Source organism: Oenanthe melanoleuca, chromosome 2 (assembly GCF_029582105.1).
Source record: "Oenanthe melanoleuca isolate GR-GAL-2019-014 chromosome 2, OMel1.0, whole genome shotgun sequence".
NCBI lineage: Eukaryota > Metazoa > Chordata > Aves > Passeriformes > Muscicapidae > Oenanthe > Oenanthe melanoleuca.
The window spans coordinates 54,728,823-55,017,180 of NC_079335.1; the positions used below are offsets into that span (position 1 = coordinate 54,728,823).

At 35.3% G+C, this 288,358-nt stretch overlaps 3 protein-coding genes across 9 annotated transcripts in view; 1 reads left to right on the plus strand and 2 right to left on the minus strand.

The window, feature by feature from the left end:
• The window catches only part of LOC130248785 (protein-glutamine gamma-glutamyltransferase 5-like), an 11,418-nt gene extending 4,480 nt beyond the window's left edge, over positions 1-6,938 (minus strand). The window contains exons 1-8 of the mRNA XM_056482803.1: positions 6,932-6,938; positions 4,423-4,602; positions 3,859-4,101; positions 2,830-2,948; positions 2,200-2,328; positions 1,790-1,967; positions 727-859; positions 1-20 (exon numbers count right to left, since the gene is read on the minus strand). The exon at positions 1-20 is cut by the window's left edge and continues 84 nt beyond it. Of these exons, the coding sequence (XP_056338778.1) occupies positions 1-20; positions 727-859; positions 1,790-1,967; positions 2,200-2,328; positions 2,830-2,948; positions 3,859-4,101; positions 4,423-4,602; positions 6,932-6,938 (1,009 nt within the window). The remainder of the gene's footprint in view (positions 21-726; positions 860-1,789; positions 1,968-2,199; positions 2,329-2,829; positions 2,949-3,858; positions 4,102-4,422; positions 4,603-6,931) is intronic.
• Positions 6,939-27,726: 20,788 nt separating this feature from the next.
• On the minus strand, positions 27,727-57,138 carry TMX3 (thioredoxin related transmembrane protein 3). Its single transcript, XM_056483908.1, has 16 exons — positions 57,048-57,138; positions 56,688-56,742; positions 52,026-52,065; positions 50,919-51,042; positions 47,703-47,748; positions 46,656-46,736; positions 45,682-45,781; positions 45,355-45,432; positions 43,063-43,129; positions 41,021-41,119; positions 39,003-39,060; positions 38,237-38,290; positions 37,889-37,945; positions 34,311-34,440; positions 32,113-32,181; positions 27,727-30,738 (listed from the first exon to the last, which is right to left on the minus strand). Exons 1-16 carry the CDS (start codon positions 57,094-57,096, stop codon positions 30,472-30,474), a joined length of 1,374 nt encoding a protein of 457 aa, XP_056339883.1. The 5' UTR covers positions 57,097-57,138; the 3' UTR covers positions 27,727-30,471.
• Positions 57,139-87,489: 30,351 nt separating this feature from the next.
• On the plus strand, positions 87,490-222,059 carry CCDC102B (coiled-coil domain containing 102B). Of its 7 annotated transcripts, XM_056485492.1 has the most exons (8): positions 87,490-87,580; positions 97,911-98,001; positions 100,753-100,875; positions 102,979-103,590; positions 105,405-105,610; positions 110,095-110,203; positions 128,486-128,590; positions 221,394-222,059. In XM_056485492.1, the coding sequence occupies exons 4-8, from the start codon at positions 102,991-102,993 to the stop codon at positions 221,481-221,483; spliced, it is 1,110 nt and encodes a 369-aa protein (XP_056341467.1). In that variant the 5' UTR covers positions 87,490-87,580; positions 97,911-98,001; positions 100,753-100,875; positions 102,979-102,990; the 3' UTR covers positions 221,484-222,059. The 7 variants fall into 7 exon arrangements, with proteins under 7 accessions (XP_056341467.1, XP_056341468.1, XP_056341472.1 ...); XM_056485495.1 differs by lacking the exon at positions 97,911-98,001 and having other exon boundaries at positions 87,493-87,580; XM_056485496.1 differs by lacking the exon at positions 128,486-128,590 and having other exon boundaries at positions 87,501-87,580.
• Positions 222,060-288,358: the final 66,299 nt, after the last annotated feature.

Here is a 288,358-nt window from a genome sequence, read left to right on the forward strand (position 1 = left end):
CATTCCAGCAGTGGTATCGCCTGTGGAATGAAGGAATATACAGTTTAAGATGTTTCTTGGATTACCAAGTTTAACACCTATGAGAGAGGAAAACTATGTCAATGATAATTTTTTTTAATCAACTGAAGATTTTGTGTGTCTTAACATTTTTAATGATGTTTGTGGCAGGAGTGGTTTTGTTTGTTTTATATCACTCAGACAGGAAATTTGTTCCAGAACCTCACAGACCTGATTGTAGAACATGTTGCTTTTAGTTGATAACATGCCAACAGTTCTTAAGTTTAACAGGAATTGGAAGGTTTATAAGAATGAAACAATCCATTACAAGGAACATCAGGAGGACAACATAGGTATCAAGCAAGTGGTTGTGACTGAAGATAAAAGTCCAAATTAGTGATAAATTTTCCCTAGTATTTCATGATCTGCTTTGTACTTTTACAGCTACTGAATTTGATGGACTTACTTTTTTCAGCTGAGAAGAATAAGCAAGCAGCATGGATTCTCACAAGAGGTTTTGCTTTTTGCTTTTTTGAAAATCTACATTGAGTAGACTGCCTCTTTAGTAATTTCATGGTTTTGAAATGCATTATTATGAAACTGAAGAGCATTAGCCCGCTAAAGAAAGATATACACCAAAGAGAGTATCTGATTTGCTAAATTTATACCAGTTTTCCAATCATGTAACTTTTTAAAAGGGCAAAAGAGCTTTATATTTTTCTTATTTACCATAGCTTGTCTTTGCCACACAGGTTTTTACCAGTAGAGTCAAAAACCTCATTGATACCAAGAGGATTCTCAATTGAGCAAGGAAAACAGAAGCTTGTGACAACACGGCTTGGAATTCCCAAACACCTCATCACTGTAAGAAAAAAGTATGAGTGAATTACTATAAATCACAATTAATCAGGCAAATCCTTCACTTATTTTATAAATAATTATATTCTAATTTGGAATTATAGAAACACAGTGGATAGGAAGCAATATTTGGGATGCAGAATCTTCAAAATTATTTTTAGTTCTTGAAAAGCCAGTTTGAAAAAAAGCAGAGCAGAAATTAATGGTTTTTTTACTCTTCCATCTTAAAATAAAAACAAAAAAGCAACCACAAAAACAGATGTTTTAAATTCAGAAATCATTAACCTGATTCTGCATTAATATTATTTTTTTTAAATAAATAGTGTGCATTTAGATTCATAACAGGACTTCAATTTAACTTTCTTCATTCACTGTAGAAGCATGTTCAGTAGATAAATAATATAAAGATCATCACTAAACTGTAGAGTTTAGGGCACTAATATCTAATCTTCTGCATTAAAAGAAGAATACAGCCTATGCTTTAGTGTTTTGGAGGAGACATTACTAGAGATCTTCCTATTTATAACTTAGTGTTTTTTCTCATTCTTCAGATACCACCCAAAGCATAAATTTTTGCTCCACAATGGGGTTATACCAGATGATCTTTAAAGGTCCCTCCCAACCCCAACTATTCTATGATTCAATAATGCTGCACTAGCTCTGTGTTTTAATAAAAGTTTCAGTATTGATAACTGCATAATATAAAGGTCACAGAGAAGATGCAACTACTTTTTTTGCTCTTCAGCCTGTACAGGAAGGCAAAAGGTTGATAATAAACACTATATCAAAAGCATTAAAAAATATTCAATTTCTTATCAGTAAAATGCTTATAAGTGAAATTCTTCAAGTAGTTTTTAGGGTCAGGGGTTTTTGACCCTTGTTTTCTCCCTTCTTTTCTCTATAAACTAGGAAAGGGCAAACTGAAATATCATACCTGTGCACATTACTGAAGCAAGAGATCCACAGTACCCATATCTGACCGGCCTGCATCTGCCACTGTACCACTGCTGTAGAATAGGGACACTTCCATTCCAGGAAAATGGCTTTGTTCCTTTCAGATAATCATTGTTTTCTGGAATCTTCATGATACTGTTTGTGGTATGGCTGCTTATCTAGAAAGAGAAAAGAAAAACAACCTTTTCAAACAGCCAACTGTGTCTTCACGTTCTAAGCATGTCTCCAAATCATTAGAGATTAGCGTTATAAGTTTAATTTTCCTGTGAATCTGAGCACAGGAAGGATTTTCACTTGCCTGCTGTGTTAGATTACCATGCAGTTTGTCCTTCTACAATATAATGAAGTGAGTTGATCTGTTGAGAGGTCTCACAGCCCCACAGATCTTACCATGTGATTCACCACCATGCTGACATGCACAGGGTCATTGCGCCAACAGTGGTCACGGTCAGAGCCATGATGGTAACTCGCACCCATATCTAAGATCTTCAAGCAGATATCCAGAATCCCATCTTCAAACTGAGAAAAAAGAGGATAATGTAGGCATCATGGTATGCTGGTGTTGCTAGAGTATGTTTCTTAGCAATAATCCAGTCTTTTTCACTTATATGAGCTGCTCTCTCCTGACTTTTTTTTTTTTTCTTTTTCTTGTTAAATCACATACAGTTCTTAGTGGACTGCATGGTACTGCCTATCTGCCTAAAGGAAAACCAAAGGCAAAACCATGTCATTTTTACTTATATTTGACCAATGGAATAGCTTTCCTTCAGAAGCACAATATTTATTCACCTGTTCCCAAAACATTTTACAATTTCCCTCATTTTGCTAGATAAAACTTTGTTCCGGTTATTTGGGCTACAGTGAAATTCTCAGGTATTTTGGTTCATGTATGCATAGTCTGGACTGATCCTAAAAACTTTTGCACTACAAATAGTATACATTTCTGAAAAAAATACAGACAACACCTCATTTATCAGTAGATGGATGACATCTATTTCTGAACAAGTGTTAAAAACATACCTGTCCAAAATGCCATGGTCGAGAGGTTATGTGCTTGTGAACTCCTTCATACAGTATTCCATGTTCATTCAGAACATATTCTTCTCTATGGGCCTGATTGTCCAAATATACAGGGTCATCTAGAAAAGATGAAGTGCATTCATTCAGACAAAATGTATCTTTCTAGTACTTCTGTGTTTCTGCATCATTGTATCCTTCCTACCAGCTTTTGATTGATACTTTTAAGTGTGTTGAAGGTTGTGGGCTCTTTAAACACTCACAGACAATTCATTCCTACTTACAGCTAGATAATATCTTTATTAAGTCTCTCCCTGCTGTAGTACACATGAATGGAAAAGCTTGCAATTTATCTTCACACTAAGCTGTTCTACAAGTCAAACACTCAGCACATAGAGTTGTGTGTCTGATTTAGATCATATCAGCACAGACAATGTGAATATTTGCCGTGTAATGATTTTGGCGAAGTCCTACAGACTCCAGAATTGCTTGCTACCAGAGCCAGATCTACAGAATTTAATTTGTATTTGCACTATATGATTTTATGATGATAACACAGTATTCACAGAATTACAAAATGGTTGAGGTTGAAAGGGGGCTCTGGAGGTGATCTGGTCCAATGTCCAGCCAGTTTCCCAGGCCACATCCAGATGGCCTTTGAATATCTCCAAGGATGGAGACTTCACAACCTCTCTGGGCAGCCTGTGCTAGTGCTCAGTCACTCTCACAGCAAAAACGTGTTTCCTGATGAATGGAGGAAACCTCCCAGTGCTTTCTATCCTGTCAAGGCACTGTAAAAGTTGAGAGAAAAAATTATACCTCACCCCTACTACCACTAAGAAAACAAATCAAAACAATGGCTTGAGATAGTCTTGAACTTGGAGGGAAAAAAATTAAAATAACAAAATTAAATCTCTCCTTGATTCTCATTGTTTCTGCTACTGCATTCTTTACGTACCAGCTAAATAAAAATGTCTTCAACAGTTTTACTCATCACTAGTTATTTTTCATAAAACAGTCTGGAGTTCTTACCTGCACACCAAGGGTTAAAAAGAACATAAAAATCTCCAAGACACCGCTGATAGGTGTGACCACAAGATGTGATCTGCATATTGAGAATATAACGGCCAATGCAGACATTGGAGGGAGGAAACACGCTGATACTGATGCATTTTGGCTGATGGACTTTGTAGGAAGCACTCCAGCAGGTTTGATCCAGACATCTGCCCATTGGGAAGGTGCATTTTGTCTCATTTGATTCACAGGGTCTGAGGCCTTTTCAGGAAAATAAAAACCACTTTCATCAGACTACTAAACAAAGCACATGTAAAAGGCTAGTAATTTGCTTAGGCATCATTTGCAAGGCGAAGCTCCCAAGGGTGGATTTCTTTTTCACTTGTCACTTCTCTAAGCAGAGTGAGAAGACTTTGCATATTAGAAGAGCTGCCTGATTTAGGGGAAGCTAGTCTCTTTACATGGAACATTAGTAGGTTATGGGAATATGAAGACTATGAAAGAAGTCTTCTGAAGACTATGGGAAATATTATTAACCAGCAAAGGACTAGGAAAGACTACAGAGTGTTCAGGAGTGAGTACCTGTTTCCACAGTGAAAGCAGCCTGGTCCACGGAGTCATCCCATTCCCGATTTTGGAAACGAGCGTAAAAGCTAAAGGCTTGCCCTCTCCTTATTATCTGTCTGTCAGTTCCGAAGAAATGGGTGTTGTGTATTTGACAGTTGGAAGGACAGTTCAAGTCGACTTCTCCCAGCTCAATAACTGCAGGACAGAGAAAGGAGCACAAAGAAAAAGCTCCATATAATTAAGTTCCCAGCTTTGACTGTGGTTGAGATTAGGTGAAAGAGGAGACAATAATGAAAGACAGATAACTCTTTCAAAATTCATTCAAGACTTTGTTCAAAATTCAGTAAGATTGAAATTGAGACATACATCCATAAAAGTTCCTTTACAAGTTTACCACTTTCTTAGCTTGCAGATGGAAACTTGTCTAATTCTTTGATTTTAAAGCTGCTCTACAAGTTTCATTTCTTTAATACAGTGCCTGATTGTACTTTGAATACCTGATGCTGAAGGACAGTATTAGGATCTCTACTAGAAAAGTTAACTTTGCATATTTTATCCACACATTACAACGTGCTGTCTACAAATAGTTACAATTTTGCACATGCTATCATTTGAGATGTTTGGGTTTGTTTTATAAAATAAATAAAAATTTAAATAGAATAAATAAAAGAATTGATAACCTGTATGCATTTGAAAGCTTAAGTGGCACTCTAAATGATTTATGAAAAAAAGAGATATGTATAAATATCTACCCAAGGCTTTAAATAATTTTAAATATGCATCCAAATGTCTCAGTCTGCACTCCCAAAGTCATAAGAAAGTTTGCAGATATCTTTGAAAAATTTAATGAAAAGGGAAATATTCACAAATTGTGACATTTTAAAATGCTGACAATCTATTCCAGGTGCTGTGATTAGCTTGACAAAAATCTTGGCTGATTCCCCCTTAGGCATTCTGCCTGCATATCAGTCATTTCATAGGTGTAATTATGACACTGGTGCCAGAAGGATGGGTGGCAACATTCATCTTTACTTATTTGCATACAACTTTTTATTTTCCAAAGTTCTTTACTCTAATTGAAGACCATGGGAGGTACAGATTCTCAGCAGTTTTGGAAATTTGGTTTACTGACGTACAAAGTCTTTTGTGTTATAATTTTAAAGCGTTAAGTTTGGCCCTGTTAAAGAAAAATCTAACAGTGCAACTTTTCTAACTATGTGGGTACCTCATTGAATACAGAATTAATATTTAAGGGAAAATAATGTTTCCCATCCAGAACCAAGGGTGTATCCACGCAAGGGGAGGCTCATAGCTAAGCCCTTGGGACCAGGACATTTTTAACACAAATCAGTGGAATATTCCAGGATCACATCATGAATTAAATAATTTAAATTACTTGGGTGCGGTAGGAAGGGGGGTGGAATAGGTAGGGAAGAGGCAAAAAAAAAAAAAAAAAAAAAAAAAAAAAAAAAGCCTTTTTAAAATTTTTTTCCTTGAATAAAAACAATCTTATTTTTCATCCAGCTATTTAAATTTGGTCATGCATTGGTTATTCAGATCTTCAACGGAGATCACCAACAAGTGCAGAGCTGGATGCTGCCCACGATAAAAATATGCACACAATCAACAATAACCAAAAAATACAGGAGTGCATTACATCATCATTGCTCATGAATACAACATACCTACAGACAAGAAGGAGCAACAAAATTAAACTGAAAATCTCGTATCTTAATGACAGCTGTTAACCATAACACAAAGTATTCTGGTCAAACTGAAAGTGCTTATAGCACACATGGCAAATTCCTGAGGTCAAGAACACTGAAAGAACCTGATCCTTGCCTGGTCTCTGGAGGTGTTTATAAACCAAGAGAACTACTCTTCATCCACTCAGTAATCCAGCTGAACTGGAACATCAGGGAGCTGAGATGTTATATTTCCCAGGGAAGTTCTCTAAAGTCAGCCCACAGTTTGCTTATCAGATTAAGTATCGCAACTGGATCACAAAGGAGCTAATGACTGCGTTCTTAAGCAAAGACAGCTTGGAAAAAATATGAAAGACAATTCAATTTCACATTTCTTACTGGTTTTCTGACTCTGGTAGAAACCTGACCATCAATACCAGTCAAAGGTTTTTCTCTATCAATTCATATTTTTCTTTCCTTCAAGATGGAATACTTCAGGTATTCATTGAAAAATAATTGCTTCTAGCCTGAGAATACTGAAACCTAGCACTGTAAACTTGTGCTGGAAATAAAACTTATTTGTTTCCATGCTATTTCCTAATTGTAGAATTGCCTGTTTTTTCACTAAATCTTTTCCATAGGTCTCTTTTTTCTTCATAGTAGTTTTTTTCAAAAGTTGTTTTTTCCTCTTTCTCACTAGTTCCACAAAGAACATCCAAACGTACAAGCATTCCCTACGGAAAAAATATGTGCAATGTTTTAGGTCTGTGCACATGATCATTCTATTATTTCTGTTTTCAATCCTGTTTTAAGGGATATTAAAGTTTCAAGACACTTACCTTCCATTTTCTTTCGACATGTACTGGATCTGAGGCACAGTACTGGAGGAGATACCAGCTCCTCAGCAGGACGCACAGCGAGGTCTGGCTGATCTCCTCTGCGAACCAACCTAATTTCCTCTCAGTAACACTTATATTCAGAACTAAGAGGCTGTCACACGTGTTGCATCAACAAAATACCAGTTTTAAAGGAGGCCCCACCCATGTGTCTACTGATGCTCATAAATGATTCATTTTAACTTCCAGCATTATTAGGGAGAGTCCTGCGGCTGAAGGGAGGGAAGAGATCTTGGTAACCTCACCTATAGCACAGTGCTGTCAGAGTCCCACAGCTTGCCCTGTCTCAAAAATACTTTAAAGCCAGGATGAATCTTAACACGTTTCAGGTAAGCCATTATTTGTAGACATCCAAAGTTGCCATAAATACCAGCACCTATTGTTCCCTTCTGGCGAGACATCTTCAGACAGCTGTGGAAAACAATAAGGAACACTGGACTAAAGCTCAGTTTACACTCTCAGAATATAAGCAGTGGACATTTTTAGCATAATATAAGCAGAAACCTTATAGGTTTCAGAAAAAAAATCAGAAAGTCTGCAGAGCACACTCTCCAAGGGAAGGTCAGAACAGAATGATCAGTTACAAACATTTTCAGTGAAATTGCAAAATATGCAGAGAGCATGCAGTAAATTGAAGTTGACAATAAAATTTAACCTAAAAATTACATAAGTTGTTTATACTTCATATGTATTTATTTCCTAGCACACAGTTTTGCACCTTCTTAGCTTACTTCACCTCAGTTCTCCTGAAATGATTGGAAAACCATTTCCAACAATATCTGTGAATAAAAACCATGTTAAGGCGTTAATAGAAAATTTGTGCTATTTTATTTAGGTTCCAGGTATATTTAATAAAATAGAACAACCACAACAGTGTTCTCTTTGCACTCTCAGTGATGAATACTTTAGCCTGCAAATAGGAGACATGGATTGGAATTTCTTCTGGCAAAACCAGAATGAACATGTGCTACTAGTTTCCTCATATCCTTCCTTTGCCTCTGTGCCAAGCTTTACTCCATAAGCTATCTTTTGAATCCCTCAAAGTTACTCTCTGGATTGAAAAATACCTAACCCTAAAATAAAAATCCAGAGAAACCAAGAAAAACTAAACGCAAAAATCATTTATTGATATGAAAAGATTCAAACACAATGGCTGAAGGTCAGTGATTTGCATAACTGCCTGGATTCTAGACAGTGCTTTAAGAAATCATGAAATGAAAAAGCTTAACAAACAGTAAAATAACTTAGTAAGCATAACCTAACAGCTCAGGTATTGTGGAATGACTTCAGAGAAATTAAAGCAAAGAAAAAAATCAGCACATCCACAGTGAGTCTGGAAGAAAGCAGTTAAAAAATTAGTATGACTGATGCATATGAAAGTGAATATGATTTTCAATGTGTTCATATTTTGAAAATTATAAATGTTTGACTAGTCAGTAGACAGACATAAAACAGTCTGAATCCTAAGTATGTCATTGGCCTCATGTATCTGAAAAATTTCTTTTTCTTAGTATTTGCCATTTTACTATTAAAATTCAACTCACTGAAAAATGAAAAATCAAAACCTCCACTCTTTCAGAAGAAATAATTTAGCAAGCATACACACATAATCAACTTTCAGTCAGCCTGCAAAATGGGAATGGTAGTGGTCAAGTCAGCCACCAGAGACCTGCCTACAAGCAGGCTCACATACTAGCACCCAGAGAACAGAACAGAGAAGTACCAGAGTTGGTCACAGTTTCCAAGAATATATTAAAATCCCCTCAGATACATCTAGTTCAAGCTTCTGACTGAAATATCTTGGTAAATGAAAGCCTGTGACAAATAAAAGAAAACAAATAAGCATCAGTAAGTGGCTGCACCTGTGGGTTCAAAGAGACTTAATTAAGCATTTAAAATAATAAAGACCTGAATCAGGAGAAGAACACTTTCTGTATGGATATGAGTCACTGGCTTTAGTAAGTATGCTTGGATCCTTGAAGCTGCTTTGGTGCCTATCTGTCTCTGCAGGATCATTATATAGGTGCCCAGCCCCAAAGGAAAGCCTCCCAGATACCCAAGTTCCTGCCTATCAGTGTCTGCAGAGCCATCCAATTGCTGCTGCCAGCTCACAGCTATCAGACTGGTTGGTCCTCTCACTCAAGCCCAAGCCTTATGCACCTAAAGTAAGAATCTTTAACAAGGCAGAAAATCACAGCATTCTGGCTCTCTTCATGCACTCAGTCTGTTCTTACTCCTTTTGCCTACTAAGTCCTGCATCATATTCCTTGCATTTGGGTCATCCACGCAACAGGGCCACCACCCAAAAAAAAGAGCCATGGGAAACTGGGCACAAACAGGAAACACAGATATGGTTCAAAGGAAGGTTTTGCCTCTCATCTTATGGCCTCTCTGATGTCTCCTGGCTGCTGACTTCCAAGGCAGGTTGCTGACATCTGTCCAAAGTGTCTCCTCCTGGACAGAAACAGTTCCCCTCCCTGACTGCCAGTGAGGTTGCCAAGCTGAGGTTGATGATCCCTTGGTCCCAGCCGAGGGTGCTTCCCCCTCTGCCTCCATCTTTTTGCCTCATGCTTTGCTCATCATTCACACAAGCTATCCTCGAGGTTACTACAGTATCTTACTCATCAAAAATTCTCTGACATGTACAAAGCAGATGCCTGAGACAAGCCTGAAAATTCTTCAAGATAGCCTAATTGTGAAGATGTACTCCCTTCCAGAATTTAAGCCATTTAGGTTATTAAGTTTCTTTAATGACCTTGTCATTGGCCTTACAACAGTAAGACTACACTTACATTTTACAGTAGGCTTGATGTTATTTTTAAATATTACTTATGTCGCAATAGACTGACATGGGATGAGCATTTACGAAGTCAAGTGTGGGACTGCTAAGGGTCCAAAACCTCCACAGCTTTCAATTGCCCATTAAGCCACCAGGAAAGGGTGAGGAGTGAACAACAGGGCATTGCAATCACAGAAGGAACAGCCGTGAATGGCACTGATGCAGTTCCACTAGTGCAGCATCACTGATATATTTGGGAACAATAGGGAGGTCACAGCAATCAAGCCTCCAAGCAAGGAATCCTTTCAAGAAAAAGGTACAGAAAACGACAGCTCAACAGGGGAAAAAGGAAGGAATCAGAAATTATGAGAACTGAGATTAAAGTGTTTTGGTGAAAGTGTCATCTGCTGGAAAGCTGGGGTAACTGCAGTCGTTAAAAAAACACTTCAACTTATGCATGTTTCAACAAGCTGCTCTAAAGTTCATTTTTAGTACTTGGTCATATAATTGTAGTCCTTTGGTCACTGGACCTGGAGCTGATCTTATAGCAATGACTGACAGTATAGAAAGATACCTGTCAAGAGAGTATATTTAAAATCATTAAGTGGCATCATCCTCTGCTCCTGAGAGTTCAGGAATATTCATGTCTAACAAGGGAAGGGGATAGAGAAGAAAAAAAATCAGATGCCACAGGTTAACTCTAAAATAAGTATATTTTTTAGGAATCCACATCTGACATTCAGAAGCTTCATATTACAAGGGCTACAGGCTGGCAAACTAACATGAACTCTTGTTACAGAACACACCCAGAATTTCTTAAAATTCATAAATTAGTTTGCAATGAAGTTGCCTTTCATTAAAGAGTCTGAAAGCACTGGAAGGTACTCTGTTAAGTGTAAGCAAGCATTACAACATCATCTTTAAAGATGAATTAGGACAAAGAAATGCTTCAAATGAAATCTTAAACAAGAAGTCTGTGTGTTTTAAGAAGCACATAGCAGCTTGGTCTTTCTAGAAGCTGGAGGAAATTAGTAGCATTAAATAATTATAGGTGGCTTCTGGCACAACGAAACCACCAGTCTTCATACAAAGAAACCAAAAACTCCTTCAAGGAAGCTGCCATCCCATCCAAGCTGCACAATCACTTGGAGTTCTGATGGAGCTACTTGCTCTTGTCTCAGCCTTTTTACTGGGTTTCCATTAGCTGTGTAAGCCACTGTTTTGCTCCATGCAGTAGGATGTTTTTCAGTATCTCTGGTGCAGATGAGGAACACACACCTATAATGTTGCAGAATTCAGAAAGGTCAATTACAGGACATGTACCTCATGACAGCAGGCAACATCATTTGTGCTTAAGGCATATTGTCAACATATTTAGAATAGAACCTAGGTAAAATGCTAACCCATGTACCTTAATAACAGTAACAACAATGACCGGGTTAACTGAATAAAATATAACCATAAACATTACATAAGTTCCAATTAGTAGGTTATAATAAAAAGAAAAATTTAATTTGTTTACCAAAACAAAGAAGCAAAAAAACCCCAAAAATCACAGACAAAACAAAACAAACAACAACAACAATAAAAAACACAACAAAACCAAAACAAACAAAAGAAGAATAAAAAAAACCCAACAAAACAAAGGCCCCAACCTCTTTTCACAAACTGAAGCTAGAATTTATAGCTGAGTAATTTGCCAGGTAACCTACTCTAAGTACTGTAAATTCACTTTCAAATGAGCTTGTTCTCAACTGTATTTAAAAAGCTAGCACTATTGTAAATTCAAACCTCAGCTCACTGAGCAGTAACTTTCCCAGACAGAGAAACCTATAAATCACCCAGCCTGTGATTATAACCCACCAGTCTAACTGCCCCAACAGTCCAGTAGATACCATGGATCTGTTACCTGTACAGGCAATGCTAATTGGAAGAGACTCAGTCTGAGCAGTGGGAGTGGGAAGAATAAAATGAGGTGAGACATTTACCAGGTTTGATCATGGAAGATTTGAGGCTCTCTGGAAGAATGCAGATTGGTTCCTATTCAGTTATTTAATTTAAAGCTTTAATTTTTAATGAAGCTTGTTTGTTGTTTAAAAGCATCCATTTTCCCCTTTAATGCTTTTTTAGTAGATGTTTGTTTAAAATTTTGTTATATAGAAGTAGAGTTCAACATCTTGGGGCACAGGTCCAAAATACAGATCTCCATCCCATCAAAAAAAAAAAGTCTCAAGTATTGTTATTTGCAATATGAAGAGCTCTTGCTTTCAGCTAGGAACTATTTAATGTTATAAACAAAGATGAGAATTTATTCTAACAAACAGAGCTCAACACTTGACTGATGTAACTTTCTCAAGATTTCTAAAATTTTCCACGCATTGCTTATTTTGAATTTAAAAATATGCATTTATAATCTGGTTTTATTTTAAGCAGTTGGGAGTAGAAGATATAGAAGTTAAAATTAACAGGGAGAGACTTAAAATTCTATCCCCTTTCAGATCTCCACAGTAGATGTCTTACACATATACACAATATGGTTTATAAAGAAGACAATAATGTGTTTGAAGAGTAAGGAAGACACCTTGTATCAGAAATGCAAACCCCAATTTTTATTTTTTTTAACATATACAAGCACACTTTCTACAAAAAGAAATAGCATATTAACTCACTTGTAGGATCTTTGTAGGTGTCACTTTGGGGTTTTCTCTGCTTGTTCAGGAATAATTAGACAGCAGGTTTGGACAGACAAACACATTTGCTGGAATACCAATCAATGGCATTGCTCTAATGGTATTTGCCTCACCTTTCAGAGTCTTCCCAATTGGAGGGGATTAGCAATTGATTTTAGTGAAACATGGAGCTCTGTTTCCAGCAGTATAAATACAGCACAAGACACAGAATAAAAAGTGTCAGAGGGGTAAGGAGCTGGCAGTGGTGGTTTAGATGGAGATGGGCAATAGCAAAGCAAACCGAAGCAATAGCTATTGTTCCACCTTAAATGAAGATTTTTTTTGTGTATTTTTTAGCTGTGTTATAGGTTCTACTCCACTTCTGATTGCTCATCTAACTCAAACTCTGCTCCTGCAACAGATTTTTATTTCTAGTTCATTACTTTGTCATAAGGGACAGACAGGTCACCTCAACCACTAATGGCAATGTACGAAAGGAGGTCAGGACATAAATCAGGACTGGCATGAACACAGATGATGTCTGTCAATATAAAGCAGCAAATACTTCCAGCTCCTGTACAAGCATGGCATGCAAACATAATCTTAGAATGGTGCAGCAAATACTTCCAACTCTTTTACAAATCCAGCTGTACAGACACAGATATAAACAGCAACACCTTTCTTTGAAGGCCCTTTTCTCCCTTTACTAGAAGTTCCTGAGTCAGTAGGCTTTCTTATACTGCAGTAAACATTCTTGGCCTCCTTTGAGGTGTCTGCCTTTTGGCAAGAAGATCCTTGATGTCATATGTGGTGACACATGAGGTGTCATAAAGCACCTGAACATAGAGTGGCTACAATCAGATTTTTTAACATAACCATTTCATAATATTTTATTTTTTCTACAATAGTTTCTGATACACACTTAATTTTATACTAAATAAGTTTACTAAGCAAAATACCCATTAATATGTTCTATTAGATTATATAGATGCTACCATCTTTAAAATGGAAAGATACAAGAAGTCTTACAAGATTATTTTAAGGAAGGTTTAAGATTAAGAAACTGCCTTAGCTTAATTTAGATTCAATATACAGCTGTTATTCACTAAGGTGTTGTAATCATAGTGCAAGTGTTTTGGCAAAACTTTGCATAGTTATTCTTGATTCAGCATTAATTTAGACCATCAAAAGACATTACAGATTTCACAGGAAGACAACTCTTTTGGTTGTTGGTTAGAGATTTTTAGCAAGATGCAGTATATAATGTTATGATGCTTACTGGACTGAATTTTAAGTAAGTTAATAAACTGGGTTTAGACAAGTGTAAGGTGTTAACTAACATCTTTCCATGCTTTGTTTTGTCCTGAAAATTGGCATGGACACCTTGTTTTCTCAACTTTTAATGAAATTCCTTCACACACTGAAAAACATAGCATAGGACTGAGTATTCATTCCTTTATACCAAGATGACCAGTAATTCAGAAATTATTGTCTATGTACTGTTCCCCTCTGTACACAGGCAACTTCTCCTAATGCATCTAGGCAAAATTTCATGATGATGAAAGTAGTGGAATGACAACTTAATTGCATCATAAAAATAAGCAAGGAGACACCTACACACCCAGATATCACATACTTCAAGCAGCACCTTCCAGTTTTTCTAGTCAGCTTTTAAATATGTCTGCATTTTAAGGACGTACTAAAATGCTTTGGGCAAGTTTGCTACCTACAAGCATGGATTCTCTGCTTGCTGTAGCCATAACCTTGGTTTGCTGCTTTTCAAACTAATACAGCTGCCTTCAGTAATGCCTTGGTCTGATTGTGAGCTCAATTATGTTTTAAAGCTTTTCTTTAACATCAAATTTCTCAGTTTCTGTGCAAAGAAACTGAACACTCACAAGTTCTATGGCAAATAATTTTGCTACACTAAGAAATCAATAAGAGTATCAAGTCTATTTTTTTGCTGGTTTCAAACACCACATGTTAGAGAGTGCCATCCTAACATCCCATACAATAATCTGAAATGAGTTCTTTTTTCATAAGCACTGCAGCTGAGGAGTAATTACAGTGAAATGTGCTGTCATCTTTCCAAAGAATAGTAATTAGGGATATGAGCCTGGATGTCTTGTATGCTTATGGAAACATTTTTTCTTCCCAGCTAATGATCAGCCAAATAGTAAATCATTAAAAGGAAAATGACAAAGGGTGTGGGTAGTGACTGTCATCAGCCTTGTTCACCAGCCCCAAACTTTGTCATCTTCCTTTGGAAGAGAAAGCCAGATGATGCCAAAGTTCAAATTCTCTGTGCTTCTTCAGAGAAGAAAACAAGTATAGCTAATTAATCTTGTTCTTTTTATTGGTAACAAATCTCTTCCTCTTTTACTGATCTGGGAAAACATCTTTGTATTATCCAGACTATCCCTATTAGGGGGGGGAAAGGAGTCAAAACTACCTCACAGAAAATGTAGCAGTGTATCTATTACTACTACAATAATTTTAAACACCTAAGAGCTCAGGCATATACCTCTCTGAAGATAACTTGGAATAACCATCAACTTCCTCTTTCTAGTCAGACCAATTTGTACTGCTCACGTACTGATTGCCAGGAGGAATGGAAAAGACCTCCCAGGCTGCCTCACTGCTCCATTTTTCTGAGAACAAGAATCATTCCTGTTACATGCACAGGTAACAAAGTACCTGATGGACATGAAATCTGGAGCTGGTTTTGGTTTAATGTCATGGTGTCAAATAAATATATAACAAAGTAACTATTACCAACTCTTGGTAGTATTTTTATTTTACATTTTTATTTTTATTTTTATTTTTATTTTTATTTTTATTTTTATTTTTATTTTTATTTTGCAATTAACACTACCAATTGCAACTGGTACCTTCTTTACAGTTTTTTGAGTGATACACACCAGTTTGTTATATGACCAATGCAGCAGTAACCGTAACATTTTCTTGGGACTTGGGAGAACCAGACTCTAGAGATACAGGAAAAGCTGCTTTGTACCTAACAGTGTAGGCTCTTATCTTCCAAATTATGTGTGACCTAATCCTAAAGTCCTTACAGCAAAGTTTTATCCTCTCCACAATTTCAGTGAAAAATCATATTGTTAATCAAGTAAGTACTTTTTTTTTCTCTCTTAACTCAAGTATGGCAAACTTAGGTGAATTTCCCTTCAGTGGGTGAACACATTCCAATGTAAATAATTTTTTTCATCTACTGCTAATTTTGAACTTGTTAAAAAAAAATAATTTTTTGAACATAAGACACATCGACACAGAAAGAAAACTTAACAAAAATTGTTAAGATGATAACAGCAAGGCAGGATTGAGAGATTATTGTTTAATTAAAAAACACTCTTTTCAAAATACCCTGATCAATCTTTTACTGTGGGTTTTTTTTTTTTTTTTCTTTTCCAAAAAGGTAAATGCCATCAAATCTACTTGAAATTCCCCTTGCAAGTATTTGTTTTTCTTCTGCCAAGCAATAATACACTTCAGGTTTTGCATTTCTTAAGCCAATAGATTGCATACAAACCACAGGCATGTTCAGACACAAAGAAACACATTGCATTTCATCAGCCTCACCGTGATGAAGCCGGTTTGTACATATTCCTGGAGCATTTTATTGCCCACATTGAAGAATTCCCAAAGTGTGATGGCTGCTATTCATACTCGTGATATAAAAAAATTTAAAACTGATAACCCTCCACAACAATATAATTTAAACACAACCCCATAAAATTTGATAAAAGATAGGACTCAGGACAAGAACAATAATGGTTTAGGATATTATGCAAGGTTTACAAACAATGTAGTTACAATCTGCATTAAGCACTACAAGCAGGCTAATAACACACAGCCCGTGTTTAATCCCAGCACAATAACCAGAGAGATATATTTTTTTCAGATGTTTGATGATGGACACACAAAACTAATTATAGGATATTCCCATTTAGCTGTGTGTAAGGAATGGCAAACACATTATAAAAGCCTCGTGAGCAGAGGGAACAGGCTGGCAGCACCGCAGGAGCACGTCTATCTTACATTTGTCATTTACCACCAACAACAAATCACTCCTGCAGAACAGGTTACACATTTGTCCTGAAATTCCACTGCTTTCATTATGACATCAAAGAGCTTCCAATCTAGGAAAACATCAGGGCTGATCTGGATCTCAGAGCTTGTTCGCCACTACGGCAGAATTTGTCTTTAGCCATTTTTTAAAATGGACATATACGTATTATCAATTTCATATTATATTAGGACACATATATAATTTACCAGTCTTTTCTAATGCATGCTGTTACCCAGTTTTCTCCTTTTTGTGTTAAAAATTCTAGTAGATTTTCCACATTGAGAAATAGATTTATTAGATCTTTTAAATAAGTAAATCCAACACATCCTTCAAAGTCTGCCTAAATCCTTGACCAAAATATATTCTTCTCATGGTCTTTCCCATACATATTCAATTAGTATTTATGATTTGGTGGAAATCATGAAAAAGTTATGAACCATACTCATTTGTTTATAAGTAATTTATACATTATTTGTAAAGTCATTTATAATCTGCTGGAAATTAGATAATTTTTTCCTGGACTTCAATGTTTATTGATACAAATTTATCTTCCTTATTTATATAATGAATATCCTTATATAATATAATACCCTTATTTATATAATGAAAAATCTGTATTTAAATCTGTATCCTGCTACTGTACTAACCTTTCAAAAGTATCTGTTCTGACAATCCATCAGTATTGGCTGACAAGTTTGGCTATATCTGGCAAGTTAACTTTCTGAAATACTCAGCTTACAGTCTTTCAAGTTCATTTGAAAATATATACAGAAATTCTTGGAGCAAAAAGAGTAGGTAAAAACGACACTAAAAATATCATTATTGCTTACTAAATATATTATTAATCTTAATGACTTTTAAGACAAATGTCAGTAGATTAAAATTTGTATTTAAAAAAATAAAAGCTTTTCCATAAAACAGAAAAAAAATGCATTATTACTTTAAAAAATGAGTGCTTGCTATACTCTAAGTTGGAATATAAATTCTCATTTTTTGTTAAGAAACACTATGAAACAACTTAAAAGGTAGTTTACACACAACTAGAATAAAATACCTTTTTACTTAAAATGTCATGATAAAATACAAACTATTTGTTGTATCAGAAGTGCAAATATGCAGCCAAGTAAGGCATATATGGCACATTTTGGAATCATCTGATGACTTATTTGCCCACCATTAATTAGCTACTTAACTATTAATTTCAAAAGAAATAGGCAAAGTGTAATCAGTGTCCTGGGGATTTTTTTTCCCTATTAGTGGAACAGGCACAGAAAACAAACATTAAATTAGAAAATATTGGGGGACACACAGAGAGTAGAAGTTTCCTACACAACAATCACAGAGAGTTTATGGTCAGATTGCCAAAGTAGCTGACATTTATATATTATCAGCATGACCTAAGACATGTTTATGAAGAGCATTCAGGCACCTAAGCAGATGAGGCTGTTGGCTTCCTTCAAACTGGCATTCCATTCTTTTGGTGAAGAACTGCCTAAATGTCTTACACATTGAGCTCTTGAGTACTCAGAAAAAGAGCTCACACTCTACTGTTTTGAAATATTTTTGGAAAAAAGAAGTTGCTAGACAGCTCTAAAAGTTGCATTTTAGAAGAAAAAATAGTGTAAGAGTCCCAGAAATTCAGTTATGTGACAATTCCATAGAAATGTTTCTAGAACAGAACAGAGTATCTTTTCACTAGAAATGCCTACATTCATGAACTACATATGAGGAGAAATATACTAAAATTAACAAACATCTAAATATATCCCACTTTATTTTGCTGCTTCTGTCCCAAATACAGACTACTGAAGAGCATCCCAGCATGGAGAAAAATAGCATATTCATGGATGAGTCACAACAGCAAAACCAAATGCATGGAGTTACAGTAGTCATGATTCAGAAAAAAAGAAAGAGAGGGTTGAATTTTTTTTCTTTTCTTTGGGTTTGGAAATATCACCATCATTGACATTTTGTAAGCCCACTTGGAACAGCACAGCAAAGTAATTTTCAAGTGAATGTACCATTTTAGGTGCATAACCCTTCTACAGAAAGGTATTATTTTGGGTTACTCAAAAGATAGCTGAAGTGGGTAATCAAAGCATTTCTGAAAACCTGTTTATAAAAATCGTGCAAACGACTTGCAGCAGATAATTTAGCCCTACAACTAATATTACAAGTTTGACTCAATCCTAACTTAAATACATGGAACTATTTTAGAGCTTAAAACCTGTGATTCCTTATAGCAATATAGTCCCTCTTTTGAGTAGTAGGATTTTTTAACTGACAATCATCTTTCTCTCAAATATGTATACTAGAATTTTAAACAGTTGACCAATTATACAAATTATTTAAACTGTTGACCAATTACTTTCAAACATAAAGCATTAAAAGCCACTTCTGGGTGTTACTGGTTGACTTTAACTAGAGAGTCATAAAGTGGCTCTTCTGAGTGGTGGGGATCATGAATGAATGTTAGAACATTGCAAAGAGAAAACATTAAAGGAAAAGACTTTAAAACATTATTTGATTTTCTTTCTTTTTTATTTTGCTATGCTTTTTTTTCCCCAATTGAATTACTTCTAAATATTCAATTCTATTTTAGTTGCATTGAACTAGGAGGACTGGTTTAGGCTGTTGATTAACACACAGATTCAGAGACTTGGTATTTACTAAGATTACCATGTAAACAGAGAGAAACTATTGGAAGATTAGGACTTGAAATCCCAATTAAATTCCATGGTCTGGTCTCACAAGCCATTTTCCAGTACTGTCCAAATTTTTGTTAAAAAATGCAAAGTGTTAAGTACAGAGATGTTCCCATGACATTCTAAAAATATTTTTTTAAGACGGAAAAAAAAAATCTATATTTTCTCTATTAATCTCCCTACTAACTGAATCATGTGTTGTTAAAAAATTGAATTATACAAATGACTGACAGTTATAATCTTTTTCTATTTTTTTCATGAGAGTGATTTTTTCCTGAATCTCAGAAGACTTAAAGGATGGATAATTAAACAATCCTTTAATATTGCCCTCATATGAATATATTAAACTGGAAAGACATAGATATTAATTTAAATAGGCATATTATCATTGTTACCTGTGTGACAGTAACACCTGTGATCTAGGTATAAAATTTTATTAACGATGAATTTCTTTTGAAATTTTATATTTTGTCCCTCATTGGGATTTTCAGTTTTAAAGGCAGTTCAATTGTTTCTATGCTTCCACTGTTCACATATAATGACATTTCATAGCAACTGTGTAGCTATATGGAGTCTATAAAATTATAAATTTAGATTACTTGCCATTATGAAGCAACTTACTGTAGAAAAGCATTAAAGTGCTGATTGTTAAATGGAATGCAAAAACAATGAGAGTGAAGTAAATTAGTTTAGAATTTTGTTTCAATCAGTTCTGTTTTAGAAAGTTGAAAGGGAGAGGTAATTTTGCTTTGAAGAACCTGTAGATAAGCTTCTGTTTAAGTTACATATTACCTTAGTCTTTTATCTCCCATCATCATGGTTCAGATATTTCAAAGAACCACAGTTTGCCAGACCTCAACTACAGTGCTGCAGAACCAAATTAATACAACTTTTTTCTGAGAGACCTGGGGAGTGGCATAGCCTGAACAGCACCATTAAAAAAATTGAACATTTCAGCTCATTGCAACAGACACAGATCCTAGAAGTTACATTAACTAGCAGTCTTATTCCTAAGATTAATGAATACAGGCAAATTAACTTTTGTGATGTTTGAGGGTTGCATTCTACAAAACGGCATTTGCTGAATCATCATTTTTCCTGTTGCATTTCTGTAGGTTGCACAGAAATTTAGGGCTTGCACAATTAGAAGTTTGCTAACACAACACCACTGTCAAACAAGCAATTCAGAAAAAAAATTACCTTGCAAAAAGGTAAGAAACTACAGTGGTAGAAAGATTTGAAAAATCCACAGAGATCCTGTAGTTCTATTCAAGCATAAACTATTTGGACTAATTATTTATTCTTGTAAATACTACACAAGCACTGGTCATATCTCAAAGAAGGAAAATGAGATAATTTCATTCTGAGAACTACCCTTGTAGTTTGAAGGAGAAAGAGGTTGCCATGAATACATCTTGGCTATTTGAGAATCAGAGCACCATTACAGCAGTCTGGAAAAACAAAGAAATTAGTTATACTCAATTAAAATAGTTCTGCCAAGAGAACATCAAGTCTTTGAGAGTAACCATTGTATTTTCCACACACAATGTGCCATTGCATTAAAATTATTCCCTTCTACATCACATTATTTTCTTTAGATTTCACTCAAGACTGTAAAAACAGGAGACAAGGAGGAAAGAAAAGGACTGAAGAAAAAAACCAAAAGCCCACATTGCTTTTTAAATCTGAAAAATGTATGTTCTGCATACATATTCTAATCAATAGAACATCAATTGCTGATCCTAAGATTAACTATATGAACCCCAAGAATAGCAGATAACTCTGTTTCTACTGTAATAGTGTAAATTAATAAATGCCTGGGGAGAAAGTCACTTGCAAGACCATGTTTAATCATCTGAGTTCAAGATAAAACTAATCAGTAAATGCTTATCTGTATGTTCATCACTGAAGGGAAGCCTTAAATCCTGCATTAACTGCAGCAAAAATTCAAAAGAAGCAAATATAAACTTCTACAGTTCTCTAAATATAGGACCGAAATATGGTAATTCCTAAGAAAAAGTTAATAACATGTTTTCTGTACTGCATACAAATCTGCTCAATCTCAAATCTGCAAGTTACCTGGAAAATTTTTTGTCTTATTTAAATGATAAAATAGCCCATTATTTTCAACTCAGCCAGTCAAAATTAATGAGCAAACCTATGTAAAACACTAGAATATTGAGCATGTTGAACCACTAAGGAAACAAAATCCTTATGAAACAACGTGAGGTCACACAGTAGCCTGAATGAAGATTTCTAACTATTTATTGTTACAGTGTAATCTGTTTTTTATGCATATTTATCACTGCTATTATATAGAGAGGGAAATAATGAGAGATTTAAAAAAAAAAAAAAAAAAAAGAAAAAGGAAAGCTTGGGAAAAGGCAGGGGAAACAAGATGGTAAAAGAATAAGAATGCAAATTACAATAGGAGACAATGAAAATTAGAGCAATGGGAAAAAGAAGTGAAAGAAATCAGAATAAATTGCTAGATATAACAGGCAAGTGATCTCCTGGTTGAAGAATGGTCTTTTCAGTCACAAGGAGGGGTCAATGCTTTCCCTACTGGTCAGCACACATCTCTGGCCACCACTAGTTAAAGGTTCCTTTTGCTTTTCTGTCAAGTTACAATGAATATAAGATATATAACATTTGGTACTGTCTCCTCTGCTTCTTCAAGGTTACAACCACATTGTTCTCATTTAACTTAGGAAGTGTTTCCAAAATAAAGCATTTCAGACATTTGAGATTTTCATTTGACCTTCTCTTGCAACAGTCCTTAAATCTATCCAGCTCATAAAGCTCTTAGATTCTCATACAGAAAATTATACCAAAAAATTTTCCAGTTGCTACATGCCAGATGGATTGGTCTAAAATTCCTTTAGTTGTTTTCTCTACAGATGAAACAAATTTTTCTTTTAAAATGCAAGTCTGAAAATCCTGTCCCTTCCTATAACGTAGCTCTGGTTTCTCTTGGTTATTTGCATAAGTAGTCATGCACAAATGAAATGGATTGCTGAGTCTGGACTCAGACTTCAGGCCTTTTATGGTTTGAAATGCACATGCAGAACTGTAAAGCAGAATTTGTCTACAAATGTATAACCCAGTGAGTCATTCTGTGACAGTGACTCCCCACAGTTTTACTCTGTACATCCTTCCCACTCTTACCCAGTTATATCCCTTGCAAGATGCATTTTGTCTAACATGACAAGCTTTCAGATTTTTCTTCTTCCATTTTAACCCTCCTAGAAAGGAGATGTTAAGAGACATTACAAACAATATTACTTCACTACTGAAAGAGGGATCTTGGGATAGCAACCCACAGTTTCTTCATTGTAAGGACTTGGCAAATCAACTTTGGTTTCTTAAGGGAGCAAGTAAAGGGCAAAATAAATATCTAAGTCAGCTTGTCATGAAATATCATTAAAATGTTTCTCACTCTGCTGCTTCCTCTGAACTCTTGCTCTCTCATACACTATGTAGTCCAAGGAGTTGTATTCACCTGGATCAGTTTATTGCTCCACTCACAGCACTGCTTTTCCAATAGCCTGCCTGCCATAATTTGAAGGACAGCCTACAAAGGTATGAGGATAGAAACTCCTTAAGCCAGCACTGTCATTAAAGTTGCAGTATAATGAAACTATGGCCTAAGTAACTCACTTAAAACTGCACTTCATGTCAAAGGAAGATGGCCAGAAACTGAACTTAATGCTCCATGGCATGTCTACACTCTAATTGAAACATGAGAGGGCAAGTCACTGCCCAAGGACCAACAGGCACAGACCAGCCTTTGTCTGTGATCATGAACTTGCTGTCCCCAGAACAGAGTGGCCTTGTCCCAGCTTCAAACAAGCAAGCATGGGCCTGAGCAGAGGAAATACCCTGCAGGCTTTTGTGTCTGCTCACCTCTGCACCTCTGGTATCCTTCCCCACCTCATGATACATCCTGACAGGAATGCAAGGATGACTTTTTGGAGTGTGTCGAGAGTCCTTTCCCCAGTGCCTTCAGATGGCCATTAAAGCTGTGCACAGCAGCACACATCCTGTGTGTCAAAGCTGGGGCTCCCAAAGTCTCTGCTACCACCACTTTTCTGGCTCCTGCTCACTGTGGCCAACTTCTAATTCTTTCTGAAAACCACCACGGGTGACCCACACGTGTGAGGCACAGGCTACCAACAGTGCTGTTTCTATTCTGACACTATTTTGTGCAAACTCCTGCTCCTGGGAAATGGTGTGGGAAAAGCAACGGGCTTGGAGATCATCAGTGCTAGCTCACACCAGGGGTCAGCATGGTGGCATTGCTTCTTACAAAGGGAAGAAGTGAAAAAAACTGCCAGTGATGTGGAAACTTCCCTTTTTCTTACCAACAGGGTGCATCATATCCTGACAGAGCCACAGGCTTATGAACACTCTTTAAAGATGTCATGGCAGAGTAGCATATCATTTGGACATGGAAATTACAAACTTCATTATTCTACTATGCATTTATTTTACAATTCTTTCCTAGCCTCCATTGCAACTAAACATGAGGAATAGTCTTACTTCAAGATCACCATATCTTTAGCCCTCATTGCAAACTTCATTCCCTTATGAGCCTTGCTGCACATTTCTAGCCAAGATCACACCTTTTAGATGTCACAGTTAAGGATGTCAGTAAAAAAATTCCTCCCACCTCATAACCACCATTTGCAAAACCAAAAGAAGGCTTGCAACTTCTCGAGATTAAGTCACAGATAATCATTCTCCATTAGCTAACACACAATGCCTGAGTTGGATTCATTTTCCATACGTGGCTTGAGCCTTTGCAAAGCTAAGTGAGCAAATCAAATAGTTATTTTTAGTGTATCTTAGCATTTAGATTTCTGACATCTGAAGCTGAGGCAGCTGCAGCCCACAGAAAGAACCCCATGCTTCTGAATTATGCTTCAATTCCAGGTGCTCTCTGGAAACTAAAACCCAACACAGATTCACATCAATGCACTGGCAGCTTTCCTTAGACAGACCACTTAAACTATAACAACACATATGCAATGTGTAAAAAGAGAAATATACTATGTTCCAGATTCATATCTTCAGTTAAATCCTGTTCTAGAAATCAAGTATTACTTACTCTTCCTCTGCTAGAAATACTTCTATTTTAAATCATGACAATGTGATACAAGAAGCTCCCAGCTTCTTAAAGATACAAAGAGAACGTCTCATATTCTGGTAATTCTGTCTGTCAAAGGAACTGAAAACAATACTTCTATTTATCTTCTGGAAAATACTACCTCTTCTCCTTCAACCCACTCCAAAACACTTTATATCCTCTTACCTCACAGTAGTACCAGATAAATCTTAAGAAGTTAACACTATGATATATTGAACCATCTCTTGCAACCCACAGCATTTTTGGATGGAATTGAAGCATGTGGGGATTTCATACGTGAGCCCTGGAGACTAAAAATATCTAGTCCTGCTTTTGTTTTTAAAAAGGTGTTTTTAAAAGATTGGAAAGCAAAGGGGAAGATATGTACCATGACAATGCCATCTCAAGGTTTAGCTCAATTTTCAAGTGCTTATTTGCATAAAGCACAATTTTGCATGAAGGCACAGCATAATTTATAATAATTTTGTCCACCAGGAGCCAGACACAGCTTTTACATGTTAAATCTGCTGAAGGCAGTTTCTCTCTTCCTTCATCTCAGAAGCACTAATGCATTGTAAAGGGCTTGTCTGGGCCAACAAGTATTTCTCCCATCTTCTGCAGCAAATGCCCTTAAATTTAATTTTCATAGTGACTGAAAAGAAGGAAGCCTTAGCTTTCTTCCACTTTATGTAAAGAAGATCTCTTTTTTTCATAGTGGAATTTTATTCCTAGAAACTTTACATTTCTGAACAGACCATCTACATCCTTTGAGGTGCAGTCTACTATAGGAACACCCTTTTGCTGAAATATCTCCTATCAAATATTCTGTCCAGGGACAGGAAAGTTAATCTGATGCTTGAAGATTTAACAATTTGTTGACAAAATAATGTCCAAAAATGTCTCACAAAAATTCTCTGAATATTTTGATAGTGGTATCTGTATGGGGATTTTATTTTATTTCAACTTTAGTCTGCTTTCAGAAAATGTTATTGAGTAGATCATAATATAGACCTGAGGACAGCAGGATACATTTAGTGAATTGTCTGATCCTGCAAGAAGCACTAAGGAGAAGCGGCTCAACTGGCCCAAGTTAAGATCAAAAAAAGACATATTTTACAAAAGCAAAGAGGAAATGAACAAAATTACCCAGTGGCCATCCAAATCACCAGTCTGCATGAAAAGTCTACTTGAAAAATTTCAATTTTTCAAGTACTGTATGCTGTCACAATATTCAAACAAATGCTTTTATAAAAGATTAACAGAAAAGTTACAGTCAGTTCCAAGTCAAAATGACTCAATGACAAAAGAAAAAACCTATTACTTTGGGAGGGGAACAAAAATTTAGGTACTGAAGTAATAAAGTCTTTTTGTTTTCTTTTAGTGTTGTGACAAAGTTTGAACAGTCTATGAACATCAAATTGTCTATTTTAGATTGAGTCAACATTTACTATTCAAGTAAAGAATAGAATTGCAGCCACTATTGCTATGTATGTAATTTTCTTTTAATTCAGAAAAAACCCAAAGCACTTACTTAAGATAAAAATACACATCCTACATTATTGATTAGATCTTTAATTCCTGAAAGCATTAAGACTACAAGTTGCCACCTTAGCACAAATTAAGTACGCTACAAACTGTCATTCCTTTAAAGACAAAAGAGTTGGGTTTCAGGTCTTGTTTTGAACAAAGGATGACCATTAAACTATCTTATTTTGACTAACTTAGGGTGTACATTTCTGTGGAGAATCAGCAAAGACTTCCACAAAAAAACCTTGATTTGGTAGTAATGCTACTCGCTGTATGGCAGGCAAATTTAACAGCCAAAGGCTCTCTGTACAGTAAGCAGAGAGTAGATTTCCTTTGAAAGGACTTACATGCACACCAGTGGGAGTTTATGTTAAACACAGCTCATAGCACAAGACACTGGTATGAAAATATGGCCCTCCTCCATTCCTTTCTCCCATTCCCATTACTTCTGTCTATACATTTTCATCCCCTTCATGTGTCAGCTGTAGAACTTAGCAAAGCTTCCATCTCTTAACTCAAGACAGCCTAAAATCATCCACCATTTTGGTCAGGACAGTCATCAACCCAGGTGAAGACTATGCCAACTGAGCTACAACGCAATTCTATTCCTCTTACTAATAATCACCTTAAAGTCTTCCTTGCTTCTCCTTAAAGGTTTTATTGTTGAAAGCCACAATTCTCCTTTTAAAAATGCTTTATGTAAAAGACTTGTAGTCTATGTATCCTGGCTATCCTTGCATTTTTCTACTCCTCAGTGTTTAAGCAGAAGGAAGTTTGACAGTAACAGGAGAGCTCACATCAGCTGCTAAATGGTGCTTTTTGTCAGTAAACTGTATACAGGATAGTCGCAATAGTCCTTTAAAATGGTTAAAATTCCAGAACTCGGAGAATTGTTTCAGGAACATGTACAGTGCCTAGGCAGCTTAGGAAAACCTCTGAGGAGCCCAGCAAAGCATTCAGCACAATACTGTCAAAATTGTCTTTGTTGGTTCCAGCAATGTCAGATGCCACAGCTCCGTGTGATTCGATGTGTTAGAGATGTGCTCAGTGATGAAAACAATACTGCAGGAAGTGGCTTTGCTCCCTGAGATTTGAGAGACAGTACCAGTCTAGCACAGGATAATACAACCTGAAACATCTGTAGGCTCAGCAGATTTCAAAAGCTTAAGGGAAATACATTCTGGTTTTGCACCATTTTCACTGACTTGAGCTTTTGGCTCAATTCTCCACCCTCCCACTCCTCCAAATACAATTGCTTCTCCAAACATGCTGACAAAAGAGGAACAGGGTAAATTAGTTCTGGACCAAAACAGAGCAAGCTGAACTTTTTACTTAAGTACTTAATGAGAATTAAGCACTTTTGTGCCATGTTCATCTCATCAGATGTCTGAGAGTGCCATCCTCCTGTCCTTTAAGCAGTGAGCACCACAGTGTGGACAATGGCTGTTAAAGCAGCCCAGGTAAACCATGAAGCAGCATGAGATTGTGCACGTCCAAGTGCCAAGGCTACTCAAGCGCTTCCAGAAGGAAATGTAAGCTAGGACAGGCTGACTCAGGTTCCCTTTACTACAGAAACTCCTGAAAGTCTGGTAGTTTAAAATCTCTTTTTCAGAAATTCAGTTGTGTTATACTGCTAGAGTGCTCACTAAATCACAGACAAACAAATACAAACCTCCTATCCCTAGAGACTATTTTGAAAATCCTGCAGAATACCAGCTGTATTTCTGCACTGCATGACTGGGGGCCTAAAGTACACTTACACTTTACTCTCCCAGGGAACAGCCTCCTAGACAACATGTAACATCTAAGCTTGACACTGTAAATTAATCCAAAGGAAACAAGCTCTTTTAAATCCTTTTTATTACAGAAAAACAGAAGGCTTACACTTGACTTAAAAAAAGCAGCATTATTTTATGAATCCGAAGTTATTACAGGGAAGTTGCTTTAAGAAACCTCTAGAGACTGAAGAAATAAAATGCCCCTCCTCACACAGCATTCTAGATTACTTGAGTGACCACAGCAAACACCTTCAGATCACGTCACTTCTGACACCAAGTTTATGACTTGTCCCCCTTTCTTCTCCCCATGATTTGTTCAGTGTAGCTGGGGAAAGGATTTGATGAAAACAGCAGTACATTTCAAGTCTGATTTTCAGCAGTTCAGTGCACATCTGATGGGTATTAGAGCTCAGAAGTGACCAACATACAGGCGTTCCTCCTTGCTCCAGCTATTAAGTGCTACAGTTTGAACAGATCCCAGAGCCATCTGTTTCTTCCACAGTATTTATCATTATTCAGGTCCACATCTCAGAATATTTCCCAGCAAGTCAGCTGGCTACTACTGATTATCAACACAAACAAAAGTAACCACAAAAAAACAAAGCTCCATGCTGAAACAGTTCATAGCAGTGCAGCAGAACTCGGGTTTTTTTCCTTTTTATTACACTTCAGATAAGGAACAGCACCGTTCCAGTGACCACTTCAGGTTTTCTATGAAGTCAAAAGCTGCAGGTTTCCAGCCTGAGCCAACATTAAATATGCAACTGATCTGTACTGAAATCTTAAGAGACAAAGTAAACATACTACTGTCTTAATAGTCCTACATTTTGACTATCAGCACTGAGTAGTGCAGAAGTCCAAAGAAATTTACAGTTTTTCCATGATGTGATTTTTAATTTTCTTTTTAGTAAACAGCTAAGGAGCTCAATACCATTTAAAAAAATCCTTTCTAAACACATTTTTAAGCACCTATTCCTCATGTACATGCTAAACCTACACCTCTCAAAGGTTCTATCAAAATAATAAAACATCAACAAAAAGCAAGAAAACTAAAGTCACTATGTACAACTGGCTATAACAATAAAAATTTAAAAAAGGCTATTCAGAGAAAGAAAACAGAGAAAACAAAAAAAGGGGAAAAAAAAAAATTTATCAGATACCTGCTACTCAGTGTTCTATGACCTCATTTACAATATCTCCTCCAAAAAGGAAAAAGTCTGTATTCATAATCAGACATGGATTTTTTGCAAAAAAAATTCCTTATCTCTTTCCATGGTGTTTATACTGTTTGATAATCAAAATCTTTCAAGTCAGAGATCTACTTAGGGTACTCTGCACAGCAACTGGACACCAACTGTTATCAAGCTACTTAAACAGAAGAAACAAGTTTCTTTTCCACAGGGGAAAAGAATGTAATACATTTTCCCTGGTTTTGATTCTACAGTGTCATCAAATTTACTCAAATACGTATATTTAAGCTTACTCTTGGTTACTATTTAAAATTCCTTAATTTAGTGCTATAGCATAGCAATTTCTTACATGATCAAGCTGCCTTATAAGGAGGACATTTTTTTTATCATACAGTAATATAGCCTAAAAAAAAATAAAAAGGAAAAAAGAGAAAAAAATAAAGGAAAAACTCCTGCATGAATAGTTGGAAGAGGAGCAATGTAAGATCTGCTTTTGTGGTACTTTCCATGACATTGATGCCAAAGGCTGCTTTATTGTTGGAGAGTTTTAGCTCTACATACTAATTAGTCCTTTTTGCAGTCACAGGTTTGTATTAAAAGTGGTTTTTATCATGAAACAGGTAACAAAAATGCTTTATACTGATCAATCTCTATCAATGTTAATATTAAGCTCCATTAACTCTCTCCTTCACAGTAGATAACAGTCTGAAACAAAACTACCTATCTCAAAAGATATACAACAATCTCAAGTAAACACTGTAAAATAAATATTCACCATTCAAAAAGCTTGTCATTAGAGAGTTAAATAGTCAGAAGGTGTTCATAGCGGTGTCTTCCTTTATCAAGCTGTGCTGCAGATTCAGAAAACTTACAGATCTTTTGCACTCTAAGTGTGCAAGCACTCACAGAAAGTAATTAGCAGGCAATCATGTTCTAAAAGGTTTTTAACATAATTTTGCAATATTTTTAGCTGCTAAAGCACTAATAAACACTTAACTTAGCTTATAATTCCCATATCCTGTATCTAGTTAACATTCTTGACTGCCAATAATTATATTATTACATGGTAGAACAGTCCTCCAATTCCCAAAAATTTACATTTAATTTGAGGAAATAGAAAAGTTTGTTGTTTTGGTTTTGTTTTGCTTTTCCCATAATAATGTGCAATAGGTAGAACATGTGACTTCTTAGAAAACTTTTAAGTTGGCTTCAGCTATCAGGCTCTAAAACACTTTACAGCTCTCTTAACCTTTCCTTGTTTTCAGCTATAATTTTATATGAATGAATGCATAGCTGGGCTATATTAGTAGCAGTTCATCACATATGGTAAAGTTGCATAACATTATTTCTGTCCTGGAAATGAACAATTCAAAACTCTTACAAAAATGGTGTAGAACTGTACCGGAAAATTTCTTCAGTTTAAATTGCTCTTTGTTAACCTACTAAGGACAACTAAGAACATCCATCTTGTTTCTGTCAATTTCTGAGAAAATGTGAATACATGCAAGTCAAAACTACCGTTATGCAGATAAAACGGTCCTCTTTCATGAAGATAATAAATGACAACCGCCAATAAATAAGTCTATTTGGAAATTCTAGAGAATTCTCTTGCTAAACAAGTTAGTCTTTTTTCTTTTCCATAATGTCTTTCTGTTTAAGCTCTCCATCTGAAAGTTCTGTGTATTTTCCATTCTTTTCCTCCTCTTGATCTTCCTCACTGCCTTCGTCTGTGAGCTCTCGATCACCACCTTCCTTTTTAGCTCCCTCATGCTCAAATACCTCTCCCTCTGTATCAGCTGTGCAGATTCCATAACACATGATGCTGATGACCCCCAGGGGTAACCCAAAGAGAAAGCATCCCAGCAGTGGTGAACTCTTGAACACAGACTGTTGAAATAGAAAGCAAAAACGACTTTCAGTTACTGCATTACTTCTCTGTAATGTAATACACTCTGTGTATTTATTTAAAAAACCTCCAAAATGAGAATCAGTGTTTTTGACAGGGATCACAGAATCAACTAGGTTGGAAAAGACCTTTCAGATCAATCCCAACCTATGACATAACACCACCAACAAGAGCACAGCACTACATCCAGACTTTTATTAAACACCTCCAGGGATGGTGAACCCCATCACCTCCCTGGGCATCCCATTCAAATGCTCAGTCAGCCTTTCTGTCAACAACCTCTTCTAATGTTCAACTTAAACCTTCCCTGGCACAGCTTAAGGCTGTGTCCTCTTGTCCTAATGGATGTGTTATTTTGGTTTTTCTGCTTCTTGTTTGGGTTTTGAGTTTTATTATTGTTGTTGCTTTGTGGGTCTTTTTTTATAAGGTTAATTTGTTTGCTTTCTTCTGCAAAAATGGCAAAAAGGAGTCCTCAGCTTCAAAATTTCTACTATAAGTTCACAAAAAATGTCACAGAAGTTCAAATATTACAATATTGCTTTGGGATAGTTAATGTTTACATGCCAACTGCATATCCTATGCATTCTTTGAAGCTTTAAAGAAACAACTGTGCTAAGAATGTCAAAAAACACTTTGAAGAAAAAAGTTTCATCTCTTACTTATGTCTGGTTCTCAAAAATTAGTCTGCAGAAAAATTCTAGAGAACTTCCTGTTGAGGAGTAGCTTAATGGTACAGGAAGAATGATTTATGATTTCAGAAACTGGTGGCTAAATATTGTACTTTCACATAAGTTTGGAAGAAAATAATTTAGAAACAAGTGAGTTTCAACTTAAATTCACAGCACGAGTTTATTTGCTTGTGTAGGACAAATGAAGAAATGCATTTGTTTACATCTTCCCAACATAATTCTGTTAAGCATAATTAACATGAAAAAGATGATAAAAATATTTGCTTTCAAATTACACAACTAGTAGTATTTAACTCCCCTATGCTCTAAGTAATTAAACTAAAAATGTAACATTCCTCAGAACAGTGAAGTACTAGTTTCAGGAAAGGATGTCAAAAGGGTCAAGTAAAAGATCTTGAATTCTTTCTCTTCTATCCCTTAAAATACATGTCAGGCATAGAGAAGAGCAGTGAAAAATGGAGAAACTAAGATAAATTAAATATTTATCACACGTATTATTAAAACTTTTAATCAAGAAGTTCATTTGGCTTAAACCTATACATATAATATGTATACAATATATACAATATAAAACAATTAATATAAAAATATTTTTAAAACCCTCTGAAAGTATTTGTATCCTGACTGACAAGGGCACCATCTAATTCAACAAAAAATAAAACTTACCACTATAGTAGACTTGGCATCATAGATTATTCTCTTGATTCGTTGCAGAAGTCCATCACCACCCTGTGCCTGAAATTTCAAATGGAACCATGTCAAAACTGCTGACATTTTTCAGTTATGATTCCAAAAGTTCATTCTTCAGACCTTGCAATCTTAAGTCCCTTTAGAAGGAAATGAAAAGTAATTATTCTTATATCTCAAGATGCCCAGACACTCCATCTTGCCAAGCTTGGACAAAGTTTATTCAATATTCTCATGAAAAAATCTCTCACAATTATTTTAAACAATCAGTGCCAACTTGGACAATGAGCTGACACTCTCACCCTTACCATAAAGAAACACTAACAAAAACTAGCAACCCTCTCGATGTAACAATGGTAAAACTGCAGAGCTCTTCTGCACTTTCCTGCAGCTGTTGAACATCCACTTATGGATTATGACAGCACAGTTAGGAAAATCTAAGAACTAAGTGAAGATATGAAGGTGTAATAAATAAAACCTGTGTCAAGCAATGACAGACTGTATCTACACTGACCCCTAACTGAGCAGTGTTCAAAACAGCTACACAAATCAGAAGGCAGTCTGACCAGTTTTTACTTTCCTTGAGTAGCCAGGGAAAGTATTTGAAAGTCAACTCATCAGCATGTGATCAAACCAAGACCACTCAAATAGCAAAGAAAGTCCACAAAGATGAGGAAGACTCACAAAGAGTTACCTATAGAGTATTAAACAATCAAGTCCAGGTGAACAATCCAACACTTCCCAAAAAAGAGCAGGGGGAATACCAGACTTCTCAGAAACTCCTCTCTGGCTCAGAAAGCCTGCATCCTATTAGCTGTTTACAAGCATACTTTGAAGACTCTCATTTCTCAACAGTTGCAAAATTTCTGCAATTTCTTGGGCAGAGAATGGAGAAGTAGTGCCATTTTATGTCCACAGACACCTTAAATATAGACAGCTTAAATGAAGTCATATTCTGTACTTTTGTATTGGACAGAGATATGAATTTAGACTGACCTTTAATCACTCTAGCTGAGATACTGCAAACAAAAGATAGAAAGGCCTAAGTGACACTATGGCAACAAACACAAGGCATCACAAATGATTTGTCTCCAGTAAAAAAAAAAAAAGACAGAAAACCAATTAGATTTGTTGTTTCAACCTGAAAGATATCAACATCTATTAGACTCTATTTGTATGTAACTCAATGCACTTAAAAACCACTAAAAAAGCGAGAATTCAAGAATAAAGAACCACCAAATTATAGCAATACCCCTCACACTGCAACTGCAAGCATGAGCAGTAAAGTCCTGAACAGCACATAAATCCACCTGTATCATGTTTCTACATCAACCAGTCAGATTAAATAAATTGAAGTTCCCATATACCCCAAGTATCTTCTGCATTATTTGCCATTACCAGCCAATGACCTGAAACTGCTGGCATAATGTCAAGTGGGATTCAGCTAACACAGGAAGCACTCAACATACAGTCAACTCAATATACACTCAAACCAAAAAACAGGCTTCTCCCATGAGGCAGCCAAATTATTAGCTATCAGCTCTCCTTCATGGGAAAGCCTTCTTTCCCCAGAAGCACAAATGAAATTCTGCTCCATGACATCTTTCCTAATCCACACAACATAGCTTTCTGTCCAATTTATCCAATTATCAACTCCAATTGGTTTATTAACATTGTTTTAACAAAAAACATCTCTTTTTTAGTTAAGAGCAGAGAGGAATAAGCTTGTGGCCATTTCTAACATTCAAAGCAAGTATAATACTTTTTCTGAATCTCAAGTTGTAATTCTTCCAGCTATCTGATTTATTAATTTTCCTCCCAAAAGAAAGAGTGCAGTTGAATTATGCACTAGAATTCAAAATTTTAAGCAAATGCATTTAATCCAAACCAGGAGATGAATAAAAATGTCTCCATTTACAACTGCACCAGTAAAAGGAGTATCAAAAGAAGCCAGCAAACATTATGCTATAAACAAAAGACAGCTTGCTTTGTACAACATGCAACAGCCACGACTCCAGAATTTACAATCACATATTAAGTGACTGCACCCAAGACAGTAAGACAGGACAGGAATATTAAACACATGCATAACTATCAGAGTAACCATTTTTTCCCTTATTTTAGCACCTAAAGAAATAATACTAGCCAATATATTCCAACACACTATGAAGACTTACTTCAGCTGTACCATCCAGGATATTGTTAATAAACTGAACCATGTCTTCTGTGCTCTCAATGTGCCTATCTGGCAGAAAATACTGCTGATTGGAGGTATTCAATACAACAATGGTAGGGATTGTCAAGTCACTGCAAACATAAAACAAATAGTTTATATATTTAAAGAATTACCATACAAAGCTTTCCAATTCAAGTAATCCCTAGATCATTTAAAAAGAGAATCCATTAATCCTCACTGCACATGTGTTCTTCACAATAATTCTTTAAAAACAAGAAAGCAAGAGAAAAGGGGGAAGATACTCACCCTGGTATGGTATGGACATGAATGGTATGGGCATGTTCCTCATTAACATTATTTTCCTTCACATCTGTGCCAGTGACACTATTGAAGCTTACAGCATTTTACATACCTAGAGCAACTGCAAATCAGGTGCCTTACACCTTTCTAAATACTAAGAGATCACAAATAGCAGTTTTGTATATGAAATGCAGTAAGTATTTAAGTTCACAAAGGCAGAAGTGCAACTCAAGAATTCAATCCCACAAAACCATTGTGTAACTGATCACCTTTATCAATCAAACTGCTGGTCAAGTCAAAAGAATAAACCATGCCAAGCATAGCTTTTCTACAGCTCTTTTAGATCTGGCTTATGAGGAACAGAGTTTTTAAAGAATTATTACTCAGCAGTTAACCTTTATGTGCATCTGCAATACATTATAATTGGAAAGAAAAAAGAAAAAAATGTTAGAAATTATCTCTGGACACAAACTAGTTTAATCTTCTGTTCCTTGTAGCACTAAATTCAAAATAAGATCAGGTTTAAAAAATTTTAATACTGCAAAACTACACTGTGTGAAAAGAAAGATTTAAATACATTAAAAACAAGTTTAAAATCTCCTGTTTTATCAATTTTCTACAATTCTGTCAGTAATGAATTAAAGTACTTTCTTCACAGCAGAAGCAATGCAAACCTTGTTTTCCTATGTTGTCACCCTTGTCTAATAGTGTCCCATCCATGTATGTTTGTAATCCATGTGAAATTGATGATGATTTCAGTTTTATCTGCTGCTATCAGTTCATAGTAAATTATTTAATGAAAATACTGGTTATTTACTCAAGATGCCCATTTTTCTTTGGACTCACTAAAATGATCCTAAATTTCCTCTCACATTTTAGGTGGAGTTTTTGGTTTTGATTTTAATTCAAATGCAAACCCTAACTAATTTTTCTCACATTTTAGGTGGAATTTTTGGTTTTGATTTTAATTCAAATGCAAACCTAAAAGTGAAAAAGTTTAATACTTAATATTTGACAATTTTCTGAACTTCTAGAAAGCTGAACACTTTAAGGTGCTGTCTCTATTCCCAGCACTAAAGCTGAAAGCATGCTGGCACCTCAAAAAACATAAGGGCAATTACAGGATTAACACAATAATGCCATGCTTTAAATGAACGTTAGAAAAAACTCCCAAATAACACAACTTTGTATACCAAGGCAACCTGCAACATAAGAATCACTAAATGTAACTTTTCCCTTGAAATTTTTATTCTTTTCTTACTAGGGACAAAGAATTTCTTCTTTGTAGAAACTAAGCAGAAGGCACTCAAACCAAGTCAGGTGTTTTCGCAAGCATCTTAACAAATTGCCAATTTCTCCCAAAATATGACCTCCCAGCCAAAATAGAACAAGTTTTATTAATTGTATGCAGTGTTCCTGTTGCATTTAACAGTCTGATAACTGATGTTCTTGGAGTTAGTTGTAGAGCAGCTGAAAGGTTACATCCATATACAGATTCTTGATGCTACACAGAAGTTCACAAAAGCACATTTAGTGTTACTTTCAAGAGCAGAGGAAAGTTCTACATGCACCTATAGTGATGTCATACACTTCAGCTTATAAAAAACTGTATTTTTGCTTTCAGTAAAATACTGAGAAGCATTTTTAAGTATAACTTCAGGCAAAATTATGTATTTTAATTAAAATACATAATATTCTGATTTCTTCTTTTCTGCATGGTTTTAAATATACCATTTCTAATCCAACAAAAGCATGTCTATACACTGCTGAAAAGACAGAAGAATTATAATGTCTACTAAGTTACAGCCAAGTTCATAAATGTACTTTTGTTAAGGTCTAATTCTATCCCCAGAAATCATACAATATTTTGTCCTTTGTAAAGAAAACAGAATTTCGTCCCCTGTGCATCTAGAACAGTAAAAAAGTGCTTTGTGATACATTTCTCATTATTCTGATTTTTTTCTATTTCCTCTTGCTGCCATCTGGTGACAAACCAAAACAGTTGCAGTACTTCTTGTTTTTAATCCGAAGTATTCATGTAACCACATGAAGAGCTGCTACTTTGAACATACTTTGCTGCATTCTTTTGCAAATTCCTACTTATGCTTGAAAGGTATACACTGGGTTTAGAAAATAATTAAAAGTTGCTGAGTACTTGAACCATAACTTTACCAGGGTAAGTACTTTAGCAGAACTTTATACGACAAATAATAAAATCAGGCATTTTGCAGATTCAGTTAATCAAGCCAGCTGAACAGACCTTGTCACTAGGTCACCACCACTCCAAGAGGCAGTTCTGTCCATTCATTTCCTTCCTCCCATGTCTCATCTCCCTCCCCTACGTCTATGCACATCCTCAGCAGAGCAGAAGGGAGTAACACTGTTGAATCAGCAAAATAACTTCCCCATTTGCCCAGACAAATAACCAAACACTTTTCTGACAGATAAACAGGAGGTAACAGCTCAGCAGACAGACATAAAAGCCTGAACAGGAAAAGAAATGAAGCAAGTGAGGAAGCCTTTTGGCAATTATAAAGCACTAGCTCAATCAAATCACATAATTTTAATGGAGAGACAGTTGTTTTTAAATCAGGTGTTAATCTACGGACATTCTACAAAAAATACACACCTTGTGCTTTTGGATCCACATGAAGCTCCTAGAATCTTTAGGGGCATGAACACATGCTTAATGAATGTTTTGATCCCTGAGAAATGGATTTGGAAAACTTACAGAGTTATAATACTGGCTCCTGGTTTTCCTTTCTTTCAGAACTCCAAAGGCCAGAGGAAAAAGTAGTAGTTATCTACAAATGCCAAGCAACTCAACTCTCTAATTGTGCATCTTTTAGAAAAAGATCACAGGGACACTGTCAAGCATCTTGTTAAACCACTTATATATTTCAAAATTTACCATGTACATATCAAGTGCAGACAGCATTTTCCATGCATTCTATGCTGCTCTGCAGATGTGCATTTCTATGCATGTCTTAAAAATACATCAAGAATTAAAGCCTCACAATTCTAACCATAATTTAACAAACAGACCTAAAAGATAAGCTTTGCCAGTCAGCAAACCAAACGTCTAACATTAAATTTTTATTATTACATTTATTAAGTTTAATTTAACAAATAATTGCTACTATGGTACAGGCTGAATTCTGATGACAGTGATTTTTTTTTAAATCATGAAAGCCCAGAATCTTTTGTAAGATTATTTTCAATTAAATACACTTGGTAACAAACACAAAAGAAAGAATATTCAAAAAAGAATTTACTTACTCCATCAGTAAACTATTAATGTAATCATTTCCATCCATATGGCCAAACTGGAAATCCCTGTAAAAGAAGCAGTTAAAAATAAAATTACGAAAATGAATAATGCAAGAATTCTTCCTTAAATATTTTTCCTGTAACTGAAAACAACAAGAGCACACACTCAGCAATGTAATTCAAAAAAAGTGATGATCTAGAACACAGCCAGTTAATGAAATGGTCCCATTAAATAGCCATATAAAAATATAAAAGCAGGCACTGTAACATTTTTCACTTAAGAAAAAAAGTGACTGCTGTCTTAGAAAGATTAATGCAGAAGTCCAGCTAAAACATCAGAGTACCATGTGTGCCTACCTGTGAAAGTGATCCCGATAATCTCTGGCAACTTCCTGAATAATAGACTTTAATCTGGAAGGAAAAAAATTGGCATTGATAATCCAGGATAAACTCTTTCTAAATACAAACAATAAACATTGAGGTTTCCCCAGTAAGCAGCAATTCATACCTCATCAGCAACAAGGACTAACAAAAACACCTTGTTCATCTTGCTTAGTTCCTAAAGGAAAATAGCATACACAGTACTTGAACAGCATTATTTTAGTCTGTATATGCAAACAGAAAGGGAGAAGTGAAGGTCTTGTTCCTCTCAGTCTCCTCAGCAAACTCCAACCCCAGGAAAAACATTCCTTCTTTAAAGTCTCACAACTAATATATAAGATTGCTAGCTCAATTTTTAATGTGAGTGAACTGAAGTACAGTCATTTGTTTAACCTCACTGAGTTCATTGCAAAGTCATCCAAAGTCAACTCAAACACTTTTGTCTATGTTTACAAGGTGACACAGTAGCTTTTAAAAGCTATGAGTTCACCATTTGCTCCTGTGATCTCATTAATGAACGGCAGAAGAGTGATAGAGAACTCCCACCATCTCAGTGAACTCACATGTGCTTCAACCAAGCCATAAATTAAGTAAAGTCAGTACACTTAGTCAGAAATTAAAGAGCATTTACAAGTTAAACCCACTAATTTAACCTATATTTCTCAATACTTAAGAAACTTCCAAACTCCCATGTCACACCAGCACATTTCTCCCATAGTGTCACCAATACTCAATTCTGTACCTGGTATGTTCCACTGAAGAGTTTTTATCATCAATGACTGCAATGGCCACAAGTTTTCCTAAAATAAGGAATAAAATTCTTGAAACCATTTAAAAAGAAACACACATTCTCCAATGGGAAATATGTCAGCTTAGAAGATCAGGTACTCTCCAGGGACAGGAATTAGTTTTTAAGTACAAACCTCACAGCCAAAGAGCCTCTTTAAGATGACCAAGCTGTGGTCTTAAAGCTACTGAAAATAAATTAAGATGGGGTTTAATGTCACACCACTAGCATGATATGAAAAGCCTATCTATAGAAAGAAGATAAAAGGGAGAAAATGCAGATAAAAATTAATTTCCTACTCAAGCTGCATATTTGCATATAGCTAAATAAGAGGCTATGGAGACCTGTATTATATAGCATCAATTACAAACTGATTCTAAGTGATTAAATCACTATTGTATGGATTTAATAATGACTATTTTTCATGCTGTTGTGAGCAATATGGAAAAAAAAATGGAAAATTTACTGGCAGAGCCCAGAATTCATGACATCAGAAACACTGTCAGAGAAATTTAAAAGTCAATACCAGAATATATTGATTTTTTCAAGACTTCCTTTATGAAGTTTTTCAGATTAAAAGAAAAAAAACCTCCAAACCCAAGGAGTGCTATGGTCAATCAGATAAAAGTATGTTTAAAAAGCTGGCTAAAGTGTCTCTAGATCAAGCATGTGCAGTTAAAAAAGCGATCTGTTAACAGTGCAGTCATCAACCAGATTAACCCAAGGCTCCAGAGGTCTGATTTTTCAGTTCCCTCCAGATGCCACAATTCACTCAAAACCCTCCCCACCAAGCCAACCAAGTGCTCAGTTCCTACCCATCACCATGCCACAGGAAACATTCCCCTCAAAAATAGAAAGTCCCTCTAATAATAATACTGAGGGGTTTAAGGGCAAGAGCTATGATTCATTTCCATACTTCCTTGTGAAATAACAGTAGCTTCTCCCCATCCCACTTCTTCCACACATAAATTCTCACTTCCCCCCATTTCTTTCCACCCTAAGACGCTACTTAATGAATACACTAGGAGACCTTTTAGACTGCAAAAGATTATATAAATAAATTCCAGGTACTATTTATTTAATACATAAAGCTCTTTAAAGTAAATGATGGCTTCTCCAGGGTATTAATAAAGTCTTTTTTTTTTGTAATTTAAGGAATTGTTAGTCAAAAAACGTATCAGGAAGAAATATGCTACATTTAAACAACTTGCAACAGCATTTCTGTAAATAACCGTTTAAAATGTAGGTGCAACAATATTACATTGTAAGAATATCTGTAAGAATAGAGATGTTCAATATTCATTAAAACTTCAAAGAACTCAATGTTGATTATTTTGAAAAGGAATATAGATGATAAGATGTCCTGGCCTGGAAAAATGAACACTTAACAGTATTTTTTCTGACACTTCAGAGTGTGTATACACCTTAAGAGCAGTACATGTCATTTGCCTTTTCCAGAGGCCATCTGGCTGCAAAATTTTCATTTGGCCTGCAGAACTTTTGCTAAAGAAAAGCTGAAGTTTTCTGCGACAAGTCCACTTCAATACATGCTTCTCTCCCTTTCCTGCCACATCTATTTCAAAGATATCTAAATCCACTAGATGTAAGACATCTGGACAATCCATATTTGGTATTTCTAAATCTACTTTTACAATTCCCTGCATGTATTCTGAGAGGTAATATGCAACTTATGCAAAATGTAAGGTGTTCTTAATTTAAAAGTCCTACTAACTTTTGTGACTACCACAGGATTAGACACACTAATTTTTATGTGGTGAGGAATGGACTAGTATAGACTGTAGTGGAAACCTCTAGTCACAGGTCAATCCAAAATCAACAAAATACTGCCACTATCAGCTCTACCCTGATACTGATTAATTTCTGAAGTTTAAAAACATGTCCTTAGTACTCTTTTGATTTTTCTTACTGTTTAGTACACAATGCCAAAAAGTTTAGTGGCAGCATCATCTCACCTGTATCTCCAAGTTCATACAGTGTAAAGCCATCTACATGAAGGTAACCTTGAAATCTTTCTCTGTTTATCCAGGATGACAAATCACCATCTTCATACTCTAACATTAGAGGGGAAAAAAAATTTTAAAATAAAATAAAAAAAATTTATATTTTTTAAGAGACTTACAATTTCAGTACTACTGAGGTAACCACTAATTTTTCTCCTATTTTCCTTTTATTACTGTTAGACCAACTGTCACACTTTCATAGGCATTTCAAGTTTTAAAACTTCTAAAGCTATTTTAAATTACAGAAAAGTGTGAAAAGTTGATATGATGATGTTATTTTCTAAATCAAGGATAAATGATACCATATTAGAAGTTGTGACCTAGTGCAAAAAGAACAGGTTTAAACCCTGTTTTTAAAGAGGTATGTGTACATAAATTGTCAAGTTTTGAACAAAGCAGTGATATAAAAATACAGAAAGCAGTATTTGTGAGTCCCTAAATGAGACAGAAAGATCAAGAAAAAGCAGGAGCATTAAGCAGCACTGCAAATGTAAGTGAACAAATAATCACATATGACTGACAATCAGTTATACTGAAGGCTAGTTTAAGATGCTTGATGTTTTAACCTATTCTAAATTCTAATACATACTATCAATTAGATCTAAATCACAAGTAAAAAAGAAAAACATATACACATGTAAGTTGCCTTTTCTGTGAATAAATGCACAATAAATAATTTGTCATAAATCCTATTGTATAGACAGAAGTATCAATAATTTCAGGTTAATAATGATCTGCCGTAAGGTAGTAGCAAGCAACTCCAAGCATAATTCATCCCATTGATCTGCATCCATTTCCCCTACTATGGAGAAGGAAAAAACCCAAACCAAAACACCAGGCAAGGTCAGAGCACTGAAGTGCATTCTGCTACAACTTTTTCCTCGTAGTGAGCTCTTTAAATTTCTGCCAGTCATAACAGTTGCACATAAAACCTTATTCAGTCTCTTAAACTGTGTCTTCATGATTTGATTCCAATAATGCTCCTGGTACATTACAAAAAAGTAAAAATTTTATGAAGTAAATTAAAGGAATTATTACAGCTTTTGAATTTGTTTTAGAAGGTGTGGAAAAAGCAAGCATGCCACACAGCAAAAGGAGTTTCGCTGGCAAGCTTTCCTTCTCCAGACTTGCTAAAAGAGATTAAAAAAAATTAAATCCAAATCAAGGAGGCTGTAGAGTGAATTTTTATCTGGAGGCAACAAACTGAAGAGAAAGATAAGTACATCCATTCTATGAGGTAACAAAGAACACCCTTGGTGGCCAACCTGAAATATTTTGCTGTGGTACTACTTATCCTAAGAAATTAAACCTGCAGAATAATCTTCTGAGTAATGTGTTTTCAATTTAAAGTGAAAATTTGCATTTAGAACGATCTGAATCAAGAGTACATGCTTTTGCAAATAAGTGGTGTGCTTATAAGCCCAGGCTATGTAACATAACTGTGAGTGTGAGTACAATGTAATACTTTTATATGGATATGCACACACATATACAGATACACACTTTTACAGAAGTGGCAGGTGTACTGGTCTTATGTACTGCATATACACACTGTGGAAATAACAGTGTTAAAAAACAGTACTAGTTTCAGGTGACTGTTCTATGGCCTACACACTGAACAAGCCAGGTAAAGCAGTCTACGTATATGATGAATTTATACAGTGAGGGAAGAAGTTACTTTTCTAAGTACGTTAATGCGGGCAAAATAATAATAATATTTTATTTTATTCCAGTAATATTGGAAGCTACATCTTACTGAAAACACAAAGCAAATATCATCACTTCTACTTCAGTAATGCTAAACCAAATCAGCTGCATTTTGTTGCAGAAGAACTAGTAATTTTTTTCCCTTTCCTTCATGAAGGAGCTGCTATTTATCCTAAAACTGGGGAATTTTCCAGCATGCAAACACACCTTTCAAAAACTCCCAACTCCTCCAGTTTCTCCATATTCTTTAAATATCTTGTCTTAAAGTAATGTCCACTTTTACTTACCATCATAAACAAAGTAAGTTCCATCTTTGAAGACCATAACAGCAGGCAATTCAGGCAATGTCACATACTGAAAGAGTCAGATTTCAATTAATCCATGGAAGATTAAAAGATTTGTGAAACAAAAAGAAAACATTTGAAAACATGTACGTGTAGTTCATGGGGAAAATCTCTAAGGACACTTAAATTTATTTTCTGTCTACATTTACTAAGATAAATTCATCAGCTTCTGTATATTAAAAGTAAGATAACAAATATATCTTTGAGAGGTGGCACTCACAAAGCACAAAAGAAACATGATTTTTACTGGTATCTGCAGTAGCATGAAGAATAATTTACAGATTGGACATGGACTTGAGACAGGAAATTGTAACTTGAGGATTTTATCAATCATGCTCTCAGTTCCCAATTTGTGCTGTTGTCAGCATACTTGTCATACTGCAACTTCTACTAAATGGACACTAAATTTTGTGGAGTAAAATTGTACCACTGGTAACATGTGCCACTAAATCTGGGCTATTTCCTGTGCTTCAGACTGATGGGAATATAAAAGAAACAGCTTCAGCACACAGGGCTGCAAAGAGATCTAATTGAGACAAATAACAAAAGCCTTATTGTGCTAAAAATGATATTTAAGATGGTCAGCAATGTACTAAAAAATAAACTGTAGAACTTGTCTTCTTGGAACTCAAAATAATTTTATTCAGCTCATGTTTTTAGTGAACAGCCATAGAAAAAAATAATATATCTACTTCTTACTGCTTGCTAGCATTCTAAGCTAAAATTTTAACAGCATTTGTGGTTACAAAAGAACTGCATCATAAGCTAAGTTTTGATCACGTCATCTGAATTGTCTCATTTACTGATATGTTTTGGAAAAGTAAGGACAGCATCATTTCCAAATGACTTGCCTTCAGTCATTCTGCATTAACTTTCTGGTAAAAGCAGTAATTTATAATACAATAGCTGATATGAACAAGCAAGAAGGTAGTCCCAGATGATGCTCTGCTCTCTTACTTGCCCGAAACATAATTTAACATCTTTGAAGGACAAATCAATCTGTGTACAGCTTAAAGCTTGTAAAAGATGCCTAAAGCTTGGAATAATATTACCTAAGGTGACAAAACAAAGCCTAACAATGAACACCATAGTGCAAAAGTTCATTACAACTCACAACCACATTTTTTTTAACATTTTTGCTTCTCTCCATAGAATACTGAATACCATCACTACTTCAGCTTAAATGACACAGGTGGGAAATTACCTGGTGAGGGGAAAAAAGTTCATTGTTTACATCAGTGTGATCACACAACCTCAAAGACTTCCAGCCTTTTTTACACTTTCTACTGGCCAACTGAACAGTACCCTTCTTGCTCAGCTAGAGCTGAAGTGCAAATAGCAGTATTTAAATTAAGGTAGCTTTTGATACAAGGCTTTTGGAGAACTAACAATACACTATTTATAACGAGGCCAGTTCTATTTATGGTGTTGTAAAATGCAGCTGCCTAAAAAAAAAAAAAAAAAAGAAAAAAACCAAAACAACAAACCAAATTATGCTAGTTCTCACCCCATTAATCACCAACTAACTTCAAAGTCGCATTTTAGTAGGCATGGGACAGACTTGGAGATAACAATAAATGAAAAAGTCTTTTAATTTTGCTACAACAAGTAAGCAACAATGGTTAGACTCACTATAGTAATATCAATTTTTTCCACCCTTGTGATGAATTGTAAATAATTTCCTTGCCAGAGAATCCTCAAAAAAAGCCATGAGGAATTGTGCAGCCAGTGGACTGGACTGCCTGATCCCCGGGCAGACTAATGTGTTGATCAGCTGTGTTTTAGAAGATGTAAGTAACTTACCTCTTCACTTACTTCTGATTTCTAGGGTGCCAGCAGTAACTCATGCCACAAACCCCCCTAATTAGCTATAAAAGTGTTTGGTGAAATGGCTGTTTGGAGCAACAAGAGCTTTTCATTGGCAAAAATCAAAGTATCTACTTTCTTATGCAAGCTGTGTGGCCCACACTGAGTTCTGCGCATCCTTTCATTAATTTTATTAATATGACTGAACAAGTAATTTGGCCAAAACAAAGCAATGACAGACTGATATTTGTGCTGTATTCTTTCCCCATACAGACTCAAACATTACATGTTTCAGTGTAATTACTTAGATATCTACCAAAGGCAAACATACTGTAAGAAGCCATCTCTGTGACATCAAAACAGCAATTATATAGATGAGGAGAAAAAAAAGCTATTTCTGGGAAAGCAGTAGGAATGGAAACAGCTTACCTCAGGCAGCACATCTTCTGAGGCAGAAAAAAAGTATGTATAAACTATTAGTTCTGAAGCAACCTCAATGTATTTTTCCTGAAAAAATACAAACAGTGTTTTTTTAATTCCTCAACTTTCAGTATTCATCAAACAAAATCCTTGTGACATACCTTATCTTCAAAGAGCAATTAGATAACGTTTATGGTGTAAGATTGTAAAAGCACTTTAATAAACATAAAAAATCCCAAGAATTTATTACAAGCATGCATTTCAGTTCTTTTGAAAGATTTTTACAATTGCCCCCTAAATAGCAAAAAAGTAACTTTATTTAATCGAGCATCAAACCTTTAAAGGAGATTCACCACCAACATACACAAAAAGTACACGATGTCTCTTTTGCACATGCTCAAACATATGCTGGCTAGGAAGTGGCCTGATGAGGGGTCTGGAAAAGAAAAAAAAAAATACAAAGAAAAATCTCAGTTTGTGCAATCTGCAAAACCCAAACAAATAAAAATTCACAAGAAAATGCCATACAGTTTTTTCTGCTGTTTTAAAAAAAAAAATTACAAAATGCAAATTAACTTACTTTCCCAAGTTATTATTCTAATGTATACTAAAAGAAAAATAGTACATTCCCACCCTCCCCACCAAATAACGTGTTATATTCTTTAAATCACACACTTAAATATGAAATTCAGATCTTACTACAAAATGCTGCTATGATGTAAACATGCATGCCTTTTACTGGTCACAAAATCACAGGCTGGGCTAGCTGGAAGGGACCTTAAAGATCATCTGGTCTAACCCTGCCACCATGAACAGGGACATCTTTCACCAGACCATGTTCCTCAGAGCCCCACCCAAACTGGCCTTGAACACTTCCAGAGATGCAGCATCTGCAACTTCTCTGGGCAACAGGTTCCAGTGTCTTACCACCTGCACAGGAGAGAATTTGTTCCTAGTATTTGTTCTAAACCTATGCTCTTTCTGTTAAGAACCATTGCCCCTTACCCTGTCAGTATAGACCTTGATAAAACTCTCTGTCTTTCTTGGAAGATGTCTTTATATAGTGGAAGGCCACAATAAGGTCTCCATCATTTGAGAGAGAAAATTGCAAATGTAAGTAGAACAGCCAGGAAATGTGGCCTTAGAAATAAATACTTTTAACTCAGCACCAGTTTCCCATGCAGTCACACATATAGTACATATAGGTTTAACTTCAATATCTTATTCTTTTTAAATAAGTCTTGGCCCACCTTAAACTCCCACACAAGTTTGAAGTCAGCAAACCCAGTCTCTGAGAAAAGTATACTTACCCTGCCACTCTATTAGCAAATTCAATTATATCATCTTTGGTTCTAGGTCCTCTGTAGTTGTATGCCAAGTCACCTTTCAAACTAGATAAATAGAAAGACAAAAAAAGAACAGAAAAGCAATCATCTATACTACATTCATGCATATAAAATTCCTCAACCTTCATATGTTTACTGCAGTCACCTTTCAGCAAATGATAAGCAGAAGAAGTGGCCAGCAAAATATAAAACTCAATAATGCAATACAATGGAATTATGGAATAAATGCTTATTTACACAGTATGTGATTTACTGACTTGATGAAATACTTAACATTTTTCTACAATTATTTTTTCTAGTGCACAGCAGGCATTTACTTTGTAAGCACACAGATCATTTAGAACACTTGTTTAATTTTATTAAAAAATATTAAAAAGCCTCCCCAAAACGTTGAAACACCCCACACTCAAACCAAACCCAACACACTCAACATTTATACTACTCAGGGATTAGTCCTAGTAAAAGGAAAGAATATAAACTTCTTTAATGCTTTTTTATAATTGAAATGTATCAAATAATCTGCAAAACCTTTTAAATTTACGTATTAAGCTTCAGTGAAGTGTTGGTCAGCTTATAGTACTCTGCTGAGAGGGGATGTAGGATGCTTGCATTAGCAAAGTATTCAAATAAGTTTTACTAATTCAAATAGGCTTTATTTGAATCCATATAGATTTAGGAAATTCAAAGGAATTTTCAATGCCTCTATATGCCAAGAAAATTTTTCATCCTTAAAGATTATCAAGATGAACATCTCTGCTTCCTTTTTTGAGAAGACTAACTTGACAAGATTAATTATCATCTATCAGGAACACTGTTTGCTTAAACAATAACCTGCTAAAACCCCCAGTGAGTCCACAGTAAAAAGTACCCAAAACTACTGAGTCTTTATTTAACATGACATTGTACTGGACTATACATTACATGGGTTTGAAACTTCTAAATGGACAGGGTTATTTTAAATTTTTTGTCATGAAAACATTTATAGAAATTCAATAGGAACGATCAACTTACAGCTTAATTGTTGGATAGCCTCGCACTCCAAATTCAGATGCAATACCTGAAAGGAATGTGTAAATGCCAAAGTGAACCAAAGCTTTTTTTCTCTCATATCTTAGTCTTTAAACATGGCTTACTATTCAAGCCACATAAACAACTGAAATTAGCTCAATATTAATTACTTTACTTGCTTTCAAGGAAAAGCTTGCTGCTATTAAGCTACATCATTAAAATTTGGAATTCTTTCAGAGGTGCTGCTGAGTCCCGGGATACCCTTTCAATATATGTGCCACAACTCAAATGTTATGAGAATCCTCTGGACAGACACGCTTGGTCTGCTTTCACCAAAAGCAGTATGTATTGAATATGCACATACAATTGACTAAAAATATAAGAGGCAAAAATTAAGCATTGTGGATAAAGAGCTGTAAATGCTAATGATTCAAAGAAACATAGAAGACAATTAACTACTCGTGTGCTAGAGTAATGGCTAATGAGAAGTGCAGTATCATACTGCAGATGTTACAAAAAAGTTTTTAAATCATATTTCACACAAGTAAATGTCTACTGTCATGAACCTTACCAGAAGTAGGCACTTTCTAAGCAGATACTTCTCTGCCACTTACTAAAGGGCAAAACATAAGACAACTGCAGAATTTTCTCCCCCACCTCAGATGTGTTTAAAATCTTCCATCTTGCTTCCATCAATCAGTAGAGTACAACTTGCAACCACCCTTCCACTTGTGAACACAGCAACTTAAAGCTTAAAGCAGCACACCTTCCAGCAAATTGAGTTTTTACCACAAGTTAAACTACACAATCTCAAAAAAGGATTAAGTAAGTTTAAAACTGTGGCAATACTTGTGCAATTCCCTGTTGAATAACAATCCCTGCACTCAAAAAGCACCTAGAGTCAATGCTTGTTACAAAACCATTCTGAAGCTACCAGTGGCATGCCATAGCAAGCAGATATTGGATGCCTTGTGTGCAAAGCCCTCAGTAAGAGTTTAGAAATTGACCCTAAGGTTGTTCACCTGCATCAGGTGCAAGTACCTTATTGCACAGCATAATGAATAAAACTAGCAGCTCATCTACAGGCATCTGATTAAAGACAACTGTTCTAAGAAGTACGCATGTGAGGATCAATTTGATCCTTTTCTCTTACAGCTCTACTACATAAAACTACAGTGCATTAAAATGTGTATTAGAACATTCAATCACAAGAGCTGGCAAGTTTATTTCTCCATGTACAGTTCTTGTGTGTGCTTAGGAGAACAAGAAGAGACAAGTTTTAATACGGTTTTTAAACACTGCAGCCATGGGAATTACCAAAATTTTCTCAACTTAATGGAAATTACTTATTTACATCATCACCTCCACTTCTTGATATGAAGAATACAGTAAAATACAGGCAAACAGCATCAATTGTGCCAGCCCCAGGTCTGATGTATTTCTATTCTGCTCACACACAGTGGACTCCTGAGACTAAACCCCCTGAAAATTCAACTGATACCACAGCAGTGACTGCTCTGTTGATGCAAGAGCTGTATTGTCATTCCACAGAGCTACCAGAGGCACCATTTACTGGACGATTTGTATGTTCACCTGTGATCTCAGCTCTCTGACAACAAGCTTACTGAAGTTCAGCTCTTTCACACTACTTCATATTCCTATTAGAAACACAAACTATGTGGAGCAAACCACTCATGTTCCCTCCTAGTGACAAGTACACATTACAGCTGCATTTCCTTCTGGTATTTTCAAGACTGAACTACTTTGTTTTCAGAGAATCTAGATTGCAAAAGATTAAGCAGAGTTGACTTTAGTTTTTTTATATCCAGATGTAAAATTTCCACTTCCAAAATGAAAGTATAAAAATATTTCAAAAGATTTATCAGACATTATGAAACTGGTAGCAAATCTGAGAAGAAAAACTTCTCCAGGGTACAAAGGAACCCTTGCAGCTCTTAGTAATTTTTATATAAGTAAAAATGAATTATATAACAGAACCATAGTACCAATTCTGTTCTAGACATAAGGTACAAGATTTCAGTAACAAGATGACAAATACAAATATTTCAGGGTAAGAGTTTATACAATTTATATGATTTAGAATTTTATATAAATGACTGGAAAGTTAGAGAAACATGAAATCTATTCCCAGTTTTGAAGTTACCTGGTTGCATGAACTTGAAACTTCTAATTCTTCAGACTTATTTTTCTATAGAAAATAAGCATCTTTAAGATGAAACATGAAGTCGTATTTATTTGGTTTTATAGAAAAAGATATATACAATAAATTGGTCTTTGAGATAAAATAATTTTAATCTCAAAAGACCAAACTCTCCTATATCCAAGCACAGGAGTGACCGGAATAGGACTGAGAAAAATATCCTCTATAACATTTTAGGCAAGTACAACAAACGTGAAAAATCAGATTTAATGGCTATTAACTAAAAACACTACATGTATTTACAAAATTGTATTACATATAGATGTCACTTAGGCCCCACTCCTCCCCATACCTTCCTTTTGAACAGCCTCCTGGTTCAACACAGATTTAGGTGAATTGACAATAAAGAAGCACACAAACACAAAGCAAGTACTGTTTTGCATTCAACAATCCTCTCACGTCTCCCCAAACCACTTCCCTAATTACCAAAGGTTTGGGGCTTTCTCTGAAAAGGTCAATACACATGAAAGGCATCAGCAGAAAAAAAAGCACTGAAAGCACTGAATTTGGTTTTTTGAGGAGACACTTCCAGAGAAACATGGGAAGAAATCGGCTGAGCAGTGATCACTGATGTAATGAATTCAGTTACTTTAGCAGGCTTTGTGTAACAGTTTCAGGAGCGATTACCTGAAATGAGTAAGAGCAAGAACACAGGCACTCCTCCAGCAGTAATAGAAGGAACCTAAAACTGGATGCTCCCAAGAGACACACCACATAAAAGTGCTTGTATAACAGCACATATCAAAAGCAGATCTTTGAAAAGCTTTTACCTTCCCCATGCCAGGAAGAATTCCCTACTCAAGCAGAAACAAATAGGATAAAAGGCACATACTACAGCAAGTTGTCACGTTTAGAAAGAAAAGTAATCAGGATTTTTTTCTACAATTACTATTTGCATGTTTGTGCTACGACACAGAACAACTACAAGAAAAAAAAAAAAAAGAATAATTTCAAAACAGAGGCTGTGATGAAATTACCTCTAAACAAACCACACTTACTAGAAAAGGAAGTTGCATCCATCTTCCCAACTTTTACTGGAGAACCCATGTTTCTCATTTCTATGCCCACTTCATTCCACACAGGCTCTAGTTTCTTACAGTGGCCACACCAAGGTGCATAAAACTGAGAAGCAAATATATTTCATTAAAAAAAAATTAGTAGAAATTGATTCTACAATTAACCCTCATATTATTAGCAAGACTCATTTTCCAGTCACAGTGCTCCGCATGTCTTAATAAAATTGGAAGTTAGTTATAAGGTTATCATGACAAGCAGCATTTATGAGTTAGTCCTACTTCTAATATGAAAGCACAAGTTTGAAAAGAATACATTAAACTGCTGCACTATTATATTGTTTCTTATTTAGGAACAGACTGCATGGTAACATTTTTTTTAAAAGATCATATAAACAATCTATCCAGGAATATGGATTTGTCAACAGGCAGAAGACATCAGTGTTTTGGTATAACAAGATAAGCCACAATTTAACAGAAGTTGAATTTTGTTTTGCTATACACTTCTGATAACTCCGAATTAGGACATACGGTTTTTCCCACTCAGAAATCACTAATCTGGGTAATATAGTTTTGAGAACTACAGAACATACTTGGGTGAGAAAAGTAATGTTACCTCGTTCACAAGCAAGCTCACTTTTTAAAAAACTTTGTCCCTGAAATAAGGGGCACTGAATCTTTCCAAATAATTTAGGAAAGTCAGAGGGCTCTCATATATTTGATCTTGCAGTGCTAACAGAAGTCTAGAACACAAATCAGCTGATATAATTAATGGAAGGACTATAAAAATTCTCAACAGAGGTTATCACCTCTGACTGCTAGGTAATCTGCTTTTCTTTTTTAAGGACTGCAAAATATAGACTGAAGCCTATTCAGTAGGCTATTCAAAAGTCTATTCAGCCTATTCCTGGTTCACCCTGAACAGCAGACAGATTGCTTATCTATCCTGTCAGAATTACTGTCATGAAGTTTTTCTGCATCATGTACAAACAACTTTCCAAGTGATGAAGCAGCCTGACTACAGGGTGTAGCACTGTGCATTCTGTCTTTTGATTCCACCAGCAGATCTTCCCATTTTTCTTATATACTCACATCTACAAGCCAAATATCATCTTTACGGTTTTCTTTAAACCTAGAAGGAGGAAAAAATCAAATCAATAAATTATGTATCTGAAAATAAAATAGTGAAATGTATGTGTGAAACAGGTAAAGTCTACAATAAGGTTAGTATAAAACTACAGGCACAAGATTTCTGTTTTGTTTCTTTCTTTGAGGGTGGGGAAACAGAGGAGATGCTTATTTTTAATATTGCCCCTGTACGTGATACTACACACACAGCTGTGTCAATTAGATTTCTCTATTTCCTAAGACAAAACCCCAACAGAACAGAAAAACAGCAAGAAATAAGAATACACACCAAAACACACAGAAGATGCTAACTAGCATGTAGAATCTAGGGGGAAGAAGTATTTTGCAGTTGTCTTAGTTATATTAAATACATTTGTTGTTGTATTTTTATTTATGTACGAATACAGACTCTTTGAGCATTGGTTTAAACTGTTAATCTTAGCTTTACTAAATGTAAACTAACTAAATTATCTTTAATATTAACATGCAAAACAATTTTAGTTTAACCTCCTTCAACATTCTATTATAGGTGCATCAGTTTATAGTTCTGTTAAAGTTGAACACAACCAAGAAACCAACTTAATGGAATAAAAATGATCAAGTTACTGATAAAATCTAGATACACAGGTACTACTGAATTTTCTTAATGCTAATGGCATTAAGAAAATTTAAATGGCATTCAAATTAACTGATTGGTTTTATTAACTATAAATCTGTCACTGAATTCTAAAATCTCTTAATACTAAGTTTGATAAATCAAAGTTCTTTGGTACCTCCCAAAATGCTGCTTACACATTTCACGGTTGTCACTTCAAGTTCATATGAATTACTGCATTAGTTAACTAGATCTATATAGAGAATTAAATTAGCTAGAACTTTAATCTAAGGTTTATTTTTGTAAAAGACAGGCTTTGTGAAAGTGACTAGGACTGGGACTAAAGTCACACACTATAACAAAAATGTACAGCATTCTTACTGCACCACTCTCCTTGCAAAATGAGATATTTACATATAATTATGCAGTAAGTGTGGATCTACACTCTAAGATCCACTTAATACAAGTTATAGCCCAACTTGTCAGTTCCCAATATGTAGCATGCCTATTAATGGCTCATAAGAAGTAGGCAGAATTTACTGTATTTCATTTAAAGTTGAATCTGTAATAGTCCATAATGGTCTTGAAGAAATGCTAATGCTTATATTGGCTTACTGTTTGACAGAAATAATTCAGAAATCATGAATACAATCTAGTTACAGTGTTGAGTGTTTGAAACTTAGAATTGCAGTATTTCACTGGTAAATTCTAGACTATTTTATTGATGGTATACCAAGGCTGCCATGCTTGTACAGCAACAGGAAAGGTATTTGCAGAGACTATGCTATGGAACTGCTAAAAGAAAGCAGCATTTTAATATCACTAAATTGCCTAGTTGACAACCTCACTAAAAATGTACTTCACCACCCTAAGCACTATAGAGCTAATGAAAGAGCCAGTGAGAGCCCAGCATCTCCTGAGAACTCTAACAGAGCTGCAGCTGACTTCCAGTTACAATGCCAAATAATTGGCTATGATGCAAGAGGCAGAAAGCAGTTACTGAATCGTAAGATCCTAGGCTGTGCTTCAATTTAGAATATCACTTTTTCTTTGTATAAAAAGAATTTAGAATTAAGTGTTCTCCTTCCTCTGTCACAGTACAACTGTTATGGCAAATTGTAAAGAGCATTAACGTACTGAGAAAGGTTGACTGCAACCTTGACAGCAGATAGAAAGAAAAGAGAGAATGAAACATCTGGAGGCTGAGCTTTCCAACAGAGTTTAATAACTTTAACCTAAGATTGTACAAAAAGTACTGTAGTTTTTATAATAAATTTCAATGTACTTCTCATCTACAAACACCTATTTATTCAAATTCCACAGAAACTAAAATCTGAAGTGTAACAAAACCCCAACTATCAAAACTCGCTCTAGTTTTGCTAACGTCAATGATTAAATTACTAGACAATATTAAGAAAGTTCAACACACTGCTGAAGAAAACCAGAAATCTCTCTACAAATGAGCAGTCAAGCATTTTCTGAAGGTATTTCTAGATTCTATACGTATGTTTTTCCTGCACAAAATTTCAGTCTCTCTCTTTAACTGTCCTGTGCAATCTCGTCAGCTGACAGAAACACAATCACACCGGTGGAAAGTGTTGCACATCCTTGAATCAAAATCATTTGTATCAAAGCCATACATCTTCCCAACTACGTGATCCAATGTTCTCTCAGCCCCCAATTAAACTAAGCATCCCACTTAATCATGAACAGTTAAAAGAAACCAGCATGAAGCAAAACTGAACACCAAGGTCACAATTCCAAGGGCCTTAAAAAAACCCAGCTGCTGGATCTATTCCTTGCTTCCCTCTTGCACTGTTTCTGAGGCTTCTGATCCTGGTTTGAGCCATCCCACAGAAAGAAAAACATTCCCTTTTAAGTCAGGTTACTTATCTGCTTCATTATCACACTAGAACAAGTCCATACCCATCACAAGATGAGCACAGACCTGAGGCAGCAGATCTGCTATCAGGGCAGCACGAGCCAAGAGGAACCAGAGCTCATTTTGTGCATCCCTCCCGCAGCCCAGCTGGGCATGGCTGTCAGCTCTGCTCTGCTACTTGTTTTCCCATATCCTGTAAGCTTAGGAAAGGGACCTACACCTCGTACTAGTCCACACTGTTTACTAAAATTCAAACGGAACACAAATCTTACAGCAACAGCAGAACGTCCATAATGTTAAGGGATCTATAAAATGGAAAATTTAAAACTCCACCAGTCACTGCTCCCTGGTTTGGAGCAAAATTAAACAAAAATTTGAATTTTTTTAAATTAAATTTTAATTTCAATTATTTTCCTGACGTCCCTCACCATTTGCCAATAAGATAAAAAAAAAAAAAAAAAAAAAAAAATCACCCACAAAACCTGCCCTGAACAATTCTTCAATTCTTACTCTCAATTGCAAATATATGCATCTGTATAGTTCTGTAATTGAAAAATTCAAGTGTTCTAAAATAAGATTTCCTCTTATCAGTTGCTTAAAAAAGTTATGTGATGACAGAACCACAATTCTTCACTCCGAAACAGCACACACATTTAAACACACACGTGTGGAAACATTATATGGACACGTGAAGTAGGAGTACAGATAGGCAAAGTGAATGGATATTCACTCCTTGAAAATATGAGCATGTTTTAAAAACAAGCTTTGAAAATCAAGTCCCATGCTTCAGCTGTTTTTTTTTCACAACACCAGACACTGTTGTGTCTCTCCTGAGAATTCCTTCATGCTCCCATCCCCTCACCCGTAAAACCACTACACATCATCTGATCTTACCATTAACAAGAATATTGTAAAAATGTGAGTGGTTTTCTGACAGTTTAGCTCTCTGATGCAATTATCACGGATTGAACCCTCATGAAAATGTCACCTTTAACTGGCTGAATTTATCCCAAAGCAATCACCTAATGCCAACTTCTCCCCTATCAGTTACTATTCTCCATACCTTCTCTTTCAATTCCAATAATTATACTGCTTTGTAGCACTTGATATCATGCTGCTAATCTGACAAAAAAATGCCCAAAAAACATTTGGGCTCTTTTCTTAGGAAACAGCAACTATGGAGTTATCAAACTGCTACAGCAAAACCAGCTTGCCAACAGTAACACTACACAACCGAGTTCATGGCAGGACTACCCACTTCAACTCCAAAACAGTCTCTGGACTAATTCTGCTGTTAAGGCACATTTTGACACAAATATTACTGGCACTTCAAACAGCCATGAACTAGTCCTGCAGGCCTCTTTCTCTCTTCTATTTCTGGCTATGCATGAACCCATTTAGACTCGTTCTCCCAAGCCCTCCTGGCAGCCAACTCTAATGTGCTGCAAACTCTAAGAACCCAGTTAAATGCAATCAGGTTGTATTTGGGGCAGGCACCAACACACCAATGTATTTATCACACCAAAAAGAAAGAACAAGCAATGAAGCCCAAGAACATTTCTGGCAACACCACCACAGTAACAGTTTTAAAGAGGCTGAAAAATTAAATTGTCCCTCAGCTTCATTAACTGAACCTCCCTAATACGTGAGACTGAGGAGAGACCTTATGGGAGTCTACAAGTTCCTCAAGAGAGGAAGCAGAGGCACAGACACTGGTCTCTGGTGGCCAGTGACATGACCCAAAGGAACAGCATGAAGCTGTGTTGGTGATGTTTAGCCTGGATAGCAGGAAAATGTTTTTCAGCCAGGGGGTGGTTAGGCTCTGGAACAGGCTCCCCAGGGAAGTGGTCACAGCACCAAGCCTGACAAAGCTCAAGAAGCCTTTGGACAACTCTCACGTGGTGTGACCTTTTGGGGGTCCTATGCAGGGACAGTAATTGTACTTTAATGATCCTTGTGGGTCCCTTCCAACTGAGGATATGCTATGATATTTCAGGCCACAATCTTTCTGCCCTTCCTGCTATAAAAAAGCCAGTCTTTTCCAGTGTAGCTTTCTTGACAAGCACACTATGCACAAAGTCTGGGGTCATATTCCCCACAAGAAGACAAACAACATCTTGGGAATTAGGCAAGACACCCCGATACTTACGACTCATCTAGATCCTCCACAAAACCCGCACCTGACGCCACCACATGTGCAACCACTGCGAGGCAAAGGAGAAGCGTTGCATGAGTGGTGCCCGAACCAAGCCGGGGCGCTCACCCCCGCCCGCTGACAGGCTCCCTTCGCTCCCGGCCCCGCACGTCCCCAGCGCCTCCCCACATCCTGCCTGCCCCAGCGCCGGCCGCCTCCCAGCGCCACGCCGTTCCCCGCGCCGTTCCCCGCGCCGTTCCCCGCTCCGTTCCCCGCGCCGTTCCCCGCGCCGTTCCCCGCTCCGTTCTCCGCTCCGTTCCCCGCGCCGTTCCCCGCTCCGCCCCGCAGCCCGGCCCGGCGGAGCCCGCCCGTCACCTGCCGCCCAGAGCAGGCAGCGCGGCCGCGCGCCCGGCGCCGCTGCCATGTTGACAGAGCCGCGCACGGCCGGAAAGGGAAGCGCCGGCCGCTCCCCGTGCGCAGGCGCGGAGCGGGCGCGGGGCGGGCCTGGCGGGCCCGGGGTGCCGGCATTGCCGGGGGCGGGCGGCAGGTGTGGGTGCGCAGAGTCTGTCATCTCCGCAGCGGGGAGGCTCTCCTTTGGTTAGTCAGTGCTCTGCTTGTTTGGAAGAACGAGCCTCCGGCGGGAGCACGTGTGCCGCCTGCCATGCTTCCTGCACTCTGCCGTGGGTTCAGCTCTCCCCCTGCCCTGCTGCTGTGCCAGCAGCCTTCCTTCAGCTCGGGCGCGCAACGCCATCGCTTCAATGGCCGTGCCAGCCCTCGTTCGTTCAGACCTGTCACAGTCTGACCTATCTGCAGCTACCGTGGCTTTTCTGTCAACTGCAGGTCCTCTTAGGGCTAGCAGTCCTTGTTTAAGTATTTCAATTAAAGCAGGCCTGGGATTGTTCAGTCCTGGAAAAGACACGGCTCGGGGGAACCTTATTAATGTGTGTAAATACGTGAAAGGAGTTGCAAATAGACAAAGCTGGGCTCTTAGCAGTGGTGCCCAGTGACAGGACAAAGGGAAACGGGCATGAAGTGAAACACAGGAGGTTCTCTCAGAAGGTGAGGAAACCATTCTTGAGTGCGGGGGTGACTCCAGTGCTGCCCTCCAGTCTCCCGCCCACCGCAGAGCGACTCGCCAGCCCCCGGGCACGGTCCCGAACAGCCGGCTCCAAATGGCCCTGCCTGGGCACAGCCTTGGGACCAAGTGACTTCCAGAGGTCCAACCTCAACCACTCTGTGATTCTGTGATCCATCCCCGTTCAGTTTTGATTCCTCCCTATATTAGAATTATATTCTTCAACTGTACATGCAAATGTTTGAGATCTTTGTAAGAAAAGGATAGATTCTTTCCAGGGACCATCCTGTTCTTCTGAATTAAGTGTTTGGGGTCTATTATCTTTGCATAATGTCTACAAGCAGCAGGCACTGAAGTTATTTCATTTTTGGGCTGCTCTGTGTGTGTGTGTGCACATGTGCTTGTACTTCCATGGGTGTAGATACATGTTTTCTTGGCTACTCATTACCTTCCACACTGGGCCATAGCTGGTCTGGTGAAGATTTACTGTTCACTTAATGCTTTGAAGATAAAGCCTGTTGGATTCATCAAATAATCCCCAGAGTTGTCCAGTTGGCAAAAGCCAACTTCCATAATATGGGCTGAGAAATAGGTCAAGGCCTGAGAGTATATGCAATAGCTCACATTAGAATACTAAAATATCTGACTCTGGCCTCTGGTTGATGTATTTTTTCCTTCTCACATTTTACTGAAGAATCATGCAATATTAAGACTATTTAATTTCTTTTTTTTTTTTTACCCCCTCAACCTTCAATGATGGGAGAACTAACAAGTTCCTGACATCTGTATTGGATAAACAGTGACAATTATTCACTGAATGCAGAGAATTTCTGTTCCACAGCATTTCATCTTCTGTATACCACAGTTAGCTAAGTGGTGTCTGTATGCCTGACCAAATGAGAGATGGCATCTTTTTGATAACTGCTGTCTAGACTGAGACAATGAAAACAATTTACTCCATCAATCCGTTAGTAGAAAATCCATATGGGAGAAAATGGCCATGGCCAAGTAACTGTTAAATTACTATAATCCTGTTCTCTTACTCAGACAGTTCATGACTGGCTTTAAATAACTTTTAAAGGGAAATAAACATTTTCTATAGCTTTGTAGAGATTTGAATGAAGCTCTTTCTGCATCCTCTAGGCCCTGTTTTTCAGCTTTGAGTTTTATTCTTTTTGCAGGTAATGGAATATGATGGTTCTAACTTCTGCATTTAGTGAGCCAAACTCGTCCCCTGAAAAAATCAGCCTGTATGCTTCTTGAGCTATTTTATCTTGAAATTGAAGGAGTTGCTATCTATTTACTTCTTTGTAACTAAATTTACAGTCACATAGACAACTCTATACTATATTTATTTATGCAGTTTTTGCTGAAGCTTTACTGTGTAAAATCTGTATAAAAGGTTGTTCTTGCACTGCAGCCAAGTAAAAGTATCATGGGAAAAGCATGTAACATGCAAACCAAATAAGCTGGATAATGATAGATGACATCCAGAGAAATGTCAAGGGGTTTTTTGTGTTTTTATTATTTATACTGTGGACATTTTGTTTGAAGAAAATGCAGGATTGATGCATTGCTCTTAATAGATTATTAAAGTTAGTGGAGAATTTCATGTAGAAAAAGGTTGATTTGGAATATGAACTGAACAGGAGATATGAAAAGAAAATAACAGTGAACGGTAAGAAGAAAAAAGCACAAAGAATACTGTTGAAATCCTGGGACATACTGCAGGAAAATGTGGGAATTACAGGGAAATTAGCAAACAATGAAATATTGGAAATTGAACATACAAGGATTCAAAGACTTCTTCCAATCCTTATGGTGTAGGATGATTTAATGGTCCTGCTGTCCCATTTTTTTGAACCTGATCGATGGGGAATTTCAACAAAGAGCCAGGCTTTGCCTTGTGGCCTTGCCTTGAAGGGGGATTTGCAGAGGAATCTTGCTGTTTCAGGGTTTTTCAGCCTGTTTGTGTAGGTTGTGCACTCTTCCCTCTCTGTATGAAGGGCATGGAAAAGGATTTATATGTAACTGTGTCTAAATTATACAATGTGGACTTAGTTTTACTGAAATGTGTGAACTTTTGCTTTAAGAGAAATAATCTCTTTCAAATAATTTCATCAGTTTCATTAACATTGTAAACAGAACATCTAGGTTGATTTCAGTACACATTTGCACAAATAAAATACTAAGTAAATTAAAATTCTTTGTGCACATTTTTATTATTATACAGTGGATAACACGTCAGTGACACCATATTAAAGGAGACTTTCCTGTGGGATTGTCCCAGTCCCAGGAAAACCAAAGGCAATGCAATAAAAAGGATAACTTAAAATGAAGCATGAGGGAAGCATATCTAAACACTACTTCTGGCTCTGTACTGACAGTGCTAAATTTGTGGTCTCTGAGCTTGATATGACTCACCAGAACAGTTATAGAATCACAGAATGCTTTGGGTTGGAAGGGACCTTCAACATCATCTAATTCCAACCCTCTTGCTCTGGTCAGGGACAGCTTTCATTAGACTGGGTTGCTCACAAGCCCCATCCAACCTGGCCTTGAGCACTGCCAGGGATGGAGCATCCAGAACTTCTCTGGACAACCTGTTCCATTGTCTCACCACCACCACAGTAAAGAATTTCTTCCCAATATCTGATCTAAACCTGCCCTCTTTCAGTTTAAAGCCACCCCACCTTGTCCTGTCACTCTGTGCCCCTGTAGAAAGTCTCTCTACCTTCTCTCTTGTAGATCCCCTTCAAGATACTGAAGGTATCTGGTACTGGAGGTATGGGAAGGTGCTATAAAGCCCCACTGGAGCCTTCTCCAGGCTAACAACCCCAACTCTCTCAGCCTGTCTCCACAGAAGGCTCCAGGCCTTTAACCATTTTTGTAGCCCAAAGGTTATTTTGGCTTATAACCTGCTCCTGATGCCTTCATTCCTGAGACAATGAAAGTTGCCAGTGGCTAAATCTAGTAAATTATTTGTTAGTGTCAATACACTCCCATTCACCCTCTCAGGGGCACTTTTGGACATGTGTGTACTTTTTGCAGTGAATTAAGTCTGTTAGTCCTAAGAATCTGATCCAAGTGTACACGCACCCATTTTTTAGTTATTTCAGGCACATTCATCTCCTCCTTTGCCTTGGGAATACATTCTGTTTCTATTTGACCAGAAAATTTGTACATCAATTTTCTATGGTGTCCCTCAGAATTAAAAGAGCAAAAGATGAGGTGCTTGACTGTAGAGAAACTAAAATAACTCTAACAATCCCACACATGACTGAGGATTGTCTTAGTGTTAGTATTACATAAGTTAATAAGGTCTTCAGTCCTAACTCTGTGAGGCACAACATCCAGTAGACTGAGCTTAGTTACTAGCACTGAAAGAACCAAAGAATCTCAATTCTAGCATTTTTGATGGTAAATAGCAGCAAGTCACACTGATGATAAAGAGATGAAGGCAGAAAAGAGTGTTAAGAGAACTCACAAAAATTACTAAAATTTACATTACAGATTTCCTTATTTTTGATCTTTGAGTAACTCTAAATTTTTTCATCAATTCACTGTGAGTCAGACTCAGTGGTCCTTCTGCTTCCCTTCCAACTGAGATGATGCTGTGATCTGTACCATGGCACCAACCCTCACGTCCCCCCAGTCAATCAATCCTCTGGCGTATGGACCCCAGCTGCCAGAGATGGCAGCTCTCCCTGTGACTCACCAGGCTCACACCCTGCCTTTCCCTTGGGAGCCCTGGAATCCCCAGCTGAGCCCTGCCCACTGCACTGCCACAGGTCCCCCAAGGCCAGGGCACCTCACTACCCCTTTGGAAAGGATTGCAGTAGCAAGCCCAAGCCTCCTTCCCAGCCCAGCGCTGTTTCCTTTGCATTGCCAGGCAGTGTTCAGGGGTTTTTACAGTGTTCAGGAGTGAGGGCAAGAACAAGCCCTGTGGCAGAGGTGAGTAATGAAGGTGTGCTCCACCCTGGGCACACCTGTGCTGGCCCTGCCCATCCCATTGTCCCCTGTGGCTGGCCTAGCTCAGCCCTCCGGGAGCCTGGGAAGGAACAGTCACAGCTCATCCTCTCCAATCTGCTGGCAAGACAAGGCAAGACAAGGTGTTTTTTTCCCTGTTCCTGCTGGCTGACAGAGTTTTGCTGTAATTATATCCTGTTGTGATACAGACAGAGGGGAACAAGGAGCATAAGGCACATATGGGCAATAGAACATGCAACTGCTTTATTTTGGGCAACTGCAGGAGGGACCCTGGCCTTCAGCACTGTTTCTGAGTGTGACAGGATACTGTCAGGACACCTTTAACTACTCAAGAGCCTATCAACAGATAGGGGATGAGAAACAGAAGTTGGGAAGGAAGGCATGGGCAGAATGACAAGGTGAAGAACAAAGTGAATTGCTGACAATTTTGCTCTTTCCTCTCATTCTTTGTCAGAAAGTAGAAAAGAAACACTCTGGCTGTGATCTCCCAGCCTACAGTATTTTAGGGAGGATGAGAGCTGTGTTTAAGCCCTATGCAGGAGGGTAGGATGCACAGAGGTTTACTCTAGCTGGTGACATCTAACTGAAGACCAAAAGGGCTGTGGGTATTTAGATTATGTACAAGTGTGTGTAGGTGGGAGGGGGGAATGTAATGTGGGGAAAAATTATCTGTACATAGTTTCTTCTTGAAGAAACTGTAGCTTGTCCCTTCACTGTATCAGAACTGTATCTGTTACCTCTCAGCTCCTGCACATCCTTTAATTTAAATAGGAACCTAAGACTCTTCTTCTAGCATCGCTGATTCTTACATCCTGAAACACTGAATTTTGTCTTTTAGTGCAACTCAAAGCTCAGTCCAATCTGTCACCTATCAGAAAGGGAGACATGCCTGGGACTTACATGATGATTTTTGAAAATCATGTTCTTATAACCCTGGGAAACTTGATGCCATGGACCCTCTCTCCTCACTCACAGTGCTTGGTACCTGTCCCATTGTAATCACTCATGACCCTATCCTTTTGCAAAAAAATTACTTTAAGAAGAAGGGAGAGGAAAGAAAAATCAGGGTTTTCTCTGGTGAATTCCTGTGACTCTGTCCTCTAGATAAGAAGACTGCAAAGTAGACAGTTGTGATCCTTACCTCCTAACAGCTTGAAGAGCAGAAAGTTTAAATCTCTATCTTTTTCACATTGATTTGGGAAGTTGCTAATCAGTTAGGAAATGTTTCAGTGACAAAGCATGTCACAGACATCTTGATTTTTTTTTTTTTTGCCTGCACAACTGTTTTCTTTCAACACCTAGGGAAAAAATCCAATTTCAGCAGGTTCTGGACCAAGTCCTATCATATCAAGCACTTGCTAATAATACACTGTTTATTTTTCTGTTTCAGATGCTGACATACAAATACAATATACTATACAGATTTTGGACCTCCTTCAGCTTGTGATAAATCCCGTTTGGAAACAATGCACAGATGGCCACAAAGGGCGACTTAAAGAACAGGAAAAGGCAAGCACCCCTCCACAGCCTGTACAGCCCAAGAGAAAAAGCTGTGACCACTTGCAGCACCAGAATAAAGAACATCATGCAGACATGATTGTGGGCCTGCAAGGGATCAGCTGAAGTATGCACAGGCTTCAGCAAAATATGTTTTTGTACTGTTTCATATGAACAGCTACCCTGCCAGCGTGCTGCAGAGCACAGTACAGAGGCTGGAATGCATCAGCTGTGTCAGATGTGAGCTCTGTGGATGTGAGATGCCCTGCACAGCTCATCAGTGTGTCAGCACATCCTCCTGTGCCTCTGCTGTCAAGATTTTTCCACCACCCTGAGAACCTGAGCTCCATATTTCAACTACAAGCTGACAGCATCCCTGTTCTTGTAATTTGCAGCTCTTGCAGCAAATGGGCTGCCTTCCTAAAATGTCTGTGCAGCTGCTGCCAAGTCTGTGCTTCAACACCATCAGGGTTGTACTCCATAAAGAGGGAAGGTTCTTTAGATTTCTTATGGCACAGTAGTGATTTTTCCTTGCACACACACACAAAATGAATGCATATAGATCAGACTGTGTCTGGGAAGTAGAAGGCTCAAGGAAAAGGGTACTCAAGAAAATGCCACTTTTGCAAGTAGCAGAATGATAGAGGAACTCATGCTCGTGTGAAAAAGAGTAATTATCAAAAATCAGAATCTCATGCACAGAAAGGCAGCTTTCCTGCAATTAAACAGGAACAGTTGGTGATATATTGAATAAGAACTGATAAATGCATAAATACATTGATACAATTGGGCATGCAGCTGTGAGAGAATGGAGGAGATTACTTGCTTGAAACATTTTGGGTGCATGTGTGTGAAGGGAAGGTTTGGCCTTGCTCTGGTGAGGTGATGCCCTGCTGCTCACACCCTGTGTCCCTGTGCCTTATCCCAGCCTGGCAGTGGCCACAAATCCCTGGCACACTGGAGGCAAAGCTCTACACCAGCCTCTGGAGCTGCCATCTGGGCCCAGACAACAAAGGGAAAAGGAGGAAAGAAAGCAAAATGGAAGCTTGAACAGGAAAAGGAGGCATAGAGGAAGATGTAAGAGTGTTCTGATATGGACAAAGTTTTGGAGCTAGTTTTGGTGGTAATGTAGTCTACATCAAGAACTTAAAATAGAGAGGGAGGAAGAGAAGGCACAAAAAGCCAAGAAGCTGAGATGCTGTCTAATGGAGAAGTTGTACACCTTCTAATATTGCCTCCAATAGTATCCCTCAATGATGCTAGTATTTTTCACTTATATTTTAATATTTGTTTTATATACATTTTGTTGTACATTTTTACTTCATTGTTTATTATTTACTAAATATATTAGCATAAAAAAGCATCAAAATGAAATTTACAAAATATTTCTGAACATTTACACACAGATTTTATACAAAAAGTTTTCCACATATTCATGATTTTTATCTGTTTTATGTGAAATCTGAGAAAGTGTAGACAAATATGTTTCAATTTTAGCAATAATCCAAGAATTAATTTACTAATTTATAAATTAAAGGATATTCCGAAAGTATGGAAAAATATTTTTTCTCTTTAATTATGTAGAGGTGTTCTGTACTTTGAGAATATTCACATCCTTGGTATTTACACAGTGTCAAATGGTTAAGATTAAAATGCTCACAATTAAGAACTGCTGTGAAAGACGTTAAGCAGAACAATAATTAAATAAAAATTATTTAAAGAGCCTTTCATATATATCAGACTGCAGCAGTGAAGGGGAAAGGAGGATATGTACTTTAATTTGAAAGTGGCAAGTGCACATTTGTAAAGAAATACTTCTGTTGTTATATTTTTATACATTGTTATACATGCCACCTACAGAAGTGTCTGTCTTCATGTTTAATACCATTGCTGTCACAAACTAGGTTATCAGTAATTGCATCAATCAGTATTGAACATTTTGATAGAAATATGCAAATTTAGGACCCTATAAGTTTTTATATCAGTACTTTTTTTCAGTACAAGAATAAGCTATACCTATATGTATGTGATATGTATTATCTTCTCATAATGACTTTATCTGTGATGATGGGTTTGTACCACTATAACTTTATCAGTATCTGAATCTGTGCCATAAAATGAACTAACCAGGAACACATATGTCATAAATCATAATTAAATTCAGAATAGTGATAAACTTGTAGTGAGATAAATTCATGTCTAATTAGAAGAACAGACAATTATACATGATCTGGTACACTTTGGGGATTTTTTAATGTGTTTGGCGTAAGTTTCTTTCAGATTTTGCAAGGGGCATCATAAAGTACAATCTGAATTAAAAGCATAATTTTGAATACTGCTGCATAATTTTAATACTGCTGACACTGACTGGCAGTAGGGTTTGCCTGGCCTTGCACTAACTGTTAACCTTTCCATATAACTCTAGTTCTTAAAACAGTTTGAACTTATCAGTAGAGGTTTTTTTGGTTTGGGGTTGTTTTGGTTTTTTTGGGGTTTTGGGGTTTTTTGCTTGGGTTGTTGGGTATATGTTGAAGATTGAATTTTTTATAAAACTTCTTTTAAACATTCTTTTTCATGTATTTTTATATACATTCCTTTTATTACAGAGACATCTGGTGGTCTTTGGGTGTATTTACAAAAAGAGTGTTTTCCTTTTTTATGGCTGGATTTGCTTTAAAGTTTGCTTTATCATTTATAATATATCACTTAGAATCACCTACATTATGGGACTAGGTAATTTTAAAATCAGACTGACACTTACATGTTATCCAGTATCACTAGGTATTAATTCTCATGGCTGATCATGGGTATTTTCTTGAATCTTTCCTATCAGAGCTATAAGGGGCATTTGAGCATATTGTTGGCTAAGAGGTGTAAAAATATATTTCATCCGAAATTTATTTTTAGAATAATGGGTGTTTGGGTTTCACCTTTTTTAGCATTCAGTTTGTGTTTTGTTTCTGATTTGTCTGTTCTAAGAAATTGAAATGATGACCAAAAATTTATGTCAGAAAGAGTTTAATGTCCAGATCAGCATGTTAGTACATGAAGGAAAAGCTTTCTATGCTAGAAACACTGGCAAGGACAGGACTATACTACTATAGAAAAGTTTTAATAATAATTCTTGCATACAACATTTTCTAAGTATTAGGCAATTACAGGTAATTACAGGTAATTACATGGGATGCTGATGTAAGATTTCTTCTCACACCACTCCCAGACTGTCAGGCAGACAGCCTTGCTCAGGTCCTGGAGCAGCATCTCTGGTGCTGGAGCAGCTTATCCCACTTTCCACGACTGTAGCTGCCCTGTCACAGCAGTCCTGACACCACCCACAGCAGGGCCCTGCTTGCACAGCTCCAGCAGATTTATGACCTCCCTGTAAAGCAGCTGGGCACGGCCACAAGCAGCTGCACTTAGGGAGATGTGCTGTCATCCAGCCATGGCATTCATAGCCAGCAGCTAGGTTTGGATTTTAGGTAAAAAGTCCCCTGCCATCCACCCAGACATCCCCATAGACATGTGTGCAAAGTTTCAAATGATAGTATCTGTATTTTAGTCATCGTGGTGTTGGTGGGAGTCAAACTAAAACATAAAGAAATACAAATAACATAGGAACATTCTTAGCCAAATGTATAATGTGCATTTACAGCTTTTACCTTAGAAAAACAAAATTGCTGTTGTATTTTTGTTGTTACTAATCCTTGTGTGGTTTTTTTTTTTTTGTTTTAACAGTTATCAGACCTGTGCCCATGATGTCATTTAATTAATGCAGGTTTTTTTTTCTTTTTCTTTTTTTTTTTTTTTTTAATGAAAAGTTTACAGACACTTTGAAGTCTTTTTTGCAATGCTTTCATTTATGCATCACTTGAGGAGTGGTTTTCACATCTGATTTTCTATTCTGCTTAGTGAGGTGATTTTCAGTGTGTTGCTGCACTGTTTTGTTATATTTGAAACTCCAAGAGAATAATTAATGCAAAAAAAAATGTATTAAACTCTTGGGAGTTGTCCTCTGCAAGATTTTTTATATTATATATTTTTATATTTTTTATTATACTTTAATTTTCACCCTTCTGCTGGCTGCCAGAATGCTTGCCCATCACTATAAGAAAGAAAGAACCAAATATATTCATGGTATTTTTTGGGCAATACAAAGGAAATATAAAGATTTATTCAACAGTATTTTCTTCCTAACTTGGCCACATCTTTATATGCAAAAATATTCAGCATATAGGAGGCAAGAACAAAAAAACAAAATATGCTTTAAATTAATATTTGTTAACACAGCTGCTGGTGTAATTTAAGTCAAAGCACCTTAGTAATTACATGGTCAGATAAAGTCAGAAGTGTTCTTGGTGTGCAGGAGATGTTACCTGGCAAATAAAAACCTTGCAACTTGAGTCAGTACACAGACAAAAACTTAAAATTACACATGGACAAAGCAGTTAGTGAATTCTTGAGGACCTAGTTCAGAATGATTTAAACAAAGATTACATCTTGATGATTTTTAGACCTGGCCTAGAGAACTGAATGCATGTACTTGCAAGTATTGCTTTTTTGACAGATAAAGATGATTGCAGACAAAGAAATAATCCTTTTGGAATTCACATCAAATTGTTTGGCAAGTTCTTTAACTGATGGAACTGTGCAGAATCCAGGACCTGAGCAAGCTTTCATTATTGTGGCTTACTTAATAAGAGAATGTCTCCCCATGCTAGAAAATGAATGACTTGCATGCCTCGTACACTCTGAACCTACACTGGATGTAAAGTTAAATTGGAATACACTTTCTCATTAGGTTTTTTCAGTTTAAAAAAATGCTTCATTGTTTCTTAGCACTAGTAGAATTATCCTTCCCTTTTCAGACTTTTCAGTTATATCTGTGTTTAGCATGAAAATGTTCCTAGAGCAAAGGTAGCATACCATAACAATGTTGCATAGCTTTTTTCTGATATCTTGATGACTGTCTGTTTGGGTAATGTCATCTAAATGATGGCACTTGCATGTCAGACAGTTGGAAATCTAAAAGTGGAGCAGGAGCCCTCCTCTGAGTTCCAGCCTCTGTCTTCATGGGGGCTCCATTTTCACACCCCCTTCATTACTGTTAGTTTCTTGAAGCTGCAGATGGGGATGATCCAGGTGTCATGGGATAAGTGACCATCATGTCCATCAGCTCCTGGCACAGGGTCTCCTTCTGCCTGGCTACTGAGGAACATCCCAGTGTGCCAAGACAGATAAGGTTCTCTGTCCTAGGCTTGTCCTTGGCACTGTCTCTATTGACCCTTTCTGTGACCAAGTTTGTATCTCTGTGGGCTCTTGTTTTTGGTTTCCCCTTTTACTCTTTATTTAGTAAAGAATAGTCAATGTGTTGGAAAGGTTTTTGATCAGATGATGATCTTAGTGAAGAAGACACTCTCCCTTTCATGTGACCTTACAGCAAACAGTTTATCTCTGGTGCTGCACAGTGGTGGCCCCTCCTGCAGACACTTTGCAGGCTGCTCCTGCAGTCACAAGAGCAGGCAGGCAGGGAGCTCAGCTCACCTTGTCCCAGTCTCAGCCAGAAGCAGCGGGAGGCCAGGAAGCAAATACACTGGTTATGGTGCCCTGCAGGTTATAAAAGAATTCCAGTGTTGTCTTAGGGACAAATGAGGTTGGTGGAGAGGGACTAGTGCCATTAAAGGGATTGAGATGGACATCAGAGACTCCTGGGATAAATCATGTTCTAGTCAGCTGGCATACGGTAGTGCAGTGAGAAGGAGGAACTCTTGAGTTACAGCCTTTACAGAACTGAAATTCTCTCTGCACAAATAGTCTGGGCCCACTGAAGATCATGTTTCTTTGTTTCAGGACTTCCATATAACATTTTAATTTATCAAAACAGAGCTGCTCTCTGATGAAATTTACATGTTTACCTGATTCTGTAGTTGCAGGGAATATCTCAGATTTTCAAGTCTCTTGCTTTCCTCCTTGTTCCCATAAAGGTAACAGCGTTAGATTCCATAAAGAAAATTACTAGAAAATCTTAAAAACATTTTCCTGAATTGGAGATGAGAATTCTGAGGCACATAAAAAACACAATCAGGTATTTATTCACTATAACTTTAAGAGATAACTCAGAGCTCTGTAACAAAACCATGTCAAAAGCCAGAACTAGCACCTGGGCTGCAAAATCACTAATTGTAGGAAGTAGCCATTTGGCTAAATCTTTGGGAAATACACTGCATTGCTATTAGGAGCCCAGGATGTCTTACAAGAAATACAAATCTGCAAAAATTATACCAAAAGCTTTTTCTTCTAGTGACTACACTGCCTTGAAAATAGTCACAGCAAATATTTAGAGCTTACCTATATTGTATCTCAAAATTAGGGACAAAAAAAAAGTATGAAAACTATATTTTCTAGTTTGAAATACTTCATTTTCCTATATGTGGCTTCATTATTGTTGCACCTGAGACATGTACATTTTGCTTGTGCAGAGTCCAGCTAATAATAGTAATAATAATAATAATAATAATAATAATAATAATAATAATAATTTTATTTTATTTTATTTTATTTTATTTTATATAGTTTTCATTTGAAAGAAATTACTTAAGCCTGTTCAATCAAGCAGACAGCTTTAGCACCTATGGAGCTAGTAGATTCTGGTTTTTTATTTCTTAAATATTGCATTCAATATAGGGTGAATAATGAGATATACTAATAGTTTTCAGTATTAATCAATTTATTTGAAATATACTTTTAACCATTTTCAAGTATTCTATGTGCCAAATTTAATTTCATAATTAGTCTTCAGTAAGCAAATCTACATAAATGTCTGAGCTATTGACATAAAATGTAACAAACACTTGTATTAGAACCTGGGGTTTAATTTTATTTGATCCTACCAGCCAAAGCAATCAGCTACTATTCACAATTTACTATAGGCTCAGAATGTAAGCTAGAAAGGGCATAGATACAATTTTGCAGTTATGTAAAGGATAGATGGACTGAAGGAAACAACTCTAAGTAAAAGCAAAGGATAAGAAGTCAAACTTTTTTTTTTTTTAATAATTTGCTATTTATTGTTATCTGATACTGTGAAAGATCTGATTTTATCCCTCACATATGCAGAAAATATTGTCAATGAGACGCAATGCAACACCTGCAGGAAGAATTGGGACAAAATGTAATTACAATTGTTCTATATCTTCCTTAGTCTTTTTTTGGCAATTCCACAGTTAAACTTTTCTACAGTTAAAATGGAAAATGATTTTGCAGTTTCAGGGTAAGGTGCCATATCAGATTAAATGTTAGCAAAAATAACTTGGTAATACTGACCACTGTAATTTTAGTTCCTGTCAATCTCATCAACCACACAAGGATAAACCCATGTAGTTCATACAAGTTTATGTGTCACTATGCATATGATGGCTACCACCCTTCTTGAATTCTTGAATTGAATAGGTTACTTTGTCACTCTAGGTCAGCACCAAATACCTACGTGTTTTCTTCCTCCTTCTGATGGAGGGGGTTAATACACATACTCTAGCATGAGCTGTAATATGCTTGCATGGTAAAAAAAAAAAAAAAAAAAAAAAAATCTTTGTTTTAATAAAAACAATATTGTTTTAGATGGACATCCAAACACATTTTTATTTCTTTGCAATAGTTCTGACATTTTTGCTTCTTCAAGGGCCCTTTGACAAAGAGGGTGATTAATTCCCAGGGCTCTTTTTGTCTTTGGTGAAATAGTTTCTAAATTGTGGATAATAGCAAACATCTGCAGAGCTCTATTTGTAGAGCCAACAGGATGCAAGTAGATTGTGGGGTGCTAATTTAATAGTCATGATAAAAAACAGACACTGTATTAAAGAAAACCAGCTCTTGGGCTGGTAACTGTTATGATTTTCTGTGTTATATTACTCAGTATACTTTCTGCTTTAGAAGGGTTGTCCTCTTTTAAAAGAGAGTCACTGCACTATGTTACGCAGATCTTAAACCATGTCCCGTTCACCATCTTACCTGCAGGACATCTTTCCCTGGTTGCAGATGAGCTGAAGAGCTGAGCAATGTGCTGCCAGGGCGTCCAGTGACAGCCCAAATCCCTAAGACTGCAAAACACCTTTGCCCTGTCCTAGCTTTGTCACCTTCTGTTGGCCTAAAGTTGGAGGCTTAGAATTATGTTTTCCCATGGTTCAAAATGTGAGATTTGTTTTTCTTTGATGTAATCTGAAGGTATTAACATATCATCTATTGCTTTTGGGGTTTGAGACACAATTAAACATGCAAAAATTCAGCATTTGCTAGACAAGAGTTTCAACAGCAATCTAGAGAGATTTTTAGGTTTCCAACCTCATGTAGTTGACAAAAAAACAATTACAGAAGAATTTTCCAAATGCTGCCTCAAACTACCAATATTTCAAAAGTAACATATTCATCAGAAAAACACCTGTACAAGATACAGAAATAGATAGAACATAGACATGAATAAAATATTACTGTTTTGCATATCTGGTAGTGCACAAAAATGACACTCAGCTGGACACCAGGCTAAGGCCCCTAAAAAAATCTTTCTCAGCCTATTTTTTTACAGCCTGTGTAGAAAACAACCCTGTTGCCAGATGTTTTGTTGAGGTTAGATCTGTGATATCCCCTCACATGGAATGATGGCCAGCATCTTTGTAATGAGCAATGTAGCTTATGCCTTGGCTTTCCAGCATCCCACTGATTTTCACAGAACTCTGTGTCCTCCCTCCAGGCTTTGAAGCTGCAAAAGAAAGTAATGTTTTGTTGGCTGGTGAGCCAGTCTGTCAACATCTTGGGACTGTAAATTACAGCATTGCTTTCTCTGGTTTGCTTGGATTGGCAGAAACTAGTTGTACACATGTTGGCATTCTGTGATTATTAGCAGCAGCAGAAACTGGAAGAGCTAACATAATATGGGAGTAAATGAGATAGCTGCTAAAAATATTTTTGAGGGTTGCTGTTATCCTGTTCTGATTCTTCCGTTCATGTGAGACATTATTCTGCCTTTATTGACCTGAAAACATTATGCTCTGGCAGGCAATCATACAGTCTTGATTGAATTTCAAGAATAAAAAGACCCTCCCAGCATTTTTAGTTATAGTCTTCCAAATTTATTTGCTTGTTTTGGCACTCTCTTTTTCTCCTATATCTGAGATTTGGGTTTCTGCACATTTTTTAAAGATTCTAATCTGACAGCGTCTAGGAGTCTGAATTCCATATCATCTGTCATTTACTTCCTGTGTGACATAGATTAAATGCATTTACTTCATCTGCAAAGGCACAGAAAATATTATTATCATAAGGTTGTTATGGGATCTAATATTTATAAAGGCTGCTCTGATCTCTTCCACTAAGAAATCTCATGGGAGGAAATTTATGCTGTTCAGAACATTAGCTCTGAAGAATATGAGCACATAAACTGAACATCTAATTAAAAATCACACTATGAGAAGATTTGCATTGGCTTTGAGTTAAATAAATCAGTATTATATATGATCTATAGATACGTCATGCATTAGACCAATATCAATCTGAAAAACAGTATTAAGGAGTTTAAGTATTTATACAGTGAAAGGAATATGTAGAAAAAGTTGACACATTGTATGAAAAAAAATTTTGTAATTTCTGTCATTCTTCTATCCCAGATATTACATTTTCCCTGATACCATTGTTTATGAAGTACAGTTTAACTCTTATTTTTTTCTTGTATTTCTAATAACATCTGTCTTTATAGTTTTATCATTAAACCTCATAATACAATATGGATGAATTGGAATTATTCATGAACATCAAAGAAAATGTGAGAGATGGATGCCCCATGGAAAATCTGAAGTATGATTTAAAGGAGAGACTTTAATAACCTGCTATGCTAGAAACTTTCCTTGTGCAAAGTCTCAGTCACTGTGTTGTATGGTCTTAGTTTCAAGAAAGGGAAACAGTGTGCTAACATTAATTTGCAAGAATTTAGATACTCTGAGAATCTTATGTTTCCACATTCCTGCTGGAATTTCTTAACAGGATTTCACCAGAATGGTATAAATCACTTCCTGCTGATTTGACATACTTTTATTAGCTACTTACATTAAGAACATAGGTGCCAGTAACTGAAAATTAGTTTCTGTGTGGATTCTTCCATAGTGTTGTTAGGTGGCTTTTAAAAACTTCAGTGTTCTGTGGACAGCATGCCTTAGTCATCTTTATCTTAATGGAACACCCACACCAAATCCAAATAGATAAAAATGTGTTTCAGCAAAATGTTTTTTCATGGAGAATGCATGTCAGCAATAAAATTGTTGATGCAAAAGTTTTTGTCTGAAATCAATATGTCATGGGTGCAGAGAAAAGGGGACTTAAATTCTAAAAATTATATTACCTTGAATATTTGTAAAATATCTTTTTCAGTCACCAACTTAGAATTTTGAGATGGCTACATAAGGACATTGAGTGCTTACATTTTATCCTTTCTAAATTTCTGCTCTATATGTTTATATTTGATTGTTAGAAATTTCCAGATAATTATTGCTTTTTTAGTTTAATAGGGCAGGAAAAAGTTTTGCTAGCTATGCAATAGCCACAGCATTCTTTCTTAGGTACTGTAAAACGCCATTTCAGTGGTGCAGCTTTCACAGTGAGACTCCAGCAAGATACAGCTGAGGGGTACAAAGGGAATTTTTTTTTTGGGACAATACATGTGACAGCAGGCTAGGAGTTGTAAGCCCCTTGGTTAGGTGCAAACAGCTGAGTCCTCTTGGACCAGATAAGCTGTTTTTTTTGGGAAGGGCCAGGCTTCTCCAAATGGGCTGACCTGCCCTGCTGCTGCTTCTGTTGCTGCTGCTGGGTTATTATCTTCCAGTTCCCTGGAGCTGGCAGGAGGGGAAGCTCGCTCAGTTTTACTCAGTACTTCAGAATCCTGGAGCTGTTAGCTGTCGCTGCTCCAACAGTTGCACTTCCATCTGTTTTTACTTTCCATATCTTGCTTATTTCAGCTTGCCTGCTTTCTCACACCTCAACAAGAATTTTCTCAGTGAACCAGAGCCAAGGTCAGGCAGAGGGGCTGTACAAACCAGGGACAGCTGAACCCTGCAGCAGAGCTACTAATGGGAAAAGTTACTGTGAGAAAAGTACTGAAAAAGTATAGAAGCCAAGAAGGCAGTGAAACAAAAAATCAAAGTCAGAGAGGAGGAAAAAAAGGGCAAAAGAAAATAGTATAATTTTTTTAAGACACTGGATTTGCCATATGAGTATAATCTATTCAAAGTTTAGCTTGGAATTTCATGTCCCTGAATGCAGGTATGAAGTCATGACAAGTATCAAGGTATGATAAATGAAAGGTAATTGTCAAAGGTAACAAAGAACAAGAATATATTTTTAAATTTCTGTATGCAAGTAAGTTGATTTCTGTAATATGGTTTTGGTTTATATTAATTTGCTTTAAAATATCCAATATTAATTGGAAAAAAATACGGTATTGTCCCAGTCTTATGGCAGTTTCAGGGTGGGTGTAATTCCATGAACTATCTTGTTCATCTTCACACTTTAATGTCTGCTCACATTGTTTCTGAAAATGAACTAGGCAACGTTGCTGGCTTAATAATTTTATTTTATTATACTATATTTGATTTTTAAGCTTATTTTGACAGCACAAATGTTTTATATGATCCTACAGTAACAGTGAGTTTTGATCATACAGTCAGGCCATAGTCTGACTCACAATGTATGAAGTACAATGTGTTCCACAGAATGGAAAAACATTGTTTGTTGGTAATTTTTAAGTCTGGTAAACATAATTATGGATAAATAATTTATCAAGTTATTTAACTGTTTATCAAAATTTCCTCCCATGCTTTCCAAAAATCCTCCATTTAAAACAGGTTGTTCTTAAGCTGAAGTGCCTGTACCATTGCCTGAGCTTCACAGCTCTGATCAGGACTCTCCTAACTTAACCATAAAAATTGTTGATACAACTGATATAGGAGCTGATGTAATCATTTCCCATGCCGGGGACACAGAGTCAATTTGAAACACAGTTTGTTTCTAACTACATGGAAATATCCATGAACATCCCTCTGAGAATGTAGCCATATAATTAAGCAACAAACATCTGAAAACACCAATATGTTCAACTCCAATCTTCTGAATGTGACAGATGTTTTTCACATGGCTAGAAATGTTGGCATGTCCTGATTTATGTCAGAAAATTTTTCTATTGAGCCAGTTTTATTGAAAAATAAAAATTTTTCCATTTACAACATTTTCTCTTTGTATTTTACCATGACAACCAGAGCTATCATTTCAGTGTAACTATAGTCAAGCTTTCTTTGTCAGAATCTGAAACTTTCATACCTGATTGGATTTATAAAAAAAAATATTTCAGCAGCAGAAGTATTTTTTCAGAAGCAAGTATTTCATAGAGAATATTTGGTCACATCAGAACAGAAAAATAAAGATAAATGGACAGGAAAATACTTATTTTAGATATTCAATAAACAATAATATAGGTACAAAATTATTCTCAAAAATTCTAGTTATTTCCATAACTCAATGCAGTTCAGTTTTGCAAGCTTGCAGATTATTTGTGTCATAGTATATATTTGTGTCCTAGTATATATGGAAGATTTTATTGAAGCAAAGATTGTCTTGATTTCAGCAAAATTTTATCTAGATAACATAAATAACTGTTAAATTGCTTTATTAGCTATGTCTATTAAAATTCTCCATTACTTCTTCTTTCAGAATATTAATATTATTTGCAGAAACAAATTTGACCTAAATATGATTATGTGCTCACAGGAAAAAAATAAGAAATGCCAGAAAAGCTTTTAACCTTAGTTGTAGTCCACTTCAGGAAATATATAAAGAAAGCCTGCTTGCAATCTTATCCTGCATAATATTAAGATAACCTATTCTCTTTCTTAGTTGTATTCTGTTGCCCTCAATTTGTTTGCTATGTTAGTATGGCAACTGACAAATCATATATATGGTAAGAGATATATAAAATCCAAAAATGCATAAATTTTGAATAAGAAACTATTTGCACAGGTAGTTAATATTTTGTGATAGACATTTTTATATTGTTGGAAAAAATAGTCATCTTTTTGGGCAAGCTTTTTGTAGATATGTTGCCTCTCCCAAACATTTTCTTTCATGTATTTAAATGATAATAACTTTAACAAGGTTTTTATTATTTGATGAGCACTTGAAAGGACATCTAATCAGAATATGTATTAAAAATGCAAAATTGTTCAGTGTCTTCAAACATTAGAAAAACCAGACTTAAGCTATCATCACTTCTTTTCTAGCTGCAGTTGCTGACACTGGTTGACAGTAATTCCTTTGTAGCATAAAACATTAGCATAAAACATGATCATAATACTTCCTGCTTTTTAGCCTCAGTTAGGAGTTAAAAGGTTTCTATCTATGTTCTTTCTGATTCAGTTTAATCTAGTCTTCCTCTGATACAGAAAATATTTTAGTCAAACATAACTGATGAAATGTTACATGCTGCACTAGTGCAAATTAACTGTGTGCTCAGCCCTTTATGAGAAAAGCATGGAAAGGAATTTAGCAGAGGAAATTTTGTTGTGTATCTCCTTGGTTTCATCTAAACATTGCACAAGACAGAGAGAACAAAGGGGATGTAATAAATGACTGGAAGAGGATTGGAATGAAGTAATTTTCCATTCCTGTGGAGAAATCTAGAGCTCTAGTGCAAGGAACCTCTGGCATTTTTTCCCTGACAGAAAGGATCTTCACTTGGCTGAGTGTCCTCACAGCTGCCCAGAGAGACCCACAGCAGGAAATGCAGTAAAAAGCTAATACTAATGCAGGTGTTCTCACTCAACATGACAGTCAGACCTCCACAGCATTATAATCTGCTGGAAGCAGTTTTTTCCAGTTTCTCTATCCTGCTTCCTTATTAAACCTGTATTTTCACATATTGCTGTGGAAGGTAATAACCTTTCAAATCAGATAAACTTAGCATTTATAAAGTTGGGAAGCACCTCAAAGATCATCAAATCCAGCTGATAACACCCCACTGTGTTCACCACTAAACCAATCTCCAGGTGGAACATAAAATGACAGAATATCCTGAGCTGGAAGGAACCCACAAGGCTTCTTGATGCATTGAAATATCCACACACAGTTTGAACACATCCAGGGGTGGTGACTGCACCACTTTCTTTGCAGCCTGACCACCCTTTCAGTGATGAAATTTTTTCTCAATGCCCAATCTAAACCTCCCCTGGTGCAACTTGAGATCATTTCCTCTGGTTCTGTCACTTGTTTATTGGGAGAAGCAACCAACTCCCACCTCCTTTAAGGCAGTTGTAGAAAGGGATAAGGTCTCCCCTGAGCCTCCTTTTTTCCAACAAACGACCAGCCACACCTCGTAGAACTTACTTACCCTTCATGAACTTCATTGCCCTTCCTTGTTCTAATTTTATATGATGTTGAAACTGGAAAAATCAATAAATAAAGACAATAATAATTAAAAACTGTTTAATTTAGATGTATAAAGCAGAATTTATTGTTTATTAGCCGGATCTCAGTTTACATAATGAACTATTTAAAGTCAAAAGCATTTAGGGTATTTTAAAATATCCTGAGGTCATGTGCCTGCTCTTGGAATCTAAAGCCAATTTCTAAAGACAATAAGGAAGAAAAAGATCATGTCAAAGATGAGGTGATTTTGTTGTCATTTTCCTGAGTGTTTTCTTGACTATGAAAGCTTATAAGTTTCAGTTTTATTAATATTTTTATCAATTTTTGTTATCTCTGCCTTATAATATTTTCTATTCTCCTTTTGTTTTTACACTCAGCTTTCAGGAATGGTAATCAGCAGGCAGTAGGCTTCATCTCATTTTTCACTGAATATCACCTTGCTGTCTAATTTACATTTTCATATCAATAAAATACTTTTTAGCCTAACTATAACATTACTTTTAGCCATCATGTACATGAATGTGTTTTTTTTTTTACCTATGGTGAAGAAATAATTTTGTCTCAAATACATAGCAAAACACGGCATTTAATTGTGAATAAAGACCAGGTCAAAACCACACATAAGTTAAACTAACAAATTTAACTTCTTCAGGCTGACCTCAGTGGTTTAAATCGGCCACAGATTAAAAAAAACAAAACAAAACATAGAAAACGTGCATATAAAAAAATGGAAAAATAAATGTTTTATTTCTTGGATCTGTTCTTTTACTCATGGGACTGTTGACAACTAGATCACTCACATTCATGGTTGCCAACAGATATACTTAGCCAAAGGCAAACTTTTACCACTTACATTTCTTGTTGCCAGAGGAATAAAAGCAAATACTGACAAATTTAACAGGAACCAGCGTTTTTTTCCTTAAGAAAAATGTTACTATATCCAGTGTTCTGAAAGCAGAATTATAATTGCTTTTCTAAATACCATATACATTAGTAAAATTATCACTAACTTGGAAATTTTCTTGTTTTGCTTATCTGAAAAGTCAAAAGACAATTTCCATCTCACTTGGTCCTGTTGTTCCTTCACAATACTGTCTACATTTCCATTTGTCTTCTTTAGCAAAAGAAAAAAAGATAAGATAACTTGTCACTAAATCTTTTAATTGTAGTAAACTAAATTTTTACAATACAATAATATATCAAAATACCAGAAAAGTATAATATTGGGTTTTTTTGTTTAAAAGGTGCTTGTGTTTTCCTTTCTTACCTCTTTTCTGTCTTTATTAGCTCTCTTGGAGGATGAGCAGAGAGAAGAAAAACAAAAAATTGAGCAGGGAAGTGCAATATAGAAACCATATATTAAATATTTCTTAGTCTTCAGAGACATATCACAAGCAAACATTTTATACTGATCCATTGATCTTTCTAGATAAAAGTCTCTAGATACAAATATCCTTCAGCATTTCTGTAAGACTTTTTGTAATTAATTTTAATTATTAACATTTTTCAGGACTATATTACCTGGAGAACTTTCCATATGGCTTAAGCTTCTAACACAAGACAAAGTGATACTTGGTTACAGGATCACCCACAATGATGTTGGCCTTAGTTTTTATTCCCTGTATATAGAGCAATAAAATTCAAGACTTAAGAGATTCAAGGCTTATCACTGTGATAGGCTGAAGGTAAGCACAACCCATATATAAAACTAAATTTATCAGTAATCTAAGTATACTTGAGTTAATATTATATTAATTTATAGACAGTTTATGTTTCTAATTTGATATCTAAATTGGCCTGCATATTTCTTCTCCTTGCAAATTCATATTGTTAAAGCATGTTTTTCATTCACAATTCAATTTTTAGTGATTATTAGAACTGAATCCTCATAGCTAAATTAAGAGGGGTGGAGAACAAAACTTTTGTGTTAGGAAATTATGTGATTCAAATCTAGGCAATGGATGGAGTGGAGGTTTAACAGAACAAGGAATGGAAAAGTCTCACCAAAGAACAATTTCTGACTGCATGCTTGCACTGTAAGAGAAAACTTTTTTCTTAGATTATATATGAAGATGCTGCTGTAAGAGTGAAGGAATCCTTATAGCTATTTTTCTACATAAATGAGGTTGGTTTCCTTTAGTTTCTCCTCCCGCACACAAAATTTCCATATATTATTGCCATCTTTATTTAATTCTCACAGACATTTGAGTGAGGGATTAAATTACTAATATTTTGTATTTAAAAATGAACCTTGTAGCTGCTCACATTATCTGTCTGAAATTCATTAATGAATGAATTTTCCACAGAATGGTTTTTATTCTGTCTCTCTTTTGCTCTGCCCTTTTCTTCTCATTCAAAAGAAATGCTAGCCATCAATTTAGGTCAAGTTAAATAGTACAGAATGTAATTCTTTGGCTTATCTATGACAGGATCTTGGATACTGGGAAAGTTCATCCTTTCATTTCTGCTGGGCATTCCTGTGTTTAAATATGATGGAAAGTCACTAAGAATAGAAAGAGAGAATTAGATTAAGCAGAATACATTAGAGAGAGTAATCTGAAGCAGTACAAATTTGTGCTGAGCGGTTTGCTAAATTGTTGAAAAATGTGAAGAAGTTAAACTTTAAAAGAGGGTGCTGAGAGAGAGAGTAAATATATTTTAACATATAGATATCAGCCTTTAATATATAGATATCAGCCTTAGTATTTCTTTAGAAATGATGGAGGTAAACTTAAGTCCCTGACAAAACCAGAGCACAGGTAATTAGCAGTGTCCTATTCCATTGCTGTAAAAAAAGTTGTACAACCAACACAGCCATAGCTTTAGTCACAATATAAAAACAAAGTTTAAACTGGACTCAGGTTTCTCATTGTTATGTTCCCATTGAACATAACCATTCAAAATAAAGTTCAGTCCATTCAGTAGAAATCTTTCCTGTGAAATGGATATACTTTTCAGGCTAACCCAGAGCAGTCCCTTCCATATGTGTTAACTTTAGGGCTCTCAAGGGTATAGTTAGAATAGCTTCACTTACCAATGAGCTCCTCATTACTGAGGGATTATGCAAAAGAGTTTTTTTACATTAGATGCACTCCAAAAAGTTTGGGTTATCTTAGGGGCATTTGTGACAATCTTGACCCTCAGATGTGTCCTTCATCTTCATGGGCCTTCATTTGTTTAGACCATTGCTGAGAATTAAACTTTGAAATATCAGTAAGTATGGCTCCAAGAATGTATGGAAAGAACCAGAAAAAAAAAATGCATGGTACTTTCAATAAGAGAGTAATTTAAATTATATTTAAAAATAAATTGGGGTCTTTAGATGAATGTCAGCTCTCTTTTACAACCTCTTCTAGTTTGTGCAGCCTATTTGTGACATATGAGTACACCCACAAACACAGTTCCTGCTGTCATGACTGAGAGTGATGTGCACCACAACTGTAATTCAAGACATCTGCCTGACACTCTGCCCAGACCAATGCTTTTTTTTTCCCTTTTTGTTCCCCAATGCTCTTCAGTAACACTGTTGGAAGTAGATGTGTAACTCTTTTTTGTACTCTCTTATCTTGTATATAATAGTCTTAGGCAATTAATAGTGTTAGTTTTGAAGCTGTGGTTAATTTTTCTTACATTACAATAAAAAGATAGAGTAAAAGTTTGCAAGAAGATTCTTGCAAACCAAACCATCCAAAATTACACTGATCCTATCCTAAACAAAAAAACAGGCAGATGCTTAACTTTGTACGTATAAATGTGTTCTGGGTTCCAATTGCCATTTAATCCTGGGTAAGGACAATTGTCCTAATCAAGATAATCACAGGAAGGTATTGACAGATCTTAAATACACTCTTGTTTTTTATGGCCTCTTTAACTGCTGTTGACCTATAAGTAGTACTAGGACACTAATTTTCAGCATCTGTATGCTGACGGTGTTCATCTTCGTTTTGGACTACAGGAAAAAACCAGAACCACATCTTTCTTCAGATGTTATTTATACTCTGATGATTCAAACTCCTAATTATTTTAGCTTCCTTTCTGAAAAAGATACAAATGAAGTCCAGATATTTGAACTTAAATAAAAACACTCTAACATTAATGATATAGAGGCTTCCATCTTGCCAAATTGTGTCTCTTAAAGGGCCAAAGATACAAGATGTTTTCATTATTGAGAATGGCAGCCTTAAAGACAGAGACATGTTTCATGTAAAAGTGAATAAACCACTACTTTTTACATCAGTAATTGTTTTAAAGTGATTAATGTTTTTGTGGCAGTCTCTGTTGCTGTTTGAATATTGAGTGCCAGCAGTAATGATATCCTAGTAAAAGGAATAACTACTTTTAGACCAGAAAGGAAACTTATGAGTGTTCATTTACCGCAAAAAATGGCTTTTTTAATTTTTTGTTTCAGAATGGGGTAGGCAGTGTTTGTAGTACTCATTTAGACATCTTTCTTGCTTCAGGTATGATCAGATGACATGCTGGTTGCATCATGTTGCTGTTACAATCCCTTCTGTAGAGCAGGGGTGTGTTAATTTTAGGATAAAGGAGAGGATGGGAAAGAAAAGGTTGTTTCTAATGCTGTACTTATTAATATTACTCAGGATAATTTTATTATTATTTATTATTATTATATATATATTATTATTATTATTTATTATTAATATTAATACTCTCAGGATAAAAAAGGAGCATCTCATTCTGCAGCTTTCCCAACATGATGCTGGAAGATACAGATTCTTGTACACTTCATTGCAGTATTTGTCAACTTTTTCTGAAAAAAAATAAAAAAACAAAAAACCCAAAACCAAATACAACTCCCCCCCCCAAAAAAAAAAAAAAAAAACCCAAAACACAAAAACTCCCAACATTTGTTTTATAGTTAATATCTGAGGAGGAAAAATTTGCAAAACCTAAGCATATAGAGAACTCATCAAGAAATATATTTCCTCTAAAACTATGAGGCTTGATAATTTTCATTTGTGTGATGGACCTTTTGCATTTTTCATCAGAAGTATATGTAGAAATTATTTGATTTCTTTTATAGGAATGTGTTGATTAGTATGGTTTATTCAAAGTCATATTTTAGGGTTTGAAGGTGGTGAACTGAAAAATCATGCTGTGCAAATTGCTGTCAATTGTCTGTGCCTTCTTTGTACCCACCTATGCAAGTCTTTCTAATCAGTGCATTTGTGGACAAATCTAGACACCACAGCAGCATCACACCTGTTTGCAGTTAATAAAGGATTTGGCAGGGTGTGCTGGTTTGACATCTCCTTACACTCAGGTTACACTGAAGAGCAGGAATAACCATATCTTTTTTATTTAATTCCCTTCAATTTTTCATACTGAAATATCAGACTAGAAGCAATTTTTTTCTTTCATTATAAAAAAGGAAAATTCTTAATTTATTTTCAAATTTCTCTGTTAAATTCTTCTAAATTATATTGCTGCTATTTCAACATTGCATTACTTCAACATAAGTACGTAGTCATAAATATAAGTTATTAACTTTTTCCATCAGATGTACCTGAAATTTGTAATGATATTTTGATTGAGAATTTACTTGAAAACTATTTTGCTGAGTTATTTATAAGTATGTAAAGGGTAAATATTATGTAGGCATTCAGTAGAAAATAATATGTATATCACAAAAGGAGATAATTGTTCTGACCTTTTTACTTCTGTTGCTCATTTTGAAACTGCTGGAGTGTCATACTCTTGCAAGTTCCATAACTTCTTTTAAAAGCCATAGAATAGTTCGGATTGGAAGGGACTTTTAAAGGCCATCTAGTCTAATCACAATGAAAAGGGTTGTCTTCTACTCCATCAGTTGACTCAGAGCACCTCCAAGCTGACCTTGAATGTTTCCAATGAGAAGGCATCCACTACCTCTCCAGGCACTCTGCTCCAGTGTTTCAACACTATCAATATTAAAAATCCAAAGAACTCCTTTTTCTTACATTTAATTTAAATTGATCTTCCTTCAGTTTCAAACCATTGCCCCTTGCCCTATCCCTACATGTCCTTGTAACAACAACCATCAGCTGGTCAGGAGACACCAGGAAATAAAACAGGAGCAGGCAAAATAACTGAGGTGGCTAGATTTGATTTTATTTTTTTCACTGCAATTCTGGTATCATGTGGAAATAGCTTCCAGTGAAGAGAAATCTTCAAATTTAGAGCCTATTTTTATAACTTGCTCTATAATATTTCTTGTTGAGAATCAGTAGTAGTTCTGCTGAACTGAGGCTTTTTGAAGTATATAAAACAAAAGCAATCCATTTTCAGGTGCTATATGTTAATTTTCACTAAAGAGTGTAATGAGCAACAGAAAGTGAAGCTAATATTTACCGAGAATCTTTAAGCATGTAAGTAATTTTACCACATCTTTGCTTACCACATATTTGCTGCCACGAAATATGCTGAAAAGTATTAATAGGCCAACACATCAAATGTAATACATGCTTGTTTCCTGTTTCACTAAGCAAAAAAGTTCAATCAGCAGCATTTATCTGTACAAGATAAATCTACATTTATCTGCGATCACTGTTTGCACTTGTGAATCAAATTAACTCGCACAGGCAAAGTCAGGACTGAAAACTAACAAGCTGAGCAAAGGATTAGCCCTAGATAAGCTTCTTCCTGTTATGCTTCATCACTGTGCTGGAATAAAACTAGCTTTTTTTTTTTTAATCTTTGCTGTTTGATGTTGCTTTTAAGTTTTATGATCTGTTTTAAAGTTACTTAGCTAGGAGTGGGCTGTTACATGCATAGATAGTTTTATTCATGAAATCTTGCCTGCATGTAGCCTCTCCAGGTGGACTGACTCTGGCAGGACACTAGTGCCAACCAAAGCCACTGTATCACTTCCTTTTCAGCTGGACATGGGACAGAAGATACAATGAAAGGCTCATGAGTTTGTATGTGTTTTTTAGAATACTTGAGGAAGCCCAGTTTCAAAAGGTTACCATTTTAGTGCTTCATATCCCTCTCTATTTTCCAATTTCAATAGTAGGAATGTTCTGTTTTATTGCCATTTGTATTTGAAGTGCTTTATTGTTTTTGGCTTGAATGATAATTTCTTATATCTGCTAAGGAAATTGCATCAATACAGTAAATATTGTAAACTTCCATGTTTTGAGAAAGACTTGCCCTAATTTTCCTCGGAGACAAATTATTTAATCTTCTTCATTGGCTCAGTGATCCTGAAAAGGATCAGGTCTCTTCCTTTGTGACTCCCAAAGGGATGAGTCTTAACATTTAAAAATTCAAAATTTGGCTTTCATGTTCTCTCAGTGTTTCTCTATGGATCTTGGAAAAAGCAGGTCAGGCATGCTGCCAAAGTTGAGATGTACTCAAAGTGAAGGGAATCTGTCCCACCCTAATCAAGAGTGCAACAGCACAACTGACAATTAAGGCCATACATGAAAACGTATGTTCTAGATTATTGATGCTGTCTGTAGGCTTTATCATATTTTCTCAGTACAATTTTATTACAAAAATAATGACCAGAGTTGCTCATCATTCTTTTGATGAGCATATATGAGTGTTCTTAGTAAGAACTAAGAATTGTTTACATACATGGAGGCTTCTAGGAAGACAATTCAGCTCCATATTGAAGGTCATGCATTAGCAAACTTGCATATTGGCAACATCTGTTATGCAGTTATTGCAGTGATACACCATCAAGTTAAATGGCCAAATGAAACTAAAAAACAAGAATATATTTGCAAATAAAGACGTAAAAATACATGGTAACTTCCCAGTTTTACAGCAACATTTCAGTTAAATTTGGATGCATTTTTAATAATGGTACAAAATCAAGAATTCCAAGAATTGCTGATTACAACAGAATGCAACAGAATAGAAGCTGAGGGGTTTTTGTAGCTCTACTATTTACCATTTGTCCATTATACATAATTTTTTTTGTTCCTTTTTTTATTGAAGAGTAGTTTTCCTTCCCAAAAGGTATTTAAATGACACTTCCAGGAGCACTAGTTCCTTCACATGCTGTAATGACACTTTTTATTTTGTGTTTATTTATTTTTGAATGATAAATTCTCTGTTGCACATCTTCACTTGGGAAGAAACTTTCAGTTGTGGCCAAATTCACTTCCTTTCAGACAAAATAGATGTCCATCTTTAGAAACCGTGAATTTTTCAAAGTAGGGACAATGGAACAGCCTTCTTGGATGCACTCAGAGAATGTAGCAAGTGAAGAATGGTGGAAAATGAATGGGAAATCTCATGAATGGGTTGAAATGTGAGTAGCTAGAAGCTTAAATTATGATGTGCATATAACTTGATATTTTTTAAATGTGAAGTGATTTCCGTCAGCAGGGGTAATGGAATGTAGCCAGAGAGTGTTCTAGTGGGAGATGGGATCTATTTAGTTGCTAAAGATGCATGAAGTAGCTGATGCCTTATTTTATTATTTGGATTTGGGTTCTGTTGGGCTGGGGCTTTTTTTGTGTGTGTATTGTTCTTAATTTGATGCAGACTTGTGGTTTTGTTTTGTTGTGTTAGGTTTAGTTTGGAGTTTTTTGCTTGTTTGGGGTTGTTTTGTGTAGAGTCATAATTTTTGCCTTGGATTTTGGGGTATTTTTGCTTTGGTTTGCATACTTTTTTTGTGTGTGTTAGGCTTTTAACAGAAACGTATACAGAGATTTTTTTCACCTATTTTACTTTGTCTTTTGGAAGACAATGTCTTTTGTCTCCAGGCAGTGTAATAGATTTTGTGAGTCACCGAAGAGTGGGAGGATTTGTTAGTTCATTTCCCTAAAATAATTAAAAAAAAATTAATTGGAAGTCCTAGTGTCAGACAAGAGAAGAGTCTTGCAGCTATAGCTACTATTCATGTTGGAAAGTAATAAAAAACGTTATAGTAATGCTAAAAGCTTTGGGATATTAGTGGGGAAGTAGAGATATGTCCCTTGAAGCTAAAGGGAGTCTGGCTTCTCAGTCTGAGATTGTGACACAGGAGTTGTCAGTATTCTGTACATTATGAGGGATTTTTTAAAATGAGAAATATTCCATAGCTTTTCACAGCTATGGCAAATCATCCCATCTGTGTCTAACTGTATCAGTTTTATGCCTTGAGGACCTGCCAGTTATGTAGCCTGTGATATCAGGCTTCTGACAGTGGTGTCATGCATTGTCATGTTGGTTACAAAAATGCTGGAGTTTGTATTCCAGAAATAAATATTTCTTACCTTATGCTTTAATATGTAACTGTAAATTTTAATGCAAAAATAGCTTTTCAAAGTTTTGTGTGTTTTTTCCTAACTTTCTTTGGCTTGCTCTTTTCACCTCTCTGATAATCTAGAATACTACAGTTTTTCATAATAACTTCTGAGACCCTCTGGCTAATTGCAGAGCTAATTATGAAAGCACCTGTATTTTCAAGGTTATATCATCCAGCTGGATGAAAAACTAGTCTTATTATAAAACTCAGGAGCTATAGGAGGAACAAGTAGTAGTATAAGAATCCAACCAATTTGGTTGAATACTAGGACCTGAGCTGAAGTACTGTGATTCAAATAACTAATTTCATCTTATACATAATATTTTGGGGGACTGGGATCACAGTTTAAGTTTAGAAAGGGAGGGAGAAATGAAAACTGAACAAATAATGCTTAGTGAAGAACAGTATGACAAAAAAAGTTTTATTTTGTATAAATGACTTGTATTTAAAACAAAAATGTGGTTTTAGTTTTGATAATGCCTGACCAATGAGAATCTTTTTCAAGTTACTGTGGAGTGGCCTTAGTGCTGTAAATAATCCAGTTGGCCAGGTCCCAGTACAGTGCCGATGAGAAAAGGATGTAGGAAATTCTGTTGTTTACACATGTGTCTGTTGCACTGAGAAGAAAGAGGAGCCCAGCAAACTCACAGGGTAAGGGGTCTTAAGCTTGTGGGTTTAATGTTTAATTTCTATAAATCTCTTCAAGTATGAGTTACTATTAGGCTGATGCTAAGGAGGAAAACAATCTGAAATGCCCAGCAAAAGTACTGAAGATCAGGAAACAGTATCTGAAGTATGTGCTAAGTTATATCTAACTAGATTCTTCTCTTCTATGTTTTTTGCTACTATCAAGTAGTGTTACTTCTAACATCCCATTAAACATAACTTGTTTTGCAAGGGTACTAAAATGCTTACTTATCATAACTAGGTAAGTTTTAAATTTTTCTAAGTGACAGTTTGTTAAAAATTATTTCTTAGTTTTGATTAGAAATTAGTATAAATGCAGAAATTTCACAGATTATGCAGTTTTACTGCTGCAAACCTTTTTAAAATTACTTTGTGGAATGCATATGCAATGGCATAAGCTAGTAAAACTTTGCTACCTTTAAATGGGTGTGGTATTATGGACATAAATGTCATGAAAATATTGTTTTGAGTTTGCAGAAGTTCGTACTGCATATTTTTGTTGGAAAGCAGTGTTTTCACAGTGTTTCTATTTTCATAAGTTATGCAACTCAATAATGAGTTGTATAATCCTAACTTCCTTCAGAAAATAGCTGAAGATGGGACAATAAAAATGCGTTCTCAGCTGTACTGTATTATTCTAATGCAATGAAAGTTTTTTTTATATATTATGATTTCTTGATGCTGGACTAGTATATTCAGTCTGTCATTATTTTAAAGGCAAGTATCAGAGATGATGTGAGACACTGTGGATGATCCCTTTAGCAATAAGAACCAAGGGTCCAATTTCAAAAGCAATGTTCATGAATTTAATAAGCAGATATAGCAAATAGTACTAATGGGCTTCCCACTGACTGTCCAGATAGCTGCATTTTGTTTGTATTAGTTCTCCCTGATTCCTACAAACATTTTATGAAGCAGACTCTGCTATAAATAATTGTATGGCTAGACTCCTAGTTTTTGATTTAGATTTATTGTGTTGTTAGAAAAGTTACTTTTGTGTTTCTGAATGCAGTTCTTTGAATAATATAATGAATATAAATTAATTTCCAAAATAAATTAGGTATAATTAATAGAACTAGTCATATTACTTCCAGAAACATCTATAAAAAATTTAAATTGAAAAATGTGAAATTAGATGTCTGGGGGTGGTTTTTTTTGTGTATTTGCATGTAGTCAGCTTATAATTGAGACCACTCTTTCACCTTAAGTATAAAATACTAATGGTAACCTCAGGTAAATCTGAAAAACAAATCACTTGAAAATGAATGCACTAAGGAAGCTGTTAATGAACAGGCTTAAATTTACTTCAACATAGGAGGGGTAGATACTGAAACCATATGAAGTGTACAAATTTGATATTCATGGAATCATAGATTCATAGAAAAGTTTGGGTTGGAAGGGACCTTAAAGATCATCTAGTTCCCAATCCCTCCAGCATGGACAGGGAAGCCCCCCAGTACAGCAGATTGCTCAGGGCCCCATCCAACCTGGCCTTGAGCACTTCTGGGGATGGAACATGCACAGCTTCTTGGGGAAGCCTGTTCCAAGGCTCACCTAATCTATTCACTCCTCTTCCCGTTCTACTCCATGCAATGATCTTTAATTGAATGCTTTATTATGAAAATGATCCTTCCTGAGCAGCTTGATTCTCTGCTCATGCTAATTAAGTAATCTAGGTCTGATTTACAATAGGTTAAGTAAGACTGGGTTTTTTGCCAAGCCCATTCTTATTTAATGTCAATCACATTACTGGAGGAATACTAGGGAGGAATTTTCATGAAAGCTCCCATTGTTTTAAATATTTTTTTTAAATGTAATTTCAGTTGACCTGGATGTTTCTCCATAACTTTTTTAGGTGTCCATTTTTGCAAAAAGAGTGAAAACTTCCCTTCTGCCACACTAAGTAGTCACCAATTATTCAAATATATTTTCTCTTTTAGTGGGACTACATACTGACCTCAGTGGGCACTGAGAGAATAGATAGACATGCTTCTCTATGAGTTTAAGTAACAGCTAGGATACAATAGATGATACTTTGTGATTTATTTTATTTGACTACTCTAGGAACTGTGGAATCCAGGTTAAAGTCACAATGTGGATTGTTCCTTTTCTCATTTCCCTCAAGGATGATTTAGGGGAGTTGGGGTTATCACAAGATAATATCTTACAGCATTAAATCACACAAATGTTAAATCACAGTCCTTGAGCTATTGAAAGACATGAGATGGTGTTAAAATACTAGGCTGGTTAGGGAAAAGAATAATTACATAGAAATGTCCAAATAGCAATCTCTTTGTAAGAAATATTCTTAAAATAATAATTATAGAAGATATAGCTTCTAAAACTGTTCTGATAAAACGAAAAGCATCTCTGCACAACAGAATTGTTAATTCTGATGTGATTATATCAGAACAGTTGAACCAGCCAAAGGGATATGCTCTGACCCAGAGAAAACAAAATACTCATGAGTGTTCTTACTTGTCTACTTATGTGGGTGGGAAAATCACTTGTTTCTAGACTCTGAGTGGTGTTTTGAAGAAAAATTGTTTTGTGTCCTAATAAGCATTGGAATGTTTTATGTCTTGGTCTGACACAAATCATCAGATATTTGTGATAAGTTTTCCCTTCTCCCAGTGTAATGAAATTTCTTTTAAAAGTAGGTCATGTTTTGAACAGGAAAGCATCATAAATTATTTCAACTCTAACAAGACAATTCTTGATCTCTCATATCATAAAGCATATGGTTTTAAGATACTGTTAAGGGTTTTAAAAATCTGAAGAATTTCTTAGAGTATAAGCACGGATTAGAAACTTAACTTTTTCAGGGATATGGCATTACATCTTCACACTTTATTGAAAGTAGAATAAAATAAAGAAAAAACCAAAAAAGCCACTGTCCAGAAAAACCCAATAAACAAAACACAACCTCCCCCCCCCACCAATTCAGTGAGTGGGTTTTTTCTAGTAAGGAAAAAATCCTATAAATGAAAGAATGAAAGTGAAGCTATCCAGTTCAAGCTCACTTTCCAAATGAGTAACATAGAAGAAGTTAGAATTGAGGTACAAACTCTAGAAAATAAACTTGTGATGATTTTGTCTAAATAATGAAGCTTCTCTATACATTTAAGTGACCTCTACTGTTTGGATGAACTTGTTTTAGCATTGCATCTGACCTAATTCTTGTTCAGTAAAGTGCTTTTCAGAATGGTTAGTCTGTCTTCAGTGTCCTTTTTCTAGCTTCCTTTTGAGGCTGAAAGAAGCCCAGCTGACCTGACCTGTAGCCCAATTAAAAATGTGATAAAAATCCCACAGAACTATGAAGTCCTCAGTTGTGTTTGGGAGTAGTTGAGCCTCCTCAACTATATTCAATAGGAAGCTACGGTGGTTCTCACAAAAAGGTGAATTTGGCTTTTGGACATAACTAAATGGAACATGAAATAGTAGAATGCTAATATTATCAATAGCTTGGAAAGGAATTTAACCCTTGAGAATTCGACATGATAAAATGTTCTTTTGTCATAATGGTGTGCTATAATCGTATTTATAGCTTATCTGCAAATATTTGTTTCATTTAGCTTAAACTCTTTAACTAATACCCTGCATGAAAATCACCAGCTGAATGAAATCTTTTTAGTTTTCTTGTCTCCTTTGACTTTTAACTTACAGCCAGCTTTGATGCTTGCAAAGACTTCTAAGACCAATTATGACTGACATACTCAAAGCAGGTCTAAGCTTGTGCATGATGCATACCTTGGGTATTCTTTCCCTACATTTGTACAGTCTTCCCTCTTTCTGGAAAGTTCAGAGGGATTCCGTGCAAGATACTCTTCTGTGTCAGTATAAGCAAGGCAGTGAGTGTGTGCACTGGCTGGGCTCATGTCCTGTAATGCCACACTGACCACTCAGATCCAGCTGACTCTTTGAGATTCTCTATTGTGACTGACCACTGGTTCTCTTGTAACTAAGCTGAGTGGTGTAAGAAGCTATCTACTTTTCCTACTTGTTCCCAGGAAAGGGAATGACCCTGTCAGCACTGCAGCTCGTTTCAATGTGGGCTAAAAAATGTTTGTCATGCTAAACACTCGCTGAAACTTACCCTGCTTTCTGTGTAAACACAGTAGGAAGACTCATGCACTTGGTTATTTTTAGTCATAGCTGTGGAACTGCTGAAAACAAACCAAACAAAAACTAAACAAAACAAAAAAAAGATACCACTTAATGTTACTAAGAGGAAATTTCATTGTGCCTGCAGAACAAGATGCCTATAGGAGTTTCTGTAAATCATAGGAAGAGTTTGCTTGTATCTTTAGCCATAAACATTAGAAAAATATAGTATTTCAGTATAGTGAACTAGTATTAACTAATATGAATCCTATTCTTCTGAAGCAATTACCTGTTTCAAGTTTGAATAACAGATTACTATTGTTCTAAAGAAATCTCACTATGCTATTCAGAAGATACCTATTAGACCAGATGTTTAACTGATATTAATTATTTTGCATGAATTAACCATTGCCTTATTTTAAATACATTCTGAATCTCTTCTCAAATGAAGTTATTATTAATATTCTGATTCATAACCTGTTTTTCCTAATAATGATTTGGACAATATATTCCATGGAGGTTACAGATATTCACACAGAGATTAGATTAGAATTTAGGGGACTTGGCTAATTGTTTAACTCAAAAGTTTACACTAGGTTTTGTAAACCTGTTTGTAAGTCATTTACTCTGAAAATATATAAAACTTTGAGAGTTCATACTTATCCTAGGTTTATTTTGCTTCTTATTTCCATTGATCATAACCTAGTAAAAAGTGTTAATCAAAGGTGAACTAGCCAAACAAGCTGTCTCAAAAGCCACAGCTACCAAATTTAGTTGGGTTGTAATTGGTTTAGCTTCTTCTTAGTGCTTAGTTCTTTTTGAGATTGTCTGGGAAAGTTGTTGGTGTCATACACAGTCCCTTCCATCCCTGCATAATATGATTATACAATATATTTTTTTGAGTATAGTGGCTAAGGAATGAGCATCAGTACTACAGATTTGAATGTATAAAAAATATGGGTGAAGTGTTATGAAAGTTTGTAATCAAACAAAACATTCTTTGGGAAATGAAATTACTGTAAATTATCTTTAAGGCAGTACTTCAGAGCTTATTTTGGCCTGATGGGTAGTAAATGACAACATCTCTATGTACAAATATTTATCTTACCCATATTTAACCCTAAGGATTTGAATACAACTTCAAAGATGTGTAGAAACATCAGCTTGTTGCTATAAAGACTTTGAAAGATATTGCAATGATATGTAATCACTTGTATTACCAACTAGACCTAAATCAGAGTAAGTATATAATTCTGGTTCTCATCTGAAGAAATAGTATCCAGACTGTTTAAAGTTTATAAAAGTGGCAGCCAAAAAAAAAAAAAAAAAGGTGAAAGAAAGAGTAACATTTGTTTAGTCTTTACGTTTATTGTAATCTATGACTACCTTCCAAGTCTCTTTTTTATTAATGCATATGTTTATAGTATTTATGTATAGTATTTACAATATCTATATAGTCTGTACAATATTATACAAGATATATTGTATGCATGTGTTTTAAAAAACAAGTGAAATGCTTAATTGGATTTTACTTTAAAATGGATATTTAGACATGGAAAGGAAAAAAGGAAAAAACAGTACATAAGACCACAGCAAAGTGGACCATGTCCTTTTTCTGTTGTATCCTTTTCCAAAGAGAATTACAGCATTTCCTTTTGACCAAGCTTTAAGACCACCCCCACACCCTCCCCCCCACTGACAACAATAATGTAAAATATGCTGTGAAAGAAATCTTGTCCTAAATTACTGCTTTTAATTATTGACACCTTTTGTCTTAGTGTAACTTAATAGAAAAAATTCACTTTACCTGGGGGTGTTTTTATTCTGCAGAAAGAAATAATCAGTCACTCAGTTTTTAAAATATTTGAACCATGACAGCTATACCAGTCCTGTGGTTAAATTCTGCTATTGGCATGGAAAGTTTCACTGTATTTTACAGAAGCAATTCATACACCTCATGGTTAGATGAACCATGGTATAAGTAATCATTTCAATAAAAGCAACATTCCAAATGTAAAATTTTGTGAAACTTCATGAAGAAGTAAATGTTTCCTGCAAGAGACTTATTGTTCCTGTTACCAGCATATTTTTTCTGGATTGTTTCCACCTATGCTTAGAACTGACCTTCAGCCTGGGAAGTATCTGGGAATGTTTGATTATCTTGTTCACCCCTTTCCTTTGTACACAGTGTTCTCATATTTGCAGTTTCTGCTGGCAGAATAGATTTGAGGGATAAAGCCTTTTTTCTTCTTTCCCCATGTTCCTTACAGCTAGTTCCTGACAACAGTACAGAATTGCTGCTTTTAAGGCAGTTCAGTCTTGTCACAAAAGGGGCTTATTTCTTGTGGCTCTTCCATACTTACATGGGGTTTTGTGACCCATTTGGCTAAAAGTTGTGTATTCTGGGATTCACAGTTTGTGATCTTAGTTTTGTCTCATTTCCTGGATGTTGTGGCAGCATTGTTAAAACTGGGAGAAGCAGGCTTCTCAGAAATTGCACTGCTCAGAAGAATCATGATAGGGGCAACCTTTGAAAGCATCATATTTAGGGCTTCTACATGGCAAGCCTTTGTTTCACAAGAATTTCTATCATACTAGAGTTTTTATTTTCTCTAAAATGAGTGGGGCGACTTACACCTAGAATTGTAAATCTCATCTCAAAGAATTGAATAGGTTGTGGAAAAGGATGGCAAATGAGGATGTACTGCAACGTGACTGGAGTGGCCAGCATAAGGGCCACTTAGGGCTACTTCAGGGTTTGGTTTGGTTTTGGTTTTTTTTTTTAAGATATAAATTATATATATGCAATTTTACCCTACATGCCATAATGTGAATTATTAAAACCTTCAGGAGAAGCAAAGTATTGCTATCAATAATAGAAAGGATTCCTCCTCTGGAGTCAGAGAATTTTGGGTATCACAATGGATACTGGAATATCCAGAAGCAGTATACTTAATCCTGTCACATAGTGCAAAATGCTTTTTTCAGCATTATGGTGATTTCCTTTGGTTTCTGGGTAGTCTACTAAAATATGGAAAAAAAAAAAAATAAGCCATTTCTGAGTCCTTTCACTTACTGCTTCCTCTTGGTTTATTGACTTTCAGTCACTTCTTTACTGCTCATCCTTTACCTCTTCTCCTGGGAATTTAGCCATGCATGGACAACTAAAATAATGATGCACTTTCTTGGGTTATTTCAGAAATGCCTTGTGTGTCACAATGTTTTGTGACTGTCACAGTGTTTACTGTATTGCAGTAAAATGCAATTTTCCCTGCAGAGCTACTAACTTTCCCAAAGTTATTTTCTAGTTTTTAACTCTTTAGGCCTGATAGAGTAGATGGTAAACTTTGTGTATGGAGTTTTTAATAGAAGGCCAAGCTGAAACTTGGATCTCTGGTTTTGCCTTCCCTCTCTGTCATCTTATTCCAGCTCATGATCTAGTGTTGATAAACTCAGAAGTGAGATCAGACTCCAGTTTTTCATAGATCCTACTATCAAGGGCTTACTTATATTTGGTCCTACACCTTTTCTGCCTCTAGAGTTTTTTAGTGTCTCCTGAGATTAAATTTATTATTTTGTTTTCAAGGCAAAGATGCCTGTACTATAAAGAAAAAATGAGAAAAAATAGTGGTGTTCTGAGTTTCCAAGATTATAACTTTGGTCAGACCTATAAGAAATGTGGAACCAATGGAATCAATTCTCTCTTTACTGTTTCCTCTTGAACCTGTCAAATAATTTGGGCTAATGTTCTTTAGTTCTATTTTTTTTTTTTTTTTTTTTTTTTTTTTTTTTTTTTTTTTTTTGGTAAAGCATTTGAGTCTTTATAATGTTCCTTTGGAACTTTGACAATTAAAGAAATTGGAAATTGCGATTTAGGCCTGACATTGTCACTTGCACTTAAAATATTCAGGCAGATGATATGTTATAGAAGGAAGAGGAGGTTGCATAATTTTAGTTTTATGTATCAGGACATTAATGAATTGCCACTGTGATTTCATTTTATCTCAAAGAGACACTTAACACATACTATCCAAATTGATATCTTAAGATGAAATTTTTTTTCAGGCATTTTTTAGATTTCCTAATTGGACAAAAAAGCACAAAACAACTACAACACGTCTCTGAAACAAAACCTAACAAACCCAAAACCACTTCTCTTTGTGAAGTTAAAAACTTTATATTTTCTCATTTTCATTTCACAACTGTTTTTAGTTACTGGACATGAGAAGGAAATAAAACAGGTTTTGGAAATAAATTAGATTTTTATTGAGATTTTTATGTCAAAAGGAAACTAGAGAAGTATGACTAGAGGGAAAAATTATCACATAACTCCTAATAGGAAGTAAACAATTAGCATTATTTGTCTCTTCAGGCCATTTTTTGGCTGATTTTTAGTTATGACACATGTAAGGCATACAATGTTTGGAAACAACATAGCTTAAAATATACCATATGGTTTTATATCATTAATATTTTTTATAGCTGTAAAAAAAATTATAAACAGAATCATCTTTGGCTGTGCATTAAAAAGTCTTGAAAGCACTATCTTTGAATTTTCATGAAGTAGGATAATCTTTGTATGATGTCACAGTCTGTTTGGACCTCTCAAATTTACAGCACAGTGTACTTTGTAAATTGAACTTTATTTTATGAGCTTATGAGCTCATTAAAAAAAAAAAAAAAACATGGAAAAAAAAATCCTCTGCCTCAAACAACACCACCAAAATATAAAGACATCAAACAATGGCGGAATTATCTTTTTACAGACTGGTCAAACACATGAATTCACTAATTCATTATTTCCCTTATGCACAAGCTCTCTTATTTACAAGTTCTCTAAATTGTATTTTTTTCTGTGAACTGGTTACCAAGCTGTCGATGCCAGTCTCATTCTTTCTCCCTGAAAGCACAAAGGTCTCATCAGTCAGCCTGATGTTGGATCTGCTGCAAAAACCCTGGGGGTAACCTTAGGCATTTTCAATTTCCCTCTCAGAAGTTTGCTCTGTAGCACTTCCATGAGTTAGTGTAACCTGAAGGAGCTGCCAGGTCGTTGCTTTTTGAAGATGCAGAAGTTGCTGGCTGCAGGTAACATCAGCCCTTATCTCCTGCTATCCACTGAGCTCTAGGTGCAGGCTGCTCTCCCACTGGCCACTCACATTGGCACTGGGATCATCTGAATGTTCATTACTGTCATATTCTTACTCTTCTTTCCTCTTAGAGTTTTCCAAGTCATTCTGGTTATCCTAGCTTCAGTGTCTTGTAATATTAAGAAATTTATTTGGTAGGATTTTAGTATCAGTTTAATTCAGTTCTTATTCCAGTTTCACCCAACAGATTTTGACTAATATTTCTTTAACCTCCATGTCCTTTTGGCCAATGACTTTGTAGCTATCATCATAGAGATGGTCACTGTAATCAGTAAGGCTTTCATTCCATGCAGGAGTGTACACACTGGTTATGTTCAATGTATGTTCATTGTAATTAATTTTAGAGCCACAATCATAGGCTCTTGTACACAATGCAACTGCATTAAGTGATGAGCACTTTTAGTAAGAAGTAGGCTGGATTGTTTTTAAATTCATAGCCCTGAGCTATGTTTTGCCCATTATTTTGCCCATTTACATTGATATGCACAGTGATTTTTAGGAGTGCTTATGAAATAATTGCTGTGTATTTTCTCATTGTGTATATATGATGTAAGTATTCTGGGCCACTAGTACATGATTAGCTTCCTTACATGCCTGTAGTACCCCTTTCACTCTGTTGTTGTCACAGCCATGTACAGCTTTATGTCCAGTGTTAACTACATGTAGGTCAGTTCAGGTCAACTAGATCTTAATGTTGCATTGTCACCCGCTGTCCATACGTGTCCTTGTGATGTTCAGATGGTTGGTATTCCTCCCCTAACCAGTTTAAAGGTGGGTTGTCATGGATCTGACAATACCTGAGTTGTTCCAAAATGCAGGATCTGTTATAGATAACTTCTGGGTATATGTTCCAAGTATCAGTGTTGCCATGGTGATGCAAGAGGAAGACACTCAGGTCTTGGACATAATACAAACCTCAGTTGTTTTTAACTTGTTCCCTTTTTCATTGTAAAAGGAGAGGCACACAGATAACTCCTGAGTTGTATGTTTAACTGCAGCCTGATTATATGGACTTCAGAAGGGTTTTATTTCTGTTTGAACAGGATTTTGGGCAGCTACTGATATGAATTCCTTATCTGTGGTTCTTCTTGTGGGAATTTGTCACTTGTGCAGCCAACTTACAAGTTCTCACAGGTATGATTCCCACACAGTATTAATAGATCCATTCTGTGTATTTGCTGGTTTAGTAGTTTATTCCATTGATTTACTGTCCTGCTGTTTTGAGGCTGATGCACTAGCTGGAAAATCCATTGTACAAGATTTGGACTAAACCAAGCTTGTCCTAGTTTATTCTTGAAACGTTATCGATGCCAAGATTATAGTTCTGTGGATAAGGGAGAAGTAGCAAATCACTGGCTTAAATCAGTTATGAGACCAGTGATAGCTTAGGCAGGGAATATATTCTGACCACCACTATTTCTGCTTCTGTAAGGATTTCTTTTCACCCTCCAGGTGTTTCTGGTAATGCACATGAGAAGTTTCCCAGATTAGTTTGCCTTCCATGAAGTTGGTGCAACGTTGGAAATGTGCTGCACCATTGTTTTTTAAAAATGACACAAATATACAATTTTTTTCACCAGAACTTTTGCCACTTCTCTTTTTTACATCCTCCCTTATTGTCTGTTGAAATAAATCCTCTGTGTGTCAAAGCCACTCCTGTAACCAGGTACTTGTTCAGTTTTGTGCTATATTTTTTCAACCCAAATGATCAGCCTCCTGGCTGCATGTTGCCAGGATTTTTAGGGTTTTGGTAACTGAATACAATTTTTTATGGCTATGTTTTTAGTCTGAGCTATGTCATAAATCACTTTCCAGTGTGATATTTTTTTCACCATACATTTCAATCCTTTACTTGGCAATATTTTTCCATCTCACCACTGGGTGTGATCCCTAAGGGTTATTAATTAAAACCAACTTTACAACAGGAACAGACACACAAAATTTGATCTCTTCTTGAGTTGATGGCTTGATAGTTATCAGCCCTTAGTAAACAGCCACGTTTTCAGGGAGTGAGTTAAATTACTTCCTATATTCTTCCCATAATGACCACATCACCCCCACCCATTTCCTTAAAGCCTTCTCTTTTTGTCAGGGTTTGTTGATGGGTGATCTGCAGCAATACCATGGAAAGTTCTGACTTTCCAGTTACACTTACAATAGAACATGTTCAGTTCTATGATTCATTTTGTCCTATCAAATTTATAAATTGCACAAAAGAAAATTAACTGGTTTAATCTAAAGCAGACATTTTCTTTAAAAACAGAATACCTTAAAAAACAATTTTGCTGAGGTCTTAGTAATTAAGAGACATATAACTAAGTATTAAATTATGCAGTTAGTAAAAGGATGTTGAAATTGTATCCTCAAGCACTTCCCTAACTACTAAACTGACTGAAAAAGCTGAGTTCCATGAGCAGGTATTAACATGAGAAAAGTGCAATAATTCTTTTCTCTCCTGGTGATTTTGTTAATGGTGCCACCAAGGGTGAATATACTGCTGTTTACCTAAAACAATATGTTGCAAAAATAAATCAAGAGCTCTCCTCTTCCTTACTGGTGGTCAGGATCATTAGGTAAATAGGAAATGTTGCAATATAATTTAATATGGTTGAGACCTGTGTTCCTTGCCATGTTCACCAAATGTCTGTGTCTTTTTTCCCCTGAGAACTATCATCACTCTGTTCTCACTCTATCATCACACCTCACTCACATGACAAAATGAATGTTGCTTCATGTACTTTGTTCATACTTATTTTAAAGTATTCCGTTAAGAAAAAAAATTTAAAAGGGATGTTGTGTTCCTTCTTATCACTCAGCTGTTATGAGTGGAACTATCAGAAGGCTTCACTGATCAAAAAAACCCCAATTTTTATCCAATTTTCTAAGTTTATTTCATCTTTCTGTCCAATTATATTTTTAAAGCAATTATGTACACTGAGCTACACGTGCTGTGCTAGCTAGTCAGTTGCTGCAAACTCAAGTAGTGACTTTGAAACTAACTCCATACAGTATCTTTTTGTTGATTTTTAGACTTGTGATATTTCTGATGTCAAGAGATCTGTCTAATGGCATTAATATGGACCTTTCTTCTTTGAATTATCTTTAACATACAAGTTAAAAATTGTTCTTGTTCCCTCTGGAACATTTATAGATATTTTAGAGGTGAGAGTTTTCAGAGTTCAGTGTAGATATATGCTGTTTTCTGTGGACTGGTCATATACCAGAGAAGAGAATTACTATTTTTTTAAATACCACTATATCTATAGAGATGACTAAAGATTCAGTATCAACAGATTCCACAACAATCTTCAGTTGGACTGTTGGACTTGTTTTTATTATAATTTCATCAGCACATTGTTTTTGAGAACATGAAAGAGTAGATTGATATGAACTATAAGTCCATCCTAACCATTCTTCTGAACTGTGAGATTTTTGACAGTTTCAGAACTTTTACAATAAACAGCACAGTTTTCTAATTTTTAAATCTTTGCTTCCTTTAAAACTGATATTTTAGTCCACATTTTTGAAAATAAACACAAGCACAAATCTTCATAATTCATACTTTTAATAAAGCTCATGTTACCTGTTTCACTTATCCAGCAAATATTTCTCTTATTTTTTTGTTGTAATCCTGAGTCAGCCAGCCACTGAAATGGATTGTGTTGAGATCTGTCACTTTTAATGAAAAAAATGATATTTTATTCTACCTCTTGCAATCTTAAAGAAGGTATCTAAAAAACCTGTTTTGATTAGATTTACTGCAAAGGACATAATCAAGTCAATACAAATAGAAGCACTTCCTTCTCTTTACCACCTTGGAATGAGCACTCCTGTTTTCTGAAGGAGGAATGACTTCTTTTAATTCTTAATTTTTTTGAATTTTAGGTACAGAGTTGGAATCATCTATTCATGCTCAAAAGTGCAGGCAACATTCAGCCTATCATAAAATGATTAGAAGCCTAAGACACCCCCAGCTTACTGTACAAGCCTACTTCAATAATTGCAGCTGTAAGTCTGGTCTGACTGGCAGTGTCCCAGCCTCAAGGACACATGAGCCATCACAGTGGAGGGGAGCAAGGATTCATGACCAGTGTTTCCTTTTAGTATCCTGTGATCTGTGACCTTAACATTTCTCCAGCTTTGGAATGTCAAAAAAGTCACCTCAAACCTGTAATGAGACATTAGCAGCAGACTATTCTGATTCATTTATAACTCAGGTCTTTCAAATTTTCAGTAAAAAAAAAAAATATTACCATTCTTGTTTCTTCATCTTTTAAGATTTGTAAACTGCACATCCCCAAGTTCTCTTTTAATGAATGTGCAAAGAAGCCAGCAAAATTCACTGAAAAAAACTACTGATTGTGAAAAGTGTAATAAACATTTCTGTAGATAACTACTAGTTTGGGGCAGACACAAAAAAAATGTACAAAAAAGTTATTGTATTTTTTAAAAATCCAGAAGTTTCAACTATTTCATTATGTATTTATTGCATTATGTAATACATTATATATATATTATTATGTATCTAAAATTTACTGTGGTTTTGTTTGGTTGGTTTTTTAATTAGAGCTTTAGGAAACAAAGGAATTACCACAACCCAGAAGTTAAATTAACAACCAACTGCAAGAGTTTAATATTTAGTTACTTGTTCTCTACTGGGCCTCATACAAGTTTGCGGGTGGCAATATCTTTGTATTTTGAATAAGGCTTATTCAAATTAAATTGCTGGAAGTAGGTCAAGAAAAAAGAAAGGCTGAACCTTGATGAAGCTTTGGCAGCAGCTCTGCTACATCTGTGTGGTGTTGCTGTGGGTTTGATGGTACTACACCAGGCAGTGATAATGAGGGAACTGGGAGTCCTTCACTGTCCTCTTCCTCCTCTCATATCCGTACTCCACTACAACAGCTCTCCATAAGCTTCTAACAAATGGCAAATAACTGTCCTGAAAATCATAGAAAAGTTGAAAACAGCTGGAAAACTGGAACAAAACCTGCAAAAACCTCTATTCAGTTGAAATGAGACATAGTTGAATCATACTGCCAAAACTATCTAATCCTCAGTGTTTTGTAAGCAGCATTGGCCTTCTGCATTTCAAATGCAGGTGTTGGCACTAATTGCTGTAACACAGAAACATGTTCTTACAAATGGATATGGCAATGCAAAAGCAATTTCTTTTTTACTTCTAACTACTTAGTCTTCTGTTGAAGTAGCAAGTTTTTTAAGTTTGTTTATTTGTCTGAATTTTTATTTGTTTGGTTGCTCTGGTTTGTTTTTAACACAACCAAGAGGAAAAAAACCAAGGAGATATAAGTGGCTAGTCTCTACAGACTGTCCACATCAGCATTTTCTCCACACTGGGGTAGGGAAGCAATTTCTGAGAAACTATTTTTCTTCTGGGACAAATAAGTAATAAATAATCAAAAGATAAATAATGAAAAAGAATGCAGCAAGATTTACTAGCTGAGTCATACCATTACGAGGTAGGCTCTGTACAGTACAGCAGGATAGTGCTACATTGTCAAGAATATTCTAAGAATATACTACCTGTAAATCTTCTGGAATGCAGAGAGCAAAATAAATTTAAAAAATAGCTTCATTTTTCTCTTGAAAAACAGGAAATCCAAAGGTCACAGGTGTTTTGATAATTTTTTTTTCTTAGGTATGCAAATTACAAGGCAAGCTTTGCCTATTATGAAATTCCACAGTTTGGGAAAGAAGGCATGTGGCTTGTGATTGTAGTTCTAGACAAATAAATTCCTCTTAGTAGATACTTAAAATATATGTTAATTCAATTCAATCTTGTCTTGAAAGAAGAAAGCTTATATCTGTTTTCTTTAGATTAAAACATTTTTGAGAACACTATGATTATTTAATGACTCTTCCTCTGCAAAAAATCCTAGCCAAGTAATAGGTATGTGTGTTTATGCTGTACTCAAAATGTATTAAATAAAATATATTTGAATAGCTATTTCTTGTTGAAAAAGCACATTTTTAAAACATGATCAGCATAATTATCTCACTATTAAAGCAGTAAAAACCCCAACTGTTGAAGGTTATTAATACAATAAAATTAATGAAAAGCTAAATTATTGTCTGTCTTTGTCTTTTTAGGAGTGAAATTAGATGATGAATCAAAACATGAATGTAGACTCCATTCAGAAGCAAATGGAAGAGATGGAGGTTTTTGGGACCCAACCAACACAACCTGATAAATTAGATAGATGTTGGCAACCAACATTGTGTCATTCAAATCTTCCATCTCAAGGTTTCTTCCCAGATTCACCCCATTATGCAGATATGCATGCAAGTTACAGCAGTGATTGGGAAATTTTTGAAGCAGTAAAAATTCAGGAACTGGAGGAAGTCAAAGCCAGAGCTGCCCAGATGGAGAAGACCATGCGCTGGTGGTCAGACTGCACCGCCAATTGGAGGGAGAAATGGAGCAAAGTTCGAGGAGAAAGAAATAAGGCACGAGAGGAAGCAAGGCAGCTGAGAATCAAACTGGACAGTGCCATAAAAGAGCTAAGTGTGCTTAAAAAATTAAATCAGGATTTAGCAAGTGGGAAGGGAAATTCAGAAAATGGAACTGCTTGGAAAACAGAATGCTGTTGTTCTGAAAGATCCTATTTTAAAAAAGACCAAAATCTGTTAATGTTTCTGGAACCAGAATCTCCAAAAGACATAAACAAAATCATCAAAATTCCTGGGGCAGAAGACACAAAGGTAAAGAATGGGAAATATTTTTTATTGTTCATGAAGAAGTGGCAAAGTATGGATGTGTATGTAGAAATGGGATGTTTCCAGAATTTTGAACAAAATGCTGCCTGATCCATTCATTAGCAAAACCCTTCATCCCTCCAACCCCCATCTAAATATTTCTAATACAGAAAAATACAGAAAACAATTCATACTCTTGCACTAAGACTAGACATTTAAGGAACAGAGGCAGATTGTTATATCAAATAATTTACAGTATTGTTTTGACTCCTTCTCATGTTTTATGGTAAAAGGTTATCTGTCTTATCTGAATTAACCATGATTTGTATACTTACATTCTTTCTTCCCCCCAAAAAAAGCAAATTAGGTTCTTGGCTTCTAAAATAAAATTATTTAATTCTCCCTGAACTTCAAAAGCATGGGAAAAGGTAAGGCAATTCTTTTGCAAATTTTCAAGACAAGGAGAGCAATTAAGTCATTATATAGAATTAAAAAGTCTAGTATCACCACTGTTTAAGCAGCTCCTAGCTCTATACAAAAGATCCTATTATATTCATCAAAAACTGAAGTATTTGTTCATGTTTAACTACTTTTAATTCTGTGCCTTGGAATGCACTGTATAGTCTTCATAGACAGCACCATGTAAAAACTTTATTTGTTTTCTGATAGATGGCAGTCGTTGTAGATATAGGTAATTTTTTTCACATATTGCAGGAAAATGTTTTTCCCTGCATTGTTGATAGTAGGAAAATTTTTACTTCAATTCAAGGGAAATTGCCAAGATCTTAGATCTGAATGTATTCTGTTAGGAAATTTTTCTAATGCACATGAACAATATTATATTCCTGTGAAATCTGAAAAAAAAAAAAAAAAAAAAAAAAAAAGGAAAAAAGTTATGTTAGTAACAAGAATAAATTTTACCAAATAAAGTATGCCTTTCATATTTTCAGGCAGACAAATGTGTTATTGGAAGGAAATAACACAAAATATACTTCAACTATTTTTCCTTATTATAAAATATTTTCTACTTGAAAACTGAAACTTTATATGATAATGGGAAACATTTCTATCTTTTCAGTGGTTTCTAGTATTTTCTGACGTAAATTTTGGGCATTATTCAAAAACCTCAAAACAGTGTGATATGAGAGAAGATTGTCAGTAAACTGCTAAAATGAGATTAACTTTGAAACAAAATTCCTCAGATATGATAAAGCAAATACATTTCTAAGGGAAACTTGTTTATAAGTGACATTCAGTTTTCCTCAAAAACGTGTATTTGATTTAATTTTTTTTTTCCTATTTTGATTTTAGTTTTTCTTCTGTTTTGTATGCAAAACATCTGTCTTCAAAATAGATATCTATATACTTTGTTCCTTGTGAAAACTTGTAAAAGCTTGCTTCACCACACGTTACATAAAAAGTTTAAGAGTTCTTAATGTAGGGTTTCTCAATACATTATTTGTATGGATAAATTGCATTGCTAGTTTTATTAGTTACAGGATTTCGTCTTCAGCAATGTTATAGCCAATAAAACAGGAATTTAATATATTTCCTTAATAAAGACACATTAGAAATTTTTTGGATATGAAACTTGTCATAACAGAAGCTGTGAGATATCACAAAATTACAGTTATTCTAACATACTGACATTTTTCACCTTCTACCATATACAGTTCAACTATCTAAGATATTACCTATTTCCTTATTTTCTCCTATGTTCCTTAAATCTCTAGAAGAGCCTTGGCAGGCCCTGCTGGAACTATGTTAGACTTTTTCTGCCATTTATGTTTTACTCAGGTGTCATATTTTTGTTTTCTCAGGATGTAAACAAAGACCAAAGAAATGACAAAAATTTCACCCCAAACCCTCCTGATTTCTTCACCAATGGACTTCCCAGCATCCATTTGGAGGAATCAAAACTAAGTTTGGGCACTACAGCTAAGACAACAGAGAATGATTTAATACATGTATCAGTCTTAAATTTGCATTTGTCTGAGATGAGAAAATTCTTACAGAAGGAAAGAGAGTAAGTACAAAATATATCCTACTTGTGGAATTCTCATATAGGGCTTGAAGACACTTTCTAAGATAGATATGATGATGTTTGCATTTATAGCTCATATGTTCTAAACTTTATTCATTGCTATTTAAAAGGCTTTAGTAAGAATTTAGATAAACAATTCAGCACAGAATGTTTATTGTTTTCTTTGGCTTGTCTGTCATTTAAATAAGAGGTGTTCCATACAAATATGTACTTATTAGCAATTTGCAATGCAATGATATCTAATATTTGTTATACCCAGTTATTGAAGTGCTTTGTGCATAATAACAAATTTTCATACACTCTACCAGCAGACTTTGAAAGAGGCCAACTGCAGAATGACAAAGGTTGTTTTTGAATTCAAAATATAGGAATCAGCTGCAAAATGCTGTTAATCTTTACCTCTTCACTTCTAGCAAAGTCTGTGACAAAAGCTGGTAACACATTTATTATACACTTATGTAGCATTTAAAATTTTCCTCTTATAAATACTAAATGTATATTTTGGTGGCCTAAGAGAAGTTGTATGTTTTATAAATGGTCGATTGTGAAAAAGATTGAGAAAGATTGAATCTCAACAGAAAGGCTTTTCAAGGAAACATTCAGCATGTGATGTATGATGATGTAGTAGCAGACTTTAGGCTGTAATTGCAGGTGATGGTAATTTCAAAATCAGTTTAAGCTAATTAGAAAATTAAAAGGAAGAAAATTCCCTATTACATATATATTCAACACTTTCAGTTCAGAAATGTAGTGGTAAATTGTGCTGAAGAATTTCCTTCCTGTCATTTTATTTCATATTTCTTGCCTGTCTGTTTATTTCATTCGTGTTGTGTAGATAGTACAAGTCTGAGGTAAAAAAATTCTTTCAATTCCTAACTAGTATTTGATGTGTTTTGTTATATTAATTAGATAGCTGTAGAAAGCATACAATAATTCTCTAGTTGAATCATATAGCAGAAGATGGCCATGCTCTCCCTCCTTAAAAATATTTAGTTTTCCTGTGGCAGCAAATATGCTTGTGAGTTAGGAGACTGATGCCTCAAATACCCATTTTCCTGGGGTTGAAATATTTAGGGGGCTAGGTACTTCATCAGCAATCACAGTATGCTTAGATATATAATAATTTTCTTTAAGAAAATGGATAATTTTTCAACTCACTTTTAGTCACTTCTCAGGCAAAACTTTAGTAGGTTTTGGTTTGTCTGTTTGTTCACATCCTTCTCTAACCAATTTTTAGCTGTACTTCACAGAGACAGATTTTCCCATTTGTGCCTAGATATATACTGACTGTGGTATTAGGCAATAAATTTACTGGCACAGGGTAAGAATTGGGGCACGTCTATAACGTGCAACATGTGGCAATGCCAACCTCAGGAAGCAAAATTGCACACAGAGCAGTGATTTCCACATAACAGTGGGGATTGGAACAGCACTCCCTCTCCAGGGGGGCAACATTTCCTGCATGAAGAGATGTTATGTAAGCAGAATGCACAAAAATTCTAAGTAGGAAGCAACTGTGTTTGGCAATGCAGGCAGCAAATAGGAATAATGTTACTAGGATAAGTATTGTCATAGTCACCAGTCTCTTGAGATAGCTGATGAATCTTTGCTGGGCAGACTGTCACCTGCTATCTCAGAAAGGGCTGGTCTCCACTGCTTAGTAGAATTGGCTGATTTTGCTGAATTTCCAACTCCAGATTTCCAGTTTTCTCTCTTAGGTTTTGTTCTTGCTCGTGTCAGTATTTTTACTCCTGTTTTCTGGAGTTGCTAGTGATGACTATCTCAGCAATCTCACCCCTGTTTGCATTTTTACTCCCCTTATCTTATGTGGCTCAAGCTTAAGTACTTTCTCACAGCTTCTTTCTCACAGCTTAGCAGTTTTCTCAGTGAACTCGAGCCAAGGACATGCAGCTGTGTTGCATCAAAAGCAAACAGATCACAGACAGCTTGAACCCCAAGGCCAAAAGTTACTCTAGCAGTCAGTATGATCTTACTCATACAGCAGAGGACTTCTCAGCAGTTCCTGGTTTACATGCAGCACTCTGAACTCTGACTGCATTTCTTCTGGAGTCAAGTTAGCTTATGCTAATCCAGTGTTTGAACTTCCCCCTAACTAAGTTACCTAACAGTTACCTAACTAGTAACCTTCTTGGTTTCCTAACTAATCTCTCCATAAGATGATTTGCTTCTTCACTCTGAGAGTTCTTCTGCTTATTGCATTCTGCTTAGAGTTATCATCAGTAATTTTGACATAACCTTATGCACACAGGTCAGGCTTTGAAAAGGACGGAAAGAAAGAAAGTCTAAAAAAATAATAAAAGTAAAGAGATGAAAAATTATGTTTTGACATTCGAAAAATATCAGGCTTGGATTTACAATGTAAAATTACACACCAACACCCTCTACTAGGTACTAATATCTCATATCAATTACACATTTGAGGTCCCATAAACATGAATGGAAATTACAAACCATATGAGTGGCTCAGCATTTTGCATAATCATTTGCTTAAAATCTTTTGTCATATTTTGTGTCAGTGTTCTCATCTAAATGTCTTCTAGTTTTAAGACCATAATTTGTTCTGTTTTGAACTTAGAAGAGTTTATTTCCTCTAAAACCAAAAGCCCACTAGCTAGCCCCACTGATGGCTAATAATATCCAAGAGGAACTGCTTAAGACTGGCTGGGTAATGTAGACAGTGGATACAAAAGGCTCTGCCTGAACAACAAGAAATCTTTTTTTTTTTTTCCTGCAAGGATCACTGAACACTGGAACCAGTTTCCCAGAAAAGTTGCTGAATCTGCATCCTTGGAGTCATTCAAAAGCCATCTGGACATGGTCCTGAGCAGTCAGTTTTAGGCATGGGGTTTGAACCAGATGACCTCATTGAGGTCCCTCTCAACCTCAACCATTCTGCATAATTCTGTGATTTAATTAGATAATGAGTTAAAATGTCTTGTTACAAGATCCATGAAAAATTCTCTGAGCTTGATTCTTTTACCTAGTAGTAAGCTGCTTCTGATGTGTGCTGTCTTCTTTCGTCCACTCATTTTCTTTATTTAAATAGTAGACTTTATGTAATCAGAATAATTTATTTCAGTTAGTGGTATCTGAAGGAGCTAATCTCCCTTAAGAAGTACTATAACACAAAAAATACTAATGTCTTCTAAATAAGCAAAACATTCATCCTTTACTTTTCAGATTAGACCATTTCTGAGGACTTTCACTGCATTTAGTGCAGTCAATAGCTATTATTTAAAGTATTGGAATGTCATTTTTCATGCTTTCACTTTCTACTGTATTAAATGTCTCACTAATAACTCTCTTAGTTCTCCCATGAAGTCATGATATCATTCCAATGAAATATCCCATTACTTTGAAAGAAAAACTGTTGAGCTGAAATGCTCAATTTTGCTTTGTGAATAATGGTGTTTATTTTATGACTGTAATGTTATGGGAGTTCTAGGTGTTTGCTGAGATAAGCTGTGCTATGTGCTAAATCTAGGCAGAAAAAGGAGATCCCTGCAAGAACATTAGTTTTATGTATAAAAGAAGACAGAAGCAGATATTTCACTATAGTGGATTGCTTCATTAATATAGCTGACAGTGCTTCCAGAACCTGAGTCAGCCCAGTGGCAGCTCTTGTTATCCCTGTGCAAGCCTTCAGTCTGCTGCACTGAAATGCCCCAGACAGATTCCATCTAAACACTTTTCTTTAAACCAAATTTATTTAATACTCTTTATTTAAACCAGATATTCTCAAAATATAGTTCTAGTAAGCCCAGCAATAACATCTTTGTTAAAAATGTTGAAAAATTCCATTAGCCTCCATTGGAATAGAAAATAACTACTGTGGTACACAACAGTTTCTTTAATTGCCAGTATTAGAATTTTCAACTATTTAATATTTTTTCTCATTTTATAGGCATAGTACTTCTGAGCTCAGTACATTTTCTTAAAATTCTTCTAGTATTTTCTTCCAGGAGCAATTATTTTTTGAAACATGAAATATACATCTTTTAATAATGTTTTTTAACATTTAACATCAATCATCTTTGTTTTCTGGTCTTTATAGTGTATATTTCATGTTGTACACGTGTGTTTAATCTGCTGTTTATACTAAATACAAGTGATGTAATACCTTTTCTTTGAGGATCTTCACTAATTGTGAAGATATTTGTGATAAATTGGGTGGCCTGAACTGAAGTCAAATTTTCTTTGGTTTATCCCAAAATTTTGTTTCATTTAAAGTTTTAATTCTGTACTACTGGATTTCTGTTTTCTCTTTAGCTCTTTTTTTTGGTGAATCTTTTGGAATAATTATGCAGTGATAATATAGGTTTTTAGAATATACCATTGACAAAGGCAGCAGAATACAACTCAAGCTATAAGAAGGAAATTCAAAGTAATTTTTATTCTGTCAGCTTCAAAATTGTGCAAGGCTAAATTTTAAAATACTTTTTTAGAATGAACGTGTTTCTGGAGAAAGAAATGGAAAAGATGGAAAATGAATTATTTCTTTGGAAATGGAAATATGAAGAACTGAGACAAACCAAGCTGGAAAGCCTGAAACAGGTATGTTAGCAGTACATTGTTATCACATCAAATAAGAAAGAAAATTTAGACTTCTGATTTCCTTTGTTGTAACTAAAATTGTGTCCAGGGTTTATGAGTGTGATGAATCTGCCATTAATCAATTATTGTTCTGTGTAGCCAGGTGGGAGGGACCTGATGAGTGTGTGTGGATGCTGCTATGGCAGCACTGGTGCTTGGGAGTGGCACTGGGATGGCTCCACAGCCTTCCAGGAAGGGACCAGCCAGAGGGGGCAGGCTCTGGTGCCCCATCCCCATGTGGTCCCAATGTACAGCAATGTGTGATCAGGATCCAGCAGGGCTTGTGTTTGGAGAGAAAGGGCCCATGTGGGGTGAGGGGATGCTCAGGAAAGCCCTGCCACCCTTCCCGTGGGGCTGGAGCAATAGAACAGCAGAGGTGCAGAAACTGGCTGGAAAAGAGTTGTCCCCATCGATCTGGACAAGGAAGTAAGGCTGGGCAGGATCAGAGAAGGCAAGGAGGAGATTAACAGGAGCCTCACAGCCTGAACCACATGGGAGAAGCAGCCAGAGGCTGTGAGTTTCCCAGTGAATCAAGTCCCACAGCAGGAGGGCTGGAAAGGTATGTTCTCCAGCAGCTGTAGGATGGCTCTTTTTCCATATAAAAGAGTTCAAACACCTGGTAGTGGAGTAGGAGAAGAAAGCCATGACTTGTGAGGCATCAGGGCCAGTTTTAACACAAACCATGCATTAACATCAGGAGGAAGCAGCGAGTGGTGATAGTAGGAGGCTTGCTCCTGTGGGGATAGAAACCTCTGTGTTCCACACTTGCTTTATTGAGGGTTATGTGGCTTGCTGTGGGATAGGATCCAGAACATTGCAGAGAGATTGCCCCAGTCTATCCAGTCCTTAGACTGCTATGCTACTGCTCACCCCATGGAGCATATTGGGAATGATCACAGCTCTGGGGTTGAGGTCATGGGGACCCAGGTCTTGTCTCCTCGATCCTGCCAGCTGGGTAACATACTGAGGAGAGCTTTGAACTAAGAAAGGAAGAAATGAGGGATTACAGATCACAGTGAAATGAAGAAGTGGTGGTCGGCTGGAAAGCTCAGGGCACAGGTTGATAGGTGCAAAAATGACTTCAGGAATGATAAAACAACGTGAAGAATGGGTAAAACACCCATGTCAAGTTGGTAAAGAAATGCACAAATCCTAGGAAACAAGCAGGGAGAATTAGAGCTGTGTGTGGTTGCAGAGGTACAATATTGTTGGAACAATTAAAATACTGTGCCAATCCACAAACTGGAGTACTGTGAAGGACTTCCAGAAACACTGGCAGGGAAGGGCTGAGGGGGTGGAAGCTGCTCTCAGATCTATAAGCAGCTCAGGTCTTTTGAGGTCTCCAGAAGGATAGGGGGTAATCAGACTTGTGACTAGGATCACAGGAGAGGCCAGTAAGGGTATCATAGTGGTAAGAGTTGTTACAGACCAGCTAATGAGGAAACAAAAAAGGTGTTTAAAGAACTCAGCCAGGGATGTGAGGATGAATAATTTCCTCTCCAGTGGTAACTTTGAAATAGTGGTGCTGGTCATCCTGAAAGAAGAAAGACAAGCAGCAGAGTACACACCCTGAACCTAAGGAGAGCAGGATATTGGCTTGGTAAGGGAACTGCTGGGAAGGGTCCCATGGGAGGCAACTCTGATAGGTAAACAAAGGAGTCAACCAAAGCTGTCAGGGCTTGGAGTACAACACAGGCTTGTTCCTGTGCTCAGGAGAGCTGGTAGATGTGTCAGCACACTCATGGTGGAGTTCCAATGCCAGAAAGCAATGTACTTTCACAAAGATCAGCCTTGAAGGACTAATTTAAGAACATTGCCTGCTTGTGTCAGATTGGTGTTATGAAATACATGTTTATTTCAATCTGCCATTTCAATCTAGCCATTTCATGACTAGAAGAATAAGAAATATTTGTGTTGCAGTTTACAGGTTTTAGCTTTCAGGACAATGGATAGAGAACCTTTTTGATCCAACAAAACTCAAAATGTGTGTCTATATAACTAAACATATTGAATTAAAAATGTACTATTAATTTCACATATCAGTTTTGAATAATGGAGGGAATTTAATTAATTTTCTTTCATGTTCTGGAAAGAATTGCAAGTAGTCTATTAAATCTCAAGTTGTAGTTAATAGGTGATGCATATGCAACACAGCAACAAACTAACATCTATCTTTCATATTTTTATTCCTTCAGATTTTAGTTCTTTGTTTTCTGCTTGCTCATTAAGTAGGATTTTAGCTTGTTATATTGTGCAAAACAGGAAGTGTAGAGTGAGTTAATAATTTTGCTTAAGAAATGTAATCTGTGTGAAAGGCTCTATGGCACTGTCACCAGGAGTAGAACAGGAAGTAAAATTTTTGAGAATTCATTGGAGATAGATAGATAGATAGATAGATTAGATAGATAGTCATATATATAGATAACAGTTATGCATGTGCATGCCTACATATGTGTGTTGCTGCTTTTTTCTTGGGAACATGCTCAATTGCTTTAATTGCTAACAGGAGGTGATATTTTGAACATTCTGTTCATCTTCTGATATTTATGACATAAATCTCATTTTTAAATTACAGAAAAGCACTGATCTGTATGAGTCTGACTAAAGTGAATGAAATTATTTCTATCAGTGTGATGCCTGGGGTTTCTGTAAGTGGAAACTCTCCCTGTACTGAAATAAACCAAACCTTGTGTGTTGACAACATGGATGTGAATATTACTCACTATATATTACTGTTGAGAAGTGGATGCTGGAACAACAGACAAGATTTTTGACAGTGAAAAATTTGAAAATTAAATAAAGTGCAGACATCTACTAGGCTAAACATGGAATCTGATTCCAATATGTGTTTTCAATATTAAATCACAAAGGACTTTCTAGATTAACAGCAGATCAATCATTATATCTAGATTATTTTCATGTCCTTGACTAAATTAATCTGCTATTTCCTTTGGTATATTGCCTAACACTCCCACTGTGAATGCAAAAAAGTGCTTGGTTTGCAAGTGACAGTGCCACTGCAAATTAAACCATTTTTAGGAATGGATAGCTCTTCTAGTCTTTTGGAAGTTGGAGAGATTTTGGGGAATGTTGGAAGCTTCACAGCTGCCAAGAATTGATTATTAGTGCTCCCAGAAACTAATCACTTCCTTTAATTACTTTCATTAAAAGACAAGTATTTACTCACCTTGGAATAAACTAAATATGAAAAGCCTTGATCTTGCTGATCATCATTTTAAGAAATTATCCATTCAGCATCAATTTGGAAGTTTTAAATAAGTTTTCTAAGTATTGACTGAATCAAAAAAAGTAGTTAAGTGACAACCTATGATCATATTAACCATGAGCATTACAGGCAGCTTTGTGTGACACTTGCACTGATCTTGTCTTTTTTGGGGTCATAAATTAGATTGTTTTAACACATTAAAACAGAAAGTTGCATATGGTGTTGTAATTGATAATTTCCCTTTATTTGTTCTAGGAATACTATTTGCCCATTAAAAGATGTAAAATACTTTGTTATTTTAAAAATACGAAAGCAATTATATAAAATTACACTTATTGTTGCATTTTCATGAGTATTCACAGAAAGGCAAAAATTGTTTGTTAGACTATTGAGTAAATAAAGGATATTGACATTAGATATACTTGGGGGGTTTAAAGTAAACGTTGTTGGAAAGAGTAGGAATCTTTATGTTTTCTGAAGAACATGAGAATTTTGACATATGTCAAAATTTAGTTGTTGAATATCCCCAGGAATGGGGTATCCAATTTTTTCAGATACCCTTTAGTTTACAGATCAATAAACCATTAGTCTGAGAAACACAAAAAGTATGTCTGAGTTTGATGAGGTAAGTCTTTGGACTCTAAAAAACAAAGCAAATCCTTGGTGTGTTGCTGTGATGTTTGCACACACAGAATTGGAGTGAGCAAGCCTGTTGAAGTTTCAGGTTTTAGGATGATCATTTTATCTTATGTACAATAAATTCTTGTTTATACTCATTGCAAATTTTCCTCAAAATTTTATATCTTTATAAATCCTGAAAGATGTGCTTTTCTGGTCATTTAAAAGTTAAATAAGATGGAATATTTACAAAGCAATTTTACATTATACTGAAAATAGTGGAAAAATGCATGTACTACTATATTCCACTGGTGTGCACTGTAGACTTACAAATGCCACTCTAGGCAGTGACTTCTGTGTTGTCTAAAAGAATTTTTGGTTGGCTGTAATACAGAATGTTCTGTTACTCTACATTATCTAGTGCTTTGGTAGTTAATGAGGGAAATTCCTATCCCAGTTTGTCGGATATGAGGCAAAAATTACACTAATTGGTACTTAAATATTTTTGGAGCATCAGTGATAAAAAAGTATACCTAGACAAAAAGGAAAGCAGGCTAAATGAGCATTTTGTATATTTGGCAGAGGCATAGAGACATTTCTGTTCTTCCTCTTTTTTTTTTTTTTTTTTTTTTAACAATTGAAAGTAAGCCACCATCTATTGATTTTGAGATAGAGCCAAAAAACTCCCGTCTTTAAAAATATTTTAAAACAAGTGTTTTCAGTTCTGTCTCTCTGGTTATAGATATTTTACACTATATTACAACAGTCTGTGTATTGTTACTTAGGACCATTACCTTAATTAAGAGACTGTGAATGATTCCCTACCTGTTGCTCCCAGGTGAAGGAAGCTCCACTGATGTGAGAGAAGTTTCTGGATAAATCAAGTTTTCTACTATCACTGTAAACATTTAAATGCTCTTTAAAATGGAATGGCCTATTTGGAGGCTCAGGTTGTCAACAGGTAGATCTTGTTTAAGACTCAGCATGATTTCTACCTTCTCCAGAAATCTTTATTCTGAAATTACCTTTTAGTGTGAAGGTGTTACACAGCTGTTTACCTGAAATTGCTTTTTTCATTCAATTAGTACATATATGAAATAAAAAAGTGATACTCTTATAATTTTACAGAAAATTTAGATATATTATAGCAAGATCATTCATTCTGTCCCATTCTCTTCACCTGACTCAAAAAATGCCTTCTGTTTGTCCCCCGAATCCTGCAGAAAGCATAATAATTATCAGACATAAACCAGTAGCCTGAGTGGCTGTACTGGCTACTGTGAATTTCTATTTAATTTCTTACTTAAGATGCCCAGAAATGTTACATATTTTGCATCATAGGAACAAATTTATTACAAAAACCAACTTTATAGTGTTTTTATACACTAGAGAATAGGCAGTAGTCTATTTTAGTATGCTAAAGGAGTTTTTATAAAGTTTTATATCAGAAGCCTGAAGGCTGAGATTTAAAATATCATTAGGCAATTTTCTGTAAACAACATCTGAATTATTTTAGAATGCAAATGACTTTATAGAATGGAATCTTGGTGCACTTAATTTTCCTGTAATAAAATCTCATTATTTTAAGACTAGGTCTAGTATTTTCAGTGCTCCTTACTGGTTTCAATGTTTCATTTGTTTGGGAGACTTGTGGAATTTTCACACTGGCTGAAATGGGATGAAAATGGTGCTACACATCTGGCTCCTGGTTTGGTAAAAGTACTTTAAATATTACTTTCAATATACACATTTTTTTCATGTGTAAATTACAGTAATTGACAGGTGGTTAGAGAGTAAGGAAAGAATTCTGCATTGTTGCTTCAGCAGCAATTCCTTCAGAGTTAACTATTTTTTTCCACTGTTTTCATAAATCAGATCCCCATTCATATTTAATTTTATCTCTGGAAATTATGTACTTAATGTTCTTAGTGTCCAGCATAATTTGTCATGCTGCATAAAATTAGAGTTCCATTCGATGTTTATTTTCCCACAAATCTAATGTGGAAAGTGCAGGATAAGTCTACATTTTCATTGACTGTTTTGCTCATACTGGCTTCTGACAAGATATTCAAACTCCATTGAGTCATACTTGTCAATATTTTCTGTCTTCATTACACATTTTGCACTGGAAACACCAAGCAAGACCAGGTTTTTGTTTCATTTTTATTTAAAGACAACTGAGAGATGAATAGTTATTTCTGTGAGAAAGCATGTTCAGAAAAAAATGTGTGTGCATACTGAAACATATTTCTGTACACAGATTTTCTGTGAAAGGAAAACCATTTGAGGAGGTTTGTTTAGCCTGTTCTGCCACTGGCAGAGAGTATAACTTGGTGATGAAATGAAGAATATGAGGGAGGAATGTGCAAATACACAAACTTCTAGATATGTGTGTATGTTTGTGTTTGTGTGTTTGTGTACATGGAGTGATCTTGGTCCTAGGGATTAGTCAAGGTGCTCCTTCTCAGAGCAGGGGGGTTGGATCTAAAAGATCTTTGAGGTTCCTTCCAATTCAGGTCATTCTATGATTCTATGATTGAGTCTCTAATGAAATGAATTTTCTCTAGTTCAGATTGAAAGACCCAAAATTATGGCAAAGTTGCTTCCTAATAATGTATTAGTGTGGTTAGTTGACCATATGGCTCTCTATATCAGAAATTAATTCTTTGCAGTGTATAGTTAAAAAAATAACTAACAAAACAAAAGACTTTTTAATATCTAATTTTTAGTATATGTTTAACTGTCCTGAATTTACCTTTTGGTAATATATTTAAGCATTAATTTAGTTGTTAAGTAAATATTTCTGCTAGTGTGCTTTCTTATTATTCATCCACATAAAATCAACTTGGGTTGAAATTACTTGAAAAAAGTAACAAACCACTGAAGAATTAAATGTAACAACAGTTAGAATGTTGAAAATTAATGGCATTAAAGGTGTTGAATTAAAGATACAAGCATTTTGCTCTTAGTTCTTTTTTTTCTATCCTTACCTCGATAAGGATAGCATTGCATCACTTAAAAATCTAATTTAGGAGGAGGTTGATTGGGAAAAAAAGCCTTAGATAATTTCATTCCATTGTTTCTGAAACAAGACTTTCCATGCTTGCATTGGGGGAGTACTGCATATTTCTTCAAGTAACAGCTTGGGGGACACCTTGAAGTCGATGAGAAACCTGCTGATGTCAATGAACTTTGGACCAGTTCCTAAGCTGTGAAGTAACAGGTGATTAGGAATTGTAACAGAGGATTCTTCAGGGACATTTGTTACTTCAGAGTACCAGTGTGATGTTCTGTTGTGGGTGAGGCTCAGATAAACCAGAAGACATGCCATGTAAACTGCAGGCAGTACAGTACAAGTGCTACAGGCACTTGCCACCAGACCACTGCTCTACAGAAATTATTTTATGTAATTGCTTATCAAGCGACTAAATCTGCATATTTCAGGCTCTTACTCTGCAAGGAGAGCTGTATGCTACCTAAGCAGCATAACACTTTCAAATTTCTTTGAGCAAAGTCATCTCCTCTATTTCTTGAATCCTGTTGAACTCACAGTTCAGAAAACAAGCTTGAATACTGGTTTAATCTCTCTCTTTTAGCATAAGTTGTTAATGCTTAAGGATAAAGCTCACTGCATGAGAACATGACAGCTTTTGGAATTTGGTGTATTATAGTGCAATTCATCTGCACTTTAAGTAACCTTGGTATAATGTGCCTGGTACTCACCAAGGAACCTTGATGCCATTTTGATTTTCCTCAATACTTCACATTATGTCAAATCAGACTTGCAAATTTTAATTAAATATGTTGGTATGGGTGCTTTTCCAACAGAAAACTAATGATTACAAATTCTAGTGTGGTTTCACACTGTTTAGTATTCTAGTAATCTGACGTATTTATTTGTAGAGACCTACAGTTACAGAAAACATCCTATTCCCAGCATCCCCTGACCATTAATCTGAAAAGTCAACAGTCCTCATCTGTAAGATAAGTGAACTTGTGTAGTCCCTGAGTTAAATGTAGAGGCTTTGACTGTTGCTGTCATTTTGATATATTTTTTTTATGATGGATTAGCAGTTATATTAAAAATTGTACTGTAAGTTAAGTTTAGTTAATATTTTATTTTCCAATCTATCAATTAGCATTCCTATTATATCTTTAATAGCATTAATTTAATAATTTCATATTAAAAATTAAATTTGGGAAAAACAGTGTTCTGATCTGCAACATGTAATGCCCATACAGTTTAGGAAATTTATGAAACAGAGGACAATTTGAACTTGTTTTGAATGTTTCCTAATCAAGGACAATTTGAACTTTTTTTGAATGTTTTCTAATCATGCTATTATTGATTTTTTTGTTTCCTCACAGTTCTTTATTTAGCTATACATTTTTCTCAATTCAACAATATTGAGGATGGAAAGTTGACTAAAAAATTGGTTGTAAGCAAAAGAGTAATTTACCTTCTGTACAGCAAATAAAACTTCAAAAACAAACAAACAAATAAATAAAATTAGTCTTTTTTTCCAGATGATTTTCTGCATGACTGCATTCATCTTTTTATGACAAATCCCTGTGTTTTTTGAGGAAGGGTCATCAACTTCCTTTTACAGTACTTATTAGAATGGCTTATGACGTATTCTAGTTCCTAAATTAATTACTAATAATAACTCCATAAACACACAGCAATAGATAACTATTTGAAGTAACAGGAGGCAAGCTTTTATAGTTTGGACTGCAATTAAATTTGTAGGCTCTTTATTTGTAAAAATAGCAAATTTTAAAATTAACTTCTCTAAATGATACATAAATTTTTATTGCTCTGAAAGTTATGAATGAAAATTTAATTGGTCTGGTCATTTATTTCCAAAGAATAGAGGCTCATTTTTGCTTCCATTAAAATCTGTACATGTATTTCTACTCACAGGCATATAATCTATTTTCTATCTTGCTATTAAAGAGGGGTTTTGAATTAGCCAGTATCAGGTCTCCTAGGGCTCAGTCTGTGTTTCTTAGGTCAGGAAGCTTGTTCTATTAGGTTTGAATAGGTAAAATAACCAAAATTTCACATACATACATACACGATCCCTCCCCCCGATAAGGACACTAGTAACAGAAATAAGCTAAATGCAGATCATAAAAACTCTTAAACTGAGAAACTTCAGTCTTGCAACAATATTTAGATGGAAAGGGAATTAAGCAGAGTTTAATAAGAAGTTTCAGGCATCATTAAAAAAAAAAAAAAAAAAAATGGTTCTCAGCATGGGCCTATTCTACCTTCTTTTGAAATACAACCAGAATGTCTGGAATTGAACTTTTCACAGTGAGGAGTCCTCCCTGCCTCCTTCCCCTCTCATAAAGCTAAGATGTCAGTGAGGAAGATTAAGGGATGAAAGTTTCTGCTTTTCTTCCTATCTTTTTTTGCTTAAGAATGCCCAAAATCATTTAACCTTTGACATTTCAAATTAGAAAAAATATTTACTGTAATCCTATGCCTAAAACAATCTTTGCTATTTACTTAGGATTTTTAATGCAGTTTGTTTATTCTATTACCACTGTCACCCCTGTGGTGTTCTGTCATAATCCAATCAGCTACAAGAAAAGCATGCCACTGTTTGTAAAACACACAAATCAAACCCTTTGTTGTAAATGTCAAGAGCTCAAGTTGAACCTTGTTTGTTAGTGAAACGTAAGTATTGAAGTGTGAATTTTTTTTTAACTTTTTTTTAAATTGACTTGAGCTACAGTTCTTACATCAGTTAGTTATTATTAATATGGTAATTTTTGCTTTTTTATTCTCTGGATTAAAAATTTGACCTCTCCATGCATAGTAGCAAAAGGAAATAGTAATTTGTTACTACATTGGAATTCTCACTCTGAATGAGTGATGGCTTGTCAAGCTTTGAGTTCTGGTTGGCATGTGTCCCTTATAAATTTCAAGCAGTATTCTCCAAGGAATTAGCTGAAATGTGAATTCTTTTCTTGAACAGATCAGAGAACATTTTAAATTTACCTAAACCTCTGTTTAATGTTTGTGTAGATTAATCTTGGTTAGAACTCTAATTGTTATGTTCATCTCTAGTCAAAAAAGGAAAAGTAGTTTGATAATTTAGTCATGTTAGTCAGATATCATTTCCATTTAGGAATATAGAAAACAGCATCTTGTACATCCATTTTTATGTGAGGTCGTGATTATCTAAGCACCAATATTTTGCTAAACACCACAACAACAACAACAACAAGATAATTTGAAGAGCCTGCAGTAAAAGGTAAGCTGCAAAAAGATGCCCAATGCTTTCAAATGACTTTAGATTCAGTCTGTTTCTAATTATAGAAATACAGTAACCACTTGAATCTGACTGGCTTTGTCATTATTAAAAAAATAGCCTTCAAGTAAAAGGCTAATTAAAGGATGCTAATTAAAATTAGCAGTAAATAGTACTTGAATTATGGAACCAATGCTTCAACTTTTTTTTCTTCAGTCAGGAATTACTCTGAGAATCATTCTCTTCAGATGTACAAGAAAGAATGAAACATATTTGACTCATGGGCAATTTCCAGAAACTGGGAAAACTTTTGGAAGTGGTTAGTATGAAGTAGACTAGAAAGGAACTCAGATAGAAAGCTGATATTGGATAGTTTGGAAGACCATAGTGAAAGGGAACTATTAGTAAATTTGTGGTCAAATTACTGAAGTAAGCTAGTGAAGCACCTTTTTGGTGCATTTGATTAAGATACATTCGATGTAGATGTTGGTACATTTCATACCATGAGTGTTTTTGAAATACAGCAAGCCATGGAAGTAGCAGGGGAATATAGCTGAACAGAAGCTAGAATGAGAAATACAGAGCAGGAGAAGTGAGTGATGCTGACAGAAATTCTGGAGGTGAGGTTCTTTGCCCCAGAAACAGAAATTTGTCTTCAGGTTGAGCAAAAGAGAATTCTTAGAGGTGCTGTTGGAGTGGGACTAGAATTGGGGTGGTCCAGGGAAGATTAGGACAGCCAAGTGGTCTGTGGTGTGAGCCAGAGGTGAGAGTCTTAGTTCCAGACAGAGATGGAAAATAAACTCCTTCTGCTGCTGCCCATATTACAATATAGGCATAAGGTCTGCATGAAGTTATCTATGGCTTGGCTATATATAAATTAAGAGAATATGAGCATTTGTTTCTAAACCACAGTAAGGATTTTAAAGGAAGAATGACTTGATGGACAATTTATTATTGGTAATTTAATTGTAATGTTTTGCAGTTTTTTTCAGTGAGAAAATAGCTCTCACTTATCACATTCATCTTATGAGGGCAGAGAGGAGAATTTCAGGGAAATTCTGGAAAATTCCCAGTATCTTGATAGATAAGATATTTGGAATTGAGAGATAATCATAAACCAGCTGCAGGGGAAAAAAAAAAAAAGGCACTAGTTATTATAGGAAATTTTTTAAAATGTCGGAGAAGCAGATTACAGATTTCATATCTTTTTTTCTAATTTAGAAATATAGCTTTTCATTTTTCCTGTGGGGGCATTTATTCTGTCTGAGATGCAGCAAACAACATTTTGTGGGGGTGAAGGGGCAGTTACATCCATGGCTGCCTGTGTGGCAGCAGCAGATACCCACAAGTATCTCAGTGATTCCTGAGAGGATGCCCAGAAAGTCAGGTCAGGAAGAGGCTTAAACCAGAACACTTTCAACTTCAGCCAGGAGAATGTACTCACAGGGATTTTATCTGGGCTACTTTGAAATTCAGTCAATATCAATATAATTGACAAAACCGAGGAATGGTTCTTACCCAAATATTTTATTTTGAGGTATGCAAATATATGGCCTGCTACCTTTAGGACAATATGAGGGTATGAGAGCAAAATATTGATATATTTATATTAGCAAATATGAGACAAAGCTGCATCAAGAATAAATACTGAGATGAGGCTGATACTCTGTTATAATTTAAAAGGTAGGCGAAGGTGTTGATGTTTAGTTTTTATTATTTTAACTGTTTTCACTAACTAAATTTTCATATAGAATATACATTACTTCTCAAAATTATCAAGTGTACATTTTCCAGTAAAAAATGAAGGAATCTGTTTTCTGTGTTTCTCTCAGTTGAAACACACTATACTCATAACAAAAATAATAGATATTTGTATGTACTGGTAATGTAGGAGGTTTGCATTTTCTGAGCTACAGACTGTTGAATTCAGTTCTGGAAGATAATGAAGTATAATAATGGTTCATCTTTCATGTGCATTAGTGATTTGGCTAATCAGGACATGTGGATATGTTTAATATATTGCCTGGTTGTAAAAATGAAAACAGCATTTTTGTATTTGTTTGTTTTAAACAATGGGTGAAAGTCCCTTATTTTCCAAGAGAGCCTACAAATGGTTTAACATTTGGCTTATCTATCAATAGAACACTGAGAATAGTACAATAGCATAAAATATATCAGAAAAAAATTTGTACAATTTTAAAGTAGAAATGAGTGCATTATGTGTTGGTATTCTCTTTATTTATCTCAAATGTTTAGGTAGATAGAGGTAGTTCCTCAGAAGTATTCAATTATTTGCAAATAATTGGTGAAAGTAGAAATTTGGATAGGCATATGGATAATTTTCTGTGGTAGACATTGATAGAAAATGTGTTTTCCTTGAATGAATAGTAGATTCTCCTTAACAGGAGGTGTTATTTTTTAATATAATACATAGTCCATGTGCCATTGAACTCACAAGAAACATGAGAAGCAGTGCCAGATTCAGAGAGAAAGATCTGTAAGATCAAAAGTAATTTTATCCAACTGACTATGTTCTTATTTTTGAACTTATTTATGCTTCTCTGCATATATTATTTCTGATTGTTGTAAAGTTTCGTGCTTAAAGCTTTTTATATATCTATGGACAACTTATATACCTGCATAAATCGATTCTGTTAAATTAGTCATACACATAAAAGAGTTTTCTCTGTGTGCTGACAAGGAGAGAGGAAAAAACTACTGGTAAATCAGCAACTTTCCATTTAATGTCAGAATAGTGCAATGATATCAGCTTGCAGCAGACTTAAGCATTTGAGTAGAACCAGGAGGAAGAAATATTTGATTACTAAATATGCTGCTGCTAGGCATTGTTATGAATATAAGCATTCATTTGAAAGTTCAATTTCTTGCAGGGCTTGGTGTCTCAAGATATTGTCAAGCACAATAACATTTATCAAGCTTTCAGTATAGTTGCTGATGGACTAAATGGTGTTCTTGGCAGACTTGCATACAATAAGAAAAAAAAACAGAGTAAATTTTTTTTTACTGTATTGAAGCATTTGTCAAATAAAAAGGTAGCCAACATTTGTCTTTCCTTTCCTGGGGAAAAAGTGCTGTGGATTCTGGTAGTCTTTGATTGCACCTTTTAGGTGAACAAAGAAAAGAATTCTAGAAAGTATCAGACATGCTGGAAATAATCATTGCCAAACTGCCCAGTGTCTCCCATGCTAAGTACTAATTTTGCTTGCCAGCAAACATCACACCTGCCTACAACAGTGCTGATCTTGGAAGTAGGAAAGTTGATGAGTTTTGGCAGTTTTCCTCATGTTCTTACAGACTTTTAACAGTAGAAATCTCAAAACAAAGAATAGAAATTAGAAAATAATTTTTTAAAAACCCAAAAACTCCCTCCCCTATACCCCAACAAAATAAGGGTTACCTTGCAAGCAACAAAGGTTCTTGGAATTGTTTTCCATCCAGTTGCACATGATTGTATTTCTATGTGAAATCCATCATCCTCTTACACCTTTCTCAAAGAGAGGTGAACAGTGGAGTGGAGACATTGTCATCTCCCAAATTCTGTAGATACAGCTGAAGTAAACCTGTATGTGATTTAAGAGAGCCAGGTTCATCAATGTAACTATTTTCTTCTATTGTGTATCTCTTTGAAGATTCCTCTGACAGTATGAGTTTTTTCCTGATCCTGCACCACAGAATTTTTTTCCAGTTGTGCTGAGAGACTATCTTTAAGCATTTGTTAGACCACTGATAAAATACCTTCAGACCCAGTACAGTGTTTCACAGTGAATTCAATGAAGGAATTTGGTGCTTTTGCTTGATGTTTGCTTGATCTTCAGGCAGAGCTTGGTTTCATTTCATTTGCTCCAATCTATCTAGGTGCCATATTTAAGGAAGCTGCATGTTTGCCATTCCTTCTAGCAGCTGGGCACATTCCATGCTTTGGAAGTTTATTACATCTCATAAACTGTGAAAGGACAGATTCTCTGTCCTTGCATTTCTTATCAATATGCAATAATTTGGAACATGGTTGGTGAAACTGCACAATTGTTGGGTTCTTGGCTCTGGCTTTGAGAAGGCTGTTGGATATGACATTTTTTGAGATACAGTATTTCTGTCTGAGTTACAGAAAAGGAAAATTTGCTTCTTGTACTGAGTTTTCTGAGTATCTGTGGGGAAAAAATCTGTATGAATCAAAGACTTACGGTTATTTCAATAGGATTTTTTTATTTAAGAGAGTGTCGTGGTCCTTAATTCAAAATCAACTTGTGGCTTATTAAATTTTCTGTTTAATATACCTCTTGCTTAAATTCTGTAGAATAATTTGTAGCATAGATGAATGGAAATTACCTCCATGTACAATACAGTGAGTATATCAAAAATCCTGAAAATATGTGTTCATCTATCTGGCTTTGGAACATGGAAAAAGCCCTGCAAAGTCATTTTAAAGACAAAAAATCATCTTGATTTTAAATTTTCATTTTAGATCTGCACAAACAGAAGCAGATGTTTTACATTTGTACTTGAGTGAGGCTGCCTGAGGTCACTAGTTTAAACAGAAATTCTTGCATCTCTGGGTCACAGGTCTGTAGACCTCATTTGGCTTGCCTGTAGATTCCAAATATAAAGACAGATGGCATGTGGTTGTGTAAAATTCATATAGGAAATCAAATAAATAAATAAAACTCTTCTATTCTCAGTCAAATTAGCTTTTATTTGAGATATGTAGATATTCTTTCACAGAGCATGCTTTTGGTAAAGAAAATACCAGTTTTGTAGTTGAAAAATTTTACAGGGAGAATTTCTGGTTGGATTGGCAGCTTTTTATTTCTAACATCGTTGTCAAGTCAGATCAGATCAAAACTACAGGGTTTTCTTAATATAATACTTGTGTGCTTTCCAACTCTATTTTAAATACTACTTTTAAAAAGCTGAAGACCATAATTCTCTAAATACATTTTCCTATCTTTTCCAAGTTTTATAGGAAGCTAACAAATCTTTGCACTAAAAAAAAATCTGAAGGGTAGGTGAAATTTCTTTTGTTTTCTGTCTGAAATCATATTGACTACAATATTTCATCCTCATCATCTTTATTTTTGCATTCATTACACCTTAATTGTTGCCCTTCATCCTACTCTATCTTTTCTTGAGTAAGGGGAAGGAGATAAATCTTCCTTTCAGTAAAACTTTTGGAACCTCAACCACTGTTATATTGCCTTAAACTGAACAAGAGCATGGAAATTTTCCTGCTAATGAACAGTACAAGGTGGAGTTCCTTTTTCTGTGTCTGTTTTTTTCAGGATTCTGCCTTTCATGTTAGTCATAAAATGGTGTAGGTTAGCTCTAAGATGTAATTATCCAGTTTCAAAAGGTCAGTGCACTGTACTTCATTTCCACCATTCACCTTTGCAATTACCCACTTCATTGACACTACCTTGACCTCATTCTGTCCTTCCACCATTATTCTTGTCTTCTTATTAAAAAGTAAAATTCACTGAAAGCCTGCACACGTATTTTATGGAGAGAAAATATTTGCATTTTAAGGGAAAATTAAAGATCTCAAGGTTTTTTCACATGTTGCAAATTTTTTCTTAAGCTTTCACTTTTCTTTATAAATCAGAATCTGGAGTTCCACACAAGTGCATCATATAGAATGGAATATCCCTGTGGCTGCTCTGGGTTAGCTGTCCATCCCAGATTCTTGTGCAGCCCAAGCCTCTTTGCTCCCAGGGCAGTACAAGAAGCTGAAACCACCTTGACTTGGTTTAAATTCTACTCAGTAACAGCAAAAACTTCCCTCTGTTGTCAACATTATTCTCATACTAAATTCAGAGCATAGCACTGTACCAGCTATAGCAAGAAAATGAACTCTTATCCCAGCTGGAAATCTGGACTGTTAAATATGTAAATTTATCATAATTGCATATTGGGTGTAATAAATTGAAATTTTACAGAAAGAGGTAAATGAATTTATCTTTGACATCAGATCTTCAAGTGATAGTAATCTTCTGCTTAATTTCTTGACTGAAATTCAGCCTTGGATGGTTTTGTGATTTCTCTCTATTTGATGTCTGACAAAAATGAATTTGTATTGATTGTCAACACTGTGGAAAGGTGAACTTTCAGACTTAGAATTTCAGCTGTGTATTTTGGCAGGTCCTTTGCAAGAAGACAGGTTTTCTCATGTTCTGGAACTTTCATGGATACTTTTAATGATAATTATGCCTGCATATTTATTTAGGAAAAAATATGAGGCTTGTGTATTTAAACAACATGTGCAACTTTGGTGAGGAAGAAATAATATTTGCAGCTAAATAGGGGAATGTGATTCCTTAATTTCCAACTATTGTGAAGAAATCCAGTGGATAGATTTTAAAGCCATCATTAGGAACATGTGAGATTCAAGCATTTACTTGTGTGTTGGAATTAGCAACTTGTAATCTATCACTCTGGACCCACTCTAATAGTTTGATGACTTGTGCCCAAAACTGCAGACAGTGCTTGAGGTGAGGCCACAGCAATGCAGAGCAGAGTGGAACAATAACTTTTACTGTCCTCTGAAAATCTGAAGGATTTTCTTTAACTTTATTTCATTTCTAATTGTTTTTATTTACTCAGAAATAAGGTGGGAACAGAGCAGTTTGCAATTTGATTTATCTAGATAATATTGTTGTTACTATTCACAGGATCAGAGTTACATTTCTTTTAGGCTGTAGCAGCTTCTTGTCATTGCTCTACATTCAGTACCTTTTCATTATTTGCCAGGAATTGATTTTAGAATAAAAATAACCAATAGAACTGGAAAAATACACCTCTATGGCTCTTTCTTAAGCCTTGTTGGCACAGATATCCTGTTTTTTCAAAGAAGAAATGTCTCACAATGTTTTCAGTCTCCATTTTTCTAAACCATCGATTTTGGTTCTCACAGAACTTAAAATTGTAAAAAGTTCTTAAAATTATGATCTTTTTAAAAAAATATATTAGCAATTATCTTCTTTGTTTTACCTCAATTAAAAGAACCTTTTAAAAAGTAAAAGAACCTGGAAACTTTTATTTTCACAGTTTTTAATCTACCAGTTAATAATAACTTGTTAACATTAAGTACTTGTAAATAATAATCTTATGATAAATTTCCATTAGTACCTGATAAGTGCCTGGTTTGTGTTATAAAAATAAATTCACTTTACCATTTTTTTTTTTTGAAGTCTGGAAAGTGTTTAATGCAGCCTTGACAAAAACCTCTATGTCATTGTCTCTGAAGAATAAATCAGTTCTTTGGTAATTACTCTGTATGACTTAGTAATGTGTCTTTTTGTTTCATTTAATTCACCCTACATGTGGATTTGATGAACAAATTCATAAAGTTATCCTAAAATAAGGTTACAGCATTGGCCATAAAAGATAATATTTCCCTTAAGATTGTGACCACAAGAAAAAGATTAGCATGAAAACTTAAAAAGTCTTTCCTCCAATTATGGGGACAACCATGCATAGTACTGAAGATATACTTTAGAACTTCTTCAGTTTAATGAACATTTATTACAATCCTTCTAAATTGTAAACAGAATAAAAACATGATGATTTTTTGTCTTTTGGAGAATAAAAACTGAAGTTTGACATTGTCAAGCCAAAATCAGTCTCAGTGTTATTTAAAACATTATATTATTTTAAATAGTACTTTTCCATTAATAGCAGGAAAAGAATAAGACTTCATTACTAGTTACTGTATTTAAAAAAATTATCTATGATTTACTTTTTTAAAGGTACATTTGATGAAAAATGTACTGTCTTGATTATTTTCTTTTCAAATTCAAATATTTAACTTTATGAAATATGGGAAACTTACACCTTGGGCTGATTTCTAAGATGCCCACCTTACTCTGAGATGAAGCCATTAGCCTCACCCAGTGAAAACCAGAAAACCAGGGAGTTTTAATCAGATTATTCCTCTTTCTCTTTTTTTTTTTTTTTTTTTTTTTCCTTTTTCTTTTTCTTTTTCTTTTTCTTTTTCTTTTTCTTTTTCTTTTTCTTTTTCTTTTTCTTTTTCTTTTTCTTTTTCTTTTTCTTTTTCTTTTTCTTTTTCTTTTCTTTTTCTTTTTCTTTTTCGGTTATTCTTCCTCATACCCTCAACCTTCCCAGCTGGAAAGAATGCAGTGCAAGAATGCTTCTGAATGGGGAGAGAGAAAGCAACTAGAAGCAGAAAAACAAAGTTTGGAAGAAGAGACCAGAAAACTAAAAATGCAGGTAAAAGAAATTTAGGAATCTCTGGAGATGAAAAAAAATTAAGCAACACTAACTAAACTGAGTTGTGATCATTAAAATGTACAAAGTAGGCTTTTGGTTAAAAATTAGCTTATTTTTACTTAGTTTAATGGTATTACTTGGTTGGATTATTTCAGGAGCATTCACACTCAAAATTACTATTTCAAAATGTCAGAAGGTGTCCCTAAAACAAAGATTATACAAGATAAAGCAGCCCTTATTGCATACCAGACCTGAACAACTGGACCTCAGTGGCTTAGAATTTCTGTAAGGTGCAGAAAGAGAAAATAGTATCTGTTCATTTTTAAAAGGAGCTGAGAGAAATGACGAGTATAACAAGATTAGGAAGCAAAAGCAAAGGCTGGGAGGAACAGAAGACATTAAGTAAGCTTTGGAAGCTGCAGAGTCCTGATGAAGGTCAAAGAAAAAAAAAAACTGGGACAAAAAACATTTCCCTGTCTTGTTGAGCATTGAATCTCTTCCTGGGAGAGGGAGAACTGAAGGAAGCACCTATTCCTTATTTTTTGTTCCTCCAAAGATCTGTTCATTTGTTATCCTCCTAAAACTAGCTTGAGAATTTATTCAGAGACTCTTGGACTTTATTTTATGGTTTTCTATGCTGATAACTAAATAATGATCCAGAAGGCTCCTGCTTTCATTGAGACTCTGAAAGTTCAAAAAAGAGAAAGCAAAAAGGCCCCCAAACCCACCAACCAGTCACTAAATGTACACATCCTATTCTATGTAGTGAGAAACAGTAAGTTGGTTTTTTTTTCCTAAATAACCAATAACTTAATCTAATTTGTGTGCATTTGCTGTTAAATAATGACATTCTAAGTAACTAGATTTGGGGATTAGTAACTAGGTAATTTCTCTTGGGAAAGACTGAGAGAGAAATTTTATACTTAATGTCTGCTGTTAAATGTAATCATAAGATTTTTCTGTTTCCATCATGACTGAGTAATAGCAAAAGGAAGTTCATGCCTATAAGCATACCTTTATAACATATCTCACATAACTAACAATGGATTTTAACTTTACTACTATTTTTATGATAACATATGCATATCACATCAATATTTTTTTTATTTATTTGTAATGCAAGTAACCTGAGGTTGGAGATATGGTCAGAAAGAGGCTCATTGGCTTAGGTGTATTACTATATTTCAAATCTCTTTTGCTTATATGTCTGTGCTGGCTTATTTATTTGGTTTTCTTTTACAAACTGTTAGTTGCATAGACTATTAGATACTTGTGATCAACTCTCTCTATTAGTGTCAGGTCTCTGTCAGTAAAGCTCCCACATATTTGATTTAAAATAACTGCAAAACATGGAATCACAGGACAAGTTAGACTGGAATGGACCTCATGAGTTCTTCAGTCCTACCTCCTGCTCAAAGCAAGATCAGCTCCAAAGTCAGGCTGAGTTGTTCAAGGTTTTGTCCAGTGAGATCTCAAAAACATCCAGGATTTACTCTGGGCAGCTGGTTTGTGATGGCTTTACCCCAGCTAGAGGTTAAGCTCCCACCCAGCCCCATTCACCCCCCAGCAGTGGGTTGGGGGAAAGAACTGGAGGGGCAGAGTTGAGAAAAAAACTCATGGATTGAGGTAAAGACAGATTAATAACTGGGAAGGGGGAGAAGGGAAAAAAATAAAAATAAAAAAAGAAGAGATGAAGAAGCAATCAACACCACCAGCAGACTGATTGCCTAGCCAGTCTCTAGGCAACAGCTGCTTTGGAAAAAGCTTCACTATGTCATTGCAAGGGACTCTTCCTTCCCAGGTGCAGGACTTTGTCACTGCTTAATTTCACAAGGTCCTTGCTGTCCCCTTCTTCCATCTTAACCTTAGAATTCCTTGATCCCACCTACAGGCAAGTGTATTGCCTCTGCCAGTACCAGCCTGGGAGGAGACAGCAATGGGAACATTTTCCCTCCAGAACTGTGAATTTGGCTCGTCCTGTGTTTCTCCATTTTAGGCTGAGAACTATGCCCTTGGTGCATCATCCCCAAGGCTGAGCTGTCTTGTAGTCTTCAGCAGTGTTTCAGCCAGACATCCTTGCCAGAGTTTGCCATAGCATCCCAAGCATTCTTCTCACTGTGTCCAGGGCTCCTGGGCTCTGGCTGCAGAGAGCGAGTGGTACCACCAAAAGCTGTCTTCTGTGACACCAAACAAACACTGGCAACATAAGTAAAATTACAGATCAACAGGATTAAAGGGCTGTGGCAAACCCTTAGTGAGAAAATGAACTCTTAACAGCTGGAAAAATAGTATGGAAACAGTCTTAGTAGGAAAAGTACTCATTCAAGAAGTTCATCTCCAAGTCAGTCATGGCATTGGAAACCTGGCCAGCCATATGAGGAGAAGGCAGTGGTTTGTAGAGTTAGCTGGCATATTTTTTAACCTTGCTGCTGCCATTAAATGTAAAACAGGTGTTAAGAAAGGAAAGAGTTTCTTTTTCAAGGATTCCAGTCTAACTGAATTTAGGTGGAACACGTCTACTCCTTTGTAGAGACATCCTAATGACACTGTTGAACCTTGCTAAATTCTGAGACTGTTTCTGATTTTCTCTAATACTATGAATAACCTGAAAACAATTGCTTTGACTTCTGGTTCAAGACCCTATTATTTCTGGGATGGTAGCTTCAAGTTCAGCTAAAATAACATTATAAGCAGGGTTAGAGGAGTGAAAAAGAATGACTCCTTTAATGTGGGTGATGGTTAGATGTCTAAGTCAGCAAAAATTGAAACTACAGCTATTTAAAGGTATTTGTGCATCTTGATTGTATGATTATGACTTTATTTAGCAAGTAGACACAATGGATGTGTATATAGGTAAATTTTTATAGAATGAATCTCAATGCAAAACACAGTTTTAGATACACAGCCTAGTATCTTACTTTTTTCCAAAACCTGTATTTGTGAGGTTACTTAGAGCATTCATTGTAGTTGTTTAAAACAATATTCAGTGTTATTAATAGATATATGGTTGATTCATACTTGAAGAGGGTGTAAGCAAAAAATGGCAACATTTTTTTGTTTAGTAACAGTTATAGAATTATTAAAATAAGATATTAATACACAGAAATTAAATTCTTACATCCTTGTCTAAACGATTTCATGTTGACAGTTATCTTGCTCTTTAATATGTATCCATAACTCCATAGGGCATAGAATTTGTGCAATCTCTTGCCAATCATAGTAGTAAACCATGAAGCTTGAAGTTCTGACCATAAAATTTAATATTAATTATGTCTTTCAAAAAGTGTAAGTCCTTATCATTTTTATTCTTAGCTGGCAGTATGTTGGTTTAAAATGTTTCCACATGCAGTTTTTAAAATGTTAATTTCTGTTGTACAAGATGAGCAGAATTGATGAAACAATTGGGATCAAATACTGTTACTGTGCAGTTTTATTGATTGCACTTCTTGAAATGAGAATACCATTTAAATTAATAGACATATTATTTGACTAATATAATGGTAACAAATATTAAATGCATCTAATTGTTTCATCTAGGAAGGGATAACATGAAGATAAAAACACCTTCTTGATGGTATAAATCAATACCCAAACATGATGTTTATGGAAAAATATTTTCTCTTTCATCTGCGAATATGACCTTGAAACAAACTTATAAATTCATTTTGAGGAATAGTAGCTATTCTTTTGTATTGTCTCTAATGATTATGGTAAATAGCTGGCTGTGAAGTATTAAATGAATGGAATATGTTTTGTAGTGGACTGGAATATTGAACTGCGGAGCTTGTGGATGCATAAACTAATTTTTATTTTAAGTTTGAAGTCTATCTGTATTATGATAAGGTTATCATGTTGTTAGCAAAAAGATCTGGGCTTTGTGAGAAGAGCTTAGGAGCTTCCCCATGCCAGACACGAGCAGCTCCCACTGGCTGCAAGAGAAAACCAGCAGCCACAGTTGAGCCAGTGTGAGAGAAAGAGCCCTGCAGACACCAAGGCCAGAGAAGCAGGAAGGGGAGGAGGAGCTCAGGAGCCAGAGCACGGCTTCCTCAGCAGCCCGTGGTGCAGACCAAGGCGAGGCAGGAGGTCCAAGGTGGAGCAGATGGCCATCTTCCAGCCCTGGATGAGCCTGTGCTGGAGCACGTGGGCTTGCTCTGGAGGAAAGTGCAGCCTGTGAGAGCACACACAGGAGCAGGTCCTGGCAGGAGTCTCAGGCCATGGGGCACCCACTCTGGAACTCTGTTCCTGAAAGACTTACTGCATGGAAAGCTCCCATCCTCAACCAATTCTTGAGGAGCTGTGGCCTGTGGGAAGAAGCCATGCTTGAGCAGTTCATGAGGGATTGCATCCCATAGAAGTGACACCCCACACTCTGATACAGAGGAACAGCATAAGAGAACAGAGAGAAGCTATTGGGAATTGATTTATATCCTGACATTCCTCTTGTGAGCATAGAGGAAAGATGTATTGGAGAAAATGAGTAAAGAAGTGATATTGAACCTAAAAGGAAGGGCGAGAAGGAAGGAAGATGATTTTAGTTTTTTGTTTTTAGCCATCCTACCTATTTTTAACTGGTAATGCATTTAATTTTCCCCTAGCCAAGTCTATTTAGTCTTGTGAGGTAAATTTATCTCAATCCGTGAAACCTTCTATCTTCTTTTGCATTCCTGTCCTGTAGAAGAGAGGTGTGAGAGAGCAGCTGGGTGGGAGTCTGGAATTCAGCCAAGGTCATCCCATCTAGTGACAGAGACAGGTGTGTTCCTCACATTTCACAGGCAAAAGTTACATTTTATGATGCAACTTCAATGAGGTTGGTTTTCTTCTTATTTTTAAAATATAGGAACATTATCCACTGTCACCCCTCCCTTAGACCCTTTCCTTTCCTCTCTTAGAGGTGAAAGGGATATTTCTTCTTCCTGATTATATGATGGTTCTCTTACATGCAGAAAATAATTAGTCTGCTGTAGCCATGAAATCTTCCTAACTATCCCTGTGTAAACTCTAATTTTTATGCATACAAAGTTTTGGTGTGGGAATAGGTACAATGTGAATTTCATTCTTCCTTCCTTTAACTAAAGAAATAAAACAAAACTAGTAGAGGCCATAAGACTAAATTTTTGCTCCCTAAATCTATATTTTTAGTTGAATAAGAAATCAAAGTTCAAACATTTCCTTTTCAAGAGCTAGAAAAATCAAATTAACAAAAACTCTAAAACAAAACTCCTAAAACAAAAATCCTCTGTCTGCACATCTTTAAAGAAGATGTTATAACTCAACTGTACTCACTTCTAGATTTATTTTTTAATAAAGGCTAGACCACTACTGTGGCATGCTTTTGATGAGAGACAGCCTTATTGCTCTGAGCTCCACAGAAACGTATCACAAGTTATAAATTAGAACAGTTTTTGCAAATACAGTTGAGAAATCAAATTAAGTGGTCAAGAAAAATAAATGGAGCAAGATTAGATAAAAACTGCTGCAGCTGCATAAATATACCTTTATATTTTGGTTAAAAGGCATAATGGATACGTAAAAGATAATGTGGCTTTAAGGCAAATTCTGTCATCATCCCGACTTGAATTGGTATTGCTTTAATTCAGAGTGATTTTGTGCACATTAATTCTTTCTAAAGGAAACCACGTGGGAAGTTCTTCAGGTATCAACAGTCCTTGCTCTAAGCCCTGAGAGAGTGGATGGGGTGGAGCACTGAGAGTTTTTGGGATGGGTAATGCCACATGTGGACTACGGGCCACAGCAACAGGAAAAATCTTTGTTCTTGTGTTTGTGTTTGGGGCTCAACATTTGCTGCTCTGGTCTGTTGACCAATGTCTGCTGTGCTGAATTAGGGCTGTGAGTCGGGCCAAGTGTGAAAGGAGCTGCAAACTGCTTGCTTGTCAATGGTGAACACATTCAGAGTGTGTAGGCAGAGATCTGTCTGCACTCTCTGAATGCCTGGGCAGTGCCAGCTGTGCTGTGAGAAGGCACCACAGAACAGAGGGGGAGTTTTATAATTTGCCTGGATGATAGGAGGAATTTAAATACTAAGGGCTTATATTAATTGCCATGTATTTCATTGCTGGTTTTGTGTCACAGATCTCTAGGAGTGAGTTTTTTGTATATTTTTCACTCTTCATCAGAACAAAACTCAAGAGGAGATGTAATTATGGTAATATTGTTAAACCCTTTGATATTAATCTAGCTCTGTTCATCACAAATATATTTGTTTCAACAAAAACCACTGGGGCTGGTTGTTGCAATGATAAAACAGTACAGGCTGCACAGTTTGCTCCCTTAATGGATTTCTGAAACACAATATATTTTGTCAGAATTACAACATAGAGTACAGTTGCTTTAATATGTTTGTTTTCTAATTACTTTCTGGTGAAATGCTCATTTCAATTCCATAGAAAATTCACTAAATTGTAGAGCTAAAACTAATAAAAATAGAGTTTTACAGATATGTTTCTTCTAGGAAATTATGCTGATATTTAATAAAATAAAGGGAAAAAAATACTGTATTACAAACTGTTATGGATCAAAACTGAGCACTTTTCTTAGCAATTTGTTTCTAGTTTCAAAGATTTAACTCAGAATTCCTGACAAGAAAAGCTGAAAGCCCAAGAATCCATTTAAAAATCAATCTCTCATTTGCATCTGACTAGTAGTATAACTTTAAGAACATTATTAGGCTTCAAATTTTTCATTTAATTTTATTATTTTATCACCTATTTTCTAACTTCTTGAATGGACGTGTAAATGGTAATGATACATTAATCAAAGATCGTATAAATACTGTTTAATTACACATTTATTGTGATGATGGAAATCAGAAAAGCTATAGGGTTTTTGATGCCAGTGTATAATAGCTATTCAATATCATATTTTTTCTTTTTAAAACTATTTTTATTTCACTTAAGGATTCATATTTATTATTGTTCTGTAGTTTCCCAACTCTATTGCACCACCTTCCACCCTGTTTTTTCCACTCAGTTGGGAAAGCTTGCTTTAAAAAAGCCAGTTGCCATTTTTATTTTTGCAGAGTAGCATGAGAGCATTTTTAAACCATCAGAATAAAAGTTCATGCAGTCCCATATCCCATTTCTGACCTTGACCAAAAATGGGTATGTATAGAATACTTACTAGGAGCAGCACAAGAATATTGTCTCAGTGAACTCTCATGGCTTCTTAGCAATTTATGACTTAGAAGTTTCCAGATCAGTGTTTTTCAACTCTAATACTTCTTACTGAATATTTTTTGGTAATTTTTAAAAATTATTTTTGAACACATGCAAATTTTTAACATCCACTCTGCCCTGCCATGAAAAATTATAAATTTAGCTGTGCATAAATAAAACATTTACACTGTTTGCTTTACATCTACTTTTACATTTTCATGATATGGAAACAGAAAATTAATTCATTTCTTTCTTCACACCATCACTGATATGATCTTCCAACACCATGGAAACTGCTCAATTATTCCTCTCTTCTTTCCTTTCTCACTTATTTTTCCTAATTTAGTCACTAGGTGTTCCTATATGTAAGGGCCTTTTTTAAGTCAGCTAGGTTGCTCTAAGAATCACTGTAGAAGACCTTTGTTAAATGCCATTTGAAGGCCTGCCTAGACCTCTGATCTAGCTGAGTCAATTCATTGACTCATTCTCAAAACTGTTACTAAGTTACTAAGACCTAAGATTTTTTGAATAAAAATTGTTTTGATTCATCTTCAATAAACCATATTTCACCATGACTCATCTTATCTGTAATTAAGAATGTCAACATCAGTTTTTCTGGGCTTTTTCATACCCTCTTGAAGCACTTTAAAAATTGTCCTTGTGTTAACTGTTTTCTAGGATTTTTGAATTCCTTTTTGAATTCTGCTATCTAGTCCCAGGACTTTTTAACTACCCATTTTGTCTCTTTGACTTATGACAATATTCTATTTGAGAGAGATGCTCTGATGTACCCCTACATATATAATATGGGCACAGAATTATTTCCATGCTTCTCCCATGTGAATACACGGAAAACTCAAGTAGCTTTCTTGTTTCTTTAATTTTTGGTATTTTTTATGTAATTGTCAATAGACTATGAGGTTTCCTGCTGTTGATTTGTTGGAAAAAGTTTTTATAATTACAGTAAGTTGTTCCTCTTGGTCTATTTGACCTCTCATAATTATCTTTATAAAAGTACTGCCTGATCTTATGAACTATTTCCCCCCCCCCCCATAAAAAGATAGTTACACTATTCATGTGTTATAATATTTTATCTAGTTCCCTTATGAAATAACCACAGTAGACCCTACCCCAAAATAGATGTATGAGAAACTGATTTAACTTTCTTCTGCTCCATTCTCAGACTTGAATATATTTTCAGATTGTTCCCAAAATCTGTAATAAGTTAAAATTCTGATCTTGACTTCCATTTTTCCCCATTTTATTAATTCCTAAAATATTTTCTTAACATTATTGCTGTTGATAGAAGGTCATGATTTTTTTTTTCTTTTATCTCATGATTAAGTTGTCATTTGGTAAAGGGGAAAATGTGCATCCGAGTGTGCCAATGCTCTACTCAAGTTTCATTCCTTTGAATTCAGTCTGTCAAATCTGATTAATCAGTGATTAATCTTTTCAGTTATATAGAAATTTTATGTGAAATATCTGAAAGCTTGTCTCAGTTGGAAAGGTACTTGCTACAGTTACTGAATATTTTAAAATGCTTCCTCTGATCAAATTTCAACTTCTTTGAAATAGCAGACTTTCAAATTCACTTGTTGTAGGGTAAAGAGTTGGACTTATCTTTGTGGGGGCCTTCTAACTCAGGATATTCTGTGATTTAAATGACTTTTAAAGAAATAAAAAAAAAAATTAAAATGTGAGGAGAGATTAACTGAGCCTTCAATTTGGGACATCTTTCAACAGTCTTAGAAAAAGAATAAAAGCAATTGTTCCTCAGCAGTATCTCTCTTAAAAATGCATGCTAATGGATTTGAATGTTTTTGACATTTGGAAATTTCAGTTCTTTAAACGGCCAGCAGTAAATGTTTGGAATATATTGTACTTTGCCTTGCTGTGCTAAGCATAGCCCATTGCTTTCAGAACAGCTATCTTGGGTTACATTCATTGAAGAGATCACGGCTCAATTGTCCCCGATCTATCCTCTCACTTTCTAAACCTTGTAGCCAAATTAGTGTAAAGATTATGTGTGTATGTAAACCTTCATGATGTTTCTTATTCCATCTTTCTTTCCTTCTCCATCTTTTGATCCTTCCCTTCCTCCTTCTCTTCCTCCCTTCCTCTCTTGCTTATTTATCCCTTCCTCCATTCCACTTTTGTTTATTTATCCCGGTATATGCAGCTCAAGAAGTGAGATAATGCAAATCTCATGAGATTTGACAAGACCAAGTGCAAAGGGCTACACCTGGGTCAGGCCAACCCTGGTATCAACACAGGCTGTGGGATGAACAGATTGAGAGCAGCCCTGTGAGAAGGGCTTGGGGATGCAGGTGGGTGAGAGGTGGACATGAGCCAGAAGTGTGCTCTCCAGCCCAGAAAGCCAAATGTGTCCTGGGCTGCATCCAAAGCAGCATGGCCAGCATAGCAAGGGAGGGGATTCTGCCCCTCTGCTCTGCTCTGCTCTGCTCTGCTCTGCTCTGCTCTGCTCTGCTCTGCTCTGCTCTGGTGAGACCCCACCTGCTGTACTACATCCAGCTCTGGGGTCCTCAATACAAGAAAGACCTGCTGGAGCAAGTCTGGAACAGGCCACCAGGATGATCAGAGGGATAAAGCTCCTCTTCTGCGAGGCATGGCTGAGAGAACTGAGTTTGTTCAGAGCTGGGACAGGGGTGACTAGTGCAGCCTTCCAGTATCTCAGGTGGGCCTATAGGAAAGATGGAAAGGGGCTATCTGTGTAGTGACAAAAAGAAGCAGAATGGCTTCAAACTGGGAGAGAGTAGGTTTGGATTAGATATTAGGAAGGAGTTCTTTCTTGTGAAGGTGACAAGGCACTGGAACAGGTTTCCCAGAGCAGTTGTGGTTGCCTCATCCCCAGAAGTGTTCAAGGCCAGACTGGATGGGGCTCTGAGCAGCCCAGTCTAGTGAAGGATGTCTCTGTCTATGGCAGGGGTTTGGAATCACATGATGCTTAAGGTCCCTTCCAACCCAAACCATTCTATGATTCTATGACAATATGGAAAGAGTAATCCAAATCTAATTAGAAATACTCTGGGATTTCTTCATTAAACCTTACTAAAAAACCACAAACAAACAAACAAAAAACTGAGCACAATACTTTGAAGCTTAAGAATCTCATACAAATTTAGTCCTGTACCAAAGAAGAGAACAGAAATAACAGCTTTTATTTTGTTATTATTTAAGGTAATTTTGTCAAGATTCAATTTCTTAAAAGCAGCACTTATTTGTACACATTGGGGACAGGTATTTCCCTAATAGCATAAATACTTATCTATGGATCTGAACACCTCTTGTCTGACCTAGTCTCTTCCCATATGGTTTGCTTTTCTCAGTTTAGGAATATTGACCTCTCTGTCTTTCTCTGTTCCAAAAAATTTGTGATGAAGGAAAATAATTGTTTATGTAAGATAAGTAAAGTTATTTCTCTACCTAAAGGTAAATTTTTTTTTTTTAATTCATTCTTTTTAAGATGCTTTGACCAGAATTTTATTTGTAGTTGATGATGCTAAAGGTGTTTTTTTGCTGTTCTAAACTGCACTTCTTATTGCAAAAACATTGTGAAAGAAATTCCTTTGGTTTTTGGTAAGAGAATAACACCTAATATTTTTGGTATTTTGTTTAAACATAGTTGGGAAGGGAATATGTTAAAAAACAATTTCAAGACATTCTCAAGCTCTGTTGACAAATAACATAATTGAAAAGGAAAATAAATAATCTTCAGCATTATTTGACCTATTATCTACAAGCAGAAATATCAATCATGTAGTCATTTAGCATGAACTCTTAGGTACCATAATCAATCCTTACTTCCAACTCTACATCTTACCAAGGATATTTATTTTCTCATTACCAAATGTGTAATAGGAATGAGTTGCAACCATGTTGGAAGATGCAATTTCTTTAGTACCAGACAGTGTGCTATATTTAATACACTGTTGAACACCTTAAGCAGGTTGTAGAATCACTCACAAATGTTATCTTAGAAAACATTTTTCTGTCCTAGAGTTTGCAAGTGATTAATCTATGGAGAATTCTTTTTTTGCCAGTGTTGTATAGATATGTAATGGCAATAGGTATTTAGAATCCAGAATTCTTATGTTGCACTACTGTAATTTCAGTGTCAGATTCAGAACCAGCCTGTTAACCTCTACCCCAATGTGTCAGAGGGGCATCTGTCCCCCAAGGGCAGCAAAGCCAGGAGCTGAGCAGCACTTACCTTTGGTTTCCAGCAGAGCATTTTGTTCAAGCTTTATTTAAGGTCCTTTCTAAAGGAGGAGCAGGGGCATGCCCCCAGCTATACTGTCTCTAAACAGGCAGCCCAGTCCCTGCCCTTAGAGTCCCACTGTCCATCACTTAGTATCAAAGGACTCTAGCTGAATTAGAGCTCAGATAAGAGGCTATAAAGCTGTTGAACAGGGATAGTTCAGCCCAGTCTAATTCACCAAAACATTAAGTTCCTTCTGTTCAGATTGATTAAATGTGAGTCGTTTTTATTTTCTATTTTCTATTTTTTTTTTTTCAGGGTTATTTGTTTTGTGGGTTTATTTGTGGGTGGGTTTGATTTGTTTTGGTGGTTTGTTTGTTGGGATTTTTGGTGGGTTTTTTTTGGTGTGGTTTTTTTTTGTGTGTATGTTTTGGTTTTTTTGTGGTTTTTCTGTTATTGTTTTGTGGTTGTTCATTTTTCTGGTAAACTAATCAATTAATAACTTTTCTGTCATGTTGAAGGTCAGCACTGGTGATTGCTGACCTTCAAATGGAAATTACTGTAATGGTCTCCTGTATAGTTGAGTGGAAATACCTTTTACCAAGTCTAATGGCCTAGAACTGATGTTTAAATCAATTACTCTACATTCACACTCTTGTGGTTTTATGATTACTAGGTGTAAAGGTATCTGCAGTTCTGAATTGTCTTGGACATTTACAACTCATCACACAACACACCATGATTGAAGAAGGTGCTTTTTAGTGAGAAGTAATATTTCCAGCTAACTAAGTGGAAGTGAGTGCTTTTGGCAGTTCTGCATCCCTGGCTCCCATGGTAGAAGGCAGATCAATTTACATGAAGAATATTGTTGGTAAAATCTGAAAGGTCATGGTACTCAGACATACATAATAGTCTGCCTTCTGGAAAATCAATCTGTCTGCATTGATTAGATGGAGAAAGCTATTGATGTTTCTGTTTGTTTCAGAAACTGATGGTTGTGCTGAGAGTAAACTTTATTTCCATTGACCTTACTGGGACTTCTTAAGTCTAATAAATAAATAATTTTATTTTATATACAAGAATAATCTTTATTATTCAGAAAATATCAACTCCACGAATTCATAAATTTTTAGGAAAATGTACTGTGAAGAGAAGGAACATAAGGTCCTAGAGTAAAATAATGAGGCATTTTTTATTTTTTAAATCCTCAACAAAAGTAGATTTGACTCTACTCTTTTCTGTTTTCACAACACTCCACAAAAAACTTGTAGCTTAAAAACTGTTCGCTTTGTTTCCATCAAGATGTAATAAAATATTCAATAATGTAAAAAAAATTGTGGTGTTCACACTGGAAGATGAAGGATAGCAAAGATAACAAAAAAACCTTGAATGCTTATAGGTTGTTTTTTTAATGAATGTGTGCATTCCCTGGAATAGGAAGATAAATAGGTTAAAGAAATTATATGCCCTGACACTCTTGTGACTACAATTTGGTATTCTGTTACTAATTGATTAGACAACAAAGGACTAGAAAAGATATTTTCTGAATTTCTAGTAATTTTTTTCACTATATTAGTTAGTTCTTATCCAAGAACAAATTATTTTCTTCCAAGCGCTTATTTCTCTGGAATATTTCTAGTCATGAAATTTAGCCTCTAATTTATTTATAAAGAATTTATTACTAGTGACCCAAATACATGATGACAAGACACAAGAGGTTTTCAAGGAGACCTTTCCAAGAGTGTGGTGCTTACTAGCTTCTAAATGCAGATAAGTTAATTTCACTGAGCAGTGGATGCAACTCGCACAGAAATGTTAAATCAAATGCTTCAGGATATGTTTATATTAAATTTCATAAGAACCAATCAGGATCATGTGCATGAAGCAGAAGTTTTACACTTTGGGATGCTGAAGGTCATATGCCAATCAAACAGAAGTTATGAAAACTGGGGTTTATGAGGAGAAATGTCTAGAAATAGTTTCAAATTCTTCTTATTCCTCATATGTAAAAAGACCCAAACAAACCTCTGTTTTTCCTTTGTAGTGAAAACAAGATTTGCCTCTAAATCTTGGACATGAATCCCTAACTTGCATACAGTACTTTGGAATAATAAAATATATTCTATATTATTTTCTATAATTTTCTGAATAGGTATATTTATACTATGCATTTGTGTTTTTTCCATTATAAAGATGTTTACACATGCTGAAAAATAAAATGTAATCAATTGATTAAAAAAAACCCAAATATTTATAATCCAAGCAATGCAATATTTAAAAATGAGTTTTAAAAATATTGGTGTTCAATCTTGTAAGCCAAGACTTCATTTGTTCTTTGTATTCTCTAAATTATTAAATGTTTAAATACAGGACATTAATGTCTTTTCCTTATCCTGAAAAGGAAAAAAAAATAAACTAATTATGTTAGGATCACTTGTCATTACTTCTGTAAAGTGTCATACAGAACTACACACAGTAAAAATTTTTACTTACATGGGGCTTCTTGCTTTGAGCCAAGAAGAAGAAAATGGAATTTTGCTAAAAAAGGTTGTCAACATGTTTGGATTGAAAGCACATTCTATTTTCAGCTGTTTTATGAAAATAAAAGAGTTGTTAGCTGGTGTGTTGTAAATGTACATTGTATTTTAAATAAACTTATTTGGGGTTAGAATTGTTCCTGCATAGAAGGTAAACACTTTTCTGAAAAGGGGTGAGACATAGAGGGAACAAAATTTAGGATTTTTTTTACCTAAAACATTGATGTGAATAACAAAGCAATTTAAAAATATAGCTATGTAATATACTCCCAAGTAGCATATATAGGATCAAGGAATCATAGAAACGGTTTATGGTGGAAGGGATCGTAAAGACAGTTTAGTTTCAACCCCACTGCCATGTGCAGGGACAATTTCCAACAGACCAGTTTGTTTAGAGCTCCATCCATCCTGGCTCTGAACACTTCCAGGGATGGGACCTTCACAACATCTCTGGGCAACCTGTTCCAGTGCCTCATCACTGCCACAGTAAAGAATTTCTTCATAATATTTAGTGTAAACCTGCCCTCTTTCAGTTGGAAGTTTTATCCTGTCACTACACATCCTTGTAAAACTTCCCTCTCCATTTTCCTTGTGGGTTCCCTTCAGGTACTGGAAGGTTGCAATTAGGTCACCCAAAGCCTTGGTCTTGTGAGATCTTATGAGATTTGCATGTCCTATTTCTTGAGCTTGTCCAGGTCCCTCTGGATGGCATCTCATCCTTCAGGTGAGTTAACTGCACCAATCAGATTGGTGTCATCTGCAAATTTACTGAGGGTGAACTCAATTCCTTCATCTTTGTCATTAATGAAGATATTAAATGACTCTGGTCCCAATACAGACCAGTACAGAAAATATAGTTTGGTTTTATAAATGCTAGTAATAGAAATAGAAATAGAAATAGAAACAAGGATGTTTTGTAGTGGTGAAAAATCATAGGAAAATTGTGAACAATCCAGGTCATGGCACGTTCCAAAACTCAGGCACATTAATGTGAACTCAATATTCTAACACTTTCAAGCAGTAAATCAGCATAATAGCAGAATCAGAAGTCTTTACAAGTTCTATTTATGAACACTAAAATAGATATTATGCAATCTCTTGTCTACCTGTTGTGATCTCTTACCTACCTGAAGTATTTTTCTTTTAACACAATAATTATTATAAATTAAGATATTGGGTATCTGAAATTAAATGAGTGGTCTGTGTATAAACTACTGGGCTAGATTTGGACTAGTAAAAGCAGGCTGAAAGAGTCCAGCTTGGATGTGCATGTAGGCTGCTGTATTTCCTATCTGCCTTTGAACTGTGGACAAAAGATATGAATTTGTATTTTTTCTTATTTTTAAACAGTGCTGCTGGGCTAAGAAACTTGCAGTGGAGTATTTGCTCAGTTTGGCTCCAGAGAAAGAGGAGCTATTTCATAAGATAAGCAAAATTGATATTTAGAAATGTCACCCATGATATGGTGGCCTTTTCTAATATATCCCAAGGTAAATATAACCTTTCACTCAAAATTTTTGTTGTTGAAATTATGTGGTTGTATAGTCTGTTTCTTATTTAGAGCCTTTAATATTTAAATTATTTTACCAACCCCTCCCAAAAAAAAAAAAAAAAAAATAACCCTGTATTTTTAAAGAGATCTACCTTTATTTTTTGCCTCTTAACATCATTGATTTTTATTTATATATATGGTAGAAAGCATGTCATTAGCAATGTAGGAAACAGTTGAGCAGAATTTGAATGCTTGATTGAACAGTTCCCACTGAGAAGGGGAGAAATAAACTGGGCAAAAGGAATTTTTAGTGTAAGAAACATATGGGAAGTGTTGGAAAGCATACATACTAAATCATATTTTTTATGATATGGTGCTATTTTTGTATGCATTGTCCTCGCAAGCCAAGAGAAATGCTGTAATAGTTTAATCTTTAAACTTTCTAACTTTTTCTGTGTATTGTGTCCTCTTACCTTTCACCCTAGCCTGCTGCAAAATCAGGCATAACTCCCCTGATGACACCAACAAATGTTGACAGGAAAATTATGCTGCTTTAGAATAGTCCTCAGGTAAATTGCTCAGGAGACCTGTCAAAAATGTCTTACAGTTCTCAGCACACATATTAGAGTTACCTTCTGGCTTATCTGAAGGAAGAATAGTGCTACATACTGTCTTTTCAAGATCAGAAATAGAAATATTGCCTTGGCTTTGGATGTGCTCTGAAAATTGCTTATGGTGAATTCTTTCCACCACACTGTACTAACTCAATAGCTTCTGGGAACATATCAAAATGATAAAGTTTTGGGGTGTTTTATTTAACCTTTTGTGCCAGGTATCATTTCCATGTGGTTACTGCAGAGATCTATTGTTCACAACAAAACTTTCCTGAGTCAGAGAGACAGAAAAGTTTTAAATGTGAAAAAAGTTTAATAAGTATGAATATATTAATATATTGTGCTAATATGATGTGCTAATGTGTATTTAGGACAACTATATGAAATTGCTTACACAAGTCAGTAAGATAATCTAGATGGAAATGTCACTTTTAAGTTTTCCATATGTATTGGATGTACAGTGGCTGTGTGGAATTGGTAAACTGAGCTAGATTAATGCATGCATTAGATATATATGTTGACATATGAAGGAATATTTACAGAAGGGCTGTAACTCACAAAACTAAATTTTTTGTCAGTGTGACAGCACCCATCTCAAGATGTAGTACAAGGCTGCAATGAAAAACAAGTAAGCAAAATATATATGGTGTTTTATGTTAGGGTGTTCATATCTCTTCTCTCCCCCACACACAGAAATTGTGCTTAAGTGGCAGTCAGAGGTCTTGTTCATAGATATTTGGTAGTGATCTTGTAAATCTTGACTTGGTTACAAAGCTTCCTAATTGAAAACCTGAGGATCCAGGGCAGGTCCATTATGCAGATCAGCTTCATAAGATTTGTACAGTGATGCCCTGATTTTAAGAAAAGCAGAAGTTGTGTTGTAGTGCTCTGCATTGTTGGTTTGACCATGCACTGTAATTTGCTAAGTAGGGCAGTATGTCTACCTGAGAAAGGTAAATGGTGACAAAAACAGATTTTTAAGATGTAGCTCTCCTACTCCAAATGCCCTGTCCTCCCTTCTTCTTCCTCCAGCTTTATATGCTGAGCATGACATGGTTTGGGATATCTCTGTCCCGTTGGATTCAGCTGTCCCAGCTGTGACCCCTCATTGCCTCTTGCCTATCCCCAGTTCACTCACTGTCAAGGCAACACTAGAAACAGAAAAGGCTTTGATTTTGTACAGGTACTGCTCAGCAATAGCTGAAACAGCTGATGTTACAACACTGTTTCCTTCAGTAATTCAAAATACAGCATGGTAGAAGCTGCTATGGAGAAAATCAACTCTGTACCAGCAAAATAAGTACAACTATGAAAGATTCCTTCAGGTTACATATATCTCTTTATTTAAGGATCATTTAATGCAATATTACTTTGCTTGAAATGAGATATCACTTGTCTATCTAAACCATCTCTTTCAATAATTTATTTTACTTCTTTATGTTGACAGAATGTAGGCAAAAAGCAGAAAGAGTGTATGAAACCAAACTACGTGAATGCATATTTAATTATGTTTATAGAAAACTATCATTATGCATTTCTAATTGGGCATTTGCTTCTAACAGTTTTGTCAGATATAGATTCATGGCCTTTAGAACAGCACCTTTTAGCTATAATCTGGAGGTGGACTAGAGTTCCTGTACCCATCTTTATTAAAAAATAAATGTTCCATCTGCTCTCTTTTTGTACATAACATATGGTGACAATAACAAAGCAATAATACCTTGGGGGAAAAGTACCATCTCTGTGCAGCTAAGGATGACTGCATAATACTGTGAGATTCTGTTACTTCATCCCATTACAATATGTTGCAGAGGCAAAAACTATATTTTATTGGTCTCTATCTATGGTGTTTGTGGTAATATCATGATCATGTTGTAGTAACATGAGAAATTTTGTGATTTGAACAGGATTGCATTAGAAAATGGCTAGTATAATAATTCTAGTTGATTCAGTCTTAGTAAAGGCAAGCTAAAGGAAATAGAGTCCAGTAAATTAATTTGTTACTATTGAAATAGAAAAATGTTTATTTATTTCACATATTTATTCTAATCTGTTTGAAGAATAATTCTATCATTGGGTTCCTAATTCACCCAAGAACTCTTTTCCACTACATCAGAAATTCCATGCTCCTAATAAATAATTATATGGGGCATCTCCATTGACACTTCAGTATTTCATGTTCAGAGTGTAGCACAATAAAAGTTGAAAATGTTGATTAAATTAGCCTGATACTGGGGGTGGGAGGATGGCAGGGAAGCTAAAATTATACTTTAATATCAGTAAAAATTACAGATTTTTGGTTTCTGTCTAAATTTTATGTTTGGAAAGTCTAACAAACTTGTGAGTGGTAAAGACAAAATTTACTATATAAGTTAAAACAAGCTTCTTGGCTTGCTCTTAACTGGCTTCTCTTCTTATTTAGCAATTCCTCTGTGAAAAAAATTTGTCTTGTAAAAATTATCATTGTCCCTAATTACCTGACCATATTTGAAGATTCACTTTTTCAACCTAATTCCTTCTTTGTTTGCCCTAGTTCTGTCTCAGTTGCAATGTCAGCATTTCCTTTCAGGCACTTATGTCTAAAAGTAAGATTGTTTCTCCTGTTGTCAGGATTAAGAAGAAAAAAAACCACTGCCAATTATTGTCCTTTTGTGGTATTTTAGATCTTTAAAGTATTTTTATTTTAGGTCTGTCTACCATCAACATAAACAGATTCCATGAAATACTAGAGTAGTTCTATGAAATAGTAGATTTTGGCTTGTTATTTCAGTTGCTATTTCACTATGCATCAAGAGTGTTCAGAACACTTAAGGGGCTTTTTTTTTTTATTCTTAACAGCTGAGTTCTGGAAGGGCATTAAATCCCATTTTCACGTTTTTTGAGGGATATGCAGTTGTCATGCAATGCACTTTTTCTGTAGGTGTGCAAAATTATTTTTCACATTTTAAAATCAGAAGACTGGAATAAAGCAGAAAACATCTGGTTAGGAGTACAGTATCTGTCAGTTTGTCAAATTATTTGCTTAATAAAAGAATATCCATCAAAAGTAAAGAAAGAAAAAGTGTTGGGGTTTTTCATGTATGTGGACCATAAATGGATATTTGTGTTAAAACTAGTGAGGACATTAATTTTCAAACTTCATTTACTTCTTGAGCCACAGCAATAAATGCTTCATTTGAATTGTTCTGGGTTCTCTGATTTTCCTTTTCATCTAAGAGGGATTAGAAGCAGAATAAAAAGTAAAGTAGTCTCTTCACAAACCTGATCATTTTTGGTTTTGGTTTTATGAGCATACTAATAGACATTAGAGAGGAAATCATTAATTAAATGCTGCTTAATCACATTCTTCATTGAAAATTAACTGTCATTCTGCATTATTTTAAGCATAGTAAACTTTGAAGTTGTTCCTGATTTGTTACCTTTTCTTTATGAGTAATTGATGAATGTTGTGGAGTGGATGCAGTATCAGACTAAGGCAAAAAAAGAAAATAGAAAATAAATCAAGGAGTTCATAATGAGAATATCATGAAATTAGGAGGATCATAATGAGGTAGATATGAATTCAGGATGCACATCCACACTTTGGATTATGTTACAATACCAATGGAGATTAAAGTTAGTCTAATTAAAGTCTGTGTAGTCCAAATAGGCAGTTACTATCTCAGTTACAATAACACTCACATTTACAGACTGAAATATCTAATGCAAACAAAAACTTCAGTAGAAACATAGTTAAATTTGTGGTACATAAATGACTCGAGTTTTCCATTTCTCTGATGTTTTTTTAATCTGTTGGGGTATCAGACCAATATTTTGGGTTGGTACATATCCTCAGAAGGGGCAGAATAAGGAAGAGTATTACAGGAAGCCATATTTCCTGATTTTTAAAAATTGATAATTTTATGATTGGGGGTGATCATTTCTTTCTTCTCAGATTTCAGTCTGTCTTGACATTTTTGGGTTTTTTAATGTTTTCAGGAACCCTGCCATTGTGTGACTTCTGTTTGTTGGTTTCTACCTAAATTGTGTTTGTCCCTTGTGAAGGCAGTTTGCAATTATTTGTTTAGATTCTGTGATGGCCTTCTCCAACCCCAGAGCAATATATAGGGGTAAAGTTTTCTGCTTATCAGCTTTATAGATGTCAGATCTTTGCCACAAATCATAATCACATTTCTAAACTCAATTCTGGTCAAGACAAGACATGGGATGTTGCACTGCCAAGTTAATAGAAATTCTGTGACCTTTCATGAGTAAGGCCAAATTGCTACTTGGACTGGCATCACCACCACCACACTCTTGGTTTAAACTTTGGAATATATTCCATGTAGACACTCTTTACTGTGTGGACTTTTAAATTTGAGGTTTGATCTCTTGTTTGGCTTGGGGTGTTTTGGTGTGGTTTTGTGAGGGTGGGAAGGGTGGTTCTGCTTTTAGGGCTAATCAATTAGATGGAAAGCTATTTGTTGATCCTCTGACAAGTAGCTATAGAAAATATGCACTGTAATTTTTATTATATTCACCTGGGTTGGATTTGATGATCTTAAAGGTCTCTCCCAGCCTAGTGATTCTGTGAAACTGTGAAATGTTCCAAATCAAGTTGCATCAGACATCAGATTTGCTGCCAATATATTAAAAGTATTTGGGAGAAAAAGACTAATAAAAATTTAATCTTTGAACAATTGAAAGTGAAATATAACTCAATATAGAATACCAGAAGGAACCCTATGACCTTATCCATGCTCCTGCTCTTTAGAATATGCAAGGTTTGAGGTTCTACAGCCTTACTCAGTGACCATTTTTCCTTCTTTAACTTTTCATTCAAGGAGAGTGATGGAAAGTGATGTCTCCAGTGATGTATTATGAAACTAAACAGCTTCAGTGGAACAGCTTGTCTTTCTCACAGTTTGCTTTTACAGCTCCTACCTAATAACAAAACAAAACAAAAAAAAATATTCTCTCTCCCTTTGGTCTAAAATGCTTTCTTTCAGAAAAAGTTGTTTTTTTAGTTGTTTTTATATACCTTGTCCTAGACTTCTATTTCTCAAAATTCTGCTGCCTGAGGAATATGGGGTCTTAAACAAAAAAATTTTGCTACAGTGTTGTAAATCTCTATAATTGAATGGCCTGAGGTCCATGGATTCTTTTAAAGGTAGCTTATTTTACACCCATACTTAGCTATTTGTAATACATCCCAGCAGAGTCTGATCACATAGTGACTGATAAAGGCTGTGAAGTGGTTCAGCTGATACCCATAAGAGAAAGTAATTGACCTGGGAACACAAGCAAAGATTCCTCTGGCCACAGATAACTCATTTTTGAAGATATTGCAAAGATACTGCCTGAAAAGGAATTTGCTGTGACTGAAGTTGGAGAAAAAAAGTCAAAATGACAAGTTTTTCTTCAAAGTTTAAGAGTGCTCATTGATAAATGTGAAAACAAATAAAAATTTTTAGGAAGAAACCTTGCCTACTAATTTTGGCTCTATTCCTATGGATTTGAATGGACTTAAACCTTTGAGCAATATTTACTATTTTGAAGAGGCAAATATGAGAAAATATGAGAAAAGGAGGATGTAATTTCAGAGTATATGCACTATTAGGTGTAAAATTTCTCTTTGAATTGCTTTTTCTCACTGTTTCTGTACAGAACACTTCAGAAATTGCAGTTTCTTTCCCGAGTTTCTCTTTCCAATTCATTAAAATTAAAGATTTTTTTTTTTTTTATTCAATAAACTGATAGTTATTTATGTCCTCTGAGCAGAGAGGATAATAAATCTTTTACCTTGAAAATCTTGGTGCTTGATGCATAAAACTGCTGTGGGTAGAAAAATTAAGGTGATGCTGCAACTTAGGTCATATATGATGGATTCTGCCTGTTCAAATTTGCAGCTGTGGATCACTGTACACCAGGAATGTCTCTACTGCAGTCTTAAATGCTGCATTAGCTGTTTAATTTTATTTTCTATTTCTGTGTATCAGAGGATTGTATAAGTATTTTTGTTGTTTCTTCCTCTGACAATTTTGTTTCCGCAGACTTCAAGAAGTTAAATGAAACAGTTATCAGTTCTCTAACATCTAGAAGGAAAAGAGACTCATAATCTTACAATTTTTGCATCACTATATGTGGTAGAAATGTAATGCTATTGTCAGGATGTACTTTGTGCTTGCTAAGCAGAATTTCTTGTTTGGCATTTTTAATCTGTGGAGACCTGCCCTATTTTAGTAAAAGTTTTATGTAAAGCTGCGAATGTCTTAGCTTGAATTCAATCTCCATGTATTTGCTAAAATAAAAGTAATATAGGCAACTGCCCTTTGATTAAAGGTATGTGGATCTGCTCAGAGATATTGTATGCAAAGAAGGGTGGTAGCATCCATTTCTTACACTCCTTTGTGGATAGAAAATCATACTGAGTAATTTTTCTGCTTACTGATTTTTGTTGGTTTTTTGACATATCTGTTAATGATGTTGAAAACACCTCTTGGCATTAGGGAAAGTAATTACTGGAATTGATTAATAATACCTTAAAGAGAAATTTCAGTGCCTTAAGAGCAGTAAATTATATGATGATGTGAGATTTTTGTTTGCTGCATCTACCAAACTGACAGTCAATAAGGATGGAAGGTCTGGATGGATGCTGTATTTTATGCCTTTTATACCTGCCCTGGAGAATTTTTGATCTTTGTGAGTGGGATGCACATAAGTTATGTCAATAGGTAGACTATTTGCAGTGCTTTTTTTTTTTTTTCTTTTTTTTTGCTTTTTTTTTTTTTTTTTTAATAACAGTACTCTAAAAATTCACCATTGTTTTTTCAATCCAAACCAAACATGAAAACAATGATAATCCTTAAGAGGGAATGTTAGAAGGAGGTCACAACAGTGTTTGCCCTGAGTGTCTGCATGGCATAAATGTGACATAATATGTTGTGTATAATTTTGAAAGACATAACCATATTGCAGAGATGTTTCCAAACTTCTGAAACTATGAGAAGTTAAAGAGGAGAGCTAGGTGAGCTCTGTAATGGTACATCTCCTTTGCATCCCCTACATAATGATCTCATTGAGGGAATTGCTCCTTAAAGCTTTTGCCTTTTGACTATCATTCCTTGTCAATTGTTAGTGAGGTGGTAATTTAGGAATGAAGTGCTGGATTAAGCCTGAAACACATGTAAGTCCTAATTACACATATTTCTGTGAAAGTTCATGAATGGCCTGAAGGATCAACACAGACAACTTCATATTTTGTGTTACCTCAAATTCTGGTGATTGGATATTTGTGTCTCATAAAATTAATTGCAAAATCAAAAATTTCAATCTTCCCAAATTTGTATATGAATGCAATGTGCCTAAGAGAAACGTGTAGAAGATAAAATATTTGGTAATTGTTACTCAGTAGTTGATCTTAATCAGTAATTACTTATAGCCAACATTCATGGATTAGATGAGTAGTGCCAAATAATTTAAACAGTCTGTTTCCTGTATCTACTGTGACTTGATGATATACTACATTAATAAAGATTTAAAACTATCCATACAAATAAAGCTTAGCTTTGAGATTATGCTTAGTTCTCTGTGCTTTAGGGGTGTTAATATTGATTTATGTTTACACAATCTGTCAACTGTAGCTGAGAAATCATTCAAAGGTAAAAAATTAGAAAGAAGAGATGACTATGAGTGAAATATGAATAAAAAGTGAAAAAAAGATTTTTGGCTTGCTTTGCTGTTGATATACTGTACTGTCAGTAACTGCAGTAATCAGCAAGTCTGTGCAAAGTAGTGATTTTTTAAGCATTAAACTTCTAGTTGTGCAGATAATTTAGGTACTGCTACAATTGCTTTAATGATAGGGAAATTTTTTAATCTTTGCTTTTATTTTGTGAGTGCTGCTGTAAAATTTCAAAGACAAATAGGATAAAAGAAAAGAGGATTTTTTTTGTGTGAGTAACTACCATATGTATGTATATATTTATGTTCTACCAAAGTAAAAAAGGAAGAATTTTCACTTTAAAAACTTTAATCATGCTGTGTTATATTCAGTAAAAATTAAATTTAGCTTGCTGCCTTTCAATAGAAGAAACTTAGATTTAGAGTCTCTAGATTTTCAATGACTTTTTTTTTTCTTAAGAAATTAAAGTGTCCCTGAATAATGTTCTAATAAGGATTAGCAGGAAATCTCCCACTGTCTGAATAGAATAGGTTCTGGAATCACTATATTTTGGTTTTGACTAGCTAGCTTACACTGGTGGTTCTCTTAGGCAGAGGGTAATTTTTAATATCTTCATTCTTAAAGTAATTTATTTGCAAAGTTGTCTCCTTATTTTTTATTGTTTTCATTTCAAAACAAGTGAGTTGATATAAAAATAATTGAAATATTGATAAAGCTCAAATCTGTAGGTTTTACATTGTAGGAAATGGTCCCTTTGGTTTCTGCATATTGATCATTCTGAGAATATAAAAACCCTGTTAAAGTGGCAAAGACTGCAATTTAAACAGGAGGAAATGAGGCTGAAAAATTAAGCAAGTCTTTGAATTAACATCAGCAAATGAATTTTTCTGCATTCTAAATGTTTGGGGTTTTTTCATATAAACTCTGAAACACCAAAGATGGAAATTAATCTAATCTATTGTGAACATTAAGAATGTACTGTTCATATTTAAGAATATTCCAGACCAAAGCACAACTGCTAAAATCAAAGAACATGGGGAGTCTATCAATTTTTCTATAACAGTAATTTAAAAAGAAATGGGGAGAGAGTAGTGACATCATCTTCCTGCGGTATTTGGCTTGGTACAGTTCAGAGAATGCAGACATTTTCAGGTGCCATTCAAAGCAGTCCTACAATGAGCTGTTGATAAGAAAAATGAAAGATAAAATTGTTGGAGTTGTGGAAACTTTGAAGTATTGCCCTACTAACAGGTGTCTCAGGCAGTTTGGTCACAACTACATTTTTGGTTATTGACAAATAGCAGCAGGGCTACTGCTGATTAGCTAACAGTGGCCATCCTGAAAGGAGATAAATGGTTCCATGCTGCTCTACCACCACCATTTCCATGATTGCCGTGGAAACAATCAAATATGAGATATTGCTGACAAAGCTGCAAACTTCATTCATTAACTTCAGAGAGGCTGAGCTTTGCACTTGATCAACATCAGACTTAACAGTGGGTATTTCTCCTTGCATTTGTGATCTGTCCTTTTCCAATGGGGTAAGCAGGGGCTAAAAAAAGGCTTGAAGTGTGGATTGTTGGATATTCAGGCTCTGGCTATTGGTTCTGCTGGTGCATTTATGGTTTTGCACATGGTCAAGTTTACTTGTCAGAAGCTCAATGGAATATAATGGTGCAATGCTTTATATGTGAGAAGTAATGAAAATGAGATTTTTGTGGTTCTCATGACTGATGAGATTTGTAAAATAAGAGGGAGATCCAATTACTAAACGGTGTTTCAGGCAAAAAGATCACTGAGTTTCTCACTCACTCCTGGCTGCTAATCAATTTGTTGAGTGATGATTAAAATGTTTTGCTTTGACCTAAAATGACTTAGCAGTTTGAGACCTAGCTAAATGGTTCTTTTTGATAAGGAACTGCATTCCTATTCTGTATATAAGTTCCCTGTTTAAGAATGAAAAATTGTGAGTAGCTCTTACAGGATTTTATAATTCCCTCCATTTTTTACTTATTGAACCAGGAATATGTCATTTTCACAATACCTAAATAACTTTTTGTTCATGAAGGTAGGAAAAGAGGATGAAATATATCAGAGATAAAGAAGATATTAGTGTTTTCTGAATGGTTTTTTTCAAGCTGTTCCTCCTTAACATTTTGCAATATTAATTTTCTGTTTCTTAAAGGGTTGTTGAGACAATGGTGCCAAAATACATTTGTAAATGTAGTTGACATGATGGTTTATCCCAGATAGTAATTTCATCTTTCTTAGATAAATGAAAAAAAAAATTAAAAATCACTAAATTGTGATACAAAATATTTTGGATTTTTTTTTCTGGAAGAAAGATTTAATGCAAGAGTGCCAGCATATTTCTGGTTTTTTGCCTGCATTTTCAAAGTTTTATTAAAAATATATGGTTGTATATTAATTATATTATTGTGTTACCAATGAAGAATTTAAAGAAAAAAAAGAAAATTCTGATAGACTGTATCCCATCTACAGGTAGACCAAATTTCATAGCAAGTTCTTCAGATGCATAAAGGTTGGGCAAAATCCAGATAAAATTTTGTAGAACAGAGCCATCATTTCCAATAGCCTCAGTAATCCTTTTTCAAGATTTGTCTAACAGTCAGATAATAACATAAAATAGTTTAATTTGTTTGGTCTGGGGAAAAAAATGCTGGTACATCAAAATGTCAAAGTAACTGATAAAGTAAGTGAACATTTCCTCATACATAACATATGAAACTCCTGAACCCATAATTTTCCAAAGTAGATTTATGATATAAAAGCTTTGTGCAGAAGTGAGGTATGATTCAAACACACAATTCTGGCCAAAATCCCAGATTACATACTGTACCATTAAATCTAGCCTAAAATCCAGACTTCTGTAAGTGTCTGTATAAAAAAACAAAGAGGTCTTAAGCAGGTTTACTTAAGCAAAAGCTAAATTTGCTTAAATTTTGTTTTTTCCTAGCTTAAACAAACTAGGAGATATGTTAATTAGAGAATTAATATATGCTATCTTAGAGAGTTGCAATGTCTTTGGAGAGCTCCAAATGAACTTCTGTAATTTTTTACTAGTTTGTATTTGACTATTAAAGTTGCAGAGAATAGAACTGTAAATAGAATTATTTTTGAGTTGATTTTATTTTCTGTTGATCACATTTAAGAGGCTGAGTAGTTCATGGCATGAGGAAATCTGTGAGTGTAATTTTTGTAAATTAAGAGGAAAAAGTCATATTCTGTATGTAGGGTGGTTTTGATTCACTCTTTCTGAATTTTACTGAGTTCTTTAAGTGCCATAAGAAAATACAGAAAGTCAAATGCAGAAAGTAGTATTGTGTCTTTAAATGCATAGGGACATCTATAGGAGCACAACAAATAATGCATGGATTTTCTTGAAAAGTGTTAAGGTGGGGGGAAAGCTGAATTAGCTTATCCACTGCCTAGCAGCAGAGCCAAGCTGTCCTTTGGAATATTTTGTTTTGCCCCCAGGCACAAGCAGTGCCAGTGTTCCCTCTCCACATTTACTCTGGGTAGCAGAGCTTTTTGGGAAACCACTCTGAGCAATGCTAGTTAGGAAACTGGAAATGCAGAGCAAGCAGACTGTTTGCTTGTGGGGAAAAGACAATCTGTCTGTGCTCAGAGGAGTAACATCTCATTTTAGCAAGATTTATTGCAGCTTCAAGCTGAAACCAGTTTCCTGATATATATAAAGAGGATGTGGTTGTCTTGATCAAAGTACTGCTCTAAAGATTAATTGATTTGTGCTGTATGTTCAGTTTTGTACAGACTTGAAGAGGACAGGTTGCAGTTCCCTGCTTCAAATTTCTCATCAATCAAAACAGATGATACTTTCCTACTCTTTTAGCTTGCTATGAGCAAAAATAATTCCTCATAAGGGCTCTAGTATTGTGGGTCCACAGTTCTGGAGATAAAATTAAAATATAGTATTCAGTATCTCTACACACTTTCATTTTAATATCTCTTCATTGTGTTGTGACCTCTGCCAAGTGGTAGTTCCCTGATTTGTTTGGATTTAGAGCAATTCACCTGTGACACAAATTGGCTGTCAGTATCTTTGCCTTTCATCTCTATGTGCATACATGGAAATTAAGTTTTCAGGTCGATTTTGACATCATTCAAATATGTAATTATATGTAAGCTGGTGCCTTTTTGAAACTTCAAGTTATTTTTTTAAAAAATCAGGAAAATGTATCTAGATCTAGCTGACAGCAGATAAACGCTTAATAAACATTGGGAGTATTTCTGCATTATATGATAGTATGAGGTACATAAATTCTCTATATTCACTACATGATAAGGCATATCTCTGTCTGTGTAGTACCAAGTATTTATAATGTTCCAATTTGCCATGCTAACCTCTTTGCAGAGAAGTGCCATTGCTTGAATATCTAAAGAAAAACCCAGGTAATCTACCAGCAGAGAAGAATTTCTTTAATGAATAAGCCCTTTAATTATGTTCTGGTTCTGCTATATGCTCAAGATTGTAAAATTGCTGGAGAGAAGAGTAAGTAATTGAATAGCAATTTAAGTGTGAATTTATTAAATCAACTAGATTTACAAAAGTAATTTGAGACACAGTGCTGCTATGTTGGGCACACCAAGTATATAAAAATTTTAAATAGATGCTTGTAAGTGCAGCATAGTTTCTAATGGGAATTTGTCTTGGTTATAATAGTAAAAATGATTGATTCTACGTGTCTTGTAAAGCTTATTCTGTAAGTTATTCTTATCCTAATAGCACCTCAGAGGTAGGCCATTTCATTTCAGATTGCTGGGGAATCTCTAGGCATAATAAGGGATTTAATAAACTGATGAAAATTTATAACAGTGATGGAAATATTTCTGTGCTTTTATTTTCCTCTAAAACAAACATATCTTCTGTATTAAGTAGTTTGTTGAAGCTATTAATTTTTCTGCACTCAGAACTCCCATGAACATTATGTTAAACCTTCATGTGTAATGTTCTATGTAATATTTTATGTGGTGCTTTAGTAAACTAAAGGAAAATTAATTTGTGTGATTTGATGGGTGTGTGTACAGTACAACAGTGATGGAAATATTTCTGTGCTTTTATTTTCCTCTAAAACAAACATATCTTCTGTATTAAGTAGTTTGTTGAAGCTATTAATTTTTCTGCACTCAGAACTCCCATGAACATTATGTTAAACCTTCATGTGTAATGTTCTATGTAATATTTTATGTGGTGCTTTAGTAAACTAAAGGAAAATTAATTTGTGTGATTTGATGGGTGTGTGTACAGTACTAGCCAGACATAAGGACAGAAAATGGTTACAAAGGCTTTTGTGACCAATTGCTAGATTAGTCTTCCTAAAGAGCTGACCTCATGCCATGGTGTCACATGCAGGGTGTCAGGGTGTGAGAGAACTTGCAGTGCATCAAAAACCACAAAGAGTCTAACATGATCAGTGTGAGTGCTACTCATTTCTTACCTTTCCTGCCCTCCAAACAGTGGGAAAGGATATGCCTGTTCCTTATCTTTCCTTAGTGTGATAAAATAAAACTTAATAGATGCAAAATTTATTGTCTGTAATGGAAGCAAGATCTCATGATAAAATTTCATTGTCCCTCCAGTTTAGTGAACATCTTCTTCCTCTTTTGCCTCCCATAAAATATCTGTGATCCTTCAGATCATCACATTTACTATCCCATGAGACTCTGTTTCCCAGCTTGCTATCCAGAGGTACACAGTGCCATGAAATACAGCTCTATTCTTCTCCACTTTCAAAGGTCCTTTGACATCTGATATTTAGAACTAGTCACTGTACTTTACCTCGATCAAGTTACTTGGATATTCAAGATCTCCTTCTCCTCTTATCAGTCAATATTTTAGTTTACAGATTCTGTAAATTTTTCACTACTCTCCTCAGTCTTCTGCATTCAGAAAAGTTTCAGTCTGAACAGGAAAATTTTATGCATGATGAACTTTTATTATTATAAGAACTTTTTCCTGATTAGTCCACTGTGTACAGAGTCAATGTTGAGGCTACATGTTAGTATCAATATCAAAAGGGTGTAGGAGACTGAATTAAAAAATATCATTTGCTAAAGAGTATATATGTATTGCTGTGATATTTAGTAAATATCATAAAGATCAAAGCAGTAAATTCAACTGTTCAGATTAAATAGATTGATCAATTATTTAACTCAAAGTGAGACTTGAAAAACATTTAGTTTAAAAGTGCAAAAGTGTGTGGTTGAAATATTATTATCAACAGTTAATTTTGTCTGCAGAGAATGGTCTCAGGATACTAATACAGGAAAATCCATTTACTATCTGTTTTTAAGGCAATAAAAGAGAAGTATTTGTAGACTATCACTATATTAGCTTGGGTACTTTCTGTATGGCCTCTTTGGGTATTAAGCAATCATTTATGGAAGTAAAGCAATAAACCCCATGTCTTAAAATATTACAGCTCAATGAACATGGAAATATCCTAAAAGTCAGCTCCCAATTTTGTAAAATATGAAGTGTTAGAGAAGCTAATGAAAAAAGGTAAGCTTGAACTGCTTGGCTTTATTAAAGTTTCTGTACGTATTGAATTTATAAGTACAGGAACAGTGAAATGTGAAGGATGGAAAATTTATAATTAAAAACTTCTTAATGTCTAATTGGCTGCTGAAGCAGCCAATAAGAAAGCTGAGTGGGCACTTTCTCTTGAACAGGTAACAGAATATCAGACTGGGTAAGGTTGGAAGGGAGCACAGTTGTGTCATCTGGTCAAATCTTCCTGCTCAGTCAGGGTCATCCTAGAGCACATGGCACAGAATTGGATCTAGGTGTGTAGGATATCTCCAGTGGGGGAGACTCCACAACCTCTCTGGAAATCTGTTCCAGTTCTTGACCAACAGTAAAGTTCTTCCTTGTGTTCAGGTGGAACTTCCTGCCCATCAGATTTTTCTGTTCAGCCATCAGTGGTTGGGTGGGTAATACTTTCCATACTTGGGGGAACATTAGCAGCAGTAACACAGGAAATTCATCAATACCTGACTCTTTGCCAGCTTGGGGCATCAGATATGTCTCCAATATTCACAATCCCTGCTCTCTGGTGTCACATTACCTGTGAGATTAAAATGAGTTATATTCCAAATCCCACAGGAGCTCCTGGGTCTGACCTCTCTCTCTTAAGCTAGCAATGATTGTGCTATCTTGCACTAAAACCCCCACTCCATGCAGCACCCACCCCAGCCCCTGCCCCTCACTAATTGTACTAAAGCACATGAGCCCTTCAGATCAGGCACAGAGCACTGATGGCTTAAGGACACACTGCTGCAGTTCTGTCCCTGAGGAGTCCTGTTTCAGGATTCAGCAGTATATGCTCCACTCTGAAGTAGACAAGTAGCATGCTAGTCACCTCAGAGCCATTTCAAAGAATTCACCAGGTGGTGGGTGTAAAGTAAGTGATGTCTTTCAGAAAATTTTCTGGAAACCAGCTAGTGATATTGGTTATCAGGAAAAACTGAAAAAGTTTTATGTTCTCTCCAGAGTTTGGGCTGGGGAAATGCCTTAAAATTTTGTTGTTTCTGAAGGGTCAATGATTTTTTTTCACTTTTTAGTTCATCTGCAGTCCCAATGCACCAAAATCTGGCAGCATTGTAACTCACTGAGACAGTAAATTTGATGGAGAATAGAGCCATTTCTCTCTCATCTGCATATAAAATGGTCACAGATGAAAGAAATGTTTTGTTGATTGAATATGTGATAGATATTTTACTAAATAATGCATTTTAGGTGCATTAGTTAAAAACTGCTGCTTTAGGCAGAAGAAATATGAATTCTAAGGCTAGTAGGTACTGGATTTGAGCTGACATTCTTGTTAGGGCAGATTGTATCCTCTATACACAAGATATCTAATAGCAGCCTTTTAAATTAACATCACCTTGATGGCATGCTTGAAGCCAGCCAAGGTATGGTGTGCTAGTATAGATGCAATAAAAATTGTGTCACTCTTGAGGCTGGTCTAGTAGGAAATTCCAGAAATAAAGTTGAGATATTACATATTTCTCAGGGGAATGGCAAAAAATAAGATACTTCCTTCAAATCATGGCTAAAATCTTGCTGAGAGCAGTGCTGGGCCACAGCAGATCTGGTAAACATCACAGGAATCTTGAGAACAATGTGTGAAAATCACTCTAATGCACTAAGAAAATGTGCCAGCAGAACCATTTCAAGAAGTGGACTCTCTTTTTATTTTTTCTCTTACATATTTCTTGAGGTCTTCCAAATAGTTATGGAATATGGCAAAAGAAAAAGCATTACTCTCATGGGTACATGTCACTTAAAGAAAATTTCTTAATGAATATCCTGATTATTGAAAAGATCAGGTAAAGAGCTGGATCTCACCTGTAACAGGGGTGGTGGGTGCTGTACAGGGGTAGGAAGTGTGCCCATGTTCTTCAGTGAAGCTCTGTTAGCTCAATTTCCCAGTGCCCTTATCTGTAGTACAAGTGGCCTGAGAGAAATTAACACCTTTGCCTCAGTACATGAAACCCACAAACTAGCATAAAACTTGAAATTCTCACCAATTTCATTAAAATTATATTTTGGAGTCAAACATCTGTCTTCAAATTCTGTCATGGTGTCGAATACAGAGTACAGGAAGGTCAGGAATAGTAGAAACCATTCCAAATATAATCTCTAAATACCCCAGAGCTGAGCTATTGATCCTGATTTTTAACATGTTTTGGTGATTGATTTCAATTTCAGTGGAATGTATCTGTGTACAGATTTGCATTTACAAAAATTGTACAGTTCACAATGAAATTATGATATTATGGTGTGTGAATACTGTAATACAGGCTGTACTGGTTTTCTCCCACATAGCTTCTGCTCTTGCTTACTGTGTGGACACACACACACAGAGACAAATCTTTTCATTCATGCATTCCCAGGCAAGAGTTCTTTGACCCTGAGCTGTGCCACAAAGAGTTTTGATAGAGATAAGTACAAATAGCAGTCAAACTTTTTGCTGCTGTCCTGTTGCTTTTCTTGTTGCTGTTATTTCCTTTTTTTTTTTTTTTTTTTTTCTTAAAGCAAATGTTTGTTTCCTCTAAGGTTTTGGATTTTTTACATATTGGCACTGAGGATTTCATGACTTATCTGTAGTCAGATTCCTTTTGTGCTGGCTCCTCTGGCAGGTAAAAAGGATAAAATTCTTAGTATTTTTCACTGTTTAATGCTTAATGTAAAAAGACAGCTTACTTTGACAGAAGGTTTTTAGAAATGTTAGCAGAGAGCAGATCTAAGGCTATCATGATGGTTCATTATCACAATCTAGATTGATATAATTGAACCTCACACCTGTGAAAGAAAAGAATGCAGTAAAACAATGTTTCTCCAGTTATTTGGTGTGCCTTGGCCATGCAGCATACTTGACATTTCATGAAGTGTTGGCAAAACTTGTGACATTAAACAGATCAGAAGTTGTTCTTGCTGTAATTTCTAGATGAAAAGTTAGATACATGTTGAGAAATCATTTCTCTTTCCTCCTTCAGCTATGATTTCTAAGATTGAGATGTGTTTGTAGTACTGAAACTACAGTGTGGATAAATGGTGTCACTGCATGCCAATATTAAACTTTGTCCATTTCTTCACTTACCACCTTGACTTACAGAGAAGGGGTCACCATCAGAAAAATATGTTTTTATTCAGTCATCCCAAAAGCAAACACAGTGTTCAGATAATAAGGAAATTCTTCTTTTTCTCTGGTGCACATTTTTCTGCTTTTCTGAGAATCAGTGATCTTCTGGGACTGATATTTCAGTGATTCACAGTGACTCTTGAAGGTCCCATGGCATTCAAAGCATCTATGTAACATTAACTTCTGGGTCCCTATGTAGATAAAGACTATCCTCATCTAGACAATATTCTTGCATCAGTTGCTATAGAATGCAGAACTGATAAACAGTTTCAGACATATTGATGTCTGAAATGTCTGCATGTGTTTATAGCAGCTGAAGAAATTTGCAGAAGGTAAAATATAGACATGTAAGGGAATCAGAACAATTTTTAAAATCATGTTTCAATATTCAGAATTCACAGACTGAAACTTTGTATACTAGTTTTTTGTTTAATCACATTTTGATCTTTGCTTTTACTGAATCACAGCTTTTTACAGATACTGTTTTCTCAAAAGTGCTTTGATTCTGTTAGAGAATCGGATGTATTTTCAAAGATTTGGAGGAAAACTTGTCAACTTTGAGATTGACTCAGTAACCTATTTCAAGGTTCTAAGGTTACTCCAGACCACTTCTCCTGACAATATTGTCTCTATATATTCATCTGTGTGAGGGAAGGGAGTGAATCAAGAACTGTTAATAATAAATCACAGAAGAATTCTAAAGTATTTTTGAGATAATTGCTATTACTGTTGGGGGTCTAGTCTGTAAAAGAGGGTGGATATTTTTATACCCTAGCTGAAAGGGAGTGGGTTGTGTAACCTTGGTCTTCTGGATGTGAGCTGGTAACAGCAATTACATGAAAAATAGACTGTATTTTGAAAAGCCACTTACTATGTAATAACTTTTTACTATAATGGTAGTATTTCTCAGTTACTTTTAATTGAATAGAAACATCCATTTTTTTCTTTCTTTCAGTGTCCAACTTTCCTGCCTGCATGAATACAGCTCAGACTTCAAATGTAACTTTGGTTACAAATAATGAAACTCATTTAACTTAATTTAGCAGAATGGGCTGTTTTAAGCTACAGTTCATTTCATCCTAAAGTGGATGTCTCTGAAAATTTCTGTTATCTAACAAGTCACACTTGCAACATCAATACAGTGGATGAGGTATGAGTGTTCAAGGTCTAGAAATTATTATTTCTCTGCACTTAGAAGCTCAAAACAAATTTTATTCAGTTCACTCATTACAAAAGTCATTCTGACATATTGTTGACCATTTGTGAACTATGGGAGCTGAAAATTATGGTAATAGATGGTGGAGATGGGAAATATGGACCATTTCTTTCATATAATCACTAATGTGGCTTTTTTTAAATACTAAGAGAAATTAACACTATGGTAGTCAATAATAGTTGTTCAACTTTGCAGCTGATAGGGTGGGCTTCTTCAAATTTCACCTTCAATCTAGTTTCATTTTATTTATGTTCTATGTTGCTTAGGATAACAGTCACATTTTCTGTATGCTCTCACCAGAGTATAATGGTGCTGCACAATTTTAGTCTAATGGTACCCAAATACCAAAGTGATTAAAAATACAGCCTTTATTCTTAAGTCACTTTCACACATTTATAGGCTTCATTGTTTGGGTTTGTTTTTTTTTTATTTTATTTTAAAACCTGGTCCATTATCTGCCTCTACAAACTAAAAACATTAAATTAACCATAATGTCATATTTACACATACAGCAAAATAATTATTTCTGAACAAGTGCTAACAATTTTCACATGGGAGGGATGGTATTGTCTCAATGTACACATATAATGCTAATGTTCTGGGGGAAATAGCAGGTTGTGGCACAGGATTGGCAGGACAGCACAAGATAATAATGATAGTGTGACTGGTTCTTTTTAAAATCTTTTTCTTTATTTCCAAACAATTTCTGTCATTGCTTGCATTTCAAATACAAAAACATACTTGAAAACATAAATTCATTTCATTAGCATAAATAAAGCAGGAATGTTTTTAGTAATCCTGAAAAAGTCTAGCTTATCCTAGGTGTAGCAAATGTGGACAGGTATAGATTAAAAAGAAAAACAACTATCAATGTATCATTATGCTATGTGTTTGTCCATACATACTGGAAATATTAGAATGCTTTTTTCCCTGCAGTAGTCAGATTCCTTGGCATAACTCTAGATAAGATCTTGGAGTCATAGTTGTGCTTTTTGTCAGTTCTTAATTAAAAGTAGCTCCAAAATCTACACCATGCTTACACCAAGTTAAAAATGGATGATCAAGAAAAACTAGGAAAACTGATATATGCAAAGAAAGTAATAGAATACCTTGAAACTGAAGCTGAAATACTGATAATTCTCAGGAGATATTAGGGAGTTAAATATCCAAAAGCTAAGGTACATTAAAGTAGAAGTTACTAGTAGTATACTATTTTATCAGAAGCACTTGGCTGGCAAGGTTTGGAAAATTTATATATTTATTGGAAATTAATCAAGGCTTATATCTGAATTTAGACAAGGATCAGACTAATCTGTTGCTGGTACTCTTCTTTCTATATTTTTCCTCTAAACACATATTTGCTTTCCTGCTTCTGTGTGCATATCTGTATAAAATTTGAAATGTCTCTATTTGTATAAGTCACTGAGACCATGACAGGCTAATCTGTAAAACACAGCATGGTTTCAAGATAAAATCTTAATGCTTTTTGAAATATATTTAAGTAAGTTTCAGCAGTCATGTTAATATAAATCAAAAGAAAATGATTTTTCCTCAAATCTCAGGATTATTTACTTTGAGGAGAACTGAAGAAGTTATAAATTAAAATTATTATCAAGAAGGGAATAAAACTACATTAAGTTATCTAGAAAATTGTAGTGGGCAGAAGCAAGACAGTTTTGTTATTTAACTTTAATTCTAAATAATTATTTTCAGGGTTTCTTTTAAATTCAGGAATAAGATCCTCCTGAATATTTAATTTTATACTTCTCTCAAAAGAGACATTATGTGAAAGAAATCAACTTATACCTTTGAATATGAATGTGCAAGGTATTTATTCTTCCTTCTTCCCCATCTATCCTATTTCTGAAAATAATCTGGCTTAATGAATGCTCTTGCACCATCTCAGAGTAAAAGTTTCTTCTTGTTGCTGTTTCTGTGAGTAAAGTGTCCTTAGTAAAACCATGAAAGGAGCTGCCTTTCATTCTTTGCAAACTGGCTGGACTTTCATTATTCCAAGGACTTCATGGCAAGGATTACTCTTCATCTAGAAGTGGATGCAAGTTCTGTGTTTGCTTTCCTCTGATTTCATTGAAAAGGAGAGGCAGAGATTAATCACAATCTTTTGAAACCTACAATAGTCCTTGTATTCATAGTCATGACACAGTGGAAAGAAGGCCTCTCCCTACCATTAAGCTTGAGTTTTTCTTTCTTATAAATTATGTAAGGATAAACATTTTCTTATCAAACTACATGACCCTTGCAAAAAAACATTATGCATATAAAATCTCAGGTGGAAGCGAAGTAAAAATAAAGTTCTTCTCTTATCCTGAAGAATAAGTGTTATTTTTCCTTGAGCTTTTGTTAGGTTTTTCATTTCCTGTGATTGAATTTCTGACAGTCAAATCCATACAAAGACCAGACCCAAGCAAAGAGATTTCAAAGAAAATCATGGGAATTATAGGAAAATATAGGATGGTGGGGAGTGATATGATTTTTTGGCTTGTTTTGAGTATCTTGGATTTGGGTGTTTGGTTTCATTAAGTCTGGCTTTCTGTTTGTCTGTTTTAAGATCAAATCCTTGCTATATGTATATGTGTGTAAAACCTTCAATTGTCTCACTTAAGCTGGAAGAACTAAACTTGCTTTTTCATGATCTTCCTTAGCCTGAATATGAACCTCACCACTGCTTCCACACTGACCCAACAGGTTGCTTGTGGTTTAGGTGCAAAGATGCAACTTTAGCTTCCAATTGCAGAATGCATTAGGAACCCTGTCTTGTTACTTTTCATCAATAGTGTCTGAACAGCATCAATGAAGTAGCATAAAGTAGTACTTTGTGATAGAATACACATATATTTGGGATGCCTGCTCAAACATTTTTTGGTGATAAGGGCACCTGATCAAAAGTGTTTGGAGACCTCTGTACTAGAACTTCTCTGGAAGTACCTTCCAACCTCAGCACTTCTATGACTTTTTTATTCTGAAAATAATTGCCATATTTCCTAGAAATGTCAGGAAAGGGTTTATATAAGGAATGACTGCAAAATAATTTAACTTCCTTTTCTAAAATATACATGTTGTGGTACTGTGTTTGTGTTTTTATTAAACTACTGCTCATGTGGAACATTTCTTATAGTGCTCCCATGCAGGTTTCAAGTGTATAACATTGTTTACCTATTGAATTCCCTGATCCTCAATAAAAACCTTCTCTGTGATCTTTCTGGAGTAATAAGTAAAACACAGCAAAAATGCCTACAGTACTGGAAGAATATATTTCCCTATATTGCTTAAAAAAAAAACAAAAAAACTGTATAAAAGGAGAGAGAAGTTGTATTTTTAAGGTATCACATTTATTTGTGTTCTTTTCCCTAACACAACCATTTATCAGTGATTTGGCAAAAAGCATGAAGATCCTATTTGCAGTTTAAATCTGAGTGGTAGGAATAAAGGGATAAGACTAATGTTAATGTAATTTTCTTTAGATAGCACTTAACCACAACATATTCACTGATAGTATACATTGCACAAAAGAATTGTACTTAAACCTACAGGCAGTGTGTCTTTAACACACCACAAAAGGAGTTTGTTGTTTTCTCTGTTTCATTGTCAGGAAATTATCTTGTGCATTCAGATGAAATGTGCAATGTGATTATTTGTATTCTGAGACTCACAGGAAAATAAAAAGTTCTTCATTTTTCTGACTCTGCTACTTTTTATTTTACTATATGATGCATATTAATTTCCACTGCTCCTCTTTGGAGCATTTATATAGCCATACCCTAACCTAGCAGGTTTTGAAGGGATATTTGACATGCAATTAATATTTGATCTGATTTATGTAGATTAATGCAAGGATCTCATGTGCTGTCAGATTTTCTCATTATTTTGTGCACTTTTTAGGAACAAATCATTGAAGTGATCAAAGCAAGTAAGTGTGATTCCAAACAATATTGGAAGTGAATTGATAGTGAAATCTACAATTACAAGATAAAAGAGGTTCATTTTTTTCTTTACATTTGTTTTTCTCAAGTGAAATAAATTTTACAATGCATGTTAAAAATATGTAGCACTCGAGTTTTGTGTGTGAAATTATATTTATGTATAGCTGTGGATATTGCTGCAAATAGTAATATTACCTTTTTTCTGATGGTGTATTAGCTCATTATAATAATATATCCCTGTACAAGGGAGTGATTTTTCTTTCTTCCTATGGCTGTAGATGTTTAAAACCTATCATGTGGTTTCAGACTAAATTCTTTATGATGAAACGAAATTTTTCTCACAAGAGGCAACAAAAAGATACTCCTTTAAAGATTTACATCAAATTTTTTTTTGTTCTATGAAAACACATACAACTGGAGTGTGCATGCAGAATAAGGTGTAAGCAATACCAGTTATTTAGAGACAAAGAGAATGTTTTCTCCCTAAAACCACAATGTTGATTGTAATGTGGCTAGAAGCAAAGAGAATTGCGATGCGTAATTTTTTTCTCTCAATAAAATCAGAAAAGTTTATATTTTTTTAAACTCTGTTAGGGCATTGTAGGATACTTCTCTATTTACTTATTTCTTTTGTGAGCAGGAATTTTCATTTAGGCTCTACTCTGTGAAGTGTCTTGTAGTTTATTTTCTGAATGAGTAAATAATTGGGATTTTTTATTCACTTAGTCACTTTAGAATTACATTTAGTTTTCAAAAACTCCTCGTATTACCAGGTTGTGTTTTCACTTTAAGCAAAAGAACCCCAACCAAACACCAAAAAAAATTAAGAATGAAAATGTCAAGAGTGATGTTAAGCCTACCTCCTGTACCTTCTGACAGTAATCTGCATTTATGGATGCAGTGAGATTTGTGCTTCACAGAAGTAGATGAACTGATTTAAGTCTTTCAAACACTGGAAATATGCTTAATTATCATCTTTACTGTATTTAATCCCAGTGAAAAATGTGACTCTTTACACTTGGAAACTTGTGGTTGGAATGGTAGGGAATGGAGAAGAAGGGAGTACTCTATGAATTAAGAAGCAACAGAACGGGAGCATTAAATCCATGGATGGAAAAGGAGATTTGCCAAAATCTTACTCTGGGGATACTAGATGAACAAGTGGATAATGACTTCTACATACACCAGAAGCAGTCTCCTGTTCACAGATCCTGGTCCTTTTAGGGACTTCAATCATCCCAAAATCTGCTGGTTAATTAATATTCAGTGATTTTCTCTGAGCTCTAGATTGGTCCACCCCATTGAGCAGGAAATTGGGTAAAAATCCTAGGAGGCCTGCATGAGTGAACAAGGAGCTCATGGCAACACTCAAATGCAAAAATGAATTCTACAGAGGGTGAAAGTAAGGATAGGTAATTTGGAAGGAATACAGAGACATTGCCTCAGCATGAGGAGATACAGCTAGGAGAACCAAGACCCAAGTGGAATTTAATCAGGCCAGGGATCATGAGCAGCAAGAAGGACTTCTCTAAGTACATAGCAGACAAAAAAAAACTAAGTAGAATTAGAGTCTTCTAGTAAATGGGGTGGGAACCACAGTGGCAAAAGATATGGAAAAGGCCATGGCCTTGAATGGTGTCTGAGGTATCTTCACCTCAGACTTTACTAGCCAGATCAGCTTTTTGGAATACCAGGGGAAAAGCTTGGAGCAATAAAAATGTACTCTTGCTGGGAGCAGATCAGATCAGGGAATCCAAAAGAAAACTGAGAACACATAAAAAAAACTGGACATACATAAGAAAAATGGACATACATAAGAAAAATGGATGTGCATAAGAAAAATGGACATACATAAGTCTCTGGGCTCTGATGGATGCTCCAAAAGTGCTGAGGGAGCTGGTTGTTGTCATTGCCAAGGCCACTTGATTACCTTTGTAGAACCACAGTGTTTGAGAAAGGTGCTGGAGGACTGGACTATCTCCTGTCTTCAGGAAGGGCAAGAAAGAGGACACAGAGAATTGACACATGTCATGACACAGTCCAGTCAACCTCATCTCAATCCCTGGAAAGGTGATAGAGCAAACAGCTTCCAGGCAAGGACAAGAATTCATTGGGTGTGGTCAGCATGGACTCTAGAAGAGGAACACATGCTTGGCTAGCAGGCAGACCCTGTTGAACCTATTGGGATTTTTTTGCACTACAGTTTTTTTCTGGGAAGTCATTCGAGCTGAAGCCTTGAAGCTTCCAATTGCAAATGAGATAATGAATCTCCTATTGGGCAGAGTCAAGACTAATAATTCTCAGATTTTGGTCTTGATTGCAGTTTGGTTACTAGATTTTGTGGCTCCAAATGAGGAAAAGACATAGTAAAGATGAATAATTTTGGCCTGCATCATGTAAGGCTAACTAACTGATTAAGCACCAGGTAATAATGCAGTTTTTCACAGCTTTTAAGTGGTAAGGTCTGTGAAAGGAATAAAATAAATTTTTAAAATTGAATTAAAATGTTATGTAATATTAAAAATATCTTTGAAATAAATTATTTTCTTTATTCATTTTTATTAGGATCATGGACTGAACTAATATACCATGTAAATGTGTGAAAATTGTTCCAAACTATTCCATAGTTTCAGTCCATCAGATTTGTAAGATATTGAGCTGTTCTGATGAAGAAAATGCATGATAACGGCTCCATGTCTTTCAAAATGATCTATATGTATGGTTAGGAAAGCTGATGAATTCTGAGAAGTTAAATATACAATCTCATGCTAGCATTTATTTGAATGTAAACAAAGTTCTCAGCCCAACAGATCTGAATTTTTCTGCAAGGGAGCAGGTGAGAGTCCTCATAACAAGTTCAGCAGGAACTTGCTCTGCACACACATGATTTTAATAGAGTGAAAATAATTTGAAAGATTATATCTAAGCATAAGAAATGATTGAGTGATCTTAGACATTACTAAGAGGTTATCATTTTTAGAAATAATTCTGTTATCTGAATATGTGGCCCTTCACAAAGCTCTTTAGATTGATATCATTCTTGCAAAATAAGAAAAAAAAAAAGAATGTCTATACCAGGAATAGCACCAACAAATTTTCTGCATTCTAGAGTTACATCTTGTTATATAGGTGAAAAGATAAATTGACTCTGTTTCTGTTTTTAACTCCTTTCCCTGAAAATAAGTCAAATTGTCTTTTCTTACCTCAAGATACAATAGGATCAAGCAGCAAAATTCTTACAGATTTATATTTTCTATCTTTCACTGACTTGAAGGCCATTAAAACTTTATACCCTGTACATTTTAAGACAAATATTAGGAAAAAAAACAAAACAGGCTCAATGTATTTATTTTCTTTTCAACATTGTCATAGATGGTTTGAAAATATGGTCAGTGTGGTATAGAGTTTATCAAGCTTCTTCTTTATTTCAATAACAAACAATTTTCAGATGTGTGTAATAATAATGCACCTCTCTACATATACAATTTATGTTATGTTTTTATGGTAAAGTGGATGAAGATTTAAAACAAAGCAGTTGTATGGATAAAGCAAGACCTTCCTCCTTGTGAAATTCCTTCCCATAAAAAGGGCCACCTTTCTTCTGTGGAATTAAAATTTATTGTCCTACTCTTGAACCATCAGTCCTTCAAAACAGTATGAATTCACTTGAGAGAGCAATAGACAAACAATTTAAGAGGAAAAGGAAACTTTAGGAAGATATTAAAAGTAAGATTAATCAAATATTTTATTAAATTTTGTTTTAGATAGATGTCATAAAAACCTCTAAGTGATTTTTGAGGCCATGGAGGTCACTGTCATGTACTAGATGATAAAGCACTGAATTAGTACTCAGAAACCTTGAATTCTCATTCTAGTTCAGCCACTGAGGCATGATGATGTCAAGAGAGTCACTTGCCTGTACTTCAAACTGACAGCCTTGAAAATAGAGATAATTGCATGTCTCAAATCAAATATCTTCTGGTATATTTTACAATGTTCCATTTCAAATAGCTACAAACCACAGGAAAAAACCAACTTAGAAATAACAGATTACTTTTCTTTCAGAATTTTAATTCTCCAAAGAACTAATATCAGTATATAATATAGTTCATTTCAGATGTGATACCAGGTTCTGCTCTCCAATGTCTCCAGCCTGGCAGGTCATGCTTTAGGTAATTTTGGTGGTAATTCAAGATTCTTACTATTTAGAAGGTTGGGAGGATTTCTATGAGGGTCAGTTGTTTAAAGACAATCTATTGAATGCCTAATGCTCCAAAAGAGGCAGAGGGCCAAGGTACTGACCACTTGCAGTGATTATGTCCCATGGCTCAAAGGGTTTAATCAGTGCTGTGCCAAGCTCTGCCCATTGGTTTCACTGAGATTATATGACTGCAACAGATGGCAGAATTTGTCTTGTGTTTCTCTGGCCTCCTTCCAAATTGGGTAATTACATTCTACATAACTACAGTTATGTACAGTTTCAGTTCAGTTCAGAATTTTTCATCCTCTTCATTGCTAAGCAGTTTTCATATTTGAGGAACCTGTTTGGGTTTTTTAGTGGATTCATGGATACTTTGCTATAGTTAAACCAGTATTTTTTATTTATAGCAAAGCAGCCTGCTGAGAGTCTCTCTACACAGAAATAAACACAATACATGTTTTGAGAGTCTTAGAGTCCATTTAGGTTGTTACAGTTCTAATGTGTTAAAGTATGCCTGGCAACTGTGTTTATATAATGCAAAATGTATTTCCAGTGGAAAAGATACCACTTCTAGTCCTGCAAGCAAACAGAATTAAGGATGGTGTGCTTTGTAGTGTAATATAAATAAATCATTTTGCCATCAAACAACATTTATTTTGTCCGAACCCCCCCAAACAAAACCACTCAAAAACAAACAAGACAAAAGAAAACAAACAAGACAAAACACTTTTTATTAACAAAGTACTATTATGTTCCAAAATGCATAGCTGATGACTTGCTTCACTCTTTCATAATTTTGGGTAAGAACAACAGATGTGAAACAAGAAAACTCTGCTGTAAGTTCTAGCCTAAAGATAGGAAAACAATAACCAGAATAAATAATGTACAGAAAATTAATCTCTGAGGAAAAATTATGCATGTAAGCATAGGCTAACAAAGTGCTTTCAGAACTAGTTACAATGATTATAAATCTTACTAAAACTAATTCTAGATTTAGTGAGAGCCTGGTTCTCATACCTGTTAATGTTAAGAAATATCCTTTTCAGAGTCCTTGAAGAATTCTCACTTCTCTTCCTCCTTTATTCTCTGTCATAAGTATAAAAAAAACTTTTACCTGAAAGTGCAGATTTATGCCAAATATAGGGTTAATTATACTGTTTTGAGGTATTTACTATTTAGACTTCACTATTCAACTGTAGACATGACCTTAGTTTTTAGTTAAATTTAGCAACAGTGATATTCCTATGTTCTCATTCTTCTGTGTTCTTACAAAAGTATACTGAAATTTTTGATTTTAAGTGCTTATAGTTCCAATAAACTTTTCAAATTATTTGAAATCTGTTAAATTGGACTTAAATTATCAGCTTTTCCAGTTTATTTGTATTTAGATGCTTGTCTATTTCTTAGCCTCTAAATATCATCCATCATTGCAAATTGCAAAGTATGTACTCACCAAAAGTCCTCTGGTTTAACATTTACATTTAGTTGAATGCTGTGGGGCTTGACATATGATCTCATGGAGATATTAAGATTGACTGCATTCCTTTCCTTCCAGATGAAGATTCACTATAGTAAGGAATTAAGTTATATGTTATATTTCCATTGAACCCATTTATCTGAAACTGCTCAAACATTCACAGGATATCTTCAGGGGTTCCTGAGGTCATGAGTAGGAAAGACAGTTACATACCTGTAACTTTTTTAATTACTTCTCTTTTAGAGAGTTTATTCTCTTGACTCCTTTACTGTGACTAAAGCATCTGGCTGGGACATGTTTTATTATTTCTTGGGGACTGTGCTAACACTGCTCATTTTGTGGCTTTTGTTCACAATAAGCCATATGTGAGGATAGTTAGATCCTCCCAGATAAGTTCATGATATTATCCTAGTGTGAATAGAACTTGCAGTAAATGAATCAGGCATTCTTTGGATGAAATGAGCTATTTGGTCTATTTTGTACAAAATGAAGCTCCCTATGTGCATTATGTGTAGGAGGATCTCCCTTGTACACTAAAAACTCAGAAAGAGAATATAATGTTTGGTTTCTCCCTCCACCAGCATGGTGGCCATTGTCTCTAGAGTCACCAGTTATTGCCAGCAAGGTTCATGCTTGGCTGGGGAGGCAGGTGAATCATACTACTCGTTGGGAATTAATTTAAGAAATGAAGAGCATTTGAACTTCTAAGCTGAAGATATGTCCATTGCATCTAGACAAGTAGTTGGAGACCACTAAAGTCTTTACATTGAGTTTGTTTCCTTCTTCCTCCATTCTGAGTCTGGTGAACACCATGCTGTGACAACTGATGGCTTCCCCAACACTGCTGTGAATGGTTCTTAAAAAACCTTATTTTCTTTAAAGTCTAATTCTCCCATGCTTATTTAGTTTGCTTTCCTTTTAAATAAATAAGTTTCATTCTTCTGACAAAACTATAAAATTGCACAAGTGTTTCATTTCTCTCTCCCATTCAGAACCTGCCTGTTTATTGGTTTCCATACTTGAGAAAAAGAAGTATTATTTTATCACTATTTTTATTGGTAATCATCATCAGTTTTTTTGTCTCTTGTGGAAAATTGCTTTCATCATACAGTTACTGAGATGGGTGTCACTATTAATTCTTTCAAGCCCTGACAATGAATTATATTATTAAGATTTAATTCCCTTGTGAAAACAATGAGTAACATATTAGCTCTAGATATGTACAAGTGACATGACAAGTTATTAATACTGTGTACAGAAATGATCCATTTAACTATTGCATATTCATGATTTTTTAAATTTTGTACTCTGTTTCTAGGGTCCTAATCATGTCTGGTCAAAGCATAAATGTGAGGCTAGTTTTATTTGGAAATGAAGCCTGGCAAAACTGCTACCTCTAGTGGAGAACTTAAGGAGTTCTCTGTGCCTTCTATTTGTGACAGAATGATTTAAAAAGATCATCCAAATGCATATTTTATCTTTCTTTCATGCTCCAAGTTGGCTGAAGAGGTAATATTCCTTATAGTGAAATATATATATATGTATATGTATATCTATGAAGCAAAGCTGTCAGTCTCTTTCCCTTGCACTTTTGAGTAGTCTGATAAATTCAGGCAGTCATTGACCTGTCAAAGGTTGGTACATCATTTTGTCCTTTTTTCCAAGGTAATCAAGCAACAATAGCTGTAGAACAGCAGTTTCTACCATGACTGATAACAGTCAGAACTACAATACAGTCATAGAAACAATAAAAATGGTCAGGTTTGTACAGAGCCATAAGAATAAAATAATAGATCTGGAAGAACTGCTTGCTCAATAGCATTTCTTTTTTTTTTTTACATGTTTTTTGTTTTAATTAAATTATTTTACACAAATTATTTCTTTTTAGCAACTACTGGAATTAAGGTTGAACAAAAATGTGTTTTTTCCATTTAAATTTGTATGTCAAGTCACATTTTTGATATGGGACATTGTTCATATCTGAATCGTATTTCCTGTGAGGTAAGTTTGTCTTATGTAATGCAGAGTAAAGCATATAGCCTGATTAATGAGAAATTAAATTAGACTTGAATACCATTCCATAAAATCAGTATTTTTAAAACTAATTTAGTATATATGACTTTATGACAGTTTAAGGAACTAAACTGATTTTTTAAAAATTATTTTGGTATATCAAATATTTTAATTTCGATTTCAGTAGGACATGTTTTCAAGAATTGTAGTTTATGGCATTATATGTAGTATGATAAATTATGAAAGGCTTTTGAAATATCTTGAAAAAAATGACATATTGTTAACCAATAAGAAACAATTCAGTATGCCAATCACCATCTTGTTCTACTGCCTTTGCCTAGAAAATATCCAGAATATTTTTACAAGAAACTCAGTACTAGTTGCAAAGAATCTCCTGAATCAGAATGGCTTCTGAGCCATATCAACCCTCTCATTAAAAGATCTTCCTCTATTTTATTAAATTTTGTCACTATATGTGTGTATACACATGAATACATTCAGAATTATTTTTGGAAGTATAAATGGAACATTTTGACCCATCAGGTTATGCCTTTGAGAAACTTGACATGTTATAGACACTTCAAGATTCATGTTTGTTCTTGAAACCAAGAATAGCTACCTCAGTCCATCAACAGTGTCTGAAAGTACACAAGGCCATGGAACTTGGAAAGCAGCTCAAGTTGAGTTAGCAGTTTTTTGATGACTCCTTTATAAAGAGATGGTTATGCATTAATTGTTAATGTATCAAAACAACAACAACAAAACAAAACAAAAACCCAAACAAACAAAAAACAAAACAAAACAAAAAAATTCATCCATTACTAGTTCTCATTGGAAAGATTTCATAGAGTTCAAATTACAGTCCTGTGATGAAAGATACATCTGACCTATTTCTAAGCCATTTCTGCACTGCATTGCATTTCTGATATTGTGAATGTTTTGTTGACAGTGGCACAGAAACAGGAGAAACACATTAAGATGAAGAAATGTCCTTGTCTGTCATTAAAAGGAAAAATGTATGTAATGCCCTATTTCAAGGTAGCTAAGATGTATAGTAGCCTAGAACATACTGTACAATGATATGCAATAAAGCATACCATAAGATCTGACAACTTTTATTTCAAGCATGAGAAGCAGAATACTACTCTTTGAAGTTAAACATTTTTAAAAGTGAAACATACATAATCAAGAACAGCTTCAAATATTCTTGGATGTTACTTTGCACTATAATTAAAATCAAAGTAAAAATGTGCTTAGGATATTTGAAAATCAGTCTCTGCATTTTGAGCTTATTGTTTTGCTAAATTAGATTCAACAGCTACCACTGTTCTTGGATTAAACAGAAAGAAGCAAAAGAAAACCTGCAAATTCAGCCTAGGCATTTGAAAAGTATTTTGGTTACATTATTAGTTGGGTCTCAATGGTAGTGTTCAAATGGATAGATTAAGGGAAGATCCACTATATTTTGAATTACTTCCACAACATAGATTTGCAGGTCACAACAACAGTTAAGGTCATTTTTTAAAATAATTTTTCTTTTCAGCATTTGTGTTTCAAATGTAAAATGTTAAATGTTTGGTTTAATGTCAGATTGATGGAGAAATGTTAAGACAGAGTACAGACAAGCAGTGTTGTTCCTGAGAGGAAAAAAACTCATGCTCCTGCAGAAGGACTTTCATGAGGGGCAGCTGATTGTGCATATTCACATTGTGCCTATATATCCTTTTCTTAATTGGTTTTGGGAAAAGAAGGAGACAATTACCAATGTGTTAAATCCAAAAGATTTAGCATTTACTCAATTTATAAATGTTCCTTCGTTATTTGATCCATTTTATGAAAAGCAGATCAGCTGGATATCAGGTTTTTTTTTTTAAATGTCAGTTCTGCCAGCTACATTACAAAAAGTGGTTACCACAAGCAAACAGTTAAGCTCTTAATTAAGCAATATTCTTCGTGTTTTGTGGTGCTACCTTCTCAGGATAGATGAAGGCTTATGTATTTAATAAACAAGGGAAGTGCTAATTCATATATTAAATTGGCAATTCCGTGGGGTCAAAATGCACTTTTGAAAGAATCTGCAGGTATTGGAAAAGCTCCAAACCACATAGGAGACCTCTATATTCGTGTCAGCAGATGGGAGTTTGTTTGAAAATGCAGGGTTGCAATAAAAATTTGGGCTACTGCTGGAGTTGTTCAGTTCCATGAGCTTTTAATGACCAGCTGTTTTCTGTATCCATGGTTACCCTGAATGTTAAAACATTATTTTCAAAAATTTATTTGCGTGTTGCTCTTTATTTATTTTATACTGCTGCATCTAACTATGGAATAATATTAAAAAAAGGTGTGTAATAGTATAGTACTGGTTTTGCCCAAGTAAATACACCTAGGTAAAATAGCTAAGATACACTTAATGAAAAAAGAAGAGTCTTATTTCTTTGTATTTCTATTATTTTTATTATTTTTGTAATTAATGCTCATAAAGAAATGTTACTGTATAGAGTAGTAAAGATCATGCATAAAATCAAATATGTCTATAGAAGAGAAATTCACCATTGCAAGGAAAGGAATATGTATAAATACCACAGATTGTGCTGTCTTGGCATTTTTGTTAAAATGCTGATGTCAGGTTGCATAAAGCATAAATTATAGAGTTATGAAGTCCCAATAGACAATGGTTAAATTTATGGGATTGTCACAGAACATCATGTAACTAGTAAGATACACAGAGGCATTTGTCTCTGACTATGCTGTCTATGACTATGGTCTTAATCTTTGTACACAACTTCAACATTTATCACTTCATCAGAATTAAGGTTCTTCTTACCCTAAAAAAAAATATTTTTGTAGAAAAAATAATAAAATAATTCAAAATATTTGTGAGACATATTCTATGCTGTATTACGTACTTAAATAGAATTATTGTAGTTAAGCACTACCTGACACTTGCCTGCATCTTCCTGTACACTCAATTTTTTAAAATATATTCCTGCACTCCCAAACAGTCCAAGACGTTTTCCACAGTTTTCCTACTGCAAATGTTGTTTCCCTGCAGTCAAGTCAAAGTTACTTAGCATATTAAATTAGCGAAGAAAAGAAGATAATTTATCAGGAAGCAATCCAGATGCTTAAATAAGTATCATAGTGTTCTTCATAAAAGATAATATCTTGCTTAATCTGCTTCTGTCTGAGTCTTAGGGGCAGCCAAGTGAACTGCCTTCATGCATTTTCAGAAGCAGAATCTTCACACCTTCAGAAGATTATTTTATAACAACATAAAATTTTAAAAATCTTTCTATAGCAGTTCTACCTAATGTCATAAAGATGCTTTACTTATTTCTTTATGTAAGAAATACAGGAATTATTTAGATTCAATGTTGTTATTCATTTTTCATGCAAATCAAAATCCTTTGTGTACATTACTTCAGAGATATTTCCAACTTTGGCTGATATTTTAAAAATTTTTGTGATTTATGCTTGTTTAAAATAAAAGAATATTTTCAAAAAAATATCTTTAAATGCCTACTAGAATTAGTAGAATAATAGCTTCAGTTCAAGGAACTAGATTGCAAGGGACAAAGTTGGCACACAACTGCTCTTGCACATTGCCCTTAACTAGACTAAGTTTATAGTTTTAAGTAAATGTTCACTAATTCAATTTGAAGGAATTTTCAATTTCAATTTAAGTCAGTTTTTATTGACACAAGGTGTTAACATTTTAGCCTTTCCACAGTCAGAATCTTGGCTGTGCAATCATCTAATTTAGTATCTGTCAATATTTTTTAAGATTGGTTCGCTCTTTAGTGTTACTCAGAAAAACAGATTTTGGCTCCCAGTAAAGATATGAAACAGCACACCTATGATAAATTTGAGGTTTGACATTAAAACGGTGACACATTTATGCTGGGAGTGGTGCTGAAGTGTGTCTGAACTCAAAAAAATCTGCATAAAACTGAAAAGCCTCCCTTAGATCTGCTGCGACTTTCAGGCAAAGGCAGGTCCCAACTAAATTTAGTTTTAACTAAAACTAAAGCTCTGAAAGATTCTGATAAAATGTAGAGATGTCAAAAAGAAAAAGAACAATCTATATGCGAAACAAGGCTATAATATTCTTCCCATTTCTCATGATATATAATTATATATGTCTACTGAATAAGATATCTTCATTATGTTATGAAAGCACCATTTACTGCTGGTGAATTGAATGCTGCTGCTGTGGGTTATCAGTTGTCTGATTAGACAAGGATTTGGGACATGCTGTTCTCTGACAATGACTCTGCAGTAGATCTTGGATCAATCATTTCTCTGGTGATTCTCACTTCTTGAATCAATCACTTGTTCCCTTTTTCGCATCCTCTCTTTGTCTCTTAATTTTAATTTCCTGTCTTTTTAGGCTGTGAAATACTCCCTATTATGCACTTCTCTAACATCTAGAACAGTTGGGATCTAAATTCCGCTGTAATTTTAGCACTTCAGCATATAAATATTCCTGAAGGACTTTTAAAATCACTGAGGTTGTGATAATTACAATTATATGAAGTGTTTAAGATAAAATAACTTTCCTGAGTCAATGCTGTAAAAATTAAGCCTGCTGAGTTCTGAAACATTTAGCACAAAGTTTGTCTCAGAACATCTCTTCATTTTATTGTTGGAGGATGCTCCAAGTCTGCTTTTATCTTTTGTAATCTTGGGAAATAAAAAAATATTGCAGCCAGCTACTGTTTCAGCCTCTCTCTTTCTCTCTCCCTTTCTCCCCCACTGTTAACCCTGTCTTGGTTTTGGCTTTTTTATTTTTAAAATGTAAATTTCTATTTGATTGGAGAAAGAATATTGTTAACACTTCTCTCTGTTTTGCATAGTAGCTTGTTGATTCCTCTGCTTCTTTACTGGTGGTGTTTTGGCAGCAAGTATTAATCCTTTATTCTCTCAGTCTCATTTATTTTGGTAACCGTGTTTTGTGGGGTTTGTTGTTGTTATTTTTTATTTTTAAGACAGGAAGCTATCAGATGACTTTTAATATCAATGCAATTGTTAAGAGGAATTTTGACTTTGCTGGAAGTTAGATAATGTAAAATTGATGTTTTCTTAAATACAGATTACCACAGCACTCCATTCAGATACCAGGTTTTGAATAGCTGTGCCAGTGCATGTAACAAATGAAGTGCTAAAATGCATAAAACCAAGCTCCATCAAGTCAAATGCTGCTGCCAGTTTTATGAGTTCCAGATCAATCAACTGCGAACAGAATGAAAACAAAATATCCATATATTTTACTCTGCACTTGTTTAGACGTGGTGGAAATGAGAATCTGTCTCACAGTCAGGTAACAATGTGCACTGATTCTTTCTGAGAAGGAAGCTGCTTTGTTATTGATTTGGAGTAGAATTTAGCATAAAGAAAGATCCTGATTCTTGAACTTTGATGTTTTACGTAAACTGTGATTACAGTATTACAACACAGTAGTTCTTATATATTCAGTCTTCTGGGAAGTCAGAAATTATACTTTTAGTAAGATGCCTTATGCTTATTTTATGATAGTATCTTAATTTCAACGTCCTGATGCAATCTAATCTGGCTACATATGAGTACATGGGGTGCCAAGGACCTAAAGTATTTTTACTTATTAATTTCATTGTGAGTTGTATTTATCTGCAACTAATAGTAACTTTGATGTAGCAAGGAGTCCCAACCTTGCACTATAGGATAAATTCTAACAATAATTATAAATTATTAATATACTTGCAAAATAAAATTCAAGAATAGTACTGTATTTTGTTACCAAATTCAGAATGAGTCTAGGAAGGACAAGCGAGCTAGTTGACATTGAAAATTTATCATAGCTCAGTTTCTCTGTGTATAAGTTTTCTGTTTGTACTTTCTCTGCTATATCTCTGTTCTTAGATTAAAAACTAGAGAAATAAATGTTTTTAAAGTTTACTTTTTCCTGACTTGATGTCTTCTTTGTAATACCAATTCACATCTGAATAACATCTATGAATAATGCTCAATACATTATGTTTTTACTAACTTACTAAGTACTTTACTCACAGGGTAGGGTGATAACCTAGAAACCATGTTTCTACTAAATAAAGTTAAATAAATAAAAAATAGATTATGAGTCTTCTTAGAGAATGGGCTTTGTGGTTCTGCTGTTCATATGACATATCACAGCAAGGTCAGGGAGTAGACTATGTATCTCTCCAGGCATTTTATCTCATTTTAGAGAGGATGCTGATAATAAATCATCCAGAAGCACTTTTATTCCCATTTTCTCATTACAGCACTGTTCTGCCAACTAGCCCTTTTTTTTAATAGCCAACATCTTATTTATCTTTACATGTATACTAAAATGTTTTCTTTCCTTGAGCTCAGGGTCAGATTCCATGAGAATGTATCCGTGACCACTGGCTATGCTGTTCCCTCTGTGACAATTTTGAACTTCAGTATAATTTAATGTTGGCTTGGGTGTACTCTGACACTCTTAGCAGCTTGTTGCCCCTATATCTTCATATATTTTGACTTTTGAAATCCTGCCATTACAGCCATTTGAACTGTGTAATATTTTTAGGCAAATCATACAGAAATGGTTCAACTTGCCATATTTCACATTCACCAAGTTTATTATTCTTTTTACAAAGGTGGCTGTTGTGACTTGGAGTCAGACTTTGGGAATAGTATTCATATCTTCACTGAGAGAATTTTTTTAGAAGAAAAAGTTAAGATATTATTATTTACAGGGTTTTTTTTTAAAGTTGCTCAATATATATGGCAAACTTTTCATGTTTCCAGGCTGTAGTGGAGCCAGGTAAGATGAATTTGTTTTTATATTGGCCTTTTATGTACAAAATTACTTATAAATAATTTTATAAAAAATCTGTAATAATTTAGATAGAAACTGCCAAAATAACTATTTTGCTAATTGAAAACTAAATTTAACAAATTTCTCCATGAAAGCATGAAATGTCTCAGTGCAAAGTAGCATGTTTTACTTCAAATTAATGATTTTCCCTTTATCTCTGAGTATCATCCTTCCCATTATGCTAAGCAGTGTCTGCTTACATGAAATTTATGTAGCATTTGAAGCCAAGGGAAAAATAGCTGAGATTCAAACACACGGTGTTGTATTTCAATAAACATGATTGTTTATTGGAATACACTGAATTTAATTTGACTGCTATAGATCAGTAATATGCATTGTAGTATTAGAAAGGCATGAGTGTTCCTTTAGCTTCTGTTCTCAGTCTGGATATTATTCTCAGCTAAAATTTTAGGGAAAAAATTTTTATATGTCACTGGACTTATCCTAAGAGATAAAAGCTTTAAAATTTATTGTAAGTTTCATGATATGTTATCTTTAGAATCTAGAACTGCTGTCCAATTGTAATTAAAGTTCTGGTGAAAGATGGGGACATGCTGCTGTGCATTGGTGACATTACAATGAAAAATCATTGGCATAGTGAGATTTTTTTCATAAATAAGTTAGATCACGGAGAACTGAAGTACAATAATAAAAAGCAAAATATTCTGAAAATATTTCAAATAAAATTCTCTCTGCACAGTCAGTAGGCTTTTGTGAATCTGTGGATGTTTAATTAAAGTGAGGACAGAGCATGGAATATTTTGTCTTTCAAAGCTCTTTGTGATTAATACTTGCAAAAATTAGAGCAGATTTTCACTGAATATTCTTGATCTTCAAAGTGTATGGCTGGGTGGAGTAGATGAGCAGAGATTTAGGTGTGTGCAGGGAGTTCTTTCTGGTGTTTGTTACAAATCTCTACCTTCAAAGACTTGTTACTAACAGAGGCTTTGAAACACAATGAGCAGAAATCTCAACAAGAAAGAAACTTCTTTCTATCATTTGGAATTTTGTTAGGTTTTCTTTTTATTTTTTTTTTTTCCTTAATGGACTTTTTTCCTGGCTTTATCGCATGACTTGTCTGGGAAGAGTGCACAAAGGAAAAAACCCATGGTCTACTGGCTAAGTTCTTTGTGGCACAAAGGAATTAAAATAAAATCAAACTTAATCAAGCCTCATGAACGAATCAAGTTGTACATTCAATTTTAATTGCTTTTTCTAAAATATAACAAAGATATTTGAAATCAATTTTGCAATGAGGCAGCATTTACATTAATACTTCTCAGTCTGATAATGTTTCATGTTCCCTAATATGAGTAATGAGTTGCCTTCTTAATTCCATTCAGTATTTTATTATCTTTCATGTATCAAAATGTTTACAAATTTTTTTTAGAATTGCATGGAGAAAAAAGAATTTATGAGTTTCTGGATTTAGGCTCTCTGATACATTTCCATGAATTATATAACAAAACAATGATTAAGCTGAATTATCTCTGTAGTTTTTAAATTTATATTCACTGTTCTTCTACATTTGAAATAATTTATTTTTGTCTGATCCTGCAAATAATGCATCTTCTTTGCAATTGATCAAAAAGCATTTAGCAGCATGCTTCCTCCAATGTAGTATTGAGATTTTTGAGGAGTTCTGCCTTGAAAATACTGAGTTTATATATGGTTTTCTAAAAACTCCTTAGATTTAAATTGATTTTATGAAATTTAATAAAAAACTGAAAATTCATGTATGCCCTGTAAACAGAACACATGGATAACGAAAGAAAATAATTTATGTGGAGCTTGCAAATGACAGAAAATAGCAGTTTAAAGCAAATAAAAGTAATAATATAAATGTTTGACCACATAAGTTCAAGATTATATGTTGTAATTAACATGTGTTTCGTATTCCTTATACTTACAGGTCCTTAAAGTGACACCTCCTTTGGCATAAAATGATAATATTGAGTTGTACAGTATATTTGGAATAATTCAGGGTGCTTTTAAATTCCAATTCAAGTCCTTAGGACAAAAAATTCTGTAGACCGCAGCAACCATTGTTATTTCTTTATATTCTTCATTTACCACATTGTCTATTATAATCAATGCCATAATAGGTGGGGGGGGAGGGAGGCTGGTTCCCTCTTCTCTGTGGAGATTTCTGCTTTGGGATTACTGGGTTTGTTTGTTTTCTATCACATCCCTCATAAAGCATTAAATGCTGTGGCTTTAGTTGCCAAGGCTCAGCTGTAGTTCACACCACCCGAGATTTCCAACCTCAGTTTTTATAGATCATTAGTTTCATGTAAATCTGCTCATTGCATATAAAACCAATGTTGCTTTTCAGGTTATGGCATTGCAATTGAAACATTATTTATTCAAACTGCTGCAAGTTCACACTTCTCTTACTTTTGTGTTCAAGATTTCCAAGTTCAATGTTTTCTGGACAGTGCAACTTGATTATTCATATTTTCTTCTTGTCTTGGTCATATGACTGTTTCCAAGGAAAGTATTTTAGTCTCACTTCTCTGACACATCAATTTGTTAGTTCACTGATAGATTTATTTTGCTGTTCATGTCTATTTTGAAGTTTAAATGGTTATGAGCACTAAGTTCTTCAAGAGCCTTGTCAATTCCAGTGCACTTCTTCACGATTCTTCAAGTTCAAATTTTGTCAGTATGAACCTGTACATCCAAGGCTTGACTACATTATTAAAAGTTTTTATTGTTCTCTTTGATAGAATATCTGTATTTTGCTATTATATAAAATATTATTGGTTATTGATACTTCTTTTTTTTCTGAGAACCTTCTTCATCACTTCATAACACGCTGGTTTTATAGTCAAATTAAACCCAGTCTACTTCTGGCAATTCCAGTCTGGAACAAAATCAAAAACTCCTCTTTAGTGTGCAGGTTCAAGGTTAAGATGGTATATGAAATCACTGGACAAACATATTTTTTATCAGTCTTCTCCCTTGGCTTTTTGCTATCTTGCATCCTTTCTGTATGCCACTCCCTCCAGGAAGTGGCATCGTTCCCTGAGCATGTGTTTATTCCTATTATTTCATAGTGAAAATACAGAACTCCAATTCCTTTATTAATTTGAGTATTATTCATTTCCATTAACATTTTTTGTCTTATTTTTATTATAAGAAACAAAAGGGACTCTTGTAGCAAGGAACAGCAGAAAATGTTTGCATTGTAAGGTAAAATGTATAGGATTGGAACTGGAATTGCTTACTATATTTTATGGTGATGTTGTCTTTTATTGTTTGTAAAGGAGTGTTTTGGTAATTTCATCAGTGAGCCTGGGGCTAATGCTCTTAGCAGAAGATTTGACATATAGAGAAATGGCAGCAGAGGAATTTTGAGAAAATGCTCTTACTGCTGCCATTATACGGATAGGTGAAGGATATTAAATGCAATTCTGTGCTGAAAGGGATAATTAAAATGGTACACTGTCATATACTGTATCTGTTGCTGCTCTGGGAAGAATCTTACTTATTGGATGATATATTTTTATATGAGGAGTCCCTGAGTCATCCACTGATCAAGATGAGTCATCAGTGTTTCTTATTTTTTTTAATTAAACGTCAAGAGTCTTTTTAATTTATTAATTTGGTTAATTAGTTGTGAGGTTTTCTCCTTCTTCAGATTTCTTCCATATTGGACTGAAATTGTTCAGGTAGAACTGGACATGTTTAGTATTTCAAGCTGCACTTGTTAGAAGGCTTCACTGCTCCAAAAATTCTGCGGAATTTTATGTCTGCAGTAGAAGTTGAAGCACACTGTGTTTTGTCACTCTTTCTTTGTTGTTGCTTTCAGAAATGACCAACATCTGCAAGGCTTCTGGGCGAAAATAAAACTGAGTCTGTTTAAAGAAGTCAACCTTCTGAACACATTTCTCTAAAAAGGCCGATTAGCTGTTTCATAAAAGTAAATTCAGTTCAGAATAATCAGGAGAAGAGACTAAGAATTAAATAACAATTCTACCCTAAGTTTTGAAGAGGGGAAAAAAGAAAGTATTTTTATAGTATGCCTTTATACTTACAATTGAATTTCACAATTGTTATTTTCATTTAAAATTCTGTTTATATTGACATTTTTCCTTAATAAATATATTAATATATTAATAAATATACTTCGTACATATAATTTGATTCATCAAATAATTTATTTTCAGTTTGTACAACAGATGATCTGATATTCTTAGTAAATTATACTTCTTACATAAGCAAATCCCTATTCATGCCTTATGTCTTTGGAAATGTAGGTTCTCTCTCTTTCAGAAATTAATAAGAAAGATTATTGAAGTTTTAGACTTCATAGAGATTTTAGAGAATGAAATTATATTTTCAGGATTTTTCAAACCAAATTAATTGCAACTGATACAAATCTAAGTTTAAAACTGATAGCATTTGATCTTCAATCTACAAAAGTACTTAAGCTTAAATCTTTTAGCAGTAACTGAGTTGTACAAATTAATCATCTACTTTTATTCTATTTTATTATCAACCCGATATATTTCTTTAAATCAGGCTAATTTTATTATGCTTAGTAACACACTGGAAAATAGTCAATGCATCTAAATGTTCCTGAGACTCTGTCATAAAATCCAGTATCATCTCTTATTTCTAATTAAAATATATAATAATGAAAATCGAGCAACATGCTGTGTTTTCGAAATTTTTCAAAGTCCTTAACAACCATTACATTTTCATCAGAAGGAAAACTGAAAAAATAAGTTCTACATTTTAGTCAGACAAATATTTCAATTTCAGTAGCATTTTTGAATCAGATTATAATTTAGGTTGGAAAGGACCTAAGAAAATGAAGAGATTCAGCCCAACCCTATGCTCAAATAGTTGACTTCAAGGATAAATGTGGTTGCTCAGAGCCAGTCAATGCTTTGCATGTTTCCAGCAGCAGAGATGCCACAACTTCTCCAGAAAACCTCTTTTTTTGGAACTTTACCTATGTGCATTCAGCAAGAGTCGTCATCCTGAACACAATATATGATATCACTACTGATTAATAAATGATTAGTAAATATTGTCTGAGGAAACAAGCACAGTGTGCTCCTGAGATTCCATCTATCTGTATATTTGCAATAGTTCTACAGTAATAAATACAGTAATAAATAAGGTTTTTGAGAAGACTCTCAAAGATTGGAAGACAGTAAATGAAATGGATAAATTAATATGTATTTTAAGCAAGCCTAATGCCATTGATTTAGTCAAAGCAATTCATTTTTTTTATCAGCCCAGGAGCTTCTTTAAACCTTGTTAGTTGTAATCTCATACTAAGTTTATTTTTTATTTTATGTTTTGTGTTTTTTCATCTAATTATTTATTCATTTAAGATTACATTTTATTTATTCAAGACCTCTTAACTCTTATATAAATAATTTCGATAATTTTTTTTCACACTGGTTTCATGTAGGTTATGACAACTGTTGTTCATTAAATGTACCAAAAGTAGGAATGATTATAAGGCTTCAAAGACAAGTGCTATAAAAAAAGGAGAAAAATCTTTGATAAATTGAAAAAGGTGGCTCCATTATTTCCACAAGATGCAAGAGTGTAATATAAGTTTCCTTTTTTATAAGAAACTCTCAGACTTAGAAACTGATATCTGGTACCACATAATGGGATTAGGGCTAATGTTGTTTCTTTTACATTCAGCAAGGAGGATATTTGTCTCTAGCATTGAAGGAAAGGGCAAGATGTATTTGTTCCTATCAGGACTAGGGCTGGAACAAGAGACTAGATATACAATGTCTCTGTTTAGACTTTGCTGTGGTCAATAAACATTCTCAGTGCCAAAGTGAATTTGTCCCTCAAGAGGACAAAAAGAAAAATTCTGAAGTTTGTGTTCTGAACAAAACAATTACCTTGCAGTCAAAATAAACAGACAACATTTCTGCAGCTGTCTGAATCATGGATGCTTACAGTATCATTTTTCCCTGTGGTCCAAGAATAAATGTTCCATCTGCAAAATGATTAAATGGATTTCCTAGGTAAACTCATTTACGATTCCATTTTAATGGAGTTACCCTTCATTAGAGGCTGTCATTCAAAATTAATATGAGGAGCTATTACTGAGATACCAAAAGTGAAGAGCTGAATGTCATAGTACTCATTTTGCATAAGTATGGATGCTCTTGAAATGAGAATTGAACACTGAGAGCAGATTTATCAAACACTTAGTTACATTTTTATGTCAATTGCCCCTGTCAGTCAAAGCAAGGCAAACTAAAGGAGAAAATACAACAGAACAAATATTCAAAGCAACCAGCACAAACAAAATAATGTCCTTTCCTTGTCCTTTTTGCTTATAATTCTTCCACAATCATGGAGGAAGAGTCTGGCTTCATTGTTGGGGTTTTTTTTTTTTTTTTGCTTTTTTTGGTTTGTTTGGTTTGTTTTCAATAATAACTCAAATTATTGACTATTCAACGAATTCATATTTCAAAAGAAACAAATGGGCATTGAGCCTTTACGAGCTTAGTGACCTAAAAGATGGTTTGTATACCACCACTGGACTAATATTTTTACCTAGAAATTTACCTGACAATGGAAAGAAAAATAAAAAACAAAAAGCAAAACTAAAGAACAAACATCAAGTACATTTGTATTTTCAGTAAATATAGTGTGTAAAATATCTCTGTTAGTCTTTCTGGTTTATTTGTTGAGTAATATATGTATCCCAGAATGATGTGGTCTTATATATTACTTCCTAACATAATTAATTTAATTTTCTATTCATTTCCTAGTACATATCTGTATTTCTGTGCCCTTTGATAAATGTCTGTATTGTCCTTCATATGTAATTATAACTTTTTGAGTATGGCAATATGTGGTCATTCTTGGTGTAGGTCATTTTTAAGGTATGCATTTTTGTGTCCTTTTAAAACATATAGCATCTTTTGCTGTCAGCTAGTCAAGGGGAGGAAATATTTCTTTGTAGCTGCTATTCTATCAACTCAGCTTATATTTTGTAGATGGTAATGCTATTAAAATTTACATGTAATAATTAGTATTGTTTATTTTGATTAGAGCATGCATCTGCTCCTGAAAATTATGATGCTTCAATTTTATTTTACTGTTTGCTCTTATTACAATGACAAACCATTGTCAGTAATTAGACCATTGTTTACTTCAAGAAAGTGGAGTAGTCATCTGCCTTCAGCAGCATCTGTGTGCAGCTACCATCTGTTCTTCTCAGGCTGTCATGAAATACTGTCTGTAAATTTTCTCCCTTTCACTCTGTGAATGGTGTGTAATATTAATATTTGCTGCTAGACAAAAAGCAACTTTTTGTCTATAAAGTTAATAAGAGACAGTATAATATAATTTTAAAATATAGAAGGCATTGTATCTCAGGAAATACCTTCAACAGGCAGAACACAAAGGTCCACAGAGACCTTGCAGCATCCATCCAGTACCTAAAGAGATCCTACTGGAAAGCTGGACAGGGACTTTTCACAAAAGCCATGTAGTGATGGGGCAAGGAGGAATGCCTTTAACTGGAAGAGGATAGACTTAGATTAACTATTAAGATGAAATCCTAAGATTTCTAGGCACTGGAAAAAGGTTGCCCAGATGACTTGTGGATGCCCTATCCCTGGGAATGTTCAAGGTCAGGCTGGATACAGCTCTGAGCAACCTGGTCTTAGTGGAAGGTGTCTCTGCCCGTTGCAGTGAGGTGGGAACTAGGTGATTTTAAATTATTTTCTAACTCAAACCACCCTGTATTTAATATATATATTAATACATATATTAATATATATTATATATATTATACATATTTAATATATTTTAATATATATTTAATATATATTAATATACAGTAATCTGCAAAGACTATAATTCTCTGGTGTGAAATCTGGTTTTCACTATTGCTCTAGTGTTTTTTTAAAATTTCCACAAGAAAATGTGCTGTAAAAATGTGATGGCAATAAATGAAGCCTCTTATAAGCTTAGAATTAATTTCATTATAAGTAACATTTAGTAAATTTTTTCATCGTGACAGTCTGTGTTAGGTTTATATGGTTGCATTTAGACTACTGATGTACCCAATGTATTTTTTCTCTTGAGGAAGTAAAGGATTAAAATAAGGGTAGTTTAACATGAGCACCTCATTTATATTTTTACAAAAGTATGTATATGTTCAGAGAAACTGTATTAATCCTGGGATATGGTTAATAGACTGTAGAGAGGAATGAGATGCATTTCAACCTTAAAATCATATTATTTCATAATTTTTTTTCAAAAGATCTTTAATATAATAGTAAATTATGTTTTATTAGTGTTGAATTCCTTGCTACTATTACAAAATGTGCAAGACAGAATTCTATATGTCTTCTGTACTGCAGTTTAGGATGCACTCTGTGATTGTGACCTAATTAGTGATGAGGTTAAGAATTGAAGGCTTTATAAATCTACATTTGTGGACAACCTCTCTTGCAAAATAATTTCATAAATCCATTTGAACTGGCAATATTCTGCATCTTATATCTGCTTTCTATAGCAAAATGTTCTTGTGGGTTTTTGTATCATTGTTTGTCAACAAGTGGGTACAGACGTTCTTGTTGAAAATGTAGAATGCAGAAAATAATAAAAAAGGGGGATAAAAACAACAAAAAAAAGAATATTACTAAATTATTGAATTAAAATTTGAAGATTTTTTTCTGGAATTAAAATAAGAATACAAAGGCAGGTACTTGATATAATTATTATTTGTGTTTCATATTTTGCCTTAATCTTTCTCTTCCCTCCACCCCCAGATTCTGAATATTGAAATGAAAATATAAAGAATATAGGATTATACACAGGGAAAAGTTTGGTTGTGTAGAATGGGATGTACATTTTATTACTTGATAATGGTTTCTAGCTTCAACTGGGCATAAAATCAGCCTCAACTATTCATAGGTAATCTGAAGTTTTTAATCTAAATGCAGTTAGGGGTAAGAAAAATTCTGAGCAAAATGATATGGCTATGGTGGCCATTCTGGTTAGTCTTAATGTGTCAGTATTTTCCTTCCACTACTTTATTTTTTACAGATACATACATAAAAACCTGTGCAAACTTAAGGGATGAGAAAGGGAAACACTTGCAGTATTTTCATCAAAATTTAAATAGGCATTATTAAAGTGCTGGTACTTCCTAATTCTTGGCAATATTCTTCAGAAAAAGTGAAGATTGATCTAGTGCCCAATGTAAGTTCATTTCAGGGAACTGGAAAGGTGAAAAATGCACAATTAATACATGCACTGAAGTGTTAATTATAGTCAAGTTCTGCTGATTTCATAAAGCTGAACTCACATTTTCACATCAGCATTCAATGAACATACATAACTAATGAATAAAAATGTTATTTCTATTAAAGATTCTTAATAAACCATAAAAAGTAGTTTGGAAAAATGATGGTTGTTCAGTTTTAGCATAAATAAAGGAAAAGCATGAGAAAATTAATCTAATAATCTTTATAGTGGCAAATCAATTTTTAAAAGTATATTGGTAGGAAGAAAAGCCAGTATTTTTCTGATAAGCTTCAATTTTCTGCTTAATAATTATCTTTTAGGGAACAGTCACATTTTATTAAAATGACTAATTAACTTACTGTACTGCTGTGCTAATAGTGAAGGAAGCACAATAAATGAATATTGATACTATGAGTTTTTAATAAGAAAAAAAAATTAAATAGCAATCTGTTCCCCATATTCCATTGCAGCAATTTAAATGCAAATGTACAGTACAAAAATTACCCTCTCTCCCCCTACACAGAAGGAATATACATTCTGGAAAAGGACGTTTCTATTCAGGAGCAAGCCTGAGAAAAGAGAAGCTAATAGGGAGATATCAGTTGTTAAAACACAGTTGATCAGTTCAGCAGGGGGAGATTTCAAGCAGGGTTATCCTCCTTGAACTGATATTTCAAAAGCTGTAATCTTCAGCAATCTAATTTCCTGAGTTTTATGCTTCTCAACAATTGTAAAACCCACTTGCCATTTGGAACAAAACTGGGAGTACAGATTTTTGGAGATCAAACATCTTTTCTCTAGGAATGTAATAGAAGGGTATGGCATAGGACTAATGGAGGTCTCTTTGCTACCAGCTGCATTTCTCTCAGATAATATTCAGAACTTTTGCTTTGCTTAATGGGCAATACATCATGCTCAAGGGGGCTACATAGACCATAAAGTAATGGCAGGAAACTCGGGCTGATGGAAATTTTTGCTGAGAAAGGGAACATGGAATAAATAGTAATGTAAAAGCAAATTGGAGATTTTCATCAGTCAGTATTTTTCCATGTCTAATAGACTTTAGTTAATCATGTACATAGACCAATATGAATTTTGTAGTTAATTAAGAGCTCACATTAAAGAGGAAGGTTAGAGTTATGTGGTTATTCAAGGCATATGTTAATGACAAATTAGAACTGGTTTATACATTGTTTCAAGCAAGTAATATGCTGGTTTGGAACAGCCCTTACCATCTGGAGAGAAAGACCTGGCATCCAAATTTTCCAGCTAGATATTTGAACACTACTATCATATTTATAGCCTGATAACCTTACTTTGCTTTGGCATTTCTTATTTATAACTGTGCAGTCCTCTAAATAATTCATACTGAATATTTGCACTTACAAAGTGGAGAAAATTGAAAGACTATGAAAGAAAACTTTCTTCTGGCACCTTCCAACTGTGCTTCCAGAATGATGAAGGGAAAAACAGATTCCAAACTGACATTTGGACATATTAGGAGGTGCAGCACTGCATCATGTATCGAGTTTTAGTCCCACAGTGTTAGTTGTGTCATTGCAAAGGTTGCTAACAGATATCTTCCTAGTAGGAAATCTAGTATGGAAGCACTTGCATCAGAAAGTGAGAAAAATACAAATAAATGTTGTCTATGGAATTTTTCAGATGATGCCATAAGATTCTACTATTATTATTATTATTTCTACTATTGTTCTGATTTTTTTAATGAAAAAGTATTCTGAATTCACAGTCATTTTCACATCATATCATTTCTCTAGTTGAGAGGAACTTTTCTTTTGTACATTGTTTTATTTCTCTTGCTCTTGCTCCTCTCTGATTTGAGTAGCCATGAACCTGAAAACTGGTTTTTCTATGTGAATTGAAGCAAGAATTGAAGGGACTTTCAGCTTTATTTTAATAATGGGTTTCTTCAGTTTCTTCACAACGTTGCATTTTACCATAGCAGTTATAGCTAAAAGTAGTGAGAAATTATTCATGTCAAAATTAGAATAAAAAATGAAGCTTAAAATTGCAGAAAGCAAAGAAAGCAAGAATTAGGTTTTCAAAAGAAACTGTAACCCAAGGCTAGGTCCTTTAGAAAACTGGGAGCTGATAAGAGTGGAAATTAATATTGGAACTCAAACAGTGTTATGAATTGTTCCCAGGGCTAGAGGTAAATATGACCTCATGCAACATTTCAGAAAAATAGCACTGAAAATCAAATGTAATCTGTTAATAACAGCCTCAGACAGGATCATACTAAACATAATTTGCTAATAAAGACTGTATTCCTGCCATTCAGCTCCACATCATTTATTAAACAAGATTTATTTCTTTATAAACATATCTGGAAAGAGGCTGTTAGCTGGAATTTTGATTTTTATTGCAGCCATTCAGGACTACCCATATTCTTAAACAATACCTATTCCTCTAAAATGTATTGTACTCTGGAATTTCCTGTGTTCCTATCACCTTGTAATTGCTCAGTAATTGCCATCAGGAAATGATGGATTGGATTCCTACTTTGTTCTACTCAGATTATCAATTTGTTGTTCCAGATGTAAAACTCAAAAATAACCCCCAAATATTTGGGCCTTTACTTCATTGCATTTCCTCAGCCTCAGTTTGGTAACATTTTCTGTCCGTCAAATCACCTTCTGCATGACTATTCAAGTACAGAAAATCCCTTATTTTGCAATTAGTATTTGTAATAATTAATCATATATTAAAAAAAATGCTCACTTCTACAGCCAATGGTCATATTTTTCAGTCATAAAACAGTACACGTTTATTTTGAATTTACTTCTACTGCAATGGAGTTATTTGCCAACAAATTAATTGAATAAATAAACAGATTTTTTCATATACTGGTGCTCCATGACAAGCATTGAACAGAGTTTTGGCTGTAGTTCATAATTTAACTAACAGCTTTAACTAGAGGCATATTTAAGAGGTGACTAAGAGAAAAACAAGAAACACTATGCCAGTCTGTAGCCTTTCATCAGTGAAAGATTAAGTTATTGTGTCCCTTTTGGTTTTACACTTACAGCAGGTCATCCTCAAACCTCCTTGACTTCAGCCTTTAGAAAAATACTGATGGAGAGACTAATTTGAGATAAAATACTAGGTTACATGTGAAAGTACTCACTATACATTTCAAAAGCTTTCAAACAATATAGATGGTCAAATCTATCTGCATTCTTTTCCCTCTTTTCTTTTGATGAACACATTGGCAATAACCAATTCCTCTGAGGGTTTTGGATTCAGAGTCACTGCTTGGAAAAACAAGTTGAACGTCTTCTATCGTATCATCTGTAGGAAATAAAGTTCTGAAGGAAAACAGACTTGTGTAAGACTTTCATACTTTCTCCAGTCAAGGTATAGCACAGCCTCCATAGCCTATGTGATCTGTGCCTCAAAAAGCAGCTTAGAAAATGTGACATTTTCACAACATTGGAAGATTGTGTGTCCTTATTGACTAGAGATCTTCTTGCCATAACCTGATACCTTTGTCAACAGATCTTCATGTAACACTTGCCATGTGTTCTGAAATTTGGCCCAATTTGAGGTTGAAATTATTCACTAGTAAAGGAATTATCTATAGCATCCACTAACTTGCTCATAATTTCAATTCACTTGCAAAAGCTAAAGAGCTTTCCTAAACACTCACAGCAGTAAAAGGATGTTAATCTACAGTTATGATTTAGAGGATTTTGCTCTTTTTTTACATAAGGTGAATGTGAGAATTTCATCAGAATACAGGAATGTTTTTTTCTAGTAGTGTTGAGAAATTCTCATGTGCAAAAAATATACCGGCAGCTGGACACGTTAAGAAAAATCCATAGCAATATTTCATAAAGGTGTAGCTTCCCATGTGAACAGTCAAAATTTTAGCTGTCTGGATTGTGATATTTTGTTGGCTTACTAAAGATTCTCAGATAGTAAGCAATAGGCAGCCTTATGTGGATTGCAAAATCAGTTATGCTTCTTGAGTTTTCAGTTAGCATTGGCCTAAATCCTTGATTTCCCACTATATAAGCTCCAGAGTAATATACTTCTATATGCTGTATCTCATCATCAAACCCTGAGCACTGAAAAGAGATTTAAAAATTTAAAAAAGTATGCAAAGTTACTTTTTTAATTAAGCATTTGATGACTAGGAATATAGTGTACATGAGTTGTTTGAAATTAATATGAGCTGAAATTCTTGCAATAAACAATGATTAAAATTACTCAAAAATATAGCTGCTGGGCTGGCTTTTTTGTAATTCCCAAATGTCAACTGAACACAGAATGATGTGCTGTATGTAGCAGAGCACTCTATAATTACTGTCAGGAGTGACAACACTCAGCCTGCTGAGTGAGAAGGCTGGGCTTTAGGTTGTTGCTTTTTCTTCTTCTTACATAATAGCAGTGATCATCTATGAAGCTGCTGGACTGCCTTGCTAAGTTAATCTTGTTGAGATGCCTTCTTCAGATGCAAATGGATTTGGAATACCTGGAGCACAGATTTTTCTTTTTTTTTTCTTTTTTTTTTTTTTCTGTGTCAGTGTTGTTAGGTTTTTCTGTAACACCAAAACCAACAAACCTCCAGCTCCCCTCACTTCTGTGGTTATAGAAGTATATTTACATCTCATCATGAGAAAAGTATTTTTGAATTTGTTGCATTTTTTGGTCTTAAAAAAACGTGTTGCAGGGTTCTTGACTAACTTCCACTATTGCCAACCTCTGGTAACATCTTGTGGTCCCCAAAACTTTCAAATTTCTTACTTAAATTTTTAATCTGACACGAAAATAATGGGGCTTGTGAAAATATTCCTGGAACAAAGATTAAACCTAGACATAAACCCTTTAAAGACAGACCACTGAAGAAACATCTTATTTAAGGTTTTGTAGAAATGCAAAGGGAATTCCTTAAAAAGCTCATCATATTCAAGATTTCAAATATTCTGAATAAACTTCATTGCAACACACACACAAAATGCAACATAGGGAAACAAAAAACATGAAAAATCATTAATGCCACTCTAGAAAAGAAAGAAATATTCCAATTAAGTAACTCATGTGGTTCTCTACAGATTAAGTTATTTCAAGGGTTTAAGTGGATATTACTGTGTAGACAACATCCACCACTCACCCTACATCAACCCAACACTTTGTTGTAGCAGGAGATGAGGTTTGACAAGCCCAATTTGCCCTTGGTGAACCTATGCTGACTTTTCCCTGTCTTGTGCTTCATCTGACTTTTGAGAACCCCCAGAGCATTCATTCCGTAACTGTCCCTGGGATGAGGTAAGCCTGATGGGCCTGTGATTTCTGATCCTCCTTCTAGACATTCCTGATGGGGGTGATATTAGCCTCCTTCAATTCTCCTAGGATGTCCCTGACCTCCATGACCTCTCAAAGATGGTGCAGAGTGGCCTGGCAATTGTCAGCCAGCTCCCCTAACACCCTTGGGTAGATAATGTCAGGGCTTATCAGTTTTTGGGTGCCATGCTTATGTGATCATTCACATACAACTCTTCTTTCACTGACAGTGGCTCTGTGTTTTCATCAACCTGGTTTTTGTTCCCAAGGCCAGGAAACCAACAGGCAGAGGTGAAGAGACTGTTGAGGACATCTACCTTTCTAGATCTCCTTTCTAACATCAAGCTAATATTTTCCTTCTGATTTTGATTATTATTTATATACCCAAAGAACACTCCTTGTATTTTTTGTCATCTCTGGCCAATTTCAATTTGAGCTGAGCTTTTGCATTTCTAACTCCATTTCTGCAAGCCCTGGCAATGCCCTTGTGTTCTCAACATGTGTTTGTGCACTTTTTCATCTCTGGCATGATTCTTTTTTTGCATTTGAGCAGACTCAGATGCTTGCAGTTAAGCCAAGGGAGTCTCTTGCTTTGCCTGCTTTCCCTTACCTTTAAGGAGATAAACTGTATTTGTGCCTCCAGAAGAGTGATCCTGGAAAGTTCCAGTACTCAGTAACTCCTTTATCCTCCATTGAGGCTTCCTGCTGAATCCCTCCAAACTGAGCAAGCTGAAGTTTCCTATTCTAAACCCAGAAACTTTTGTCCTAGAAACAGCCTTCAGTGTGCTCAGAAGGATTCCAAAGTTCAGAGCCTTGTGATCACTGCAGGCAAGGCTATCAATAACAGAGATAATACAAAGCAGGTTTTCTTGGTTTGTGATCAAATTCTGATTGAACTCTTAAGACATATTGGCTGTAGTCTATTTCCATAAAATCAGCAAGTGAACAATAATAAAAACAAATTGATTTGCCCATAATGTCTGGTTGTTGGGATTTTTTTCTGGTTTTTTTAATAAAACATAGTTTTATACAAAGAGCAATTAGTGGCACACTATAGTGCCCCAATATATAGTGCCACTATATAACACACTATAGTGTGTTATTTTTAAAAATAATATTAGGAAGGCTTTCTATCTCAACTTTATTAGTCAGTCACAGCATAGTTGCTTGAAGTGCATTTCTTAGTAGTTCAAAAATTGATTTAGGAGATCAATCTATTTTCTGAAATACGAGAGCAAACTGGGGTTGATATTTCATAATTATACAAAAATCTAGGGCATGATGCCACATTAGATTTGTGAAATATCTCTCAAAGTTTTCTAAAACTAATATTCTCCAAGTTTCCTAAAACTAGTATATCTCCTGTGTCCTTATATAAATAATATTCATTTGAATATAGGAACTGATATATGCATGTGACCATGAGGAGTAGATATTCACAAAAACTAATATACATCAGTGACAGCACCATCCCTAACCTTCCTTGATGTAAACTGAGTGGTCAGGAGAGAACAGAAGGCTAACTTTGGTTGTCATCTTGGTATAATACCTTTTTTCCCTCATTTTACTTTTAAGTGATTCCCTTTGACCAAGATTGTCTGGCTGGAATAAAGGCATAATCTGTCCTTAAATCTCAGTTCCCTGACTAGCCTGATTTTACTGGAAGGCGTCTCTGCCCAGGGCAGGGAAGTTGAAACTGCTTGATCTTTAAAATTCCTCCTGCCTTCTATGGTTCTGTGATGTATCTTTTTCTCTCTGTGATTTGAAGGTGATCCTTTCCTCAGGTAAGGACTATGTTAGTGCACTTTATCAGGTAGAGATTGCAAATCATCTTTCAAGTATGTAGGAAACTGCAGGGTTTTAGCAAAGCAGTTTAAGATAATAAAACCCTTGAAAATCTTATAAAAATAATTTGGTCTTTAACCTGACAGCTGTCTTCTAACATATTTTCTAGGAAAATTTTGGGGACAATATGGTATACAGAAATAATTTGTTTAATTGATCAGTGTGCAATCATGTAAAAAATGTATTTACCTACATACACTTACAAATATTTTTAGTTTTAAAAATTAGGCATAGTAATGATGCAGTAGGTTTCACACCAGCCATATAAATTCAGAACAGAGCTACCATAGCTGGACATTTAGGGGAAATTTTTTTTTCAATGTGTCCTGAAAGCTGAAAAATCCCAGTTCAGCCAATCAAGGCAAGAATGCAAAAACAGAGAGCTGCTAAGAGAGAAGTATTATCAGCTCATTCTTATCTCTCAAACTCTTCTCCCCTTAAGCTCTCTTCCATCACTCTCCTCCCCTCACTCACTCTTTCTCTCCCCATTCTGTCTTTCACTCTTTTAATTTTTATTTTTTTAAATACCATGTATTAGCAGCTTCAGTACTGTTTTTCAACTATGGTAGCAATAGGAAAATCAGAATATAGACCACAGAGCACCTAATTCAGCTGAGTTATGCCTGTTTATGCAGAGCTCATGCAGACCTCAGAACAGTGACCCATGTCTGGTTCAAATGGTTGGTCATTTAAATTTATTACACATTGCCTGGGCCTTATAAGTGCCACGTGTTTTGCCCATGAAAGCCAGAGGATGCATATTTTTTTGCAAAAGGGATACATTTTGTGTTATTTAATCCCCAAATTTCCAGTGAGACTTTCAAATACAAATTTGAGATCCATTAAATGAAGATTTACTTCTACTCTGTAGAAATATATATTTAAGAAAAACACTCTGTGTAAAAACAATGATTTTGACTTTGGTATATGAAACTAGACTGGAGAGGGTGATTTTTAAAAATAACTTATTAAAAAGTATACAAAAATATTTGATGCATTATGAACAACATAAGTTAGAAATTTGAAAGAATTTTAAAAAGTTAAGATAGAAGAATTTGTAGGAACAAGATTTTAGTTTCTAGAGGAAATAATTTAAACTCGTTATTCCTTTATTAGTAGCATTTCTTTTTGGTATGAATAATATCCAAAGCTTCTAATTTTATTTATTCCAGAAATTTTCAAGAAGTGTTAACTAAAAATAATTTTCTTTACTATGTAATGGTAATTTGTAAAAAAATTATGGGGTTTGCAAGTAAGAGCTCTTTTGTTCCAGCATCTAAAAAGGCTTTTCCTTAAGACACTAGCAAATACCATCATCTAGATCCTATATATTTTTCTTGGAAAAATTATTCTTAGCCAAAAATTCTAGAAGCTTGTGACATATAGCAATTTCATAAAAATGGAAAATAATCCAAATAATAGCATGTAGTACTTATGCCTATCTTATCTATTTAGATTCTGCATGAGTTCTGGATTTGTCTCAGGAGCTAATGAAGGGCAAAATACTTTGGCAGGAATGTGTCTGTACAACAAGGGCTGCTTATTTTTGCTACAAAGAATTGAAGTACCATTTTTATTTCTTGCCTGCAGTATTTTCCACAGCACTGTTGGCTACTCCTGATTATCCTAGATTGTCTGACTGAAATGAGATATTTATTTGCTCGTTGGCTCAGAACCTTCAGCACTATTTTGCATCTCTAAAATTGGCATTAATATTGCCCATTGGCTTTGATAATTAAATTGTACACCTGTTCAAAAATAAGCACCAGATTGTTAATGGTTCTTGGCCATCACACTGCCGGTCGTTTTCCAACAATATTTCTCTTCAAATTATCAGAACATTTTTGTATTGCTCTAATTGTGACATTAACTATTCCAAGCCTTCCATGGCAATGCATGGGTAAAACCATAACACCAGTATTCTAAACCAATAACACTCCAGCTGAAGTGGGGAACCTGACGAAATGAGGGTAATTATTATTAAGGGTTTCTTTAATTAATCAGCTCATAATTTCTCTTAATAAGACATTTTGTTTTGGTTACTTCCACAAAGACATAACAACTCCACATATAACTAAATCACTGGAGGTTAAATAGTTTTAGCAAATTGAAAGCCACCATATAAAATGCTCTGAAAATATTTGCTTAGTATATTTAAAATTGCGTGAGTAACTATTAGGAGCATAACGGAGGCAAGAATAATGAGGAGTAAACCATTCCACCTAAAAATGTTTTTGGTTGATATATTTTTTTAAGTAATAGACACGATGATACACTATAACTGTTTATGTTAGAGTTTTATGAATAACCCTCTCTTGCAAATTTCTTCCCTAAATATGTTATTACAAGATTTATGAGCTTTGTGTTTCATGTAGAACCTTTCCACCAGGTCGAGGCTTCATTTCTCAAAGTGACTGTTGAAAAACAAAGTACAAAAGGTGCTAATACAGTGTATTATAGTCTGTTTCATACTTTTCTAGACACCAGGAAGTCAGAAAGAAGAATCATCAGACACTTCCTGAGTAGTAATACAAAAAAGAGTGTCTTTTGTTGTCATTCACTCTCTGCAAATCTGAATTCCTTCTACAGCTTCTCAAGGATTGTTCTATTATTAATTTTTTTTTAATGTCTTATGGTAGAATTAATCTTTGCTTACTTGTAAACACAATTCCAACTTTCCTTCACAGCTGGTTTTTGACCTGATTACTTGTGGTCTGTACAATCACTAGGACATGAAGTGTTTTGCTCTCCATAGCATCTCATCCTGCTCAGCTGGGTCTCAGCTGCTGGGCTTCCCAGACCTAGAGGCAGAGATAGAGCACCATGTAAATGTCTGTTCCAAAGTGCCATCTGTGTGGTGCTCTGAGGCTGGTGTACTGTGTCTGGCAGCACTTCTGCTTTTCCTGGGATGTGCCTTATTCTCACCTTGTGGAGCTGGAATCTCAGTAGCTGGCTCTGTGGAGAGATGAGCATTACATTCAGCAGGGTCATCTCCATGATATATTCTAACTGCTCAGAGTGCACATCTGCTGTATGGCCAAAGGCAAATTGATAAAACAGTCCATGCAAAGCATCATAACCTGCAACTCCTTCTCCATCTCCTGTCCCCTTTCAATAAGCACTGACTGACTCCTGCTGCTAGTAATACAGAGTACCAACGAGCTGTTCCAGGGGTGGTCTTACTGATTTCTTCATACATTACAGCCCCTGATTTTTTATCTTTTGATTCGGTTTCTCAAGGTTCTGTAAGCTTCAAATTAATAGAAATGAAGAAAAAAAAATACTGTTCAGACCATATGCATCATTAGACTGTATTCATGTCTGAAGTGAAGAGATTTACACCATAACCGGAAGATAACTTGGACATCTCTCTATAATGGTCTATAATGGAACATCAGTGTTCCAAAGTATGGTTGTATGCTGCTCTAATCCAAACCTTGCATTGTCCAAAATTTCTTCTTGGTTTGGCAATATACCTTTAAAAGCATTCTATGGTGCTCTCACAGTGTTTCTTATGTGCTGCTTTGTTAATTTTCCTTTTATCTTTGTTTTGACTTTCCCTAGAGTGTCCACTGACTCCAAGTTTCATGTCCCACTGTGTAATAGCATAACTATTTTTGTTTGTAAAACTAAATGGGTTCTGTTTTTTAGAACAAAACCAGTTTAATAGACTTGTGAATACAACTAGTATTTCAGAAAAACTTTCTTACATCTCCTCCAGTATTTTCTCTTCGGTAGTGTGGGATCCTATTTAATTTACAGGCAGATTGGTGTCATCTGTGACAGCAAAATAATGTCCACATCATCTTGAAGAAAAACTGAGAATAATCCTTCCTTCCTCCTATTAGAGGTGAAAGAAAAGAAACTATATACAGGAAAAATGAGTTTTCCTAAGCTTGTAATTGGTAAAGCAAAGCTCAAAGAAATACCACAATATTATTTCAATGTAATGAGGCCATAGAAAAAATTTTCTGAGACACATTATAAAATAGTTTAAACCTGCACTCTCTGTACTCTGTGTCGTGTTATTTTAATGGCCTTAGGTGCAGTTTTAGACATACCATATTTCTATCCAGAAAAAAGTTAAAATTTGAGGTTTGTTACTATACAGAATTTTATCAACTTATGTGATAGCTGTTGTCATTTGCAGCACAGCAACCATGAATGAGAGTAGTCCAGAGCTGTTGATGTATCTGCATTATAAGAACTGCCAGAAGCATCTGGAGAAAAATGATGGACGTGTCAGCACATTTCAACATGTGTCTGTTTAACAGAGGATAAAATGAATGAGAAGAAAATAGTCTTGTCTCCAAGAAAATGGAGAATCTTCTCAAAAACAAAGCAGCAGTATTAGGAATTGAGTTCCTAGCATCTTTATCCCCTAACCTCTGTTGTAAATTATTTGTAAATGCCTTTCAAGCCTCTGGCACCACTGATACTAATGAGTACAATTTCAAATGCATTTGTAGGACTAAAAAGAGATTGGAACCTTTCATGGATAAAAACACAGAGTCAGCATATATATACAGATGGTGGAAAGGATGTATAAAACTCTTAAAAACGGGATTAAGGCAAAAAAGTAAATATCTTTTATTAAACAAGAAGATTATTCAGTTATTTCCAAACAGTTTTTGGCAGAATTCATACACATACACTCACACACACACACACACATATATATATAATGCTGGTTATCTCTGCAGATTGTGAGGAATCTTCACACTAAAATTATGCTGAGTTGATCGACATAGACATCTGGTATAGCTATTGTGGTGTCTGAAGACAGCTGCATTTTCAAACACAAAATAAAATCATTTTGGAGGAAAACAAACGTGGCTGCATCTCCTTTTTAGACAAGATACTGATACTGCAGCTCCTTTTGTTTACACAATGTTTACACTAAGTAATATACTAAGTAATGAAAAATTGAAAAAATTAAGAGGTGTTTCACAAATTCTGTAAAATGCTCATACTGTTCTGGATATTACTAGAATTCAATTAAAGTTTTCAAAATTTAAAATATACATATACATATATACACATACATATATATAATTTATCTCAAATAAAACCCTTTCAGGTATTTCAGTCACACCTGCATTTGTAGCAAAAACCTGAAATAACAGGGGAGGTAATGTTTTTAAGTTCATTTACCCTTCAGGGAACTTGAAGCTTTTATTTGAATTCTTGAACAGGAGAGCTTTTTCAGTGTATTTGCTTTTGGTTCATTTTAAACTCAGTGTTATTTCTAATGTTTTAGCTGATGAGTATCCCACTTCTCCCTCCCTCCTTGCCACCCTAAGGACTCCTGAGCTTTGTCACAGGATCCTGACTGTGCTATCTTGTGCTTTTTCTTTCTGTGTGCAGTGGGGACAGAATTAGTACCAGTGCATTCAGCTCAAAAAGGAATTAAATCTGGGGAAGAGTCAGCAGGTTGCAGAGTTAATGAAGGTGGCAAACACCTGGTACTAAAAGCCCTCATCTTTTAATTGATTATGATTTATCTTTGGATAAATCAAGTAAAAAACAGTAAAATCTGTATCATTTGATAATTCTTATCTGATTTAGACTTCAAATTCTTTACTCACTTGTCCTTTGAAGTTCCTTTTGTTAAGCTATTCATCTACTCTATTTCCCATTTACTTAAAGGCATAAGAGTGTAAAAGAAGATTGAAACCAAATAAACAGCAGCAAAATATTTCCAAATTAATTAGAGTAGTACATTTAGAGGCACATTTTGATACAGTACAAAATACGGGTTTTTTTCTTTTTGATATTATATTTCAGAATATAGTATAATGTACTTTTTCATTTAGAATTTTCTCTAAAATAAAAATCTAATCTTTACCCTTCAAAATCAATTATTATCTTCTGAAATACACGAACCAACATTTCTATTGTCTTGATTCTTCCCACTGTAATTTTAACAGTGTAACACATAAGTGTGGGTTTTTGGAAAGTATGGGAAGTATGTGGTAGCTTCATGTCCTGTCCTGTGGCTTACTATGGAAGGATGGCAAGATTTTAGCTCCTGTATTCATGTTAGACTTTAAACCAGAAGAGGACTTGGTGGGTATTTAGAAACCTGAATCTCTCTGAAATTAATGAAAAATGCAGTTGTGCAATGAATACAATTTTACTTCTGTGTTTAGAAGGTTAGAAAGAAACTATGGACATCTGTAAACCAGCACCCATAAATATTGAAAAGTTCTGCTCCAGCACAGTAGCATGCATGTACAGCTTACACAGGAGGCATCAGTCTTGATGTTCAGAATATGGGATGGATCAGAATCTCATGGACTCTTCTATTTGCACAGTCTCCTATAGTTGCTCATGTACAAAAAAAATAAGCAAAATTTAAAAAGACATCTTTTATGGCTTTGCTTAAAAACAGCTTCTGTTTATAGTAATTTTTGTACCTGGATACGATGATGATGATGATGATGATATCAACTTCATCTTATAATATTTTATCTTTGACAAACTTCCATGGGAGAGCATTACCCTGTCTGGGGAGGCCTGAAGCTGTGTGTGTATGTGTTTCTGTGAGTGTATACAGCTGTTTAAAGCCCCTATAGGGACTTTGCAGACTCCATGAAAACAAAAATATTTGCTTACATTAAAATAATATGTGAGTTTAAACTTTTTGTCTCACAGTGCTTTAGAGTAGAGACTTTAATTCAGGTAAATTGATTGTTCTGCTGTCAGATACATGCCTTTTGCCTTCCCTGTTAAAACATGAAACATTCTGACAAAGCCTGCAGAAATCAAATTCCTCCATTGGAGACTCAAGAGTTTTGATTTTGGAGCAAGAGGCAAGAGGAGAGCCTACCCATAAATCTTACTTTCCATCATACAATTCCTCCCCAATTTGAATTTTTCACTTTTTCCCTGTCCTCAGTAGAGAATAAATTCTGAGGTTCTGTACCTCTTCTATCCACCCAAAATGGCTCTCTTTCTGCCAGTAACATGTTTTCCAAGAGTAAGGGAGGAGAGAAGGCAAACTCAGTGTTTCAGAATGATGTATCTGACTAAACTGATCAATATCTCCATCTTTACTGAATAAAATTAACTTTTTCTTTATATAGGATTGAAAGAAATAAAGTAAGTGGTTCTTCTGTACCAAGGGACTTCCTAACTTCCAGTCTGTGATCTTAGGAGTCAGAAATCCAGCGTAACTCAGTTCTTTCTTGAAAGTGTATGAGTTATCTCCGTGGAAGAACAGTTTGAAAAGAATATATAAAATTTTAATTTCTTAAAATGAAATTTGACATCTGGGGATAAGGTTCCAGGTTTCAGACTATATGAAAAATGAATTATTCAGATGCTTACAGGGGCAGTATTCTTATTGGATGTAGTTTAACCTTCTTTCACTGAGAACTTTCCTTCTCAAATAGCCATCAAATATTCAGCCAATATTCAGACACTAATTACTTTGAGTTTGCTTTCTTTTCCATTTTTTGTGTTTAATGCATAGAAGCTTTCAGTGAGGGTTAGATGATATTTAGACATTTATACACACAAAGGAATGAAAAAAGTTTAATTAAAATTATATAATCTATTCACTTATCAACAGCATTAAACAATAAACCTTTAGACTAAGTATTGTAGTAATAATTTCAATAATGTGTTTCTTCTAAAAATAAAAGTTTAAGCAGATTCAGGGAGTGACAAAAGGTGAAGGTTTCAATTACATACACATAGATACTTGGGACTTGGAACAGGCAAAGCTGAAAAATGCAAAATATGAATGGTGTGCATGCTACAGTATTATATCCTGCAGAAGCAGGAAATTATGGCTACAAATGAGTACATTGTACCATCAGCAACATTGCTAAACTTTTGTGCTTGTATCATATTCAAAGTGGAAGTTTTATTTGAAAGTTGGGTCTCAAAAATTTTTTCCCCTCAGCAAAAAAGTGTGAAGAATTGCATTTTATGCTGTTGCCTCTGAAGTGGAGATATTAAGTACCTTGAAAGGATATAAAGTTGGGGGGTTTTTTTGTTTAGCTGGTTTTTTTTAATGGAAATACTCGTTTTTCATAATGGAGTTGAGAATTCAAAGAGCTCTGAGCCAGTGGGTCTTGGGAAATGAGTCACTTCATGGGGATTGACTCATTCTAAACTTCTAGCACCATAGCAAACCTTCCTCTATCTACAGCTTAAATTATTCACATTTTTGCTGTACCAAAGTGGCAGCCAGGAATCACAAGGATACTACTTCAATGAACATGAGATATTACATTGTCCTGGGCAAAATGAATGCAGGAAAAGAATATTAAGTGATATGTAACAGTTTTGTAAAGACAAGATCTTGCCTACTTCTTCTACCAGTTTAGATTCCAGGCAAAAGACAAATTGCACAGCATCCTGATGCTGTTAGTTTCTGCAAAGTAAGTAAAATACTAATATTGTTAGTCCATATATTTAGAATCAGTGTTCCAGATAATTCAAACTCATAATTAAATATATTTTCTATGTCCTTCATTCTCAAATTGAATGTTTTTTAAACTGACAGCAGTGATGAGTTTATCTAATGACATATTTATTAAGACCTTGAATGACTTGTTTCCATTCACAAAATCTATGAGAAATTTTTTTTCAGATGCAGATGGAAAATCCCATTTTCTCAGGTCTTTAATTCACTTGAGAAATCAACTGAGGAAATTAAATGGTAACTTTTGATTATTTTTAAATTATTCTATATTTTTAATTTAATTAGAATGTTTCTTAGCTAAGTTGTTGTTCTTTCTGACTGCTTTCACCTATAGGTTTTTCAAACTGAGAAATACGTTTGTGAAAAATGTTTTAGTTTGAGATTTCTAAAATTTAGAAATGCAGGCTGATTTTGAGTGGGCATTTAATAAGATACTACTGTGTTGTTTGGATGCATACCTCTCTCCTTATCACTAATTTTTAGTTTCCTGATGATCAATTGAACTTACACAGAAGCAAATGTAAGGAGATGTGAAAGGTGAATATTTATGAACATTTAAGGGAACATAACAGAAGGAGAGTTGCCCTGTTGTCTGAGTTGCTTACTACAGTGTAATTTTATTTGTCCTCTTTCTTAAATTGGAAAGCCAAACAAGAGTCTTTGGTCAATGACCTGCTGAAACTGCAGCCTGCTTCTCTGCATTTAGCCCCCTCATAGGAAGTTTCCATCTAAAGAGTTAAAAGTAGCTAAACTCTTTGTGTAAGTGATTTAATGTCAGCACAAAAATAAATTTCAATACTAGAAAAAAGATTTAGTAATTCAATAATTCAAATTATTTTTAATTTTTTTCCATTTTCACTGACAATGTTCTAATGTCCACAGCATCAACTACGTTGCTTCTTACAGGCCTGGAAAAATTCAGTATATGAGGATATTTTTATGCTATGCTGATTACCTTCAATATCAGCAGCATTTTATATTATTATCTACTTATCTGAAAGGTTCTTTTTCTTATATTATATTCTTTTAAATTTTGTGTCTGATCTAAACATCGACCCTTGCGAGCATCAACATTTTGACATCATTCTATAAATTTTCCAAAGGGAAAAACTGGGCATATGATTTCATGGCCAAGATGCATCCTTTATATTTCAATCTATTATTTAGAAACAGTTTTTAAGGCAACAAAAAATTAGATTTCAATTTTTGCATATACAATCTTTTTTTCTTAATCTTCTTAATGATGACAATAACATTTTATTTCAATAGTATTGAATTCATATGTACAGTAGATATAACCAGTGAATTAGTCTGAAACATAATCTGGAGTATTGGATGATTTTCTTAAATATAGACTGTCACCATGAATGTTCTTGAAATGAATAACTGATCTTTCCTGAAATTGTTCTGTCACTAAATAGAAATATAATTTGTAGAATTATTATTGCAATTATTAACTTGCAATTAAACAGCAAAATGCTTTACTGGAGATAGTAAATATCATTATCTTGAAATGTGATTTTACAAAAGTTTTCTAAAGAACCATACAAGTTGCAAAACAATTATAAAAGAAACATACTTCTTTGTACACATCATTTAAAATTTCAGCTTTTCTGAATGCATGACTTTATGCTGAACAGTATAAATGTGTATCATGGCTGAGATTAGCTAATGGTCTTCAGCAAGAATTTTAAAACATTTTCATAAGTCAATTGTGCATTTTTGGTTCTTAAAGATTGCTCAAAAGATAATTTGTCATGACAGTTTCTGTGTCAGCAGCTCTTTTCTTTATTCCTGAGAGCTTTAATTAAATCTTTTAGCTGTGCTTATCACTTCTTAGCACATATTTCAGTTATATTTTATTCTGGGCACCAGAAGAGTCACTTTCTTCTAGTTTTCATATAGTAATGTGAAGAATTTTTATTATATAGCCTCTTTCAACAACATTTCCAAAAAGTTAAAGTTACATTATATACACTTTTTTTTTTAGGGTAGCATGTTTGTCATCCATCAGTTCCATACTTGAAAGCCTCCTTCTTTACTTATTTGCTGTCACTTACAAAAAATACTAGTGTATGTTATTCATTTTTCTTCAAAGAAGTTCCTGAGATGCTTTTAAGGAATGGATTTTGTCTGCTTGCTCACACTGGAAGTGTGTTTAAAGATGTGGAAGGAAATAAAAAACATGGATGGTTTTTGAAGCATCATTACACATCTGCAGTGACCACCATTAAAATTTTATGATAAGTCTCACACAACATAACCCACAATTTTTGAGAAAATTCCCCAGGGTGCAGCATCATTTCATCAGAGCAACAGATGGACTGAAGTTATTTTCAGCAAAATTTCTTTATTTGCAATCACTAGACAAAACATGAGCAAATCATGGAATCAGTATTTAGAATTTGAGGAAGTACAGATTGTCAATATTTAAGCAAAAACTATTTGCTTGACAAACACAGAACAGTTTTTGATTATATGGCATTTAATTTCAGAAACCAATTCACAAATATATATATTGCATTGCAGTTTTAAATAGACAAGTTTAAAGCCTTCAGAAGCACTAAAACTTCTGTGGTTTGATATCTAAATGAAAAATTAGTACTTTTACACAGGACTGATCTACCATGAAGCTTGAAAAATACATAACTTCAGAATAATTAAAAAAATAAGTTGTATATTCAAAATAAATAGATGCAACAGAAAAAAGAGAATGTGAAAAGTAATATAAAAGAGGAGCAATAATCAGAAAGTGATGTATGACCAAGTGCTGGGATTTATAAGCACTAATGCACTTTGCAGAAGGTCCTGAAAACCTATCATTTAAATGATTAATTATTTTCATAAGTGTTTCAAAGATTTACTTCCAAATTCCAGAGTCATGTCCTTTTTAAGAAGGCCAGATAAAGCTGGTTTCATTAGATATGAAAAATGAAATATCTTTGGATGGGATGATGGGAAAGTGTGGAGTGAGAGAAGCAATATTGTAAAATGGGTGCCAAATAGGCTAAGCTGTGTGAAACTGGAGCATACAGCAAAAATTACCAGAGTTGTGATGTTTCCAGATTTAAATATTTAAATAAGGCAGAGCTTTGTTGAAGTCCAATGCTAACTAATAAATTTTAATTCTCAAATGACAATTAGGGGTTATTTCAACATTTTAAAGCCATTTTTAATCTCAAAAAAAAAAAATAAAATACACTACAATTATCGGAATTACTTAAATTCATCAATATTAACAAGAAATTTAGCATTGATTGCTAAAGGGTGATAATAGACCAGAGTCTTCCAAAGGAGAAACTGTAATTTCACTTTATCCTGGAAATCATAATACTGGCAAAATTCCACTGGGTTTTACTGGACAGAGAGATATCACAATCTGGAATCAAAAAGACTGAACTTTATGTTTTCTTATGCTGCATTTTGAGGCACTGATAGCTCTTTAAAGTAAAGAAGAAGCCCATCCTTTTAAATCTGAATGCTTTTCCCTGATCAGTGAGGATATGTGTCTTTAATTTAGTTGGATGAAATAAAACAGCAGAACCAAAAAGCCCTCCAAGTTTTGGCAGACTTCATTTCACATTTACAATTCTTCTGATGCCACCTCAAGTATGGGTCTGAAAAAACCTGCTTGATTTCAGATGTGGTTCTGAATGCTCAGCAGTGCAACAGAATAACACCACACAAAGTTCCATCTCAACTGGTGTCCTTTTTCTGGGATGGAAAAAGGTAGTTCTCTACAAGACTTTAGCAACAAAGCAGGCATCCCAGGAGTACCATGCAAGATTCCAGGAAAACCAAAATCAAGGACTCCTCAGTCAGTGGTGAAATCTTTTAAGCCTTTTCTTCTACTAAATTGTTCTGTTGCTTTCTGCTGCCCTGTGAAACTTTTATAACAGCTTAATACAAGAGGTCTTAAGACTCTTGCTGTGTTAAAATTTCTTCAGTATTCATAGAGTTTGTGACCTGTTCCTATTCACTCCATTATATGCATCCTGAAGTTTGCTTAGTCACCTCTGCTGTTCAAGCCAGACCAGATATGTGTTAAATGTCTGTATGGTTCTGCAAACCTTTTCTTGTTTTGGCATGATTTCTTATCAGCTATAGTAAATACTGTATTCAGTATTCATCATGTAGTCATTTTATAGGATTAACGTAGTAGCGTAAATATTGTGTGCCCCACTTATTTTCTAGCAGTCCACTTTTCTTTTTTCATGCTTTACCACTCTATAACATTGTTGCAGCATCTAATCACTTTCCAAATTCTGCATAATGATAAATCCTTTTCTTTCAAAGAAGAGAGCAACATGTTCTCACTGGAAAAGTAATAGGATAACTAAAAAATGCTATTAGTTTGGTAACTGGAATATTTCAGAGGTTTCCAACTCCTGCTAATTAAGATTATTTATAATCTACTTATCTATAACTAATCAGAAGATCAGAAGTTAGTTATTTTCGTATGACTTTTTTCTTCTTTTTTAGAATCCTGACAGTCTGATGATTCCTTTCACTGAACAGCACTCACTGTCACTTCACTGATCTCAGACTATCATTTTTAGAAATCATGAATGATGATGTGCAAAGTTGTTTCTTGAGCCTATAATTCTAAATACTGCACTTTTAACTTTTATCTTTTTAGGCAGAGAAATGGTAATGTATTTTTCTATATCCATCTATGGTGTGCCTTATTTAAAAAAAAATCTATTTTGCTACCAAAATTAAGACTAGCAAGCAAGAATGATCTGTCAGCATGGGTCTGTCAGCTTTTGTGGGGCTTATAGGCTTGTGCTTCTTTACTATTGTCTGTAAAATATTTGGCTTATTTTTTGATTTGTGTCATCGTACTTCAGCTGTGTTCCAAAATTTAGAAAATTAATAAAGTAGGTCCAGTGTTCTAATGTTCTAATGTTCTTACAATTTTAGATTCATAGCTGAAGTCTGTTTTTCCCCCAGACATAAGGCTTTTTAAGTAAAACAGCATCTCACACTTGGAGCATGCAAATGTATTCCTCTTAGGAGCACTTCAAGTACCTCATTCTGCACATGACACTGCCACTAAAGAGCTTCTTTCCCTTCCCAGTTGCACTTGTCGTGAAAAATTTCCAGATGATAGTTGTGCCAAACTGAAAGACTGCAAAGTTTAAGTTGAGCTAAGATTATTCATATTCTTTGCATGTTATTTCTAAATTTCTAGATCATAAGAAAGGGAGGCTTAAGAAAACTTAGAAATTCTTACTAATGCTAAAAGAGTTGCTCCACAGAAATTATTTGCATATGCTCAGCATTTGTATTACTTTTGTGAATATATCTCTATAAATGCTAGAGATACATCCACGTAGAGTTGTCAGTGGTGTTTCACAATTTTCAGGGGAAATATATATTTCTCCCATCAAGTTTAGGAATAATTAAATGCTGTGTTCATGCCTCTTCTTGTTCAGAGGTAAATTAACTGAGACACATACATGTGTTTGTAACAAACATGTTTCTATTTTCATGCATTATTGTATTATGCTCGATTTTCTATCTAATGTAACTTGAAAGAGATGAGCTGCTTTACTTTACCAAAATGGCAAGTCTACTCATTATTGCACTCTCACAGTGAATAATTTAAATACTCTTTGTGCATCAGTTTATGCAGTTAATGTAGTTATAGCGGCACAAAACTGATCAAATCCAGCACATAGAACATATGAGCAGAATTCAGAACCACAGAACTAGCTTGCTTGGTTTAACATTTTGTAGTCTTTAAACTTAGCATAACTCATGCATGTGCCTCTGAATTCTTCATATTCTATGGATCTTCTGAGCTTTCTAAAAAATTCTGTAAAAATTCATAAAATCTAAGAAAATCTACCATGCAGACAATATTCTCAAGCTGTTTTTGATATTTCTGATCCCAGTAGAGTGATGCTCACTCTAGGTTCCCTGCTGTGATTCATGATTTGCAAGAAGTAAAGGAATACATTGAAACAGATATGCCTGGTTTAAAAACATAGCAGAAAGCTGGATTCTGTTTCTGGTCAGAGAAGAGCTTCAAAGCCTGTTAGTCCAATGTCTGTTGATTTTAATTGCATAGAGAGAACTATAATCTTTTTTATTTATTACATATATTTTTGAAAAGTAGCAATTTACAGGCATTTAAAGAATAGTTTGAAAAATTTCATCTTCGGAAGTAGCAAAAAATTTAGATATCTGAAAAAATAAGGAATTAAAAAGTAACAGATAGAGAGTTTTAACAGTAACAAAATTAATCTATAAAAAAAAGGAAAAATGCAAGATTTCTGTATTGTTGCTGAAAGAATGTTCAAGATGTAAGACCTTTTCTATCATTAGAAGTTATAAGTAAAATTTCAGAGGATGTGAAATTAAACTCAATTACATACAATTGGAGCTACTAATACTCCATCTTAATGTATATATGTTTGGTGGGGGGGATTAACTTTTAAGCATAGATGTGCAGCAAACCAAGAGTTGTATGTGCTCCAGCTGCTGAAAGGGTCACGTGAAGGCATTGGGTGCTTTGCAATGAAAGAGTCTTGGACTGTTCCACTGGAACTCAGAGAGCTGAGAGGGGTGTGAATGAGATTTATGGAATCATGCAGGAGGAGGGGAGCTGAGCACGGCACTGCTTTGGCCAAACATGAGAAATTGGGGTCACTGAAGCTTGGGTGAGAGCAAGGATTACAGAAGCAGCAAACAGAGGCAGAAGCTTGCACAGCCTTTTGCATGGAAAGGGACAGAAGGTGGAGATGGGAAGCCACAGGACAATCAGTCTCTCCTTGACCCCAAAAAGGTAACAACTAAACCTGGAAATCATTTCCAGGCATACTGAGGACAATGAGTGCAATTTCTGGATCCAGAATTGGTTATCTGAATTGCTGGGCAGCAGGACAGTAAGATAATCCTGAAAGTACTGAGCAGGAACGTATCCTGAGACATTCCTGATGCAATGGTTCTGGATGTTAGAGGAGTACCAGCCAAATAGACAATAGAAAAGCAGTCATTTCATTATGAACTTTGTCCTGGCATTGTTGTGATCCAGAGACACTAAAATTAGACTTTTCAAAGGAGTGTGTAGGTAATAGGTCAACTTATCCTGAAATGCACTGTGAATTAGACTCATCAATAATGTAATTGAGATATGCAAATTTTCAGGCATCATTTCTTACCAAATAAACCCCCAAATCCCCCAAATATAGAAAAGTACTATTGTTAATCTTTACCAGCTCTATGAATAGTATTTGGCAAATACCAATTTATTTTCCTTACGCATTGGTAAACAGAAAAAACAATGTTATAAAAAATGGACAAGGGGAAAAAAAAGTGTGCTTTATATCTTATCTATTTGTGTTTTACCTCGTCTTTGACTGCTTTGTTCTTTCACTGCTTTTGTCTTTGTCAGCTCTACTGCCATTTTAGCTTTCCCCCTGTTGTTTGCATACATAAGATAATTTTACTGGTCCTGAGAGCCCTTGTACCTTTTTTATCAGGAATGGTAGGTCCTAAGATAATGAAACCTTCATGTCACCAGATTACCATCACCATTTGTTGCTTTTCAATTTAGCTCCCACATGATTTCAGCAGTCAAAACCTTACTAACCACAGAGCTGGGGATTATTGCTTTGTGATATTTGAAAGCTGAGATTCCAACTCCCAGTTATATGACTTTCTTGTTGCATGCTATCTTTAACAGCTGGTGAGACAGTAGCTGCTATCATGTCAGAATTTGAAGCTGGGAGGAGTGGAAGGGAGCAGAATGACTAATTGTAGTGCACACTTCAGGTTCTATCTCTAGTGCTGCAAGTTTCAAAAGAAATGCTTTCACTGTTGCAGAGCTCGTAATCACAGCACAGCAGCTGTGCTCTGTGTTTGTTCCTACTCCAGCAGGTTCAGGAGATACCAGACTTTAATTCTGTCAAAGATGAGCAGTGTTTTGGGCAAAGATCCAAGGCAGAACATGGTCTATGGCATAACTCTCTTGTGCTTCCCAGACTCTCATATAATCTTCATTCTATGACTAGAACTAGGAGGCATAATATTGAATGATACCACAATATACTAAGCAATTTTTTCAGGAATTAAATTACTTATGTTCTTGAGTGTACATGCATTTTTTTTCCTTATATCGGGGAGAACTTGATTTTCAATCTAAGTTTTAGCACACTGTAGTGTTTTCATTGTGAAAAGTACAAAGAACTTCCCCAATATAATCCTGAAAATACTTAATTTAGTTTCATGACATATTTGGATGGAAAATAGAAAATGAATAAGGGACATGGGAAGAAAAGTTAATGTCTGCTTCAGAGTTGTATATCTTTTATACCTGAAAGAAGTAAGAAGAAAGCAATGAAGATGCATGCTGAGCAACTGATAAAAGTGAAGAATTCTGAAAGGGTAAAAGGAAATAAACTGAACCTGGCAACCATGTAATTGCTGGGTAGGGAAATGATCATGATTTTTATTGGTCAGGAGATTATGTAGGTGAAGATATTATTGTGGCAAGTGAATCTTAAAGTATTAAAAAGTGAATGAGAAGAGGGCTTGTGCCAAGTGCACTTCCTTAAACTTTTTTCAGTTCTTAAAAAGATTGGTCACAGAAAATTATATGCAAATCACACTTCTTAAAACAGAAAGAAATGTATATATTATTTATATCTTCTTTGTAGGACCAGGAGAGCTATTCCTGTGTTCAAAATAATTAAAAAAAAATATTAAAAGCATTTAAAAGGAATGTTAAAGCATATTATACAAGTGAGACTTCTTCTATCTACTTAGAAGTGCTAAAAAAGCCACCTATACTACCTTCATCCTTCAATATTCCTGATATCTCTTTTTCCATTTTTACATTCAAATGTACTTAAATTTTAAGTGCTTGCAAGAGGAATGTAAAGCTTTGAATAATGAGAAAAATGGCAAAATCAGTTTGTATTTAGCCTAAATGCATGCTTAGCAAGAGCAAAAAAGCTGAAATATGCTTTCTTTTCAAACATAAGGAAATTTTCTGATAGCTTATTTGAATATGCAAGGAATTAAATATTTATTGGCAAAATTACATGAATGATAAATGGAGATGGACATAGGAGAAAAGAAGCATTTTCAGTCAAATTTTGAAAAATGTACTTTTTTCTGAATACTTTCACTTTAAGATCAGATGCTATCAATATTACAGTTAATTCCAGGGTGTTCAGAGTATTCTAGAAACCAAAGGTAGAAAAGCCATTAGTCCCCTATTATTATCACTCCTCTAAAGGTAGAATTTTTACTTCTTGTGTTCATTTTGTTGGGGAGAATGGATTGATTTTTTTTTTCTTTTATCATGAAAAAAAAAGTGGTCTTATTTGGTGATCCCATATCCTGTCACGGTCATATTCTAAAATATTATCATTGAAGAAAGATGTTATTATGCAAAGCTATTATGAGCAAAAATATGTGAATATATGAGAATTATCAATGTAAGAAAAGAAGAACTTTTATTTTAAAGGTAATTTTAATTCTTATTATATGTCAGAATTATATGTCAGAACAGTGAAATAATTATGTTATAAATGGAAATGATACTTCTTTTGGAAAACCACAGTTAACAAGACCTGAGTTTATGAAAGACTATTCAAGAAGTCCTTTCCTATTAAGTCACCACTGAGTTGTATTTATCCTTTGAAGTTCAGAAAGTTCATACAGTGGGTAACTTATTCAGAATTTCAGCACAGCTACTGTGATACAGAAGCAAAGGGTTTGGTTTAGCAGCAAAAGTTTGATCAAAGTATTCATTTTTGCATATTTTATTTTTTACTTCAGGGAAAATATTGCATGAATTTCAGCAGTGCCTATTGAAATACACTGTACCCAGAAATGTACTTGGGAAATTTATTCAGACATAAATTTTGAAGTTAAAAGGGGTTATAATTATATAGGAAAACACAAACATTTTCTTGTAGGAAAAATAAAAGCATAATTTTTCATTAGTTAAATAAATTTTTTAAAAATAATGAAAAATACAGGAAAACATGATTTGTGCTCTTGTGGATGTCAAAGGAAATACAACATTTAGCATTTAAAGAAAAAGTCATGCTCTTGGAGAGCACATACAGTATTTTTAGAGATTGGAATGGCATAGTGGGTGAGTTTACAGAGGGCTTGAGTAATTTCTGCAGTGTAAAAATATGAAACCTAATTCAATATCCATATGTTCACTCATGATCTTTCAGTCCCCTAATGCTAAATGACAAATATATTTTAATTAAAGCAGAAGCTGATATAAATCCATGCTCTATAATTTGGGCATTAGCTGTAATTCCACTCAGAATATTAATTATTTTATCCATAAATAAATATCTAAAATTGTAGTCTAGTTTATACCAGTAGATGCTTGCTCAAGCTTATAGTGATTTCCTTTCTTAGCATAGCACCACTGTTGAGACAGTAAATGACAAATTGAAGTGGTTCTGAACTGAAAGTTATTATTGATTATTACTAAGTGAACTCTCATCTTTTATATTTAAAAATTACATGCTCAGGGTATTAGTTATTTGGTCTAAATTATTCGATCAAAACTTTTCTGATGAAAGAATTTGAGATTTTAGTGCTAAGGGCTCATTTTCATTCTTATTTCATTTTCTATATCAAACTCATGTCATAGTATATGCTTTTAGAAAGGCACATGACATAGTTAAGAGTACCCCTTTAAGAAGAAGACTCTTGTTTAGTTTCCATAGGTGTCCTGAATTCAAATAGGAACCTTGGTAGGATTGAGCTAGTGTGGCAAAATTCAGCTTGTCTAAGAGGTATATGGAATCTGTAAATACAGAAAGAGAGATAAAGTGTTTTACAAATAACTTTCATCTTGTTTTTGGAAATATGGAAATTCCTTAAACTTTATTTTTTCAAGAATAAATGTAATTAAATGAGAAAAATATTTCATACATCTTCATTTCCCCTCTTCTCCACATGTACATGTGGATATTTATCAGAGTACCACCTTATATTTCTTGCTGTATTTTTTTAACACTGTTGCACTAGTCCCTTACAATTTTGCCTCTAATCTATACTCCTGAGAAATACACACATCTGTCCTTGGGAAGTCATCATTGATTCTAACAAACAACAACCTTGTAAGGTCTCTCTGTAGAATCATTACAGCAAATTATGTAAGGATTAAATAAGATTACAATAATAATTAAAGTATCATGTGTAGCTACCTTAAAATAGTTCTATCTAGCTCTTCCATCTAATTAAGGTATGGAAAGAATCCTACCTTCTATTAATACTTACTGTGCACTTACACTAAAAAAGTTATTAATTCAAACAGTAGTGAAATTTTAAAAAATATTCTGTGGAGAAATGCATGCACAAACTATATTAATGGAGCTCTAAATTGGTGATGCTAAACAACAAAAGCAAGGAAATGCACAGTGAAGCAGGAAATGTACCATATGTTATTGTATACCTGGGCACAATGGGACACTATCTTAATGGCTTTCTTAATGTTTCTGTTGTACCAGATATTGGTGGACATATGGTATGCTGCCTTTTTATATGCTTGTGTCTTTTCATGATTTTGTTAGCTGACTTTGATAGCATTTGCTATTTGTCTGCTTTTAGGAAAAGGGCTTTAAAATATTTTCCCCATTTATCTGGAGTTTGAAACCCATGTACTTTATTTTGCTTATTAATTTATATCCAATTTTTTAAAATTTCTTCAAATGTCTTTCAATTTTTCTTTCTTATTACTTTTATTTTTAAGCTTCCCATAGTCTTAGTCCCTGTCTGGCAGTAATTTAAAATACAGTTGGGTATTTCACATGCAGATGGGTTTAGACTCCCTGTCAGTGCTGGCCAAACAGATGGCTAAAGCAACAGCAACAGCTGCAGAGCTCACCAGGCTTTGCACAACCAGGATGGTTCAACCATAGAATCATAGAATTATAGAACCCTTTGTGTTGGAAAAGACCTTCAAGATCATTAAGTTCACCAGTTAACCCAGCAGCACTAAGCCATGTCCCTGAGCATCATATCTACACATCTTTTGAATACCTCTAGGGATGATGACAAAACTAATACCCTGGGCACATGGTTTCAGTGCTTGGAAACCCTTTTAGTGTAGAATTTTTTCCTAATATTCAATCTAAACCTCTGCTGGCACAACTTGAGGCCATTTTCTCTAGTCCTTTTTCTTGTTACTTGAGCCCTTCTGCAACTGGCTTCTTCTCTGACTGCCCCAAGGAAGCTCAGCCATCTCCAGCTGGCAGTAAAGTTTCCCATTTCACTTGGCTCCTAGTGCCCCTCCTGAGGAAAAAAATACAACTTCTTGCAGCATCATTTCCTGGATACCTCATGTTTTCAAAGACGGCTGATGCAGAATACCAAAGGGAAATGTTCCCTTAATTTTCTTGTGGCCCAATCTTTATAAATGTTCACATTTATATAGCTTATTCATTTCTTCCATGTCATACACACATTGAAGTGACAGAAGTCCAGAAGTAATCAGAAGAAATATATCATGTAGCAGAGAAGAGCAACTGGGCCAAATCCTTTTGACATACATGTGACTTTCTCCATTTTTGCCAATATCCTGAAAAAAAATTCCTTTCATTAAAGCACTGATCTCAGGGCTTCTTACTGGAGGTGTTTGAAGACTGTTTAAACCAGTGTGGAAATTAAAGGACATTGTACATTGGCTGGTCAATAGACACTCTTAAGTCTTATAAGACATTACAGATCAGGGCTAGTCTTATAAGTAAGATTTAGTCATTTCTGGCACATGTGAGTACTTTTGTCCAAACATTCAAAGCTTACAATTCTAGTATTCATACAGCAGTTTTGGTAGCAGCTCATTGTATGTAGCTGCATTAGTTTAAATATGAAACAGAAGGCATAATGAAAGTCTCCTAACTTTTTATAGATGTTAATAACCTTACATGATGTCTAGCAATGCCAGACTAATTGTTTCTGAAATTATTAATAACAAATATTTAATAACAAATAAATAACTTGATTTGTCCTGAAGATTTATAATGTGTATTTCCAGGAAATCAAGAAATAGTTTAAATCTGTAGTCATCAGATACACCTAGTATTTTTTCATATATTTTAGTTTATTTTCTTTAAATTTAATTTAAAACTTTTTTCAGTTGCTAGTTTTAAGAATTCCACTTTTAGTTATATTAGTATATATTTGATGAGCAAATGAATGGAAAAGGATAGAACTATGAGTGAGTAATTTTGCACCAGTATTTTAATAAGGAGTTCCTCATAGGACTGACTTAGAATTTTTTATAAGGCAAAGTCATTATTGGAAATCATTCAATGAAAGTAATTAAAAAGGAAACAGCCATCTCTTTCAAAAGGATTCCAGTAAATTCAGTAACAGCAACCAAATTGCTGCACAGCCTAGTCTTGTGTATCCAACAGAGTGAAGAACTTGCCAGCTTATTGATTCTTACTGATGTAGGGCTTGGAAATCAGGCTGTATCTGGAATAATTAGTGGGGATGTTAATCAGTAGACAGGAACATCATGGGGTCCCTGATGCTATAAACAATTACACTGCTATGCCAGTTCAAAGGCTTTTACACCTTGGCAGCATAAATGCTTTTGACATGTGACGCTGTTTTTTCTAAGAACATTGTTGTTTTATAAATAGTAGGCAGATTAGATTAGTTGTGTGTGCACAGTGGCATGACTGACCTGCCCACACTGCCAGGGAATGGATTTTACAAATGGATTACAATTGCAAAGAAGTAACTCTTTGTTAGTTGGGTACCATTACAGTGGTAAAAAGTCTCCACATTTTGGTAAAAGGTCTCAGGTTCCTTGACATTTTATTCAGACTTTGTTCACTATACTATTGGGGTCCCAGAATCAAGAGTAAACCTATGCAGTTTTTAATTCCCTTTTCTGAAAACCTGTTCAAAGTTTTCAAGAGGACAAGAAACACAGTAAATGCACCATGGCTCTTGACAGGATTTGAATGAAAGTGCAAAGATGACATGGAGGGAATTGGTCATGTATGCCTCTAAGCTTAAAGCACAACAAATTAATCATGGATGAGATAAAAACTAGTAACACACAGAAACAGTTTAGATCTGACATCATTTCCTCACTCTTGCATGTCATCTTGAGTCAGTTTGTAGTGTAGCTACTTTGGGCATAACTGAGTCCAAAATTTTGATAAATCTCTATTATTCTGTGAAAGGCTACTGTCTGTTCACTCTGCTCTAAATTCCCCAGAGTGTTAACAGCCAGTTTCTGGCATCCAGTTTTAGTGGATGCTCTTGGTCTGCTGCACATCATTATTAGGAGTGCAATTTACAAATTCAAAAATTATAAAAACTAATATAGTTTTAGCATTGCTATGGCTCAATGAGAAATTTAATACTGCTTATAGTATCTCTTTATTGTTATTAATTTAATATGAAGACATTATGCTAAGCTAGTGCTAGAATTCTGTCAAATGAGGAGTTTGAGACCTCTTTCATCTTTTACACTATTGCCCACTTTCCCTTCTTGCCATAAAAAGGCTTGTGAGTTGAAAGTAAGTACTTTAAATGTAACTTGAATAAGAATAGGTCTGAAGTTCAGAACTGCCAATCAATAAATATTAGCTCCTAGTCATCAAAAGTGTAGCTTGCTTCTCACTGTGAGAGACAATTCCAAGTAATTGCTCTGAAACCCTATACTTTCTCATTTCTTATTAAGGAATCAGCTGAAAAATATCCAACGTTTACAATATGGAAAGATTTTCTCCTCCAAATCCTAACGTCTCCTAATGAAATCTTTTTCTTAGAATAAATTTGAGCTGCAGCTGTTTAAACTTAACCTGACTTGACTGTTTCGTTTTGTGGTCACACCTTTTTAAAAATTCCTTTTCAGAGTAAAAAGGAGGAAGAAAGAGAACACAGGGTTTGGAATCAGACAAAGTTCCTTGCCTGCTGTTGGAGATTCTACCACGACAGTGAGTGAAGATGTGGGAGATCACCAAAAAGCCCTGCAGCAACAAGAGAGAGAGGCAAACATTGTTCATAAAGACATACAAGAAAGTTTCACTGGAGAAGTGCATGTCAGATGAATATAGGAATACTGTATGCATTGTTTCTATGTATTCCTGATTTTTTATAAGAAGCAAAGGAAATATGTTAGACTCTTCTAAAGCAAAAGGTGGACTTTAGTTAAATTGTCCCATATTTTGCCATTGGGAAAAAAAGACTTTAGAATGTGCATGGTATGTGACAGAGTTTCATATTCTGTCCTGGGAAGACATGAAGTCTGGAATGGAGGTCAGTGGTATGTTTCTTGTTTGTTTGTGTATTTTACTTTCATGCAGCAGTGGAAAAAATATCTGTATCACAAGACCACCAATATTACCAGGATGATATGTGTATTACACTTTTTTTTCATTAAAAAAAAAAGAAGAAGAAGAAGATAAAAATATTTTATTTTGAATACCCAAATATTAACACATAAAAATTTGATTAAATAATATCCATTCCTTATGTTTCTTCTACTCACATATAATAAAATTAATGCATCTCAAATTTGCCTTGCTGTCTACATATCACATTTTTATTTAAAATTTACTTTATTAATTATCCATGTAAAAAATTGCAAATGTGACATAGGAAATAACATAAATATGTTAAGATAAACTGGAAAAGCAGATTTTGAAAATCTTAGAAAATTCACAATTTATAAAAACATCAGCAATTTTCAGCCATCAAGTGAGACATAAATTATAATTTTTTTTGCCATGTGCAATTGATAATGAATATGTGCAGATTCTGTTTCACAGGGACTGCTCTAAATGCTCAGCAGTATGTTTGTTTAATACTTATATCCCCATAAACCAAAAACTTATCTGTGGGCTCTAGTTGTATTTAAAGCTATGTCCTTTCTAAGCGGGAATTGTGAGATTTCTTGATTTCTTTTGTAACCTAGCACCATACAAAAAGTGAAAAGTATTAAAGATTATTGATTACACAGGAAGCACATTTTTCCCAGTAATTCTCTGAGCTGCAGATGCTTGGAAGCTGGGAACAAAATGTTCTTATGATCCTTTCTGAGCTTTAGGCTGCTGGAGATGGGATGCTAGAGCAGAAGTACCTGTGTTTTGACTACCTTTAAACATTCTTAACCCTCTTTCATGTTTGTAATGCTGAACTAATTCCAGCCATTACCCCTCAAGACACACTAAGGGATATGCAGTGACAGAATTCTGTCTTTGTTGGCAATACCTGATTCACAAGTTTATGAACCAGGTAAAAAAAGACAATTTATTTTGAAATGGAGTTTAAACATGTAAAACTTACAAGAACTGACAATAAAATAAGATTCACAATTCCTTTTTTCATAATTCAAACTTCTTCTGTTTATTAGCTCACTGGTTCAAGGATTTATATCAGGCAAAAGATCTCTGGTCTTGTTCCATGCATTGTGAAATAACACACTGACTGTCTCTAAAACTCCATCTACTTTTCTTATGCCAGCATCTTCACGCCACCACAGAGTGTGAAATGGCTGCATTGAAAATGTTGATGTGCACAATGGAAATAGAAAGTGCATAATTATTGATTTTCAAACAGCCAAAGGTACTTCCATGTACACTGAAGCACTTGAAAATATGGCAACACACCAGCCTACTGATAAAAGCTTGTACCATTTAGATAAGCTTTAGAGATAAAACCTTTCTCTTTTTTTCCCTCTGACAAGCCATTTTAGCAATAAAGTATGGTTTCAGCACTGGCCAAAATACCTATAAGATATCAGAGTATCTTTTCAGCCCACAGTAATAAATGTGGCTAAAAATCAAGCCAAATGATATTATGAATTACTGGGGAAGTTGGGTTTCTGTCTTTCCAGTCTCTATTTCTAAATCTGTAGGAAAAACAAATAACGTTTAATTGGTGCTGAAGAACAATTCTGTGCTAACAGCTTGGTAGTGTAACATGGATGTTGAGGGAAATCTAACCAGAATCTAGTTTCTGCTGCTCTAACTCTACCACAAACCCTTTCATATGTGTTCACTGTATTATACTACCCAGCAGGTGGGATGCACCTGGTTGGTCTAAAAAGTCATGGTGGCAATAAAATACAATCACGGGATGTTAGTTTTAAAATTCTTGTTTCAGAATGTCAGTACAGTATCTTTTCTTTCTCATGAGGTAATTTTAGTTTCTTTTGGGGTAGTTAATATTGACATTTATCCCACACATAGTTTTCTGATCACTTATTGATGATATTTTGCTTTCAAGTGCCTTCTGAATAGCACTTTTTAAGTTTTCTTTCTCGAGTCTTATAGATCACATAAGATGACCTTAATTTTTTCATAATTTCTCCCTATTCCCTGAGACAGAGAAAACTCAGCTGCTTCCCCTATCTAAATAAAATATTTATTTCATCTTTATGTACACAGAGAAGTTCAGAGGCCTCTCTGAAGAAGTAAACCCATAAATTAGTCACTTGAAAGTGAGTCAAAATAAGATGATGCATGATTACCCTGGCTGCAGCTGAGAATGTTTGAGAATGCTAATTTATGACCTTTCCATAATAATACTAGAATGCTTCCTGATCTTAAATATACACCTATGATATTTGCTATATACCAATATTCCCACCCATTTTTCTTCACATTTTACATGTGGGAGGTGAAGATACACAGATTTGTGCAGGTGTGGTTTGCTCAAGGTCAGCAAGCATAATTATGGGAAAGCCATGAACACTAAAATTAAATCTGGTTGCAAACAACTGATCTGCTTTTCATCTTTTAAGATGTGGTGCCTAAAACAGTGGATTGCCACTAGAAAAAAATAGTCTTTCCTATTTTCTTTTTTAAGACAATGAATAGCATAAATCTTTAATGTAGATCAATTTTACAAACTGATTGTAAACACAGTGATAGAAAAACATGGAAATAATTTTCACAATGCTCAATTAAACCTTGTTTGATGCCATAAACGTGTATATTATTTAATATTGCTATATGTGCAGAAAGACAGGAAAGAATTATTTATGTGATCTTGTGGTCCCCTACTAGTTGATATGGAAATAGTGGGTAACACTGTGTTTGGAATAAAATAGAATAAAATAGAATAAAATAGAATAAAATAGAATAAAATAGCTCGTCTGGAAGAGACCTACAATGACCACCTACACCAACTGCCTGACCACTTGAGAGCTGATAAAAGCAAGTTGTTAAGGGTATTGTCTAAATGCCTCTTAAACTCTGATAGTCTAGGGGCATTGATCACCTCTCTAGGAAGCCTGTTCCAGTGTTTGACCACATTCTCAGTAAAGAAATGCTTCCTAATGTCCAGTCTAAGCCTCCCTTGGCACAGCTTGGAACCATTGCTAAGCATGCTGGACACTGGGGAGGAGGGTTCAGCACTTCCCTCTCCACTTTTCCTGCTCAGGAAGCTGCAGAGAGCAATCAGGCTGCCCCTCAACCTCTTTTTCTCCAAACTAGACAAGCCTAAAACCCCTAGCTGCTCCTCCAAGGATATTCTCTCCAGCCCTTTCACCTGCTTCTTTTCTTCCTTCTCTGGATTCATTCAAGGACCTTTATATCCTTCTTGGATTGTGGGGTGCAGAGTTGCACAAAGTGCCCAAGGTGAGGCCACACCAACACTGAACAGAGCAGGACAATCACTTCATTTGGCTGGCTGATTGCACAGTTTCAGGCATCCCAGGATGGGATTTACCCTCAGGACTTCCAGGCACTCTGCTGACTCACACTGAGCTTGCTGCAGACCAGCATCCCCAGGTTCCTACCTCCAAGACTACTCTCCAGCCATTCCTGTCCCAGTTTATTACTGTGCCCAAAATCAGTCCAGCCTAGGAGCATAATATGACATTTTTTCTTGTTAAATTGCATCCCATTAATCATTACCTAATGTTCCAGTCTATCTAGATCCCTCTGCAAGGCATCCTATGCCTGAAGAGAGTCAACAGCAGCTCCCAGCTTGGTATCAATAGCAAACCTGCTATTGGTGTATTCAGGTCCTGCATCCAGATAGTTAATAAATATATTGATATACTACTGATAAATATTCTGAACAGAACTGGCCCTAAAATTGAGCCCTGAGATACACTACTGGTGGTCAGTTGCTAGACAGTGCAACCCTTTAAGCCCTGTCCTTCTGCCAGTTCTTCACCCAGCACACCCTAAAAACACTCACCCCACAGTTGGACAACTTGTCCAGAAGGATGCTGTGATGCACTGTATTAACAGCCTTAGCAAAAACCAAGAAAATCTACATCTAACACCTTCCCTTCACACACTGGCAGATGACTTTATCATAGAAATATATCAAATTAGTTATATTGGACTTTCTCTTTGTGAACCCATGCTGTCTGCACCATGTTGCTTTCCTTCTTCCTGAATTAAGTGCTGTTTTTCTGAGACATGTCTCTATCTCCCTCTACAGTACTTAGAAACACTTTTCAAAATACAGGCCAAAATAATGTGCACTTATTCCACTGCTGACTTGATTAACAGTAAAGAATATCTATAAAGGACCTATGACCAGTCCAGAGTTATGTCTCCAGTAGGGTGGGAGCTATCAGAATTTCATTAAGAACTGGTGACTTTTCCTGCTGAAATCTCTACCCTTGTATTCCCCAATCCACCTGTCTCCATGACTTTCTTAATTGAAAAGTTTTCTCAGAATAACCTGAGTATATTTTCCCCATTTGAAAGGGAAAGAAACCTTAAATACTGAAATTAAAATATGCCAGTAAGCAATTATTTCTCAGAAACTATGAAGATTCTTGGACGCCTTTTGCCATTGCAGGCCTTTTATCATGTGACTTCAGGATGAAGACAGGGAATTTTTGTCAATTAAAATGAAACAGGTCTATTCATAATTTTATACAGTCTAAATCAAAATGACCTGAAATCCAACACTAATTTCAAAGGATATTCTGAATATATTCAACACATATAACTATGTAACTCTGCAAATGTGATTCAATTGCCTCCTTTAGTCATGAATAGAATATTTTCCACGCAATGCCATTTCAGGAATCTATTGATTGCAATTAGAAAAGGGCCATGAATGACTGCTCATGCCAAAATTAGATAAATTATATCTTAAGACTATTAACATTTGAAAGGAAGAAAATGTAGATAAGAACAGGACAAAGAAAACCCTGTTATTTACCATTTAAACTTTGGGGTTTATCTTTGTAAGAGAGTTTAAAGTGAAAATTTATCATACCATCAATCAGTGAACGCATCAGAAGATAAAAGTGGATTTACCAATCACCTTAACAAAATGCTATGGTACACATACAATAGACTATTTCTGTTAACAAATAATGCTTTTCTTACAGTCAGATAATCAATAAAAACACAAATGGATTTAAAAGCCAGCATATTACCAAGCTTCTCATTACACATTGCATCCACAAATAGATTTTAAGAAGCACAGTTTTGACAATTTTGAAATAGCAGCATATTTCTGGAGACTCTTAATTGTTTCTTAATGGTCATTGACTAGAGCTCAAAGAAATCATGCACCTCTCTCTTAGAAAAAAACAAAACAAAACAAACATGACCAAAACTCCCTGTGTGGAGTAAATTAGTGACATGACAATTTTCTAAGAAAACAATTCAGAATAAGGAAAAATATTAAGCTCTTAGGTGTTTGCACTTAGAATTAAAAAAAAAAAAAAAAAAAGAAGCACTATTTTATTGTACTTTCATGTAAATCTTTCTTAGACATCTATTTTGAAAAACCCCCCTTTTCAAGTAACAAAGAAATTAATCTAATTTTTTTAACATAAGAATATAAACTTATATGATTAATCTCATATTTTCTTATTTCCTTACTGTGCATTATTATTATTATTATTAGTAGTAGTAGTAGTAGTAGTAGTAGTAGTAGTAGTAGTATTGTCAGGTGTCTTGTTAAAAATCATATTGAGGAATAGAAAATTTAAATGCCTATACTACATCTAAAGGAAAAAAAAATTTGTTTTCCAAATTAAATGCCCTACAAAATCTTGCAGGTAATTACATAAAAACAATCATCAATCATATTCTCTTTTTGCAGTGTTGTGAGCTAGCCATGGCTGGCTGCCAGGTGCTCACCAAGATGCTCCTCCACAGGACAGAGGGAGAAAATAAGATTAAAGAACTTTAGAATCAAACTAAGAACATGGTGAATTCTTACCAGTTAGTTTCATAAGCAAACCAGATTTGACTTGGTGTAATTCAACTTATTGCTAATTAATAACAGCATAAGATGGTGAGAAATAAAAAACTAAACTAAAAGTACTTTCCCCTTCCTCTTCTTCCCAGGTTCAGCTTCAGTCCTTCACCCCTGATTTCTGCACCTTTCCCTCAGTGGTACAGGAGGATGGAGATGGGGTGTGCACCAGCCCACAGTGGCTCCTCCCTGCCACTCCTTCCTTCTCACACTGTTCCCCTGCTGTGACAATCAGTCCCTTCCATGGATGCAGTCCTTCATGAGCTGTTCCAATGAGGCTCCTTTCCATGGGGCACAGTCCTGCAGGAACAGACTGTTCCAGCATGAGTTCTGAGCTGCAGCTCCTGCCAGAAAATCTGCTCCATGTTTTCTGCACATGCTGCACCTTCCTCCTGACATGTCCCCCTGCTTCAGCATGGGTTCCCCCATGGACTGCACAGAGATCTCTGCTCCAGCACGGAGCTCCAGGGGCAGCAGGAGGACAGCCTGCCTCACCACGCTCCTCTCTAAGGGGCTGCAGGGCAGCTCTTGTTCTAGTGCCTGGAGCAGTGTCCTGGTGCCTGTTGATAACCAGGTGGAAACACCAATTTAGTGCAGTGGTTTTGGTTCGCCAATTTGAAATTTTCCTGCTGTGAGATAGGATTAGGAGGAAGGCAAAACAGGCTCAACTTTAAATGGTACAAAAAGCACCACCACAAGCACCTTCTCCCTTCCTTCTTCTGTGACACTGATGTCTCCAGAGCTGTTGATTTCACTTTTTCTCATTCTTTGTCACAATTGCTGAGTACCATTTTTACCCATTCTTAAATATATGACTGAGGAGCAAGCACTGGTGGGCATAACTTTGGCCAATGCCATGATCTCTTACCAGTTGTCTGTAATTGACTTTGTCTGACATGGGATCAGTTTCTTGCCACAAAGCCACAATAGAAGGGGTTTTATTCTAATAGTAAAACACTTTCTTCCGGAGTAATTGGAACAGTGGAAAGAGCATAACTTAATGTAAATTTATACTTTTGTCTTATTTAAACAGATTTAATCTACCATTATTCTGTTGTTGTGAGCTCTTATAAACCAGTGTATCAGGACTACATGAATTATTCAGTACAACCCTAGCTATGTAGCAATACAGTGGAACTGTTCCAAAGAGGTCAAATTTTATCTTCTTCTCTATGGTGATGAGTTGTTTCCAATACTGTCATTCATTATACTAATTACTGAAATAGAAAGAGTACAAGTTCTGTTTTCTTAATAAAAATACAGCCACTCATATGAGTTCATAGAATCACAGACCAGTTTGGATTGTAAAGCACCCTAAAAATCACCTGGTTCCAACCCCCTTGGCATTGCCTGCCATGCCTTACACTGGATCAGGGTGCTCAGAGCTCCATCCAACCTGGCCTTGACCACTTCCAGAGATGGGGCATCCAAAACTCCTCTGGACAGTGTGTTCCAGTGCCTTGCCAACCTCACAGCAAGGAACTTCTTTTTAATAACCAAACTAAGCCTAACCACTTTCAGTTTTAAACCAATTATCCTGTTCTATCACTACATGCCTTTGCTAACCCTCTTCAGATTTTGTCTAGGCTTCCCTCATGTCCTGAAAGGTCACAATAAGGTCACACCAGAGCCTCCTCTTCTGTAGGCCAAAAAATCTGAATTCTAGTCATCTTTGTGAGTCTTGAGCTACCATGTATATGATGATGGACAAAGAAAGAACATCACAAATTATGGACAGATGGTTTCTGTGACCACCAATGGCCACTGAATGCCCTGCAAATATTCCACTGGAGCATGGACTGTGGATAAGATAAAGGGGTACTGTTGTCCAGATGTTACCTCAGACCTAGGGGGAGGTTAATATAGCTGGAAGATGAACACAAAGAATGAGGAATTTATGGGCCACGAGGAGAGCCAGCTCATCAGCTGTGCTGAAGTCATCTCCGACTGGCCAAAATGTAATTCTGGCAGGGGCACATTGTGATCACCATCTCCCAGCTCAATGACCCAAGAAAACACTGACTTAAAAGAAGAGAAAGACTGAGCATGAGGAGTAATTAGCATTAGAGAAAGGTATAACTGATGAACATTAATTCCTTTGTTTGCTGAAATGTGTAAAGAGTGAAAAGTTTTGAATGACGTCAGGACCCTCACCACCAAGAAGCCCAAGGTGAAGAAGGACAAACAGGATGTCACTGAATCCATGGATGGTGACTGTCTTCTGCTTGATCTCTCTCTCCACTCTCTTTTCTCTTTCTTTCTATCTCTGTGTCACATTTACTGTTAAATAGAATCCATATTATATATTTTGGCATATGGTCTCCTTTGCACCTTGATTCAGGCAGAGACATCTCAGTAGTCAGATCTTAACTGTGTTTTTAACAGACATGGGTTTTTGTATATTCTGGGTTAAATTTAAAAAAAAAAAAAAATGTTCAAACGTATGAGAAAATGAAGGAGTGTTTTTGGAATATAACCAGGACTTCAATGAGAATGAGGATTAGACATGTAACTTGGCAGATTCAAGATAGATCAGAGCTAAAAATCACCATGATCTTCAATAATAATAGAGCAAACATTCAATTTTTATTAATTCAACTCACTTAAATTCTCACAGTTTACATCAGTCTGCATTCCAGCCTATGTGAGAGGGAAAATACAAAATATTATGTATGTGTTCAATGAGAGTCTTTTAATGCATTCAGGGAAAGAGAGAACCTTGCAATCTGGATGGCTATTGGAAGGCTATTTAAAATTTGGTTTAAAATATCTATAATTAAGAAATATAAACAGAAACTATAAATGTGACTTATCTGTAATTATTTATATATTAAACCTCTGCTCATTGAACTGAAAATACATTTTTAAAGAGACTTCATTCTCATAGTACTTTTTAATAGGAGATGACCTTAGACTTTTCAGGAAAAAACCCCCAAAGATTCTTGGGTACAACACTGGCACAAAAGTAATAATGAAGTATCATTTATTTATGAATTTTCTTTCCATTCTTTCATTTGTTCACATTTTTTGTACATAGGGAAGCACAAAATTTACATTTCAGTTCTGTCAACTCTCTCAGCAAGACGTAGTTTAATCCTTCAAAACTTAGTATTGTAGTTTGCCTGAGTGTCCACTCAGGTGATAAAATGTCAGATTCAGTTTTCCACATATTTTTTTTTCTTAGAAGCTTGAAAACTTTATGTGTCTTTATTGTATTGATAAGTGTTTCTTTACAAACTGATCTGAGTCATGTAGAAACAAATTTTTTTTGTGCTTAAAGTCAGCAATTCAGGACGGTAGATAAAAAAACAAAACTCCTGGCTAAGTCAGTTACATTTTCTCATAGATCTACAAGAAGGAGTTTCTAAACCTGAGCATTGGATAAGGGTCACACGAAAAGGGCTGACTAAAGACTACTATCACTACTTTGTGAAAAAAAAGCTTTTACTGTTACTGATATCCCCCTCTTGAAGCTGCTCCTAAAGGGAAAAAAATTGCTTCATTTTGCTTTAGAACTAATGCACAGTATAACTCAAAGTCCTCCTTAATTGCCATTTCTTCAGGCTTGACTTCCCCTAATAAAACATTTCACCCATAGGAAAAGATATATTTGGCTGCTGAAGATTTAACCATTTTCTTTAGATGGAGCCCTGTGGGACAGTGGCAAGGACTTATTTTTTTACTCCTAACTAATTTTCACACAGTTAAAGAAGATGCTAGAGCTCCAAAAACAGTCTTTTCTTGTTAATTCTTTTTTATTTTTACAGCACAATTTTCTGAAGCACTATTTAAATGGTATATTTGTTTGAGCTGGCCAAAAGAATATTGACCCTATAATATTTTCAAATGATAGATTCTTCTCAAGATTAATTTACAATTAAGGTCTTGATGAAGTAACCATCTCAGCTATTAGCTGAAGCATATCAAACTAATACAGTGTATTGATTTGGTGGGTGTATAATATATGTACAGTGTGATCATGCATTAGGAAAAAATCAAACCAGAAAAACTGGGGAGTTTTAATAAGAAAAATATTCTGCTAATTGCACTTTTTATTCAATCTTGGAAAGGTATAATACAAAACTTTTGTGACCAGAAGAAACTGATATAAAAGCTTTTTTGCTGAATGGGAATATCATAGAGTATTTCACTGTTTGCTTTTCTTTCTTAAGACAGAAGTTCCATATTCTCTGTTCTAAACTTTTAGACTTAGGACTATTATTTTCTGAACTTATCACTGAAAGTTATTCTTGTGATAAATTTATATCGAATTTTAAAAGCAGATGTTGTTTCATGAAAGTAGAAAAGACCATAAGAAAGTGATACAGGAATGCAAACTTCTTCCTATGCACACCAAAGCCACCTGACCAAAGGCATGACACTATAATGGAAGAGAAGCACTAAAGACAGAAAAATCTGGTAACTCATGGGTTGAAGGTCTGTAGCAGTTCAGGCCAGAATAACAGAGTTCTGTTGTAATGAGGCAGAAAGAATTAAAGCTTGCTAGAACTATACACATTTTTGAAATGTACATAATCTCCATCAACCAGCATGTCCCATGATTGATTCAATCTCAGATTGAATGCTTTTAGCATAATTTAAGGCACTGATATCAAGAGGCTTGATGAACTACCTTAGGGTAGTTGAATGCATCTGAATTTAAATATAAGAAAATATACTTGTTATGTTCACAAAACTCGTCTTCCTCTGCTCTTATTCATATAAAAATTCCAACAATAAGAAATGTGGAAAAAAGCTTTTAGAACAGCACTATGTGTGTGTGTGAGAGCGTGTTTGTGTGTGTGCGGAAGCACATAACTTAAAATACAAGTTTTTTCTTTACTGCATACTTATCTTTAGGCTTGGCATCAGTTAGCAAAACAGGTTAAACTACTACAGACTTAGTTGCAAAGTTTTACAGAGCAATTTAAAGATATTCAAATCTACAGAAAGCCGTCAGAAGGTTTCAGAAGTACTTTGCTGTAAATACAGGAAGTAATAATGAAATGCACTGGAGGATACATAATAAAGCTACATAGAATTCTGGTTATTCAGAAAAATAGAATTCAAATTTGAACACTTGCAGTCAAGGGCTACTAAGTAGAATGTGGGTATATTTGACTAGAAGAACAGTCTCCTTTTATTTTACTGTGGAAAGCTGAGGAGGACTCAGTAATACACTAGATGTGGGCAAAAGCAACAATATAGGCCATGCAACAGTGACAGCATCACACCAGAGGACCGTCAATTGACTATGAAAGATTTGTCTTCAAAATTAAAACCAGGTGTCTGCTCTTTCTTGTAGGGTCATGATATATTACACGTGAGCAACACAATGATTTAATCAAATTTTTTAAAAGTTTCCATCAAAATTTAAGTATTGTGTATTACATGGTGTTAGAACAGGGATGAAAATGTGGACTGCAAGACCTTCTGGAATCTAATGTGTGAACGTAGTCTGATGCATTAGGAAAGATAGAAAGTGATTGAATGACTGCAGTAATCCATCAACCCAGCTGCATGCTGTAACATTGTGTTCCTGCTGCAATAATGTAATGCAAGCATGGATCACACTGTTCCAGGATTCCTGTTCTCCAATATGTTTAAGAAATAGTGTAGCTAAACTGTAGAAATAATGATAATATTGAATTATATCCAAGTGAGGGGAAAGTGTGGTACTATAGTCCTACTAACCACAAGGATCCTTCATCTACTCTGAAATTCTACACCATTTGGGATATTAGGAGTGAATTGTTTACCTGGGATTGTAGAGTGAATGGAAAAGGTTTCCTGACATGTTTGAAATGCCCCTGGATCTCTGATGAGGATTAATCACCAGATGCAGCAAACAGCTGGCTCTGCCCCTGCCAGCTCAGCCTGCAGCTGAGCAAGTGGAGAAGAGCTGGCAATGGTGTGCTGCATGAACCCGGCTCCCTGGCTGTGCAGGGAACTGGGGGGAAATCCATCCCATGGGGATAGAAGAGGCTTGCTGCCTACACAGTGGGAGAAGGACTTCATGAGGCTGGAGAGGCCTTTCTCCACTGTTAAAGAGGTCAATGATCTTCTCTTTAGACCAATAAATTGCATAATAATCTAATATATTATGGTATATGGTAGTGCTTCTGTGCTTTGAAATAACCCATGGTTTCAGACTTAAGTAAATACAGAATACAGTCCCTCTCTTGACAAATGTTGTCATAATACTTTAATACCTAGTATTCAAATATGTTTTTAAGTAACTCCAGAGACCTGAATTCTGCCCCTCCAATAACAGGGCTGATGACAGGAAAGACTTGCATTAATAATTTTGTCTTCTGTGTCTTCATTCCAGAGCAGTAGAGTTGCCATCAACCTTATCTTACCCAACAGCAAACTGGCATTTTACTTCTTAGACAACAGCAGGAGAATTGATCTCTATGTGGGAGCAACCACTAAAACATTTGGTGCTCTCTGGGAGTTGTTCAACATATGCTCATCCATTGAAATGTTCTGCATGTCTCCTACATAATCGGGTCTGGACCTCAGCCATCCACAAAGTAGATGACAGCCACAAGCACCAGGCCATGAACTACATTCTCTGTATGGCCTTTTCTCAGCACACCTTCTGTTCCCTCCACCTCCTCGAAAAAATAACTTGTTTTCTAAACTTAAAGGTTTTGATTAAATGGAATTTCCCCTTTTTTGCCAAATCTGATAATTGTTCACATCATCTTCCCTTTAAAAAAAGAAAGAAGCAGTGTGCTCTTTAGCAGTGTTCCTTTCTTTATTGGCAAACAGAAATTTATCACAATGGAATAAATTACATTATAGCATAACTTTTTAAAGCACCATTAATATAAATATATATCTTTCCTTTTTTGACAGAAGCGCCACTGCTCTATTCAAAATCTAAATCAATTTTCAGACTTTTATTGATTCAACCATTATCCTTTTCATCCAGGACTCTAAAATAATGCATTCACTTTACATGTTAGAGAAGTGCAGCCTGATCATATATCTTTTCCAATCTCCAAAGCATTATAAAAATACCCAGAAAAAGTAATTTTTTCCCAAATGATCTTTACATGGTAGCATTATTGTAACTACGGCCATTTTTTATTTTCAGTTTATGGCTCTGCAACATGTAGCTACTAACAGTTGTATTAAAAGCAGAAGGACACAGCAGTGAGGCTGCAAAAGATCCATGAAACCATAGATGATTTTATTTTCACAAATCAATTATAAACTTAAAAGAAAAGCTTTATTAGCATTTGAGAAGCCAACAGATCTCTCCTCTGTGAAGATGGAGACCATTCATTGGTCCCTGGGGCTAAGGGCATAGGATGTCAGGACCTTTCCACTGGCTCTGAGATCAAAATGACATAGCCTAGCTCACATGGACATGTCCATGTTCTCTTGTCCCCCAAAATCATGGCAGCATCTAATTGCCAGTGTGGCATGGTCCTCCTCATGTGCTATTTGTGCCAACCTCTTTGGGCCCAGAGCCACCTGACAGCAGCCAAGGCTGTAAAGGGCCATGCCAGTGACTGAGAAAGCAGCCAGAGCAGGCTGCAGCCATGGCATAATCATTGACCATGATTATGGGGCCATCTCAAAGCTAGCCCTGTTTTATCCTTTTGTACAGACAAAAGGAAACCCGTGAGAGAGTGACAGAACGGTGCCTAGCACATGCAGAATATTAAATAGGATAAAAGCTAATAGAAAGATTATAGTGTGCTTTGAAATAATTTCTTTTGTGCTCTTCTTTCTATGAGAACTATGAATTTTAAAATCCTAGACCATTTTTCATGCATTCTGAGCATTATGCTTTTATTAGCTGTTAACACTCCATTTTAAGGAAGCCTCATCACTCCAGAATCATGGTAAGTCTCACAGAGGTACCATTGGAGTACAATCTCCACATGGGTTACCATTTCCTGCAACAAGATTCCTGAGTATCACCAGCCCTGCTTAGATTTCCAGCTGTAAGTTCCCTTTCCTATCTATTAGCAGCTTGGGGGTTTTTATGTCTTTTTTGCAGATTGACACAACAGGAGTAAATTCCCCTTCACAAAGGTACAAATCTCAACTCATCATTAAAAGGCTATTTTAATCTTTGAAATCAGAGGAAATTTGGAGAGTAGAATGGAACTCAGAGAAGCAGAAAGTATAGATTAGCATAAATAACATATAGTAGAGGTGCAACAGAGTGAGTGAGAATATATCTCAAGCTCAAATCAATACCACCAAATGAGCCACATAATAGATTTTTTACTCTCTACTGTGTAGTTAAAGTTGTGAACTGACTTAAGGTTCATAAAGTTATTCCTTGTGGAAATAATAAATTATTAGTCAGATTTTACCTTTATTAATGTGTTTACAGAAAGTGCAAATGATCACTGAAGAAGCCTGCCCACATTTTAATGTTTTCATTCACAGCAAATAGAGTTGCCAAGTCTATGTCCTGTAAAACTGAACTTGGACCCAGCTGGTATATCAAAGCCAGCTATGGCCTATCAGCTTTTGGAACACAACCAAGAAAACACAAAGAATTGCAGTGTAAGGAAAACATTGCTTACTTTAAAAAAAAATATATGGGTGGTTATTTTTTTTTTTCCACAACAGCAATCCAGATGGGAACTTCAAGTGCCAGTCAAAACCTGAGTCCTAAAACACCCTCTGTGATTTCCTCAAAGTTCACCAAAAGAGAAGGGAAGTATTTTTTGTTCCAGATACATGAACAATGGAAAATCATTGTAGTGACTTTTTTCTTGGAGTTTCCTTTGAACTCAGTTCAGCTCCTATTGTGTCATTACAATACCTGAAAATGTCTATACGTAGTTAGCCGTAAGATTTTGCTAAAAACATTATTGTTTTGTGTCAGTGTTCACAGTGTGTTCTAAAATCTTTTTATGTTTGTACTCTTTTTTTCATTGCAGGATCATTTTTTTGACATTAAAAGAATACTGTTTTAAATACTTTAACAATACTGCAGAGCTGATTATATATGATGAGCAAACTCAGAAAAACTTTTCAGTCAGTCCTGGACAATAGTGATAATTAGGCACTTCTGTTGACTTATACATAAAACGTTGCAGGATTATGATTTCCTGTGTAAGTCTGGTATCATCGAGGTCCAGTTTGAGCTTCAGAAAAGTTTTGTTTTTGAAAGAAGTGCTAAAGGCATTAAATTGACAGTTAAAATACTAAGAGAACTTTATTTTCCCCTGTTATTCCTCAATGCATAACTTGGAAAAAAAAACCCCTCAGATGGAATTTTTGTTCTTTTAAGGATTATTCATTATAAATTATGAAATCCTCTGAATCTGTTTCTCTCTCTGTATTTATGAAATTCTTTACTGCTTTATTTTATTGAATTACCCATAAAATTACATTTAAAAACTGAATATCTGGCTTTAGTTTCTCTTAGTATTAAAAAATTCCTTATAGTACTCTGTCTTCATTGTGAAAACAATACTTCTATCACATATAGGATAATTTAGACTGCTAAATATCACAGCAGGTTTCTTTAAAATCAGTTGTAAATCACTCTGAAAATAGGGATCTTTGTAAATGTACCAGTGTTATTTTCTTTTAATAACTCCTTCATGTTTCTATTTATTAATTATATCTATCATAACTCCAAAAACCTTCAGTTTATATTACCTAAAATTGTTATGTTTATTTCAAATGTAAATGTATTTATTTATTTCATATTACATGGTGAAGTTGTATTTATTACTCAGAACTATTCACTTTTTATTACTCACAAGAATGAAAAATTGTGCAAGTACATGTCCTTTAGATGTCAAAATTCTATGCATCATAAATACTAGGGCAGTTTTCGTGTATAAAATTTACCTGCTTTCCTGAGTACAGTACCTCTAAGTTTCTAAGCATGGCATGACACGTAATTAGCCTGAACATGGTTTTCACAGAATCACAGAAGCATAGAATGGCTCAGGTTGGAATGGACCTTAAAGATGCTCCAATCCCCCTGCCACAGGCAGGGACACCTTCCACTAGACCGTGTTTCTCAAAACCCCATTTAACCTGGCCTTGAACACTTCCAGGGATGGGGCATGCACACCTTCTCTGGGCAACACTTCCAGGGTCTCAGTGGCTCACAGCAAGGAATGTCTTTCCAAGAGCCAATCCAAACCCATCCTCTGTGGTTTGCAGCCATTGCCATCATTTAAGGCCATTAGTGCTCTGCAGGTTTGGACAGCCTGTGGGGTGTTTATTGCAGTCACAGGGTGAGCATGCAGATATAACAGGCTGCACAGCAGCTTGCACTTACACACTGCCTCAGGGGCTGTTAGTCAAAATGCACCATCTCTCTAAATATATCAGGCCAAGGGCAATTTGCACAGGATTTTGTGGCCAATGAGATGGCATCACTTGCAGCCAGAGGCTTACATTACCCTTCACATCTGTATTCAGTTTCCTTCTAGTCAGGGTCAGAGCAACACCTTGGGGCTACCTGAGCAGTGCTGGCCAAGCCTCTGCTGGCAGCATGCTGAAAACTGCAATATAGAAGTGCCAGTAATCCTACACTGTTGTCTGTTTTATTTAATGATAAAAGCATAAATCAGGGAGAACGACAGTATTATATCCTTTTCACCCTCTATTAGAGTTCAGTGCTCCCCTGATAGGAAATAATTCTCTCCAGAGAGAAAGGGCTGATCCTAGATTGATTTCTGAAATACTCTCAAGCTTCTAGGATTTAAGAGGAGATGGAAAATTGATTTGTATTTCATGTGCTACATTCATTTGTGGAACATGTCTTCAACTGCAGTAATATAGTATTGCTCAATTACAGTAATCTGTATGAAGTCTGATTTGCATTAGGGTTTTGTTAGACAATTCTCTTTTAATTCCCAAGGCCTTAGGAGACAATATCAATATTCTTCACTTTACTTTTGGCATGAACATGCAAAATGCTTGAAACCTGTTTGTTGAGTCAGAACTTTATTCTTCCCTCTCTGCCCTGTAAATGAACTCTTTTCTGAATATCCCAATGAAGAGGGATAGAATAGTATTTTCAAGGCAGGAAGCAGGAGATATTGCTCTGTTCCAGCGACTCTGCTACATGAATTAAATATGATTAAACTGCTGGCAAGGTTTAACTGTTAAAAATGTCAGTTCCTGACAGAAACAATATAATTAGGGTTTCTTTTAGAAAGTATTCAGGTGAAACCTGTAATTCATGAAGAACCTTTTAGAATGCTTAAAGCAAGTATCTGCAATATATATTTGCCAGTTGATTCTACTCCCTCAGTAAGCCCCAGTTATTGTTTCTTAAGTAGAAATTGTACTGATTGTGAAGACTGCTTCAGTCCCTTGAAACTATTAAAATGATCAAATAAATTTCAATTATAAACCTGACCTTTATTAAACATGCAATGCTGGATCTCTTCCATGACATTTGTTTAATTAAGTCGTAGTCTTGTTTGTTTCAGTTATGACTACATAGAAATATAAAATTAGTTTTGGTTAGGCCAAGTAAACTGAATGAGCTGGATTCCACATTTCTAAAACTCATTTTAAAACAGGAGGTTAGGAGATAAAAAATCAGACCTTGCTCAGTGTCAGGAGGGTATGAATTCACATACACATTCCCATTTATGACAATTGACTTTGTGCAGCATGAAATAGATGTCTCAGTACAAAAATGATGACATATTGCTTTCATAAAGTCTCTTAAAATTGACAGAGGCTCTGCAGGTAATTCTCCTAAGATTTTCAGATTTTTATTGACATAAACAAATGGGAGCATTTTACATCCTCTACCTTTATTTCAATGGCTTTAAAAATGCAGTAAATTGTGTTGTTTGTTTGTGGGTTTTTTTGTTTGGTTGTGGTTTTTTTTCTAGCATGCCATAAATATCTCCTTGATTGAGAAGTATCATTTTTTCAGAAATTCTTGATTTTTGTTCCTTCCATCAAAGAACAACGCAGCAAAGATTGTACTATTTTTGTATTGCTTCCTATAAATACTACATAAAAACATTTGTTCCACTTTTGATCTTAAAATGTCAACACAGAGATACTAAGCACACTTCCATCATCTATCCTTAGTAAAAATCTTAGTTATTACTTGTGTTACTAAAAACTATTTTGAGCTTTCCTAGGGATATGATGAGTAGTAACTGAATAATGATGAAACACTATATGAATTGGTCCTTTAGAAATATTCCATAGAATCAGAGTGGTTTAAGTTGGAAGAGACCTTAAAGATCAAATAATTCTAATATTCCTGCCATGGGCAGGGAGACTTTTCTCTCGACCAGAATGCTCAGAGCCTCATCCAGCCTGGCTTTGAGCTCTTCCAGGGGATGGGGCATCCACAACTCCTTTGAGCAATGCTCCTCTTCCTCACCACCCTCCCAGTCGTGTTTCTTCTGAATATCTAATCTAAACCTACTCTCTTTCAGTTTGAATCCATTCCCCTCTCCCATCTTTACATGCTCTTGTAAATAGTCTTTCTGTCTTTCTTGTAGGCTCACTTCAGGTACAGGAAGGTCAAAATTAGGCCATCCCAAAGCCTTCCCTTTTCCAGTTTAAACAAACACAATTCTCTCCGCTTTTCCTTGTACAAGGGCTGCTCCAGCCCTCTAATCACCTTGGTGTCCCTTCTCTAGACTTGCTCCAATAGGTTGATGAGCTTCCCACGCAGGGTACCCAGAGCTGGGTGCAGCACTGCAGGTGGTGTCTCACCAGAGCAGAGCAGAGGGGCAGAATCCACTCCCTCTCCTGCTGTCCATGCTGCCTCGGGTGCAGCCCAGGACACATTTGACCTTTTGGGCAGCAAGTCTTATTAAACCCTGGGAGATTCCCATTGTCCCACTTAAGCTTGTCCAGATCCCCCTGTATGGCATCCCATCCTTCAGGTGTGTCAACTGCACGCTCAGCTTGGGGTCATCTGCAAGCTTGGTGAAGGTGCATTTGATCTCTTTGTACATGTCATTAATGAAGAGATGAAAAAGCATTCATCCCACATGGGCCCCTGAGGGACACCACTTGTCACTGATGTCCATCATGACTCTGAGACACTGACCACTACCCTCTGGATGTGACCACCCAACCACTTTCTTTTCCATCTAACAGTCCATGCATCAAATCTATTTCACTCCAATTTAGAGAAAAAGATGTTATAGGAGCTATGTCAAAGTTTTTACAGAAGCCCAGATAAACAACATCTTCCACTTTTCTTGTCGTTTGATGTAGTCATCTCATTTCTCTTGTATCCAATAGAAACCTCAAGACCACAAGATTTCTTTTGTATGATCATCTCCAATAACAATTATTTAAGTGAATGTGGAAAGTACACTAGCATTATTGATATTTCAACCAGCATTTCTAAAGAAGTTAGTTTTGAAAGAAATTACTGAAGCTGGTAAATTTTAAGTACCCTTGGACAATACCATTGGACAAACATCCATACAAGAAATCCTGGCACCAACCCTTTGCATAAGAAAAGCCACAGGGACCTGTGGCCCAGCCAGGGGACTGAACACTAAGAGACACAGCAGGAGCCAAGGACCTCCAGACGCTCCTGCACTTGGACTGCAAGATGATAAAACCTAGGGGTTCTTTTTTTCAGGGTCCCTCCTTGGAGGACCCAGACTGAGCTGTTACTCTATTGTTGCACCATGATCAAATTATTTTAAGGATCAAGACATCTGAGATTCTGCTGTGGGAAACCTTGGGTTGAGCTGGTAAGTAAACCTGGTCTGGCTGTGTGAGTGTGTGTGTAGGGAGTGGAGTGGGGCTGGCTCAGTGGAGCTGGCCGCTGAAAAGGGGCCCCAGTCCCAGTTCTGGTGGTGAGAGTGTGACTGTCAGTGTGGCTCCTGGGCAGTCACACAGGAAAGTTTCCTTAACAATCCTTTAGAAAGTTGCCACTGGCCTGTTGGGTGTTTAATGCCAAGGAGTCTGAATTCTATGTTAATCATGCTAGCTACTTGGAGTAGTGAAAATTTACATGCATTTTTGGAGGGAATGCACTGTCAAACCAGCGAGTCTTTACCAGAATATAAGCCTAAATTGTGCTTCAATTTCATCAAGCCATCAGTTTGTCTCCTAGATGCTGTAAGGTAGGACATTGGATTGCTATTGCTATCCCTTGCTCTAAAGAATGATCAATAACAAGCATGATGGATAGTGCTAGGCAGAGAAAGAGTGGTCCTGGTTATATGAAGGAGGCCAATTACTTTTTTCCCTGTGAGGCAAACTTTCATTTCACAAAAGTGCTAATACAAAACAACTCTTTCTCTCAATCAGCACTTATTTGAAGACCTCTGTACTCTGACATGCAGCTCTAAAAAATATAACAAAGAAACTTTCCAGTTACATCACTGTCAGGAACATAATGTTTCTGGCTTCAAAACTGTTTACAACCATGCTGTGTTAAAGAAGGCTGCTCTCACATGTCTTTAGCCATTATCTCAGCTCACTCTTCTAAAAGAAATTTCCTTGGTTTTATTTCTGCCAGCTATTTCTCTGCTGTCTACTCTCTCTTTCCTCTAGCTCAACCTATGTGCTGAGTACAGTCCCCTAATCTTCAACTTGCTTGTCTAAAAATTGCCTATCGTCTATCCATGTGTTGCTGCTAACTGAGATGTAGATCAGAATACTGTGTATCATTATTTATTAAATTAGTGTGGTTATTACTTCATCTTGCCATCAAAAAAGGAAATATGCCTGTCACAGCTCTCTCCCAAATACTTTGTATCATCATGACACGTGAGATTAAAGGACAATAAAATTGTTTTTTCTTCTTTTGTGTCAGAATGAATCTAATATACTGTTAGGAAAAGCTGTCTCCATCACAGGAAAGCTTTCAATGGTTCACTGCCCTAACATTATTCAACATGCATTGAATGCTGAGATGAAGAGATAAAGTGACAAATATATGTGAAAAATGTTGTGGTTTTACCTGAAACACAGCATCTTCTTATACTCTCTCTCCATGCTTTCCAAATCCAAAACTGTGTAAGAGATAACAGGGTCAACATAGAACTTAAAAAAAAAAAAAAACACAAAGAAAACACAAGTAAGAAAAGAAGCAAACATTTGAAAGATAAGTATTTTAGACCTGCTTTTGATAATTTAGAATTCATTTATTTATCATATTCTCATTACAGATACATGTTTATAAAAATACTCATATGGATATATATCTCTTCAATATCAAACTAAAAAAAAAAAAAAAAAAAAAAAAAAGAAACTAATTAAAAAGCTTGCAAACCTGAAACATATTGTTTAAAAGTTAACATTTTACAATTAAGTTGACTGACTTCAGCATGTCAGAATTGTATCTTTAAAGGTTTCTGCAGCTGACATGATTTCTGACTGTGCTATTAAATTATCAGTGGAATTCAGATTAAACATCACTAAATTTCAATGTTTGCAGGTGTATTTTTTTTCTTATATAATCCTACCTCCAGTATAACTTAGAAAAATAAAAGTTGTGAAGAGATATTTCAGCATAGGAATTTTTTTTCAAGTGTCTTAATGTTGTAATTGCATTGTTGGCTATTTCAAAGCTCCAGAACTGGAGGTTAATCATTAAAGTGACCTATTTTTTATGGTCTCTATTTTATGTAGCCTATCCTGGCCAGCAGCATAAACAAGACACGATGAGACAAGATATGATGAGAAATTAAACCCTTCACATTCAACATTTTTATCCTCTAATCTTTCTTGCAATCTACTGCCATCCTCACTTTCACATGATGTCCTTACACATTTGCTTTCTGAAATTATTAGTGATTATTTCTCTCATCGTTATGCATATGGCTATGTCTTTTCGTTTCACAGAATGAGGAAAAGTCATTGAAGCTTAAAACCTTGAAATCTAAATGTCCTTATCATTTCCAACTGCTAATACTTCAGCTGAAAAAGAAGGCTATTTTAAACCCTGACATCACCATGTGAATTTTATACTAAGGCCTTTGGAGGAAGAATCACTGGCAAGTGACTCCAGGTTCTGCTGCTGCTTTTGGAAACATGTAGTGATGCCTTGTTTGGGTCTGTCATTTTCTCTAGGAAAGTAACAAGCAACAGGAAAGTAAAGTGCCATGTTGACAGCACAATACTTGACAGTTTTGACCTGCAGTAGACACAACATTGACAAACAGCAACAGGATCCAGTTGATGGCATTTCATGGGTGCTAGGATGTACAGACAAACATTTGGTTCTCCTGATTCTATCCCTTTCCTTCTCCTTTTGGTGAGCTCAGACAATGTTTCTTATTCAGAAGAGGAAATCCTTGTACAATAAGAAGCTTATAAACTGAGACTGTGCAGACATAAAATGTGAGCAATCCCTGTAGAGTGCGGCATAGGACAACAATTCTATCAAAGAAAAATTAATTGTGATCTTTTATAGCTCCTGGCAGTGAAACCATGATTGCTGTTTTGAAAAGTGGATAGAGAAAAGCAAAGCAAGTCTGACTTAAAATATAGGATGTTAATGATGTCAATGGCAAAAACCATAGTGTTCCTCCAGTTTTCTATAACTGGTTCCTTTAGTGTTTGCTAATGTGTCCAAGGAGATTTTATGAGCTTGGCTATTTGTTCTGCTGCTGAAACAAGCTAATAGATGAGGGGAGAATCTCCCAGAGACTGAGACTCCTTGAAGTCCTATGGTCTAGATGCCAGGAGACTTTATACTGAATCATACAGTCTAATTAATGCTCAATATTGTTGAGTGTATTCTCAAACAGCAGATTTCTACTATGACAATTTTGTTTAAATGCCAGGAAAATCTTATACAGAAGTCAACACAATTATTCCTTTCCACAAGCTCATCATTATATCATGTCTAACGGGTTTGACATCATAGCAGTAGTTACCACATGATTTCTGTCTGAGACAAGTGGGGTCTGCTTTATAATTAGAATATCCAGACTGCATAGTGAAGGTTCACTTTAACATACCATTTAATATGCTTTAAACATTATATGAGTAAAGAATAAAAAAAGTCTCACTTCTATGATACACTTTGGCCCACACCATAACCAGAATTAATAAGTCTAAGTTCAAAATATAGCCAAATTTCCATTATTTCCAAATGTCATGAAAATATAGTTTTCCTCAGATAAAAACTTAAATGTGAGCATGAATAAAATAACTGCAATTTTTGGCACATTCCTAATGTTAATAATCTTTGTTATAGCACCTTAGACTTCCAGCTTATCTCTTTCATTTAAGGGTCTCAGAGCTCATTACTAGCTTGAGAACTCAGGCATCTTTATAAGGTGAGCAAATGTTATCTTCGTTTTGCAATAGGAATAGTGACAGAAAATTATCTCCCAAGAAGGTCAATGAAGTCTGTTTCAGGGTCTTTTCATCCCCTTCCTATTCTATATTTCTGCATACTTTAACTATCTCAGCACTATTGCTTCAAAATTGGAAATGTTTCAGCCAGTAAGAATCCAGGAATGCTGTTACAGTTTTGACTGATTCACCCTTGCAGCTTAGTATGTATACTTATTTCTTAGTCAGTCGTTTTCTTGCACTTATATTTGCATAATGATAGAAGAGTTCTATCTTAGTAATTTTTCATAGTATGCAAATTCCCATGCTCTGACATGCAGGCAGAGATTATTAGTCAGCCAAAGTACAGGGATTTACATTAATCAATGAATTGCTCTTTCTCAGTTACTTTATTGCAATTATCTAAATCTCATAGCTATGCTTATGAAGAAAGACCTTTAAGAAAACTGAGATAAAGTGAACAGAAGTTTTGAAATCGCCATTTTTTTATTAATAGTGACTTTGTGGACCATGCACTCTCATCACAAAGATTACACAGGTGGGAAAACTCCTAATAGGTAAAGAATACAAAAATCTGGGTGAGGGCACCATTTTATAAATACCTATATGATAAAATGTATTGCATAAATCTGTAAGTCACCTTATTCTGTTATGTAAAGCAAGCGTTTTCCCCCAAAATCTAGTTTGTTGATGACTATACCCTATGCAAATACTTGACACTTAAAATATAAGAAGATAAAATGTTCTCAGCAAAGCACAGATACTTAAAAATATCTTAATAATTATGCCATTAGAAAAATAAGAAACATAGGGTCAAATTTCTCAGGATTATGGATTATCAATACTCTTTTGACTCTGAGAGAAAGATGGTCTAAAGAAAATTGACTAAGACATGTAAATTACTTAGAAGCTCAGATGTGGAGAGCTCCATCCTACTTTGTGTAGACACATTTTCAACCCTTGGTTTATTTCTTCTGGAGAGGATTTAAGTATAAAACATCTTAGATGATTCATCCTCCTCTTCAGGAGCATTCAGGGTGATGTAATTGAGATAAAATATTTCACATAAAATAACAGGCACAATTTTTCTTCATAAGACAAATCCTCTTCTTCACCTTGTCTTCAATATGTTACAGTCCAGTGGCTGGGACACTCCTGGGGAATTGAGATACCCTTGCCAGTGGAAGATTACAGCCAGTTTATATCATGAGTTGATTTGGCCATTACACTGCCAATTTTTTTTTGAGGGACAGTTCTTACTTTAGACATAGAATCATATAGAATTGGAAGGAATCTTAAAGATCATCTAGTTCCAGCCCTCCTGCCATGGGTAGAGATGCCATTCACCAGATCAGGTTGCTCATGTTTCTCATCCAGCCTAGCCTTGAATACTAACAGGGATGGAACATCCACAGCTTCTCTGGGCAACTTATTCCAGTGCCTCACCACCCTCCAAGTACAGAACTTCTATCTCATATTTAATCTAAACCTGTCCTCTTTCAGTTTAAAACCATTACCCCTTGTCCTGTCACCATTAACTGGCCATATAAAAAGTCCCTCTCCCTTTTCATAAGTGCCCTTAAGGTACTGAACTGCTTCAATGATGTCATCCCAAACTCCAGACTGAGCAACCCTCAGCTCCTCAGTTTGTCTCCATAACATAGGTGTTCCAGCCCTCTGATCATCTGCACAGCCTCCTCTGGACCTGCTCTAACAGGACCATGTCTTTATTGCTGGATGCAGCACTCCAGGTGGGGCTCGTGAGAGCAGAGTGGAGGGGCAGAATCCCTTGACCTGCTGGCCACCCTGCTTTTGATGTAACCTAGCAAGTGTTTGGATTTCTGGGCCGTGAGTGCACACTGCTGACTCATGTCCATGTCTTCATCCATGAGAACTCCTAAGTGCTTCTCCACAGGACTGATCCAATGAGTTCTCCCAGTCTGGGGTTACCCCAGTACAGGAGCGGCACCTTGCACTTGGACTTGTTGAACTTCATGAGGTTTGTGTGGCCTGACTTCTCAAGAGAGTGAGAGTCACACACATACACACACACACACACACACACACACACACACACACACACACACATACACACACACACACACACACACATACACACACACACACACACACACACACACACACACACATACACATACACACACACACACACACACACACACACACACACACACACACATACACACACACACACACACACACACACACATACACACACACACACACACACACACACACACACATACACACACATACACACACACACACACACACACTTCTCTGAGTCCTTATGTCCCTCCATCCAAGCACTGAGTGTGCCCATGCTGTCCTTCATTGAGTCCATCACCCTCTTACACTACACAGCTGTATTTTAAGGGCCAGAGGATGTGTTCTGTTACACACAAAGTTAGAGAAGAGGGCATAGGATAACTGAGCCTAAGAATGAAAACAGCCTAAGAATGGAGTGGAAAGTTAGAAGACTCCAGCATCCCAGCATTCCTGTGATTTTGTACATGGGATCAGTGGTGTAAGCTCATTATATAACTCTATGCTACAGCCCTCCTCACGACAACCACAAAGAACCAGGCCTTTCAGACTTAAAAATCAGAATTAGTAAATGTATGAAGCTATACGTACCTGTATTTTGAATGGTTCATGCATGTGTTTATTCTTCATTGGTGGAACCTTGGAACTAAAATATAAGCACATATAGAAACATAGTAAGATTTTGTTCTGAAACTGAAGTTTCTGAAAATACAACAGCACAATTATAAAAAGAATACACCTGATAAAGAATCATATCCTCAATCTCAAATTTACAGAGGTAGAGACACTTAACAGTCTCTGGAAATCAACTGAGAAGTGCCTAAAGTAGTAGCACATATTATGTCAAGAGGTGGAACACTTAAATAATTTTCCTGCTTTTTAAATCTAGAATGTTAGTTTGGCATCTCATATACGTACATACATACATACATACATATATATACATATATATGTGTGTGTGTGTGTGTGTATGTATATTCATATGTAGAACATACATATATATGTATTTAGGTATGTGTGTCTGTGTGCATGTATAACAAGTGTTTAAGAAAGAAAAAGGAAAATACCAGTAAGCTGTTACCTGCTGAAAGAAATCCTGATCTACCAGTATCTTGAACACAGGGAGGGCCTTCTTTCCAACCTCTATGGACATCTTTCAAAAATAAATTTTCAGATCAGAATTCCTAAATATGGCTCAGGTTGACATGACACATAATTCAACCTACAGTAGAACCTCTTTCTTCAGAATAGGCAGAGGAAAAAGATGAAGTCTACTGTAAGGTAAAACTTACATCCCTAAAGATATTTGTAAGTCTCTCAAGTTTGGTAGCTACTGATAGGGAGTTTTAAACCCCCAGTTTTAAAGTATCCAAAATCCATTTTCAGCTTTTGTGTGTCTTACTGCTTTTTATCCTCACCAGGATCTCAATTAAGATTTTCTTCAAAAGCTTTCCTAAATTAGATTCTTATTACTAAGAAGAAAAGCAGTATCTCTGTTTACCCTTACAAATGGGAAAATGTTTGACTGAATTTGTAGTCACAGTGCTTTGGTAAAGAATGAAAGACAATTAAATCTAACTTTGGAATCTGATAAATAATTCACTGCCAGAGCTAAGAGATGCACTGATGCCGTTTGGGTTTTGCCTTTTTTCTTTCATATGTTGTCTGTATTCTTCACACATATATTTGTAGCTCTGTAGTCTATTGTATTAGTGACTAGACTTCCCAGTACTTTTCCATAGCATTTCTCTAAGGAGAAAGGCAAAATAAATTCCAGAGCTCCAAGCCCTGGGGGCACAAGGCTCCAGTGCTATCTTGGTTTTACCTGGGAACCAAGGATAGAACAACTCTTGGAGATTCATTCTCATGGACAAAGTACAGCTAGTGCTGAAGGGGGGCTCCAGAGAGAGGGCTTGACCTGGGGGGAATTGCATCACCACTTGTCCTTCTAATTGGTGTTTTTTATCAATTATGCCAAATTCCTAAAGCCTATAAAATGTACTCACCCCTGGGAGGGTGGTGGGTTTTTGTGGACATTTTTCCAAAACTTCTCCTGAAGGTCTTCAAACAAAGATCCCCCTTTTACATTATCTCCTTACTAAAATTATCTTGAGTTTCATTTCCAGATTGGGAAAAAGGCAACAGCACAATCTTTTTTCTGGTAAGAAATCCAGAAAGATTTGTTGTCTTCTGCAGCTGAGCAAGCCTAGAGTAAAAGTGAGCCCCTGAAAAGAACTATTGCTTTTAAGGTTAGCCAGTTTCTCACAGTCGAGCTCTTGCCAAGAGCTTGTGTTGGCTTTTTATTCATGGGATCCTGAAATATTCCATGTATTGTCTTTTGAGGTCTTTGAACAAAACCTTATGAGATTTTCAGTATAAAACTTGGGTTGATTTTCAAACTCAAAGAATACAGTGATCAGTGACAGAATTACTGATTGAGGTTGAGTCTGTTGTAGATGTATGGTTTTTATGTCTTCAGATAATATTGAGGTTTGTGTGCAACTATATCATTATTCCAAAAGAAATAGAAACCTCAGGAGGTCCAAATTCAACCTAAATAAAACAAAAACCATAAACCTAATAAAATCCTTTCCCACATGAAGGAAAAGAAAAAATATGCTGCCATTATATTAGACAGGAAAATCACAGGTTTTTACAAATATCTGTGAAAGAAATAACAGGCTAGCATTTAATGAAAATCTGCCTTGAGATTTAGTGAAAAAAACATGCTGTTGTTGATAAAGTTACAATTATAGTGAACTATATTGTTTGCTAAATAGAATTAAGATGTAAAGAGACAGATTGCTAGGAGAGACACAAAAGTGAATTTTGGGGATAATAATGCTTTCATCAGGGAAATAATCCTAAATGTTTCTAGGTCTATGAAGGTTTTTCTTTTCTTTGCTGCATGTTTTATAGAATCATTAACACACAAAAAAAAAAAAAAAAAAAAAAAGAAGAAGAAAAAAAAAGGGATAATGATTTGTAGAAACTATGTCTTTTATTTCAGCTTTCTTGCCTAATGGCAAATATTTGAAGTCTCATGATACTACCCAAAGATTCATGTTCCCCTGTTTTCACATATCAAAGGATTAGTCTGGAGTAAACAAGAAACATTCTGAAATATGTAGCAATTATGAAGATTATATGGGTTTGATAGTTTGTCTTTGGACTTTTTAGACACACAAATCAGAATGAGATTACTGTTATTTGAAAAAAGTTTGTCTATAAAAACTTACATTTAAATTACATCATTTAACACTGTCCATAGACTTCATAACTTGATCTGGTATCACTTAAGGGGAAGACCCACCCACTATTTTCAATGGAGAGAAGGCATAAAGAAGATGGAAAGCAGTGAGCTGGGCTTTTAGTTTGTTAAGGCAGAATGGGATTAGCAGCAGCAAAACTGTTAATGCATTATTCCATAAGAATTTAAATATTCTATGTGAGCCTAATTGCTTATAAAATAGTATTATATTAGTTCAAATGATGCACAGAATGGTCTCATTTCAGACTTTGATAGATATGTAGTCCTGGTTTGTTAGGTAACTACACATATGTCTTTTGACCTGCAGAACTGACAGTCTACTCAAAATTGCTTCATGTTTGGTGTGGCATTTCTTGGTAATTAAATAGCACCAGTGCTATTATTCTCTCTGTTTAGCTAGATCTTTTTCTGCTAGAGATGATATTGGACTTGAAGTAATTTTGATAACTTTCTAGGGAGACAGATTTTATTAAAAGTATGCCATAGATATTTTCCCATCCTGCACCTGCTCAGAATGCTGTCCTCTATCCTATTATCCAAATCAATGAAGTAACTGAGGGTTTGGGGTTCAAACTTGTATATGGATCTCACTGTTGATTTTGATTTATATGTTTTTATTTGTGCTTTCAATGAGATATGTTTTGATTTGCATTTTGGCTTTAAATTTTTCTTTTTTCCTTGCTGTCATTTCAAGGCCCATGGATTTTAGACAGGACATGTCTGACTTCTAAAGCTATTTAAAGATTTATTTGTGTTTTCAGATAAATTATCTTGCTTTGGCCTGTATTTTTGCTTGTTAACCATTGCACATTGTAGTTGACAGTACCTCTTCCACAAGACTTTTGCTGGTTTTGATGTGATCCATATTCTGTTGGGTTGTGTTTCCCAAGCCAGGGACCATTAGCCTCGTTGTGTGGATGTTAGCAGAGACATTCTCATTAGCTTCCATAAAAGCAGCCAAAGCAGAAAACTTTTACAGAATCAGCAAATTGCTGTTTATAATTTCCAGCAATGCTTTAGCTCCCTAAATCAGCAGAATCACTCCAGCTTGTTTCACAGGGAGTCTGGCCAGTGTGCATGTCATCAGAAAGGTTTTTTCCAGAACCCAGCACTATTTAGACCAGCCTCAAGGATGAAACAAACTCATTAGGCTTGTTAACAGCACCTGTGATAAGATCTTTGATATAATTTAGGATTAAAAGCTCCTCCTTGAATAGGACAATCCTCAATGAATTAGAAATTAATTTCAATTGATCATTTACAAGGTTTGCCAATGATGAAGAACTTAAAGGTGGAGGGGCAAAATTGTATTAAATGAATTCATCTTACATAAAAAAAGAACAAAACAGCCATATTTATAACACTGAAGATAGGTTTCAGATGCTTTCACCTGCTCTGAGAAATCTCTTCTTATATAATGAAACACAGTGATGTCACAATCAATCTGACAAATGGGGGACAAAAATAAAAGTAGAATTTTTCTTTCTATGACAGCAAATATTAACTCATTATGCACATCGATGCATACAAAAATCACATAATTTAGAAAACATTCTCTGCATGAAATATGCTTCAGCATGCAGCATTCTAGCTAGAAAAGAATAAAAAAAGAGGTAGGGAAAAAAACTCCAATGTTCTTCTCATATAATATGATGATTTTCCAGTGTTTGTATTTAATATTCTTACTTTATTCTCAGTTATTGCTCTTATACATTATTGCCTTGTATATAAAAGATAGATATTACCAATTCCTTTCATCAAGTATCCACTCCTTTATCCTCTTCATACTTCTTTTCCTATCCTTAATTGATTGCTGGGTTTAAATTTTACATAAATTTTTATCCTTCCTAACTACATTATTTTATGGAGTATAAATCTTCTGTAAGAAAAGAAAGAGCTTCCCTTTGGCTGCAGATATCTAAAATGTGCACAGCACAAGAGAAAAAAAAAAGTGTATTTATTTGCCTTATCAATTTTGAGCATACATTAGTTAAGTATTCACACATTATTTATCTTCTTTTCTTTCTCTACAGCGTGGAACCAAAGGACAGTGTTTCAGAAAAGCAGTGCTCAAGTTCAAAGAAATAATGTTTAAGGTCATTATTGCAGCACTGAAGCATTTGCTTTCTCTTTGTGCATCAAACTGACAATTCTGATGACAGATAAGAGCTGTTGTTTCTTCCAACTTCTTTCTCAAAATAATGTTTGGGTTTTTTTTTTTCCTTTTAAGCAATTGTCTTTCATGTTTACTTAATTTAATTGTGCAAACTGTAGAATTGGATAGGAAAGCAGATGTGACCTAAAGTTACAACTATTCACAAAAATTTTCAAAGACATAGTGAGGAGCAACCATTTGATAAACATCATTGATGTAGCTGTCCTTTGACAAAAAAATGACATTATAACAGATGCCTCTGTGTATTCCTGGTTAGTTTGCTTCTGTTAAAGACAAAGTAACAACATAAGATAAACAGAATATTAAGGGACAATTTTTCTATAATTTATGCCATTGAAACTTTAAATTGTTGCAATGATCTTCAACAAACTAGTCTATTTCAGAAAGCCAGAAATTCTGTCTCTGATCTGAAATAATGCTGAAGTCCTAATATTGAACTTGGAAGAAAACAAAATAAGCCAGCAAAAAAAAAAAATTAGAAACTAATTTTTAAACATTAAGGACAACTTCTCACATACAGACACGAAAATAAGAACTATAGTACATAGGAAAGAATTAGAACTCAAAATCTTTCTGAACATAATCACTACATATAAAAATTCCAAATTCAAAAGCTGCAGCATACAGAAACAGCAGGGGTTTTTACACTTAATAGTGCAATTCAAAAATCTAAATGCTTTAATTCAGCCTGCATTGATCTGATTCCAAGGTCACTGAGATGTCTGAAAGTGTTGAGGATGGCTGCACTTGTGAGACAGCAGATTAGACAGACAAGCCTAAGCCTTTCCAGAAGAAAGGATCTGGCATCAGAGTAGTTCTTGTAAAAAAATATCTAACCACACAAACCAAAACCAGGGACATGCACACACACACATGTTCAAGCACACATGTACACACAGTGGCATCTACAGCTGTGACATACTAAATGGATTTTGGGAATAATTCCCGTGATTCTCATTTCTACTTTTTGTGAGTCATTTAAGCATCTTTCCCATCATTTCAGAAAAAGTAATCTGTGATTTTAGCAACGATATCTGGTTGGAACCAGGGGCACCTAGCTCACACTTTTTCTGCCATGGGCAATCTGGAAGACATCCACACAAGTGAATCTCCACTGGCACAATGAATGGCCACTAGACTATTTGCTGCCCTCAATATTTTGCTCGCCTAGCTGACTACCTGGTCTGCCAGGTAGGACTAGTTCTACACATAACTGATGCTTCATATATTTCTTCTTATGCTGTCTGATCAGCTAAGATCTTCTTAAGATAACAAATATATATAACAAAAAATAACAAAGATAACAAAAAATAAAACAAGATAAGATAACAGGCTATCCAGCTCCAATGGTGGATGCCTTCCCAAATGTTTTGAGTAGCACAACATCTCTTGGTTTCTAATAACTAAGTTTCGTCTGATTGCCTAGCTTGCTACTGGATTTCATTTTTTAGTAGTGAACTCACTGTTTAGCCTCTTGACTTGATTTCTGACACTGTGCTGAACCTACATTAACCTTTCTGCCATTTTTCTCCCCTCGTATGTTCTTTAATTCACTATCTTCTTAGTGTCCCTTCCTTTCCTTATACCCTCTGGCAGGCTACCACATTCTTGTCACTTTGACTGCCCTGCAATAAATGGTGTGTACTCTCACAGCTCTCAAGCCACTGATAACTTCCATATTTCTTGTTTTCATGTGGCAGGAAGCCAGACTTAAACATAAACCAAATAAATAGCGTTAGGTATTAGAAAAACTGCAAGCTCTAACATTGTTTCTTTCTTGCTTTCAGCTCCACCCTAATCTTTAGAGAAAGATTGTTACACTAGTACTTAAGAAAAAGAATGCAATCATTAAACCCTCAATGTTCACTTTAAAGTGATAACTTCTCCAAGTCCAGTGTCCTTGGTTTTGCAAAGGAATATAATTTTGTTTCATTAATATTGACATTTTGTCCCTGTGGTCAGAGGACAGACTCTCCTGAAAGACCTTTATTCCCTTTTATCCTTTTAATCCTGGCCATCAGTAATCTTATTCTAGCCTAGAAAAAAATAGTAAGGATTTTTTCCTTCCATTTGTAGATGTTAAGTTTTAAAGTGAGAGCTAAAATACTCATGACTGGAGAAAAACAGTACTGTATATAGCATTACCATATGGCTCATGTTGTTTCTTCCCACCTAATGACCCACATTTGATTTTTCAGATTTTTAAACTTTACAATTAAAAAATATTTTATTCCTATGGAAATTATACTTGAGATTTCTTGAGCAATGTTCAGTGTAAGTAAAATATAGCCTCAGGAATCAAGTGTTTTAGTGCCTTTGTTACCTGCTCTGTAAGCCACTTGCCATCCTGGAATATCAGAACCTTTCATCCAAACCAGAATGAATCATTTCACTGTAGAGAGGTTATTTTTGATATAAACACAAGGGGGCACATCATGGTTTAACTGCAAGTAATTTGCTTCCTTAATTTCAGATGCCCAAAGTAATTGCTGTTCCAGAATATTTCTAAGACCTTTTTATATTATATACATACCATTATAGTAACTAGAGCAAGAACAGGGAGAGGGGCAAAGATACTACTGATGGTTCTTGGTACAGGAATATGGCTAGAAAGATAGTGTAGAGGACATAAGAAAATTTTTTTTTTTTTTTTTTTTTTTTTTTTTTTGGCAGTCACAGATTCATGAAAATCCTTAAGGTATGGGCTGACTAAACGAAGGTCAGCTGGAATTTTGTGATGAATATGTTTTAGCTCTTCTTCATACTGAGATCCCCAAGATGAAATGACATAATTAAGCAATGGATACAATCTCTATCAGAATTTAAATTGAAACATGAAAATTCAAAATAAGGGAAGAAGGAATAGAAAGTTTTGAATAACTTCACTAGTAGAAACTTCAACAAATACTTTAGAAAGCCCCTGCTGTCACTTACGAGATTTTCCTAACTGCTGTGTGCTCTCCTCATCAATTTCTCTTTCTGCTGCAAGCTTCCAACTCCTTGCATTAGATCTTCCTGTCTCAAAATGTGCTGTCTGAAGGACTGAGTTTACTCAGTTTCTTCCAGGAAAGAATAAAAGGATAAAGCTCCTCCTTTTTAGGGAGATTCACCAAAACAAGTTTCTCCCATTTTAAAGGAATGTAGAGTAAATGTTCCATCATCCTGATTGGTCCTTCCAACTCAGCATACTCTATGAAATACAGAGCTACTGTCCACCAGAGATTATAAAAGTACAGTTCTGTACCTTAAAGCACTTGAAAAGCTGTTTCAAAACCTGGTATGCCGTGATCTGTGCATTATAGAACTGCTGTTTATTTCCTTGTGTTTACCTCATTTACCACTTGGGTAAGTTAAATTCATACAGAAAAATCTGTATGTATTTTTCCTAATCATCCATATTTTAGAATCAGATTATTTTTTTCCTCTTTGCAGTAAGTAATCTCAATAAGTGTTGATGGGTTGTTTATTTATAAAGCACTATATATGCATATATATCCATCTAAATACATATATATAAACATATAAAAATAAATATACACAAATATATTCCAGTCATCTGCCTTTGCATCCCCTAGCACCAATACCTTTTTGAACTCCCAACCCCATGCTGAACACTGACTGAACATCCTGCAGTTCATCTCAGTGCTACTGTGCAGTGTCAGAACACTTGGCTGCAAATCAAACATTTTCTTTTTTTTCTTTAAGTTGTCAAAGAAAGTTTTAAAAGGCTGAAGGTGACATTTTGGCCTTGAGGCTTACTTCACATTGTTGAGATACAGAATTTTCTTCCTTATGCCCTGAAGAAAAATTTCTGAATAGGAAGAACAAAAATAACATTTCCATATATACTGATCTCAATACAGGAACAGACTGGCTTGATTCACAGTGGGCACCAATATTGCCTACAGCCAATTGTATGTTTTGATTTCATTGAGAGTGAGTCCAGGTACTGTGCTCATTATATGATTTAGAAGTTTTTCTACTGGTTTGGAACTTCCTTAATGTTATTCATCTGAAACGACAGCAGGTAAAGCCCCTTATTCTAGTGAATTACTGCCAGGTATATAAGTCTGGCTGCAGCTGTATTCTTCTCCTTCCCTCCTCTCTCTTCCCCTTCCCTCCCCTCTTTATCCTATTTGTTAGCACTCAAAAAGTACTTGTTACTCCAAGACAGGAAATTATAAATTTAAGTGGAAACTGAAAGAAGGGAAACACTGAAAGAGAAATCAAGAAGGAGATCTATAGCCCCTTACAACACTTTTTGCACTGGCATAAGGTCCCAAGGGGCTCAGATTTTTTCAGCAGAACTAGAAAGAATTCATTATTTTGTTCAGTCAGGTATTGCAACTAACTCTAACAAAAACAACAGATTCTAAAGAGCTTATGTAAATGCAAATATACAAATTCCCTTGATCTACTTCCTCTTTATGAACTGTCTTGACAGAACTGCTGAGCTTTCACTTCTAGGACAAAGTTGAAGTTTACCTTTCCTATCCAGTGTTTTGTATGGTTTACACAGTGCCTTGAAGAAATCAGGGGTGGGGGTTTTCTTCCCCTTTGAATTACCCCTTTTATACAGCATGTTTCTTTGCGTCGATATTTTCACTGTTGTGGTGTGATAAAATGCTGGTCCAGCAAGATTTAATACATGCATTTATATAAATACATTTCTACTTTTTTAGTTTATAAAGCACTGATGAAAAATTTGTTTGCAAAGAATTAACAAGAACTATGCTGTGGTACGAAAACAAATCTTAAAGATCTGAATACCTATTTAGTAGGTATCTGCAAATTGGTTTTCAGCCTGAATTCCAATAGGATTTAGGGTGAATAGGCAGGAAATTTATTTTCCTGCAAGGTTACATTGCTTCATTTGGAATGTCTTCTTGCTTTGTGGTATTAGAAGACAACACCCAACAAAACAGGTTAGTGTTGCTGCTTTTGACTTCATCAAATTTTTTCCTGATAAACTTAAGATGGTCTTGTCTGAACTACGAAAATTCAGAAGAGTGCAATTTAGGTTTCAGTTCTGCTGTCTCTGGACAGCATGAAATACATGTCATGACAACACTAATGCCAGTAAAAGCAGCAGTCCCTATATGAACAGTCCCTGTTCAACACTCTTTACAACACTACCTTTTCTTACAAGAAAAAAATTGTTCTGACTCCTTGTTCAAAAGTTGAAGACATTAACTGTATATTTTTGTCTTTAAGTGCCAAGCTCCTTCAAATATTTCTTAAGTCTGTGCACTGTAAATTGACTGCCTTAATTTCCCTTAAATCTGGAGCAGCACAGCTCTGTGTTAAGTAAATGAAGATATGCATTGGACTCTCTATTCACAAACATTAAATTTTTTCTCCCCTCCAGCATCTTGTGAACAACAGAGTGATTGAAGTTATGAGTAGACAGGTTCTAATGTATTGTTTTCACAATAAATATCCCACAGCATGAAAGCACAAAACAATAAGCTCTGCTCTTTACTTTTCCCAAAAAAGCTTTCTTGCCTTCCCTTTAGCCCACTTATTTGCATCTTTATACTGAAGCGAGCAGATTGCTCATTGCAATATCTGTCTGCATTCTCTGTCATCATTTATATTCAGTGTCTTTTTTCCCACTTGCTACCCAGAAATTTACATTCCAATTTACTTGTTCTTGTATCTCAAGCTTAGTCTGGAAATGCCAAACTTTGCTAGTCTAGGGTATACTGGTCTGCAGTTCAGTATCCTAATACTCCCAAAAACTCTTGGCATTACTCTTTCCTGCTGATTTCCTTGGTCCTATTTCTGCTAGTCTAACTTTGGACATGTAGCAGGATATTACCATTACCTTAGCCTAAGGAGCTCATGGATGTTGCATCCCAGTATCAGTATTATAAATAAATGGATCCACATTTATTTAGGACTGAAGTCAGTTTTGACTCCTAGTATACATGTGTAGTTATCTGTCCACATGCATATTTTAAGCTTTTTTAAAAAATATGTATAATTTTTATTTTTTGATACATAGAAAGCAATTGTTTTCTAAACCACATTTTTCCTATATAAATGTCTTTGAATATATATTCAGCACTGAAAAAGATAAGAGTACTTCTGCTGCATAGAATTTATAATGGAATGCCACAAAAAATCACATAGTAAAACACTGGAAATAAAATAACCAGAGCTTTTGAAAAGTTTTCAAAAAACATATTTTCATTGAAAAACACTGTTTTGTTGGATAGTTTTTCAAAAGTTATTGGTTTTGATTTCTCTGGTTTTTTGGTTTTGTTTTTTTTTTTGGTTTTTTTTTTTTTTGTATCTGAATGAGACCAACAAAATTGATCCATGCTTTCTTTGCATTATTGTTGTTTCAGTTTTGTCCCGCTTGCAATTGAGAGCAAATGGCTGAAATCTGGATTCAAATTTCAGAGCTTGGCTCCATCTTAGATGAAGACAAGCTTTATATTCAATGTCCCAGAGATAATAATTTTCTCCAGGTTAGAGGCTTGGATGTCTCCTTGACTTCAAAGAGACCTCCAAACTCCAGAAAGATTGACCACTGTAAACAAGACACAATTGCTCTTTTCCAACCAGCAGCTCACAGGAAATTGGCAGTGTTGTGCTTTCTTATCAATATAATGGAAGTGTTTGCTCCATGCACCAGACTGTGATAAGGATAAATTAAATATTGCAGAGCTGAATACAATAGAGGAGTCTAAATTTAGTTATTCTTTTTCGAGTTGTTGTTAGAAGGCTGTGCTTGAGAAACAATACTGGATTGTAAGCATTCCCTCAGGACAGTGCTGGCAAACTACTATCAGACCTGGAAACACAACACCCACTATTCCAAACACCTCTGTAAGTGTGACTCAGACACAGTCCCTGCTGATGCTAATGTCACTGCCTTCCCCAATCTTCCAACTGATCCCTGCTGGGAAATATGAATGAAAATTTATCACAACTTCATAATAAACTGTGCAGGCTAAGAAATACTAATTTCCTGGCACAGTGTTCACTAAAGGAATGTCACAGACAACAATGTGTATAGCTCCTAGAGCTAAACACTCTGCTTAAAATGATTGACCTAGAAAGGAGGTCAATAAATGAGCAGCAATCAGTAGAGCAATGGTCGAGTTGAAAATGGGAATAATTATTTCATAAAATGAGTAGATGGATACTCAGTTCTCAGATTCACAACCTTTCTGGGGTTGTGTCTATATGTCCAAAGTATTAAGGTAATTTCCTTTTTTTTTTCTTGTTTGATTATAATTATGGTAGTATCACTCACCTTCATACCAAGCGGCTCAGTGGAGCTACAAATGTTTCACTGCCGTGTTCTTAGCAAAAATCCATTTACACAGTTGAAGAAAAAATCTCAGTTTCCACCAAAATTTTTAAAACATCCAACTCCCTTTTCTAACCTTTCCCAAGCCCAGCTCCCTCAGCTGCTCCTCATTGGATTTACCCTCTAGACCCTCTACCAGTTTTTGCCCTTCACTAGGCTTGCTCCAGCATTGCCATTTCTGATCTGAGTGGCCCACAACTGAGCACAGGGTTTGAGGTGTGGCCTCACCAGGGCTGGCATCAGGGGAACTATCTCTTCCCTAGCTCTGCTGGCCACACCATTGCTGATCCAAGCCAGGATGCCACTGGCTTTCTGGGCCACTTGGGCACTGCTGGCCCGTGCTCAGCCGCTGCCAACCAGCAGCACTCCCAGGTACTTTTCTGCTTGGTCACCTTCCACACCTAGCTACAGACCAGCTAGTCTAGATACAGTATTTATTCTAGGTTTTAACCATAATAGTATCATATCTAAAACTTGCCAAAATTGAGTAAACTCTAAGATTTCTTAATAAACCCAAACTTATGTTTTCAAGCACTAGAGGTTAGAAAGATGTCTTCTTTCTTCTATCCTCATAAAGTTGTTTTTGTTTCTTTTATGCAAGCAAGAATTAAGAAGTAAGTAAATAAAATTGATGATCATTGAAATTATTCTTCTCGTTACTAGAATTAAAATTCTAATTAATCTTTTTCAGATCTGATTTACAATGGCAACACAAATTTCAAATTTGGCACAATGTTAATATTAACTGGCTTATTCAGAAGAGGTGAAAAAGTCCTATTCTTCTAGTACCACACACTATAAATATATTTAACCTCAGCTGCTCTTGCAGTAATAAATTACAGAAAAATAATTATATTATTAACTCTGTTAAAGAATGGTCACTTACCTTTTTAGTTATAGAGAAGTTTGTAGGGTTTTCCCTATGTTTTCAGCTCTAATTTTCCATATGTCCTTTTAGTGGGGTTTCGTTTAGAACTGATAATTGAATTTTTCTTAAAATATATGACATTGCATCAGTGATGGGGAAATTAGCATTCTTTCTCAACACTATATTCATCTCATTGTTAACAGTCTTTCTGATCTAAATGCTGCTCACTCCAGCATGTGACAATATATTAAAATGCTGGAAGCTCAATTTGCACTGTTGTTAACATTGGGATAGACAAACTATGACTGAAAAAATAGTTATTAAATCAGAAAAACAGATAAACCCATAGCTTTAAAATTAGTAGCATCTCACCATAAACCTAATCCTATTGTAAAAATTCATTCATATCCTCTCCAATTCTCAATAGTGTTATATTTCTTTGAATATTTCCTTGTATAAGGGTTTCTTTCTTCACAGTTTCAACTGTAGTTCATTTATTGTCTAAGAAGCAGCCACACAGGAGGCTAGTACTTCAATTGCTGCTGTATGGACAGCATAAGCCTTTATTCAACAAGCAGTCAAGTAGCTGCAGATAAGAAGTGGCAACACTGTGTACAGTAGTTGAAAGATAAATACCATATATGTTTATATTGTTCATTCATCAGATTATTTACTCCTTACACCAGATCCTACAGATAAAGGACTAGCAGTCTGTGCCCCACTCATTTTGCTCACATGAAACATCCTGCAGGGTACAGAAATAAGGTTTGGATAATAGAGAATTATTTCCCTGTTCCTTTAACAATGCACATCTTGCCCAGTCCTTCTGAGAAAGACTCTCATTTCCTTCTAAAGTCAAAAGATCAAGATTTTGTTTCTGCATTTTCCTTTCCAGAATAAATAGTTTTAATGCAGCAGTTAATCAAACAGTTGTAATAATGTTCATTTTACAGCTTGTAGGAAAATATAAATTACTGAAGAAAGAACACTTGACCTCTGTACTTTCTCACATCCTGGTTCCAAATAGAAAGAATATACATACATACATACCTGCCTGCATAGATGGAAAAGCAAATGATACCACAGGTGTTTTGATCAGTGTCTGATATCAGGGGAAATTTAAGATGACTGTCAAGATGCCATAAATGTTGGAGAAACAAAAAGTGAAAATTAATTCAGCCTGATGGGCTCAGTAGCCTAATGCACATTTCATGCCTCAGTCTTTTTATGCCACCTCAGTTTACACTACTGCAGTGACCACAACATGATCTTTACCACTGCTGAATGTCTGTCTGTGCTGTCATCCCCTCACAAGAGATTTGAACTTCCTTTTTTTTCCTCACTAAAAGGAGTATCCTTAAGTAAAGCAACATTTTTTGCACTTAATTGATTGCCATCTGAACACTTTCCTTCATCCTTCAAATGTCATCTCTCTTTATCTGTAATGGAAAATCAGAACTTTTCTATTAGCAAGTAAATACTGGAATTCATTTTATTTTCAGACTTCTGATTCTTCTGTTTAAAAACAAACAAGCAAAAAAGAATTATCGTGCCAGGCATGTTGGAGCATTTTTAATGACTGTACTTAATGAAATATGCCTCTTATCAACACATGCATATTAGTTCCTAATTGAAAATTTATACACTGTAATCTTTACATTATGATAGTTATCATTCAAATAGATATGCAGGTATTTGGGTTCTTCTATAAGAATTTTTTTATTTGTATAATAATAAAATCTAAATGATAGGTTTGAACATAGGAGGGCCTGATGGTCTAATGAATCCATTTATCCATATCACAGTGCATTTGTACCAGTTATTATATGTTACATAAAGATCATATAAGGTCCAAAACAGACAAACTTATCGGGAAATTATTGTGCTATATTTTCATCAGACCAAAAATATTTTGACTTGAATTATTTAGTTTAGCAGAAATGAACTATTTTGTGCTGAATATGCAGTTTAGGATAGCTACTTAAACATCTGGCTATGAATAACACAGAGTGGTATTTTAAAATCTGCTTCTTAGTATTCATAAAATTTCACTCCTACCATCCAGAGCCAACCCATCATTATTATACTTGCTATTAACAGACTATTTCAGCTTGTTTATTTTGGTGGATAATGACTTTTAAGGATATGTATTCATCCTGTTGTATGAGAATCATTCTTGTAATTCTTAATAACATTCTTGGGAGTTGCTCATACAAATCCTTACTGAATTAAGAATAAAGGCCAGCAAAAATGAAAAGAACATTGAAGGCAATGAGAACAATTGTTATAGATGATTAAAATTCAGATTTTGGTGCTCAGTGACCAATTAGCTAATTTAACACTGTCTCAATATGCACATATAAAATAGTTGTGATTTTCACTGGCATTTCATCTTGTATACAAGACTATAGGATGTTAAAGACATAATTAAAATAGATTTAGAATAATGCATGAAAGCTATCACCTAAAGGTCACTAGGAAAGTTTATTTGTTATTTGTACTTTAGATATCTCCTATTTTCTCTCTTCTGGAAAAATATTCCCTCATAATTCTGCATTTTTCTGTCCAAAATATAAAGAGAAGTCAAGTGACCTTTTGGCTACTGTAAATGTCATTATGACCTGTGATGTGAACAAGAAGGAATTGAAAGTTTATTGATTAAATCCTACAAATGTCTAGCAGACGTCCAATGCAAATAAGAGAGGAGTGGAATTTCAGAGCTCTTCACAGTGACCTGACTTTTACTCCTGTCAAAAAGACACACACATGACCAGCCCAGAGTAATTAGCAGACACAGCATCTCACTTGTCTTAAAAATGACCTTCAATTTTATTAAACATTCATACTCTCACAGGTATATTAGCAAGAAATAAGTCTCCATATATAATACCCACAACAGTGCTACACCACAACTCTTCCAGTTTAAGGTGCATGTTGTTTGCACTTGTATTTTGGCATCACCAATTGATAAATAATAATGCTACATGATTCATTACCTCAAGGAAGAAAAAGGAAAAAAAGAACAGACTGGGATTTATTACCCTGTCTAAGAATCTGTGTACTCAGTGGAAAACAGCTGGACTTGGAAAAAAAAAAAATGACTGCTCCTCTGCTGTGTATGCAATCTTTATGTATGATATAAATTTGTGAAATGATGCCAATCACTAGCAAAATAAGCATTTGTTTGGAATTAAAATATATTTGGGTGAGAAAGAGAGAAGCTGGAAATTTTCTTTAATATTTTGAGACAGGCATATATCATTTTGAGCCGTGAATTGCCAGTAAAATGTAATTTTGTTCCATCATTACATATATTTTTCACTTAATTGTTGCTAAATGCTAATTGGCCTATGGAGAAAATCCATTATCATTTGTCAAGGACAGAAGTTAAATTTATGTATTAACACTATCAAATCGAGAAAGAGAAAGTTATTAATGTTTTATCATAATTAAAACATTACTTCAGTGTTTTAGAATTCAGTATGCTACCTTTTATATCAGTGATATTACAGACTGTGTAACATCTTGTTTCCCATTTGCTATGCAGTCTGAGATGAAGATTGACTATGAAAGGTACAGGATGCCACAGGCTTTATGTGGTTATAAATCTAATTAATGTCAAAATGGTTAAAGCGTTGGATAATGACTTTGGAATATTAATTAATAACTCACTTGAAATATTAACAGTATACAACTAGATTATCATTTTGGTCCTGACATTGATATAAAGAACTGTAGTGAAAGCACATAGCCACATAACATCAGTTATCATACTTCCCTTAATCTTAAAATCAATTGCATGGGGGAAAAAAAGGAAAGTGCTGCTCATGTGCAGTAGGTAACACCATCTGAAATACAAAAGGGAAGTTATTAAACTCAGTAAAAATGCAGTTAAGGAAGAAGATAAGTAAGAATGGCAGGTTTGACTGGTTAATCTGTAGACTTGGGCCTAACTAAAATTATCTTGCAGTGACAACCATCCCTAGGTGTGCTATTTTCAACATGCTTTGTAGCTGGTGCTCCAGATAGACACATAATCAGACAATGCTTTCTCCATTTCTTTCTGGAGTTGGAGCAACTCAGCAAATCATCTACTCAAACTGATCAGATGAAAGAAAGAACTTAATCCCTTAGCTTGGCTGGGAACTAGTTTTCAGAATTACAAGGAATGAATGACCGAATTTAATGAGTAGGACAAAAAATTAGAATGCTGCTGTCAGAACATGGTGTCATCTTCTAGGGAGCAGTCCAGGGCTCATCAGACTTTAAGATGCCTTGGTAGAGTAAGACAAAGCTGAAGACAAGAAGATGAGATAATGATACTGAATCCCATATTTTCTAATATTGCTCTTCATTTTATGATCTCTTTTATGGCAAGAAGAAGAAGAAGAAAGGGCCACCCCAATGAAAATAATTTAAAAGAGTAGGGAAAGGATACACAGAGCAAGAGGAAGAAATGCAACATAGGAAGTGTGACATGATTGTGGAATAATAACAGAACGGAAAAATTTTATTTGAGTGTGTGGACATTAATTTGAATGTAATTGTATGGTATGGAAATGACAGGATTATTTGATATGTCAGCTTCATTGGAAGTGGTGGGAGCAAGCTTATTTAGTGAGGGCAATGTAGATACCTAGCATAGACATGACTGAAAATTTCTAAGGTATCCAACCAAGAGGAAAGCAAAGCTGTGAATCTGAATCCAGCTTGCACCAACTCGGCTGTGATGGCAGAGCTCACCCCCTGCTGCTACCTTCAAACAGGGGAGCCCAGGTAAGTGAGAGTGGGCAGAGGTCACAAGAGATCAGATCTACTTCAGGCTGAGAAACAGAGAAAGTCCAGTCGTGTGTCATTCCAGCAATGAAGTGGGTGATGAAACTCAGCTATACTCTCCTTTAATTCTCAAAAATGAGACAAACCCACAGGTTATGTGTTAATGACTGCCAAAAGGACATGGGTAGATAGATGATGATATTGAGACAAAGGAGCACTGTTCCCACCACTTGTTACTCAGTTTAGAGACCTCTGATAACACTGATTCTCTCCATTGTTTTAAGGACGTGTCAGTCAAACTCTTAATTTTGCTACTTGAGGCAAATATTTTTTGCATCTTAATAATTCAATTTTGCTTTTCCTTTCTTAAAAATAAAACCAGAAAATATCCCATGAAAAGAGGTGTCAAATAGACAGTGCAAGACTGAATGTGAGTGAATAGAAATTTAAATCAAATTTCTCTAAATTTCTTTTCTGGAGAAGAGAAGGTTGTGTGATTCTATCCCTCTACTCTGCTCTTGTGATATCCCACATGGAGTAGTGGGTACAGGTCTGGTGTCCCCAGCATGAGAAGGACACAGAACTGTTGGAACTTCAGAGAAGAGCCACAAAGTCGATAAAAGAGCTGGAGCACCTTTCCTGGGAGCATGGGCTGAGAAAGTTGGGGCTGTTCAGCCTGGAGAAGAGAAGGTTATGTGGAGACCTCACAGCAACCATCCACTATCTGAAAGGGTTTACAAGTAAGCCAGAGAGCAACTGTTCATCAGGAACTGTACTGCCTGGACAAGGAGAAATGGGTACAAATTGAGAGTGGGGAGATTTAGGTAAGATGTTCAAAGGAAATTCTTTTCTGTGAGGGTGGTGAAGCACTTGAAAATCTTGTCCAGAAAAGTTGTAGGTTCTCCATCCTAGCCAGTGTTCAATGCCAGGTTCAATGGGACATTGAGAAACTGGTCTAATGGGAGATATCCCTGTCCTTTGATGTTCTTTAAGGTCTCTTCCAGCCAAATGATTCTATCCTTCAATGAAAGTAAGAGGCTAACAATGTAAATCTTACATAGAAATGAAAATCATTTTGTTAATTAATTGACAAGTATTGAAGGGGAAGAGGAAAATTGAAGAGTTTTAGAGACTGGTTTGATACTAACGAAATAAATATCCAATTAAAAAACAGAAATTAACAGAAATGAAAAGAGTTTGGGATTTTTTTTTTTTTTAATGTATTAAAAAATATTTTGTTTGAGTTGTTTGGGAGGTTTTATTTACCTTTTGCATTTTATTTGAGTTCAACTGAAAGTTGATACAGAAGAAATCACTTAGTCAAAATACTGTGACCTGAAGACCAAAGAAGTGAAACTGAATGTGTAAGTGTAGAACACTGGAAATAAAGCAAAGATAAAGGAATGTTCCTGGATAAAACACCAGACACTTAATAAAATGAAGCTGTCTGAGCAGTTATGATTTTAATGGGAAAAGAAATTGCTTAAAAGAGGTGTTACATAGAATAGAGATTATACACATCTATGAGAAATCAAAAGGTCCTCCCTTCAAATCTTTAATATTACTAGAGTGACAATACTACCTTTAGGAAAGAACTAAATCCAATAGCCCTAATCAAACTACAAGAAGAAAAGTGGATCCAATTCAAAAGTGGATGTTTCACAAAACAGCATTTTCACAGACTCTGAGAGTACCTTGCTCATGATGTCAAATTGTAAAACACTCTGGAAAGGAGGGGGTGGAAATGAATGTTGTTAACAAATTACATTCATATTCAATTGCTGTTCATCTAAGTCACCTTTAAGTAAGTGAGGTAGTTAATGAGGCTGGGAAAACACCAAACACAAATCAAACACAAATGCAAGTAAATTATGATTTGTGCATACAAAATAGATAATTCCTTAGAATGAACAATAATGAATAAATATAATGCCTTTGGAACCTCTTTTCACATAGATATTTTCCATGTCATTCTGTTTATTTTTCCTGTCTCCTGAACTTTATTCCTAAAGGTACTCAGTATGTCTGTATCTTTTCATTTGCTTCTTCCTCCCAAGAGGGTTTTTTATTACTTTCATTCCAGCTCTGAGCAGAGCAGTACCTTTTGAAATCTAACCTCTTTATGGGTGTATAAACAGCATAACATGCAGTGTTATGAAGCAACGGAGGTGGCATCCATCACTTTGAAATCTGAGGTTACAATTCAGAGCCCAGGTGTGCAACTCTATCAGCAAGATTGGAGCATTTCCTCCATGCAAATTTTGCAGGTGCTTCACTGACCACATGAAGCTGCTCAGCAGATCAAATTGCTTATTTTCAAGGTTTAATTCTAACCTAACTCCTTCCTATGGCAATTATTTTCCTTATCACAACTTGCAATTACTGTGAAAACATTCTAAAATTGGTTTCTGTGCTAAAAAATAAGAGAAACTGCTCAATTGTTTTGAATTAAAAAAAAAAAAAACATTTTTTGAGGAAATTTTGCTACAATTTGTAAAAACATTCAAATCCATAAATTTTCCAAATTAATTGAATGAGTTTGAAATGGAACTCTTCTAAGTGCATTGTGAAGATATGATATGCTTGTTTTATCTTGTTAAGCAGTGAGTTTCACTTTTCAATGTCATTTATATTACTCATTGAAATGAAAGTCAACTGGAGTATAGTTAAAAAAGTCTGTCAAGCATTTGGCCAGTCTTCCATGAAGAATCAGATTTTTCTTCTGAGCAATAAAGGTTATTAATATACAACTTGGGTGTGCTTATTAGTCAAGGAGTCATGAAAGTTTTAGATTCTCATTAGAAAGATAGTCCAGTCCAGAAGTATCTGTACCTTGACTGCCCTTTCTCCTTCACTAACAGAATTGAGATCTTTTCCTAGTTAAATAGCAGCTAGAACTCAGATCAGGCTATATGTTTCATCCTGGCCCACTGATATTTACTTCTGAGTTCTTATGCAGTGTTCTCTATCGCTGTGAAATATTAATTCCTTCAGCATAGTTTCTGAAACTATTTCTTTAGCAGTTTGCCTCATCACTATACACACATATGAAAAACATAGAAACATAAACATATTTGCACAACAATATTTTTATCTGTTTCCTTAGAAAACCTGTATCTTCAAAATATATCAATATTAAATACTGCAATGAAACTGTCTTCTTCTGTTGAACACTTTTCATTATTCATACATATGGCTTAACATGACATAAATTCTTGAACATTCTTTGCACATCTTAGTCCAGCATGCTTCTTCAGATGTGGTGAAAATATTTACCACATCCTGCTTGCACAACTATTAAAGGGAATCATTGACTTTTACTAGCAGTTCATTTGATTTCTTGTAAAAGAGTGTAAGTTCCAAAAGCATTTGTCACTGTTATTTCAATGAAAAAAATATTCAAAATGCGACTACTCTTTATTCTTTTTGGTTCTTGTGACTCCTTGCCCATACAGATGTCTTTCCCCTAAGAAGAGATGCTAGACTGAAAGCTCCTTACATGATGGACATGTAGGTGGTCATGGCTTTGCTCATGTATGTCTCATGCCACAGCTCCACTGGACTCTCAGAATCAAGTGTTACAGTCATTTGCATGCACAGTCCCATCTTTATTCCAATGGCTTACATCTGTCTGCAGTGCATGTACCTTGTGAACATAATTATGTATAGGTGATTAGGCATTATAGAGAGGGTGGAAATTAATTCTTTTTCACTATAAGCATTTTTCCTCCTAAGAGCTGATGCCATTGTATCATTCACACCTGAATTGTCTTTCAAGGCACTCTGAATTATTCTTTCATCTTTTTTCCTTGTACTGAGAATATTCTGGCCCTGTATGACACAGCAGTGTCTGGCCCTGTATTGTCAGCAGTGTGTGGTAATGCTGTGTTAGTTACTACACAAAGGGATAACACCTCTTGTTTCCTGTCTTTCTTACTGACAGACTACATGCACCCAGTTGGAATAACAAGAGTTGAATGAACAGCAGCTTACTCTCCTTGAGAGCAATGAGAGAGTCCTTGCCTACCTTGAGGGTCATGAGAGAGATTGAAAACTTGCTACAAATATCTTCTCTTTCACTGGAAATTTCTGCATCCTCCATCTTTGTAAGTATTGAGTATTTTTAGATCTCCCTGCTGGACTTTCAGCATAAGGACATAAGTATTCCCCATCCTTAAAATTTCTCCTCTATATTTTCATTCAGTCTGTCTTTGTCCAGTGGTCCAAATTCTTTCAGTTCTACTCTAATTCTTTGTGCTGAATCACTGATATGCAATTGTCATTCCCTTTTATGGAGGAATCAAATGCCCTCTTTAATCTGGATGCATACACCTGAGTTAAGTCTTTGTGTTTCAATTAAAAATGCAATTTAAAATTTTTAATTTATCTTTAATAGCAGGATTTTTTTTCACTACCCACAAAGTTAATGAGTTCCCAAATCTAGTGAAAACATTTTTCTGATTCTTAGTATCAGACAAAAAAACTTTATCTTGTTTCATTTTCTAAGGGTGAAGTACTTATCTAATAATTTCACTAGTTGTGCCCATATTTCAGATAAAATTGCTGACTGTTTTCACAGACATGTCAATTCTTATGTGTCAGACATGGTAGGGATTCATGAGACTCTATTCTGAGTTACTTTGAAGGCCCAATCTTAAGTCTTTGTAGCATGCACATGTATGACCCACTTCTATGTCTATGTACCAGCTGACTTATATACATTTACATACACAAATACATTTTTATCTCAAAGTCCAGAATTCTGTTCTGTTTCTAAAATTCTCTGATACCCTTTTGCCTGCAATATTTGTTTATTAATCAAGATCTCTTGTTCTGAGTGTCCTTAAACTAGTAACTTCCATTGTATTTCATTAATTTATTTCTAGAAATTAAGTAAAGATGAGATGTTCATGAAAATTTGTGATTTTTGTCAAAACAGCCACTTATCCAAATGCTAAAAGCAGACATAACTGCACAGCCCTAGCCCTGTTCTCTGGAGCATAACCAAATACATCCCTTCATAATTTCTATTTCTTTATCCAATTGTTTTCATTTTAATAAAATCATTAAAGCAGGCTGGATTTGCCAGCAATGGAGAGGGATGGGAAGAAAGAAAACAGTATCTGAAGTGTATATACCTGAGGAGTCTAGGGTGTCTTAGTGAGCAGAAAGAATTAAGTGGGAGTCAGAAACCATGGCAAGATGTGTGTATTTGAGGGGAGGGTGTTTCATAAACATGATAATTCACATTTCATAAACATAAACATTCCTCCCTCTGCTCTGATCTGAGCAAAAGAATTTTACAGCCCTCTCCTCAGGCTTTCCCTTCCTCCACATAATACCCTGTGGTGACCCAGCCTCTCCTCCCCATGTGTTTGTTCACCTTTCTGCAAGTGTGTTTGTAGCTCCTCACACAAACTGGCTTTTCCAGTTATTCATTGCTAACTACTGTCACTGCAAATGAAAGGGTTCAGGGTGCAGTAAAGTGTTATACATAAGAATATGGATTTCTGTAAAAATAGATTTTGAAAACAGGATAAGGGAATTTTTGAGAAGCAAGTGATGGCCAAAACACACAAAATAAAATGTCAGATTTCTAATTCCTTCCTTCTCAGTTGGACAATAACCCTTTTTTCCCTTGGAAGTTGTGGTGTGAAGTCTGAATGCAAACCTAACCGTGATTTTCTTTGCTGTACACTAAATCATGGGAAATGTGAAAGATAGAGTACCAGCAAGATCATTTGTTGGGCAGATTATGTTAGAGGTAAGTCAATTCTAACTGTGTTGTCTATTATTGCAATTAGTGCATAAATAGAGCTGTGTGACCTGAGTGTACATCTGATTTTGTCATTGCAGAGGAACAGTACAGACAGAATGTCTGTAAGAAAATGAAATTTATATCTCAGTAGGAAAAGACAAGAAGTGGGTCCCATCTTGTTGCCCTTGCTACAGCTAATGCAATTTAAAAAAAAACCAACCTGCTGTCTCCTCAGCCAGGGGGCACATTCCTTCAGCAAATTTGCCTGAGAGTGTTGAAAAGCACTACCAGAAGCTCTGGTGAGAATGGCAGTTAAGTTTCAATAGAAATAATTGTTAGTTGGAAAAGAAAGTTGGGGAAAGGAAAAAAAACTGTGAACATATATAGAAGTGGATAAAATTAAAACTTCAAAGCTTTTCATAGGACATTGGCTTCACCTAGACATGTTAATTGCAGCAACTCTGAGTTTCTAAAAAGATCTAGGTTTTTTCTTCTCCAGCATATAAACATGTACTTACCAATTCATTAGGTAGAAGTCCAGATCCTGCCTGCTTGAAGTGCAAGCCATTTTGAATTAAAGGCAAATTATTTCCATTGACATAAATGAAAAGTAGGTCAGATCATAGATAAAATTAGGACTAAAATCCCAGAAAATTCTATTCACTGTAAAGATTGCAGCTATAATTTCCACTGCTAAAATATATTTATATTTGCTATTTGGCTCTGTTTATTAGATTGCTGAATTTCCTAGAAAATTCTGTTTTCTACAAGAAATAAATTTTACATTCTTTGGGATTAAAAACATTTTTAAGTATAAAATATTCAGAAGAAACCAAACATGTAGGCCATTTTTTTCAAAACTGAAACTTTTGCATTGGGGTCAGACTTACAGTGGTGAATGGAAATATTAATCCCTTCGGTAGAGTTCCCAGTTTAGGACAGCGAACTGGCCTATTCATGAAAGATCAGCTACATAACTTCTGACAATTCAAATCCAGTTAGATGCTTCAAATCAGACATGAATTAACCAAGGTGATAAAAATAGCCATTTTTAGCAGTTGGACACATACTCATGAATTTAAAATCAAGTTTCTGTTTTACAACACCCTAATTTCTTTATTACATTCTCTGTCCCTCCATCTGACATATTTTAGAAAAACAATATTTACAGAAGCATTGTAAAAAAATCAAAGATAGCCTCCTCAGTGTCTCTACTATAATCATGCTATATTTTAAAGTGTGTAATAATGATAGAAAAAATAGTGCTTCAGACATAAATACCAGATTATATGCCACTGTTAAATGAGCAGAGATTCCTGATGGAAAAATTAAGCAGTGTTTCTGGGATTAGATTAGATTTGAACTGTATAATGATGAAGATGAATAAAATATTTTAAATTTAGCATACTTTAAAGTGCAGGCTTTTTTATCTGGTTGGGTTTTTTCTTTGTAATATATACATGCAAGCTGAGGTAAGTAATTTTTTTATGTACCCATCTGGAACCAAAGCCCTTAATGATTCAAGAACAAAGCAGATTTGATGCACTATTGATTTTCTACCTCAGCAATAGAAAAACAATTGCTCTATGCAAAGATCTGTTTTTCTGGGTTTCTGCCATCAGTCTTTTTAATGTTTATGTAATATAGCATTTACATAGAAAAAGAATTTCACACAAGATTGAAAAGGAAAAAAAAATATATTCTTTCATGGGAACTTTAGGCAAGTCTTCCTATTGCAAAATAACTTTTGAAAGGTATTTAATGCATTTTCCAGTGATAAGTATCTGCAGTTCTCTGGAGTACATAAGTGCATGCAGCCTCACTTCCCTGCTCTCAGACCACATGCTGTCCTGCAGGCAGATCCCTGCAGTGATGCTCTGAGTTTGCTTTCCTAGGAGCCTTGAATTTAAGGGGTTTGCCTTAAGCCTTCTGAATGAAGCTGTGGTTTGTGTGAGAGGCATCAGCCAGACAGCAGTTTGGAAAATCAGTCCCATTTCCCCTAAGGAAACATAACAAGTGTAAAGGCAACTCCTGGATGCAATGCACCTGAGCCCGGAATGAATTCGTCTCTGTTCTGGAATTTCTCTGCTCTGCAGATAGTTTGGAGCCCTCAGAAGTGAACAAATCACAGAAGCAGTTACAGTGTAACCTTCCTGTGATATATTGTGCTATAAGGGCTATTTTACAGCACCATTCACAAGTCACTAAAAAGTCCAAGACAAAGCAGTAATTTAAGTGTTTATAGGTGCAGACAACAGAACATTTAAGGCAACAATCCCATCAGTTCATAAATCATTAAAGGGGAAACTGCCTCCAGTTCATTACAAAGTTCAAGAGTAGAAATAGTATATGACATCTATACCCAAACCTGAAGCATTTATGCATGCTGAAAATAATAACTACCTTTCTTCAAAAGGTCTGTTGCAAAACCCTCTAGAAGATATGTCATTGCATTCCACTGTCAGGTCTAATACTAGCTCATTTATTATGGATTGCAAACAGGAATGTGTTCCTTTACAAGGCTGATCAAAATTCTAACTGAACACTTTCTAAAGTTAGTGTTTTATGGAAATATTTATGGGATTCAACTGACTTTTTTGAGCCCTGGGGTGGTGGAGACAATGAAACCTGAAAGAGTTAATATAAACCTGAAACCCTTAATGTCTCAAACACTGGCAGAAGAGAATGTTACCATGCCAACGAGATAAGGTGCAGCTAGAAAAGAATGAGGCAGGATGGTGCTTTTCTGGGAACAACTTCCTTATCATGGGTAACTATACTAAAAACAAGTTTGAGACAGCAGGGCATTTGACTCGATTTTCAGGAGAGGAACTGAAATCATGAGACCCCCCCCAAGTCCCTTCTAAAAACTTTGAGATTAAGAAGGTGCACCTGCATGAGGACAAGTCTGTAAATAGCACAGCTGAGCAGGGCTGTGGATGTACCCACCACCCAGAGGAACTGGACCAGGGGTGGCTCTGGAAGCCTGAGTGCTGACCTGCATATTTATTCTACTTCTGTTTTCCTATCTTTCCTTCTTTCTTTCTTCCTCTTCTTAAAAGTTTAGTTTGTTTCTGCCAGGGGCAGTTCAGAAATCCCTGTTACTGTGTGCTGTTCAGGAGGTTTACTTCACAGGCTGTTCAGAAATGTTTAAAATGTTGCTGCCACAGGCAGCTCGATGTATCAAAAAGTTTCAACCATTGTGCCATAAATAAAAACTTTAAAATGATTGTTTGGTGTTGTTTTGCCTTAATTTAGCTTAAGGAGATCTGAGTGGGAAGTCCAGGATAGCCCTCGAGTTAACAAGGCTGGACTGGAAGATCTCAAAGGTCTTTTCCAACCTAGATGATTCCATGATTCTGTGATCACAATTCTGATTAATTCCTTCAGCAGTAGTACCATCTACGTGAGTCTTCCCAATTTATAGTCTAAAACTATAATATGATGACTTTTTCTTACTCTTTTTCTTCTTTTTACATTTTCTCAGATTACACTTCTGCTATTCATATTTTTCTTTGCCCAGCCTCATCTCTACCTCTGCTCTCCAATCTCATTTGACTCTCTCTTTACTCCATACCTTCCATCTGACAATGCAAGACCATTTGGTAACCTCTTCTTATAGGAATTTCAACAATTTGGTCTATAATCCTTCTCCAGAAGTACTTTATCTACATTACCAGGCAAAACCAAAACACCAGTACGTGTGTTCCTATGAAAAGTAGCCTTATGAAATTTTTTCCCCTTTAATCTTGTATTTCTTTCCAAAACAATGAATGTCATTGACAGTTCTTCTGTGTACTTTTATGTGCTTGGGTTTCAACATACATGAGTCAAATTAATAACATATGTGTCTTATGCATTCAACATGAAGAAATTCATAGTAACAAATAAGATTAGGGAGAGGCAAATTATGCAGAGAAGCATTATTCTATTGATTTCAGTGGAATTATACTGATTTATACATTTTGAAAATGGCCTGTCCTAGAAATAAATTTAAGTAACTTACATCAAAAATCGATGCCACCTGTTGCACCCACCTCATGGGCCACATGGCTCTGAGGAAGAAGTGGTGATCAGTAGGATAATATAAGAGCCAGTGTACTGAGGAACTAAATAATCGGTTCTTTCAAACCAATTTTATAATTTCATATTTACCATGCCACTTGGACATTTCACAGTAGATTCTGAACCACAGAATTAGATAATAGCAGCTGCTAAATCTTTCCTCTGTTCCATATTCACATGTATTTCATTTTCTCTTCTTCCAGTTAATTCTGTTTTACAGAGCTGTGAATGTGTTCTAAAAGTGCCTCATTCCAAGATCTGGCTCAAAGGACTAAGTTAATAATAAATATAACCAGAAAAGGATTAAACTGATGTCATGAACTGGAGAGAATATTAAAGTTTCTAGCTGTACTCTGGTTTTACCTAGTATCATTAGCTTCTTTGTAAACCTTATTTGAAGACTGATTTTCCTATGTATTTTATTTAAAGAATGATCCTCATATTCTGGATGATGTTTATGATATTGATAGATTGTATTCACTGTCAAGAAAACACAGTTTTGGAAAGCACAGAAACGGTCAAATAATGAAAGAAGTGTGAAGTATGTTTGTGCAAACTGTGCCAGAGGCAGAGTGACAGATTGATTGAAAAGACAGTGTGTTACTGCTAAGTGTTCATTTTTTCTAATTTAATAAAAAAGTAAAGAACATTTTGTTATTTTTAAACTGTTAAGCTTCAGTCAGATTCCAAGAGTAAACAATTCTAATTTCTCACCTAAAAGAAGTTGAGTAGGATTATGTCAAGAAGAGCAAAAACTGTGAATGAACCATAAGAATTGTCTGTCAAAGTCTGTAGTTCACAGTTTAGGTGTTATAAGAGGTTACTGATAGGTTTCTTAGTATGAAACAATCTGACCTCTTTTCTCCCTGTATTTTGAGACATGTCAGTTTTGTAGAGTTCTCCAAGGTTTCAGCAATGTTTTGGCAAGACTGTGGTGGTTTATGTCTTTATAAGTGAGGTCACAGAAAACCAAAATAATCAGCTGAAACATCCTTGAGCCTTAAATATGAACAGATAGTTATCTACAGATCAACTATAATGAATCTGAATTTGATGCATAGTCATTTGTTGGATAAAGCAATGACATCCACTTATTAAAAAAACAAGAACTGCACCCATTAGGCATAAGGCAATTTCTCTCAGCTGAGTGCGAGAAATAAGGAAATAGGATTGCATTTATGCAATATAAACTATGATAAACTTTCTAAATCCTGCATGCACAATTTCTCCCATCCTCTTCTGCTTTTCTTTCATTTCAGGAGTAGAAGCAAGAAAGAAAATTTGGTTCATGCATGCTCTCTTTCTCAATAGGGAAAAAATATAAAGCTATAAAGAGGATTCAGCCTTTTGTGATGAAGTTTAGGGTTTTAAAAATTAAGTTAGTTTTTAAATTCATTGTCAAACCCAAAACAAATATAGAAAATACAGAAATTATTACAGAACACCTCAAGCATGAAAAAAGATGTCTATAGTATATTTGCGCAATTCTAACAGATTTACACAAAGTGATTAGTCATCAGAATATCTGATGTTACATCTTCACAAAACCAATCTAAGTTTGAAATTTTCCTGTTGCTGAGTTTTTTGTGAGTCAGTCAGTTTGTTTGATTGTGACTATACACTGCCTTGAAATGCATATGACAGATACATATTTGTCATAGCAGAAAAGCCATACATTGATCTCTGGTAAAAATCTGACTCAAAACTTTTAATGCAAATTTGTGCAGTCTGAACAGCTTTGTTTGTTTGGTGTTATGAAGTCAAACCTGCATGCCTGCATTTTTTAGCAGCCATTAATTGCTGTCTCACACTGTTCTCTCTGCCTTCCACTTCATTAATCACAGGACAGTGGTAGGCCAGGGCTGTGTGATGGGAGCATCTGAACTATAAGGAGCAAATTTTCTGCTTCTGCTCAAAATTATGCAGAAAGCTGCCCTTCCAACATTATTCTATTTTTTTTTTTTTTTTTTTTTTAAATAAAAAGTGTTGTTTGAAAACTTCTTGTGGAAATGGATCTTTCTCAAAGTCATAGTGAAAGGCACTATATTATGTCTAATATCTACCCACCTTGGCTGTGGACAACCTGTGCTGGGACAGAAACATCCCTGAATGACTGGGTCCTGGGATAGGGCTCAAGTATAAAAAGCAGCAAAAACAATGGGACCTGAACCTGGAGAAATGAATGGGATGGAAGGATGGAGGGATGAAAGAGGCTTCCTAAATATTTATTGAAGAGACTCTCTTTTTTATACTTGAATTAATAAATAAACATTGCATTAATTGTCAGTAAATTAAATTAAGCAAACTTACCGATGTCAAGGACATTTTGCCTAAAGCAATGTGTTAACATGACCAGTTTTCACTGGTGTTTTAGGATGTACTGTGGTCATAGATGTTTTGATTTAAATTATTCTGACTCAGTTGCTCTCTCAGTGATTTGAGAGCTCATTTTGCTCACTATGTGGCTATAACTAGAACCATAATCTATTGTATCTGAACTGAGGAGCAAGGTGCTAAGGACAAATGATAACAGAAGAATTAATTTCCCATCTCTGCTTTCCCTGCAGGAATGTTTTGCATCATGAAAACAGCATTCTAAATTAAAATGGTTGTTTTTTGCAGATCAAGATTCTTGTCCTATTCAGGAGACTTTCTAAATATATTCAATGTTTTTTTAATGCTATAAATTTATTTTCATTTTCATTTAATGCTAAATTTCTGGTAGAAATTGGATTCCTTGAGTCAGAAAAGAAGAAAAAATGCTGAATTCCTGCTTTCCTTGGTCAAATTTCTGATTAAACATTCTGTGCAAAGTGTGTAAAGAAGCATTGGATCTTCAGCACTTAATTACTTTAGCCAGTTCCATCTGTTCTTTGAATTCTGACCTTTCTTTCCAAGTTGTGGCTACATGGAGTGTCTGCAGTCAAGCCAATTAGATCTTGGATGTTTCACGCTGACATTACAAGAGATTTAATGTCCACCTGCAGAATCCTGCTTGATAAATTTAATAGTGATGACACAGTGGCCTTCTGCAACCTTCATCCAGCAACAAAATAATAGTTTATTACACTTGGCATTCTTCTTTTAAAATGTGGCACAACAAGCAGTGGCAAAATCACATTTTGATTTGTTTCCTCAGCCCATGACATTAATCATATACTGTCAAAATCTTTTCATGCTAGTTCCTCACAAAGATGATGCAGGTTAACTCTAAAAAGAAACCCCATAAAATTACCCTTTTCTGGCCTAAGAGGAATAGTCACAGGCTGAAATTGCTTTAAGCCACCTATTCTCCCATAAAATTCTCAGACAGTCAAGGTTGAACTTTGTAGGAAGTCTGCCACTCTGACAGAGCCTGTCATCTGCTTATGAAAATGAAGGACTGTCTAAAGAGTTCTCACACTGGAAGCAGGAATATATATGAAATACCAATATATTTCTATATTAGTTGTACTAACATATGATGACCATCAAAATACAATAGTAATACAATAACATTTCAATATTATTTTCTTCTAAATGGTACAAAAGACATTCAAGTCTATCTCAGCATTTAACGGGGACCAACAACTTCTGTTGAATTCATAATTTGTGAATATAATATTATTGTTGACAGGTACATTTCTAGAGGACTTATTACATAAAAGTTTCTTTACAAAGAAGCTCCTGGAAAAACATATAGCTTCAGTACTTGTCTGAAAACATAAGAAAGAAAAGCTCTTCCTTGAGGAAGATTTTGGAGCTGATTATAAGTGCAAAAATGAGTTGTGAAGCCTATCAATGCCAGAGTCAGCCCTTGTATTGATTTTAATGGTCTTCGAGTCAGGTCCTAAGTGTGGGGTTTTGATTACCCATTAGAGCACCCATATTTTAAAACTGAACTTATTTTTGGACCACTAACTTGAAGACAGAAAATGAATGCTACATGAGGGAGCACAAATCCCTATCACTGTATGAGAACACATTACTTCAGTTCTGCCTGTGCTTACAGTGCTGAGCCAGATGGCAGTATATGTAAAGCACTGTGCTGCAGTTTCAGAAGCAATTTTGCAGAGTTTCAAGGAGTCTAATCTCTTAATAGAACTGCAGATTATCTGTGTGCTCTTAATAGGAATCTTTTGTTCCTCTCTCTGCTTCCTTGACGCTGAAAAGTGCAATAAAACCAACTCCATTTCCACTGAGCAGAATTCACTCTATTCCAATGCTAGGTGGTGACGAAAATTTTAATGAGCCACTTTGCTCATTATGTTTATTTGGCAGCATCAAACAGAAAACTCATGCATCACACAGAAAAAAGTCTGGCAGTTATGTCATTTTGCTGAATTTATGCTGCTAAATTGAACATTTTCAGAACTCTGAATAAAGAACTAGGTGTTCTTTCATCTTAAAAATTGAGATGAAATACTGAATTTCTTCTGTAAAGAGTTTGAAATGCTTCAACCATTTCACAATAACATCTGAATAAAGAGAAAACTAAACTGAATTAAATAGCATAAAATGTCTTTCTCAAAAGTAAACACATTACTTCAAACTGTCACACAGAAAATAACTATTTTTTAAACTGATCTGTGATGCATATATATAAATATTAATTTTTTCATTGAAATAATTAGCCACAATAATGTACTTCTTTCCAATGAAGACTAAAAATCACAGCAATAGAAAATGTGTCATTCTTTAATTTACCAGAGCATAATTACCACCTCTGTGATCCTTCTTCACTACCATTTAACCATGTCTGTGGCAAGACAATCTGGAGACCAGGCGTGATGTCCTCTTAATGCTTTCAACTATTACTTTCTGCACACTTCTTTTTCAGTCAAATTTGGGCTAAGAGCAGTATTCTCTATGTATTACGACTTTTTTTTCCCTTGAGACAATTAAACTTAGTTTTATATTTTTATTCTATGAACATAGTTATCATATATGTGTGCAAACACGCTATCATATCTTATTCAGACCTTCTACTATCCAGTTTAAGCAAACAGAAGTACTTAATTTTTTTTTTTTGTGACCCCTACATATACTTATTTCAAGTCCTTATCCTCACCTGGCTGGCATTTCAAGACTTCTTCAAAGAGCAGACTTTCTAACAGCATGGCTGCTGTGGGCTGTCCACGTGGTCAACTCAAGTTCTTTATCTGCCATTTTTGGCCTGTAGTCATCTCTTCGCCAGTGGGAGGCTGAGACCAGCTCTAACCTCTTATTTTCATTCAATTTCTCTAGCAAGGGAGTGTTTCCACCTACTACTTGTGGTAGGTTGTACTCACAACTGTTGCAAAGCTGTAGACTTTGGGTGAATTTTCTCCAGCAAATCTATTCCCCCTTTCCCTTCTCTCCTTCCCCTCACTTCCTTCAGTGTTTTCTTTCCCTTCTTCCTCTCCACCACGAACTCTATAACTTACCACCACCCTATAACAAAATCTATACCAGGCCTCCCTTGTCTAGGCACCCCAACTGTCCTTCACCCTACCTGCACTCTTAGCTATTCACCTGTGCCTTCCTGGACTTACACTGTCCAATATCACACCCACTTTAACTCCTAATCCTTCTGTTCAAAGATATGACTTGTGTTAATGACCCCCTGCATTTGTTTCTGCTGTGTCTTGGTGAGGTTGAGCAGCAAGGTCATCGTGCTTTATAAAGATCTCTCCCAGCCTTGTTCTCAGCTCTGGATCCTCAGCATCTCTAGATGAGGTGAACTTGAATGTCAAATGCAAAGAAAGTCTACTGAACTCCTGTACTTAGAATCCATGTATTCAGGCACAGATCTTTTTCCTATTCCTATTTGTTCTCTTTTGTTGTTTTTACTGCTTCAAATGACTTAAAAACAAAGCAAACAATCAAACAAGCCAACAAAAAACCCCTCACCAAAAATCCACCAAAAACCAAAACAACCCTCCCCCCTCCTCCAAAAAAAATTACCAAAACACATTTTTAACCAAATTTTTAAGAGCAGAAGATGAAGACCTAACTACCTAACAACTATTCCATATATCAATCTACAACAGAAGAGAGAAAATGTGCTGCATGGAAAGAGCTACCCGCTGCTGCTTATTCTTTATGTCACCACATGTGTTCTGCTCTGTCACTCATGCCATCACTTGTTAGTCTGCTGTGGCACTGACATCAGTGTGATGCAATCATCAAAAGTCACCAGGTCCCTAAACCTCTGACGTCTATTTTTCCAGACTGTGCCAGCTTGTTTTTGTCTGTTCCCTTGGCATTTTTGGAAGGAATTATTCAAGTTCAATTAGAAGACTATAAAGAAGCATTTGACCTCCATGGATAAGGCCAGATTCGTGCCATGTTTATAAATTTTTTATTACTGTGCTCTTGAATTCATGGTAACACTATGAAGTGAATTGCCTCTAAGCAATTATGGATCCATCAAAACTAATGTTCATGCTATTTTTATCTTTTGCAAACAAGAAATAAGTACCAGGGAGCAAGTAGAGCAGACCATTTTTAGGAATAGATTATTACCTCATTAGAAAGCAGTTCTGGCTGTAGAGTATTAGAACATTCTTGCTCTTCAGATTAGGCAATCACGGAGTTAATTGCTTGCTGGCTAGATGAGCCTTCATTAGTTCTGAAGTCAGCTCATCAGTTACAGTAGTGATGACAGTGGAAATCACTGAAGGAAAAAAATACTACATCATCTTTTAAAAAAATTAAATCAAAGCATCAAAACTCAATCTGTATTCTAGCAGCAGCTATGCAGCTCATGTCAATAAATTATGATATACTGAGCTACACTGGTAATAGTCATAATACCCAAGAATAACAGGAGATACTGAGAAAAAAGCAAGGGACCACTGTTCTAAGAAATAATGTCAAGAAATAAGAAAAAACACTTTGCTGACATTATAAATTACATATTTTGACAGAAAGTGGTTTGATAAAAACAATGGAGATGGAGTTCATGTTGCTGCATTAAAGAGCTTACAGAATATTATGGTCAGTGAAGACCAGGGCAATTATTGATTATATGTACAACAACTGAACTGTTAGTAAAATTCCAAAGGTGTCTCTCAGCCTCAGTCCTAAACCACAAGTTGATGTGGGCATATCTAGCCTTTTCCTGTAAGTCATCCATCATTGTTATAGCCAGCCAGAGAAGAACCTGAGTGCTACCCACAGCCACAGCTGAGCTGTGGATTTAAGGCTTGTATACTTTATATATAGTACATAAATGTTGTCTGTGACTCCTGGGATTTAAGAAGAAACTGAGCACTCTGCAGGAGCAAAGCCCTAAATAATCATTCATATTCTTTTTTAGTAGAACCTGAAGCAGAAAGCTGATTCACATTTGCTCATTTATTTCATTACAAGGCACAAAAAGAAGCCAGTCAAAAATAGCGGAAATATTTAATTTCACAGCTTTTTGGTTTAACCAGCAAATTAGACAAGAATAGCAAAGCAAATTTCCTTATTTTTAATGTCTGTGATGCTTTCAAATTTTTGAAGAAATTGATTTCACTTCCTTGAATTAAAGATTATTTTTGTCCTTCTGAAAGCAGTTAATGTTGCCAATTATTTCTTTTCAGGCATGCCTGAAACATTTTAATGGGAAAAATTCATCCTGGTGACATTTTTAAGAACTGGATTCATGCATTCTCAGTATAAAACTATTCTTTTGTTAGATTAAAGATGCTGAAAAGTTGTTAATATTGCAAGATTAACATTTACTATAGTTTAAGGCATTAAAGCTAACTATTTAAGAGAACAGATTAAGCAGATAAAGTGTATTCTCTTAAACTTTTCAAATTATCCACACAGCAATAAATTATATGAAGCATTTGTTGAAACAATGGAAATAATTTATAGCGATGTAGATTTTTATATAAGATGACTTAATATACTATTTTAATTTAATGAATTTGGGATATTAAGTAAGAGTCAGGGGATAATTTTTTTTCAACTCATAACTAGAATGGAATTAATCTGATTTTTTATTTTTTTTTTTAATTTAGCTGGATGACAATAGTATTCTCCTATCCCTGAATTTGATTGTGATAAATTGAAATTTTCTGAGAAAATTGATCTGACAAATTTTTCCGAGCATGGGCAAAAAGTCTGCTATTCATGATCATTGAGGACAATCAATTCCCAGCAATGAAATAGAGCAGCAATATTATTCCATTCCAGTCTCAGAAAACTGGAGTGAACTCTCCCAGTCTTTACCTTTACAACGTCTTCCTTGTCCTTAGCCACAGATCAAAGTAGCTAACAGAATGAAAGCTGCTTCCAGAGTGAATAAATTTACTAGAATTTGTTCAATGCTGAGAGAAAAAAGGATGTTTTTTACAACAGAACTGGGACAAAATTCTATGCTTGGTTAATATAATATGAACTATCTTACAATAGGAGAGTGTTTGTATAGGTTTTCTGGTAACTTAAATCATCACAAATAACATATAATGATAAGAAGTTTAATCACCCATAATTAATTAACAGGATTCCAGCTTGAAATGTCTGGAACAATCTGTAAACTATCTGAAACATCCTCAAAAGCTTAAATGATTGAGCAGCATGAATTTAATATTAATATTTCTGTTTCTAAATTACTAATTGATTTAACTGTGAGCCAAACTTTATCTGTGAATTAAACATTCCAAAGACCAGTCTAAATTATTCCGGTCTTTTCCATGTAACGATAATCCTAGAATCATAGAATGATATGAGTGAAAGAAACCTTAAAGATCATCTAGCTCTAAGCCCCTGCCAATGACAGGGACACCTTCCACTAGACCAGGTTGTTCAGTATGTTTTAACACCTGGAAAGCACAGAAGAATAATCTATTCTAGACTTCCTGAAAAAAGGTAGTGAGATGGGGGCTGATTCCTTCTGGCATGTCTCATGTGAAAGGATGAGAGGAAATGGCTCTAATTTGCATAAGGAGAGGTTCAGATTCGATATTAGAATTTTTTTTTCACTGGAAGAGTGGTTAGGCATTGGAATAAGTTGGCCAGCATAGTGGTGGAATGGCTATGAGGAGTGGCTGAAGGAGCTGGAGGTGTTTAGCCTGGAGAAAAGGAGGCTCAGGGGTGACCTTATCACTCTCTACAGCTTCCTGAAAGGAGGCTCTGGCCAGGTGGGTTTCAGCCTCTTCTCCCAGGCAACTAGCAGCAGGATGAAAGGACATAGACTTAAGCTGAACCAGGGGAGGTTCATGTAGGACATCAGGAGGAATTTCTTCACAGAAAGGGTGCTTGGATATTGGAATGAGTTGCCCAGGGAGGTGGTAGAGCCACCATCCCTGGGGGTGTTCAAAAAAAGACTGGAAGTGGCACTTAGTGCCATGGTCTAGCTGTTCTGGGGCTGCACTGTCAAAGGTTGGACCTTATGATCTCAGAGACCCTTTCCAGCCTAATTGTTTCTGTCTGCAACCCCAAGCAAACAGCAGTCTGGGCCTAATTTCTATCATATATTTCAGAGATGAAATTTTATTATCAGAACTTCTTACGTAAATGGTTGCTCCAAAGACACTCAAGAAAAACTTCATAGAATCTTGCTGGAACACAGAATTGTTAAGCTTGCTAATTTGTCTAATCATGGATCTGTGGGAAAATTTAGGTTGAAAGAGACCTCTGAGACCCTCTAGTCTAGAATGTGACCAATTTGGACGTTGGATCTAGTTAGAAAGTTAGATCAAGTTGTTCAGCCCCTCAAGCAACAGAATTTTTAGCCTCTCCAAGGAGATAATAAAACTGTCATTGCATTTTGCTGACATTATCAGTTAGCTTCCTCTCTAGTTCCAGCAAGTTCACTCAGTGAGGCTCCTTAAGTTTGAAGGATTTGGATGGTGCTTCAGAAGCATTTATTTCAAGAATGGACCACATTTGTGAAAATTCTTTAGTGCCAAGTTCACATACAGGCTCTTGTCCACAGGCTGGCTGTGAATGTGGAATTTCCAAACCTTGTCAGTGTTAGGCTAACCAAAGTAAGTGGCACCTAGCCGGCTCTGAATGAGAGCAGAGCTGTCTCATGTCTATCTGTAAAACTGACTTTATAGAATGGATATCCCTAGTATGGTGTATCTTATTTGCCTAAGGAGCCTGAAAGAACCATCTGGTCGGTTTTGATTCTCACAGTTATTGTGATGAGAAACTCATTCAGGCAATTCTTCCACAGCTGCAAAAAAAGTGGTAAGACAGGCTGTATTTGTGAGAGAGAGAAAAAAAAAATCTCAAATGCTGCTAAATATGTTTCAGGATAATGGCATCAATAGCACATCTGATGAGTATTTAGAATAAGTGAGTGCTGAAAGCCTTATCAGTGATAATAGAGACAAAGGTTATCGCCATGTGTCCCACATCAAACATTGATCCCATTGCAATTAATTTAAGTGAAAAATTGTCTCCATCAGCAAATGCTTTTGCACAACATCAAAGCCTGTTTCTTTGTTGTTTCTCTTCTTTTTAGTCGGAAGCTTCGACCTGTCCAAGTTAGAAATCTCTGTTTCTTTTAGTTTATTAGTTTCCCATGCTTTGTAATTAACCTCCCAACCTTGGATCCTGAATGGTGAAGAAATTTTAATTGATGTTTTGATAAATGAAGTTTTCTTCACCTTCTGGGAATATTTTTATAGGAATGTAAGTATTGCAATATACATATGATCCAAATCACCTTCAGCCAGTTTTGAACATATTGAGAGACTTTCTACTGATTCTGCTTTTATTATTAAAAAATCACTGGAAGCCTATTTTAATGAATGTTCATACTCACTGGAATTTTGATTCTATGTTGATGCTGCTGTTAGAAGGTGCTAGTTACAAGGTGAGCTTCAAACACACAAGAACTTTTTGAAACATGATGGCAACTTAGATAGCACACACTGGTAGAGTCAGCGTGTCTTTGCAATGACACTGAAGAAAATAAACTCTTATAATGGGAGAGAGGCAAAATTGTGTCAGAAGCTTCTTGAACACAAATAGAAACAATGGGCTGCCTTAGATATTTGTTAAAAATACCAAGTACAAAATGTGCAAAATAGAAACAGTAATTAGAGCACAGGGTAACTGCATTGTGCTCAAAAGAGATCTGGGGCAAACTGTTTGAGCAACAACTATGGGCATAATAAATCAGTTTTAGAGGTCACTAGAGGCACTGAACAGTGTGAACACAAAGCATGAATTTCATACACTCTTTTCATTTTATTCTGCCCAAGTCACATCGTGGAACTGATTAATTGGTTGTGGTCAATGCCAAAGGATTGACTACAGAAGGACTAAGGCAAAAAGTAGAGTAAGAAACTTTGCTGAGCAGAGCACAGCCAGGCAGTCCAGTTTGTTTCCAGCTGACTGTGTTATTATCTTTATCTTCTTTTTAAATTATGGCAAAAAATTATTATTATTATTATTATTATTATTATTATTATTATTATTATTATTATTATTATTATTATTATTATTATTGAAAGCCTGGCAGACTTTTCAAAAGGACAACACAGAAAATATGACTAGAGGACCATCAGTAGAATTACAAGGCGTTTTCAAATTATAGGTGCCATATATAAAAATACAGCATTTCTGTAATTATTCTGATTAGTTTCATATTTAATTTGCAAAAGGAATACTTTCTTTAAAGAAAGGGTATTGAATTGATTTTTCAGTATCTAACTGTTCAATACCTAAATATGCATGATCCTTTTAATACATTCCATCTTTTCATGCACTTTGAATAAAGATTGATTATATTATAATGTTGTGAACTAACACTTTATAACATTCACTGGAATGAGGAATGTTTCATTTAAGTTTACTTGACTTTGTCTTAATTTGTAAGAAAACATGCACAACCAGTGAAGTATGTGGATTAATATTCATAACTACAATTTTGAAGCTGTCACACCATCATCCAAAGCTATAAAATTACAGTTTGGCACATAAATGGATCCACAAGAAATTTTAGCAAGATGATGATGTGATTGTTGGCTGACAAGGACCCATGCAAGTGGCTGAATAGGTATCCTGCTGAAAAGCAACTCAGCTTGCTTTTGGAGAGACAGGCCAATGTCTTTGGACAACCAGAGCACTCCACAGTGAGAGCAGTACAGTTCTTGTGGGAGAATTTCAAACTGATTATTTGAAAAATTAAAATTTCCATAGAGAAGACATGCTTCTTATGGTCTGCAATACTGTGGTTCTTGCATTCCCAGGAGATACAGGGAGAGGATCAGACTAAAGAGAGACCAAGGAAAGAGGTGAACAAGGTGAATGGGAGGAGTGACTAAAATACCCTACCCAGGCAGATACCCTAATCCACTAACCACCTGACAAAAGGAAAAATAACTGGTGTTTTCTCTGTGCTCGCACAGTTCTGTAAACTTAGGAAGCAATTTCACTGTACTGCTTTAGTCCCCTTGTGTAATTTTTTCCCTAGTTTCAGAAGTCCTACATAAGAAGAAAATTTCAGAAGTCCTACATAAGGAGAAGAGATTATGTACACTTGCCTGGTGACTTTATACCTTTCACTAGTGCCCTGCCAGTTGCTGAAATATTACCAGATCATTCAATACCTCTATGGCACATAGAACAAAAGTCACCTATTTCTAGTCTTACTTGCTAGTATAGCCCATAGGAACCTGAGACAGTGTCTGCTGTTCAGTTAAACCACCTCTTTCCAAATTTATAAATCACAAATAAAAGCCAGTTTTGAAAGATTTACAGTAAGATTTACAGGGCAAACCTAAATAACGGAGCAATAGTTATCCAGATTTATATCAGAGCCTACAAATTGTAGAGCTACTAAAATCCTTCCAGTTCCTGACATCCAAGTTATATGCTTTGCATGAAATTAAACCATCCAACTCATTTTCATAATGGCCCACAGCTTTTCTCTACCTCAAGCTTATATATCTTTAGAAGGCAAAATAGTTATACACCTCTACTAAAGCAGTAAAACATTTATTTATTACCAGATGTGAGAGGAAGGTCTTCTGCCTTAAAAGCAGCTGCATTGGATTAATAATAGCAACATACTGTAATTTTAATATGATTCAAAAAACCTAAGTAAATCACCTGATGTTGCTTTTGCAAATGCACATTTCCATGGAGATGC

What these genes read in the sequence shown, in the direction of transcription:
- CCDC102B (XM_056485492.1), top strand. Translation starts at nt 102,991, where the DNA reads ATGATGAATCAAAACATGAATGTAGACTCCATTCAGAAGCAAATGGAA. An exon ending in TTCTTACAGAAGGAAAGAGA is followed by an intron (nt 105,611 to 110,094) that starts GTAAGTACAAAA and finishes ATACTTTTTTAG; the next exon opens with AATGAACGTGTTTCTGGAGA. An exon ending in AGCTGGAAAGCCTGAAACAG is followed by an intron (nt 110,204 to 128,485) that starts GTATGTTAGCAG and finishes CAACCTTCCCAG; the next exon opens with CTGGAAAGAATGCAGTGCAA.
- TMX3 (XM_056483908.1), bottom strand. Translation starts at nt 57,096, where the DNA reads ATGGCAGCGGCGCCGGGCGCGCGGCCGCGCTGCCTGCTCTGGGCGGCA. An exon ending in GGCTATCCAACAATTAAGCT is followed by an intron (nt 46,737 to 47,702) that starts GTAAGTTGATCG and finishes CTATTTATCTAG; the next exon opens with TTTGAAAGGTGACTTGGCAT. An exon ending in TATCGGGATCACTTTCACAG is followed by an intron (nt 37,946 to 38,236) that starts GTAGGCACACAT and finishes CTTCTTTTACAG; the next exon opens with GGATTTCCAGTTTGGCCATA.